The sequence below is a fragment of the Pezoporus occidentalis genome, unplaced genomic scaffold (assembly GCF_034315485.1).
Source record: "Pezoporus occidentalis ecotype Australia unplaced genomic scaffold, CSIRO_AGI_Poc_V1 ctg86, whole genome shotgun sequence".
Classification (NCBI taxonomy): domain Eukaryota; kingdom Metazoa; phylum Chordata; class Aves; order Psittaciformes; family Psittacidae; genus Pezoporus; species Pezoporus occidentalis.
Genome location: NW_026916220.1, coordinates 9,257,013 through 9,465,382, shown reverse-complemented (window position 1 = coordinate 9,465,382; position 208,370 = coordinate 9,257,013). Strand labels below are relative to the sequence as shown.

General features: G+C 42.6%; 1 protein-coding gene across 1 annotated transcript; it reads right to left on the bottom strand.

Moving 5' to 3' along the window:
* Window positions 1-30,222: 30,222 nt before the first annotated feature.
* On the bottom strand, window positions 30,223-163,529 carry SVEP1 (sushi, von Willebrand factor type A, EGF and pentraxin domain containing 1). The gene is made up of 50 exons (XM_062604470.1): window positions 162,802-163,529; window positions 144,538-144,793; window positions 143,141-143,317; window positions 115,942-116,100; window positions 115,507-115,686; window positions 110,607-110,786; window positions 105,674-105,871; window positions 103,153-103,271; window positions 101,577-101,706; window positions 100,907-101,014; window positions 100,545-100,676; window positions 98,988-99,182; window positions 97,820-97,941; window positions 96,297-96,405; window positions 94,194-94,379; window positions 93,637-93,870; window positions 92,969-93,130; window positions 92,197-92,358; window positions 91,377-91,538; window positions 90,650-90,744; window positions 89,429-89,525; window positions 88,661-88,774; window positions 87,678-87,791; window positions 86,576-86,777; window positions 85,353-85,510; window positions 83,967-84,168; window positions 83,165-83,340; window positions 81,662-81,786; window positions 77,188-77,311; window positions 76,491-76,661; window positions 74,877-75,050; window positions 71,809-71,928; window positions 70,788-70,964; window positions 69,921-70,005; window positions 69,422-69,613; window positions 68,327-68,494; window positions 65,786-66,458; window positions 61,586-64,365; window positions 60,159-60,384; window positions 58,915-59,070; window positions 57,592-57,655; window positions 56,689-56,862; window positions 51,270-51,443; window positions 49,237-49,410; window positions 47,634-47,810; window positions 46,563-46,733; window positions 37,670-37,765; window positions 37,058-37,153; window positions 34,677-34,770; window positions 30,223-32,798 (listed from the first exon to the last, which is right to left on the bottom strand). Exons 1-50 carry the CDS (start codon window positions 163,318-163,320, stop codon window positions 32,768-32,770), a joined length of 11,070 nt encoding a protein of 3,689 aa, XP_062460454.1. The 5' UTR covers window positions 163,321-163,529; the 3' UTR covers window positions 30,223-32,767.
* Window positions 163,530-208,370: the final 44,841 nt, after the last annotated feature.

Below are 208,370 nucleotides of genomic sequence, written 5' to 3'. Positions count from 1 at the left end.
AAAATCAGTACAGATGACTAGAGACACTGCGAGCTTCTTTAGTAGTTCAAAGAATCATAAAATGGATCAGATTGGAAGGGACCTTAAACATCATCTGGTTCCAACCCCCATGCCCATGGCAGGGCGAGGTCACTTTCCACTAGACTAGGTTGCTCAAAGTCCTGTCTAGCCTGGCCTTGAACACTGCCGGGGATGAGGCCCCTCTTGGAGAGGGTCAGCCAGGACCAGAAATCATCCTCGCAAAAATTACTCCTTTCAGCTTTCCCAGCCAAGAGGACTCTCTCATGGAAACATTTGTTTCTCTGTGTTTTGGAGAGGTCCTTTGTTCTACTGCACTACTGCCCATCCCAGAGTTCAAGACCGCAAAACGGGGCTTGTTGCAGCCCTCCTTCTATTGGGCTGGCAGGATTTAATTTTGGAGTGTTGGGTTACTGACTCCAGCTCCTGCTATAGGGGTCACAGGAGAGGTTGTATTAAGTTTTGGGATGCTTGATGCTGGCTGTGTGACGAATGGGATATTTCTGCAGGCTTAAGCAGCTAGGTTACCAGCCTGTGGAATGTTTGCTCTGACTGCAGCTGGGCAGAAGATGGGAAGTCTTAGTGGAGGTCCTGGATAAAAAGGTGCTTCTTCATTACTGTTTGGGTACCAACACATCCCAAGAGCATGTGCCCCAATATGTTGCTTTGCTTTGTGGTAGACGCTGAAAAACTGGTAACACCCTCACAGCCTGAAAGCTTGCCCCATGAGATTTGTCTTGGAGATCTCTTGAGTTTGGAAAATCGTACTGAGACTAAGTCAGGTTTTATTTTGTAAGTTTATTAAGTATGTGGCTTACTCCAGCAGCAGAACCACCACAACCACTAGGGTCCCTTTTCTGACCCAATGGTGCCATCCACTTCGCTCTTCTCTCTGCTTGTCGCTTCCTACCTAGCCCTTTCCAGACCTGGTTTTGCCTACTTGAAGCCCTTCGGGTACTGCTCTCCATGCTCCTTTCCCTGTGCATCCCATTCCCTTTTTCCTTTGGTGGCAACATCAGAAGAGTTAGGATGACTGTGGGTGAGCAGTGCTACCAGGGCTTGGTAGCACCTGCTGGCTTTTGCCTTTTCTTCCGACTGGCCCTGGCTGCTCATGTGTCCATGTGCCCTTGGCAGAGAGAAGCAGCTGGTGCCTATGCCCTGTGCTGCTTTAGGGAGATGCAGCTGCTGCAGGTGGCTTAGGCGAGAGAAAGCAGGAAAGCCTTATCAGCCAGGGTGCCTTGCTTTGAAACCTGCTGCCAGGCAAGATAAAACGACAGAGAAACCCAGACTACCTTCAAAACCCAGCTACTGAATGCCCCAGCTCAGCTCAGAATCACACTGCTCTTGCAGAAGTTAGTGCAAGGAGTTAAGAAGGAAATGATCCACCGAGATAATACATTCCTTAATGCTGCTTTCTATAAGCGAGTATGGATGGATAGCCCCTTTGTGAGCTATGAGGGAAGGTTCCTACATGCCTCTGTCCTCAGATCCCATCTGCTGCCATTTGCCTCTTGGTGTGCTTATAGTCAAGTACAGGCTTATGCATACAGCTGTTTGAAGTCCAGAATGTTGCTGTGGGATTGTTGTGTGAATGCCTAGAATAACTGGACAGTAATATAATTTATGTGATCTGCACTCAGGTACAGAGGAATGTGGGTCCTCTGGCTGGGGAAAAAAAAAAAAACAACATACGCCCTAAAAACACACCCTGTTTTCTTATTATTTTGGCATTTCTTTTTCTTTTTTTTTCTTCTTTTTAAACTATGTGGTGTCTCATTGTTTATCTCAACAGCACTGTGGCTGTCCCACACCCACAGTCACCCGACTATGGGAGCCTTTGCTTCTCATGTGCCCTCACTCCCACCCGCCTTCCTCGCAGGCATAAATGCAACATACTTCCCTCCCCGAGCTGCCGGAGAGGGAATGTGGCTGTGAAAAATACGCAAGTCAGTTGTGGGGAAGTTGGAAATCAAACGAATTTTGTGCTTCAGCAGATTGCTGTATGCCATGTCATACCCAGGGTCACTCGATAGGACAGTGAACCAGTAGATGGCTCTTGGCAAATTCAGGACGGAACCAGGAAGCACTTTTAAAGACATGTCTCTGCCCTTCAGGAACATGTTTTTGCTTGGTCTTTAAAGTGAGAGAATGTGGCTCAAGAAAGGACAGAGCAGCGATGCAGTGAAAGCTTCAAAGATCAAGCCTTCGCAGTTTTTCATACAGAAACTCTGGAGATATTGATGAATTCTCATGCCACCCATGCACTATAAGAACGAATCGCTACAGTCCTTTGATTTGTGGAAAGACTGGGAGAGAAAGTTGGCAGGTCTAAATTTAGGTGCCCTCAAGTGAATTAATCAGCACCACTTAAAGACACAGACCTGTAGAAAGTGCTGTATTTTTAAGAGCCCATTCATGCCATGAACCTCACAAACATTCAGGTGGGGATTCAATGAGAATTTGACCTCTTTTAATCATCTTTAAAGCTCCAGTGGCAGAAGGCATCTGTTTTTTTAAACTCTGCTTAGACTAATTTGTGTCATCTGTTAGGTGAGAGCAACACGGACCAGCAATGGGAAAGGGGTTCTCCTGGAGCCAGTGGTGGACCTCAGTGTGCCCAGGGTCAGGCCTCTGGGATGTTTGGGAGTCTGAACAAACTGTGGTTTTCAGCTCTTTCTGAGGTGCTGGGAGAGGTGGGAAGCAGAGTGGGGAAGGTGGGCAGCAGTGATCTCTAGCAGGACAGCCAGTTAGGTAGGGCTTAAATTGTGGCATCCATCTGGATGAATGAGACAGAGCTGTGGCCCATGGTCCCAGTGTGATGGTCCTGCACCCCCATGTTTGACTTTGCCAGCAGCTGTGTTTCCCTGAAGGCAATTGAGGGCAGGCAAGTCTGCTGGGCCCTGAAGATACGGATCTTCTTCCTTGGGCTGACTTTTGTCTTTTCTGCCTTGTGACCCAGTGCGTGTTGGTGGCTGGAGGGAATACCACCATGGAGTGGTGAGACCCAAGGTGGGCTGGGGGTCAGCATTCAAACATCGCAAAGGCTCTATTGCAAAGTGTTCACTAGTAGATAGTTCATTAATAGATCTTTCAGGCTTTGGGCTCTGGTGTACAGTAGTCATCCATGTAATCCATTTCCTCGTCAGCATGTGGGAGAGTGAGGAAAATGAGGGGAAGGAGAAGAGGAAGGTGAAAGGAAAAGAGAGCAGGGACCCAGGCCCAGCAGCTTTTGCTATCTTCTCACAAGTTAACCCCTTCAGGGTCTCATGAGCATATCTAAGACAAACTTGTGTCTCCCAAAAACATTATTAAGTCACCCGATCACTCAAATGTGTGATGCAGTAAAAGGGACAGCTACAGGGAAAGTATTACTACCGTTGTGGCACCACTGGTCAGTCATGTCCAGCATTAAGCAATGCTGCAGGCAGTTGCAGAAATGAAGAATCTGCTAGAGGCAACAACTGCATCAATTTTTGTCATAGAAAGGCCAGGTTATTTGCCAGTGCCTTAAAATGGAAATAAGATTTGCACTTGACCTTGACACTGCAACCAAGCAGCAGCCTTTAATTAACTTTCCCTTTCCTTCCAGCCTGCTCTTCTGGTAGATTTTGCTTTTGTAACTGCCCTATTAAAGGTGCAATAAGCATTTAATAATTAGATAGGTGTGCTTGGTGTCATGCCAGCGTAAGTCGCGGAACAAGCAGGCTTCTCTCTCCGAAGATGGTGTACTACTGATGTAGTTACCCAGTTTCTTTTGAATACTTGGTGTAGAACATCTTGTTAAAGGATGAGAGGAGGAGCTGAATAAAAAGACAGAGAACAAGGATCTTGGCCACAGTTCATTTCCCTTTACCAAGGGGAGTTACTGATTAACCAAGAATTTCCTCCTCTCCTTAACCAAGAAAAAAATGCATGTTAATACTGTCCCACTCATTATCATTCCATTTTTATTAAGTTCTTTGGAGAAAGGAATCTCAAGATTCTCCAGAGGTGATGAAGCTGGTACTTTTGGCCCCTGTATTAGAAGAAACCTGATCATTGCTTTTTAAAGAAACCTTCTGTGAGCTCCCCTGGGTTTATGGCATGCTCTGTGTCTCTAGAAAGGAAGATGCCACTGGCACAATGTTTACAAACATGGGAATGCTCATCCATGCTTTCAGGTATCAAGGCACTTCAGGTCTTGACTAGAGAGGCTTACACTTGTAATTGCCCTAAATATCTCAAACCCAGCCTGAGATGTTCAGGAGCCTCCATGCTGAAAGCCTCCACTGGGCAAGGCCTTGGGTGATATGATTTAGCGTAGGGTGTCCCTGCCCATGGCAGGGGGTTGGAACTAGATGATCTTAAGGTCCTTTCCAACCCTAACGATTCTATGATTCTATGATTCTATCTTTCCTCAGGGAGGAGGGTGGGCTGGGTAAAGCAGACCTGCGTTTTTCCTACAAGGCTCCATTCTGTTTTTTTGTGGACCCTGAGTTTTTGCTATGGGATCCTGCGTTGTTCTAGGGCATGTTGCTGGATCAGTGTGTGTCCCCGGAACACACTGGGAACAAGACCCTTTGGGGAGCGAATGCTTCACAATATTGCTAGATGCTTGTGCTGGAGGACAGCAGTGGCCAAAGAGGAAAAGAGGCCTGGCTCTTTTAAGGCCTGGTTAAGGCATGAAGATAAAATTCTGCACTTTGCGGTTCCTGTGGTTGTGCTTGCAGAGTGGCATGTCAGCCTGCACCAAGAGACCCTTGGAGAGAAGATAAGGTATTTTTGCCTTCTTGGAGACATAAGCATTGTCACAGCTTTTTGTCTAGGGGAGAATATGTGCTGGGTTTGCTTGATCAGAGACAAAATACAAGCATGGGAGGTACCAACTGGCTTTTGGTGCACATGTGGAGATGTCTTTGAGGAAGCAGGTCTGGTGTCTCCTCACAGAAGCTATTTCTGCTTCCTCCCTGCTACCAAAACCTTGCCACGCAAACCTAATACACCAGGGAATCAGCCCAGTGCTTTTTAGAGTTTGTCTGAAGTGAGTAGCTGGAAATGACTAATGAATGGAGATAAGGCTGCTTTTTCTCATGTGGGTAGGACCCTGTTTATCAGAGGGTTACCAGGAAATCAAAAACCAGGGCCCATCAGGGACTGGCAGGTCCCATTCAGCATCTGCGATCACAGTCTGTCAAATCCACTTGATTTGCGTTGTCTTTAGTGCAAGTTCTGTGAATGAAATCGACTGTGTTGGTGTGTTATCAATGAGATAACATGTCTGTATTAAAAGCAGTGTGCAGGATCAGTGTCATGCCCGGGTGGTTTGTAAAGCAACATGGAGAAGTTGCAAGCTGTAATTATGCTCAGCTGCCTTCTAACAGCTCAGTCACAGACAGAAAAGCCGATACGCACTGGAGGCAGGCTTTTGTGCTTTCACAAAGTGTTTGCTTTGACTGCAGATGTCCTCAGATCAAGGCTGCTTCTGATGTCCTAGGTGAGCACTTAGGAGTCTCATGCCTTTTGGCAGCCTGCTGCAACAGAACGTATTGTGCTGCTTGTGGGAAGCAGTGTGTGAGCAGTGCTGTGGCGAAAACAGAGGCTCAGTTCTTCTTTTCATCACATTCAAATAACAAACTGGTACCAATGACAAACTTTGCTTTTGAGTACCTAATACTCAAAGCTGTTCTGCTTTGTTTCTCTTACTCTCTATTCAAGCTTCTCTGCTTTTTAATTCATCCCCAACCTCTACTAAGACTTTTTCTCCCCTCTCCTCACTATTCAGTTTCTCTGACCAATTTGGTGGCCTTCTATGATGGGGCTACAGAACTGATGGACAGGGGTAGAGCAGTTGATGTCATCTACCTGGACTTGTGTAAAGCGTTCGACACTGTCCCACACGACATCCTTGTCTCTAAATTGGAGCGGCATCAATTTTATGGATGGACCACTTGGTGGATAAAGAACTGTCTGGATGGCCGCACGCAAAGAGTTGTGGTCAATGGCTCCATGTCTGGCTGGAGACCAGTAACGAGTGGTGTCCCTCAGGGATCGGTGTTGGGACCGGTCTTGTTTAACACCTTTGTCGCTGACATGGGCAGCGGGATTGAGTGCACCCTCAGCAAGTTTGCTGATGACACCAAGCTATGTGGTTCAGTTGATACGCTGGAGGGAAGGAATGCCATCCAGAGGGACCTGGACACGCTTGTGAGGTGGGCTGATGCCAACCTCATGAAGTTTAACCATGCCAAGTGCAAGGTCCTACACCTGGATCGGAGCAATCCCAGACACAGCTATAGGTTGGGCAGAGAAGAGATTCAGAGCAGCCCTGTGGAGAAGGACTTGGGGGTGTTGGTTGATGAGAAAATGAACATGAGCTGGCAGTGTGTGCTTGCAGCCCAGAAAGCCAACTGTATCCTGGGCTGCATCAAAAGGAGCATGACCAGCAGGTCGAAGGAGGTGATCCTGCCCCTCTACTCTGCTCTTGTGAGACCTCACCTGGAGTATTGTGTGCAGTTCTGGTGTCCTCAACATAAAAAGGACATGGAACTGTTGGAACAAGTCCAGAGAAGGGCCACGACGATGATCAGGGGACTGGAGCACCTCCTGTATGGAGACAGGTTGAGGAAGTTGGGGCTGTTCAGCTTGGAGAAGAGAAGGCTGCATGGAGACCTCATAGCAGCCTTCCAGTATCTGAAGGGGGCCTATAGGGATGCTGGAGAGGTACTCTTAATTAGAGACTGTAGTGACAGGACAGGGGGTAATGGGTTAAAACTCAAACAGGGGAAGTTTAGGTTGGATATAAGAAGGAAATTCTTTCCTGTTAGGGTGGTGAGGCACTGGAATGGGTTGCCCAGGGAGGTTGTGAATGCTCCATCCCTGGCAGTGTTCAAGACCAGGCCTTGGGTGATATGATTTAGCGTAAGGTGTCCCTGCCCATGGCAGGGGGGTTGGAACTAGATGATCTTAAGGTCCTTTCCAACCCTAACGATTCTATGATTCTTCACCTGGAAGTAAAATACTGCATTTCTGTGTAGTTCTGAATCTGCTTCACACACCTCCACCTGCTTGCACCACAGCGTGCGGGCTGGGGACCCAAATGTTGGGTCTCCAGACATTTCTCCAGGCATTTCTTCTGAGTAAGCCACAGAGATAACTGGAGAATTTGACCTTCAGCAGGGACGCATTTGCCAGGCCTGATTTAAAACTATGTGATGTGGGTTGTACACTGAGCCTTGAGAGTTGTCCAGGGCCTTATCGGGAGGGTGTGGGTCTCACATACCCCTGTCCCACCAGTGCTGAGCACTCCCTGGGCCACTGCAGAGATGAATTTGGGCCAAGGGTCCCTAAACTCTGAGGGCTGCTATGGTGCTGTCTGTGGGAAATGGCAGCCACAGAAACCAGAATGGATGCTGGGCATCGGGTCATCTTCACTAGCTTTAGAAGGGCAAGTATGGCACCTCTCTTAGGATCCCCATTACATCTGCTGTTTTTGGGCTCTGGCTGGGACCCTGCAGTGGCTGACCTGGTGTCTGGGCAGCAGCATGGACAGCAAAATGATGGCAAGAGAGGGGCAAGCTGACTTTGGGCCTCCATCTCAGGATGTCTCAGGGACTTTTTGTCACCACAGAAGCCACCTCTGCTACCAAAACCCTAGCATGCTAATCCAATACATCCATAAAACATCAGTGTCTGATTTGCTTACCCAAAAATGAGTATCTCTTGATGCTGGCTCAGATCAGGTGATGGAGCTGAGTTTAAAAGATGTATAGTCTGTGATTTCCTAGAGGGTCATTAACCCATTTGTAATGCTCACTGGAGGGGGATGTGCAGAAGCTCCTCTTTCCAAAAGTGCGCATGCAATTGCATTTTTGAATGGGTGATGCTGAAGCGCCTGTGTTTACACTGCAGGAGTGCTCCAGTTAACAGCTTTCAAAGCAACTGTATTTTTGGATGAGCAAATTACGCAATGTCCCACTGCAACCAATTTTAGAGCGCAGAGATGGGTGGGAAGATGGTCCACCACATCCTGGAAAAACTCAGGCTCCTGAAAAGTACCTCTAATAAAGCATTTGAAAACCAGGGCAATCAAAATCACTAGCTAGATCAAAACAAGTTGAGGACTTGTCTGAGATGCCCTAAAGCAGACAGGAAGAAACAACACTAGCTGTCTGCCTCATGAGACATACATCTGCTCACTTGCCTCTTCCACGCGCTTGGAGATGGCTGTGACTCATGCAATGACAGGAAGGCTTCAGGAGCCACACAGCCAAAGCCTGAGGACAGAGGAGCCTCCCGTCTAGTCTGACTTCCAACAGCTGTCTCAAGCCATTCTAAATCTGGGTAGAGGAGATGCTGTAAATGGTGTCACATCCATTCTGGTGGTAGGTGTCATCTATTTTGTAAGGGTTTCACAGCTGCTTGGCCAATGTGTATGTGGGGCTTGTGGGTCCATGGGTGACCACCGGCAGGCAGACGGTACCCAAGTGTACGCTTGGACACACGTCATACAAATGCCAGTGATGGGTTTCAGGCACCTGCTGGCACAGGGTGTCTTGTCTATTGGTGCAGTGGAGTACAGGGAGCCTGCAGGGCATGAGGAGACAGAGCCTTTGCTTTCCCCACCAAGTGTGGAGCCTTTGTAGACCAGGCCAGCTATGGCAGTGCCCAATGGAGAGAGGAACACTTGGTCACTCTCCATCCTCTTTATAACCAGGCTGAACCTCAGCCTCTGACCACTGGGGGTTTTCAAGTTACTTGGCCATGCTGCCTGCGAACCACACACTTCCCAGTCAAGCTGTGGTTGCTTGCCTAACAAAGGTGCAGGGGAAGGCATGTGCCTTCCCTTCATTTTCTGCTCTCTTGGAAAGATGAGCATTACTGCATCCAGTTCTGTTGTACCAATTCCCTCAACTGCTGGAGGGCAAAGGATGTGACAGTGATTAATGGTGCAGGGAGGCTTATAGCTGCTACTTTTTCTTCCTGTGCTGCATGTTTAACCCCCTGCTCATGCATGAGACAGCCCACCTCCAGAAACCTCCAAATGAACAAAGAAAACATTCAGCTGAGAGGGGAACCTGCACTCCTGCATGTATCACATGCTTCTCATGGGTAGTTAATGTTTACCACCTTTCTGGCTAATTAACAGGAACCAAACAATTCTGGTTTATTGCCATGCAATTTGTTTTCCAGGCAACACCAGAACGACTTATGAGAATTTTCTGAGAAGTGTGACACTGATGAACAGCCTTTGGGCGCTCCTGGCCTAATGAGAGATGCTTCTGGATGAGGGCAATGCTACTGCCACCATGGAAATATGTTCTCAGGTGCCTTGCTTGCAGGGGTAGGCATTGATTTCTTCCATGACCACCCCATGTTTGGTGTCAGTGGATGGTGTTGATGCAGCAGGGCTGCTGCAGGGAAAATGCCTGGGGAATTCAGTACATCGGTGGTTTCAGCATGGTCATCTGCTTTCTCATAAACCCTGGCTTTTCCCATTGGTGTCTCAGCACTGAACCTGGTAAGCATTGGTTCAGAGGAATAGATGAGGCATCCTCTGCTCCAAGACTCCTCCTGACCATGGCCTGGTGGAGATCCTGTCTCAGTCACAACTGCTTTAAGATTTGGAGGTTTTCTTCAGATTTGACTAAAATTCAAGTTTTAAACTTGAAGCTTCCTGTGGAGCTCAGGAGGGGCCCTTCACTCATGTTTGTGTTGTGCAGCACCAGCGTGGCAGCCATGGTGGCCAAGCACCCTCTGTCCCAGGCTTATCCTTTAGCATCGTATTTATGTATTTTCCTCCTAATGCTGTCCCAGCAGCTACAAAGCATGGAAATTTAGCAATACAAAACCCAGTAGAAGTTCAGAAGTTTGTTCTTTTATTTTGTTAAGAACTGAAGGAAGAAAAGGCTGCAGGCACAAATTGTGGTGACGCAACATAAAGAAAGGAAATACAAAGTTTTTAGTGCAATCCTATGCTCTAATTTCAACATTTGCAAAAGAGGCTGCAGTAGCAGTGTCCAGACACAGAGCTGGTCTAGACAGGCCAATTAATGTTTCAGAGTCCTCTGAGCTCTTAACAAGATTAAGGGCTCTCTCGTCTCACTTCTTCTTTCAGTATTGGAATAAAGGCTGAGGTTTTGTCAACAGCCTCTTATAGAGAGGATGCCATCACTGCAGCAAACTTTTTGGGGAAGACTGTGTGCAAAAACGAACCCGTTCAGTGGGGACTCCCTGCTCATGTCAGTGGGAAGCCTGGCCGTGTTCCCAAGTGCTGTTACTTGGCAGCTTTGCTCCTGATCCCCTGCTGAAAATCAAGTCACTGTGAGGGAGGAACCAGGCTCCTCCAGCCTTACACCGCTTCTCAAGTTGCCAGGGCTGCACCACAAGGTTTGGGGTGCTGGTTTTATGCTGCAGCTCCCCAAAATGCTAAAACTTGTGGGTCATTGCAAAGATGCTTCACTTGGCAGCTACGCGGTGGCAGGCAGAAAGCGAGGCTGTGGTTTGCTGTTGGGTTGTAGGATCTTTGGACTCAGGCTAGGGTTGCTTCTCTTCAGAGCGAGGCTGGTGGGTGTTTGGCTGAGGGGGGCCAAAGGAAGTTTGCTAAAGCATCTGAAGTGGAGAAAACAAGACTGTAAGAGACCCAGCTCCGGGGCAGTACATGTCCAGCATAAAACCCAACACCAATAATGACAATACCTGGGGGTATTTCCAGCCTTGGGCGATCTCTGGAGCCCTGCACACTCAAGGGCAGTCGGTGTGGATCACTCGGTGTGTGTTGACTCAAAACAGAACTGGTGTTTCCAAGAGGACCTCTGGCCTTCGTTTACACTGAATGGTCACTGGCCTTCTGTTTTACTTAACAGGGTAGGAGGCAAAGGCTACTGAACTGCACCCTGTGATGGCTGGCTCAGGTTCCTTTTGGCTGTTGTGTAGGTTGGAAGCCAACTAATGCACATTACCTTGGGCTGAGAAGTGCCAAGCAGTCTCCAGCTCCTGCTCAGGGCTCTCCTTTCTGCAGCCTTCACACAGTATATAGCCACTCAGGACCCTGTAAAAACCACTCGGTCCTCATTCTCTCTTGGGATGCAGTCTTACCAAAAGGTGGGTAGAAAATCTCCAATCTGATGCAGAAATATAACAAGTGCACTTTGAAATTCCCCTTTGTTATCCATATCTGTACCAGCAATGGTCTCTGCCGAGTAGGACCTAGCTTTGGTGTAACTTCCAGGGACGTGAAACAAGAACTGCATTAGATGCACAGTATATATTTCCAGCAAACCTGTATCAGTGGATATTTTGGGGTGTTTAGTGCTGGACTCACATCCCAGTATTCCTGAGGTTTTGGTTTTTCAAGAATCAAATCCCAGAGCAGCTTGATTTCCTGTTTCATTTTATTACAAAGCTCAGCTGAGTTCTGGAGAACTCAGTTGAGTCTTGAGAAAGCTCTCAGTTCATGAGAAGAGCCAGTGACTTTAGGAAGGGGGAATACACCATAGAATTTTCTTTCTTCACCCCCTTACATCTCTTTATGCCCAAGTTACTAAATGTTGCATGCAGCCTCTTACAGTCAATGGGACTGCTTTACTTGGATGAGCTGGTGATGGCTGAAATTGTTGCAGTCTGGGAAGGGGGGCTCAGTAGTTTGGTTTTTATGCTCATGATCTAATGTTGTTGGACGTTATGAATAAAGATGACTCGGTGTCTGTTTTCCATCTCTTAACCACCACCAAACTGACTTCAAAACATCATGTCGCTCATTCCTTTTGGAGTAGCTATGACTTGCCACAATGACAAGTAATAAGCCCAGCACTTGGCAGCACTCTGCAGCACAGAAGCTGTGCTTTTTTATCTGAGCACGCTGCCTTCAGTCCCTAGGCTCGTAGACAGTGAAGAGATGCGGGATCTCCTTCAATGGGTTACATTTCGACAGGCTTCTCTGCTGCAATTAAACCCACAGCACTTCCAAACCAGCCACTTCTCCAAAACAAATCTCTTGATTTGTTCTGCGCTGAGAGCTGAACTTTGTTTTCTTCTCAGGAGATGTGTGATTGTGGCAGGTTATAGTTAAAACCAGGCAGTAGACAGAGTCAGGAGGTTACTTCAGACTTTTTGCACAGTGCTTGGTAAAGACGGAGAATCCTTGCAGGTCTCTGGGGCTGCCATTACTGTTTTTCTCTGTGAGCAGTACACCTGCGTCCACACGAATGCTCATCCTGCTTTTGTCTAGGGAGACATTACTGGTGAAAAAGAGAGGAAAACTCTTGAAGCAAATCCCCCCAAGATATGGGGAGCTGCTCCGGAATCCAGATGCTGCATTTCACCCTGCATTTCCCTTAGTCTGACCCTGTAGAACCAGAGATGGCTTTGCCTGGCCTGAGTCCTCAGGGTTTAGGGTTGCTCTGGGATCAGAGAAGCTGTCTGCCTGTTAGTGAGACCCACACAGCACAGAGGGCTGACCCATACTGGGGTGACTTGCACAGCCTGTGTGATGAGCAGTCACCCCATCTGCCTTTGCCTAGGTCAGGGGCACCATGTCAGGGTTCCTACTGCTGGTGGGATGAGCACTGCAGCACAGTGCCCTCACTCTTTGCCCCCAGAGCAGTGTGGGCAGCCAGGGCTGCTCTCTGCAGCTGGACTCCCCTCTCCTGCACTCTTCCTCCCTCATGGAGGTGTGACACAGCACATCAACATCCAGGGTCAGAGAGAGAAGGATGCAGCAGCATTATGTGTTCCCGCCGGAGACCAGTCTTAGGTAGCTTTACCTCCCCAGCATGCCATAGCTCTGTCTGACCCGAGTTGTCCTTCTTAAGAACAGTTTTCTCCTCATACCTCTCCCCCAAATTTTTAAACCCTTTTCACATCCTTTGAACCTTAAGCATGAGCACAGTTTGCAGCCAAACCACCCAGGGAACTTTGGTTCACGTGAGATAATTCCACTCTGGGCATTGCTTTAATTGCTCTGCTGAAAACCCATCATTGTGCTCTGAAGCAGGGCTGGGAAAATATCCATTAGTGACGTTCTCAGCCTAACTGATGATTGTTTTACTATTCTGTAGCATTAGTTTTCTTTATTACAGCCAGTTATTAAGCCTGGAGAGCTGGGACTCTGCTTGGCTTTCATCCTAAGCAGCAAGAGTGGTGCCTGGCTAATAACCTGAGACTGAGGGGTTGGGGGGCCTCAGCTCCTGCTCTGCCAGGTGCCTCTCCACTAAGGTTCAGCTCTTTGCTCCTGGGACACAACCCAGCAGGTAGTCTTCATGTTTACTGGGAAATGGGCACCCCCGCAGGAGAGGAAAAAGGATGCTGAAAGCCAATGTAGCTGCTTAGCAGAAGACTGCTGGGAAACACACACTAGATATATATACAAATATATATATATATAACAAAATATGGGTCTGTGAAGAACTGGATAGTATGCAGTTAGGGATGCAGACATCCTTCCTCATCCATCTCCCTTTCTACACTTGAGCACACAAATCCAGAGGTCCCACCAGTGCAGATGCAGTCCTGGCAGTCACTGCTGCCGTTGCTTCACTTCCTACAAGGCTTGGTGAAACATTATACCTTATGATGCGTGCCACCTCAAAACCATCTGGTAGCCTGGAAAAGAAGACTCCACCCCTGGTGGTGATGTGCCTGTTGCTGTAGGGAAGAGCACATGTGATCACCCCGTGCCTTGCTGCTGTGCAAATGGCGAGGCTGGGAGAATGCAAATAAAATGCATTATGAGGAAAGATCGCATAACAAAATGCGGTGGGAGAGGGCTCATAAAGATCTTCTTAGGAGAATCCATGCTGCTATTCATAGATGCTGAGGACATGTACAAGTGCTGTTGACATGACGGTGTTGCCCACCTGCCTTCAGGGGGCGAAGAAACCCTCTGATGCTGGGCAAGGGCATGCAGGATGGTTCCCTAGCCTCTAGCTGTTTTCTACACTGTTAGCCCAAGGGTTTTGCTAATCCATACCAGTGACTGTTGTGAAAAAGGTGCCCTGGTACAAAGTCTTCCGTGCTAGCTGTGCTGTGTGAAATCCCAAGTGGCTGGCTTTTGCAACAGCTCAGCTTAATTGTCAGTGCAATAGCACTGCTCCTTTGTGGCTGAGTGATATCAGAAGGAGGCCTTGTGTAAACCCACAGGAACAGTGTGCAGCACACGCCCATCTACCAGGCAGTAGGTGTATTCCCACCAGCCTTCTCCAGCCTGGCAATACACAAAACTACTGAGTCTTTTCCGTTTAAGTCATTCGGTATCAGCAGAGTTAAGAGATAGTCAAAGTGTGTGATTTTTATCGGGTGACTCAAAAGTGGGAGTGTTTATTCCTTCCAAGCACCTTTTCATCATCCTGACTCAACAAAACAAGTCCAGGTCACTGTTTCCTTGTTGAACAGGTTTACTGGGCATGTTTGTTTTAATGAGGACCCTGTGCTCTAAATCCTGATGCTCATGCTCAGGGAAGCTCCTGCTGCCCACTTTGTCCAGGCATCAACACCAAAAAACAAGTCCCATTTTGACAACGGGACTTGGCACACGGTTTTCAGGTGTGGAACCTCCCTGCTGCAGCGGTGCATGCCCTGTGCATAGGTGCGCCTCCATGTGTGTCTGTCCACGAACATGGGTTATCCAGTGCTGGTGGTGTCTGCACAAACACCAAGGTGTCAGCACCGCAGGAAAAACCTGGAGCTGGGATATAGGACTGAACAAGGGTTTTTCCTGTGGTCACAGCTGGCAATCATTTACCAGCAGAAAGAACTTCTCATCTGCAGTGAGACATGTATTTCTCCTTTACTTTAAAGGCTCCTACATAACAATGTGCTGCTCATTATTTGCTTCTTCTCCCCGTGGGTAAATAATAAATTATTTAGACCTTTTTTACATTGTACCCCGCCCAACATGTAGGTCAGAATCAGTGAAATAAGACATGATGAGCTATCAGTGGAACCTGCATCAACCACAGGAAACTACACACCTGCAGGGAAATAAGGTTCATCTTTCTTCCCTTCATTCTAGTTTTGGTTGCTTTAACACCACTGAAATCTCTTGTGACTGACAGCCTGAGGAGTCAGCTGAGCTATTAAAGAAGCCTTTTTCTGAGGTCTTTATGGTAAAACATCCGCAGTGCTGACACACACACCTGTAGTGCATCCTGTAGCTGCTCTGATTCTGGGGGCAGTGCTCACCCCACCACGGCTTTCAGACCAGGAGCAGCCTGCCCTGTCTGCTGAGAGCTGGGTGCACCCTGGGTTTTGCCACCAAAACTCTTGGATATACTCTTTTCCTGGAGTTTCTGTGAATGTACCAGGGATGCCCCAAAGCCTCTGGAGGTTTGGCAGCAGCATATCTGGGTCACATGCCTTCCTTTGCACCCCAGCAAGATGTACTCCCGATAACCCCCTGGAATGCAGGGCTGACAGGTATCCAGGTCTGGGCTGTCATTTTCTGCTGAATTCCAGACTCAGGAGGGGTGGGGCTCTTCATCTGGGATCTTTCCACGTCCTCATTTGACCGTGCATATGCATCTGTGTATATATGTATATGTATGTATGGGTGTGTGTATGTAATCATGAGACAAACTGATGTAAAAGAAAATGTGCAACTGGCTGGAGAGAGGCCAGGAAGGGCTTTTCAAGACTAGCATCTCCTCTAGTTCTGCATTAGTTTAAGCTGTAAGGGCTTCCTCACCTGGATATCCATTTTGTTTGTGAAAGGGAAAGAAAACGACATTTATGAAGTACAAGTCAAATGAAAAGCTAGGATCATTAGCAATGAGTGCAGAGCTGGAGTTAGGAGAAAGCCTACTTGAGGCTACTGAATACATGAACAAAATCTCTGGGAAACAGTTTACGGACAATGAGAAAGACTCCTTAAATGCAGAGTCAGACGGTGATGGGGGACTTGTAAGTGGAAAATAGCTAAAGGATGGAAAATTGCTAACTCTGATTCAGAATGCACTCAGTCAATATTTGTTTTATACTTGGCTTTTTCATGTTTTGTGTAAGAAACAGGTATTTCCCATGCCATTGTGCACTAGAGGTATTAGATACAGGAATACTAAAGATAAACAGGGAACGGGCACAAGATTATCTTTAGTAGGTAATTTCCATCTTCAGGAGCTCCTAGAAAGATGCTGAAAAATGGGAAGGTTTCAAGGGAGCTGTAAGAGTGATTTCACATCCACAGCAATCCTTTGTCCGAGGCAGTAGCACAGGAATGGCCATGCTGAGACAGACCAGTAGTCTGGGTACCTCGAGGCCTTTTGGCCAGTGTCGGCTAGGGATGGTTGCAGACAGGCACATGCAATGATGCCTCAGCAGGTCAGGATGGGGCTGTGCTGGTGCTGGGACAATGGGTTGAGGTCAGGACCAGCCTTGTGGATGCAGGTATTTCTGTGTGTTTCTGCAGTTCTTTGGGGCTGCTGTTGCAATCGAGGGCAGCTGTGGAAGCAATCCTTTCATCACTCAGCTGGATTAGCTATTGCCACTTCAGCTGTCATCCCGAAAAAAGCTAGGTTCCTGGCACAGCCTAGTCACCTTCACAGAGGATCACACACAGAGACCTTTCCCTGTTGCTGCGGTGCACAGGGAGATGAAAAATCAGCCCAATTGAACTCCTCCAAGCCTAGCATGAAAGGAGTTTACCCACTGCAGACATCTAATGGCTGCAGCCTGGCCTGGTCTCCCCTTGCCACAAGGCTGCAATACCAAAGGTTTTAGGTGAAAGCTAATTTATAGCCCCAAGCCTTCAAGACCCAGCAAACATGGAGTCTGATACAGGATGGCCTGCGTGGGTCTGTGGACAGCAATCACCCAGCTGAAACTCACTCCACAGTAGAGACTTGAAAGTCCTATAAGCAGAGATATAAAAACATAAGAAAAAAGGACAAAAACAAAAAGCAGCAAAAAAAGAGCCATTAGCAAAGACTAAGAAGGAGTGCATCTGGCTGTTGGAGAAGCTGAGCCCTTGTGGCTTTGGCTGCGAAAATGGAGGCCCTAAGCCTTGTGCTGCTGGAGGTGGCTGCATGATGCTCTGCTCCCATCCATGCTCCCACTGCCTGCAACAGGGCAGGTGAAGTCAGCATGAAGGTGCAGCTCAAACCATGGCCTAACTTTAGGACTGAACTAGCTGCCCTGCCTGGTGAAGAGGAGCTCTCTCTTCTGCAGGAGCTCTCTTGCATGAGGTTTTGGCAGGTGAGTACCGCCTTGCTTGGAAGCAGCATCTCAGCAGCTGGTAATACCTCAAGTCCACTGCTTTCTTCTTTTCAAACTCCACTTGCTGTTTTTGCATCTGCTGAAGGCAGATGATGCCAGCAAAGGGCAGTGCTTTTCATTGCCTTCAGGACAGCTTCTGGGCCATATGCATCAGGAGAGGGATGACAGGGTTTGTCTTTGCAGCTGATCCCATCTACTTTCATGAGGAGAATAGTGATCCAGCAGGGATGGGTGGCAATGTCAGAGCTCTCTGTAGCACTGGGCCCATTGATGGTGAGTGAGTGGAGATGCCCAGCTCCTTTTGGTAGAAATTCAGTAGCCTCCTTGGCATTTTACGTTTAAGATATCTTGCTGAGATACCTGGGGGAAGGCAGGGACAGCCCACCCATGTGAGGTGGAGAGAAAGTGCCACACAGTATAAAAACAGGCAAGCAAAATGTCTTTTCATGACACAGCCACAAAACCAGAGCATTGTACAGGTAAGCAAACTGGGCATTGGGCAGTCAGGTCCCGCAACTGAATAAAAAGGTGAAACTCAGTGTTTGGGATGCTTTCCAACATCCTTGCATTTTAATTGGTAGAAACTCTCCCAGTTAAACCCAAGATGGTGAATGTATCTCATCTCCCTGCTGTCATCCATATTCACCTGTAGTTCTTGCTGTTTTGTTCACAAAAAAATTAAAAAAGGCAAGCCTTTTCCTGTCCTGTTGTTCAGATCTCACTTTGTGCTAACTCCAAAGATACTTGATGTTTCAGGAGAAAGGTCACCATCACCTACAGTTACACCATCACTTTGTTTCCCTGACCACCATAGCAACATGACTTTATCCTTCAATGACTAATTTGTTGTAAACCCGGGTCACCTTACCCTCATTGTACAGGGACAGAAGAAAAACCTCTATTTGTGCCTCTGTATGAGAAAAACAGGTTCTATGAACCTGTGAATGTCTGTATTTTACACCTCTGCTTCCCTCCCTACCACAACCTTGCAATGCAAACCCAGTACAGCGGGCCAAAACTGTGAAAGTTGTATCAACCTTTCCTCCCACTCTGGCTAAGGAGGAGTTTGCTGAATGTGAACCTGGTTCTGACCTGCTAAAAAGGCCATTCTGCAAACATCTTACCCATTCCCCTCTTGTACTTTGATACCACGTCATGTTTGAAGCACCATCCACTGAGTCTGGTGTTCACATCCTGTTCTGCTTCATTGAAAGCTCAAAATGCAAAACTTAAATTTATGCTTTCTGTGCTATTTTGGGGTTCATGTGCATGCCAAGGAAAAGCCGGTTTGTGCTACTTATTACAAGTGTATTTTCCATAGAGAAAGCCATTTATAAGAAGAGTAGAAGCTCTTCCTGCTTCTTTTCTGTCTTTTTTCATGTTTAATACATTCATAGTTTCAGTACCACAGCCCAAGCAGATCCACTGGCAGTCCCAGTCAACGTAGTGGTAGCCTCCTGTGAGACTCAAAGTGGACAAAAAAGCAGCAACTGTTGGCACTGGAAGGACCAAACTGGTTAATGCTGTATTTGCATCAGTATTCATTTTGAGGTGCAGGCTGCATTTCTGATTTAGGTGTTAAGCAGCAAGAAGACTCAGAAAGTGCATTGTGGCACTGGCACAGCAATCATGACAGACTGCACCACACCAGCCTGGTTTTATCCTGTAACAAGGACAGAGGTGATGCTGCCACTCAGGAGCAGGAGTGTCTTGGCACATTTCTTGGCACTGCCAAGGCCTTTTACACCTTCTCATGTGAGGTTTCCTGCAGCGTGGTTTAAATGAGATCATTAGAAGGTGGGTGCAGACTTTGTTGGATGATTGTATCTAGTGCCAATGGTTTGTGGCCACATTGCAGAGATACTTCAAGCAAGTCTGAGGATTGTTGGTTTTTTTTTGTCAGTCTGGTCCCACTTTGTATTATTGACCGGGATGGTGGATGTGGCATGCGCTTCTCTCCTGTGTGGATGATGTTGAGCTGCGAGCACTGCGCTGGAGCACAGGAGCAGAACTGCAAATGATTCCAGCAAACTGGAGCAGTGGTTTGGTTAATAGAAGGAGTTACTCTGGAGAGGGACAGGCGCCAAACTCTTAATTGCACAAACAATTCCTTTGCATTCCTGCAGCATGTCTGGAAAACGTCTTTCCCTTGCGATGGCTGACAAGCTGCTCCTGGGCACACAGAGTAGAAAAGGAAAGAGATAAAACCCACCCTTATCATCACAGGACATGAGAAAATGGTGTCTCATACCACTCTTCCATGCTGGCTGGAGGTAGCCCAGAGGTGGTCTGGGGTGGGGTGCTGGGGGCATGAGTGTGAGTGTTGGGGGTGCTCAGACATGAAAAGCAAAACCACAGGAATGCTGGTGGATGTTGAATTCTTGGGTAGAGGGTGGCCTTGAAACGATCTGACCCTGAAGAAGTGTCTTTGGAGATTGGACTTGTATGTAAGCGCTGGGAGTTCTTGGGTAGAAGGTGGCCCTGAAACCATCTGTCTCTGAAAAATTGGCTTTGGAGACTGGACTTTTATGTAAGCACTGGGAGCAGAAGGGCGGAGATGTTTCTCTTCTCTCTGCCTCCTTTCGCTCCTCCTTCCTTTCCCCTTTGTTCCTGTGCACTTAAAATAGAGACAAACAGGAACAAAACATCCCGGGGGACCATAAGCAGATGTGATAGGAGGAGGAATGTACCAAACATACATTATTTTGGAAAGCATGGGAACCCTGCCAGCCTCTTTCCTGCAGACACCAGGGCTCTAGGGGAGACCGAGGGATCAGGGGGCTCTTCCCTCTGGGCCATGCGAAAGCACCAAGGCTTTTAGGTATAAAAGGCTCCTGGATGCTGCAGAAAAAGCAGTAGAAAATGTGAAAGTTGTGTTTGCTGTGGCCCTTAAGCACAGGAGGCATGTCCAGACCAGGGCTTGCATGGCAGCCATGGAGGGAGGCTAGCACTTCAGGCAGTGCTGGGGCGGGGTGAGGCAGGAGGGACGGAGCTGCAGACCAGAAGCATGGGTTAGGCTTTAGTCTTCAGCTGGGCCCTGCTGCCAGCACAGGAAAGGCTTTTACTGCAGTCAAGTCCCCATGCAGCCCGCACTGTGGTGTGGGTCTGTCCATGCCTGCCTGGCGAAGGCAACTTGTGCCCAAGGTCTGCATGAAAACATGGGGGACAGGGGGATTGACCAGACCCATGCCATGGGCCCACTGTGACGCTGGCATGGCCCTTGTGAGCCCAGATCCAGCCTGCTGGGCTGCATTACTGCCTTGAACAGCAGCTACTGAAGGATTTAGTGGGGATGCACAGCACTGATACCACACATGGAAAAGCTCTGTCTGGACATGGCTTCTAGGTCCTGCAGCAAAAGAAAAGGAAAAGCAGGAAGAAAAAAAGGTGTATGAGATGTTACAAAGTTGAGGAGAAATGTACATCTGCACACAACACAGAGAAAACCAAACCATGACCTGGGCATTCCCTCCTCAGCTGCAAGGGCGGTCCAACTCTGGCATGGGCAGACGGAAGGAAGGGGATACTGCAGAGAGGGCAGAGCACACACAGCAGTTCTGGCCTCCCAGGACTGTCACTGCCCTACTGTGAGACTGAAGGCAGAGTCCAGGAATGTGACCAGCTCACAGAACCGTTTTATTTGGACGTGTCAGTCAGACCACATCAAATCCTGTCTGAAACATCACAGGGTTCGCAGGGAAATGGAGTCATCTTCACCTGAGTCTTTAGGCCAAGCTGCAGCAGAGTGCACTTGCTTTGCACATATGGTAAAAGTACTCCTTCCTCCCAGAGGATGCTTTGAAGGAGGACCATTGAGGATAGCCTGATCCAGGAAATTAACAGCAGCTTGAGACCATTTTCAACAAGGCCAGAACAAAAATCCCTCAAAAAAGGACCCTCAAAAGACTGTTTTGTTCACAAACAGCAAAGCTTCTCAGGGTCCCCTTTTGGCCCAGGAGCCCCCAGCCCAGACCTATTTCCCCTCTTTTGGCCTCTCTGGGATCAGCTGCTGGGTCTGTAGGCAGATGGTGATTTGACATCTGCCCTTGGGATGCTGCTTTGCTGGTACCAACCCCAAACATGCAAGCAGTGGGCTCACAGATCGGGGCTGATGCAACCTGATGTAACTGCAGCTGAGCAGCTCTCCGAGGAGCCCATCTGCACATGGTGCCTCAGTGCATGCACTGCTTTCAGGGGAGGGACCTCGGGAATCATCTGGTCCAACCTTTGGAGGCAAAGCACAACCTAGACTAGATGGCCCAGAATGCCAAATGTTTAAGGCATCCAGTGTTCGGGAATCCACCACTTCCCTGGGGAGATCATTCCAATGACTGATTGTTCTCATTGTCAAAACCTCCTTTCATGTCCAGTCAGAATCCCAGGAGTAACTTGTGTTCATTTCCCCATATCTTTTCCATGTGGCTTCTTGTAAAAAGGGAGTAATCTTCTTTGTAGCCATCCTGTAAAATAGTGGAACAGGGCAAGAACGTGCTTTAAATGGAACATGACGTTAAGGTACCTTAAGGTCCTTTAAATACTGGAACATGGTGATAAGAGGCTGCTGCAGCAGGCAAAACACAGGCTACTGTGCCCCTAGACAGATGTGTGGCTAAAAGCCCTGTCTAGCAGCTGCCACTGCTCCTGTCCCAGGGCAGGCAGGTGGGGCTAGGGTGGCTGCTGCCCTGGTTTCTCCTCCCAGCAGGCGGGAATGTGCCAGATCTGACCTGGATCTTCCCAGGCAAGCCTGAACATCACGGACAAACTTCTGACGCAGCTGCCTCCCTTTGATTTTGTTTGTTGTTGCTGTATTCTAATGGGTGTCTTCTTCAGCAGCGGAGGAGCAGTTGTAGTGGTTCCCACCTGGTTGCATCAGTCTTGAGAACTGATGCGGAGAGCAGCGCTGCTCATACAGTGACTAATGGGCAGGAGGGAACCTGAGATCCTGCCGCTTCCTAGAAGCTCTGTGAAGACCTGGCAGGCAATAGCCTGTCCTGGCTGCGAGTGTGCAAAGCTGCATCAGCAGAGGCTCTGCACGCACTTCTGAGAAGGGAGCAGTAAGCCTGACAGCCCAAACCCACTGCAGCCCAAGGCTCAGGCTTTTTACCCATTGCAGATGTTTCTTACTTCTTCCTGCTTTCATCTCTTTGTTGCTTATATGGTCCTGGAGATCTTCTATGTGATCAGCCATGTGGCTGTCCCAGGGTTTCTTGCATACTCCCCTATCTGCCTTTGAGGCACAGGGTACTCTGGTAGTGGTGATATGTTGGTCTTTTCTCCTGCATAAACAGACACCCTGTAAGACCTCTGAGAGCCGCAGCAGCCATTGAGAGCAAGCTTTGCTTGCTATCATGGGTTGGCAGCAGGACAGCCTGGGAGAGGAGCTGGCAAATCCCAGCTCTAGTTGAGACTGTATGTCTCCATCTCCAGCACACAGGCAGATTACTTGGTGCCTGTGCTTTCTTTTTCCCATCACTGTAGATGACATCAGTACCTACAAGCCTTGCTATGCAAATTAATCACAGGTGGCCATGGCCTGCAAACAGGCCCAGCTGAAGCTGCAGAGGATCTGATGTGCAATGCTTGGGGCAGCAGCCTGGCATTGCAGCAAGCGACATCCACGTGTGCTGTTGGCAGCAGAAGGGTGTCAGACCCAGCTGCAGCAGCACATCAGTGTGGGCAAGAGCAGAGATCGGCAGCAGCATCTATCCCATCTACCCACCACATCCAGGCAGAAATGGCAGAGGAGCCAGAGCTCCTGGCACCCCTATGTAAAAGCCTGGGCTGCTGCCTCAGCAGCGATCTCTGCCTGAGTGATGGCAGGTGAGGAGTTCTGTAATCTCAGTATGGGACAACAGGATGCCATGCAGGACATAGCACTGCTTAGGCAGGTGCTATAAGGCAGCTGAGACAGTACTCTGTGCATTGGTTCTCCACATGGCTGCTGTGCGGTGGAGAAGTGGTCTTCTTTATTGGATATGGGAAGAAACATAGCAACAGGGGGTGACAAAAAGGCTGAGGTACTTAATGCCTTCTTTGCCCCAATCTTTCGCAGTTAGACCAGGTTTTCTCAGGGTACACAGCCCCCCTGAGCTGGAAGACAGGGACAGGGAACCTGTCTCAGAGCATGAAGCCCCCATAATCCCAGGGGAAATGGTCAGTGACCTGCTACATCACTGAGACACACAGCAGTTTATGGGGCTGTGTGGGATCTACACAAGGATGCTGAAGGAGCTGGTGAAAGTGCTCCTGAGCCACTCTCCATCATTTATCAGCAGTCCTGGGTAACCAGAGAGGTCCCAGTTGACTGGAGGTTATCAACTGTGACACCCTTCTACAAGAAGGGCAGGAAGGAGGATACAGGGAACTACAGGCCGGTCAGCTGGATCTCAGTGCTGGGGAAGGTCATAGAGGAGATCATCTTGAGTGCCATCATGGGTCGTGTACAGGACAACCAGATCATCAGGCCCAATCAGCGGGTTTGTGAAAGACAGGTCCTGCTTGACTAACCTGATCTCCTTCCATGAGAGGGTGACCTGCTTAGTTGGGTGAGGCATAGGCTGTGGATGCTGCCAAGGTAAATCCTTGACATCATTTCCCACAGCATTCACCTGGAGAAACTGGCTGCTCCTGGCTTGGATGGGTGTACTGTTCATTGGGTTAAAAACTGGCTGGACGGCAGAGCCAAGAGAGTGGTGGTAAATCGAGTTAAATGCAGTTGGTGGCCAGTCACAAGTGATGTTCCCCAGGGCTCAGAACTGCGGACAGTTCTGTTTAACATCTTTATCAGTGATCTGTATTAAGTGGCCAAGTGCACCCTCAGTAAACTTGCAGACAAAACCAAGTTGGCTGGGAGTGCTGATCTGCTGAAGGATAGAAAGGCTCTGCAGAGGGATCAGGACAAGCTGGATCGATGGGCTGTGGCCAATGGTATGAGGGTCAAAAAGGCAAAGTGCCAGGTCCTGCACTTGGCCCACAATAACTCCATGCAGCGCTCCAGGCTTAGGGCAGAGTGGCTGGAAAGCTGCTCATGGAAAAGGACCTGGAGGTGCTGATTGATGGAGCTGAACATAAGCCAGCTTGTGCCCAGGCAGCCAAGAGGGCCAACAGCATCCTGGCCTGTATCAGCAATAGCATGGCCAGCAGGGCCAGGGCAGTGATCATCCCCCTGTACTGGGCACTGGTGAGGCCGCACCTCGAATCCTGTGTTCAGCTCTGGGCCCCTCACTACAAGAGAGACATTGAGGTGCTGGAGCAGGTCCAGAGAAGAGCAACGAAGAAGGGTGAAGGGTCTGGAGCACAAGTGTGATGGGAAGTGGCTGAGGGAACTGGGGGTGTTTAGTCTGGAGAGGAGGCTCGCGGGGGACTTTATCACTCTCTACAGCTACCTGAAAGGAAGTTGTAGTGATGTGGGCTTGTTCTCTTCTCCCAAGTAACAAGTGATAGGACAAGGAAATGGCCTCAAGCTGCTCCAGGGGAGGTTTAGGTTGGATATTAGGAACAATTTCTTTACAAGGAGGGTGCTCAGGCATTGGAACAGGTTGCCTGGGGGAGTGGTAGAATCACCATCCTAGGAGGTGATGTGGAGATGTGCCACCTATGGACATGATTGAATGGTTAATGTTTGGGCACAATCCCAAAGATCTTTTCCAACCTAAACTTTCCTATGATTCACTTTTGCCACTCAGCTTTTATGTCTATTGACCTAAGGCACACTGATGGATTTTCTTGGAAGTGTAGGTGGAGGGACATGGCTCCTTCTTCTGACTCTTGGTTCTTAGGAGTTTGATGGTTTCCAAAGTGTTGGTGTAGCCTGTCATGCACTCTCTGCACTCTTCACTTCTTTTGTATCTTTTCATGAATACCCTGAAAGAATCAGATAAAACCAGTAGCTTCTTGAAAGCAGAAATATAAGAAACCTGTTGGAGTAAGCTGTCTGAACTGTACTGTGTGTTTATCATGCTGCATCACATCTAGTTTTACAGTAACTGCACAGGTCAAGTCACGGTTTTCTCAGCCGGCGCCCAGCCTACAGGTATCCTGGAAAGCCCATATGCTTTATGGTTCGATGGTGTATCTGCTCTGCTTGAGTCCTGCTTTTTGTCTATATCCCCAGAGCCACACCTAGTAACTCCACTTTTAATCGCACTCAGACATGATACTCACACAAGGCAGCCACTTGTGTTTGGCTTATGTGGTCCAGCCAGGGATGAAATCAGGAGCACCCCATACTTGGGAGAGCATTTAGGTTGCAAAATGACACTCTGGGCAGGAGGGAGATGCTAGAGCCAAGATCCCAGCAGGAGGTGGCTTTCCCAGTTGTGCTGTGCAGTGCTATCCTTGGTGGCACAACCAGGGTCTGCTCCCTATGCCTGGATGTATTTACCTTGCCTTATTTATCTGCTGCTTCAGAGCCCCTGCCTCCAGCCTGTGAGATGCCCCTCATCCTCCCATGTGGACACCAGCTGCCAGAAGTCACTTACTTCACATGCCAGCACACACAGGAATGGCAGCAACATTATCTCATTGCTGCTGTGCAGAGAGAAACCATAACCTTGGCTGGCACCAAAACAGAGATGAACCAAAAATCACACAGGCTGTGTTGCTGCTGCATTGCTACTGTGCTGCAGGCTGGTCTTTGTTTTGCTCTCCTTTCTCTGCCAGTGTTGCTTCTTCCCAAGCAGGAAACCCTCACCTGGTGTGGGTGGGAATAACCAGGACACCAGCATGCTGCCATCCCTCCCTCCCTCCCCAGGGCTACACTTGTTTGGGGGGTTTTCTTTCAGGAAGCTCTGCTTGTCATTTCTAACTTTAATTTCACACCATTTCCCCATAATATGATTATCCTTCCTTTATGTAATTTATCCCCACTTGTGTTTACAGCACCTCCTTGCTTATTAGCAGCAGGATTAATTAATGAGCTGTTTATCCCTTACCTCAGATCATTAACCAAGCTATTTTAATAAAATCAAACCAGACATCTGGTCTAGCAATACCTGAGTGGGAAGCTGCCTCTTTTGTCAACCTTCTGCATTCAGCTGGCGGCAACAATCTGGTGCCAGGCACTTTGCTGCCATCTCACCAGTGTCTGAAGGGCAGGCACAGCTTTTCGTATTTATTATAATCCTCTAATGACTAAGGCTACCGTCCAGAAAAATGCATAAGCTTGTTTTTAACTGCATAGCAGCTAAGTACCCTTAATGGCTGCATGACAGGACCATACACTTAAGTGCTTTCTGAACTGTGAATTTTTTTGAGGTTTCCATTCTTGTCATACCACACAGCCATCCCACTTGCCATCCCTTTTTTTTTCAGTATGGAAAAGGGGCATTTGCAGGGTTCATCCTTTACCAGAATTCCCCAAATGCGCCTTGCCAAGTGAGACAGGTCAGGTCTCTGAACATCACTGGGCTCCTATGCCCACTTGCACCAGACTAGGACCCTGCTTATGGGCCCTTCTATCAAGCAAAGCCCCATGCTCAGAGCAGCACAAGAACAGATACACAAATTCCTTGTGAACCACACCAGTGGAGCAGGTGTCAGGCAAAAGGGAGATCTTAGGCTGCTGCTGAGCAGGAGAAGGGCACAGCATCTTCTCCCAACCTACTGCAAACAGATCTGGATATGCCTCTGCTCATGCTTCAGGGGTCTGTCTGCCAAACGCAAGGGCATCTCCACACTGAGCAGCCACAAGCATAACTTGTAGTTGTAAATGAGAGGCATGGCTGGGGAGCACAAGATGAAGGGATGGCAAGGCAAGGCAGCAGCAGCTGGGGAATGATCAGTTCTGCAGGGCTGCTGCTGCATGCCCTCTCTGCACCTGCAGTTGCACAGCATCATAACTGTGCCTGCCCACAGCTATCAAGGCTGCTGGTTCCACATCAGTGAATTCTGGTCACCTCTGAGTTAGATGCAAAAATGACGTTCCTCTTCCAATAGTGATGAAAGTACTGCAGCCAAGATATTGAAAACAAAGCAAAATAAACAGACTGCACTGAGGAAACAGGTAGGAGAGGAAGGCATGACTAAGAACCGGGAAAGCCCTGGATATGTTTGCAGGGCATAGGAGAGCAGGCAGTAGTGCCTGCAGTGAGTGATAGTTCTTTGCCACCTGGTTGTATAAGAACAGATTTCCTGAGGCTGCTGGGATAATGCACAGCAAAATAGTCATCAAGAAGAGTGCTGGGCAGAGGTGCAGTATCAGTCCTCACCATGCTCCCAGGTGGTGCAGGTTGGGAGCATTACAGGTGCTGTCTTTCCCCAGCACCCTTCTTTTCTGGCCTATGCTATGCATGCAGGTTTGGGCTGGCTGAGACTGTCATAGCCTCAAAGTTCTGGAAATAGGGGGAAATCTTAATCTCCAGAACAGGTTGTCCAGAGAAGTTGTGGATGTGTTCAAGGCCAGGCTGGATGGGGCTTTGAGCAACTTGGTCTAGTGGAAGGTGTCCCTGCCTGTGGTAGGGGGGGTTGGAACTGGATGATCACTGAAGTCTCTTCCAACCCAAACCATTCTGTGATTCTATGTTTTTATTATATGATTCTATGACAATCTGAAGGAGGATTTATATTCAGCAAAGAGAGACTGGGAAGGTTAAGGTTAGTGCCAGTCCACTGGGCTATCAGTGAGGTGCATGGATGACATCTGCAGAAGGGCTACCATTAACGATGATGATAGTTACGCTTAAGTCTCATCTGTCTGCTTTAATCTGCAGCACTTTGGTGGAGAAGGGAAGGCCCACCTGGCCCTTGAAATGGGAAGAACTGAAGTGACTTTCTTGTGGTGACACAGTCTGCCACTGTCACTGGCTGGGAGAAACTTAGTGTTCTATCCACAAGGCCATAAGAAGCATGGTGCTTCTTGTAGCACAAAGTGGTCGTGCTGGTCTGTTCACATAAGCAACATCTGGCAGGATGGACCAGTCTGCACCAAAGAGCCACGTCAATCAGCTTGTGAAGAGTATCTGCTTTTATAGAGCCCAGCTGGGAGAGGTGGCAAGCATGCAGACCTTGATACTGGCAGGCAACACGTCAGCCTGGAAAGCAAGGGTAATGGAAATATAGCCCTGATCCTGGCAGAGGTGCTTGTTGTAAATGGGATGGGTATGTGAAGAAGTGCACTGTTTCATGTGCATGAGTGGAAATAACCTTAAAGAAGTAGATCAATAATAGTGGTGCATATTTCACCTGGTCTGCTTCTGGGTACTGCAATGCCTGTCTCTTGCTGCTGGAAATGTGCGGTCACAGTATGTTCTCCCAGAAAAGCATCTGCAGTGCGGTAAAAGCAGCAGGGATCTTTTCCGCAGTAAGGATCCAAACTGCTCCAAGACAAGACTGAGATGCAGAACCCATTCCTGCACTAAGATGCAAGAGATCGCTGCTCAAACTATCTTCAGGGTGAAAAGGTAAAAACTGCTGGCACACACTAGCCCTGTCCAGTGCACCCTAAGATCAGAGCTGACAGACACTTGTAGCCTTCTCACTGTACATCAAAGAGCAGAGAGATATAGGTGTCAGCAGACTCCCTTCAGCATTTCACCTAGTTCAGTATTCATGGCAAAGAGGACAGGACCAGGGAAAGAGCCCCATTCTTGCCACTCTTACTTTTAAATAAGGCTGTGCTCTGCAATTCTACAGTATGTATAAGATCCAAGCCCATGAGCAGAGGCAGCCCAGCTGCTCCCACTCAGGATTATTAGCAGTATTTGGAAAACTCTAAATTTGAGCTGTCAATTTGGATCTTTTCTACCAGATGCACATCAGATTTCAGCGCATCATGGACTGCACCGTCTGTAACCTCACACCACTTCCTGGGCTGGTGGCTGAGGGAGAAATTTGAGACATTGACTATTTCTTGCACTTCAAAGTCTCCACTTACACCTACGTATCAAAACATTGAAAGTCTTACCACCATTACCTTCAAAAACCCCACACCCTCCATCTTTTGACTGCTATGCCATATTGTAGGCTTAATTCATAGGTTTAAACTAACAACAGTGTGTGTGGCTTCAAACTAACAGAGTAAATTACAGCAAACTGTTCTACTGTCCTAATACATAGAGAGAAAGGAATGTTTGGCTGACAGGGGAAGGAACATTGTGGGCCTGATAACAACTAAGGAGACAGTAAATAAGATCAAGGATGTCAGCCTTCAAGATAGCAGGGTGGCACCCAACATGGAGCGAGACTGGAACAGAACAGAAGCAAGGACATACCACTGCTAATTCAGCACTAGGACCTTGTGAGGATGAACAAGCACTGAGGTCATGCAGTAAACAGTGAGAAAGACTACTGGCAACCAGTAGAGACCCCCACTCAGCAAGAAAACACGTGTGTAATTGGAATGCACATGTTATAATTAGTTCCTGGAAATACAATAAATGTAAATAATTTCCTGGAAAACCTGTAAATATGCATGAGTATGCTAAATGTATAGCTGCTGCCGTCAAGTAACGGGTGCAAAATGATTTGTGTGTGCGCCCAGTGCTGCAATAAAGAATGCCTGCTTTCTAAAACTGCAAACCAAGTCTTAAGGAGAGTTTCTGACTGACTTCTATGGTAACGACATACGCTCCTTGTTTGGAGGAGTGGTGTTGGGAGTTACAAAGTTATCTTTCTGCTATACAGCATTTTTATCCTCAGCTGTCTTTGAATACGGGTGTCCATAGATTTAAGATTTCCAGTACTGGTGCAGAAGAAAACAAACTTTATCTCCATCTGGTGTAAATAGCGAGTAATCAGGTTTTAATTCATCTGATTATGTTAGTGGTACATTCGGTCCATACAGGTTTTAAAATATGCTGTAGCAGCAGAAAGGATTTGAAAAAGTAAGTGCTAACGGCGTTTTTGTCTGAAGAGCAAACCTGGACTAATCCAGCACATCCTTGTAAGATTACTGGCAATTATTTTGCTTTTTCCCTTGAGTGAAGTTCTGCTTCCCTTTCTTTGGGCTTTGCCAGCAGGTCCTAAGGGTAAGCCATTATTTCTGTTGTGAGGCATTAAGGAAAGAGTGCAATGTTGCCTCTATACGGGTACGAAACAGGGTGCATCTTTATTTACAGTGTAAAGTGCATCACATAGAAGTTGTCTAAAACACACAACAAGCTGTGACATAAATGACAATACAGTACTGGGTAGGGAGGGGAAAGTGTTCCAGCAAGTATCAAAACGTCATCAACAGCACTAATATAACAGCCTCTAGTTTCAGCTACTCTGTCCTATCACCACATTGTCTTATGAAACACATTGACTGGCTTGATCCTGGGACTCCATGTACTAGTCAGTAGTGTGAAGCTGGAGTGCAAAAAGCCATCCCACAGTCCTAAAATCTCCAGCAATGTTCTGCCAGCTTTAAGCACTGTTCTCACCACTGTCCTGCTCTGGAGATCACCAGTGGAGAGTCAGGGCACACACCAGAGAAGAACATTGGAAAAAATACCAAAACATGAGAGTGACATTATTTATATAAATAAAGATCTGCTTTTCTCACCCTGCACTCTTTGCCTCGAGAAGTCCTGTGTTGCTCACTGCAGCTTCCGTTCATATGCTGTTAAGGCAGCAAGGAGGTCAAGGGTAAAGTGCCTACAAATGGTGGTGACTATGGGTTGAAATGCAGACATTATTTACCAAACACTAACTTCAGTGAAAGCTGTAAACATCAACGGCTGTGGCGCTAGGAGACAGAAGACTTGCTATATGCTAGCAGAATCCATTAGAAAAAGAAGGTTGTGAGAGCTGAAATGACAACTCTTCAGCTGGTTGCAGCTCCCACTGGGAAGGAATCTACATTCATATTAATCTGATCCCCTAATGACTCCTTTACCTATGTTCTTTTAGTTGGCTGAAAGCTCTTACTGGCTCACAATTTTGCTTGTTTCTTTCTTCCCTGTTGTCTGATCTTGGGCTAACAGCCATTAGTTATGTGTCAGTATTTACTTGTGCCCTGTAATTGTAACTGTGAGCTCATTTTGGCGTGATACCACTTTCCTGGGTCCATGTTCATGCATTCATAAAAGGAAGGTAAATCTATGAAGGGGGAGGGGTGGGGTAGGTTGTGCACACTTGTAATCTGGAGGGTAACTAAGCAGGAATGCTACAGAAGGTAAAATTCCTTCCTCTTTCCCAGTGCTGACTGCAAGCCACGCTTTCTGTTATTACTGGGAAAAATGGAGCTTCTGATCAACGACTCACAGGTTCTCACTCTAACATCTTCTTTTACAGATCAGACTTTTTGCTGACTGACAATAATTACCAAACATCTGACCTCAAAAACTGCATGTGATTTCCACCTTGTGATTTCACCACCCTGCTTAAACATAGGTAAATGTTAGCATCTCAATTCATTAGAGTATGACTTAACGATGGCATTCAGGTGTGTTTTACCCTCAGATGCAACGCAATCAGCAGTGTGAGAAAGAAAAATCAGACAGCATGTGTGCTCTCAGTATTTCTCACTCAGCCAAGCACTTCTGCCTGTGTGGTGCACTCAAAAGAGGCCTTCTTCAGTGCTCTGAGGGTTCTGCATGATGTAAATAAAACTTTTCTTCAAGCAAATAGCAAAGTTTCACCTGTAAACATAACTGCTGTCTTCTCTCTCCATCTTTGGGGCAGTCAAACTTTGGGACCCAAACCCCATGTATCAAAGGCATTCCCATAGATTACAGCTGCTAGAAGTGTACTTTATAATTTACACAGGAAAGGAACAGTGGTTACAGGGAGGTGGTGAGTCCCATGGCAAGTGGGAAGCACAAGTTTCAGTGGTCCACCTGCTTCCCACTGCTGGATCCTGGATTATCCAGCTTCAGAGCTATACCTGAACTGCCTGTAAACCAAAAAGCCTCAAAGGCTCTTTTAGCTAGGCTTGGTCCATCTTTTTCTGAATGACATGTTGTTCTGTCATGTCTTTTTGTATTATTGACCATTTTACTAATGAAATCTTAGGTAAAATTAATGCTGATGCCATTAAGTCACTCTCCAATGACGTTAACGTCACATAATATATATTACAGAATCTTCTTCTTATGCCCACTAAAAAATGTGGTTACAACACAGGCTTTATCACATGTGCTTCTAAACCAACATGAGTTCATTAATAGGCCCAATGCAAAATTTAGTGGCTTGATTAGCTTTGCATAACTATTCTTTACTGTTGAGTTGCTGGACAGCAGTATACTTTGGCAGATGGTAAGCAGAATCGCCACATTCTGTTTAATCATGGTTGGCAGTATAGTGTGGTTTAATTAGCTTACTGTATGTAAGAAATGGAAGGGACTTCACTTTACACAACCACTTCCTCAGTGGTCAGTAAGAATCTTTACATTTCTATGTGTGTGTATGTATGGTGTGTGTGTAGCAGCATATATTTGATAATACTTTTGTAAATGAAAAATACAGAGGAATTTCTTTAAAAATGGAAAGGTATACTAAAAATGTATCACAAAATACAAAACAAGGGAGCTGGGTTGGGAGGGAAGCAACGGATTTGATTTACAATGCATTAGATTCCAAGCCCTGGTGCCTAAGCTGAACAAAGGTATCTGAATGTTCTGAATGTAGAACTGCTGCTCTGATGTTAAAAGGGATAGAAGCCAGCCTTCCGTTTCCTGCATCAGAAAAACAAGCAAAATAAAATCAGTGTTGTATTGAACATATCAAACAAAGATCAACAGTGAGGCACAAGAGGATGGTGTCTGAAAGTATACCAGAGATTAGAGGGCCACAGCTTAAGATGGCATACTGAGAGGGGAAGGATGTTGGTATGGGGAATAGAGGTATGTGGCATTTAACTCACAACTCATCAGTGTGGTTTGGAGCTAATCTTGTTCTGGATGCTGGTAAAAGCTTTGTCCCTTTCAGCTTCACCTTCTAAATCAGACCTAATTAACGTGCAACATCAAATCTTTGCTATCATGGCATTTACTCCTGTCTGTGTCTATTGTTTTTGAGTCCTCAGAAGAGTATTGTACCCCACAAAGAACCACCAGCAGCTGAGACTTAACAAGATACAAAACAAATTTCAGTCCTTGTTTCTGTCCTCTCCCCTCCTCTAGCCCCAGTTTTGTGCGGGAAACTTCTCAAAAAGCTCTTGAAGGGACCTTTGATTTGTCTCAAAGATAAACTTCATTTTTGGCTGCTAAATCCACTGGATCTGGGCTTCTCTGCTTCATGTCCTAAATGGAAGTACAATCAGAATCCAGATGTGTAGCTTTCAGTATAAAGCTGGATACTGTTTGCTGTCAGTACATTAAAGTTGTTTTACTTAGGCGTATTTAATCACTGCTGAAAAATGAAAACTGTTCATTTTGGACAATGTAATTTCATAAACAAACATCTTTTAATTACAAATAGCTTTACATTAAATAGTGTATCAGAGAGACAGGGAGGAATGTCTGTTAGTATCTGTCCAGAAAAAATGTACAATGTCACAGGCTTCCTCAGTATCCCATAGAAAAATATTAATACTTGGCTGTTATTTATTTAGCTCTCCAGGATAATGACCAATGTGTTCAGTAGGAGCCTGTGTGAACTTAAGTATAAATATTTTTCTAGCATATGTTTCAGTATTATTCCATACAGGGAGCAGAACTCATGCTGCATGTTTTGTTATCATATCTGATTCCTGACCGCAATAACATCATTACCATTCCACCTGCCTTCCCTCTTCAGGGTTGTAAATGGCTCATAATGGCAGCATGAAGTAAAACTGCTTTCTAAAGGAAAACTACATCCTGTTCAGACTGCTTTCAAAGCCAAACACTCAAACTTCACAAATTTAAAAAGCAAAGCCACAATTGAGATTTGTAAGTGCTGCCTCATATAGTGATGGGGCTCACTGATTTGCAAACCTCATCTTCTATTTGCCCCATTAGACATGAATCAGCAGTCCAAAACACAAACACTGGTAAAACCCTCTAAAAGAGAGCACACGTGAACCAAATCTAAGCCCAGTCCCTTGGGAATTTTGATACAGAGATTGCACTGCCACGTTATTCGAACTGGGACTTGATTCAGAGGCACTGCGTTGTACTCTTTAAATGATTACAGCACTCAAAAGCTCTTATTTATAACATCTGTTGTGTCACCCTAACCTTGAACCTGGATCCAGATGAGGTACATAGAGTTCAAAATGAACACTTGCACACAGTAGGCCACTCAAATTTCCTGAAGAACATTTTGTATTACATCACAAAAGCCATATCAATTTATACCATTAAAAATAAGCCAAAAACTTTCAGGTTTGCCTGTCTGCTTCCACGTAAGTGTGTAATTTCCTGAGTTTTCTAGACGTTTGGCAATCATTTTGCAGACTGCTCTTTAAGGCCTTTCCAGATGGCTCAAAAATCATAAGTGATCCAATGACTACTAATTTACAGAATCTAGAGATGCTCAAGATATGCAAAATTAATTGCACATTCTTCATATTTAGAGTTTAGTAGGGTGTGATTCAGCCTGACTATGGGACAGTGATGAACAACACTTACCTAGAGCAGTCATGTCCAGTCCATGATGAGGGACAATAGCATCGATTCGGTCGTATACACTTCCCACCATTTAAGCAAGGCAATTGGCAAACAGCTGCATACAAATAAACACAGAGTTGCAGTAACGAGCACACCCACATCAAGCTGATTAAGGAACAGGACATTGAAAATCAACCTGCATTATTCTGTGAAGAATGGACTGCTCTCAAAACTAACTCATCTCTGAGTCTGTTGTAAAACATGGTCTGCTGTGAAAGGGGAGCCTTACAAACACATCTCTCCTGAATGTATTTTGACCTACTCTACTGCTTTTGCTATCTGCTGCAATGTATAAGTTGTACAATATAGCAAATGTATTATTTCACATTGCCTTAAAAATTCTGTTCTTGCTTCAAGTTGAGGCAAAAAAAAAATAAAAAATAATGCAAGTGGAAGCAGCAGGAAGAACCAGAAGAGTCAGAAGAACAAGAGGAGAATAGGCCTTATTTCTGGGAAGGAGCAGTGTGTATTTGTTTGAAAGGCATATGACAGCCAAAACAAGCAGACACCATATATGGTAAAAAAGTATGGAAAGAGGCAGCATAAACAGAGAACATTAAAGGTCAGGAAGCCATTTACAGATCAAGAGCCACAAGGAGTAAGATGGAGACAAGGAAAGGAAGCAGAGAATGACAGTAAGTTCCTGAAAAATACACTGGATAGCCATAAGAGGTGTGACATAAGAGGTACAGGGCATTTTAATAAGAAAACAAACACCAGCTGCCTGATAGGATCCTGTTGGGCCAGCTGCAAAATGGTTGCTTTTATGCAATAGCCTAACCGAAGGACATCAAGTAACCAAACAATGTCAAACCTTCAAGCCTTCCAATCAATTTTGAGGTATGGAAGGTAAAACTCCATACAATGTACAGAACAGATTTAGAGACTCAATGAGGTCCTTCAAATACAGACATTTATAATGCAGGAAAGCTGAAATTGTAGTCTTTTGAGCAGGTGATGCCATATCTAGAGAACAGACCTAAAAATATCATTAAGGACAAACGCTGGGTAATATTTTTGCAAAGAATATACAATTAGAAAACACTGATTAAAATGGAATTACAGGAAATGGAAATGAGTAATCACAGTAATGTGAAAGGAGATGGAAATATACTACTCAACATCCTCTGGGCCAAACACAAACAGAAAATAGCTAGGAGGCTATAGAGATGGACCATCCCTGTCCAATTAAGTGTACCAAGTTTGTCATGTTAAAAATGACTTCTGATTCTGGAATGAAGCATATGAATGAAACACATTTAGCTCTCACTTTATGCATATAATTATTCCAGTGAGACTGGCAGTTAATTCAAATATTTCTCATTTCACTTTGCTCTGTCATGGGAAAAGGTCAAGACTAGTAAGTAAAACGAGAAGTGGTTTAATAACTTCGTAAGCTGTGGTTATGAGCTTTTATGAATGGGCTTTGGCACAGATGCAACTGCTTACTAGAATTTTTAATTTAGCTACTGAAAAGCGAGTCAGCCTGAGTAGATTTGAAATACTGTTCCGGAAGTGAAGAAGCCATCTATCCTCCTTACCACCTATGTTGTTAATAGCTGCAAAATTTGCGTAATATGACAGAAGAGGGCCACGAGGATGATCAGGGGACTGGAGGACCTCCCATATGAAGACAGGCTGAGAAAGTTGGGGCTGTTCAGCCTGGAGAAGAGAAGGCTGCGTGGAGACCTCACAGCAGCCTTCCAGTATCTGAAGGGGGCCTACAAGCGGGCCAGAGAGGGATTCTTCATCAGGGATTGTAGTGATAGGACAAGGGGTAACTTAGGTTGAACTTTGGGTTCAAACTTAAACAGGGGAAGTTTAGATTGGATATAAGGAGGAAATTCTTTCCTGTTAGGGTGGTGAGGCACTGGAATGGGTTGCCCAAGGAGGTAGTGAATGCTCCATCCCTGGCGGTGTTCAAGGCCAGGTTGGATGGAGTCTTGGGTGACAAGGTTTAGTGTGAGGCACCCCTGCTCATGGCAGGGGGGGGGTAGAACTAGATGATCTGAAGGTCTTTTCCAACCCAAACCATTCTATAATTCTATGATTTTTAGTTTCTGGATATCCTTTCTCCTCTGCACTTCTTTTTGCAGAGAGCAGTCACGTGTATGCTGTCTGTCCTTTCTGGGAGCAAACTTTCTGAGAATTTTAAAGACTCATCAAGGACTACTGTGAAAATCATTTGCAGCTGGGGACAGCAAATCCTCCAGGAATGTTACTGCAGGCCTGGGTTTTCCTGTGAGAAGCTTAGTAGTTCTAGAGACTCTTTAGTGAACGGTGCTAAGTATTTCTAGTAGTCATAAAAAGTGAGAAGAAAATGAAGTTGAAAAGAGTTTTACCCATATGGCAGCGTGGTCCAGTCCATCCTGGGGGGCAGTCACACTGGTAAGGGGCCACACAGCGACCTCCATTGAGACATGGCAAAATGCATATTGCTAAGGACAGGAGAAGAGACCCAGTGAAAACAATTATCTCCCATGAAAACAAAGAATAAAGTGAGCAAGAAATGAACTTATGTTTATATATTATTTGAACATGAATTGATCAGGGTCATAATCACAGACTGATAAATAAAGGAAGCCAAGAAACAAATGCAGCAACCAGCAGAACACTCATATTTCTTCTAACGCCTGTTCTTTCCCCAAAACTATTAAGTATTCCTATTAGTATCAGACTTTGAAGAACTAAAGCAGGCTGTTCTTCAACACTACTGAAAGAGCACCCAAAAGCAGAATCACATCAATTGAAAAAGTGCTTATTTTGGTTTGGGGATGGCAAGGGATGGTCATTCATCCATTCAAAAAAAAAAAAAGGTTGGTCCTTTCTGTTCTCTTTAATTTGGCAAGCAGAAGAACCTAACATTTTTTATGGGGTTTGCCTTTCATTTTCCCACCTGGTTCACTTGTCTTACCTACAACATCCTTAAAATTAGTCATGGATGATATACATACGCTCTTCACAGAGACGACCCATCCAGCCATCTGGACATGAGCAGGCATTTGGTCGCTCACAGATGCCACCATTCTGACATGGGAACCGACAGACAGCTGGAAACAATGCAATTTCATGACAAACTCAAAAAGGTTAACTAGAAGCTTAGTAATGTTGTATTTCACAGTTGTAAAGTTTAGAGTAGAACAAACAAAAATAGTTAAACATGAAGACTTTGGTTTCAAAGGCTATACAGTTTTTTGGCTTTGTGTGTTGGACCAGGTACTGTAAGCAGGAGTGTTAGAACCATTAAGACAATCAAAAATTGTCCATGTCATAAATGAAAACTTAGAAGTTTTTGTCAGTAAATTTTGAGTCAATTATTTGGATAATGTTTAAAGGCTGACACTGTGCTTCATTTGCTTTTCCTCACTCATTTTTGTAAAACAAAATAAAAAACCGCATTCCAAACAAAAACTACTATCCCACCATCCCCTCCCCTCTTTTTTGTTTTTCTTTTCTCTTCCAAATTAACTCTGAAATAATAAAACCAAGATTTCTTTTAACCCTCTTATGAAACACCAACATAGTACTGTCTGGCATAATATAGGGCTTGTCGAAAGTAAGATTAAATGCTGTGGTAGAACAAGCAATTTTTATTGTACAATCATCCACTATAATGAGACAATTAGGAGTGACCCACAAGGGTGCAGCAGTGGCACAGTGAAGTGTTTACCTGTGGAACCCAAAGTGTGATTATAAACCTCATTTAGCATTCATGCTGACTGGTGCTCCTTGGCTTGCACACCTGTTAATGAGCACCTGACCATAAAAGTGAGGAATTCGAAGTGTACTTTATCATGCTAGCCCAATATGTTGTCTGTACAGGCTGTGGACTTCACCACGTCTCTATGACATTGCGCCAGATCTTGGCTAAAACATACATAGAAACCAGGACTACTTTACAAAGTCACGTGGCAAGCTGCGTACAAACTTGTCAGACTTCAAGATCATTGGAAGAAGTACAATCCTCGTTATGTTGGGTTGCATACCATACACAGAAGATCAAAAATTGTGGCTTTGAGATGATACTACGGAATAAGTAATCAGATTAACTTCTAATTAGTGGTAGTAACCTCAGGAAACTCAGTCTGAACTGTTATTGTGTTTTATCTTTAATTAGTTACTGTGTGAGCAAAATATGAATTTAGGCTTTGAGTGTTTCAGATCTTGTTCAATGTTAGTATTAAATACCAACAGTGGTTTAGCACATGGAAATATTGTTCGGACCTGAGCTCCACATTGGAAATAATGCAAATCTTCCCCTGACAGAACCAAACTTGAGCCACTCTTGCAGCTAAGCTATGCCAATCTTCAAGCTATGGCTTGGAGTCTCTTGAAATGAGGCCAAAGCTTTTGCCATTTTGTTTCTCCATCTCAAGAGCCTTCCCATCAAATGTCAGCTGATAATGAGAACGGGAAGGGACCCGAGGCCCTGGCAGGTTCACAGAAGTTGCAATATTTTAACAGGTATTTTGAACAATTTTTATTATAATGGTGGTTATGACTACATAGACAGCTTGTCTGGGTGTTGGCTAAAGCAGAATAGTGTGCCAATCAGAATTCTTTTGTGCAATGAAAAATTATGAAAGTTAAATCAAAAGCCATTTAAAGCTTTGTGTGATCCACACCATTTAAACAATATCCCATGAATGTATAATGGATGTGAGGTAAAAGGTTTGTGCATAAATAATACCCCATGTTAAATCAAAGCCTGTGAAAAATGGCCTCTGAAATGTATTTTCTCTTTCTGTGTCAATGGAGAAGATGTGGCTTTTTCATGAGTTACAGAAATCACTTTGGAACTCCAGCTAGCTCAGTGATCCAGGATCTCAGGCAGAGATAGGCCTTTCCTGGATTTCTGCCCAGGCCCTGGTTGTGAAACTCAATGAGACAGTATCATCCCTAGGTGTGCACTTGTTATACACCAATTCAGGCAGAGACTCTGGGTCTGTAGCTGTGGGGATTATTCTTCACTTGACAGACAAGACTAGAGAAAGGCTTGGGGCGGGAAGTTAAGCTGGGATCTTATTCTCCTTTTCTGCTATTGTGAAACCAATCAGGGCAAATGAAGTCCTGGTGTGCTGAGGAGAGAATGGGAACCAATTATGAGCTCAGTTATTGGTAGTAGATCTGACATCCATGGTATCAATCCTATTCTTTGAGATCCCCTTGTGGAGATCCATGCCAGAGGGTTATCTCCACAGATACAAAAAGCATTACACCTCTGCAAGACAAACATGGGTAAGAAGGGGAAAATGTAATTTCTGCTATCTGTTCTCATCTTTGCCAAAAAGCTTTCCATATCTCTGTTGCCCTCTCATAATGCTCTTCTATGCTGACAGGGTATGAACTCTTTGGTTGGCAGTTCCACTCTGACCACTCTGACCACAGGAAGATATGGGCAGAGGGCAAAGAGACAACACAGATTTTAGATCATTTCAGAGAGAAAAAAATGGAGTCAGACAAACTGTGTGCAGCCTGCTGAGTCCTGCACGTGTTTGTGATTGGCGGACCCATGCTAATACTTCTCACCCTGAAACTCAGATCAGAACCTGGCCTGGAACCCCTAATGAGCAGTGATTCAGGCAAGTGCAGCTGTGGTGAGAGCTATCCCAAAGAAGCTAACAACATCTCCTTTTTAATTACAATATTTACATTAACAAACCTGTTCAACTGGGCCAGAACATTTCAAGAAGGTTTAGAACACATTAGCAACCAACTCACAGAGCCAAAACCCAGAAATGCAGTGTGAGTCATTACATTGAGTGCTTTCATGCCGCTTCTGATGTAGACCACAAAGGCTTGGATCCTGTATGCCTTTTGTTAGGCAAATCTTCAAATGAATTTTACAGCAGTTTTGAAAGATTACTTTGACATGGGTCATGAAAACACAGGCCACTCCTCTCAGAAACATTGTTAGTCCTTTTTAGTTCCCCTTTTAGTCCTTTTCAGTTCCCCTTTCAGGTGAAAAGAGAGGGTGGATATTGTTCTTCCTCTCCCTTTGTACACCAAAGGGCAGGTTATTCTGCTTTGTTCTCCTGCACTGCACCCTGATAATCTGTCCACCTCATCCATCTGTCCACCTCATCCCTTAGTTTTTTAAGTGATTTTCCGTAAAACCTATTCCTCTGAACAGTCGCAGGAGACTCAATGGTGTTGCAAATAGGAAACATGTTTTACAGTGCTTTGCAGATAGGCCCTTCCAGGCTGATAGTAACCAGTGGCAAGAACCGCTCTTTGCAGAAAAATACAGCCCTTGCATAAAATAAGGTTCTGTGTAACTAACAAATATTAAATAAGCATAAAAAGTAAAGTTGGTGATACTAAAGGGGCAGCTGAAGAATCAAAATCATTACAGTCTGAAGAGATAATACGCAAACGTTTTCTCTAATGAATTCAAACTTAGTTGGAGTAGCTGTCATGCAGAGATCCCTTTAATTCTGTAGCCATCACAGTTTAGACAGAAATGACACAATACTTGGCAAACTTTTCAGAAAAGGCTCAGTGCTTTGGGAGTATAAATTGAGGACTTTTGATACCTCTTGACCCATGAAGTAACTCAGGTGCTTTTATTGCACATCTTCTCTATTTGGCTACTTGATGGGTGATTCTTCATGGCAGTGACAAACCATGGGCACATAATCAGGAGAAACCTGTTTTTCAGGAGCATCTTCTTTTCCTGAAACTCCTGTTCAGGAGTGACAAGCCTGGTTCTCTGGTTCTGGGTCTCCTTAAAATCACCTACTGATATGTGATTTTTAGGCAAGACAATTGCAACTATACAGAATTCTAAGAGAGTGCCTGCTTTCATAGAGCAGGGCAACTAAGCTTGTCTAGGTCTTAGCATTCACAGCATCTTGCTGCCAGAACTCGTTGAAAAAAAATAAGAAAAATGGTGAGGGGACCCTGATCAGTCAGGCTTAGCTCAGTGCAGAATTCTCCATCTCCAGAGAGTTTCTGACCTAAACAAAAATCACAGAATCATAGAATCAACTAGGTTGGAAAAGACTTTTAAGACCATCAGGTCCAACCATTACCCCAGGACTGCCAAGACCACCACTAAACTATGTCACCATACCATTAGGGCCTCATCTGCAGAGTTTCTGAACACTTCCAGGGATGGTGATTCCACCATTCCCCCGGGCAGCCTGTTCCAATGCCTGAGCACCCTCCTTGTAAAGAAATTGTTCCTAATATCCAACCTAAACCTCCCCTGGAGCAGCTTGAGGCCATTTCCTTGTCCTATCACTTGTTACTTGGGAGAAGAGAACAAGCCCACATCACTACAACTTCCTTTCAGGTAGCTGTAGAGAGTGATAAAGTCCCCCGCGAGCCTCCTCTCCAGACTAAACACCCCCAGTTCCCTCAGCCACTTCCCATCACACTTGTGCTCCAGACCCTTCACCCTTCTTCGTTGCTCTTCTCTGGACCTGCTCCAGCACCTCAATGTCTCTCTTGTAGTGAGGGGCCCAGAGCTGAACACAGGATTCGAGGTGCGGCCTCACCAGTGCCCAGTACAGGGGGATGATCACTGCCCTGGCCCTGCTGGCCATGCTATTGCTGATACAGGCCAGGATGCTGTTGGCCCTCTTGGCTGCCTGGGCACAAGCTGGCTTATGTTCAGCTCCATCAATCAGCACCTCCAGGTCCTTTTCCATGAGCAGCTTTCCAGCCACTCTGCCCTAAGCCTGGAGCGCTGCATGGAGTTATTGTGGGCCAAGTGCAGGACCTGGCACTTTGCCTTTTTGACCCTCATACCATTGGCCACAGCCCATCGATCCAGCTTGTCCTGATCCCTCTGCAGAGCCTTTCTATCCTTCAGCAGATCAGCACTCCCAGCCAACTTGGTGTGCTCTTCAAATTTACTGAGCATGCACTCAATCCCTTCATCCATATCATCCATGAAGATATTAAACAACACTGGCCCTAACACTGAGTCCTGAAGGACACTATTAGGGATGGATCGTCAGCTAAATGTGACACCATTCACCACCACTTTTTGGACTCAGATGTCCAGCCAGTTTCCAATCCATTGAAGAATACACATATCCAGGCCATAAGCAGCCAATTTCTCCAGGAGAATGCTGTGGGAGACAGTGTCAAATGCTTTACTTAAGTCCAAATAGACAATGCCTACAGCCCTTCCCTCATCAACCAGGCAGGTCACCTTAGCATAGAAGGAGATCAGGTTGGTCAAGCAGGACCTGCCCTTCATGAACCCATGCTGACTGAGCCTGATCCTCCGCTTTCCCGTATGTGCTTTATGATCACACTCAGGATTATCTGCTCCATGACCTTCCCTGGCACTGAGATTACTGACAGGCCTGCAGTCTTCTGGGGTCTTCCTTCCTGCCCTTTTTTCAGAAAGGTGTCAAACTGGCCAACCTCAAACCCTCTGGGGCTTGCCCATTAGACCAGGACTGCTGATAAATGATGGAGAGTGGCTTAGCAAGCTCCTCTGCCAGCTCTTTCAGCACTCTTGGGTGGAACCTATTCAGCCCCATAGGCTTGCATACCTCTAAGTGGAGCATGAGGTTGCTAACCATTTCTTCCTGAATTAAGGGGACTTCAATCAGCTCCCCATCTCTGCCATCCAACTCAGGGAACTGAGTACCTTGAGGATGGCTGGTGTCACTATTAAAGACTGAGGCAAATAGCCAAGTAGGGAAGAAGTACTATTGCTTCTATGGGGAGCTGAAACTTGCAGGAGAAGATGCAGACCTGACAACTTGGATGTGGGCTTTAATGTTCCCAGGTGAGCATTCTGGCACCTTTCCTCTTCTGTGGGAGTTCTCAAGCTGAGGGAATGGGGCTGCTAGTGACTGGCTACTGATATGCCCTGAGGTTTTTTTGCTTTTAATTCTCACATTTCTAAGCAAAATACCTAACCATAATATGGTTGCTGTTACACCACCTGAGATAAGAATTCAGGGTGCAGCTAACTTATTGCTCTATAGCTACCCAGCAGCAGCAGGCTAGTCAAGCTTCTGATGCGAAAATGGTAGATGGCAAGGTATTTTTCCATCAAAGCTCTGTGACCCTGAAACGTTTTAGCTATGCCTTATCCTTGGTTTTAAGTTAGTTTGAAGATGATTATATTTAACTGTTTAGTTTATCATGTCGTCTATGATTTGTATTTATTTCCCCCATTTTCTGTTAAAATTTTTTTATCTGAATCTTCTGTATGAAAGAATTAATTCTGTAATTTAAAAAAAAACAGAAAGTGACATTTTCCTGCTGGTATGCCAAGGGTGGAAAGGCTAGACTTTGTCTTTGCGATTTTGTTAAAATCATGAATTTTTTTCAGTACTTGGTCTGTATTATTTAGTGAGCTGTATCAACCTATCCTTAAGTATTTTACTGCAAAACAATTTTCAGGAGTGGTCATGCTCTAAACACAGTGAGAGGCAAAGCAACCACTCGATCTCTTTGTTTTTCTGCAGTGCTTCATCTTTGTGAAAACTGACTGGCAGTGCTTATCTGAAACAGCTCAGCATGTCAGCAAAATGACTGGTTCTGTCACTTTCTCATAGAAGATGTGAGGAGAGAGGCTCTTAGGTGTTTCCGAGCTCAATGATTGGAGCATCCCGACACGTAGGAAGTCAAGGAAGAGGGCCAGGAGACCTGCGTGGCTAAATAGGGAATTGCTGGGTATGCTCAAGTGGAAGAGGAGAGTTTACAGGTCATGGAAGGAGGGGCTGGCCACTTGGGAGGAATATAAGGCTGCTGCTAGAGGATGCAGGAAGACAGCTAGGATGACTAAGGCCTCCTTAGAATTAAACCTGGCGAGAAGGGTCAAGGACAGCAAAAAGAGCTTTTTCAAATACATGGCAGACAAAACTAACACCAGAGGCAATGTAGGCCCACTGATGAACGGGATGGGTGCCCTGGTGACAGAAGATACAGAGATGGCAGAGTTCCTGAATGCCTTCTTTGTCTCTGTCTACTCTGCTGCAGGCAGTCCTGAAGAGCCCTGTACCCCTGAGACCTCAGATGAAGTCAGGTCAACGGAGCGGTTTGCCTTAGTCGATGAGGAATGGGTTAGAGACCAGTTGAGCAATCTGGACATCCATAAATCCATGGGTCCAGATGGGATGCACCCGCGGGTGCTGAGGGAACTGGCGGAAGTCATTGCTAGACCACTCTCCATCATCTTTACCAAGTCTTGGGAAACGGGAGAGGTGCCTGAGGACTGGAGGAAAGCAAATGTCACTCCAGTCTTCAAAAAGGGCAAGAAGGAGGAGCCGGGTAACTATAGACCGATCAGCCTCACCTCCATCCCTGGGAAAGTGATGGAACACCTTATCCTTGGTGCCATCTTAAGGCATATCAAGGATAAGAGGGTTATGAGGGGCAGTCAACATGGCTTCACCAAGGGGAAATCATGTTTGACCAATCTCTTAGCCTTTTATGAGGAAATAACACGGTGGATGGATGATGGCAGAGCGGTGGATGTGGTCTACCTTGACTTCAGCAAAGCATTTGACACAGTCTCCCACAGCATCCTCACAGCTAAATTGAGGAAGTGTGGACTGGATGATCAGGTAGTGAGGTGGACTGTGAACTGGCTGAAGGAGAGAAGCCAGAGAGTTGTAGTCTGTGGGGCGGAGTCTAGTTGGAGGCCTGTAACTAGTGGAGTGCCTCAAGGGTCAGTACTGGGACCGGTATTATTTAATATATTCATCAATGATTTAGATGAGGGAATTGAGTGAACTATCAGCAAGTTTGCTGATGACGCTAAGCTGGGAGGAGTGGCTGACACACCAGAAGGCTGTGCTGCCATCCAGCGAGACCTGGACAGGCTGGAGAGTTGGGCAGGGAATAACTTGATGAAATATAACAAGGGAAAGTGTAGAGTCCTGCATCTGGGCAGGAACAACCCCAGGTTCCAGTATAGGTTGGGGAACAACCTGTTAGAGAGCAGTGTAGGGGAGAGGGACCTGGGGGTCCTAGTGGATGACAGGATGACCATGAGCCAACACTGTGCCCTTGTGGCCAAGAAGGCCAATGGCATCCTGGGGTGTATTAGAAGGGGGGTGGTTAGTAGGTCGAGAGAGGTCCTCCTTCCCCTCTACTCTGCCCTGGTGAGACCCCATCTGGAATATTGTGTCCAGTTCTGGGCCCCTCGGTTCAAGAAGGACGGGGACCTGCTGGAGAGAGTCCAGCGCAGGGCAACTAAGATGATTAAGGGAGTGGAGCATCTCCCTTATGAGGGAAGACTGAGGGAGCTGGGTCTCTATAGTTTGGAGAAGAGGAGACTGAGGGGTGACCTTATTAGTGTATATAAATATATAAAGAGGGAGTGTCACGAGGATGGAGCCAGGCTCTACTCAGTGGCAAACAATGATAGGACAAGGGGTAATGGGTACCAACTGGAACACAAGAGGTTCCACTTAAACTTGAGAAGAAACTTCTTCTCAGTGAGGGTGACAGAACAGTGGAACAGGCTGCCCAGGGAGGTTGTGGAGTCTCCTTCCCTGGAGACATTCAAAACCCGCCTGGACACATTCCTGTATAACATTATCTAGGTGTTCCTGCTCCGGCAGGGGGATTGGACTAGATGATCTTTTGAGGTCCCTTCCAATCTCTAGCATACTGTGATACTGTGATACTGTGTGGGATACAACATTGTATCAAAGTGAACTGTAAGATTAGCAAGGACTAAAGAGAAAAATTGTGGAATCCTTGTCTTCCACTTGGAAATAAAGCAACATCCCGCATTTTAAAATGCACTGGGTGAAACTACAACTGTACTGAAATTACAAAAAAATTTCACTTTTGTCTTTATGGAAGCTAGGATGACACCTCCGTGCTTATGGCAAGATACTGCTGTGCATAAAAAAGACTTACCTTTGCAGATAGGTGGTGTTGTCCATGTTCCATTTTCTAAACAAATGCTCCGCAGGGGGCCCTCCAGCATGTACCCACTGTAGCATGAATAGGTAACCATGTCTCCATACTGATAGAAGCTACCACGAATCAGAGCATTCTCTGTGTGAGCTGGGGGCCCGCAAGATATCTCTAAACAAAAGAAATCACCCAGAGGCTGGTGAGCTGCAATAGTTTGAAATATGATAATTTCTAACCCTGGACACAGTACTGTGGACAAAGGACCTGGGAGGTGCAGAGAGACACCTTTGGTGAGAAATCAGTAAGCAGGACTTCTTCATGGTGCACTCACCTCAGATTCTCAGTGAGAATCTGTATATAGACCCAGTGAACAGGGAGATGACCAGGAATAGCAGTTTTAGGTCATGCAACAATGGCTATATCCACCATATAGACCAGAAACTTTCAGATGGTCCCAAGGATATATATGAGACTGGGTTTGTAGAGTGAGGTGATGTCATTGTCTGAACTAAACAAAATTGCCTGCAAGAAGCCAAGAAGCTTTCAGACATGCCTGCAAAAGGACACTGTCTTCTGTCAGTGTCAATAAACACAATAAAGGGCAGCACCTCTCCCTACAACCGTTGTCTCCACGACCCATAACCTCACAGAAATAATCCTCAGAATATTTAGGGTATACAACAGTCTAATCCCAGCTCCAGTGCTTGCAAAAGGTAAACTGAGAAGAAAATTACAGTCAGGCCTAGTACATAGTGGGACAAATGCTCATGGGGCATCAACCCACATAGACATATTCTGGGTCCTTTTAAAGAAATAGTACTGTTACAAAAAAAGAGGAAACAGCTCTTCTGGGGAGCTTCTTAGGTCACCTTTATATGCCTGAATCTCCTGAAGCAATCCATCTCTTCAAATGGCAGTAACAGACAAAAGTTCTCTTCTCCCAGAATAACTGCACCTAGGTGGAGAGCTCTGCTGACAGGTCCATGCTGTCACTCTCCTGTGTGACACAGTTGTGGTTACCAGCCCTCTGGAGAATACCAAGACCTGTGGAACTGTACCTTATGTACTTACTTTCACACTTAGCTGTGGCTGCAGTCCAAGTCTCATCAGCATTACAGGTGATCACAGACTGTCCTTTCAGTTGGTAGCCTTCTCTGCACTTGATGGATATGTTCTGACCAACATAAAAATCCACTTCGGACAGAATGGCATTCTCTGGGATTATGAAAGGAACAGGACAAGGGTTTGCTGTTCAAAGAAAGGGTGTGAGGGAAAAGGAGAAGGGAAGGAAAAGGATATTTTAGAATAGTTTCTGCGAATTTCAAAATCGAATCATATAAAAAGCAATAGAAATGGATGCTGGGCACAAGTCCAACTTGTAAAATTATGAGATTTAGAACATAAAATAATAAAAATTAGAAGGTTTGATGCTCTGCTGACAGATGGCTTGCTACCATACTCTACTGATGCCAGGAGAAGATATACTAAGGATTTAATAGGGGAATATTCTAATTGTTACAATCAAACCATTCTCTCTTGTTCTTCCTGTTTACCATAACGTTACTACAAAAAAAGGAGCCAGACCTATCCTACTTCTTGTTCTGAGGGGCTGGATCAATCAAGAGCAGCAAAAATACAGGTGTCTGAGCAGAGACTTACAACAACATTCATTAGGGTTTAGAAATTTTGATATTCTTATTTATTGCTGGCTGTAGGCTTGATGAGCTATTTTTGCACGGAATATTGATCTCATTATGAATGTGGAAAAGGTTGGACTCTATATACAGCAGATTGATGCCAGTTTTCTGAAACTAAAATCCTATGAGTCCTTTGCAATACAAGAATTAGATGTCTCAATTAATCACCTTAAGACTACAGCGGATCTTAAAATTAGTTACAGACACAAGGAAGGGTGTGTGTCCACAACGCACATGTGCATACGGTGCTCTTTCACAGAGTAATTTACACAGCCATGAAGTCCAACCTCTGCAAAGCAGGGCCAACCAGGTCAGAAGTTGCTTTGGGACTTGACCAGGTGAATTTGAATATTGCCAAGGATGGAAATTTCAAGTCCTCTCTTTACACCATGCTGTGATGGTGTAAAGTTTCTTCAAATACATAACTGGAATTTCTTTTGTTGCAACTTCGCATTCATAGCCTCTCAGCCTATCACTGTGCACCTCTGAGAAGAGTCTGGCTCTTTTTTCTCAACATTCCCCCAGTAGTCAATTGTAGACAACAAGGTCTCCCTTTTGCCTTCTCCAAACTTCTTTTACCTGTTTCTCATACATTACGTGGTCGACTACAACCGACTCCATTTGTATCAGCTTTCCAACTAAAGGGAACTATGCAGAACACAGCTTGTTCTTTTACTGTCACAAAAACCCACTCAGACAAGATTAACACGTAACTGCTCAGTAACTGCTTCCTTTGTTCCTCTGTAAAAATGGGCTGCACACCAACAGATCTCCCAACGTAGCCAAACCAGTTATTTAAACTACAAGTGACAAATTCTGTGCCTGGCCACTCCAGAAATTACAGAAGACAATGACAGTATATTTCCACAAAGATCTGCAGAATTTGCTTTCATTTATTGTCAGTTTAAATGAGGAGCAGCCTAGCCTTTTGTGCTTACAAACTGAGACCACTTTTTCACTATAAAGCAAACACACACGTTTACAGAGAGGCAAGGGATTACTCCATCTTCCATCTTTTGTGCACTCTGCTGCAGGTTCCCCCTCCAAGCTGTATCCCCTCTCGCAGAAATATGCTATTGTACTTCCAAATGTATTGTTTTCATAAATTGCCTTCCCATTCAGCAAGGAAACTGGAACTTTGCATCTGGTCTCTGCAAAGCAAGAGCTCTTATTAATTCCACTTGATATTAGACCTAAACTTCAACAATTCCTTTTTAAATATTTAAAAGTAGCAGCCACAGACTAATAAATCATGAAGAACATTGATGAGAGTTCAGTAGCCCTGGAAATGAAACCTAGCCAACCTAGGGAAGGAGCTCCACCCAGTGACAGAGAAAAGCCACAGCTACATATTTTTAAGGTCAGCAAAAAGTGGCAGTGCTGGAGAGGACACATTTTTGAATTCATACTGAATCAGAACATGGAAATGCTTCTTTCGTGACACTGAGAAATACCCTAGAAACTTTCAGCCCTTTGCACCTCCCTTTTCACCTTACAAGTAGTACCAATGAGATGCAGGATAGGTTTGGTGCAAGCTGCTGACACTGATACTACTAGTTGCTCCCCTCAAGATTCTCAGCTGTGTTTATCAAGCCAGCAGGCAGACAGTCCAAACTGAGTTACTACTGCTACACAAGAGACTCTGTTCTGTGTCCCATTTTCTATTTGATTTTCCTAGGTGGTCTCTGTAATGGGATGACTGAAGATTAAACTCTGAGAGAGAGACAAGGCCATCAGGGAAGAGGAAGAGAGGAGCTGGTGAAATGGCTGTGCTCAGTGTTGTTCAAGACGGTTTTCTTGATATCTGTTCATCAGTGTGTGACTTTTCTTAGGTCCCTGACTAGGTACTAGAGACCTCCTCTGACGTGGATGTCCCCTAGCAGCTCTCCAGATTGCTACTATAAGGAATCTGCAATGCATTAGGCACTGCTGGGCACAATGATCTCTGTATTTTGTGGTTTCCCAACACTGCATCTGATGGTCCCTAGCCCTCATGCAGTCTTCATGGCTCTGGTGCCAGGACCTTAACCTTCTGCCTTGAATGGAACATCATCTTCTTCCATTGGTCTTACTTTAGTGAAGCTGTCACAGCATGCTAGTCCCCTCTGAATCTGTGTGCAGCTGGGTGTGGAGACATCAAACATGTCAGCTCCATGAACGAATGCCAGGAGCAGCCAGAAAAGCAAGCAGGATGCTGTGTCTAGCATCTAGTTTGGGATATCTGAGGTACGTGCAACAGGGAAAACAGCCTGAAAGGAAGTGTGATGGGCAAGAATCAAACTGGTGTGTTTCTGTGAGGAAAGTTAAAGTGTGAAGCCCAGGCTTAGTATTTTCATGGCAAAGAGGCCAGGAATGAAGAGCACGCATACTTAAAAGGTAATGATGCTGCAATTTAATAAGCTTCCATATAATTTACATTTTGAACAGGGTCATCCAACAGTAGTGGCTATCTGTTCAGACTTGGGATTATGTTGATAACCTTGTTTCCACCCACTCCATATGACACAGACAGGTCTCGCTTGGCACTCTTTCTGCTGAGGGAGCTGCTCAAAGAAGTGATTTGCAAAATCATATGTTCATGGTGTTTGTTCATGTGAGGATTGTGGAGGTTAAAGGCTGAACTATTGAGACTGTCCTTGGTGCCCAAAGACCAGAAGAAGAATAACAACTTAATAATTGACTACAGAAGGCTGCTGGGAGAAAAGTTACTTGTCCTCACAGCCTATCACCTTTTGTTAGGAGTTTGATTTTCTGAGATGGCAAGTAACCTCATCTCTCATTTAGCTTGTTAAACTGCAGATGAAAACCCTAGAAAAATGTCCAAGCTCTTTCTGGCTTGGAAACAGGCAGTGTTCCCTGTGACACATTTTGTTTTTCAAGCATCTTTTTTGATGCACATTGCAGAACTTTTTCTCCAAACCAGATTTATGATAATATAATATGCGTGCACAAGAGAGGAGCTATTGCTTATCCCAGATCAGAGTGTATCAGGCCATGAAACTGAAGTTACCTTCACATGATGGCAACGGCTTACTCCAGCTCCCATTGGCAAGACATGTGATATTCTGGGGCCCGACAAGATGGTATCCAGAGTTGCACACAAAGGTCACGTTACTTCTGTATGTGCTTCCTGTAGAAATGGCCTCTGCTTTTTCTATGGAGGGATGCAGTCCACAGGTAATTCCTAGGAGGAAAGAAAACTTTCTGGCTTTATACAGGCAAGGAAGGCCTTTCTGCCTTATCTGTTATACACTGACAATTCTGTTCACACACTGAATCAATGGAAAGATGGGAAGAGAGCAGCTGTGAAGTATTATATGGAAAAGAGTTATACAACGCCTTGCCTTCCCTCTCTCCTGGGGTTCAGGCCGCAGGCACCTGAGAGAGAATGTGCCCAAATGTATCTGATGGTGACTCCTGCCCTGCTTCCCCAGGTGTCCCTCCGTAATAGGTTCGAGGCCCTGGATCTTGAAGGAGAGGTAGGTGAGAATGGGGTACAAGGCCAGCCCACAAGGCCACATAGGAAAAGGCGGTCGACTTTGCACCTCAAGACTGCCTCTGATAAGAAAGAAAGAAGGGTCATTGTAGTAGGGGATTCCCTTCTGAGAGGAACAGAGGGCCCGATATGCAGAGTTGACCCTCATCATAGGGAAGTGTGTAGTCTGCCTGGAGCCCGGATCAGGGATATCACTAGGGCGCTCCCCAACCTGGTGCACCCGACAGACTACTACCCACTGCTGATCTTCCAGACAGGTGGGGAGGAAGCTGCTTCCCGCAGTCTGAGGGGGATGAGGAAAGACTACAGGGCCTCGGGGCAGATGGTGAAAGAGTCTGGGGCTCAAGTGATCTTCTCCTCACTCCTTCCATCTTCCAGTGATGATGTGGGAAGGAATGGGAAGATTCAGTCCATAAACGATTGGCTTCGAGACTGGTGCTACAGGCAGGGCTTTGGATTCTTTGATAACAGCTGGTTTTATAGGGCACCATTCTGGACAATGACAAGTGGGAAAGGTTTATCTCACAGAGGCAAAAGGATGCTGGGGCACGAATTAGCAGGGCTCATTTGGAGAGCTTTAAACTAGATTCGAAGGGGCATAGGGCTGTAGCTGGGCTTGCCCCAGTGGGGCAGCACTCCAGAATTGATGAAGACTGGGAGGCCTCCTATAATCCTAGGGTGAAATCGGTGTGCTCAGCTCACTCCCTGGAATGTCTGTACACCAATGCGCGCAGCATGGGAAATAAGCAGGAGGAGTTGGAAACCTGTGTTAAGTCAGGAGACTATGATCTGGTGGCAATTACAGAGACGTGGTGGGACAGCTCACATGGCTGGAATATAGTCATGGAGGGCTATGTCCTTTTCAGGAAAGACAGGCCAACCAGGCGGGGTGGTGGGGTGGCTCTTTATGTACGGGAGCAACTACAATGAACTGAGTTCTGTCCAGGGACAGATGACAAGCGAGTTGAGAGTCTGTGGGTGAGAATTAAGGGGCAGGCTGGCAGGGGGGATACTGTTATGGATGTCTGTTACAGACCACCAGATCAGGGTGAGGAAGTTGACGAGGCCTTCTACAGGCAGCTGAGAGCAGCCTCACAGTCACAGGCCGTGGTCGTCGTGGGGGATTTTAACTTCCCTGATGTTTGCTGGAAGGACCACTCGGCAACCCAGCCGCAGTCCAGGAGGTTCCTCCAGTGTATGGAAGATAACTTCCTCCTGCAAATGGTGGATGAGCCAACCAGGAGAGGAGCGCTGCTGGATCTCATCCTCACTAACAAGGAGGGTCTGGTCGAAGCAGTAAGGGTTGAGGGCTGCCTTGGTTGAAGCGACCACGAGATGGTGGAGTTCAGGATCTTGTGTGGTAGGACCAGTAGAATAGCAAGTAGAATTGCAGCCGTGGACTTTAGCAGGGCAAACTTTGGTCTTTTCAAGCAATTGCTAGGGGAAATCCCATGGGCAAGGCTGCTTGAAGGTAAAGGGGCCCAAGATAGTTGGTTGGCATTAAAGGTTTGCTTTTTCCAAGCTCAAGATCAGAGCATCCCGACACGTAGGAAGTCAAGGAAGAGGGCCAGGAGACCTGCGTGGCTAAATAGGGAATTGCTGGGTATGCTCAAGTGGAAGAGGAGAGTTTACAGGTCATGGAAGGAGGGGCTGGCCATTTGGGAGGAATATAAGGCTGCTGCTAGAGGATGTAGGAAGGCAGCTAGGATGACTAAGGCCTCCTTAGAATTAAACCTGGCAAGAAGGGTCAAGGACAGCAAAAAGAGCTTTTTCAAATACATGGCAGACAAAACTAACACCAGAGGCAATGTAGGCCCACTGATGAACGGGATGGGTGCCCTGGTGACAGAAGATACAGAGATGGCAGAGTTACTGAATGCCTTCTTTGTCTCTGTCTACTCTGCTGCAGGCAGTCCTGAAGAGCCCTGTACCCCTGAGACCTTAGATGAAGTCAGGTCAACGGAGCGGTTTGCCTTAGTCGATGAGGAATGGGTTAGAGACCAGTTGAGCAATCTGGACATCCATAAATCCATGGGTCCAGATGGGATGCACCCATGGGTGCTGAGGGAACTGGCGGAAGTCATTGCTAGACCACTCTCCATCTTTACCAAGTCTAGGGAAATGGGAGAGGAGCCTGAGGACTGGAGGAAAGCAAATGTCACTCCAGTCTTCAAAAAGGGCAAGAAGGAGGACCCGGGTAACTATAGACCGGTCAGCCTCACCTCCATCCCTGGGAAAGTGATGGAACACCTTAGCCTTGGTGCCATCTTAAGGCATATCAAGGATAAGAGGGTTATGAGGGGCAGTCAACATGGCTTCACCAAGGGGAAATCATGTTTGACCAATCTCTTAGCCTTTTATGAGGAAATAACACGGTGGATGGATGATGGCAGAGCGGTGGATGTGGTCTACCTTGACTTCAGCAAAGCATTTGACACAGTCTCCCACAGCATCCTCACAGCTAAATTGAGGGAGTGTGGTCTGGATGATCAGGTAGTGAGGTGGACTGTGAACTGGCTGAAAGAGAGAAGCCAGAGAGTTGTAGTCTATGGGGCGGAGTCTAGTTGGAGGCCTGTAACTAGTGGAGTGCCTCAAGGGTCAGTACTGGGACCGGTATTATTTAATATATTCATCAATGATTTAGATGAGGGAATTGAGTGAACTATCAGCAAGTTTGCTGATGACACTAAGCTGGGAGGAGTGGCTGACACGCCAGAAGGCTGTGCTGCCATCCAGCGAGACCTGGACAGGCTGGAGAGTTGGGCAGGGAATAACTTGATGAAATATAACAAGAGAATGTGTAGAGTCCTGCATCTGGGCAGGAACAACCCCAGGTTCCAGTATAGGTTGGGGAACGACCTGTTAGAGAGCAGTGTAGGGGAGAGGGACCTGGGGGTCCTAGTGGATGACAGGATGACCATGAGCCAACACTGTGCCCTTGTGGCCAAGAAGACCAATGGCATCCTTGGGTGTATTAGAAGGGGGGTGGTTAGTAGGTCGAGAGAGGTCCTCCTTCCCCTCTACTCTGCCCTGGTGAGACCCCATCTGGAATATTGTATCCAGTTCTGGGACCCTTGGTTCAAGAAGGACGGGGACCTGCTGGAGAGAGTCCAGCGCAGGGCAACTAAGATGATTAAGGGAGTGGAGCATCTCCCTTATGAGGGAAGACTGAGGGAGCTGGGTCTCTATAGTTTGGAGAAGAGGAGACTGAGGGGTGACCTTATTAGTGTATATAAATATATAAAGAGGGAGTGTCACGAGGATGGAGCCAGGCTCTACTCAGTGGCAAACAATGATAGGACAAGGGGTAATGGGTGCAAACTGGAACACAAGAGGTTCCACTTAAACTTGAGAAGAAACTTCTTCTCAGTGAGGGTGACAGAACAGTGGAACAGGCTGCCCAGGGAGGTTGTGGAGTCTCCTTCCCTGGAGACATTCAAAACCCGCCTGGACACATTCCTGTATAACATTATCTAGGTGTTCCTGCTCCGGCAGGGGGATTGGACTAGATGATCTTTTGAGGTCCCTTCCAATCTCTAGCATACTGTGTGATACTGTGATACTGTGTTATAAAGTATGAGGTGTTGTAGGCTTAAATTATAGGTTTAAACTAACAATAGTGTGTGTGGCTTTAAACTAACATAGTAAAGTAGAGCAAACTGTTCTAACTTGCTAACATGTAGGGAGTAAGGAATACCTGGCTGACAGGGGAAGGAACATCACGGGATAACAACTAGGGAGACAGTAAATATGACCAAGGATGCCAGCCTTCAAGATGGCAGAGTGGTGCCCAACATGGAGCAAGACTGGAACAGAACAGAAGCAAGGACATACCACTGCTCATTCAGCACTAGGACCTTGCAAGCATGCACTAGCACAGAGGTCATGCAGTAGACACAGTGAGAAAGACTACTGACCATCAGAGACCCCTACTCAGCAAGAAAGTGTGTGTGTAATTCGAATGCAAACATTACAATTAGTTCCCAGAAAATCTCATGTATATGTAAATAATTTCCTGGAAAAGTCGTAAACATGCACGAGTATGCTAAATATACAGCTGGCAAGTGATGGGTGAGCTCACCTTTGTGAAACGATTCACATGTGTTCCCAGCGCTGCAATAAAGAATGCCTGCTTTCTAAAACTCCAAATCTAGTCTTAGAGAGTTTCTGACCGACTTTTACAGTAACAGCATGTTCAGAGTGATCCAGAATATTTCTCCAGAGCAGGCCAGAAGGTGCATTTGCAGCCTTCTTTTTGCTGTCTGTACAGTGGAAGGCAACCTCAAGATGTGCCCAAGAATAAATGACAGTAGTTAGGAAAGGCCCCTGTCCCACACTTACTGTGGGGACCTGGCAAACTTATCAAAGGTGAGAGAGAAGAATGTAAGGGGTAGGATATCACCATGAGAAGGTGGAAAATGATTTATCAGTAGAGACTAAAATCTTGGCATTTCCTTTATAAGCTGTATGAAATAAGTCATAAATCCTTCTTTGCATGCTCCCGCAATTTTCACCTTCTGCATCACAGAGAACAAAGGTTTGATCCTAGGGAACAGAGTCCTGACCTCTAGACATACAGAGCGGGCAGGACATACTAGCCTCGGCATAGCAGAGAAGACCCATCCCACCACGTGGTGTTGAAGGCCCTGCACACAACAATGGAGAGCACAACAAATACAGCACACCACACTCCTCCCTTACCTACCTGAGCATGACTCCATGCTTGTACCATTTTAATGGGCCGAAAGGAGCTCCCTTCAGATCAGAGAGGAACTGTTACTGAGAACTTCTCTGCTAGCTTTTCCCCTGGCTCCTCTTGTCACAGCCCTCCAGCTGGAGGGGGAGACTGGGAGGAAGCCAGCAAAAACACTCTCTTGCTTTGTTCTCTGGCTCTCCAGAAAGCTGCCACCATGTTGCTGTGGTTGCTACTTACGTATGCATGAAGGGGCAGAGGGGCTCCACTTCTTGTCAACGTGGCAAATCCTTCGGCTTGGTCCCTGTAGCTCAAAGCCAGGGTCACAGCTGTAAAATACCTCGCTGCCAAGCAGGAACTCCTCTCCTTGAACAGATCCATTTTCAATCATGTCCGGGAGCCCACATGAAACCCCTGCAACATGAGGAATATGTTCCAATCAGACATAATGCATATGTTGTATCCAATTCACAGCTCCTCCACGGGTTTTACTCTGAGAAACAGGGAAAGAAGACAGTTTATCTGAGCATTCCCAGCTGTTTACCCCTGCGTAGCAGAACAGTATTATGCTTGGTGCTTCTAGTTCCTGCTAAAAGGCAAAATCCACTGTGGCTGTGATGGCAGGAAGCCTCATGAAATTCCACTGTAGCCACTTACAGCCAACAGCTGATGTCCATGTAAGTATTTATGTAGACATCTCTTCTTTCGGCACTGCAGTCACTGGGCATCACACATCCCACAGAAGTGAAATACCTTTGCGAATGAGTATCCACAGAGTTACACTTGAGGACGCTAGATACCTGTGACTCCTGGCAACTAACATATTCAGAGGTCCTCAGTAATCCCAGAAATCATGACTCAAGCATCAGAACTATTTACATTTGGAAACTGTCTGCACAGCTTACTTAGGGGTACGGGAGCAAGGCAGAAAGGTGTAGTGATTTCCTTCATATTATTGCCTACACACGCCAGCAATTCTGCAGCTCTTCCAGGATGTTATCAATGTGTTATCAATGGTACTTACCAAAATTTTTAAGCAAATGCAGACAGTATGAGTAATAAGGGAAAATGAACATTAGTGTTTCCTGTTGTATAATTGTGTAACTTGACCAACAGTAATTTATAAACTCAGGTGGGACATACTTCTGCACACTGGCACCGTGCCACTCCAAAGCTTGTCTTCTTGGCAAGTCCGTTCTGTATCACCCTGTGAAACAAAAGAAAATGCTCAAAGAACAACTTTACTTTGTCAGCTATTTTCTCCCATCAACTCTAGTACCCAGCAAGGCCAGGACGTTTTCCCTCCATGTGCAACCCACGTAAAGAGATAGTTAAATGCTACAGCCCATGTCTAGTAACAGAGTTTAGGGTACAACTCTTTCCTGCAAAATGACGAGTACTGCTTATAAACCAAAAGTTTGTGGGACCTGTTAGTCAGTTCTCTTTTCTTTCTCCTGGAGAATTGATATTTTTGTTAGTTTTACCATACTTGTTCCTATGAATGTATTACAATGACAAATTTTCTCCTTCCATGACTTACAGAAAAATCTAACTAGTGTTTTTTTCAACAACAGTACAAGGTTGTGTTTTATAAATATACCATACTGATTTTGACCATATCCTAGACAACATTCTTTGAATTTGCTTATAAATAGTTATTTCTTTCTTAAATATAAGCTTTATAGCCAATCTAATAGCCAAAGATTGACTTCTTATTTTATTTCAAGACATGAAGAACAACATCTAAATTTGTCTATTGAAGTAATGTACTTTCATTACAAAGCAAATCCATTGATAAGGGCAGCTATTTGACATGTTGTATGGCATCACACACAATGGAATTTGCTTCCAAACGAAAAAAAAACAGTACTTCTCTTCAACAGCGGGACGACTGACTGACACTAGGTGGCGAAGCTGGAGTACAAAGCTCGGGAGGACTTTTGACTGAAAGTGCTGGCTTATTACCTCCAAAAATTACTTGCAACAGCAATTCTACCTATCTGACTATGAACCCACCCCTTCATCCCCAGTGGTATTACATACATGACAAATAAAATTCATTGTTATCTAAGCATTCTCTAAACTCTGCTTACTTTTATACTATGAGACTGAGTGATTTCACTCCTGACTGGGTGAATTGAAGAGAGCAATACATGAGAAAGTAAACTCTTCAATTCTTTGTGGTAACAACTATATATAATGCTGCATCTGTAGAGGGCTGAAACAACCTTCAGCTAAAACAAACAAACAAGCAAACAAACCAAAGCGCTGAAAAGTTCAAGGACTATCCAACACATACGAGGAGCCTTCCTATAGAAAGTAACCACAACAGCAGATAGCCAACTTCTGCGGCAGTTAAGAGAATATATCAATATGTACCAGACACAATACATTCTCACAGTCATCACATAAGAACTGAAAATGACAATTAAAGGCTCAGAATGGCGGAGATTTGAGCTTGCTTACTTGTAACTCATATCCAGAATCACATTTATAAAGAACCACATCTTTGTAATTGTATCTAGTGCCAACCACAAATCCATGGTCTGGAGACTCTGGGGTCTCACAGGACACAGGAATGCAGATATCATCAGAGAACAGTGGCATCCAAATGCCGCTCTCCTGAAAAATAAATGTAATTAGAAGTGAGAAGTTATCAGTTTACATGCTTAATTCATATCTAACTGAAAAAGTTAGGAAAATCGTAGTAAAAGTATTCAGTGGCGGTGGGTATGCAGGTGGTTGATGTAATATTATCTGTACAATCCTTAGTAAACCTCAGTAATTAAAGTAACACTTTAGAGATGTCAACACAGACTGGAGCACAGCTTTGGGAGGTATGTTCATCTTGGACTTATAAGACAGAAGGAACAAAAAGTACATGGAGAAATACATGTTTGGAAAAACAAGTTCATTTGTACAAGATCACAGAATAGCTCAGGACACACATCAGGAGAAGAATGAAAACTACAGCTGCCTGATTCCATGACTAAGGGCTTCAGCTTCCCAAGATCTCTAAGGGAAGTCAAATACCTGAAGAGATACTCATCAAACAGACCTACTCCTACTTCCACAGATATTTGAAACAGCAAAATGAGGGGGAAATCTTTCATTATGAAGTGCTGATTCTGTGAAAAAATGCATGCTTAGCTTTTCTCCTGTAAGCAGACTTACTTAAAGAGTCTATTTACAAGCTCAAGTCAAGGTTGTCCATAGCTAATATGACAAGAGGTTACAAGCAGAACTGATGAGGATGTTTGCTCTTTAACACACAGAGGATTCCAGTTTCTACAGCTGCACAGTGGATTAAAAAGCATGCTGCCTGTTATTATGGAGAAAAAGAGCTCTGCATGCAATCCTCAAAATACATTAGAAATCTTATATATATGAAATACATTTGAAATCTTGGACCTAATTTTTTACAGCCTTGGACATGATTTTTTCCCTGAAATCATAAAAGGAATGCTTTTCTAAAGGACAGCATTAGTTTTTGATGGAAAAAGAAATAAATAATTTATAGTTCTATATGTCTACACATGGAAAACTAAAAATTGCTCTTTCTGCACAACAAGGAATTGTATTTATTTCACAGAACATGCTCTAAATTTTTATGTTGTATGCAATTAAGGGCCAAAAGGTAACATGGGCAGGAGGAAGATTCTTGAATTCAACAAAGCCAGCAAAATAAAACAGTGCAAGTAACACTGTACCTTGCATGTAGATGTGCTTGCTCCCACCAAAGTATAGCCTTCTACACATGACAAAGTGATGTTTGCGTTCAAAGTGAAGTTGTCCCCAAATACTATTACATGGGTGATATTTCCTGGGAGGGGACACTTTCTGGGGAAACAGGAAACACTTTGAGGAGACCACCGTCCATCTTCCTGGCAAATGCGTACGTCCACCTCTGTCATCATTGTGTAGCCTTCCAGGCATCTGCAACACAGCATGAAGACCTGACACAGAGACACAGCTCAGATGAGCTAACCCATAACTTATAAAGTCAGACTTTTCAGCATTGGCTGTTCATAAGCACACCTTGGGATTTCTCTGTTATATCCAGGTAACCCTCTAAGAAGCATGCCTGGACTGAGTTTATTCTGTTGCAAAAGGTGGAAGCTTCAGACTTCACCTCTGGCTGCTTCATGCTGCTGCAGCACCACAATGGAAAGTTCATGGCTCTAGTGCTGAACACTTTAGTGCAGTTCCAGCACTTCACCTCGGTTTTGTAAAGAGGGCTTTTGGTTAGGAAAACAGACTGACACCGCCAAGCAATTCTAAGAATGATCTCTTCCAAGAACAAACCAAGCCTTAGGCTGACCACAAGCAATTTCCTTACACATTTAAGGCTGATTTGTTCTGTTTCACATGATGCTTCAGGAAGAGCAACTCAACAGCTTGCATGACTGGGTTCACTAGTAGAAAAGCATACCCAAACACCCCTTTCACCTTGTTGAAGATGCATGGAAATGACTGATACTGTTAAATTCATCAACATCGAATTCATCTCCCAGTTACGTCCCATACTATAATTTGCTTCTACTGCAAACAAATATCTCCCCTTCTGCTGAAGAATTCCTCACTTTGGAGAAAGAGATCTGCACTGTGCATACTTTTGCAAATTAACAAGAACTGCTTTCTCTCATGTCTGACAAAGGAGTAACTTTGCATCAGCTATACTTACTGACAGTGCAGTGTTCTAGTACAGAAACTGGGACAAGAGGGAGATCAGCCCTTCTGTATTACAACAGACATCTGAAGCAGGAGGAAGTTGTAGAAGGGGTGTCAAAAGGGGAGAAAAATTGCACACCTTGCTGACTTCTGCTGTAACCTATCTACTAATAAAACCTGAATGTGCAGACCCATGTTCAAGCGAAGAGGAAAGCAAAAGGGAAATGGGAAATCAGACGTGGTGAAATGCAGCCCAACAGGCTGAAATACCTTGTTTGAATTTTGACAGCGGTCCAAATAATATTTTATATGTGCATGGGAACATGGGCTTTGTCTATTTCAGCATGTGATAGGGATTAATTTTTCCTTTGATAATTTGCACTAACTGAGAGTGCATAAACCTTCCATTTTCATTCCTTCAGAGATTTTATGGAAACAGATGGGCAGCAGGCAGCAGCATTCTTACCTGTACTGGACCTTGCTCCCATAGGCGTAAGTGTTCCCAAGAACCTCTGCATTTGGCACAGAAGGCGGTGGGCCACAGCTTAACAGTTCACAGCTTGGGTATGGCTTCTTCCAGACACCATTCTCCGCACAAATCAGTTCTGGACTCCCCTGCATGACAAAACCTGTCAAGCAGGTATAGATGATGGTGTTTTCATCTGTAGAACTGCTTCCATTGATAAATGTGTTAGGAATGATGGGCGGAGAGCCGCAGGAAATCTGCCCACAGCGAGGAAACCCAGAACTCCACTTGCCAGCTGCCTCACAGGTGACTTCAGAAGGCCCTAGCAGTTTGAAGCCCTCCAGGCACTGAAACTGGGCACTCCTTCCACAGCTGAAATCTGTACCAAGAATGACCCCATTCTGAATCTGTGGTGAAGGACACAGGCAGGGTAGGCAAGATGGAAGCCTTCCACTCCAGGAGCCATTGGATAAACACTGACGTAATGGATTGCCATGTAGCTCATAACCAGCGAAGCACACATACTGGGCAAATTCCCCATAGGTAAAGCCTGAACCATTTAGAAAGCCGTGCGAGATGTCTTCAGGAGGTCCACAAATGACTGGCTCACAGTGTGGAGCTTCTGAGTCCCAGGTACCATCACTTTGACAGGTAAGTGTAGACACTCCTTGCAGGCTATAACCTTCATTGCAGTGATAGTGCACTTCTTTCTTAAAGCCAAAATCTGAGCCAATGATTCTCCCATTGAGGACAGGCAGCAGTACAGGGCAGGTCACAGCTTTGCAAACTGGAGCAATTCCACTCCAACTTCCATTTGCAAGGCAGACCCTTCTCCTGTCCCCATCTAACAGGAAACCTTCATTGCAACTGTACTCTGTATGCCTCTGAAATGTGTACTCCTCTCCAGTCACCTGACCATTCTCCAAAACTGGTGGTGGGCTGCAGGTAACAGGAATGCAAATCGGTTCACTGCCACTCCATTTCTGGTTCTCTTGGCATCTTCTCTCTGTGGGGCCATTTAACTGGTATCCAGGATCACACTCATAGTACACAACACTCCCATATGTGAAGTTTTCCCCTGTTATGTTCCCATTCATAAGCTGGGTAGGTGAGTTGCACATTATTGCTTTGCAATATGGAGCAGCGTTGCTCCACTGCCGACTTGGCAAACACAATCGTGTATCAGAACCAACAAGTGTGAACCCTGGCTTACAGGTGTACTGTACTGCACTGCCAAGTGTGTTCTCAGTGAAGTGTAAAAAACCATTCTCTGGGGGAGATAACAAGGTGCACTCTATTGAAACACAAGTGGGGGCACTGCCATTCCAAGCCCCATCTTCTTGGCAGGATAGAACAGGGTTTCCCAGAAGCTCGTAGCCAGAGTAACATGAGTATAAAATTATAGTTCCAAATAAGAAAGTGGTCAGCTGCATTGCACTGCCCACCTTCAAAGAACTTTTGAAGTCTTTCAAACTGTCAGCCACTAACGTATGTGAAAGGGAGGGGCTCTCTGTAATGCTCTCCTGGTCAGAACGTCTTTCCCCATGCCTCACTTGCACGTACTCACCAAAGTCAATGTGGGGAGGCAGGCCACAATCTGTTGGGAGACAGGTTGGTGTGGAGCTAGACCAGCCTGATTCTTCACAGGTCTGCATGGCAAGACCAGACAGCTGGAAGCCTGGCACACAGCTGTAAATGACCATGGCCCCATAGCTATAATCTGCACCCTCCACAAAGCCATTCTCAATGGGCTGAGGGGGCTGGCAATTTATGGCTTTGCAGGAGGGAACCTCTGTGCTCCACTCTCCTGTCTCTAGGCACCTCAGTGTTTCCTCCCCTTGGAGCTGGAAACCTCTGTCACAGGAATACCTTACAGTCTGCCCATAATGGAAGTTTGTGAATGAGTATTTGCCATTGAGGATCTTCTTAGGCCTTGGGCATTGAATAGGTTTGCAAGCTGGTCTTCCTCCAAGCCACTGGCCATCTTCTCCACAGAGGATAGTTGTGTTCCCTACCAGTTCAAAGCCTGGTTTACATGTATAGAGGGCTGTGCTAAGGAAGGTGAGGCCCTGCACATCAACAATTCCATTCTGAATTTCTTCCGGCTGGGGGCACTCCACAGGAATACATTCTGGCAAAGGCAAGCTCCACGAGCCATCAGCCTGGCATCTGATGGTAGACTCTCCTTTCAGTAAAAACCCATCCACACAGATGTATTTCACAGTGCTACCGAAATGAAGGGATGAAGTCAAGGGGTCACCAAAGGGGATGTATGGAGGTGCAGAACACTGTACTACCTTGCAAAAGGGAAAGGAATCATTCCATTGTTGGGAGGGCAAGCACTTCAGCACAGAGGAGCCATGCAAAACATAACCCTCCTTGCAAGAGAACTGTACAACACCGACTTGGTAAGTCACTTCTCTCAAGACCAGCTGGTTTTCTGCCAAGGGTGGTTCTGGACATTTTGTTGGCACACACTTTGGGCTTTGTTTTTTGCTCCATTTCCCAGACTTCTGACATGTCCAAGAAACATCTCCAATCAGTTCATAGCCTTCATCACAGAAAAACTCAACTTTGGAACCCATATCAAAAGTTTCTCCCTTGGAGTAGCCATGATGGATGGGTGGTGGTTTACCACAGCTGAGAGGAACGCAGTAAGGAGGTGATTCACTGTACCACTGCCGATTGGCTTGGCAGGTAAACACTGAGCTCCCAACCATCTGGTAGCCAGACTCACACTGATAATTTGCCTTATTCTCAAAGAAGTGTCCAGTTGTTTCCTGCAAAACAGATAAGACAGGGACATGTCTGAAGATGCGTGATTGGAGCAATAGGAGGCTGATTTAATTTCTTGTGTTTTCTTGGTCTAGCTTCTAGCTGAATCCCAGACAGCAGTAAAGGCTATCTGCAAAGGAATGAATGCAAGTAACTGACACAGAATGTCTTGCCTCAAATGATGCGCTCTGCTGTCAGGAAATCTGACAGCAGTATCAAACCAGAAAATTCAAGGCTTAAAGGTAAAAGCTGTAGAGAAGTTCCTCTGCTTTCCCCCTTCCTAGCCCATGAGGTCAAAATATGTGTAGACATGAAGACAGAAAAGAAATGGGCCAGAAGAAGCTGCCATGAAATGGCCTATTGTTGGTATGATTCTTTAGCCTACTGGCACTTTCAAGGCTGGAGTCCTCAGAAGTACTGCTACCAGGAGATGTTTATAAATGCCTAGATATGCATCTACAGTGTCTTGAACAGCAGCTCAGAAGCCCCTCAAAGTTGCAGACTGAACTCTGACTGTGGTATTAAAAATGTCTCTGACTGGAAGGAATATCTGGAGGGGTGGTCCTATCTAAGGAAGACACACAGAATGATACCTGTTAATTAGAGGATGTATCTGTGTGGCAGTCTAAACAGAAATTGCTGCTATTGCTGCTGGAAGCCCATGCCGGGAATGGGATTCAACATCCCCCAGTTTTTAGCAAATGCAGATTCCCTGGTAGCTAGACGTAAGGAAGGAGGGGGGGGGGGGAATGCTCAGAAAAAAAAAAAAAAAAAAAAAAAGTTGCTTTAAAAATTCAAAGGTTTAATCTTTACAACACTGTTTTTGATCTTCCTTATCACAATATTACCCTTGTGCATCAAAGCACAACGCATGTTAAGTAGTTGTTACAGGTCTGGGCTGCCACAAGGAGATTTTTAACTTTAGGCATTGTTGCAATGTAATCTCATAAGAAAAGAGAAGTTCTGACTTCAGTAAAGAAGTGTGCTTGCACAAAAATGAGAGAAAATATCCTAAGGTGATTTATCTATTGCAAATCAGATTCTTTTTATAGCAGTATAAAAGTAAGTATAGAGTAAGGCTTGTGAATTGGCAACAATACTTCAAACGTCTCCAGATGGCACTGGAAAGGCACTCATGGGCCAAACAAATGAAGAATAAAACATTAAGGAAATCAATTAATTGACACATTGCATCTTGAGTCTCCTAACAGAAAACCCACTTTAAAACAGGAAATCCCACGGAAGTGTCCATGTTTTTCAGACATGATTCTGGTGCAAATCCACCTGTTCCTCCCTTTGCTTATTAAATCCAGTGATGTCTTCAGTTTTAACAGAAGAGCAAAATAGAAAACCCCAGCAAAAGAAATTGTTAAGTCATACTCAGTTTGCTATAGCACCAGGCAGGTGAGAAAACTCATTTTATACCTCAATAAAGCCATTCTCAAGCTGTGGTGGTTCTCCACATGACACCGGGTGGCATGTGGGCAAACTGCCACTCCAGTTGCCAGTGGCCTCACAGGTCCGCTTCTTCTCTCCCTTGATGTAGAACCCTTTGTTGCAGCTGTAAGCCACCACTGCTCCGAAGCTGTAGTTGGCCCCACTGGCATAGCCATTGCTAATGTGGGGAGGCTCTCCACAGCGAACAGGGATGCACTGGATGCTCAAAGGAGAAGGATTCCACTGGCCCCCTCGGAGGCACTCGATCTTGGCCGAAGTGTTCAGAACAAAGCCTTCCATGCACTTGAAGCTCACAACGGAGCCAGCTGCAAATCTAGCTTTACTAATGGACTCCAGGATGCTGTATGAGACGGTGGATGGCTTTTCACAGAAATCAGCTATGCAGTGGGGCATCTCCCTGCCCTCTGGAGGCATCCACTTCCCTTCTGCATTGCAAAGCAGCTGAGAGTTATCAGCCAGGCTGTAGCCATCTGAACAGAAGTAGTAAGCTGTATCTCCAAAGAGGCGGTGGCCACTCTCTGGTGATGCATTTTCCACATGGGGTGGTTCATCACAGGATACTGCCAGGCACTGCTGGTGACTCACACTCCACTCGCCACTGGCTAAGCACTCGATGGTTGCTGGGCCAACTAGTGTGTAACTGTGGATAAGGAAACCACACAGGCAGTCAAAAAGACAAGCACTGCCAAATGCTACCTAGAGTTTCCTGAAGCCCCTCCAGTACAAGCTTGCTTGATAGTACCCCAGAAGAGTAAGATCCTTTACAAAAGCTACGATTGACTTCAAAAGGAAAATTGTAAGGCCTACGTGACCATGGGTGAGGTATCACAATGAGAGATACCCTAGTACCCTAGCACACCTTGTGTATATTGCTTCTGCCTTGTCTGTTCATCTGATTACCATTCCTCCACTTCCATTTTGGTTGAAAAAAACTACAACAAACCTAGTATCGTACTGTGACAGTCTCTAAGTCCTCAAATAAATGATCCCACCAACAAATTCTTCCCCTTGAGCAGAACTGAATGGAGAAGAAAGAGATGAAAAGGCCAAAAGGCCTTTAATGCTCTTGGCAGTAATGCACTGGCACTCTTGTAATAACTTTTTCCTGAAAAAAAACCAAAATAACCCCCAAACCCAAAAAAACCCACAGTAAAAATTCTTACAAAAGCCAAGAACCATAATTAATGCTGAGTATTCACCTGGAGAGATCATCTTCTACAATGAAATTCTACCACACAATTACTGTCAGTGTACTGGGATGCAGTGACAAGCATTACTCCTTGCTGCTCATCACCTCACTCAAAACCCTGCTGCTTAAACATGCAACAGTACAGTCACAGTACCTGTGGCTATCTTCTTTTTCAGTTTTGAAATCTCTGTGGTGTGCTGTCACAGACAGCAAAGAAACAATAACTACTGCAAAGTTCCCAGTGACTCTTTCCAGCTGCAGCTGGAAACTGGTTGTTCAGATTTTGATGGCAACATCTGTGAAAGTACTTTTTCTTGTTTGCAGGACTTGTTTTCAAAGCCTCACGACTGGACTCCATAAAAAGAGCCTATTATGTGCTAATGTTTAATATGACCCACTCTATTTACTGTCACAGCTGTGACCCTCTTTAAGTTCTGCTATCCTAACCGATTTACAACATTTGCACAGTGGGGAAGCAGCTTTTAAAATCATAATACAGTCAAAGAAACTGAATAAGGATGCTTTGCTTCAATTATTTTTCAAATAATATTGCAAAGCCAGTTTATAAGAAAAATCCTAGCTTATAAATCTTTCTTTTTACATCACAAGCAGAAAATCAAATAGTCAATTAGGGCCTGACCTGACAAAAGCTCTGGATGCCTTCTCTACCTTATGGATAGACCAGTTTCAAGAAATTCAAGGAGACTGATCTGGTGAGAACCTTTGCACATGCTTATCTTTACAGCCTGTGAGCAGAGTCCAGCATAACATTCATGCTTGACATCATAAATACAGATTCTCGTCTTTGATGAAATATGGCTTGAAAAGGGCACTACAATGAGTAGATAGAAATCAAAGAAAAATAATGCATCTCAATGAACGAGGAGTCATAGTTTTAAGGAAGCAGAATTTAGAACACCAGAACACACAGTTGTTAAAACACACCAAACAGCTTTCCTATAACCTGATGAGATAGGGAATTCTTTATGATCAGGGCCTTGATTTTACCACAGAAATACTAGCTCTGTAGTAACTTCGAGGCAGAGGGCTTCCTATTGAATTGGTTTATGATTCCCTGTGACTCCTCTCAAGTCTCCTTTTTCAGAGTGTATTCAGGTGCTCTGAAACTACTTTAAGAAATGCCTATGTGTCCCACACTAACTTGGTAGCCCACAAAAGCATCTCCATCACATTTAATTTCCAGAGAGTTAAGATAAAAGCAGTAAAAATGAATTAGTGTGCAGTTACAAAAGACTGGTGAAGCAGCGTGCAAGTTTTACTCGTCCTGACTATTAGTCCACTTCTGCTAATCTACATACCCTTCCTTACACACGTAAGAGACTCTATTTCCGAAAGTATAGTTATTTCCATTGATGACTGCATCTTTGATGGCAGGAGGTGATCCACAGGAGACAATGTTGCAAGCTGGAGGTGTACTGTTCCAGTTCCCTGAAGATGCACAGACAAGTATAGAGGGTCCCTGAAGGCTGAGACACAAAGATCATTATTAAGGCTGCCATTTCAATCCAAGTGAGGAACGAAGAGGGAAAAAGGTGCTTTGCTTCTGACCTCCTGGCCCCAGTGACACCAAGGGGAGTTTCTCATGACTTCAGTAGAGGCCAGAATCTCACACTCCTATTCTTGAAAAAGTACTACTGATGCTGTCAAAAAAGCTGGTCTTCAGATTATTTTGAGAGAGAGCAGGTGGAATTCATACAGGCCCTCAATGCACTGTTCAGACACACACACCTAACTTCTGCTGTAGCTTTGCCCACCTCACTTACCTGCCTGCATCTGGACAAAGAGAATGCTTGCAGCAGGAAAATTCAGAAAAAAAATCAAACCTAAACAGTTCCATAGGAGACTGCTTACGTCAGGGTAAATTTGTTAGAGGTATAAGCAGATATCAGGACAGGCAGAAACCTGCACTTAAAACCACATCCTTGCATATAGCATTACTGTATTAATTTTTAATTGCAGCATGTTAAAAGTGAGTTTCCAGTGTAACTGCACACAAATGTAAAACAGAATAAAAGCCTAGAATAAACTACTTCCACAAAGATTTCAAAGAGTAAATTAGTAACTTCCAGAAGGTTCTTTCATCACAGGCATTGTAAAACAATAGCAAAAATAATATTGGGTATGCACTAAACTGTAGGGGTACGATAATCTTTAAAGACAAACGAGAACTTTCAAAAATAATGACTATTTATCAAATCTTGAATAACCTTGATGAACTGGTCCAATTTAAGATGAAATACAGAAAGTGCCTTCAAGATATGAAGAAGTATTTTTAAATTCTATTTTAGTATTTTGTCTTAGCAGTGATCCCAGCTTTGTCTCTTTGAGACATAAGTTAGACCTTTTAGCAACTATACTGCCTGCATTTGGCTCAGAAACACTCCTGCATTTACCTGTATCCATTGTCACAGGTGTATGATACAGAGGAAAGGTAGGTTGTTCCAGTGAGTCTGTATTTTCCATTGCTGATATCCTGTGGGATAGGACAAGTCACCATTTCACAGGAGGGGGGAGGATGATTCCACATGCCACTAGCAAGGCACAGAATTTCCTTTTCACCCACTAAGTTGTAACCATCGTTGCATCTGAGTTAGAAGAAAAGAAGTGCTATCAAACACAGAGCCTGTTATACACAATGTGCATACACAGCCATCATTTTTTTCATCCACACCTACATACACCATCCTTTTCTGCAGGGCACAGAAAGGTAGTACTGGAGTAAATATTCAGCTCTGCTAGTGAATAGCCACAGCTACAGCCAAAAGTCTTTGCATTACTGTAATACCATCTTGCTTCTCTCCTTCAGTTTAACCACTCTCTCAATTCAGCCATACTCTCCTTTGATTCTCAATCAATTATTAATGTAGTACTTCAAAGATACTGAATTCCTACCTGTACACCACCTTATTCTGGTATGTAAAATTTGAGCCCAAAATGGCACTATTCTCTGGAATAACTGGACCACCACAGGATACAGCTTTAAAAAGACAGGATCACAGGAAAGGTTGATAACAACACAAATAAAAAAAGAACACACAATCAGAATTTGCTTTTTCTCTTAAAAGGTTTAAAGAGGTTTAAAGACCTAGGTAACACTGGGTTCTTGATTTAGCTATAACTGACATTTAGGGCTCTTTACCTGAGTCCACCTGACTGAGAAATTGGACTAACTGGAAATAGGTTATTTGGAATTTTTATACAAACCACACACTTGACTGTCAAGAGGACTCCATATTCATCCGTCCCTATGGACAAAATAATTGTGGTTTTGACATCATCTTTGTCACTCCTTCATTTTACCTTATTGCTTCATCATGTTAGCTCTGGTTTTCTGAAGAAATTTCTTCAGTTATACCATGTATATGTACATGCACCAGCCTGCCCTCTCTGGTTGCTCTTTATTTACTGAAACACAGTTAATTAGCTTTAAGACATCAAGTTCCCACAAGTTCCTTGAAAATGGGAGGCTGGGTGGAGAAGAAAGACACTTTCAGTGTTTGCATTACAATGAGATAAATCTACACATTTGGCACTTCAGAGAATCTGAGTAGGAGAGAGCCACTATGAATACGGCAACTGTTGGAAAAGCTTCAACTGGTGCTTACGTCTCTGAAGACAACAGGGACTTCAACACTGAGACAGAGGTCTGCTAAGACAGGGTTTCATTAGCTGCTGCGGTCTCTAAAGGCTCTAAACTACTACTTTCCCCTTCCACCTAACACCACACATGACAATATGCATTCTTCCCAGGAACCACACCTTCGCAATATGGTATTGGGTGGCTCCACTCTCCAGATTCCATGCATGTAAGTTTAGTCACTCCTGCCAGATGAAACCCTTCTTCACAGGAAAATGTTACTTCACTGCCAACACCATAAGTGTCCCCATAAAAATGGCCATGCTCTGGATTTCTGGGATTCGGGCACTTCACTGGTTCTGAGGATGAGAAGAGAAATAATTAATAATATAACTATCAGATTTTATAAACAAGTTACATTAGATTATTCTTGGGAATTTTCTGAAAGCAGGAAGGTAGAGAACACGGAAACCACTCATTAGCAGTTTACAGCCTTAACAACTTTTCTCTGTTCTGTTATGTAAGTGACAGGCACTGACGACTTGCGAATGTAAGCTAATCTTGGTATGGAAGAGTCCTCTGCAAATGAGTTTGCATTCACTATCAGAAGCAAACACATCTTGCAGTCATTTTTCCCCTCTGTGAGGGAAAGCCCACTCCAGCATGTGTAGCCCCGAACAGGAAATCAACTAAGCTACCCTTTATCCCAACCTAACATAGAAACAGAGAATGGGTTGAAAGGGACCTTATACTTCATCTAGTTCTAAACCCCTTACCTATGCCACTGTCTTGTCTTCATGGAAAGTTACCTTGCTTAATGTTTTCACAGGCAGCTCAAGCCCTTGTCAGATGCCTGCATTCAATTATTTCTTCACTGAACAGCTTGCTCTGAGAAATGACACATTGTGGCCTTCCCAGCTATTCCGTGTATGTGCTCCACGTGCAAGAGGATTTTGCAGGTGTGTATGTCTCAAAGCAGAATCCCAAATGACAGCTGTGTTTCCAGGGAGAGGCGAGTTATCAAGAAACAAAAGGAGACACTTCATCACAGCTTCTTTCAGGTCAAAGTGACCTGCAGATGAGAGCATGCCTGTCCTGTCCTCCCCAGATACGAGTTACTGCCAACTGTCTTCTACAGTGAAAGGCAGGATACTGACCTATACAGAACCTTGGAAAGGCCTGCCTCATGTTTCTTTCCCATACCTGCACATTTTTTACCATCTCCTGTGTAAGGAGGGATGCAAGTGCAAACGTATGATCCATTTGTGTTGAGACAAGACGCATGCTCATCACAGTCTGATCCAACAGCACATTCATCAACATCTACCAAAAAGAAACACAAAGAAGATGTCTTCAGGGTGCTATTTACAGCAAGCATCTGCTTTAAATTTGTCTCACTGTCAAGAAGAATCCCTTTAATTAGTATAATTAAAACTCAATCCTATGTCAATCACATTTTTGATGCACTAGTAAAAATATTTACTATTTAAATTAATATTTATGCTTTCAAAATAATTTACTATATAGTATTGTGAAATATGAGAAAATCAGAGACCAATCCTATTAACCTTCAGTCAACACTTCCACAAAATGTATCCAGTTTCCAAGTAGTAAAACAATAGACAATTGTGCCTCATGTGCTGCTACTACCAGTTTGGACAGTCACTAGGAGAGAGGCCGCCTATATTGAACACCTGCTTGGGAAATCCTCTATACTGCAAACTTCCCACCTGTAAGACAGGAAAACAGCCCAGGGGGGAAACACTCTGAACACTACATATAATTACAGCCCCATCTTTGCTGAAGAGAATTACATTAGACTAGGAATAAGAAGTAGCTGCAGTTGCCAGAAAAGTTAAAATGAGTTCAAAATACATTAGTTATTATCATTAGCTATTTATACACAGTAGTGCCTTATAAATGCTGACTGATGATCTATGATCCATGTAGCTTGGTACTGTACAGCAAAAACAAATGAAAAAAAATTCCTCACTCCAGAATACTTCCTATCAGCTTTCAAATCCTGACTGTACAGAAGCATCCTTGGTATGTAAACAATGAGTCATAAATTGCAAAGGGTCAATTTCATGTTATCTAATTGATAAATGCAGGCATCAGGGATTATTCTTCATATAAATCAGAGTGTTAGAACAGTTCTTCATTTAAAAGCCCTGCTACAGGACAGCTACTGATCTTGGTATAGCATGAAGATGGATATGTGGAGCTCTTTGCCAGGGAGAGAAAAAAAAAGGCAACTTGGTTAAAAAAGCAACAAAATTTACTGAATTAGTGTGTTTATTCTTCACTGCTGAGTGAGCAGTCCAGCATGAAGGGAACCCAACAATGTTCTGAAAAGGAGCTACTTTCTGACATGCAGGATAAAACCTGCACATTAAAATCAAAACAGTTCTCAATCACAAAAGCATCAGGAGAATGCAAAGTGGTATCAGAGCAGAACTGGAATGACTGCTCCTCTCATAACGTCTTGTAAGGCAGCAGAAGAGTGGAATAACACAGAGAATCAGATCTGTAATAGAGTAAAAGGAATGTCCCAGGGCACAGGTGTACCAGGCTTTGTTAGCACGTGCCTGGAGTATGAATCAGAAAGGTAAAGGGTGGGTCAGGGAGCCAAAGCCACTCTTGTTTTCATTTTCCCCAAAATCTATTCTGCTTCATGAGAGACAAGGCAAGCTGGAAAGTGGGGCACAGGGGTTTTCCTTCTCAACACCATGCTTCCTACTGCACAGACATCAAACTATTTGATGCCTTGCAGCATCTGCTCTGAGCCTGGGTATAAAGTGCAAAGGGGTAAAGCAAAGAGAGCAACAACATATTGAGTCTGTTTGGAGGCTCTGGAGTCCAGGTAGAAACTGCTATGAAACCAGGTGGGTCCTATGCCAAAGTGAATTTTGGCAGAACTAAAAGACTGTTGGCATTCCTTTTGCTCATGTTGACTGAAAAAAATATGTGCCATTCCTACACAAAATTAAGAGTCAGATCAAACACAAATTTTGGCAGTTGTTACCCTACAAATTGTTAGGTATGACTCAGACAGCACCAGTGCAAGTGCAACTAGTTAGTGGGTTCCAGCAGAGATCTGCTGAAAACATGGCCCTAAAAGAACAGCCACACTCAGTCCTCTGTACGCAGTACAATGCTGCTGTGTCTCACCTTTCAGCTCCTGAAGCTGCATCTGGTACATCAGACCCATCTGATCAGGAAGTTATGGTGTGGCAACTATGTCATCTGTGTTCACAAGTGCCCTCCCTGCCTTCCAATGCTGCTGGCTGACAGATGCATACGACTGAATAATAAACTCTCACAACAGAAGAGGGCTCAGAGGAGACGGGCAAAGGTGATCTGCCCCATGAAGCTCAGGGAATAATGCATGATGTAACTGACCATCGCTGTTACAGAGAAGCTGACTCAACACAAGGGGATGGGAAGGTGGTCTTTGTTTTAAGTAAACAGCTATCAACCAGTGTATCAACTGGTGGTGTAAATACATTAAAAGAGTGCAAACATCTCCCTGAGTGAGCCGCACCAGCACGGGGTGAGGGGGAATTGAATACGTGGCTCAGGCCAACACAGGGTATAAAAACCAGACAACTGGGAATGGGCTTCGCTGGCTTTAAACCCATTTATTCATTCCTGGCTACTGAGGACAGCTAGCGTCATGACAGAGACCATATTATAGACTGATAATGGGAAACACGTTGCTATTGTGACTGAACTGTATATTGCAATTGCTATATTGTGCTAAGTATAACTTGCATTTATTTGTATTGCATTATGCAGTACATGTTTTATCCCTCTGATAAGTCAGAAATCCTGTGTAGCATCAACTATATTCAAATAAATAAACTTGATATTAAACATTCCACCCTCCATGCATGGAACACCTAAAAGTATCTGGTCAGGAAGTATGGGACACTGAGAGTGTGCTGAAGCACAGGGAAATGTACAGGTTAGAAGCATAGAATGCAAGAACTCTAGGGCTAAATGAACCTAGGAGGAAAGAGCCTGGGAGTGCAATGAAGGCTTATTAAGTACAGGATGTGGGGCATACGAGAGGACTGACACAGAAAGATGTCAGAATGTCGTTTTGATGTAATATAATGCTGAGCACAGTATTTCAGAAAAGTGAATATTTTGCAGTGATTTCTGAGACTCTGGTCAGTCTTCACAATTTCAAAATGAAAACCCACCAAAACCCAAGGGCACGGGAGAAGTGCACAGCCCATGGCACCCAAGTGTATGGTACACCTCACCAAGGCAAGATCGTGAAATGCTGTTCCAGCTCCCATTGTCCAGGCACAGCATCCTGGAGTCACCCAACAAATAGTAGCCATTGTTGCAGTGATAGGTGACGGTACTGCCAGCAAAAAAGTCCTCAGCTGAATAATATCCGTTTTCTAAAGGTGGAGGCACTCCACAGCTGATTCCTGCGACATGAGTGAAAAGAAAGCACAGACATTAGCAGAGCTAGCACAGATCAACTTCATAGTTCCACATGAGAGCCATCACTGGAGATTCTTTCCTCTACAACTGTAGAATCCTGTCCACAAGAGGGCGCAGACCTTTCCTGATGCTCATTGAGTGGATTTTGTGGAGGCGCTTGTTTTGTAGTCGGTTATCAATCATGAGCAGGACTCTCCAGCTCCTATTCTCCTAGCTCTGGAGGAGCCATCCATCATTTGAGATCTGAGCAGATGCCCTTCAATCACAGCACACTACCCCTGATAATCACTGATTCTTGGTGAGTTTAAGGAAAAAAGGAAATGTAAGCTTGCCTCCATGGAGGTCCCCGTTATTTCCATTCACTGAAAAACAAGCTCAATGTTACTGTGTTTGAACATTGCAAAACTAGCTAACAGATTACTCCTAAGAGGTTACAGTACTGGTCTGAGACCAGGGAGAAATGAGCAATGAGAGAAATTGGAATAAATAAGTCCTTCTGATCCCAGCTGTGCCAGCAGAAGGCATCATTATACCTGCCTGCTGGAAGTTGCTATTTATCCTATGAGAGCTGATTCTGTGCATCTTCATTTCAATCAAGATGAGATGAACTTATTCCAACAGCTATAAAGCTCATCTGTCTAACTACATGGGTTGTAGCAAGTCTTGTAGCAAGCTATGTGCAAGGATCACACAAAAATATACTGTTTATAATAAGTGTTTAGAGCCCATAGTAACTGAAGCCAAGTACTTGCTACAGAGGGATAGAACTGAAGAACCTGTAATGGACAGGCTGTCAGCGGATGGGGACCTGTGGTTTTGGGGATCTCTGGTACAGGAAAAGGATCCTGGTAGGTGAAGGCAATGATGTCAATGAGCCTGATTCATCAGTAGAAGAACCTTTTCTGTACCACACCTTCCACTATAAGCCCTGTAGTTCTTTATGCAGAAAATAGCTATCTTCAACTGCCTTTAATTCGCCATGTTCCTGTGAAACAGGCTGAGCACTTCTAATTTCTGACAGAAATACCTGCTACCTTTAAAGAAATTACTCTGTAACATACTTAAAAACAGAAGTTCTAAGTGATGCTTAAAAATCACAGAGATACTGTAGAATTTCCTGTGCATCTTCCACACTCCTGATGCCACTGCAGAGGAATGCCTGGAGTATCAGACTGTGGATCCAAATAGACTCATTTCTGCCATGGGCATTAGAAACTGACTCAAAAAGGTGGCATCATCAGGTCATGGTTTGATCATGGTATAGTTCCTGCTCAGTAACTTTAGCTTTAAGCATGTATGCATATGCTGTAACATGGATGGATTCAAGTGTATCACAGCTGCAGGATTATCAGGCCATGAATAATGATAGGGTACAAATAAGAACCAGGATTTCTTAACCCTGCCAGACGGCTAAGACAACTCACTTTCACAACGGGGAAAAGGCCGTGTCCACTGTCCCAGGTTAAGGCAGTGTTGAACAGAGTTTCCTACTATCTGGAAGCCTGGGTCACAGGAAAGGCTCACTTTTGATCCTGGCTTTAAATCAGCAGAAGAGGCCCGCAGATGTGGTACGGATCCTTGCAAAGAGGGACAGTCTGTGGACAAAACACATGCACACAGTAAGATATATATCTATGTGCTGAAATGAATAAATTTGTTTTCTAATTATTTGATCCTGTGTAAGTTTACTTATGAGAAAGCTTTGGGAAGTGTTAATGTATGCTACATTCTGCTCAGGTTCAAAAGGTTTTGAGAATCATCAACATATAACATCAGAAAAGGAGTCTGTAGGAGAAGAGGTAAGGAGGCAGGAAGTATTTTAATACCTACTATATTTTTAGAATAATAGACAAGAAAAAATTCTTTCTGGCCCCACACCATCTTCACTCTTTCCCCATCTCAGTTCAGGAAGCAATAAATCTCTGTCAGAAATTCCAGTGAACTTCTGTTACAAAATCCTGGAATTCGAGGAATGAAGGACTGAATGTTCTAACGGTCAAATTATCAAAATAATTCATTTAAGGTTAGTAGGGCAAAGGCTGCAAGCTAGCATATTTGACATCATAAAAGTGTCTTATAATATTGTTCAGAAAAAAAGGGTTCTGAAAATAAAGTTCTAACCAGCACAAAATATACTCTTGTAATCTATCTTCACTCTTCCAACAACTCCTGGCAGGAAATCTGGCCAGGCTAGTACATTTCCTTTTTGGAGTTCTTCTGGACAGGATGTAGCCAGAGATTTTACCTATGGATTTAAAACAGTTGATTAGGTGCTGTTTAAAGACCATGTGGGAAAAAATTGTAAAAAATATTCCTTCCCCATCTACATGCAACGCTAGAAAAAATCACTGAATAAGCGATGTTTATTCCTCCTAGCACATGATGCTTCTGGCTGAACTGCTTGTTATTCTATACTTACAAGCAGCTAGCTATGGACAGGCATGTGCTGAGGCAACACATGAAGGAATACAAGTAAAGTGTAACACAGTTCTTGAAACACAATTGGGTTTGTTAATGTGAAAGTAAATGTGTGTATTTATGTCACACAAAAGGCAGATACGAGAATGCAACCTGAAGACAAAACTTGATTTGCAGAAAAATGTCAAATAGGAGCCAAGAGGAATTTGACGGTGAAGATCTGCATTCTGCAAACTCTGCTAGGAACAGAAATACAAAAAGGAGCAGTTTAATATAGCTGCTGTTTCCAGGACACGAGTTCTGTGAATTCAATGTACTAGGCTCTTCAAAACACTGCAGGCAAGGCCTACCCACACCAATACTAACAGCAGTACTGGCATTGCAGGACAGGGCCACAACTAACCAAGTACAGAAATAGGAATTACATAGGCAAAATAAAGATAGGAAAAAAAAAAAAGGAACACACTGTAAGATCAGCAGCAGATTACTATCTTGAGAGCAGATCTGGTCAAATTTCTTTGATGGAAAAGTTTTCTGTTTAAAACATGAGTTCTTTAATGGCACCACTAGGGGTTTCTTTTGCATTCTTACTGCAAGAAAATGAAATACCAATGTGAATCCTCAAGCTATGTCAGTACAGTGTTCTAATGCAAAAATAAAAAAAAAAGTTAATAAAGTGAAAATATTTGTGCTTCTCCACTGTGACTCTGAGTCACATTACTCATAGTAATGACATCATATTTCTGTCTGGCCACCAACAGAAGGAACCTGGGGACTACAATACCAGATGCAACAATGCTTTTAAGCTATTCAGACACCTGTGTAAACTATATGCAATAGTAAGAATATGCAGATAGATCCTTAATGATGGGATGTCACATAAATATTCCGTAGCGGTTCCTTGGAAGGAGCTCAGACGTCCTGACACCGGTGTTTGTAAAAAAGAAGGCTGTCTAGTGCCACTGGCTGCTCAGGGAGATTTTGCTACATAACAGTGTTGTAGAACTGCAAATGAGAGACGAGAGCTTTGAATTCACTCAGCACTGCCTTTGCGAACTGTAACTCCAGGAACAGAAAGGAAATGTAGACCCAGAAGGTGACTGGGATTATGGTGCATTATTGGAACAGCACTCCTCATTACGTTTCCCCCTGTCAGCGTAGATGCCATTATATCTCAGCCATGGAACTGCTGAAAAAACCACATGTGCCCTGAGGAGGATAAATGTGCAGTAAAGTGGTAATTAAGGACTTCCTATTCTTTTAAGATATCAGGGAGGGAAGTGGTTTATGGAAAAAAGATGGTTATTCAATTTAGAAAACATGTAGTAATTAGGCTACTGAGACTACTTCCTACTCTTTGGCTCTTCCATGCTGCAGGGACATTCCAGTAGTTCCTTGGCAGGGAGAAAGGAATGTCACCTTCAGCAGTGTGAAAAAAAGAGCAAAGATGAGCAGCCCAGTGGGCTGTGTACATCTCAACACAACCAGCCTATCCATCAGTAGATGTAGCATGGCTTCAGGGCACAACTAACTGGTTAGAAAGCACAAGAGTGCCCAGTTCATGTCAAACTGTATTGAAACTGCACTTTTCAGTGCAGACAGTTTCAGACACAGAAGGGTGTCTGGCTTCTGTCAAGTCTCCAGTGGACTACCAAGAATGATGTGCTACATTGTCCTTTGTCAGAAAGGAAGGTACACCATGACCCGCAGACTGAATCATTCTCACATTTCCCCTACCCTGAATGCTAGTGAGGTGGATCAGACTGTTCTAGGGTCAGCTTAGCTGGAGAAGAGAGCAATCTGCTCTGTTTATTCTGAGTCTGTTCCAAAGATTTCACTTCAACAGTATGTGCTGGTGAAAACTGCTTAGGCCAAGGGCTGTAAACAAACTGCTAGGAATCTGCAGGGAAAGTGCGAGAAAGGCAGGTTTGGGAATCAGCCCTTCCAAGCCATATGATGGGGAATGGAGAGCCAGAAAGGACCTCACAGTCCCATAGACCACTCATATTTCTATTGTTGTGTGCTCAGCAACCAAACAACCAGACTGTTGGATTGTCTATAGAAAATTAATGTGCAAGTGGATGAGCAACTGAAGTACACAAAGAAAAGTCTTAAGAGTAGACTTTGCCTTATGTTATTCTTACTGGACAACATATCCTGTCACCCTGCTTTCCTTCATGGCTGAGAATAGGAAGGTTAAGACTTACTGAACAGTTCCAGCTGGCCACAGTAATCCTGATAAGAGACAATAATAGTGATTTACTATCCTAAGCTCTGAAAAGAATGAGGTAATAATTTTATAGGAAGCTTACTTGGCTCAGCATCCTGCCTGGTCTCACATCTGTCTTTCCAGATAAGTAATAAAGATACCACAAATGAAGGGCAGGATTTTCTTCCTTGTCCTAATTGTACTGCACTTGAAGCAAACAGGAATTTAACCAAGCCCATCACTTGATTAGACAGGTCACTATTGAGAAAGACTCAGAAAATTGCACTTAATGTCTTCAACAGTGTGTTCTGTAAAACCACATGTACACTTACGAGCTTCAAAACTGCTAGTGAGCAAAACCCTTAAGATTTTGACTTGGCAATGCAACAATTAGTGACCCCAAAAGCCAGGAACAGTAGCAGATTGCTGGACAGTTCTGAACCTAGCAGAAAGACAAAATATCAAAGAAAAGGAGAAAGAGAGAGAGGAGACACTTGGATGCTTGAAGCATCTATTTTCTGTTCATTATTTATTTGGATCATGGCTAGCAAATCTCCAAATAGTGGTAAAACTTTAAAAAGGAGAACAGCAAAACCTTTCAACCCAAAGACCTTTTCTCCAAGAAATGCCTCTAACTTTGAACATTAGTCCTTGTTATTCTAGCGTTACTAACAGTTTAATCATTTCTGACTTCAGGATTGAAATACTAGTGACCAGGAAGTGGTGATGGAGTACACTGTCATCAGGTTTTCAGATAATACCAAACTGGAAGGCCCAATCAGTATACTCAAAGGCAGAACTGGATCCACAGGAACCTTAACAAGCTGGAGGAATTGGCCAACACAGACCTCATGAAATTCAACAGGAAAAACCTCTTATTGATACAGGCTGGGGAAAGCCTGGAGACAGAGGAGCTCTATGGAAAAGGACCTAGGGGCTCTGGCAGGCAGAGAAGAGTATCAGTCATCTGTGCACCCTGGCAATAATAAGGATCAACATAATTTTTGGCTGTGTGAATAGGGTCACAACCAGAAAATGCAGGAAGCTCTCTTCTCAGTGCTTGTTAGACCATGCCTGAAGTACCACATTGCATTTTGGGCTCCTCAGACAAGAAAGACACTGACAGGGTGGAGCAAGTTCAGGGGAGGGCATCAAAAAGGAGATGGAATGGAGCATTACCCCTTTAAGGAAAGGCTGTGGGACCAAGGCTGGTTCAGCCTGGAGCGAAGACATCTAACAGCAGCCCCCAGTACCTATGGGGAGGTAATCAAGTATACAGAGTCGGGCTCTTCACAGCAGTGCACGGTGGGAGACAGAAACAATGCTCATGAACTGAAATGGGAGATCCCAAATGCACGTTAAAAAATTATAAAATCACTCTGAGGATAACTGAGAACTGAAGCTTGTCTCCACGAGAAGTTGAGCAACCACTGGCCTTGCAGACATCTTTTGATCTACACTGATTTCTTAACTCTGTGAAAGTTTATTGACGAACCTTTATTTTTTGGCACGTAAATAAAAACAGCCTAATATTTAGTTACTCTGCCCATTCAGACTTTTCATAATGTCTAATGCATTCATAAATTCTGATGCCTCCCCTCTGAAGTTTTACCAGTGACTTCACACAGCAAGATGAGGGAATTATAACCTGTAAAACAAGTCCTTTGCTAATTTCATTGGGTTTTCTCCCTGTTCTAACAGGATTGCTAGCTTTTGTGCATGCCTTCACTTCTCTTTCAAAGCTACATAATATAGAAAGGCTCAGCCAAAATAGAAGACAGCTCAGTGTTGATTTTATCACACCTTTACTTACTGTGCTAAGATTATTACCTTAAACCAGAGCTTCATCTGGTCCCCACTGACTTCTGTGGGAATACAGGTTTATCCAGTATGCTAACTTGGAATGCCTTTTCAAATGTTCATCCTAAGCTCAGAGCCCTGTGCTGAAACACTGCAGTAAGGACTCACCTGCTGTGGAGACAGAACATGGTCCCAAATGTTGAGCTGACTGATGGAGCCCACAAAAGATTCAGCTGGGTTGAATCCTTCTCCTTTCTGATCTTGCTCTTGACCCAATACAAGTGCACCACCACCTAAGCTCACAGAGAATTAGAACAGGGATAGGAAACAAAGCCTTATGATAAGGATCCACACAGGAAGACTAAAAACTACCAAAACAGAACTTTTGCTATGCTGTCTTACTAAGACTTTGTAGTGCAGGAGATCAGCCACCTCCAACAAATTCTCAGTAAACCTCTGGGAAGCCTTATCGTAGGCTGAGGCAGTTATCACAACAATTTGGAAGTAATTTTGAAGTACATATTAATACTAAACTCACGCTGATGAGAGGCAGAAACTTTACATGGGTGCTTCAGGAATGGTATTGGCTCTAAAAGACCATTTTTAGCTCCATTTTTTGAGGCGTATTACAGAGAAATGAGCAGGTGGTGCATATTTTATATTTTTTATATACATATTTATATATATTATATATATATAAATACATTTTATATATATATATAAATATATTTTATTATATGTATTCGACAAAGCTCAGAAAGTCAGAACAAATTTGATCCCAAACCCTGAGAAGCACACTGGTCATTAGACAGTCAACGTTCCGACATGCCATACAAGTTAAATTTCCTCTCCTTAACCAGTAGCATAGGTGATACGAACATGCATTTTCTAAGCCACAGGTTGTGAGGACAAGGGCAAAAAGTAATGGAGACTGCACAGTTCTTCAGGTCTTTTCTCTGGAGATAGCTCCAATGTAACTGGGAAAGACAGGGGCAAGCATGAGGTGTGCAGACTAAAATGCTTCGCACATCCATATTTTTTATTTTAATATGAATAGTTTTTGAAACTCTCTGTAAATTCTGATGGTAGTAGTATGAAAACAGAATAAATCCCAAATCTCTTTGCAACAATTTAATATCAGGCTTTTCACAGCTCTTCAATGCTGAAGGTATTCCTTTTCATGTTTTCTGATCTTACCAGAAAGACCACTGGTCACAGGAAACAATGAAATAGCAACCCCCAACTTGTTAGAAAAAATGCAAACATAACTTTAAAAAGATGTCTAAAAGTAACAGGAGAAGCCTAAGTCAATTAACTCTTAGCACATGTTTGTAAGGGAAATGCCAGTTAAACTTCAGTTAGTAGCATACAAAACCTATTCTCAAAAAGCCATTCCAAAATCAGAGTAGCACAGGCTCCTTTGTGGACTAAACAATCACCCACAAAACAAGTTACCTACTAGTTTACCCTAGAAATGTGCACTTTGTCTTCAGTGAAGTAGAGAGAACTGTCCTCATGAATAAGAACAGCAAACAAGAGACCTGCATAAATGCGGACAATGTGGAAACACAGTGAAAATACCAAAATGAATATTTCCTTGCAGGCATACTAAATTCCACAATAAAAACAGAAGGAAGGCAACAGGTCTGCTGTAATATAAGTAAAGCATACCAGGGATTTTTGAGCCAACCGAGAGCCCACTGCCTCCATCAGACAGTTTTCCATCGATGTACACTTTCCATGCCCCATCCGTGCATGTCCATGTGACTGCAATGTGATGCCAGTTACCATCATTCACTGAAGGACAGTCTGTAATCCTCTCTTTCCCATTTACATAAAGAACCCAGCTGCATGGAAAGAAGAGGAAGGCATACTCAGCTGCATGCAGCAACTTTAAAACCATGGCCTGTCCCACATGACTCAAAAAAATGTTATTTGTCAAATGACATAACCATGTCTACATCATACAACAGATCTCTCTTGACAGATGATCACACAAGATAGCTCTCTCTCAGAGAACTTGGAAGTTATGGTTATTATATACAAAGGATGGTGAAATAAGTAACGAGCTTTTATACCAAAACAGGAAGAGCCAAATCACAGCTGCACAGTGGATTCTTAAACTTGCCCTCTGGAACCATCTCTGTGTTTGGAATCACACTACAGGTACTCTGAGTGCTTCATTTCATCCAATAATTATATCAATGTGCCATTTAAATATGATGTAAATGTAATCCAGACGCAAAATATCCTGCTTTCTAAACTTGACTACTTTCTTGCCATTACACTTGTATTTGGTAAAAAGTGAAGGAAAAAAAGCAAGGAGAAAAAACAAAACAAAGAGACAACTCCAACTATGGAGTTTGCAAATTATTCTATCCCAAAATAAGCAAAGCTGATATTCAGACTTCTAGTCTATGCTTTAACAATTCAAGACTTCCATACACTACGGAAAAGCAGAACTGCAATTTACCCATTGTAATCAGTCAGAAGAAATGCATTATCACTTCCATTCTCCACTGCATAAGAAATGGGAGTCCCATAGTTTGTGGTGTCAGTGGATTTCATCCAGAATGTACAGGTGATGTCACCAAGGGATGGGAGAACACCATCAAGAATAACGTATCCATAGATACCAGAGACTTCAAAATCAAGATTGAAACCAGACGACTGTTCTGCAACAAAGACAAAGAGTTTTCAGAGCTACATTCCAGAAAACCCAGAAAGAGAATCAAATGGATTCTAAGAAAATACAATAAAATGGAATGCAACCCATCTACAAATATTACTTACTTTACATTGTTCAGAGTTATAAAGAATGCATAGCAGTCTAACATCAGCCAGCATACAGAGCTTTCCAAGGCAAGAAAACACACAATGTTTGAAGATAAACAACTGGAAAAGAAGCTCACTGCCTACCAAAAACTGAACATGAGCCTTCCTTTTCAGACCTCTATCAATGAAATGAAATATCCCATCTGCCATCCAACAACCCAAGGATGTGTGATCAGCTGGTTCTGTTATATTCACGAGAGTTAAGATTAAAAGCCAAAAACCCAACCCCCCCCCCCCCCCCCCCCAACAAACAAACAAACAAACAAACCCACAAGATTTTTCTGTTCTAGACGTATTGAAATACACTGCGCTGGTATGGAACAGCACTTCTGTGCTGCTTTTCAATGAAGAATGACATGCTTTACAAGGATACTACATGCAAATATGTCAAGTGGAGCTTCCTTGAAAGCTGGGTGTTACTAAACTCTGGCATAGGATGGCAGGTCTGAATGATCTGTACGTCCTCTACTGACTCTTCAGCTTCCATTTAAAGATTCATCAGCTACTAGTATAACACTTTATAATTTTCATGGAGTTACTGAAAGACAAATGGGTTTGAGCCTCATGATTGTGTGGCCTAACTCCAGCGTATTCCAGGAAGATTAAGCAAGTGTGACCCATTTTGCCTAGCCATAGGAAATTTTATGCCTTTAGGACTTAGAAAGCTAGGACTACCAAATACTAATCTCTAACCCTGAGATGCAAAGTCCTACATGAAATAAAAGAAACAGAAAGAGCTAATTAACTCAGATACACAGTACGAATACAAACTAAGCTTAATAGACCTATTAGGTATTAAAAAGATAGAACTGTGCCTTAAAAAAGAGAAATGAAGACAGCAAAGCACACATGCTGTTACTTGTTTGCAATTATACTTATTAACACTGCAGTCACAGACAGCCTCTCAGAGTCCCATGACCCTAGTTGCTTTCTGTGAAGCTGTATGAAATCAGCCCAGCCAGTGCAAATCTTGCCCTCAGAGACTGAGTCAAGCCACCTTTTTCTGACACTTGGTCCTGTGTACCTGTTTCACACCTGCTGCCTGTAAAGCCAGGGGGACATTTACAAACGTATGAGTTCAAGGCATCCACACAGGTGGCATGATTTAAGCAGGGACTGGAGTCACAGTCATTGATGTTCACTTCACAGTTTTGTCCTGTGTACCCTGTCACACACAGACACCTATGGAGGAAAAGAGAAGTACACTTCAAAGGTGGCTCCATCATGACAAAGACTCCTGGCCATGAAGCCATATTCACCAGTGTGAATGGTGTATACTGAAAAAAACAAAATCAAATAGACAAAATCAATAGAACAGACACTACAGAATTAATGGAGTTCTATTTTGGTTGTTCCTTTAAGTATGCTTGCACTGTGTTAGCTGCATAATATTTCTTTGTAAGAGGGACAATACAGTATTTAAACATAGTGCCTGTGTTTCTTCATATGAATTTGGGAGAGGCAATCACTGCGTTCTGGTGAGCGAAGCATGCCTTCTAGGTCCACAGAATTACAGATCAGAGGTACTTGACTTTTCAGGCAGATATGCTTACGTAGAGGGAAAACCAAGGCACTAGAAAAGCACCAAAACCTCTGGTACTTGGAAAACCAAGGTGTTTGAAAGGCAGCAAAACTTCTGGGGCTCTAGGGAGGGAAAGGGTTATTAAATCCAGACAGTAACAGCTGTTTCATCTCTTTATCTCTACAGTGATCTGTGATATGACACTGCTATTTGTATTTGTAACTTCTGATCAGAGTTTAGATATTCTAAAGCACACACACACACACACACACACAAATATTTGGAAGATTCCAGTGGTGTTTGTGTTTTAATCTTTGTATTCTCATTATGTACATCTTTTTCCTGTTTTCTATAACATGTTTTCCAGGTTATAGAAATGTAATATTATCAGGTACGTAACTGGCCATCGCCTACTCTTCTAAGAGAAAGTAAGACAAGCCCTTGAAGCTTGAGAAAGTGGATTTTTTTTAACAGTCAGTATTAAAACCATGCTATGCTTACACTTTAAACTGTGCATATTTTCTTTGCTGCCTACCTTGGAATTTATTAAACGTGAGGACACTAGAACTTATTTTCTTGTCTTTTAAAATCTCCTTTAGCATCCATATGGATATCTTTGATATTGGATCAGGCTATGAAATACCTTGCTGAAATCTAAGAAGGCTAAAGCATCACAACACATCTGAATTTCCACACTGTATTACTTTAATAACCTATTTTTTTACCTGAAGCTGTTGATACCATCTTTGCACGTGGCTCCATTTCTACAGGGTCTGCTGAGACACTCATCGATGTTTCTTTCACACAAGACACCAGCAAAACCTGGGAGGCATTTGCAGGAGAAACTGCCAACTCGATCTTCACAAATAGCCCTATTAAGACATGGGTTTGAAAGGCATTCATTGACCTCCATTTCACAGCGAGCACCTGAGAAGAAAGGAACAAAATCACAACTCTGCTTTGAATTAACCTAGGAAAAAAAATTACTAACCTATCTCTGTTTTTCAAGGACTGTTGCCAATCTTCTGGGAAACAACAAACTGCAGGGTTGGCATGAAGGTTTAAGCTTTTATCTGTTAACTAAATTTAAGTGGTCATAGAAGAATTCCAGACACCATCTTTGCAGCTGTAGAAATTAAAAGTCAGCACACTGTGGGTAATTCATGTGGATACTGCCCATTGCGTGAGTAATTTGGACTGAATCAGGAAATCACTTGAGAAACTACTCCGAGCAGCTAATGAAAAGCTGCTACAAAAGAGTTTAGTTGGAATTCTGAATCTACAGAGAAACATGAAACCCATGAATATGTAATTCTGGGACTTCTGTTATGAAAGAGGCTCCAATCTACAAGCACTTAAGAATGAAGAAACTACAGGTGATTTTACAGTGGAGCTCTTTGGCAACATGGTATTTGACAGATATGCTTAGTTGTTACAGAAATCTATGAAAGCAGTAGGTACCTGAGTGTGGGGATGGGAAGGAGTTTTATTATAGACCATCTTGTCTATTATAACAATATTTTTCTTTTTAATATAGAATTAAAAATAACAATTTGCACCCATGTAAATGTCCTTATTATTTCCTCAACATCACGCAATAAATTAGCCAAATCAGTAACAGAAGGCAGACCACTTAGTATATCCTGCTGAAGCCATGCTTACAAGAAAGGGACACGGATTAGATGGACCTAAAGAATCTATCACATCTATGTCAATGCATAACATATGCAATACATAGCAATGAGATGAAAATACTTTGGACAGGGTAGGAAGACATCTTTTTTGGTCAGAAAGAGTGAAGGCTGAATTAAACACAAAAAGGTGTACCTGTGAACCCTTTTGCACAAGTGCAGCGGTAACTGTTCTCTCCATCAACACAGTGGCCTCCATTCAAACACGGACTGGAGCTACATTCATTTACATCTTCCTCACACAGGAGACCTTCAAACAGCAAGGGTTATAAGGCATGATCAAGACAAGGTCTGCATGCTGCAATGACTGAATGCAGAAGACAGAACAGCACCAAACTGCTTGCATAACAAAAGGCAACTGAGAGCAGGTGATAAAATTCCATGTTTGACTGCACTACTTTGAACTTCTACAGAGATCATCTGTGTTACTGAGATGTGATCCGAAAGGTAAGAAACCCACGGTTTGTCTTCATAAAGTTTAATAAATATCCAGTAAGTGCTACTGTTGATCAATGTATAGCCATAAACATGAAGAATGAGGGAGATAATTTCTGGTGGAAAATGTGAGGCTTTTTTAATTTTAACCACACAGAATTATCTCCTCAATGTTTTTTTTCAATATTTAGAGATTAGGTGCTGTTGTGGTAACATACTCAAGCATGTCAGTTTCCCATAGATTTCAGTAACCTCAAGGTGAGTAAAGGTGAGAATAAAAAAACACTAAGAAAAAAGACCATTCACTTACTCATAGGGCTGCAGTAAAGCAACTGCATAAAAGCTTTGCCTAGTCAGGCCATATTCAGTCTCAGAAGCATTTTCCCTGAGAGTATTTACTAATTCCCTAAACTTCATTCCCTTTTTTTTCTTCCTTCAGACCAGAAATGTCACAAAACAGAAGTATACATGCACACACATGCATGCACAAAGACTATCCTTGAATGCTCATCCTTTTGTTTCAAAACCTATTCACAGCAGAACATTTCTCTAACCTGTATATCAGCTTGCTTTCGTGTTATAGTTCCAAGGATGTGTAATTACACAGCCTTTGTGTTTTCTGTTATCTACTTGGCACAGAAACAATGCCAGTCTGAAGAAGAGCTATGAAGTGAAAAAAGCTACCTGAAAAGCCTGGTTGGCAATGGCAAATAAAGGTCCCAATGGCATCTTTACACATCCCATTGTTGTGACAAGGAGATGACTTACACTCATCAACTGCTGTTTCACATTTCAAGCCTAGAATGCAAAATGAGGATTGAGAACAGACAGAGAAAACCTGAAATTGTTCAGAAATGTGGAAGTCATGACAATGTAGAAAAACATGACATTAATTGCATGCATTACTAGATATGCAGTTTTACTTAGATTCTCTTTAGATTGTGTTTTAACACACACCTGAGATAAAATATTATTAGAAAGGTATCATGCACATTGGGCAACAGACTGATTAGTTCCAGACAGTGGCACTTAGTATCTACCACAAGTAACAGAGATCACTTCTTGACAGTAGTTGAATAGTAAGCCATTTGCTTTGGAGGAACTGGGAAAATAACACTGAAGAGAAGTATAGGCAGATCTGGTGGTAGCTATTTAGAGCGCAAATTTTCAGCTTTTGCTAATTATCAATATTACCAAGTGATCGGCTTTTCAAATTCACTAACTCTACTAAAACAAACACCGTTCAAAATCCTTTTCTGCTAAACACTCTATAATTCAGTGACAGCATGAGGGACAATTTGTTTTCTTAATACTAATGTATGTTAAATCTGTGATGGATATTCCAGTTAGTTAGGACGTACTCTTGCACTGAGATGTTTTGCTCCTTTATTCTTGCCCATGTCAAGTGCATGGAGACATGTCAGCTCATTCATCTGCTTCTCAGTTTTTTACCTGTATATCCAAGTGGGCATATGCACATATATCCACTTCCCAATTGTTTGCATGTCCCATTGTTGTGGCAGGGTTCCAGGAAACACTCATGAAAGACCTGTCAAAGGCAAGAATCATGCAATTACAGTAAAGGTGGAAATACAGGTGGAAAAAAGTAGTCTGACGCCCCCTAACAGTCACTTTAGAAAGCTAGAAAAAAAGGTCACCGGCATTAACTTCTATGTCTTCCTCTTTGACTTTCCTCACATCAACCATCTTCTTTTTTTTTTCAGAGAAAAATAATAGAAATCTGAATTATTATTTAAAAATGACCTTTTACTTAGTCAAATGTGATCACTGCAGTTCCCATATTATGCTATATTTATATGAGAGTTCTCCATATCCTTTTACACCAGCTATTCACTTCCTACCGCTCATCAGGCGAGCTGGTAGGGAACTTTACTGTGTGACGTTATTTTTTCTATGTAGCAAACCTGAATTCAGCAAACCCTTTGAGTAAATGGGGCTTACTAAAACCACAGGAGATCAGCTTGTGCCTGTCCATATGTGATATAATGGATCAAGCCAAATTTATTATCAGCCAACTTTGCTCCTCTTCACACAATATCCTAACTTCAGATTCAACCAAAGTAGTCAAGAGTTACACACTGGGAGGGAGATGGTGGGTTTAAAGGAGCATCTCTGGCAAACATTGTCACTTGGGTAGTTTCACATGAGGACCCACCTGTATTTCAAAAGAGGTACTCACAACAGAAGGAAGCTCTGCTTGCCTCCTCTAAGTGTATATATGTTGCACTAAGCAAAACAAAGATTTTACAACTGGGACCTGTTGTCTGGTAGCATTTCCTGAAATTCAGCATATGAAAACATCAGATGACTGAGTGTGGTCAAACTACGTTTTTACAGAGTGGCTGAATCTCCTCCATGGAGTTTATACTTCTTTTCTAAGCATGTTAAATATTTCATACATCAGGTGAAGTTTCAAGTCCAGAACTGAAGATTGCCAATAGTTCATGCAGCCTCCTTTGTTCAGTGAAAGTGCTTCTTTTTTAATGATTACAGAAAGAGTTTGAGTGTTCCCCTCAAGACCATCACCATCATCTCTTCAGGAAATACAGAGAGCATAACAACTACATTTAAAAAGGCCTTAGTCGTTTACTGCTGCATAAGGCACTCTTTCTTTCATTTGAGCTAACACTGGAAAATCTATGTTGTCCTTGCCTGACTGCTGACTTTGTACTGCTTGCTGATATTTTCTGGAGAGGCTGGTACCATCATTACACTTTCCTCAGCTGCTGAAAAAGTAGAGCCAAAACCTAAAGAGGAAAGATATGAACATGCTGTTAATAACAATGTAATAACAAGATCCCTTAATAACAATGTATGACAAGAGGGCATAATAATTGCATGTTAGTAATGCATCTAAAAATCTGCAGAAAAACCCTGAATTTCTGGGGAAAAAAGCGCAAAATTTACAGTAGCCACATAGTATTTTAAATACATTTATACTAGTGTGTATTTCTAAGCAGATATATTTCTAAAACACATATATATGTGTGTCCATATAAAACATATTTTATGCATACTTATATACATATATGCATATTAATATTTGTGTATATATATATTTAGAGTGTATATATGTAGGATACCTATACAATATGTGTGTGTGTATATACACACTCTTTTTATATCTATCTATCTCTCTCTCTCTACGTATATATATATATATATATCTGTTACTGAGCCTTAGTGTGTATCACACGGTCACTTCCACATAACGTGAAGGCCCACCAGTAGGCAAAACCACCTGTGAACCTCACTGGTTGAAATGGAAAGTCTACATTTGTTAGTAGATTAAGTGGGATGTTTCCTATTGAGGCTACTGCTGGCCATCCTTTTGGTGTGTCCTGTATTCACTTTGTCCAGCAGAGGTAATTTGGCTTACTTGAACAATCCGTGATGGATCTGGCACCAATGACAGTTGTTGTTCCATAAAAGGGACAAGACAAGCAGTAGGACTTTCCCGGGTCTGGTTGATAGTAGTCTCTGGGACAAGGGTAGCATGGTGTCAAACCTGTACGAGAGAACTCGCCTGCAACACACGGTACTGCAAGAAAAAAGGACAATTTTTGAGTGATCACTTGCACCCTCACCTTACCTCCCTCCATCTCTTTCTGACCATTTTCTCTCCTCCCTTCATAGTCCCTCCTCAGACTTAAAGGAATATGATGAAACCTGCCAAGAATTATTCATGACTTTAGGAGATGATTATTTAAATTGTGCTGCTAGGTGACATGTGGTTCCCAAAGAACTACGGAAATACCTGGGAACTATTTCTGTCTATTCCTTTTGCTATTCTATGGGAAGCTTTCATATGCAACTTCCTTTCCTTAACACACTGTGTTAAAATTAAGTATTTTTGTACAGAAGACACGGAAGTTCTTTGGAGATAATAGTGACAAACATCCTATCATTCCCTTTCTCTTCTGTAAAGAAAAAGGTTTTATTTTCTTCTAGGTACCCATCACGTATCTTATTTTATTAATCGTTAGATAAGAATCCATCTTGGAAATCAAAAGGAGGGCATTTGAAATAATCAGGGTATCAGGAAATTTTGCTGGGAAATGCTGTTTGGTCCCCACTTAACCAAAAGCATAATTTAATCTCAGGCAGATGAACTGGATTACCTTAGCTGATCTTTAAACAACATTTAGAAATTTTTAGAATTTAATTAAAAAAAATTCATAGCCCTTTTTGTTACAAACCTCCGCAAGCTGAGACATCCACTGCACCTCTTTTTACTGTTGATGTTTTTTCTGGGCAAGAGATACAATTCCTGGATCCAAATGCTGGCTGATATGTGCCAAGTGGACAAGTTTCACAGATCTCAAGACCATTAGGTGAATATGTTCCCTGCTTGCACTGAGCTATAAGGCAGAATTGATAAAGATTAAGCAATGTCCAACAGGAGACATTGTTCTTGATTCCTAGAAGATGATTCAAAATCACAATACACACCACAGGGGCTTTATTTCAAGAGTTTACTCTGAAGCATCTAATTGGTGCAAAGAGCAAAAAATTAATCATTGACCAGTTAGTTCTCTTCCAATCAGCTTTACAAATGATTTATTGCAATCCAATTACTCATTTTTAATCAACAAAATTAATGATAAGACAATAAGCAGGAAATAAAAATAGGAACTTCTTTTTCAGAGCAAGTCACAAAGAGAGAGTGGTGCTGAGGTGCTCAGTGCCCCAGCACTGCAGTGTAGGATGCAAGTATTTTATCTTTGATCATGATAGGATGGGGAGGCTTGCAAGGACAAAGCCAGCATGATTTTAAGTGTGTTACTCCCTGCAGAATCTCACAGAAAGAAGACGGAAATGAAGCGAAGCTTCAGAGGCCAGCTCTTCTTAAAACACCTGCCCAGGCATCGTCTATGCCACAGCAGTGGTGAAAACCTGGATTTTTTTAATTTACCTGTACAACAGGTGAGGTGTTCAGAAGTGGCTGCCTGAAGAAAACAAAGTTCTCACCTTTGCATTCAGAGATGCTCCTAGAATGTAGATATTCAGTATAGCTACCAGAGGGACAACTTTTGCATTCCAGCTGCCCTTCCTCATCTTGGTAGGATCCAGTCCAGCAGCTTTCACAGGTGTGATGCTCCAGTGAGTAATAGGTACCCAAAGGGCAGTTGACTGTAATGTTGGAAACATAAGGTTCCCCTCAGAGTGCACAATCATATTCTTGCCTTGCCTCAAGTTCCTATTTAGTCAAACCCTGTTTATCTGAAATGTGACTGTTCCTCAGCAAATGGGTATCTCTGGAAACTGCAAAGATTTCATTATGCACAGGAAATGGAATCCAATTCCCTATCTTAGCTACACATCACCCACAAGACTAATAGCACTAAAAGACTACATACCAAGCACTATCTTCCTCTGTATCACCAAGTGTGGACATGCCTGATTTCCCTATGGGACTGGAATCACGTGTACAAAAGTGTCTTTTTTTCCACAGACCTTGGTTAGAAACAAAAATATCCTTTGGAAGTCAAACTGCACAAAGCATTTTTGCAGTTTATTGTTCCAAGAGACCATAAGCACTGAACTGTGTCAAACCATAACCTTCTGCATACATCTTCTAAAACTTAGCTTTTCAAAATGATTCTGAATACATGCAAGGAACAAATCATCTGGCTTACCACACATTCTCCCCCTCAGCACAGAACCAGGCCGGCAGAAAAGAAAGGCTTTCTCAGTCTCCAGAGTGTTGCTGTCAGCTACAATGACTTCGGATGCAAACTGAAAAGAATACATGGGCTCCTTATTGAGAGTCCTATTCAGCCTGTTTGTGATTGTCTCCAGAGTTTTAAGGAGCCGTCGCTGGTTTTCCAGTTCCAATGTATCATTCCTTTCATCAGGCAGTGGCACGCTAGCTGGAATATAAACAGAAAACACAAAAAGCACACAGATTTTGCAGTCAGCACTTTCAGTGCATGCTGGAGAATATCAAGAGTGTAACACTCAAGCTTGCCAGTAGCAAATGGAAAGCAGACCATGTGCAAATGGTCTCCATGAATATGAGACTGCAATCTTTCCACCAAACAAAAGGCCTGTGATAAAATGGGGCTATGTATGTCTCCAAAACCTGACATCTCCAGCAGGCTTTGTGAACAGAAGGCTGTTCTACTGAATGTATTAAAAACATGTTTTTTAAGGAGAAGGAATAGGAGAAGGACAATATTTTGACCTCTTTCACCTGTGATGTTAAATATTAACTTGATTTTATGGTCGGTCATTGGAACATTCAGCTTATGCCTTTTGACTCGAGCAGGTGCTGCCTTTACAGAATCAGAGAGATGCCTGGAGAAGTCTTCTTGTGCTACATCAATAAAATCATCATAAGAATAATCCAGCTGGTTTGCTGCCCCCCAACCAGCAGGTCCTGTGAGACATTAAGAAAGAACAGAAAAGAAGAAACATCATGTGGAAAATAAGTGCCTATACTTATTTCAAAAAATATATCCACAACAGAACTGGGTCTGTCTGAAGTTCCAGACAATATGTGCTGGCTTTGCCTCTGCACAAGTGCCTATTTACTAGCATTCTGACTAAAGAAAATAGGAAAACCAGTCCCACTCCTAACTGATATCCTAGAGATCCTGAACCTTGTGCAGTTGACAAAGCTTTAAAGAAATACTGCTATCAAAGTTACAATTCTTTCCCTTCCTGTCTTTCATGCACCTTCTGCTGCCAGCAACATCTTCTTAAACATATCCATATTCCTCCCTCTTCCTGATCAATGACAGCCACCATGGCCTATGCTATGTCTCCACTGCATCTTCTCACAACTCCTGAGTAGTTCTACCATTTCCTGTCCTCTCAGAAAAGGCTGGTATCATCATCACCTTATATATTTATACTCTACATACAGGCATTTCCTATTTTACATGGTGAGTCAAATTCACTCCTAAAATATCCCTCACCTATGACATGCTTTCAAACAGAAACAGTTGTTTCTGTACATAATCTACCTTTTTGCAATGACTAAATTATAAAATCACTGTCTATTTCATTGATCTAGCTCTATTTTTAAAACCATGAAGATAGAAAAAAGTTCTGCCAATTATCTGTTAGCAGTCACCTAAATTATAGTAAATACAAGCAAATTATAGTTAATATACCATGGAAACTGGGACAAGTTTCGTGGTTAATACTGTGCAAGTATTGCACAACTAGTTTTCTAAACTGCTGTCACTTATGATCGAGTTCTCATCTGCCTTCCCAGCCTATAATCATGTGAAACTCCAGAAAAACTGCAACAGTGTTATTGTAAGAGGTTTACACGAACAAGAAAAGAACAGGACCCTACATCCCACGTCCTCAACACTGTTTCCTCCAAGTGCCTCTACAAATTAGTTCCAGCTGTCATCAGTATTCATCCCTAGTCTGATGACAGCTGCAAACTAGACACCCAGGCCCCCCATGTCTGATTACAAACAAATGTGCTCTCAAACTCAGTGAAGCATGTCTAGAAGGGGACAGGAAGAAGCAGGAAGATTTTAACAAGCACCTCCACTATAAACATGTGAAAGAGCCACAGTCCTATGTATGTATTCTGATGTTGATCTGCCAAAATGCTTCCTGCCAAGATAGGTAACATAAGTTATCTGTGTTTAGCCTTTCTGCTTTGAGCACCCCCAAGGGACTCAGAAATGCCAAGGACAGCAGCAGTACAACATGGACACTAACCTGTTTAAAGATGAACTGAAAATGACAAGTTACTTGGCATAAGGCAAAGTGGGAACAAACACTAGGACTGTCAAAGCTTTCACTCTGATACAGCTGCAGTCATCCTGCAAAATTTGTCCTTGCATACCGGAAGTAATTTCACAGCTAATGAGCAAACTTAAGCTTGTATAGCTTTACACTGTAAGGCTTCTCTGTTGATTGGACCAAGCATCAAGGATGGTCCTCATTTTCTTAACAATCTCTAGAACCACCTATTCTACTTTTGCAGTATTTTGTTTTGAAACTGTGTGTTTTTAAAAAGTTGCTTTCCTCTAGGCTAACTAAGCAGGTTTGTAGGACAGTGTGTGTGTGTGTATGCTTCTCCCCACCCTCCATCATGAGGCATCTCAGTATATTTTCCCTCTATGCTATATAGGAAGCAGTACCAAAACTAGAGAGCAAAAAGGTCCACAATGTTGTTATAAAACCTATTATGTAATTGTTTACTATCTTAAGGGCCCTATTGTTATTTTCAAAAAGTATTTCACACAACATGTTGCCTACTTCAGAACAAAAGGAACTATGCTGCATTAAACCTGAATGGCTAAGAGTCTATACAATCAATAATTACCAATGGCAAATCCATTTTCGTAATCATAATTATATTCCAAGCAATGTTTCTGTGTCTGATCTTCCAATCTGCAGTCAATATCATCAACATCATTACAGAATGACGGGACCTTCCAACATAAAAAAAGAATAATATTAAAAAAATAAACCCACAAATCCTCCTCCTGGGACATATAGAAACTTCTAGTTACAATGTAAAGCACTGTTTCAACCAGTGACACTGGATTTCCCCTTTAATGTCTCTTCTAGCCCTGGCAAGGTCTGCTGAAAGAAGCATGTTCTATTGAGACATCTGAGAAATAAGCGGGCAACCTGTAGGCAAATAAGCTCTTTGTTATACAAGATCTTTCTTATAAAATAAGACATCTATTCAGTTAACCACTCTTGCATGTGAAATCCCAAAATACAGAACTAAGTTCAGGCTTGTTTCTTGCTGTTGAAGGCGACAGATGAGCTCACACATTTGAAAACATCTGTGGTTTTTCCAGCTACGTAACTCGTAATTCTGTCAGGTTTAAGCAATGCCGTCACTGTTTCTAGCTTTCAAACCATATTTCTTCATCTCCACCTCTCCCTACTCATAGAAAGGGGCTAATCCATTCCACCAAGAAGCCTCAGGAGACAGGGCAAGTTGTCTCAGAAGGACAGAAACCATGGAACAGAAAATTCAACAGAACCCTTCTGGAATTGCTGATTTTTTCCTCATACTACACAAAAGGAGTGGAGATTAAATCAGAACATGCAAATGCATGACTTTTGATAAGATCTGTATTTCTTGCTTTTTCCAGACAGGTTTCAAGCAAGTTGGGCTCTAGGTCATGTTTTGAAATTGCTCTGTTTTCTTTCCATATCAATTTTCATTGGAAAGATGGCTCTTGCTGATTCCATCCCCCTTTTCAGATCTCTATTAGAATTTAAAATTCTTGGGAATAGGCATAGGCATATTCAACACAGCTTTTCTGACTGTTCTCACAGATTTGTTGCATTATGATGGAATTGCTTGGTCAGCTCACTAAGCATTTTTCCCTTGTTATCTTTTGCTTGCCAACAGTCATAGTCCAAGCACTGGAACCTGGTGGTAACTGGCTGTCAGGGGAAAGGAACAAAAATAAAACCAGCCAAGATTTGTCTGTTGGAAGGGAGGCAAGAAACAAGGCAAACAACACTGACTTAGGCAACAATTGACTGGGGTTTTCAAAACTGCAAAGGTTCTCTTCGGAAGCTTAATAAAAATCTGTGAGTGCCAGGTCTCTAAGCTACTTGGGGATATATAGAATTCTAAGAATTCTATTCTATATAACCCCACACTGAAGACTGAACTAAATTACATTAAAATGCCAGAGAACCATCTTTATTTTTAAAGGAGACTTGTCATCTTCTGAAGAAGCACAGATTTCATTACAGGTTTCTGTTGTATTTTCCTTCTATGAAATCAGTAAACTGGGAAAAGCACATTTTTTAAATGGTGTGTTTTTAAAGGCACATTTAAAGGTACATGAAAGGAAGGAGTATTTACTAACCTACCATTTTACCAAGTGCGCTTTGGAATGCATCAGTAAATCTATTTAGAAGATTGTTGTCATCACATCGTGTTGCTTTGTAGAGCATCTCAAAAGATTTGAACCCATGGTTTGCAAAACGATTTACTGAAAAATATTGGAAAAATAAATTTTTACTGGTCAGTGCAAAAGTTTCAGAGCTAAAAGCAAGATTATTCAGGCTCAAAACTGGAATACACTAAACTAAGAAGCATTGTCTTTAAATTAGCAACCTAAATGGATCACTCATACCTTAGCCAGTGAAGCTGAATATGGCCCTTTGGCAGGAATCTAATTTAATGGGAAAGCTGACACACATTTCAAAAAAGGTCTGTCATATATCTACTTTAGCATTTTCTTAATAGAAGAAACTTGTGTGCTGTCAACTAAACTCTGTACTTCCTTTGTGCTGAAGGAGAAGCAATAAATATTAGAAGTTCTACTACAAAGGCTGCTAAATATGAAAAATTCTCATCCAGAATTTAAGCAAATCAAAGTTCCTAAGTGTCCAAGTTATGGACTTTATGTTGATACACAGCTCTAATCTAAAACATAACTCTCATTTGCTCATAGGAAATGTTTGCTGAAACCAAGAAATCCACTCTGAAAGAACTGGATGCAAAGTGGTGCCAAGACTGGCTTCATATGTAGTTCTAATACATTTATTATTAAAATGTCACCAAAGCTGGAATAATTCCACAGTTTTGCATGTGTCCACCTCAGACAAAATACCAAAATGTTTCTGATTTGGTGATAATTAGATATGTATGTACAGCATGCACTGTGCATTTGGATCAATGAATTGCAAACACTGTTGAAATTCCCTTTGAAAAGATACTGTTAGTGTTTATAAGCAACCTGTTTCAAATACCAATTCAAAATAATGACAAACCTTGCCTACTTCGGCATTTTTATTATTTTGTCATTTCCAGGATTCAAATTCACTGCTATTTTTGTGTTTGAAACAGCTTCTGCAATAATACATTTAGGGACTTCCAGGCATTCTTTCATAATAATTGTAACAATTTGGAGGCAGAGAATAGAGAAGATTTGTTATCATTAAATAGAAGTCATAATTTCTAAGATATTTTCATTTACTTCCTCATTAAACATAGTGCTTGATAAGTTGCAGACTTAGCAACAGTAAGACTTACAAGAGCAGCCAGGCCACTCTGGAGAATAGGGTGGCTTCCAGACACCATCCTCATATGCACAATAGTAGTTTACACTCGATCCTTCTGACAAGCTATAACCCTCTGCACAGTGCAATGTGCAATTAACTCCCACTTCATCTGATGTGCATATAAAATCACCATTCACAGGCTCAAAGTAGATTTCACAGGGAGAACCTATGAAAAATACAAAGATTTATATACTGATAAATGAAGTAAGTAAGCAAAGAGGAAAATAGCACTGATAGGATTTCCAGATGTACCCAGTATCAACCTGATCTTGCCTCTGTTGAGTCTGTGGAAGTATTATTTGTTACTTCCATTAAGACAGGATCAGGCTACTGCTAAACTAATCTCAAACTCTGCCACTAGAATTTAAGATCCAGCAACATGAAGACTTAAAAAATCTGTTATGTATGAGAAATGAAAAAAAACTCAGAAATGCAAGACCCAAACCTTTCAGTACTTCTTCTGCATAGGTGCATGCTCAAGCACTTACTTATTAAAATAATACAAAACATTAAATTTTCACATGAACTTTCATACAATGAATTCTAGTAACGTATATTACATCTTGAATTCTGAAACAAAACATTCTGCACTACTGCAACAACACATGGACTTCTCAGAATCACCTTAGGAGGGACTGACTGCAAAATCTCAGTTACGATTTATTCTACAGGCCAGTCATGAAGGAGACTGCTAACGTCTGAAAACATGTCACAAACACTGAGGCACAAAAAGCCTGAGGTGGTGTAGAACATGAAATAATGCCAATTCCAGGCAAGAAGAACACGGTCTTGTTCTTGCTAAGATTTACAACAAATCAGAATAAGCATATTCATTTGCAACTTACTCTTTCTAAAAGCTATTACCAAAGTTCCAGTCTGCATGACTTTAAAATCTTGTTTCACTAAGAGACTTCTTTATACAGCTGTCTGACTGAGAGATAGGCACTACATGACAGAGATGAAGTAGAATTTTCATCCTTATTCATTCATCTGCCAAATTATTGTTTGGCCTTTAAAGAAGAAAGTGAATTGTTGGGAAAAGGTGTCTGTGCAAGAAACACAAATGCACCAGCATATCTATAAGTATGGACAGCTTCTAAAATCTGAAAAGTGTTCTAGTATCTGCTACAATATTTGTAGGTAATTACAGAAGAATTTTCATAAAATTTTCCTTTTTAACTACAGATTTGAAGTAAGACATCAGTAACACCTATTAATTCATTTCATACATCTGTCGCTGAGAAAAAAAATGGATCAATTTACTGCTTAATGAACCATAATTCCAGCACTTTTATACCTAATTTGAATTTATAGCACCACATTCACTGCTGTACTGCTTCAGCCTTCAGACAATTTATTTGCGGGTACTAACAAATATCCTGTCTGCCTTCATTACTCCAAACTAAAACTGGAATATCTAAATGAAAAAGTGGAGGCTAAATGAAAAAGTGAAGCAGCACTGCATCCTTTATGATGCTCAGTTAAAACAATGCTGTACGTCCTTGACCAGAAGACTAAGACAACAAACCTTTGATGACGATGTGGATCTCACATGTCCTGTTATTACCAGAGGGATCCACAGCTGTATATTGAACTGTTGTTTCTCCTTTGGGAAAGAGACTTCCAGGTGCATGAGTCCTAGTGACAGTCAGTGGAGCACCTACGAGAGTTGAAAGACAACTTAAACCGTCAGTAAGTAAAAGAGGATTCCTGACACCCAACCTTGACAACTGGAGAAGGAAATGATAGCTTGTCTTCCAAATTATGTGTTCTTAAACCAAGTGAGTGAAAAAAAACTCAAAAAATCCTAAATTCCCATGGGATCCAAGGTAAACTGGAGTTCCCTAGCTTTCCTCTGTTGCGTGCATGTTTTCAGGCGCTTCACCTCACCTGAATTGTCTGAAAATTGTGGTTCTTCCCATGTTGCTGGGTACTCATTCTCTACTGTTTGCATGGGTGGTGGAGATCTGCATCTGTCAATTACAGGCGGTTCTGCATCTGCAGAATTTGAAGGGATGGCATGACATTAGCTTACTGAACTGTCACCATACTCAAATGAAATCTACAATCAGAAGAATTCAGGTAAACAGCAGTTTTAAGTTTGCAACAGAAGATATAACAGTTAGATGCACGTATACATATAACAGTTAGAAGCGTAAACTGCTGCTATTGGTATATGGCAAGGGAATGGACAAAACTAATTCTGCTGAACTCATGGTTTCTGCATTCTATTTGCTTTCTACAGAGCAAACCTTGTTTTAACAGGACTACTGAACAGCACAACTGTCCGACAGAAATACCTGAACAATGATTTGCATCAGCAATGTGTGGGAAACTTGAAAACTTTGTTGGAGTCTTTCAAGAAGAAAAGAAAAAAGTATGATGAAGGCAGTAAGTGACAACACAATAAAGATCAGCAAAGAGTTTATGGAGATGGTATTATTCCTGGGCTTATGCGTGCACACATAAAGGCCACAGTGACTTACAGCCTCTTTCTGCACAAAGTTAGAGGGCTTCAACCACAGCAGATTCTTTTCCAGTGATTTTTACCAGCACTTACCAATAACCTTGACACTGAACGTACAGCTTGCTTCATTGCCTGACTTATCAGTTGCTGTGTAAGTAATGGCAACTTCACCAATTGGAAGAAGAAATGGTGGTATGAAAGCTGGGGTAACATGAACTGAGACCTTTTATAAGAAAAAGTTGTTATTTAAAAAAGACAAAGCTGGTCAGTAATCATGGAACTCATATTTCAAGAAATGGCAACAAAATAGCATCCTTCAACATCACACTTGCTCATTCTTAACGTAAATAGTCTCTTCAAGTAATGAGGGTGGACTTCATATCAGAGTGCCCTGCTTCCCTTCTCAAGACTGCCTTCATTATTTATTTGGGATTTACTCAGTAAGTATTTGGACCTGAACTACTGCAATTTACAGCACTGTGCATTGAGAAAACTCTTGTTTGCCTTATTGCACTGAACACACACTAAGCCAGATCAGAACCTGCTTTGTCTACAGTTCAACTCTCCAGCTGCAAGAGCAGCAGACCTGGAAGATGAGTAGAGCAGACAGTTGTGGGCTGTAAGTACTTACACAGTCAGTTTTAATTTTTATATGCTTGTGCGTCAATAGCCCACGGATGCTTCAAAATATTCTGGCACAGCAAAGGAACCCTACATTTGGAGTAAATGACACTTGCATGTTCTCTATGTCTCTTTCATATGCATTAAAACTGTCTTAAGGAAGTTCTCTTTGAAGGAACTAGTTTCACGTGAATGAAGCAGTTTATTTGACAACTTTGGCTTTGACAAACCAGCTACAACTAAGAGATAAGACACTTGATTTCTAGTCTGGTGAATGACCCTGTGCCAGCTGAGCTACAGTACATGACTATGGCTATGCTAGAGCAAAAAATGTGTGAACTTAAAACTCTTTTACTGAGATAGCTCACAGTTTCCAAGTGCAAAGAACTCCGATGTTTGCAGCAAATTAGAAGCACACACACAGAGTCACTGTTCCTCTGCTGACTCATGATAAAGCACTCAGTTGCTGTAATTTGATCATGTCTGAGCCTGTAGGGAATGTTACTCTCCATGAAACAGCTCTGGAGCAAGTTTTCCTTATATCACTCCATTTCTGGACCTCTGATACCCATAGTAGCCAAACGCCCATGTCTGAACCTTGCATTGGATAGGAAAATAAGATTTTTTTTTTCTCATTTGGTAAGCTGAAACAAAATTTTGCTTATCACAGTATGTTCTTGTTAGCCTTTTAGATTAATGAACTGGTTTACTTCCTTCTGAGAAGAGTTTATTAAACTTCTTCACATTCTAAGAGCTCATTTTTAAAGCAGCTGTCTACATCTTATAAACATGGCACATTCTTTCTTTTGACCACATAAATTAACCATAGGATATTTTATGTACTTAAATACCATGCAGAGTGTCCCGTGACTGCACAACCCTACCCAAGACAGAAAATGCTGAATTCTCAAGACACAAACTTTTCAGCAGATTTTTCTTGTACTCCTGCTTATCAGAAGAAAGAAAATCTAGTGGAACATAAAATCAGCTTGAAATAGCTAACTATATAAAGACTAACTCCAGTACAAATGTACAGATTTTAACTTGCCTCATCTCCAGAGTTATCCTCAGCTGTTGGAACCTGCCAGCTGATATTAGCAGAGTTATGATGTTCCAGAGTCTCAGTCTCAATATCTTCTGGACAGTGAATCTGAGGAGCTTCAATATCTGATCCAGAAAAAGACAAACTGGTTTTATATGTGGGATTATAGAAATAAAACATCTATGATAGCTAGACTGTAACTTGTTATAAGCACTGTTTTTTTTGTGCTGCCTAGAATATAAGCCCAAATATTCTTGCAAACTTCCTGTCTCTGCCCCTTTTCAATTCTTGCCTACAGGCTCACACGCAAACAATAACTTCTCGTGGAGAAGGGATTACTTTTTGCTGTATTTTTTCTACACCAATGAGCACAATGAAACTCTGGTTTCTATGTGCAACCACAAACCAAGGAATAAATAAGACAGAATTAATTGGCTTCTTTTATTATTCATCTCTTTATTACATACATATACTGATTAAAAAGGAGTGGCTTCTCTATCCTTTCACTGCCCACACAGCTGACACGCTTCTGGAAATCTGTGTATTAAAATGGTATTTGTGACATGATCTATGTACTATGAACTGGACAATAATGACTCTCAATTTCCCTGGAGCATGGTGTGTAACCAGCTTCAAACACAATGGCAAGATTTCTGTCAGCAGCTGCTGGAAACATTCCTTAATAAGGTACTGCTACAAGGTGTTATGTAGGACAAACAGAGTCTTCTTGTGACATATGGACAATGCTCGATGGTTTCAAAGGACTGGTGGTACAATACGGGTAACATCACCATCAACATACAAGCCTCAAGTTTCTCAGACAAACTTACAATACTTCATTTCCCTGGCACAGGGCCTCCCAAAACATATGTAGTAAGGTTATTTTATTGCTGTGGTGTTATTTGATAAATGGTTTCTAGACTCATGAGACAAGGATGCATTCAGCTCTGAACTCATCTATGCCCAGGAGACTTTAAAACAACTCAGAACTGGTATTGCTTATATTTTTATTACTACATAGTTCCAGTAAAGACATAACTCAGGCAATTAAACTCTGTAATTAAGAGTGCAAAGCAATAAATACAAGTGATTTTGCCTTCCTCTGAACCCATTCTGATGAAATTTTTATTAGAAATGCACTCTTTTATGTAACTACCAGTTATTGTTCACACTCCCATGACTACAGTGTTCAGGCTGGGGCAAATTCCATCGAAAAGTGAAATTCTGTAGGAAGACTAATAAATAAGTCAAAAAGAAAATGGCTATTTTGAACTGGCCAAATATGTTGGCAGCAAAATAAAGACAGACAATAACAAGAATGAGAGCAACTGAAATGCAACTATTAATTTTTAATAGAGTAGAATAATCTTCACTGTTTCTTGGCGCTTCTTATTTTAGGGTTTTACGCACTGGCAATATCTAAAATCTTGAACCGAAGCCATGATGCTTTATCTTGGTCCAAACACTTCAGCTTGTAGCCTTTTGCTGGGATCCCATCAAATAAACACTGTGGTCTGGCACAGGTTTACACAAAAGATTCAGAAAAACAATGTGATACATCACAGAGTAGGAAATAATATCTTCAAATAGAGGGATAAAATCTTCCTGACCATTACAGGGAAAAAAGTTCCCAACTTAGTTTCTGCAGTGACCTGGCATGATGACTGCCGTAACTGTTTTCTGTACTGTTCTTTCACTCAGTGGCTGGTAAGTTTGGGTTGGAAGCATTGTTCTAGGAACACAATAGCTCATGAAGAGGTGAACAGTGTATTCGCAGGCAAAATGCACCTTTGCTTCTATCCTCCTATAATCCAAAGCCAAACTCCTTCCAACTCAGTGTGTACGTAAGGGGACAAATAACTTTTCTAGAAGAAGTGGGTAAACATGGCAGAACCATACTGAAATGTACGTCACCATCTTCTGCCCATCTTTATACCCTGTGCAATTGTGTTACCCAATTTTGGCCTAAATGCTAGTGTACTACTGCTCAGGGCATGTCAACAGCCACAGTCGGTTCAAAGACAACTGAAATGAACCACCCCTTTATAGCCTGTCAGCCAGGGTTTACATGGCGTTTACAAATTTGCTCCAACAACAGGACTTATATAAACCTGTGCTAAACCAGTAACAGTATTATTATAATTGCTGTTTTAGTAGGAGTATGAGTTCCATATTGACTACCTTAACATAAGCTCTTTCACTTCTACTCTGAAATTTCAAATCTACCTGACATTATGCCTTTTAGCAGGCAGTTTCCCAACAACAGATTTATGAGATGGATCCCAGGAGAGACAGTTAATGATGAGCAGTCTAAGATGGTACTTCAGCAACCTATGAACTCCACATTTTTACTCCAAATTACAGGTAAATCTGACAGCCAAGCTGTAACAGTATAGGCAACCCTTCTTATAGCCTGTTTAAATCATGGTTTCCACAGTTCAAACCTTTTCTCACTGTTGCTTGCTGTGCGTTTCCCTTCAATCCTGCACACATGTGTAAACAGAAATGATTTTGTGTTGGTCTCTACCTTTGCACAGAGCCTCCTGGATGTTTGCACTCCATCTCCCAAATGAAATGCACCTTAGCTCTTCTCTAACTCCAGATAAGATGAATCCTTGGGGACAGCTCAGCTGGCACACAGTCCCAGAAATGGCAGGCTCCAGCCCACATCTGGGAGGGAAAACCATTACACCCGCTGGTTTCTGGAGGATGGGGCAACGCATTTCTACAAGAGACCAATAGAACATGTCTTTTAACTGACATACACAGAGCATACAGTAAAAAAAAATAATCAGCAAATAAAGTCATATGGCAACTTGGAACAGAAAATAAACAGTCTTAAGAGTTTGCAGGCACAATGAGTGTCTCAAAACAGTAAGAACCTCCAAAGCTTTCTACACCAGCACTGACTTAACTAAACAGCATGCAGGAGATCAGGTCTTCTGTTTTCTTGCCCACGCTTTTCACTGGGACAGAAACATGGTATTTTTCATGGACCTCCACTACATCTTACTGGCTCTTTAGTTTTTACTAGTTGTTATTTTTTTTCTCTATTCTTTACAGCTTCACCTCTCATGGTTGCCTTGTAGCTGCATTTCCTTGCCTGCTATGGAAACCAGACCTCCATAGCAGTAAAGAGGTAGTAGTCTTATATCTGTTGTCTTCTACAGCTTCTACACTGCCTCTTGAAACAAGAAGAAGAGAGAAAAAAAAATTAACACCCTGCCATGAGCTCACTGTAAGTTAGGGACACAGTGTGTGATTCTGCCTACCTCACTCCAAACAGAATGAAATTTGGTTTGTTCTTGACTGTGTTCAAACCCAGATGCAAAGACTCAGGGTGGCTGAAAAGTGTTTCATTATTTATAACTAATGAGAAGACTTGTAACTCTATTTAGCTGGTCAGTGAAGAAAGCATACATGTATTTATACAAAGGGCAGACAAAAACCAACACAACCCAGCTGCAGAAGGGAAAACTGTTAATTTCTTAGCAATGGTTTGATGACACAGAAGTGATTCACATTCAGAATCCTTCATATCCCTTTCCTCTCCTTTCCCAAGATGCTCAGTGAGTAACTGAAAACTGGTTCTTCTGTATCAAAGTTTAAAGAGTTGAAGTGTTCTAAATATTTCCTGCCTTTAAACTCTCAATACTGAAATTGTGTATGAAGTCCAACCAGTTAATAACTGCACTTCATTTCAACAGGATGCAAAGACCACAATATTAACACATTTGTTCACTTCAGGCATACATTGTTTGCTCCAACAGAAAAAAAAACAACCCAGCTCCAACAGAAAAAAACCTCAAAACCTAGCTTTTGGTTGCTCACCACAGGAAGGAATTGACAAATAGCAGAAAAATAAGCAACTGGGAAAAAAATATTTGAAAAGATAAACTAAAAGCATTAAAGTGTATACTACTCAGGGAAGATGTAGCAGAAAGTCTGTGAAAGGTGTAAACATGAAAATGAGAGAAAACTGCAGCTCTCTGGGAAGTAGTAGCAGCCCTCCTGGTTGAGATGTTTCCAACTATACTAGCAAAACACTAGTAGAGCATAATCCTGAAACACTTGACGAAAATTCAGGATAATCTTTGGTATAGCTAGCCTGAGGGAATCTCTTTTAAGTGGGAGAGCTTTTTGGCAGAAAAAGGAAGAAAAGTAATAGTGTTTTTCAGCATTCTTATATTCACTTAATTCCAGAATTTAATTAAACCGACCCAGGAAGACTGGACTTCATGAGTATCAGAGTGATGTCTGTGATATTAGCCATATGGACAGGGAATGAAGAGAGAGGAAGAAAGTACTTCTAAGGAGAGACGAGAATCTGCTTTCATCTGCAACTGCCTGTGATGAACCACAACACTATTATAATTCTTAACATCAAGAGGAATTTCAATATGGTAACAAATAAAAAGATTACCAAGAAACAGTACAAGCTGGGGGCTGACCTTTTACAGAGCAGTTCAGCTGAGAAGGACTTGGCAATATTGGTGGATGACAAGTTGACTATGAACTGGCAGTATGCTCTTGGGGCTAAGAGGTCCAATAGTATCCTGGAGTGCATTGAGAGGAGTGTGGCCAGCAGGCTGAGGGAGGTCATCCCCCCATGCTGCTTGATGCTGGTGAGGCCACATCTGGAGTGCTGTGTCCAGTTTTGGGCTCCTCAGTACAAAAAAGACAAAAAGCTACTGCAGAGGGTCCAGTGGAGGCCCACAAGGATGATCAGAGATCTGGAGCACCTCTCTTAAGAGAAGAGATTGTGGGAGCTGGCCTGCTTAGTCTAGAGACGAGAAGACTGAAGGGGGATCTCATTAATGCATATAAATACCTCAAAAGCAGGGGCCAAGAAGATGGTGCCAGACTCCTTAGAGTGATGTCCAGTGACAGGACAAGGAGTAATGGGCATAAACTAAAACGCAAGAAGTTTCACAATAACATGAGGAAGAACTTCTTTACATTGAGGGTGGCAGAGCACTGGAACAGGCTGCCCAGGTGAGGTGTAGGGTCTCCCTCTATGGAGACATTTGAAACCTGCCTGGGTTGGACTAGATGATCTCCAGAGGTCCCTTCCAGCCCTAATGATTCTGTGAAATATGACTCTTTCCTTCAAGAGCCCTTTTGCAAACAGTGTTTCAGGCAAAGAATTGGTCACCGGTACTTAAAAGTGTGGAGTAGTAATTCTTCCAACACTAGGTGGCATCAACACTCTGGATGACAACTCTTATTTTCACCTCTGTTCGCTAAGCATTGAATAAAGGAAGAAGAATAGCATCCTGTAAAATTCATTAATTTTAACGTGCTGGATATTAATATTTCACCAGTGGGGAAGAACATGACTGCAGATTTATTTTTTTTTCAAATTGAATAGATGGCAAAGCTTCCCTTTTTAGCAGGTATTTTGTTTGCAAGCCACCTATAATATATGTAAGCTATTCAAAAGTAACTCGTTCCTAACAGCATCTTGCATGAAAAATATAAAAATGCAAAAAATTTATAACAGCCAATCTTGCATTAACTTCCAGCTCCTTGGAAAAAAAGACGCATATGACAACAGACCTCACAGAAGTGACTGTAAACAATCCAGGTTATGTATGTACAGTGTCAGTTATAGTTACAGCTGGTGTAGCAGTTTCACTGAGCTAACTTTCAAACACAGTAAACTTTGCACTGATGTGCAGCTGAACTGAAAAGCATTCAGAAAAAGAGCTAGGAGAGTACCCCAAGGTCCAAAAAATCTGTTTCAAGGTAAGAAACTGAACCCAATTCCACTTGATTTTTCTAACAGAAGGGTAGGAAATGTCTAAATTATCAATTTTGAATGCCTAAATACAGCAGAATTTCTGTTCTCTTTTATGCAGCAAATGATAAATAACAGCTAGTAGCTATTCAGACTAAAACTAAAGAAAGAATATTCCATGATAATGATGAACATTCAGAAAATTAGAACAAAGGTTAGTTTTTGATTATGACATGATGTTAGTCCTGTTTTGCATCCTTCCCTAGACGAAAGTAAACACATCTATACTGAACAAGAATCTCAGCAAAATTGTTCTAAGTCACAAGAAGTAGCAGAGAGGTTTTCCAGCTAGCACTCTTCCTTCTGTGACAACAAACGGTAACTTTTATACTAGATTTTCAGACTCAGCAAAAATAAGCTATTGCCACGGGTAATCCACGAATGAAGGTATTATTGCATGGTGTGAAAAAAATCTTCTGATACAGATTAGAGCTGGATTTTACTAATCAAAATGCTAAGCTAGGAAGGATGACTTCAAATGATGAATACAGTTAATCTTCCAATTATAATCTTCCAACAGGATTTCAGGATCCCTTCCTTTTGAAGTTAATTGAAGTTTTTCCACTGACTTCAACAGAAGTAAGATTAGGATCTCTTAACAAACTCTCTAGATAAATTAGTACTTTTGGAATATTTCAATAATTTTAGAGAACATATCTACAGTTAGAAATTTATTCTTGTGTCACAAAGTCCACATTTTTAAGCCTGCGGTAAAACAGTAAAAAATAGCCAAAGGTTCAAGCCAAGTCACCCTGGTGGCATCAAATTTACTGGACCCATGTGACATACACTTTACCCTGACTTTAGTAAACACTGGATCAGCTTCTGAATTGCTGGGCTTTAAGCTTGCTCTTTGTTTTTGCAGTCTACATGTGGAAGTGTTTCAACTGTCCCTGACAGTGTTCAAGGCCAGGTTGGATGGGGCTTTGAGCAACCTGGTCTAGTGGAAGGTGTCCCTGCCCATGGCAGGGGGTTAGAATTAGATTATCTTTAAGGTCCCTTCCAACCCAACCCATTCAATGATTCATTCCTCTTACTGTTTTAAGTTAATTTAATACCTGACACTAGTCTTAAATGGGTACTTGTTAAATTTACAATCCTTTATTTCTGGAACAGCAACATATGTTAACTATCCCTGCACAGCTTGTGTGACCTCTGAATCCTGACTTAGAGGTGCTGGGTGCCTAACTTGCCTTTTATTTCCTGCTGGGAGTTCAGCAAAAGTGACAACTGCCAGATCCCTACTTGGCACTCACAGAGCTTGGCGAACATACCTTAGACGTTGTCTGGAGGTCATCTGTAGCTTTAAGATGATAACTCAAACCCCTGATTGTTCATATTCACTCATTAGTATTCACTTACAACTTGCATGTTTCCTACAACACATTGTGTGATGGTGTCTTAACACCCACCAGATGCAACAACCTTTTAGCTATCAGTGTTCTATGATGGACTTCAATGATAATCTGTCCACTTTCTGCATTAATAAATTCCTTTGCCCCTCCCCACCTTCTAAAACCTATATAAAACATCCACAGACAAATTCTTACTCCTATTTTAGCTTCACCAGATATTAAAATAGGGATTTTCTCACTTGTGACAGCATGTCAGAGAAGGTAGCACCCTAATATGAACAGACAGAATATGACCAGATACGTACCCACACACTTTGGCTCCTTTGAGTCCCACTGTGAGGTGCCCTGGCAGATGAGTTTGGCATTTCCTTCTATTTCATAGCCCTCATTGCAGGTCACAAAACACACTGTTTTATAGGAGATGTCAGCTGTTGAACAATTAATGTGCGCATTTTCAGGAGTCCGAAGTCTGGGACATGTTCGAACTGCAAAGGGGAAAAAAACCCAAACACCAGATCACTCTGGAGCACCAAGAATCAGTAGTTACACTAGTTTGCCTGGGTTTTCAGGGGTGGGACAGGTAATCGCTTGTCCACTGGCTGCAGTAGTTTGTACAGATTTAGGGAACTGGGCTGGAACAGGGCTGATTTTTTCAGCGGCTTGATGCCTTCCTCTTCCTGAAACAGTCTTACACAGCATGTATGAGGTTGGACACACACCTCCAAGCTCACCTAAGTTCTGATGCAAGCCCAGATTAAAAATCTAACTGTGCTCAGAAATGTTCCTACCCATTGAAGGCATCTGGCACACAGTGTGTGGCCTGCACTAGTAATGTCTATCAGCCTTCAAAAGTGAGCAGCTGCAGATGAATGGAATCCTGTGGAAAAGTGCATGTCTTTGGAAGTTTCTAATCCCCCAGCCATGCCTCAAAGTTCTTTGGGGGATTTCCAGCTGGCAGTCTGATACTGGCTGAGTGCAAAGGGAGGGGAAGAGGCTAAGGGCTTATTAACAAGGGAGGTGATAGTGTCCCAGTGCTCAAGAACTCAGGAGTTCTCAGGCACTCTGGAGTGTATTGACGTAGACGCGGACACATTTGTCTCCACAGATCAGAACAGCAGCCATTCATCATGGTGGGAGGAAAAAAGAGAAAGGAATACAAGGCATTCATAGACAACTGGACCATGAGAGATGAAAAGGAACAAATAAGGCTGTTGCTGAGATAAAAGAGACCCCTTTCAGGTGACTGGCTCCCCACGGAGGCAGTCCTGGCTGCTGCTCAGCACAAAGGCCCTTCTGCCGTGTTTCACAAACACTGAAAGCACTGTAATGCCAAGGACGACCCAGTCCTGTGCATATATGTGCATATAGAAAGGGAAGTGGAGCGCATGGAGGGTGATCCGCAGATTATTTTATGATTTCGTTACTGAATCCTGATGTTGCAATTTAACACAAAGCTACACTGTAACTAAGATTGATCCCCATCCCCAAGCTGAATGATAGAAGAAAAAATTAGTAGCACTGGTATGGCTTGGATTTACATTCTTCGTTTCAGTGTCATAGCTTCAGACTCTTCTACTAGGACCTTCCTCTGCACTGCCTCCAGCTCTCCTACTCTTAAGTCAGTATCTCAACTTTTGCATTTGTCCCTTTTCTTCCCTCCAGACAAGACGCGAACTACATACACATTGCCGGGCCCTTGGCTTCCTAGAACATCTAAGCTGTACACACCTACTGTCTGGCCATGACTATGTGATGATGATAAATGTATGATAACCTGGTGACAGCAAGCCCAAATGTGTAGATGCCTGCTGGGGTCCTAGTACACCTTTTCCTTCAATAATTCATGCCTCTCTTTGATAACCACCTACTGATTTTCCAAAACCAGTGGAAAACTCGTGTAGCTGAAAACACTGCTAGCTGAATCTAGCAGATACCACTCAATTTATTCAACAGGCATAAGGGGGAGAAAAACACACATGGGTAGATAGTGTGACTGCTCAAAAATACAATCAAGAAGACTGCAGTTTCCTAAACTCTGTTCTCCCTGGACTGCTTTCCACAGCTTCTGCTGACCTTTCTAGCAAGAAGGCAAGCTCTGGTGAGGGTGGCTTTAGAGATCTGGATGACTTCTCCACTGTGGTTTGGGATGCCGATTTTACCAATTAAGCTATCCTGGCTGCTGCTGAGTAGGAGGCAAACCTCAAGCTCCTCTCCAGATGCACTCAAAAGTAAAGCAACTTGGCAACTTGCCTTTTCCCAGTAGTTGTTTACTCTGCAGACTGGAGACAGGACATGCCTACAAGTGGACACACAGACTGAACAGATCACTCTATGTCCTCAAACTAACAAATGGACAGATGCCCTGAGTGCTCCTTCAAATAAAACCCAGCTGTATAAATGCCAGTAACTGTGCACCCCTCAAAGCTACAAAAAACACATGTTAAATAGCGTCTCTTTTGAAAAAAGCTATAGTGGCACCAGAGTTGAAAAAACAGTCAATAGCAAAACCTATGTATATTGGATAGGAAAGAAAGAAAGAAAAAAAGCCATTCAGATGCACCCAATACGTCTTTGCATTACCACTGCCTCACGTTTACTCTCTGAAAGTACTGTTCCTCTTGTCCTTGTACATACATAGGCATCTCCTGGGAAGTGCATTTAAGAGTCTAAACAAGATCTTGAAACTTCTAGAAAAGATCTTGAAAGATCTTGAAACTTGAGGCATTCTGATCTTCAGAGCAGCTTCCTAACATGCTGTATCTTAACTGTAGTAGAGTAAGAAAGACATTTTTTCCAGCTGAATCACATATGCTTTATACAGAAGATAATAGGCTTTCTCTTTTAAGACTTCTATGGGAGCCTTTAATACCCAGCCTGTGGTAAACACTGTGGCATTTTTGAGGAAGTCTGAATGAATTAAGAACATCAAGGAGGCTCTCATCAATGTTAACGTACCTACAGAGGAGGCACTCCCTTCCACTACCTGGTAAGTCTAGCCACCCCTTCTGGAAGGCCTGCATACCTGTAGTGCTCCTGCCTTCACAGTGTTTCAATGTTCAAGCTCATTTAGTATCTCAGTATAGCCTTGGCAGAAGCCTGTAATTGAGTGCATATTATCTCCTGTTATGGTTCCATGAATTAAATGCAAAGCCATCCTTCTGTCAATAATGCATTTTTTATGACCAAGAAATATTTCTGTAAAGCCAGTGAAAACAACAACAGTATAATTCTGCTTGCTCTGGGTTTTCTCCTAATACATTTTTCTGGATTAAATACACTCTCTGTGGTTGTTTATTTCATGAGTCACTGTTAATTGCCTGACACAACTTCATTAATCACTTTCCAATAGCACAGAAGATTTTAGCTAGCAGAACAACAGAGAAGTGTTTAATGTCAAAATCCTAAGCAGTGAAAAGGGTTTTCCTTTAGTTTCCTTCCTAATTTAAGTGATAAAACACTCCTGAGATTAACAAGATGGCTATAAACTGTGCCTTTGATCTTCCCTTTCATAGTCTAAGTAAATTGAAACTAGCAGATCCAGCATATGTAAAGGTGGGATTTTTTTTTCTTTCTTTTTTTTTTTTTTTTAATTGGAAGTCTTCAGTATGATGGAGATTGGCACAAGACAAGCAAAAAATATATAATTTCAGTGCTCTAAAGGATATCAACATCAAGACAGTATCTCAAGGCAGACTTTTCTATTCCCTCACCTTCCAGGCAAAATCATGCACCAACACCCAGGAAGTGAATATTTTAAAATGCTTCAGAGAGTTTTCCATTTTCTTCCATTTCCCTAGGGAGAGTGAAGATGAAAGATCCTTTCTCTGTGGTTGACTGCAGCTTTCCCTAGATTTTTTGCACTGGAGGCTACTGTGTGATAGAGTTTTGACAGGCAGGTGCTCTTTCCCAGTATCCCAGTCTATCTGAAGTAGGTTGGATCTTCAGTCTGTGTTTTGACTGCTGGAAAGTCAACAGCTCTAAGTCTAGCTTCTCAATTTATTTTCTATTGAAAGCTTTTCTTTCCTGCCTTCTGTCACTAGAAGCTATATAGGAAGACCAAGTTTTCCAGTATTATCTAAGGAGTCCTAAGCAGAACTGAGTTGCTATATAGGAATGTCCTGATGAACTGACCTCTAGCTCAGATCCCTTCTTTTAGAACGATGACTTGCTGTTTCTTTAAGTACTGCAGCGTTTGCTGTAGTGGCATAAAGTGCTAATGGGTTAGGGTTAGAGTTAAGTATCTGTCCAAGGATCTACCCAGCCTCTTTCCCTGAACTCAAGGCCAAGGAAAGATTTACAACAGAGCGGACAACTTCTCATTTAGTAACCTCCAGTGCTGCACATTAATGGCAACTGCATCCAACTTGAGTTAAATACGTGGCTGTTGAGGAGATAAAGGCTGCTACCTTTTTTTTTTTTTTTTTAGGCCTTCCTTGGAAGATATACCATAGGACTACATGGGGATGCTGCTCCCCTTCTAAATCATCAAGAACCCAACCTCAGGCAGAGATGTGGCAGCAAAGCAAAACTGTGTTCCTATGTACCTGTAAAAGCTCCAGAAATACTGTTTTTCAGGATGTTCTTCCCCATCTCTCCTCCCTTTCACACCTCTGTTTATTTCTTTTCCAGCTGACATTCTCCTGCAGTGAACTTCTAGGATACTGCCAGTTGATCCCTAGCGAAACCCCACTCAAAATTCTTCTGACAATGATTCTCAAAACCCAGGCTTTCCTATTTTTCATGAGAAGAAAGCAAAATGGAATTCTTCCACAGTTAATTTCTCCCAACACCAATGCTGGTCTACGCCAAGAGCCTGGTGTGTATTTTGAAACACCCATGTGGTGTCTTGTTATGTATTTGACTGCTTGGTAAACCTGCTGGATTTACATAACATAAATACAGAATACACAAAAATTAGGTTGAGAGGTTTAAGGCAGGAGAATGTAGATTTCCCTGCAAAAGACTGCCTGCCTACTAAATACTGCTCTGCATTTTCTGTTGTAAATGCCCTCCTTCCAGTATGGGAAGGATGAAAATGGAGTGATTGGACTGGGAGTTTACCTTGGGAACATTGTTTTATCTAGGAGTTGCTTAGAGTTACCAGGATTAGATCTGCACACTCAACTATGTAGCGAGTGGAGAAAAGTATTGTCAAGAACAAACTAACCCAACAGAAAAAGACTTTCCAAACATGACAATCCATACCTCTGCAAGTAGCCTCTGATCCAGACCACTGGCCATTTGGCTGACAAAGCCGGATGCTGCTTCCCACGAGGTCAAATCCTGCTTTGCATCGGATCCCACAGGCAGCATTAAAGTAATTGTTGCAGACATTCTGGACAAAGTAACCATTTTCAGGGGGCTTCAGTTCAGGGCAGTGGACGACTAAATAATTAAACAACAAAGTTTAGATGCTAGCTGGAGTACAGTAGACTACTGAAGAAAACAGTTTTTTTCATTTCCAAGTTGACTTGCATCTTAGAACATTTTTGGGGTTTTTTTTTGTTTGTTTTGGAATGACACAGAAAATCTTCCATGCAATTTGACATTTCCTTCACAGTGCAAACACAGATAACAAAATTGTCCCAGCACTGCACTGTGCGTTCCAGGGATATTCTGTTCCTAGATGGAATCACTTACCTTCACAGGTTTGTCCAACAGCACGATATCCCTCCCGGCATGTACAATCCTCAATTGAGGTACTTCCTGGTGGAGAAGTATGATTGTCATCAGGACATGAAATGCAAGTGCTGATTCCACCTGGTGAACCTTCAGGCTTGTATGTTCCTGGTGGACAGGCTGTTTAGCAAAAGAAAACATGACAGGAAGAAGTTCAGGATACCCACCTTTCACAGCTAGCATAATTTTTCAGGTTGCTTTACTTTTTTACATTTTGTTTTCTACCTCATACATCCAGTGTCACTTAGGACAGGGGTATTCAGCACTTAAACCACCACAGAGGTCTTACAGGGGTGTACTAAAGCCCACCAAACTCACTCTCCAGTGACTGTGTGTGCGTTGGTATTAAGTCCATGATTAATCTTGAGAAGAAGCCCAGTCGCAGAAGACACACCAGATTTTCATAAATAAAACTGGTGCTGACCTCATGAAGACATTTTTGATTTAGAGGGGTAAAATATTAGTTCAGATATATCTGTGACATTCAAAACTACACCAAAGTTTAATGCATACAAATTATTAGCAACAAGCTAACACAAGCTAGCAAAAAACCCTGCCCTTAACGCAACAGGATTATACATGATCTACTCACTATACTTGCTAAAATGTATAAACCACAAACAATGAAGCAATTAATCATAGCAACTGCTCCCTGAAGCTTTTGCACTCATTTATATCTCACTTAGAATTTTTAACTTTGCACTACATGAACAAGCCGTGAACAGATTCAGGAAACACCTTCAGAGGCAGGGAAAATGCATGGGGGAATGGCACCTCTCACCTGAGAACTTCAGGTTGGTTGGGATAGTCTGTTTTATCTCTCTCTGCCTTGAATTCCTTTCTTCAGGAAACCAAAAATATTTATTTCTCAAGGATGATGTGAGAAATGGAGGAATGATTAATCAACAGTGACTACTGCTAAAGTCAAGTACTGATTGATCAGATTACCACTTGAAACAGAACTCACAGATACTTGTGCTGAAAAACACACCTCCTGATGTAAAATTCAGGAAATATTTTGAGAAGGCTATGTAACATTAACACTGAAATCCAGCCAAATAACTATCATTTCATTGTTCTGTCTACAGTTTCTGGCTGTATCAGTCTTTTCTTTGGTAGACAGTGGACCAGCTCTGTTTGTTCTGTGAGTCAGGTGCTAAGATACTCTGATTCTGGTCTTACTAATGAAAGCAACTTCCTGCTTTCTAAGCACTGAAAAAAACTCCAACAAAACCCAGACCCAAACCCCACAAATAAACAAACCAAAATCAGAAGAAACCCCAGCCTCCTTTTTCCTCACCTGTCATTGGAGAATTGACTTTCATAAGCTGTAATTTTAAGGATTTATACCCTAAAAAAAATCAACCCATATAAACAGAAGCATGCTCTTTTGAATAGCTTCCAGACATATTTTCATTTCCTTCTCAGAAAAAATTGCCGTTTTATTTAAAAGGAGAAGTGAGCTTAAACAGGGAAAGTTCAGGTTAGATACAAGGAAGAAGTTCTTTACTGTGAGGGTAGTCAAGCACTGAAGCAGGCTGCCCAACGAAGTGGTGAATCATAGAATCATGGAACAGTTAGGTTAAAAAGGACCTTAATATCATCTAGTTCCAACCTCCCTGCTATGGGTGGGGACACCTCACACTAAACCATGGCACCCAAGGCTCTGTCCAACCTGGCCTTGAACACTGCCAGGGATGGAGCATTCACAACTTCCCTGGGCAACCCATTCCTCCAGTAAAGAGGAGGAACACCACCCTCACAGTAAAGAACTTCTTCCTTATAGCTAACCTGAACTTCCCCTGTTTAAGTTTGAACCCGTTACCCCTTGTCCTATCACTGCGGGCCCTAAGAGTCCCTCCCCAGCATCTCTATAGCCCCCCTTCAGATACTGGAAGGCTGCTATGGGGTCTCCAAGCAGCCTTCTCTTCTCCAGACTGAACAGCCCCAACTTTCTCAGCCTGTCTTCATACGGGAGGTGCTCCAGTCCCCTGATCATCCCCGTGGCCCTTCTCTGGACTTGTTCCAACAGTTCCATGTCCTTTTTATGTTGAGGACACCAGAACTGCACACAATACTCCAAGTGAGGTCTTGCAAGAGCAGAGTAGAGGGAACCTCCTTCGACCTGCTGGTCATGCTCCTTTTGATGCAGCCCAGGATACGGTTGGCTTTCTGGGCTGCGAGCACACACTGCTGGCTCATGTTCATTTTCTCATTAACCAACACCCCCAAGTCCTTCTCCACAGGGCTGCTCTGAATCTCTTCTCTGCCCATCCTGTAGCTGTGCCTGGGATTGTTCCAATCCAGGTGTAGGACCTTGCACTTGGCATGGTTAAACTTCATAAGGTTGGCATCAGCCCACCTCACAAGCGTGTTGAGGTCCCTCTGGATGGCATTCCTTCCCTTCAACCACACAGCTTGGAGTCATCAGCAAAGTTGCTGAGGGCACACTCAATCCCACTGTCCATGTCACTGACAAAGATGTTGGAGAAGACCGGTCCCAACACCGATCCCTGAGGGACACCACTCGTTACTGGTCTTCAGCTGGACATTGAGCCATTGACCACAACTCTTTGTGTGCGGCCATCCAGCCAGTTCTTTATCCACTGAGTGGTCCATCCATCAAATTGATGTCTCTCCAATTTAGAGACAAGGATGTTGTGTGGGACAGTGTGGAACGCTTTACACAAGTCCAGGTAGATGACATCAACTGCTCTACCCCTGTCCATCAGTTCTGTAGCCCCATCATAGAAGGCCACCAAATTGGTCAGGCAGGATTTCCCCTTAGTGAAGCCATGCTGGCTGTCACCAAGCATCTTGTTGATTTTCATGTGCCTTAGCAGGCCTTCCAGGAGAATTTGCTCCAAGATTTTGCCAGGCACAGAGGTGAGACTGACTGGTCTTTAGTTCCCTGGGTCACCCATTTTCACCTTCTTGAAAACGGAAGTTGTATTTCCCTTTTTCCAGTTGTTGGGAACTTCACCTGACTGCCATGATTTCTCAAATATGATAAACAGTGGCTTAGCAACTTCATTCGCCAGCTCCTTCAGGACCTGCAGATGGATTTCATCAGGTCCCATGGACTTGTGCACATTCAGGTTCTTAAGATGGTCTTGAACCAGATCCTCTCCTACAGTGGGCCTAAGGTCTTCTTTCTCACAGTCCCTGTGTCTGCCTTCCAAGACTTGGGTGGTGTGGTCAGAGCATTTGCCAGTGAAGATCGAGGTAAAGAAGTCATTCAGAACCTCAGCCTTCTCCAAATCCAGGGTAGCCAGTTCTCCTGATAGCTTCTGGAGGGGGCCTACGTTGTCCCTAGTCTGTCTTTTATTTGCAGTGTACCTAATGAATCCCTTCCTGTTATCTTTAACATCCCTAGCCAAATTTAATTCTAACTGAGCCTTAGCTTTCCTAACCTGGTCCCTAGCTTCCTGGACAACATCCCTGTACTCTTCCCATGCCACCTGTCCTTGCTTCCACCTGTTATAAGCCTCTTTTTTCCCTCAAAGTTTCCTCAGCAGCTCCTTATCCATCCAAGGAGGTCTTCCGGCCCTCCTGCTGCACTTCCTTCTAGTTGGGATGTAACACTCCTGAGCTTGTAGCAGGTGATCCTTGAATATTAACCAACAGCCTTGGGCCCTCCTGCCCTCTAGGGCTGTATCCAATGGAACCTTACTAAGCAGGCTCCTGAAGAGGCCAAAGTCTGCTCTCCTGAAGTCCAGGGCATGAGCTTGCTGCACGTTCTTCTCACTGTCCTGAGCATCTCAAATTTGACCATCTCATGATCGCTACAACCAGAGCTGCCCTGGAGAGTCACATTTCCAACGAGCCCTTCCCTGTTGGTGAGCACGAGGTCAATCACGGCACCTCTCCTTGTCGGCTCCTCTACTGCAGGAGGAAGTTGTCTTCCACACAGTCGAGGAACCTCCTGGATTGCTTGTGCCAGGCTGTACCATTCCTTCAACAGATATCAGGGTGGTTGAAGTCCCCTGTGAGGACAACGGCCTGCGAGTGTGAGGCTGTTCCTATTTGTCTATAGAGTGCTTAATCCACAGAGTCCTCTTGATCAGGCGCTCAATGCTCTATTCTTGGCAGTGTTCAAGGCCAGGTTGGACAGAGCCTTGGGTGACATGGTCTAGGGTGAGGTGTCCCTGCCCATGGCAGGGGGCTTGGAACTAGATGATCTTAAGTCCTTTCCAACCCAAACCATTCTATGATTCTATAATTTTAAAGAAAGCAGCCAAGTGCCTGGCAGTTAAGAGGCGATTTTGGGTGCTGTAATTCTGCTTCACAAATCTGTATTTTCAACACACTTTTAAAAAGAAAATGGAAATGCCTAAGCAGTGAAGGATGTAAGTACAAATCAAAGCATTTCAGGTAGAATAATCCGATCACAATTACAGCTGGGAATTTTTCATTTTTGTTTTTGGACTTTATGTCCTGGTTTCAGCAGTAGCAGTCATTTTTCTCCTTCCTAGTAGCTGGTGCAGTGCTGTGTTTTTGACTTTCAGCCTGGGAACTGTGCTGATAACACCAGTGTTTTTATTTGCTGCTCAGTAATGTTTAGTCTGATCAAGGACTTTCTGAGTCTCATGTTCTGCCAGGGAGGAGGGGAAGCCAGGAGGAAGCAGAGACAGGACATGTGACCCAAACTAACCAAAGGGGTATTCCATACCACAGCACATCATACCCAGTATATAAACTGGGGGGAGCTACCCGGAAGGCCCAGATCACCGCTTGGGTCAGTCTGGGTATTGGTTGGCTGGTGGTGAGTGGTTGTATTCTCTCCCCTTGTTATTTCCCTTATCATTATTATTATTGGTCATGGCAGTAGTGGTCTGTGTTATACCTTAGTTACTGAACTGTTCTTACCTCAATACATGGGAGTTACATTCTTTCAATTCTCCTCCCCATCCCTCTGGGAGCAGGGGGGGAGTAAAAAGTGGGGGGAGTGGGCAAGCTGCTGCGTGGTTCTAAGTTACTGGCTGGGCTTAAACCATGACACTTTCAGAAAAGCATTTGCAAAAAAGTATCACTTCCCTATAGCTCACCCACTCTTTCCATCCAAGGCATTCCTCTTGGAGGGCTACTCCTTCTTTACTGTATTTTGTGCAAAAATCCCTCACTTACGTCTCTCTGAAATGCTCGCTCATGCTTCTGATGATTCCCTCCAAACCTGCTACATATCAGAAGTATTACTCTGAAACCTCTGAAACACTTCCCTTTGGTACTTTGTGGAAGCCTTGTTAAAAATAATCAGCATCCAATTCAGTATTCAGGTAAAAGTGGTGAGGTGCATCAAAAAGGGTAGAGGAAAGAGAGCAAGTTAAGCACCACATGGGACATACTGTATGACAAAGCTGCTGTCCATGTGCCATCAAACAAAAATTAGTGTCTTCTGTTCCATGTGTGGCCTATAAAATGACATCTAAATGGAGTATTTCATTAAAAAACACCAGCAAAACAACTTTCTCTCTTGTAACTTCACCTTACATTCAGAAGCAGCAGCTTTTTTTTTGTTTTGTTTGAGAACTGTAGGATAAAAATAATCACCCATTCTGTGACATGGGCATTTTTAACACCAAACCCAGTAATTTTCTTAGGGCTTTAATCAGCCTGGCTTTGACAAAAATGGGTCATTCTGAAATGACACAATTTACTCTTTGCAGTGAAGCAGCAGGAGGTAACACTGTTAAAATGGTTATTAATGTTTCTACTGGGAAAGACAACTTCCCCAAGTGTCCTGATACTTTTTGTATGCTTCAAATGCTTCCCAGTGCCTTTCTAAAAAGTTGAACTACATTCTACCTTGCATTTTTATGTAGAATTTTCTCCAAGCTTGAGTTCCTGAACTGCTCATTGACCTCTCCCCTAGATGTATTCAGCTACGAAAACTCCATGTAAGCTATATTCAAAAATTCCACAAGGTAACACTTGGTTAAACAGATATTTCCAAGTGTGTGAGATCACACAGCCTGTCCTGTGATGCCAAGAGATGGCTTAAGAATGAGCATAAGCATACTGTAGCATATTGTACAGCATCACAACTGTAGAGGTCAGTCTCATCACAATTTAGGTTACAACCGTCCAAAATCAACTGTTTAAGAGCAGAGCTTTGCCCATCTGTTGTAGACTGGATTTGTCCACACCTGACCCAGCTAGGCTGCAGACCCATCTCCTCCCATTCCAGACAACACTGCAGCACAGCCCAAGTCAGAAGTGCAGACTTGCATTTCAGAGGGAAGAAAGAACTTAAAGGACAAGCACATCTGAAGAGCCCATATGGCCCTATCCGTGACTGATCATACAGGTGTCTCTCTGGCACCTCTTCTGAGAATCAAGCAGTGCCAGATTTTCCTTGCATTCTAGTCACCAGTCTGCACTCACTGACATGCTCCCTATACCCATAGAAACTGACTGCAGGCAGAGATAATCTTCTGCAGTGCTAATCTGTTCAAACAATTTTTTTTTTTCCTGCAAGGATTGCTTCCCCTTGCCATGATGGTAGAAAAAGGCTTAAAACAGTGTGTGAATGAGCTCCAGTGTAAATAAGCATCAATCTGGCACTGTCAAGAATGACAAAAAAATGTAAGAATTTTAAAATGGGGGAATAGTTTTAATAGTATCAGCCTTTAAGCAGAGAGGACACTTACGTGCATGTATGCATGTAGGATTTTCTCAGCAGCAGATTTAACTATTGCCTATACATGAATCATGTTGCTCTTTGCCCAGATGCAAGGAGCAAGCAAATGCTTTTTTTTTCTTTTCTTATAGTATAATTCTTCTCTTGAGACCAGAACCTGGAATACTGAATTACACCAGAGGATTACCTCTTTGATACAAGAATGAAAGGGTATCTGGAAGCAGGGATTAGTGTGCTAATTCAAACAAGCACATGCCCCAAACTCCCCAGGCACAGAAAGATGGATCACATTAAAGCTGTCATCAACAACTTGCTTTCAGAAAATGGTTGACATGCACCAACAGCTCACATTCAGATTCTATTGTCCATGATAATGACAATAAAATAACCATCTGACCAGAAATGAGAATGAAATAACACATGCTTACTTCAGCATGCTTCCTGCAATTTCCTCCTTGGTTATGCTTGTTGAAGGTATACACTAACTGAAAAAATGTATGAAAATTCAGAATGTCTCTTCTGTGTTTGAACATGACAGGATTTAACGACTCTTTAGGCCACCAATGCAACACACTTTCTTACTATTGCATCTATCAACAAAAAAAAAAAGTTGTGCATGGAAAAGAAATCGCTAAAGAGGAAACATAAGACAAGCCTGCTAGAAACAAAGACCTACAGGGTAGGCATAAAAACATTTCAGTCAGTGCATATGTATCGATAGCATAACCGTATATCAACACATTGTCTGAAGCTGAACATTGGACATGGAAAGTTAGAAAAGTCCACAAAAAAAAAATGAAACTACATACTTTCAAATGCAGTAGGAATTCTTCTGCTCTTTGTGCTTACAATCATGGTAAATTTGCTATTTTAATTTTCAAGCAAGAAGAATTTAATGTTGTAAAAGTGACAACATAAACCATGTTATATGTCAGAGATTCACCAAATACTTAGCACATATTATCCAGTTTGACTTTTTTAAACTAAAAAAACTACATATACTAAAGCCAGTGGCAAAGTTAAGCCAACTGGTATTACACCCACATGATGGCATAAAGACTCCATCTGGATTTAAACAGGTAGAGATCATGTGTCAAAGGATTCTACTCTGTAACACAGGATCACCAATCTTACTCTGACTGTAAAAGTAAAAAATTTAAGGATAAACAATTCTGGCTTAAAAAATGTAAATCTTACAATCCTGGGAGAGCAGGCAAGCTCAATTTCCTCTACAACTACACTAGTGTATCTAGTCACCAAAATGTAATTATTCTTCATTTATCCCAGTGTAAGACAGATGGAAGTCAAAGTCCATATATTTCAAAGATTAATTTGAGGGATTTTGTGTTTTCTTTAATGCATAATTTCTCCCACTAACTACATTTACAAAGTAATCCGTGGCATGAGCTGCTTTTTCCACACTTCATATTAATGAAAGATCTGATTAATGGTTTATCTTTTGCAGGATATGGCAGGAATCAGCTAGGCAATATCCTGCTTCCTCCTGCATCAGCCTGAGCTCTATTCATACACCACTATTGTGATGGTTGTAGTCTCTAATTCTCATTTTTTCTCATGTGGGTAAAGCCTAAATGAAATTATACCTTGATGCAAATCACAAATACATAAATATTCTTTGTAACTCAATCCCTAACTTCTAAATGTGGAATACCTAGTTTTCCATTTAATCAAACTGGTTATATGCTACTGTAATTACTTTTTATAACACTAATTAGGTGGAAACACATTCAGTGCCAAATCTGTTCCAAAATCAGAATATACCATGAATACCTGTTCTTATTTTGGTTTGCTGGTTTCTACTAAAAATGATGCAACCTGTAAGTCATGGAATCTCTAAACAATGATCACTGGATGTTTGTATTCAATTCTTTTTCCTCTTCCTCATTTTTTTTTGTTACTGAACATACATGGACAGGAGACTTTTTGGTTATGTGGATCTTTCACCTGGCATGTGTGGTCTTGAACTTTTACTGATTTGTTGGAAGCTTTGTGAAAGATCCAGTGTGTGTGCCTAGAATTACTTTGAATTATAGTCCACACCAAAACCTCAAATTCAACTCGTAATTATGCCCTTGGAAGAAAACTACAGCCTGAAGGTGTGGGGTCTCTCTTCCACTGTTTTACTTCATCTAAGATTACTGTGTCTTTGCAACAGCAAAAAAAAACCCAAACCAAACCAAAACATGACAAACTATGACAATCAGAAAATATTTCTAATATTAGAAATGTATTATTTCTGACCTTTGTGTGTGTGAATCAAGTGCTGTGGCAGCTGTATTTGCCACCAGTAATATTTTAAATTTGCCACAATGAGTGGGCCTGAACACAAAGCTTATTTGTTTTACTAAATAGAAGCAAAACACTTCATGAGAAAGGACACACAAAGAAGTTATACTGCATTATCTTGTGCTGCATCTTTCTACCCTGCCTCTATCCGCATCTCTCACTGTTGTTGTTTAACACCAACCAGCAAATAAAGTACACACACGCTCTCACTCTCCTCCCTGCTCCCTGGTGGAACGGAAAGGAGAATTGTAAAACAGTAAAACCTATGGGCTGAGTTGAAAACAGCTTAATAATTGAAATAAAGTGTTGGTTTTTTGTTTTTTGTTTTTAAAAAAAGTTGAAAGAGGGAGAGGAATAAAACCCAATGAACACAAGTGATGCACAATACAATTGCTCACCACCTGCTAAACCATACACAGCTCAACCCAAGCAGCAATCTTGGCCTTCTGAGTTACTCCCCCCAGTTTACATATGGGGCATGACGTGCTGTGGTATGGAATACCCCTTTGGCTAGTTTGGGTCAGGTGTCCTGTCTCTGCTTCCTCCCATCTTCTTGTGCACTTCCTCACTGGCAGAGGATGTGCCCCAAGATTCTGTATTATTCAAGTCTGTTTTACTAAACCAAACAATGAACCAGGGTTGTGGGTTTCTGTCCTGTATTTACAAGCCAAAAATTGCTCTACTTAGCAAAAAAAACCCTACCACAGCCGCTGAACTGTACCTCACTGTACCTGCACATGAAGATCTTTAAGCCTGCTTCTCAAAGACTTCCCACACCCTGGATCTCTACTGTAAAGGCTGCCTTCAGAAGTTACAGCTTTTGTTGTCAAATTTAAGTTATCTGGGAAAGTGGTGGCTTGTGTTTTTTTTTTTTTTAATCTCCTATATGGTAAGTTTGTCAAAAGAGGCACTTTGTGCCCCTGAAATGCCTTTGGAAAGCTAAGAAGAAAATATCTAAACCTTTGGCAGATACTGTAATCCACCTTTTTACAGTCTGCAACATGTATGGCGCCATAAAAAAAAACATGAGCTAGAAGCATGTTACGATTACAAAAAATATGCAAGAGAGTGGCTTTATTTCAATATTTGACATGTATGACTCGTACAAAGACTGCAAAGGAAAACCCTGAGCTTGCCTTTAAGTGTAGGGATCAGGGAAGGATTTCTGCTAAGTCTCAGCATGTTCTCCAGCTCTTTAATATCTCCTGTTATCCCCAGTATGTGCACTGTATTAATTTCAGACGGCACTGAACCTGCTCATCCATCTGCTCTTTGTCAGTATTGCTTAAGCATCATTCTCACAGCAACATGATTAGCAGTTCAACAAGCTAGATGTCTTCTCTGTTCCTATTCAATGTCTTTTGCTTCAACTCTTTATTAGATTTACAAATTTCCTCTTACTGGGGAAAGCAGGTTGAAACAAGTCAGAAGTTTAGCTATTTCTATACATAGTTATACACGACATGTAGGGGGAGGGGTCCATTCAAACCTTTAATTGAGTTTACAGACATCAAAACTGCAACATTCCACTACCAAGTAGGCTGCAGCATTTGGAATGACACTATTAGGTGATCTAGCTCTAGATCTTTGAGCACTTCAAAAAGTTATAACAAACCTACAACAGAAATAACTTATTCACAATTAAAATGTGAATTTTAGATCCCCTCCCATGGGGCAGAAGAACTGGAAATTTTTTTGGAAGGAGACGCAGTCCATCTCAGGAGACAGTCCATCTCAGTATCTCAAGCATTCATAGCGGGCAACAATCTGCCTGCTGAAGAATATAAGCCCAAGAGCTATCACAGCTTGTGAAAGTTATGATGCCTACACGGACTTTCTTCCACAGGGAGGTCTGGCCATGAGCCACAACTGTGCTGAGCATCCTTTGGTAGGCATGGGGCTAGCATATTTAGAAATTATTACTGCAAAGCAATAATTTTGACTACAAAAATCCTCCTTGGTAATAGCAGCAGTACTGAGAATATAGAGAAAATCCATTTATGCCTAGCTTTAAACCTTTTTTAAAAAAGCACCTATTATACATTAAAAACATGGTGAGTGCCTTAAACGGATTCATATACAGAACTTTTTAAAGTATTTAAAATGTTTTACAATCATAAAGACTACTATATATACTTTTACAGAGGACAACTTCTCTCTGTCTCAAAGCATGTGGCTTACTCAGGAATAAAAAATGGAAATCCTGATTCCATGTACTGTATAACTTAATAGGGTGCCTTTCCATGTTTCATTCAAGTTAAAAGTTCACAAGATGCATCCTGACAACTTGTGCAATTTGTATACATAGAAATGGCATTGAACTGAAGCTCTTTTGGTTTAAGTATCAGCAACATTTTAGATCGTGTTTACAGGTTTGCTATTTGCAGAGACATCACATCTACTCTTGGTAATGCATTTGGAAGGCATTCCCAAAGCAAACATAAACATGCCTATTAGCAATGGGTATCAGCTCATGCCAACACTTTTGATTTTTAGAGCTTGGATACTGGTTTATGTTCTCATGCTCCTGCATATTTCTAAAATGTATAGTGCTAGAAGTATACAACAAATTCTGAAACTACGAAAAGGTCTTTCTGGAAAAATAACTTAGCTGGTTATATGAAGTTTGTTATGAAAATAGAGATTATTTATTAATTCATTTTCATGCAAGTGAAGGTTTTCTGTCCAAAACTTCATATGAAATCAGACTCTTACTTAAAAGGGGAAATAAAATCAACTCTGAAAATGCTTTGCTCAGAGCAGAACTACTATACAGCAGGCTTCTCTGGACATGGTCTTCACCACAATCACAGACACACATCCTCAGTAAACCTTGATCACTGCTGATGTGACAGCACATGCTACTCTAAGTAGCATTGTTCAAAGTGCCCTAGATATCTGCATAGCTTCCTGCTATTTTAATACATAAACACTGAAAAGGAGCATCACCATCCTGCCCTATTTGACATTTTAATACTAGCGGTAAAATTAAATTTTTGCTTTTACAAAACTGTAAAAAAATACAGGCAGGCTGATGTAAAGTAATTCCATTAAAAACAACACCAGCACTTTGTGTAGGTTTTGTGCTATGTATAGATGAGCAAATACCTGTTTCAGAGATCTAGTACCTGTGTCATCTGCAGGCACTGGAAGCCCAAGTTTTCTCTAGGCTTGGCACAATTATCACACCATGCATGAAATTACTCTTCCTTTCAGCTGACAGAAAAGGTTCTGCATCATGAAGGAAAAAGAAGGACTGAGAAAAGGAACATTTGCAGTGTGGGATTCGGATCACATGTTATGAGCAAAGTCACTCCATACTTTTTCTTACTTTTTCATTAGTCCTCATTGTAGCAACAAATCCACCGATCCATCACCTCCCTAACAGGATGGACTAACAAGCTGGTATTAGAAGCCCAAAGGGCCAAAATTATCCCTAGATCAAATACCAAGTCATGGCAGTTAGACACATCATTAGAGTAAAAGAGCTCCATCTGGGCTGCACAGTGAGCTGCTCAATTAACTTCTTCATGAGTTAGAGGCACAAAACAGAAAGCAAGAAACAGTCCTCCTTTATCTACAACTGGAAAAGGGAACTACGTGGAAAGAGGAAAGTATGAGCTGGAACTGAGGAAAAAAATATTTTCCATAACAAATCCTGATGTGCTACACCCAGAGGAAGCTGGACAGAAACAAGAATCTACTCCACTGCCTGTAACACTTGGGACATGCTGAAATCACCACAATCAGACTGTTTGCTCAGCAGAGCCTAGACCTTCTTCCAGAAGCAGAGCACAAAAGTCTCATGTTACATGGCTAACTCAACAGATCACCTTCCTCAAAGGCACTTTAACCTAAAATAAGGGATTGGGGTTTGGAAGTGTGTACCCCAACCTTCACAATACTGATAGGTTTCTGCAGTGAAAAGCAGGCCTTGTGGTTCAAGATTCATTTACATTGCGTTCACCTACTCAGCAACTTGAACACAGTTTTATCTTCAGTGATTCTTGGGACTTAAAAGCGTAACTAAAAATGACTTTCTGTTCCAAGTATTCACTTGGAGCAAACTGGTTTTCTTAAGAGCAGAAAGTTGCATGAGGAACCCAAGAGGAATCAGAAACTGCACATCCTCAGATCTTCTCCTCTTCATTCAGGCAAAAATTGTGAATTTGCCCTCTGGCAAAATATTAACAGAACCTTGAATTGTGCTGAATTATTTAACTCTTTTAATGTGAAAAGCTCCCTTTCTGCTGTTGCCTCCAACACCCACTCCCAGCAGCTGTTGGAGCATAAGATCACGAAAGGAAAAAAAAAAACAAAAGAAAGATACCTATTTCGGTCTCCTTTTTCTGCAGATCAGAGTAGTTCCAGTTGCTGAATCACAGATGGGGAATGCAGCAAGTCAAAGCTATTATAAACAGGAAAGTGAAGCCATTTCTGCCAGACCCTCAATAAACTGTCACTACCGCATTAGGTGCCAAACTTGGCCTCTTTTCCACATCCCTTATTTTTATCATTAAGTATACTTTTCAACAACAGTGATTATACTCCTATTAAGCAACATTTCTGAGCACTGAAGATACAGCACATGACTGCGCAGATGGAGAACATATGTCACTATTTCCATGTTTATTTACTTAGCAGCCCAGAGTAGGAGTCAGACAGTTTTTAGTTAACTTAAGAGAGCTGAAGCACATGCAGTGGCTCAGGCCAGTAATCAGGCAATGAAAAGTGGTGGTTTTGCCAATTATTTTTTTACATATTGTGAAACCAACTCAGCTATTCCTGTGTAGAGTTCAGTAAATTGTTGTAATCTAGCTGTTACAGTTTCTGCTTCATTCTTGAAATCACAACTGATACCCACGATTTACTGTGAAAAATGCTATAAATCCCATTTTCTATTCCTCGTGCAAAACTCTTATGGAAGCTGACATGATCTCCTGAATTCTTTTAAAATTATCTAAATATGTAGAGCAAAATACAGTCTCATTATGGAAAGCAAGAGCACTGAGACAACTAGATTACTGTGCTCATTATCAACTGCTGCTTTCCCAAGAAACATTTGGAGAAGTGACTGCTTCTCACTTCATTTCCCCAATTTTCCCTTGTCCTTCTCCCCTCATTTCTTTGCAAAATATAAAGGAAGTCCTTTGGACAGATCTGACTGTTGCTAAAGCAATGCCAGCTGCAAGCAAAGGGTCATCTTAGATTTGAGATGAATCTAAGTAACTGTCAACAAAGTAAACTTTACTACTGCATTAGAGATGGTAAAAAAGATTAAAGGTAAAAAAAAACAAACCGTTACAGTACCACAACCAAACACACAGTCTTAGTCCTCAGTCTAGCAAAGCTTCCTTCTGTGAAGAAACTGCACTGAAACATTTCTGAAGAACACTTCTGCATCCTCCACACAACAGCACTAATGTGTTCTCCATCCCTTAGCCACTCTGTGAAGACCAGACATCAGCAACGCAGGATTCTCCCACTAAGTGGGAATCACTTGCTAGTGATTCATGTTTGAAAGGCCCCTTCTTGCTATCATAATTGAGCAAACATATGCTAAAGTAGCAACTTGTAACATCCAAAGGCTTTACTGAAGGGCAGGTATAGTAAAAGAGAATGAAATAGCCTGCTGCTGCTGCCAAAAATGGAGCAAGGTAACACCAGAGTAAGATTCTTTCTCGAACTGTCAGGTACTCAGCCTCTCTGCCCACCAAAGCGAACTGTGCTCTGTCCCCCACTTCTTTATCCTCAGCTTCAGGGGAATTTTTTTGACCTTGATGAAACAGAGTCACTTGTTCTTCTCCTAAAGGGCAGCAAAATCCTTTGCACGTTTTGGGAGGAAAAAAGTCTGCCACGTTTCCGGTCCTGCCCTCTTGTCTAAATGCATGCTGTTTTTCTGATCTCTTCTGCCATAAACATGGCCATGTATACCCACAGAGATGGAGAATAAGGAAGGAACATTCTTAATTGCAACCTTAAGCAAAATAAATATATAATTTTTTTAAAAAGTAAGTAGCAATAATGATTACATCACTCCTTAAGGGACCTAAAACTTATGATTGTTAAACCACCAAAATTTAGCTAGAAAATGTATTCTGAAACAGCACTTGATTACAATTAGGTTACGTTCACAAGATAATTGATGCTAAGAATATCCCAGTTTTTCCTGAGCTGGAGGCAAATTCTTGCCTGATTTCTTCCACTTTTGCAGACTGTGAACCATTGAGAGACGCAAGCGACAAATGCCAAACTACCTCTCTGACATCGGAATGTATCAGGCACTACACTTTCAGTGTAGGAAGCCTACCAAAACTGACCTTAAAAGTACTGAGAATCAATCAATCTCTAACATCACTGGGAGTGAAATTTAAGACATTACAGACAACTTTGTGAAGCATCTCATTCACAGACCTTGTACTTGTCTGTGCTTTTGCCTTGAGGTAAAATCCAGACAAGTAACAGCTGTAATGCATCACCTGCATCTTGGGGGATAGGTAAGTAAAAAGAAGTGGGGAAACAAGAAGACAATAAGGGGCTTCCCAGATGTTTTTAAAGTGCAAGTTGCCTTTCTGCCTGTGACACAGTGAAAAGGGCCCAGACAGCTACTGAAAAACTGCGACACCTAGGCTAGGAGAGCTGTTATTATGGATGAGGACTGACAAGGAGCATTGCTCCTAAGTAGTGGAAAAGGTACTCATGAACCCTCAGCTACTGGTACAGTAAAGCGATACTGGCAGAGGGTGCCTGTGTGTCTGAGCCAGGTCCTTCTCTGTCCATTTTTTTATGATCACATTACTTCTGTTCTCATGGGTTTGGACTGTGGGCACAAAGTGAGCTACTGGTCTGCCTAAAAAAGACATACATGAATACAGCCATACATGCTGAAATCAAGTCACTAGTGAAGAATCCTTGCCTCTGTGTACTCCTGTGCCACAACCTAACAACCACTCTTGCACTGCCACTGGGACAATTCCGTGAAGTGTTTTTGGCTAACTGTGAAAAACATGGCTGTTCACCGAATGCCATGTTTTAAAAATTGGTGTTGTATTTTGTAAGGTATTGTGTTTTGAATTTCCATTCAGAAATAAAAGAGAGCAAATTTTATATATGTGTGTTACTCCTCTACAATTCACAATGACATAGAAATTGAAGGGATTTCCAACTGACTGCACATTTGGTCCTTACTATGTTGGGGCAAAGGCTTAGACTCTGAAAAGTGGGGAATTGGGTATTTGCATTTCAGGTGATATTCTTTGACAAGCTGACAACAGAAATAGGGCTAGAGGATCAGAGCATATTTAGGTAACAAACTAATGTAACAAACTAATGTATGTCACAGAGGCACAAACTAATGCCTCTGTGACATACATAATAAGGGTAGTCCAAAAGAAACACCAGCTTAGCAGGTCTTCTGGTGTATAACCACAAGGTTTGCCAAGTTACTTGAAAGAGCCACTTCTGCAGCACTTCATATTCCTGCAGGCAAACTTGTCTTCCATACCTTCTGTCTTGAGACCTATGGCACCTCTGTGCCACAGATGCAAAAAAGATACAGATTTAAACTAGTTAGCTGGAGTACTTCTACACTGGCCTGGACTCTCAAAGTGAGCACACACACTGTTGCTGCTGTTAGATGCATTGGGCTTGTCTCCTATGATGCTAAAGTTAAAGTAGCAGGATTCAACAGACTGCTGCTCCCAGGCCTATGGAGGCTTCACATGATGCTCTGAGGACAGCAGATGGACAAAGCACGAAATTAGGGACAGGGAGAGAAAACACAGGAACAGGTCAACATTTTCATTCAAAACTCCAGGGAACAGACATTAAACTCAGAATATAAATATGCCTTTAAATGAATGTGACTTAGAGTATTCTCAGCCTGTGTAGATGTAGGTGTTTCTGTGTTTCACAAGTTTCCTGTGTCTATGTCTATCTAGTTTTTAACACCACCTATGTATATGTCTAGATAAGAGTTTTTCTGGGGGAACTCGGAACATAGCAAGCACTTTTCTGCCATAAAAGCTGAGCTAAAGGGCAGCCTGACAATAGTAATAGAAATGTTTCACTCTGGGCTATTTTGCGAAGCCCTAACCAACAAATGGGCTGGAATTAATAGCAATAATCTGTGAAATCAATGCCAAGCAGCATTAGCAGCCACAACGTAGGAAAGCTCTGACATCCTTCAGACATCCTTGTCTGAGAAACAAACTATGTGCTACAAGGAGATGGAAACACTGTATGGCTATTTACTATGGCATTCACAAGGGTACATCTTTTAAACTTTTTGGGCCAAAAATCTACCTTTTTTTTTTAGCTATCACCAGAATGTTTCTTTTGCTCTCACAAAAAAAAAAAAAAAAAACACAACAACAAATAAATCAACAACAAAAAAAAAACAACAAACCACCCAGCAGATTTGCCTCCTGGTCAAAAGAAGGACCCAGATATTGGGCTCTTGCAATAAGGTGCAGCTCTGTGTAAAATCAGTACAGCTGTACACACCTACACAGATGGCTATTTTGCCATTCTTCTATGCTTTACACTAATGAAAAACTGCCACTTAGTGCTTAATTTTATTGGGTTTTGTTTCAAAGCTGTCATGTCCATACTATAACTAAATGATGTAATTACAATTAGACTATTTGATTAACTACATTACAGACTCTTCTATAAAATTAATCTTTCCCAACTCCAACCCCCCCGCTACCCCAGGTTCATTCATTCTTCCCTTTCTCGTGGAGGAAAACACTTCATATTTAATAAATTTCAGACTAGGGAGGAAAATTCAACTCCTCAAACTACCTTCAGATGTCAGCTCTACTAAAACATCTGCATTGGAAATGTGAGTTGCTGGTCTGGCTTTATTTTGCATGGTAACAAATTAAACCCTAGGGTTTTGGCCTGAAGAGGTTCCCATTTCTGTGCTGAGTCCTGATTTCTGTTTTCATCAAAACACCAGCAAAACCATGAGAAACCAATTTCCTGTTTGATGGAACTGATCTGTGGTGCTGCTTTTTCATTCCCAAGGGACACAGCCACACTCCACGATGCAGGCAGCACTGTTTCTGGGTGAGAAGGTTGAGCCATCTGTAGTAGGTTTTAGAGTGACAGAAGAAAACAAGGCTGCTGTCAAGACAGCAGACCAAACTGCTCCCATCCCTTCTGGCTGTTGAGTATCTGGCAGATAGATTAAGATCATCATAAAGTGTCTGCAAACTATTTGCCCTAATTCTGCTCCAAGATGAGTGGGCTTTTGCCCCCTTCTCATCATGGTGTTTTTTCCAGCATATTCTTCTTGCTGCTCACTGCCTTTTCTGGAGTGATACTAGAGTCTGAAGTACTTCTGGACCCCAGTGGCTGAAGAAACAGAGAATGTGCACAGCAGGAGGAATTGAGGAGCATAGCTGCAGAGGACTGAGGGAAAGGGCTTCTTCCCTGGAAGAGATTGTGAAATGATCTGAAGAACCTGCCAGATGATTTTCCACAGAGAGCACAGAGAAGTCAGCTGGACAGGACTGAAAAGGAGAGGCAACAGAAAAGCCATCTCATCCCTTCTCACTACTGTCTTTACTCTTTTATGATGGTAGCAGCCAAATGGACAGAATGTAGTGGAAGGCACATCTATATTGCTTCTCAGATAAATATCCCTTGAAAGACTTTGTTCAGGTCAAAATCTGCAAATGTATGACTTACCTAACTGTATATTACAACATGATGAGCTTTGTGCACCTTTGCTTCTATATCTCCCTTTCAGTAAACCCAAGGCAACTACGAGATGACTATCTCTGAACACATGCAAAGTGATGCAAACTGCGTTTTATACAAAATACTTGCTTCAGATTGGAAGAGATGTAGATAATTTGTCTAAAATGTCGAAAAGAACAGTACTCATTCTTACAGAGAACACAATCTGCAGTATTCACTGGACTGGGTAGAGTGAATATCACAGCACAAGGATTTTAAAAAATAAAATGAAAATATTCCTACACTCTGTTCAACTGGAAACTGATTCTGAGTGCCAAGAGTCAAATTTGTTTGACTAAGTTACAAACACACCATTACAATCCATCAAAACCCAAACACAGTCACAGTGACTGTCAGATTTAATCACATTAAGAGCACTATGCTCCAGTCTACTTAAATGAATCAACTTTGACAATTTGTGGGAGCAATTTAAGGATGCTAGGAGTCCCGATAAGTGCACAACCTCATAGGCACAGGCTCTAAAGCTAAACCTGAGTTAACTGTAGCATGAATTACATCCTGGAAATGACTTTCATACTTGAAAGTGATGCTTTGGAGCCTTAAAGAGCCACTAAAGATAAAACAGTTAATTAAGCTCCAAGTCTTTTAACCTCTCTTATAATTTTTGTAATTAAAACTCTTTGCTGAATACTCCCATCTTATTTTATCACTGATGCACCCTTTCAAGAATTGTAGTTTTTTCCTCTCTAAGACAAAAGCTGCTCACAGGCTCACAGAATGGGAAGATGCCTGTTTTTAATTTGTGAAACTGGCACAAGTTCAGGAATAATAAGCGTGCACATGTGTCCACGAAAACATCCTGGCTATGTGTTTCTGAAAAGGTAGTAAAGGCAAGATGACACCATGTAATCCATAGGGGTAAACAAAGAATGTTAGAGTAAAAACTGTTTCATTAAGGGATTCAATGGACAGACAATTATTCGAGTAAGTGCCTGGTATGATGAAAGTCCCAGTCCTGAAAATTATTCTCAAATCTGCAAGACCAGTCAAAGGCTTATCAAAAGCCTATGCTAAAATGGTATGAGCCTTAATTGTTTAAAAGACTGTGACAACTGGCTGACGAGTGTTTCAGGCAGCTAAGGAAGACATGTTCAGCACAAAGTTTGTAAACCACCACTTCACCAGGGACTGCACAGCTGGAAGAGGAAGTTTTCAAAGCATAAAAATCTCAATGAACTTAAGAGAGCCTGCTTTTTATTCTGTCTAGAGACTCGATGCAAAGCTCAGGCTCAACAGTAAAGGTTTTACAGTCATTTAACTAAAGGCTAAACCTAGCTGGTGCTGTATTTACAGTTGGAACCTTCTTCATAGTGGTGGCTGTATGCAATGGTTATACCATGACTAAAGGACAGCTTGGGTGCTCCAGAGAGAGCCTTAGTCTGATCAGCCTGGAGAGCTGGATGCTATTCCTATGTCTATTTTTATTCAGAGCACGGTTTCTGCTTCTCTCAAGACCTCCAGATGGCTGATTTTTCTCCTTGAATTGCACATACGGGTGCTGGCTAGAGGTCTTATTTTCATGACATTCTGAGGTGACCAGGACAAGTCACTTTCAAGACAAGGAAAAAAGGGTAACTTGTGCATCACTTTCCAACTTTTCATCAAATTTATTTCAGAAATAGCTCTATACTTAATAGAAAAGAAAGAGTCTGTTTTGGCACAGAAGCTTTTTTCTAAAGACTCAGGTGATATCTAGCTGGAAAGGATGAGATGTTTTTCAATACTGCCTACAGTCATAGAAATACACCTCTGTTTCCTGGTCTGCACACGTAAAATTGAATGTGGGTTTTCACCTTCATTTTATAAGAGTTTCCTAGAAATGGTGCTGATACACACAGCAAACTTTTCTTTTGGTTAGTTTTAGGGTTTCCTTCCTCTGCTACAGTTCAGTTTTAAATGCAAAGGAAACAAGCTACATGGTACAGGGGTAGAAAAAAATCTATACCAAGGAAATGTCATTATCCGTATTAGCTATTGTGTTAATTTTTTTATTTTTCAACAGAAGATGTACGTAAATTGACACCTCAGGCCTGGAGAAGAGAGAAAAAACAGTCACTTACTTCCAAGGACTTGATCCAAACTCATTAATACCACTGAAAATACTTTTATTCACTTCAATGTGCTTATAAAAACTATAGCTATGACTAAGAAAACACCAGTAGCTGCACACCTCACTTATTTAGGTGAAAAAACTTGTTTCAATCAACCAAAAAAAAGCTCCTTCTTTACAACTTCGTGAGTAAAGACACTGGTTCAATGGTAAAACTTTCACATTACTGTGATGGCTTGGACAGGTCACTGTCTTAAGAGTTTTTTGGACAGGCTGAATCTTTAAAATTTCACTTTGGAAACAACGAGGTTTACATAATCTCAAACAAAACAACAATCCCCTACCAAAACAAAGGAAAACCCCCAAGCAAGTCTGCATGATCTCTACCAGTCTGAGTTGTGAATACTTAGATCCCAAAATAAAGAAAATAAAATCCCAATTTCCACAGGGCTTTTTTCCTACTTATAATTATAAAACGTACACTTAAAAGAAAAAAATGTTTTGCTACTGTTTCCCTTCAAAGGCTTCACATGGGGAAAGCAAATCATAGAGGTTTTATAGTATCATAAGAAACACTTCAGTAATTGACAAAATCTATGATCACTTCATACGGACTGTGCATTAGGAACCTTTTCGGTATCACTTTCTGGGTAGAAGGTCAGAAGGCTTCAAGGAGTAAACTCAGCAAAAGAAATTCCACTGCCAGAAATGCCCCATCTTCATAAAGCAGGTTGTACAGGTGGGAAACAAACTATTTTAGTGTCAGAAGCCATGTAAAATGCAAGCAAAACCACTGTAGTGACACACAAACTAACATTCACCTCTGGCAGACTGATTCCTACAAAAAAAAGAAACCATCCTGACATGAAGATTTTACTGAATTATGCTGAAAATGTATGCTTTTAGATTGCCAAACCAAAGAAATTTATCTCTATTTTTTTGCTCCACTTTGAAAAACCTTGCAGCATCCCAATCCTTCATTCACCCACCCTTTGTTTTGCTTCCTATAGCAACAAGCAAGAGAATCCCTACCTGAATTTCCAAAAGCAAAGCAGGAAATAGTGTGCTTCTGGGACAACTTTTTGAGATAGCAGATTTCAATGTAAAGAAACCTCTGCATGCTTCCAGATGTATTTATTTTCCACACAAAATAACTGTAAATGCCTTTTTCTTCACTCTTTATGCAAACAGCAATTATGAATGCTTTTGCATTATGTTTTTAAGTCATAAGAAAAGATTTTTTTAAAATATAATTAACCTACTAAACTTCCATAGCCTTGTCTGTAGCACTTGCTTCCCATACAAACCTTCTTTATCCACTTGTCTTCCAGTACCTCCAGTGGAAAACCAGATCAATTTACATTTCTCCTGTACTTACTCATCATATTATGATATCCTCACTAGAAAAACACTAATTTACATTTCTTCTGCACTTAACGGTCATGATGTTCTGCTCAAATTGTCACCCATAACAAATCAAATAAGATTTATAAGAAACAGAAAAAGTACACAGAATGACAGCAAGGAATGTTTTTGCCAGTATTAATTAGGCATCAATTCACTGTTGCTTAGTCATGGGTATTTTGCATTCTCCCTCTTGCTTTACATCCCTAATTTCTTATTTGCTCTTCTCCTTACGTGACAGTGAGTCATTTTAACACACACAGTATACTCATAACAGAACCTTTGCATATTATCACTGACAAAAAGCCACTAAAGAGAGGCTGCAACAGAAGAAGCCTCCGCTTGGGAGAAGCATTATTTAAACAAATTACAAATAAAAAGGGTAAAATATACAAAGGAATCTCATCCCCCACAGGGGTCACAGAATGGGGCCTGTGATTAGAAAGGTGTTAGGCAAAAGGGGAAAATCACTAACAGGACTCTCCAGTCAAGCTCTTTGTCTTAACAATAGTTAAGTCCAACTGCAAGTCTCTCCAAATTGCTCAGGTTTTGTAAGCATTAATTAAGCATGTACATCCTAACTTCCTTGCTCAATTATAATCCAAGTTCTTCCAATGCATCCTTGTTTAGAAGTTTTATTTGCTTTCTTCTTTCTGGTAACCAAGACCTGCAGCTTTATGTGGCACAAGGTAAGACACTAGTAACCATTTTGCATTTTCCTCAAGGAGATTCTTCAATTGCCAGTTTTCTGTAGGCCTCAGAAGACTTCTTTCAGTGATAGCTATGGTAGAATTAAAGAGTATTTTTCTGATTTAGAACTTAAAAACAGAAGACAGAAGAGGAACCAAAACAAACTCCTGTAAAGTTTTAAGAGGTGGATTTAATAGATGAAAACATGAAATGGCACTGCCAGAACCATTACAAGCACCTGCTGAAGAGTACAGCCTATGTTATGATATGTGTTGTAAACTCTGGATGTCTTGGGGCTTAGAGGGATCTTGTAAATTTAGCTAAGATTTCTGCGTACAGCATGACAAATGTAGAATGGGTGCCGGAGCTTCATTAAGCCAGTAACTCGTAAAGGGTAGCTAACGAAACACCTCTGAAAAGGAATATTAAGAAAGGGTGACTCAGCTTCCAGCATGATAGAAGCTCATATAAAAGGGAATGGAGGAAAGACACAGGATGGCAGAAGAGATGTTTAGCTTTCTTTGACTAAGCCATAGGAATCACAACTGGAATTAAGATTCTTCCTGTCTAACTAGAAAGCTATTAAACTCATGAACATCAGGTTTTGTTTCTCATTCTCATACAAACAATATTGAAAACCTCATGGAAAAAAATGCTCAGCTGAAAACTGGGTCCAAAATGCAAGAAACCACAAAATGTGAATCTTCCCTGCCTTGCTGGACCCAACATTTCCTCGAAGTTTGAAACCTTTTCAGTAAATATGTTCTGAATTAAAATTTGTTAAAAAAAGTAAAATTTTCACATGATTTGAGTTTTCATTTAAAAGCTCATTATAGATGTAATCCATGTGCTGTTCTGCAGGCAAAACTGTTGCTCTAGTGGCTGTGCAGATGATAACTGATATGCTGTATACTCCTAAATCAAAGCATAGGTAACCAAGTGAATGCTCATACATGTGGTGACATTCTACACTTCAATAATTATACCCAAGTAGTGGACCAAAAATAAACAAAAGAAGAAAGAGTTAGCATATACTAGAAGTATTTCATTTACTAGTTCTGCCCTGCCAGCTGCATATCATGGATACCTTGTGCTGCAAAAATGGGGTCCACATGTTAGATAAAAGAAACTAGTGGCTGTAAGACAAGTTTCCTGACCTCAGTAACGGTGGTGTTCCTTGGGAGGTACCTGATGAGATGAACATGGTGGGTATCATCCTTCAGTTGCATCATCATGAATCGTCATCCAACCCAAGAGCCTATGGCAGGGGGGTTGGAACTGGATGATTCTTAAGGTTCCTTCCAACCCAAACCACTCTATGTTTATTTTTGCTGAATTCTGTATTTTTGTCTGGTTGTCTCTAGTTTGAAACGTAACATTTGCAATCAAGGAAAGGAAGGAGAAGAAAAAGTGAAGTGTTATTGAAAAGGAGGTGTTTATGTAGTCTTAATACTCTTAATACTTGTTCTACCTCTGTATTCCTCTTCCTCCCTTCCTTTCTCGCAATTGTCGCAGATGTCTCTGGCTGCATGAGGCTCCTAGTATGGGCCAAGAAGCTTTTGTTTGGTTTGCTTTTTAAAGTACGAGAACAGTCAGTCTGTTCTTCCTTCTGTGGCACATCATCAACGTTACAAAGAACAGAAGGTGGACATTGAAGCCAATTTCTGCTTTTTGGCACAAAGCTTGTGGCTCCTATTTTGTTCTACAGAAGCTTTCTAGGGTGTCTCAGGTAATTAGGAAAGTAAAGAACTCTTACAATTTTTGCATAGTTATTCTGATACCTCACATTTAAAACCATAAACAACAGTAAAGTGGTATAATGTGTAGGAACATGAGCATACCAAAAATAACATCAGAAAATAACCAAATTAGTAACAAGAACAGATGTGCTGCAGAAGAATAGTCTCCCATCTTATAGAGAACGCTTTAAAAAAGCCTTACTGTATTAAGTAAACATAGGCTAGTAGAGTATCTGCAAGTTTAACCAATCAAAAGCTAAAAGGAGTCCAATTAAAATGTAAGTCCTGTCGCTGTAAACTTGCCAAAAGTCCTTCTCCACATTATACATTGAAGACAAGTTAAGATGTGTTCCTAAGATTCCTTATGCTTTACAAATACACAGCTGTGCTCAGCTGGGAAACGTTAAAAAAAAGGTTGGAATCTTTTTCAGAATAAAAGATTCCAAAACATGCTGGTTTTCCTTTAAAGAACACGTTGCCTTGTTTCTGTATGTCTTAAAGAAGAATACAATAGCTGAGCAGCAGACATATTTCAAAGAACAAGCTTGAGTTACTCACATCAACTTCTTCCTGAAATACATGTATATGCATCTTCAGTTATCTTCACATATGTACCAGATGGCTGCAATTATCAGCTTATTTGCAGTGTATTTAATACCAACACCTTTTATTAGAAGCACCTGCTGATGATGTCAGAATGAAACCTTCCTCTGCATTTGCAAAGTACAATTTAGAAAATGGTACTTTATCCTTCTTAGTGAGACATGAAAGCTATGCTCACCCTATCAAAAGATCCTTTCATGTAGAAACGGTAACTCTAAAACGATTGCTATCTTTAGGAATAGCTTAAAACAGCATTAAATGATACAAGCTCAGACACCAGCAGAAATGATGTGTTTAATTTGTTCAATAGCTTACTAGTGCATTGGAGGTGGAATAGGTTACTAGTGCACTTGAAGGGGTAATAGGTTACTAGTGCACTTGAAGGGAAGGAAATTTACTTCAATTACAAAAGAAAAAATTACTATGAAAATATTATTTTGTCTGAACCAAATTAGAATTACAACTGAAAATAAGCAAAATAGAAGCAGATCTTCATTCACTTAATTTAGCACATAAGGAAGCTGCACCCGCTCACATAAAACAGAATTTTGATCTAGTGTGCTGGTGCTGACATTAATTACATTCCTCTACCCACGTTGCACTGAAACGCCAATGAATTCCTGCTCACCTACTTACCTTAATACAAGACAAAGAAAAGATGCTCCAGAGGTACAAGGGGAATTAAAAGTGATAATTGTCAGGAAGTATAATAGTACTGGTCAACTTCCCAACACAAACACTGGGGTATCTCTGATCCCGCTGTGGTGACAGACGTGACTTTTCCCTCATCATGTGCTTATCATGTCTGGATCCCTCAGTGTATCCTTATAATCCTCCCTGTACAGGCACACAGCCATCACAGTCTCCATTAAACCTTCTCCTGAAGTTCTTCAGCTTCTAGTCACAAACCTGCCTGTGTCTGTTCTCTGAACAGAACTACCAAGTCTTACAATTTACATCAAGAGACTCTCTACATGTAATGAAAATGACATTTAAAAAAGCAGTATGGCCCTCACAAACAGCTATACAACCATGGTCTATATATCCACTGAAGGTAGTTCAGGTCTTATGAGGAAAAAACTCAAGAGATCTGTTACCTGTAGAATATAACTGAGAATGCACAAATACAAAAGGATGAATATAAATACTGTATTTTCCTTCTCATTGAGAAATACTTGATTTTAAGCACTCCTTTTGTCCAGCTCACATAACAAATTTAAGAGTTCAGATACACCCTAACAATTTTGAAACTTCTGTCCTAGAGAAATCAACAGGGTTGGATAAAACCTGCATACCTTCTCTGACCATAAAGAGTTGTATATTGCTGCTATTTCAGCTGTAGACTTTGAATTCATACTCATAACAGGACACATCCAAAAAGCAGTAACAACAACAATCTCAGCAAGATGTGATAACAAGTTTCTATTTAGTGACCCACAAGTCTTTTTCCTCCATAGTAACTGAAAGTCAACATGAGAGAATTAAAGAACATTTAGTTTACTGGAAGTTTCTCCAAGGATTTATCCTGCAAAGGTCCACACATTTAGCCCCTGTCCAAACAGGAAAGTTTATGAAAGTTCAAAAAGTGGTCAGCAAAATTCACTAAGGAAAAATTTACTAAGAGCATTTGAGTGCAAAAACACATTACCTCAGATTCAGTAAACTCTACTGACAAAACTGTTGGTGAGCTGTGTTTTAGGCTCTCACAGTTTTAATGTGTCAGAACATTTGCCTCTTTCCTGTGCATCTCTTTTGGCTACTGCTGGAGACAAGGTACAAGACAAGTTTGACTGCTAGAGCTATCCTATGTCTTCAGTCAGATAAGAGTTTTTCAACAGCCTCAAATGCATTCTTATCCAGGTTCATAGCCATAACCCAAAACAGCTTTTCACTCCCAACTAGATTAGCCATGAAATCAAGCCACAGAGAGAAACCCAAGCACTAAGACATGAGACTCACCTGTGCATTCATGTTGTAGTCCTTTCCCATAGTATCCTTTCTCACAGATGCACTCAAACTGGCCAGTGTGAGTGCCGCATTTACAGCTTGCCATGATGTCGCAGCAGTTTTCATTTGCCTCACAGAGATATGAACAGTGCGAGATATCTTCTTGGATATAGCTGCCAGAAGGCAGGTCTGAAACAATTTATTTATCAATTATTTATAATCAATTTATTAAAAAAAAATCCAATCAAAAGTCCTCCCACAGCCTCACATTATGTTGTTAGTGAAACATTTCTTAATCACCTTAGGTTCCAGCTCTAGCACTAGCAATGGCAACATGAAGCTGAGCCTTATTATATTCAAAATGTAAAGAAAAAAAAATTGGTGTTTCTATTCCTGTAAAATGCTCACTGAAATCCATGGTGCAAAGATCCTCAAACTTTCTCACCCAGCTTTGTTTTAGACTAACACTGCCAGAATGCAGTCTTACTCCCAAAAGAAGCTGCTGAGACAGCTTCTCCCAGCTTTGGTCAATGCCACCTTTGGTACCAGGAAAGCATTTGGTCATGCCATGTATAACCAGTAGGCCATTATTAAAAAACAAAACACTTTCCTTTGGCACATTCACATTAAACTTTACCTGGAACAAACAGAATGGCAGTAAAGCAACCTACTTATGTAAAAGTCGCATACTTTTAAAGATTACATGTGGCAAATAAATGCTAATGGCTAGTCTGATAGACGTTCTAAGTCTCAAACAAGCAGCACTGGCTTTCAAACGAAGGTCTAGTCATGTGTTTCACTTGCTAATTTAAACTTATTCTAGTTTTCAGGAAGAACTTTTTTTTTAGAATACAGTAGTCTAAAAAAGGATAAAACCATAGTCAAAACTCCTTTTCCACCCCTCGCTCTTTCCAGTTTTATTGAATGTATAAGGTCATAAACTGTATTTACCCTTATACAGAGAGGTCTAAATTAGTTCTGAATAGGCTAGCTTCTGTTGCTCTGTAAAATACCAGGAGCTAGTAAGGCTACACCTAACGCACGTATTAGGTGCCTCTTTTTGACGACAATGTATCTGACTACAAGGTTAACCTATTCAAGTGAAAGTTACACTGGGTCAAGATTATAGTCTGCTCTTTGTGGGCAAAATGAAGATCTGAATGGAAGTATGTATATACCAGTGAGGAGAATTTGGCTCACATTTTGTTGATGATGAGCTGGTCAAACATACAGTTTATCCTTTTACCTTAGCAATGAACCTTTACCTATGCTATAAAGTAAGGGGGGGGGGGGGGGGGGGGGAATAAAAAATCAACACTATATAAAATGCAATTACAAGACAGCACTGGAGATCTTTCTATTCAGACCTCTCTGCTCTCTGTAGACTCCTGAGGTTAGTACATTAATACCTTCATGAAGAGCCCTGCGTGCCAGAGCTTCAAACTCAGTAAAACTGTGAAGAAGGTAACAGTGATCTTCTTTCGGATGGGATGCCATGTCATTCAGCTCTCGGATATTCCCCTGCCATATCCCAAAGGTGAAGATCTCCACCCCAAATTCACGCAACGATGCTGCAATTGGTCTTGGGTCTCCCCCATTGGAATATCCATCAGTAATGAGAAATATCACCTTTGTGGCATTTCCACGAGCATGCCGCAGTATTTGCTGGAAAAGAAAATGAAATTGCACACCTCAGCAAAGGGTTAGTGCTGGCTGACCTGCACACTACTTCCTCCATGAACTGGCTCTTTTTATTTGAATTATATGGCTACATTCAGTCCTTGCGTGACTACTTAGTGTAACAAAGATCAACACTTGCAAGTAGAGCTTATAATCAGATATGGCCAGCCCCTGTGACCAACTGAAGTGTGGCTCAGTCTATACAATCACAGAGATCATTATATGATCTGAAATGAGACACTTTTCACACTGACTGATAAAGTCACTCGTGTCAGACAGCAATGATCTCAACCAGTGCTTTAGGAACTTCCTTCGGACTGCAGTTTGAATAGTTATTACAGACATTGAAAATCTACTGCAAGACTCGTGGGACCAAAGTTCAGATGCTGCCAACTGTCTTAATGCCACAAGAGTGACGTGGATCCTTATCAGCTGCCAGTTTGATCCATGCTGCTTTTACATTCAGTATATGTATGCCATTTGGTTCCAAACGTGCTTGACCATTCAGGCAGGTGAACACCTCACCAAATCCCACCATGAAAATATGCTGCAAATGGTGGCGCACCCTCTCTCATTATCATGGCTTTCAGTGTGTAATCTGTGGACAAATCCTCTATAGTCTGTAAATGGTAACTAAGAACAAAAATAATTTTATTAGGGATTGTTTTGCTAGGAAAAAGAAGTCACAGATGTATTGAAAAATTTTAGAGACTGATAGATCTATTAGAAAATTTTGGGTGAAGAATTAGTCAAAACCATAGACACAAATGCTGGAAACAGCTCTCACACACAATAACAACTTTTTACGTGAGGAATTTATGAGTGGTTAAAATTTCCACTGTGATCATCTGGCCACAGGCCTGCGAATTTTGTAATTCCACAGGTTCCTTCCCATGATCCCTCAACCATTTCCTTTCTAAAAGTTAAAATCTATTGACTTTCTAGAAAAAAGAGAACAGCGGCTGTGTCATTCTCTTCCCATGTAAGGCAGATGGAAAAGAGTTATTTACCCAGTAACCCCACAAGAAATCTAGTAGTGCATGAATAGAGAGAGAACACGTCATAGAACATGTACATACATGTGCATGGATATGAAGGAAAAGGTAGTGACATGGAAGAGATTCTGTCAGGAACAGCAGTTCTCAAAAAAAGCATCTCAGGTACCTGAGGTGCCATGCAAAAATGCCTGATAAGGTTTCCTAAGCTGCTCTCTATGAACAGGCTTTAGAAACTGATGGTTAGTTATAAGATTAGTTATCAACAAGTTCCTACTCATTGCCAGGCTATTAAACTCTAAATAAAAAAGAAAAAAAATTGAGTATATCTCCTATTAAACAAGTTTCAGAAGAGTGACCATGCACAGGATGACTTGCTTCCCTAAATGCACCCTCAGCCTGCCTCCTACAGTCAGCTACTGAATCTTTACTACCAGCACAACCGCATCTGGAAACTGGAAACTGCAGCTGGAACCTGGAAAAATAAGCAGTCCTCAAAATGGTAATTTTATGCATAAAAAACAAACCCGAAAGCTTAACAACAATCATTAGCACCTCCTATGGCATCATGCATTCAAGGATTGAATGTCAAGTCAGAGACAATAGTCATGAAGTTTAACCAGGTAATCAGTTGAAGAAAGAGAAACAAGTGACTAAAAGAACACTCTGTTGTCTTTATTGTGTGCAAAATGCTTGCTCCTAAGAGATCAAAGTCTTTCTATCTGTATCTCCCACCATGGCAACTGCTGTTGGTGATACATCTTTGTTTTCTTGTCTGAGATAACAAACATGAGCTAACATATTTTAATGTTATCTTACATTTTGATCCACTAGATTATAAGGCCCACTTCCAATTTATTGCTAAACTTCTCCCAACAATCATTGAGATTGTTGATTATTTTAACCCCAGCATAGTATTCCCCATTTATCCCCACGGAATTGTGCTCTTCTCCCTTCCAACAGTTTGCCAAGATCCTTTTAGCTTGTTCGTCATGGCCTCAAAAACTGCCTGTGGTTCCCTTCACCCTGCTGCCATCTACAGATTTCATAAGGATCATTCGTTCCAATACTACACACAAAACATCTGTGATGCAGTAGTGCCCAAGTGAGGAGATGCCCACAGATTCCCACCCACTTCATCCTTCCAATTTGACAGTGCTCCTGTGCTAATTACTCTCTGAACATGTTTGGTTTTGGACATAAGCAAAGCACCGGCAAAAATGCACTGTTAAGATGCTGTGAACTAGAAACCACCCTATGGAGTGACCACTCTCATAATTAGCCACAGCCTGTAAGAGTGTGAGTAAGTATGGGACCACCACCAATCTCGTCCTTGCTGTAAAGCAGGGAATTGTGAAGGGGTACTTTCTCTTTCCTGTAATTTCCAAGTAATTTGCACTCTGACTTTCATCTTGGTAGCATGAAAATTACTACTGTGTTTATTTAAATAATAGATTCTACCATGCTACAAATCAATACAAAAGACCACATTTGACAGATGTTCGAACAATACCCCAAAAATCATGGTATTGTCTGATGAGTAGTAAATGTATTTAAGCCACCCTTAACAAACATGAATTCCAAAAACGGAGACAAACTGAGTTGAGTAGTTTTATTACAAAATCTTTAAGTAAGACTTACTGAGTAAAACTGTCTGACTTTCAGCTCAATCAAAACCTTACAAGAGCGCAAAGATCCAGCAGAGATTTTACAGCCTTTCTCTGTGAGCCAGACCATATTTCAGGACAATCTGATTTTGATTTGGCATTCACTGATTTCAGGTAGATACTAAACAAAAATAAGCATACACACCATAAATCCAAGAACCGACAATTGGCACCATGGTCTGAAAGACTGCCAAGTAATGTTTTGCTGTTGGGCTTTATTTTATTACTACTTGTATGCAAAACTCAAAGGGAGTGAAACCAAATTCCCTTGCAGACACAAATACCCTTTACAAAGCAAACCTATTTTTCCTCATGTTGCTTAAGTGGAAATCCAGAATAAAGTGAAAAGCCACAATAAGTGGAAAACTCTAGTGAAAAGAATCAGGAAGATGAAGAAAAGGCAAAAGATAACATGAAGACAAATAGCAGGAAAAAATACAAATGCTTCACTTGTAAATGCATCCTGAAAGGTATGCTCTAAGACAAGTACCACCACAGGCAGAGCATGTAGTACTATTTATAATTACCAGATATAATTAATGTATTTAGCATTAACTGTGCTCTTTTAAAACAGAATGTAAGCAACTTACATGTCTGTGTAACTTCTTAAGTACTCAGGCTGAAATGCTCCATTCAGGGTATTTGTCGTAAGCTGTTTCAGTGAAAATGCCTTTTATTTCAAAAAGCAGGATGAGGAAAAACATATGTTCCATCCATACTTACTTGGTTTTGGCAACTGTAGCATCTCTGAGCTTTGCAGAAGGAACTTCCAAACTGCAAATCACATTTATAACAAAGGTGGAAAAATAGGTCCCTAATATAGGCAAGTTGTGGAACTTGTGTAACTGAGGAAGAAATCACAAGTTGCACAGGATTGAGAGACATAATGGAGATTACCAGTGCAACTCTCTTAAGACCCCACCTATGTTCAGCTTGCTCTAGCAGAAGAAGATTTCAACTCATAATTATGTTGTAACACACACAGAAGGCAGAACAAAGCTTAATTTTGGCAGGCTGTGGCTTTGCAATTTCAGGAATATCCTTTCAGCACTGTTTCCCTCTGTGTACTGCACAAAGCTGCATGAACTGCTGATGAAGGTAGTGGACAGCATTACACATTTTCCTAGTTTTTCAGCAAGTGATACTTAGCAATCAAACTTCTATATTTCCCCTAAATGCAGGGATGCGCCTGTATGGCCAATGAACAAACTAGCTTGAGCCCCAGTAGTCTAGCCAGGACAACACCGATCTTAGAAAGGACTATTTAATTCTAATTAGTAATTTATCAGGGATCTCTGCTTTACAGAACTAGACTGCCACCAATGCCCTCTGAAACTGCTGTGCTGAGTACAGAAACTCCATGTCTTTCTGTGCAACTGAGAAAGGTTCCCTGGAAATAGACCTCAGGAACAGTAGCTTACCAAGTCCTCTTAAAAAATGCAGGTCATCAGAATAAGTGGGAAGCACCATAAAAAGACCATTTTTGAGCGGCAAACACCCTTAGCTGCATGACCTTGAGATAAATCAAGCAGCCAACTTTTATGTCCTCTGCATCTCAAAGGACAGCCTCTCTGGGACAGCACTTCTGTCACACACAGGCACAAATTGAGTAACAGGTGAGAGTGCATGAAGCTGTCTTCCGGCTACCTGAGGACTCAAATATTTGGGCACCAGTGGACCAAGCAGAGAAAAGACAGATGAACAGACAGGATTGCTACATATTGCCCCTAGGAATCAAAGCAAAGCCACTGAACAGCTTGGCCCTCATCTCTGCTGTATAACAGCAAAGGAAAAGAATAAGGAAAGAAAGAATTCATTCAACATTTTAGAGGGGGAAAAGTAAGACACAAGTCTACTTTTAAATCACCTGTATATGCCTGGTGTTCCACTCAATGTTTTGTTTCCTTCTGTGAAAGCACAGTGACATAAGGGACAGGAGACCATCCAGAGCTGCCAACAACCCAAGTAACAGCCTGCACTGCTCTGCCTCTACTCTCCAGTATTTGTGTAGCATTTCACATCATTTTTGTTTCCTTTAACCCTGACTCACATTCCTGTATTCCAAGACACAGCTCTCCTTCCTTCTCCAGAAAGTCATTTTGAATGCTGTTGGTTTCCCAGCAGAAATTTCACATATTTAAAATGTCTCTTCACTCAACCCCTAAGTTTATAAACACAGAGATGGTTTCATATATTTAACCAGTACCCATCAACTTCACAGACTGCATCTGCACAAAGATAAGGCTTTTTCATGACAGGGTTCTGCAGCCCTTTCATAAATTGTCAGGTTCTTCAATAAACAAAGCTTAAAAGCCTACTAAACAGTACTCAGAGGGATCCTGAGGATCTATTTCTTTGGTATAAATATCCACACCTGCTTCCAATTTTACCACCAAATGAAACTGAGCACCAGCCATAACTCAAGGCGCTAAATGACTTGTTTAATTGAGAAAACAGCTCATTTGGTCCCTACTGTAAAGTAATAATAAAGGATAAGTACAAACAAAACAAAAAATTATCACTATTGATGATTGCAAAGACATGCATGGGCCACTAGAAACACCTTGTCTTTGACTGGTTTAGTGCTCATTTTCTTGTCTACACTTCACAGGACTGATAGGTCAGTTTCAGTAATCCTTCCAGATCTTAAATAAAACATTCTTTTCACAATAGCAAAAACTTATTGCCATCTGTATTGTATTCCGTCTCTGTTTAGTGTGTACAAATACCTGGCAGGCTTGCCATTTTCTCTGTGCCAATAATAATCCTTAGAATTAAAAAAAAATGAAGTCTTGTGCAACAAAAAAGTTGTCCTACAAAATCCTCCTCTAGAATTTCACTATGGTAAGGCAAAACAAAATCCTATCAGTACAGTTACAAAACCAGCTAAACATCTATCTTCTGTGGTTTTAATACAGCATTTGTATTCAGGGGATGAGTACCATCCAAGACCAAAGAATTCTTCAACCATTTGTCAGCCACAGCAATGATGTCATCAAAGTTTTCTGTTACTGCCTCAATTACATGCTCTGTATCTAATCTGTAAACATTTGATCTTGGGCCTGACCTCTGTCCTTACCCAGTGTTTCGCTATTAAGGAAGATTTCTGCTATTTGGAAGTGGCAATTAATACATTTGTCTAAAGGGAAATAAACCGTGATGTCTCACTTTACAAACTAAGCCTTAGATAACATGAGACAGAGCCAGGATTCTTGCCAGGAGAAACGAGCCTTGAAAGGTTTAAATTGGAACCTAGCTTTCAAAATAACATTATCGGAGCATTCATCACAAAAATTACACTGCTCCTTGTATACCCTGTAGGGAATACACTACCTAAAGGCTACAAAGGGAATGTTATTTGTTATAGCTCACTGCACCTCAGAAGTGAAACAGAAAGCCCTCCATTAAAGAGCCATTCAGCTCTGCTGTAATAGTAGACCACTCAAGACTAAATTTGTTTTCACCCTAGGAATTACATAAAACCTACATGCCACAGAATGAATAGAGGGTCAAGATCACCTCTTTCGACCTGCTGGTCACTCTCCTTTTGATGCAGCCCAGGATACAGTTGGCTTTCTGGCCTGCGAGCGCACACTGCTGGCTCATGTTAAGTTTCTCGTCAACCAACATCGCCAAGTCCTTCTCTGTGGTGCTGCTCTGAATTTCTCCTCCACCCAGCCTGTAGCTGTGCCTGGGATTGCCCTGACCCAGGTGTAGGACCTTGCACTTGGCTTGGTTGAACTTCATGAGATTGACACTGGCCCACCTCACAAGCGTGTCAAGGTCCCTCTGGATGGCATTCCTTCCCTCCAGCATGTCAACCGAACCGCATAGCTTGGTGTCATCAGCAAAGCTGCTGAGGGTACACTCAATCCCACTGTCCATGTCACCAACAAAGATGTTGAATAAGATTCCAGCACCAATCCCTGAGGGACACCACTCGTTACTGGTCTTCAGCTAGACATTGAGCCACTGACCACAACTCTTTGCGTGCAGCCATCCAGCCAGTTCTTTATCCACTGAGTATTCTACCTATCAAATTGATGTCTCTCCAATTTAGAGACAAGGATGCCATGTGGGACAGTGTCAAACACTTTGCACAAGTCTAGGTAGATGACATCAACTGCTCTGCCCCTAACCATCAGTTCTGTAGCACCACCATAGGTCACCAAATTGGTCAGGCAGGATTTCCCCTTAGTGAAGCCATGCTGGCTGTCACCAACCACCTCGTTGTTTTTCATGCGCCTTAGCATGGTTTCCAGGAGAATCTGCTCCAAGATTTTGCCAGACACAGGTGAGACTGACTGGTCTGTAGTTCCCTGGGTCTTCCATTTTCACCTTCTTGAAAATGGGGGTTATATTGTTATATTACAGAATATAACTATATATAATACAATGTCATTACTACTAACCTTATATTAAAATGAATAAATTATACCTCATTAGAATCACAGAATCAACTAGGTTGGAAAAGACATGTAAGATTCAGTCCAAGCATTACCCCAGGGCTGCCAAGATCATAAATGTCTAAATCATATTACCAAAGGCCTCATCTACATGATTTTTGAACACTTATTAAAAAAACCCTAATGTCTAAAAAAAAACCAACAGACCAATGAGAAATGAGAAATTAATGAAAAATTAATGAAATTTGTTATTGAAAAGAGATTTTGAAATTCATTCTCAATTATGCAAAAAACAGAAACTTAGAAAAGGATAAAAGAAATGAGAAGCTAATTAATCTCTCAATTTCTCGTGGACAGCTTCAGAAGTGGATCTGCAAGTCACTCACACAGAGAAATAACAATGTAAATCCTTTTGCAAAGTTCCTTTGCTTTCTTCCTTCCTGCAGGTAAAAAATTCCAAATCTGGCAGGAAATTTTGTGTAAATAGATATTCTGTAAAGAAAAAAAATAATGGGTACTGGGATCAACCATAGTTTTTGGTGGAGACGAGGCATCTTATCACTGAATCCTGAGCAATCCTAAGGAAGCTGGTCATCTCACAAGACTAACGCAAAGTTAGGGGATGACAAATACTGTTCCCCTTAATCATGATACAAATGTTACATAAAAGACCTGGCTATACCTTCTCTGCACTCTCTCTAAAACAGCAAAGCTCTGATTTCACAACCTTTTCTTTTGCTCACTGAACACTGCTACTTTCACTGCTCTGCTCAAGTAAATCTTATCCTCTCTTCAGGTTTTGTGACCTCTTTCAGGAGAGCAACTAAGAAATATTCCACAGTTAGAGGTTTTGGTTTCCAATAGTTACCTTTCACCACTCTCTTCTACACTGTTACACAACTCTAGAGAACCAGCTGTTACCTACATAGATGAAATTAACTAATATAAAAGCTTTCCTTGACTACTCCCCTAGCAGGAACTGCACTTGTAATTCAGGAAAAACATGTATCTATAGAATCAATCCAGATATTTAAATAGTACTACATGTAATAGGTTGTTGAAGACAACAAGAAGTTAAAAAAAAAAGTTACCAAAATACACCTATTTCATGTTAGGCTGGTATTACAATGATCTTCACTTCAGTTAAATAATGTACTAGCTCTACCAATTTTATTCTCATGATTAATTTATTCAACAATTGGTGGGTAATCAAAATCATTTCCTTAATCTATGCATGTATCTTTTAATCTTTCCTATCCTTCTCATCCCCTCTATCTTCAACCTTCATCTCCTCCTTCACAGTGTCACCCTCTCAGCATGTAGTTATCTTCCACTTGTCTTTTATCCTTTTCTAACTTTCTGTGTGTTTTTTGCATAATTGAGAATGAACTTCCCAATCTCTTGTCAATAACAAATGCAAGAATGCTAGTTTTTGCGGTTTTTCTCAGGCACAAAACTTACCTTCTAAGCATTGCTAAGTAGATGCTGTGAGCATCTGAGTGGATGCTCACTAGGTATGACCTGAGTAAGTCTCACAGCTGTGTCAAACATCCTCACTCTACAAATCAAAGCACAGAGGTATAAACATCAGACATGTTTATGGCCAGGAAACATAGGGACATTTCATCTGAGGAAAGGCTGACAGATCTTGTATTGTTCAACCTGAAAAAAGAAGGCTTGAGGTCCTTTTATCCATGACATAAATACTTAATGAGGAGGGAAGCAAAGAAGACAGATCCAGATTCTTCCAATTAGTAGCATGAGGGAAGAGGAACAAACTGAAATACTGTAAATGCCACTTAAACAGAAGAAACAAGGGTGATCAATCACTGAACCTAGGATTCCTGGAGATGCTGTGGTATCTCCATACCTGGAGACAGATACTCATATCGCAACTGCACACAGTCCTTAGCAATCTGATCTTGCAGATGCACTTTGAGCAGGGGGGCTGGACCAGATGGTCTTCGGAGGTGCCTTTCACTGATTCTATATTTCTGTGATATGGGAGGCACGTATTTGACTTACGCTTCTTAGTATTTATTATTAACCTAAATTTTGCCTCTTTCTGCAAATCAATCAGCACAGATACTGCTTGTACTGCATGTACTACATTTTCAATGCTTTAAGTACTGACGCACAGTTGAAAAGCGCCATTTCATGCATTTTGTATGTTTGAAAAATAAGTAAACCCTTCTTACCTCAGAGACCAAAGCTGCGCACTCCAAGTCTAAGAAAATCATCTTCACATTGCACAAAGACTGTTTCTTTCCTCCATCATCAAGAAAAAACCTAACACAACCCAAAACCATTGCCTTTGCAATGACAGGAGCTACTACACAGAATTTTGACCTACACACTTGTTTCACGCAAGTGCCAGGAATGTTGGATCTGATGGCCTGAAATTAGGTGGCATGAAGTTTTGAGCATGGAGAGTCTGGAACAAACAGAATGCACCTTGTTTCCACGAAACAATTAATATGCATATCTTTCCATTTATATATTTATATATATATTCATAATCTTCTGTTACTCTGAGGTCTTCTAAGCAGGACATTATAAGACAAGGTGTGCTATGTACATAGCCATTTCCTCAGTTCTTAGGGCTGTACAACCTTTTAACAAGTGTATCAGCACTTTGAAAAGTTGCTGGAAGCCTCATATGCTGCTGCTATGCTCTGTGTTGTGTTCAAAATATTTTTGCTAATAGATCTCAGTTTGATTTCAAAAATTAAAAATTCTAGTTTTCTTTGTGTGTGATCAATTCCCATCGTTAATATAACCAAGATGTTACTTGAGTTCTCTAGTACTGCTCTGGTCTTCTGATAATAATAAAAAAAGGACTCAAAAATATTTTACTGAATACGTAATTAATCTTCATGCATTTTCAGACAGAGCACTCACACCACTATTTATTACTGCATCTGCCAAATATTTGTTTCTTTTGTGTTTGTTTTAAACATTCATTACTTTAAAAAAGCGGGGAAAAAAGCTGAGCAGAATGATTAATTCCAGAAGGAGAAACACAATTCATGACCTGGCCCATCTACTTCCAGCTCTCACTGCTCAATTATCTTCGGAATATCTTCTTTTGCTCCAGGACTGCTAGAGCAGTCACTGATTAAGAGCTGTCCCAGACCAGTTGGGGGGGCGGGTGGGGGTGGAAGTGTTTGGGATTGAAACAGGACAGATAATTGGGCTCATTGCTTCACTATTTACACTGCATGGGCTCATCAAAGCGCCACACCTCTGAATGTTAAAACTTTGATTCAAGGAGGTTCTTCATCTTCCTGCCTGAGGTTACCAGAAAGACCCTGACCCAGAGGGAACATCATAGTAATAACAGGAGTTTTTGTTTTGGATTGTGGTAACATTGGAGAGAACTAAGTGGCTCAAAGACTTGAACAGGGTCCTGGCCATCTGAAGAGCCAACTGTTGGTAAAGAAAATGGTACTTTTAATTTCTGCACCTAGAACAGTCAGAAAATTCTGAGCATCACAAACATTCTGTCTCGCCTGTAAAATCTAACTTTCAAATTCCAGTAAAAAAGTGGAACTCAACGACAAAGCATAAAAATATGCCAGAGAACACACAAAATATAATGCATACAGAATATTAATGCTGAAGTTCATGTCAGGAAATACTGCTAAATATGATGTATTGTGCTGGAAAGTTCTTCCTTCTGCTGTCTAAAACCACATACATCTTTGAATTCTGCTGATCAAACTCACAGTAGTGCAACAAGCAATAAATATTGAAGAACAGAAAAAAAGAACTGTAAGTTCTTTTGTGGACTGATTTGCCATTCTTAGAGCCACCAAGTTGCATGACCAAACTCCTTGGCCAGCAGTTGTGCAAGAGTGTAAGTATGGTAACTCGAATGCCTTTGAGACAGATTTTAGTAAGCCATAAACTTTGCATTAAAATATTGTACACCATTCCATCTGATAACAATTCTTTTTACACAACATTTTGCACTGCTGCTACTTATCCCTACTGCTAGTATGAACACATTGTTAGAGTATATTCAAGGTATAAAAAACGTGGTTTGGGAGGGCACACAGTCCAAAGTGTTAAAGGGTACTGACAAGTGACTTTTTCAAGCCATGAAAAACAATTCTTTAAAAAGCAATAAAAAACAGAACACTCACTAGCACATTCTGCCTTTTTTTGATTGGAGCTATCATGTTTATTGCTTTTAGGGATACTGGATAAGGAAGAACATGGAGAATAAAGGAGAGGAAGCAGGTTTTTAATTCAGGGTCTAGTGTCAGGCAGTGTATCTATGCATCTGCAGCTTCCTACATACTCAACAGAGGGGGGAACATTGGAGTAAAGGGTTTCAGCACACCTAAATCAGAACTGCCCTACAGAGGCACTGCACATGGGGACAACCCTACTAATGGTCTCTACTGGGATACAGGCTCCCAAAATGACATTCTTCAGCCTGTGCCTGAAGCCAGGCTGTTGCTCTTTTGTACTTCACACTCATGAACCCAGTTTGTCCTGTTCAGCTGATGAGGCAGAAGGGTAGGTAGCAATATCCTGCAGTGCTTCTTGCAAGACATGCATTTTAACATTTGAAAACCAGATTATGCTTAAGTTAAAGGTAAGATAATAAATATGTAATCTGCTAAATACCAGACCTCCAAATCACACACTTCTTCTTAGACCAAAATGCAGGACAGAAGTTTTGGAGCACAAATAGATCAATTTCCAAAGAATAAGTTTTTAACCAAAGAAAACATTATCCCTGCTTACCCCAAGTATGATGCTACACAGAACACTTTCTGCCTGTCCTGGCCAAAAAGCCATATAAAAAATGAACTACTTAATAACTTTTTGAAGTAGCCCCATTTCAGGCTAGGTCTAAAGACAATGAACAATGTGCAGATGTGTATCTTGCCTCTGACCCTACTGTATTAGTCTTGTGAGCAAATCCTATGCAGGACTGCAATATGCAGGACAAGTACTTTTCACAAACACTACACTGATTGAAGTGGCAATTTACAGCTGATGCTAATGATGGCTAACAGGAACTCCACTCTCAATTTGCTCTGTAATCATCAACTACCAGGTCTGCAATTTCAAAGGTGACCACAGAGGTAAACCAGGTTGACTTCAGCTTTTTTCACTGTAATCTCTAATACAGACTCCAAGGCCATATCAGAACTTGGAGAGGCACACTGCTGTCAACTAGTCCGCTAACTCTAACTAACCTAAGCCATCACCAGATATTTAGAGCACAATGCCAGAGACAGGCCAGAATCTGCTGCTCTCTCATTACTAGCTGCTGATTTTGCAGAAGTCATAGAAATAAAAATCCATACACACATTCTGGATAAACAGACAACATACATGACTTTAAATGCTCATCTTGTCAATAACAGGATAGTACTTTCCTCAAATAAAAAATTTAAACCACTCATATGTTAAGAAAAGGATTTTCAATTTCCGTTGCTTCAACTACTTTTTGTTTTAATTTCGAAATGAGATTCTGAATCTGAAAATGCATTGAAATCAAAAGCCAATTATCCTAGGGGGTAACAATGCTGCATCTTGTACTTTCTGTTTTTTTACATAAAGAAGAAACATAGCCACCATTACTTACTTAAACAAGCATTAAATAAGCATTAGAACTGTTTATCCTAAACTGATATGTGCTTACATTCTTTTGAGGGCCTTTTTTTTTTCCATGTTTGTTAACTGGATGACAACAGAACACTGAATTTGACATGCTGACTGGCCATTTCTCATGCTACCTAAAGATCATATTAGATACAAACCCCAGATTGTTCATGAAATGCATCACCTGATTGTGTAGGTGCCGTGACAGACCTCACACTTACACACACCACTGACTTCAGTGAAGATGAATTACAAAAGCAAAATGCCCAGCTTTTTAATGAAACAATAATTACCAAAACACAGAGCAAGTCTACTCAGCTACTGTTTTGCCAATCTATTCAGAACAATGGATTTGTCTCTTTAAGGATGGCTGTATACCACCTCTGACTTCAGCTCAACAGCAGTGCACACCTACAACTTCCAAGTTAGTTCTTAAAAGAAATACTTCCCATTTTACTTCCAATGGAAGACAGAAAAAAGCCTGTCTTAGAAGCAAGGCTATGATTATTTTGTCAAGAGGCTGCCACAAAACGTAGTTTAAATAATTTCTGTTTTCAACTTTTCTAGCCACAACAATCAGTGCAGCTATAGGATGTTTAAATTGTCCATCAGTAAAGATGGCACATCAACGGTGGCGCATATGTAACTGTGACTCTTGGGTGCTAAGACAAGAACACACTATTAAACTTCCACCACTGTATGGTACTCCATCTTCTCTATTTCACAATGGAAGTGGCAATAAACGCACATCCCTCCCACAAGGCCCAGCTGGTGCTGTTAGCAGTGATTATCTTTCAGGATCAGGAGCTCCAATCCAGATACCTGCAGCAGAGAAATTCAGCACTTCACACTACCGAGCTCTTCAGGCTTTAGATGCTTTCATTAATCAACCAGCAGCAGAAACACTTGCTCAGACCTGTTTGTACTTTCTTCAATTCTGCTTCAGTTCTTCCTCGTTGTCACAACAGCTCTGCACCATTCCATAATGCAATAAGCAATCTGCCTAACATGAACTGCATGTAGTCTGTGCTGTCCCACCAACTCACTATGTGAGAAAAACATGAAGCCAAAGAGTTTTGAATGAGTAAGCTTAGTTCTTTTCCCCTTTCTTAGACTGCATTTACGTGCCTTAAAAAAAAAGACATAAGCTCTTACTAGCTCAAGTGTGGCAAGAACTCCCAAATGGGGTCACAAACCTGAACACTGGTAGCAGTTCGCCTTCCTCATCAAGGTGCTGTGAGTTGCCATTGTCTCTCGTAGTACATCCTTAATATTTCTGTGCACATTATACAATTTGTCTTTAATTTCCTGGATAGGAATGTCACAGTGTGGTCCACGGGGCAAAGGTAAGCATGGAACGTTGTGGCAAAACACAGAAACTGCAATAAACCTCTCTGAGAAGCACCTCTGGAGAGGATGCAAGACTGCACTGCCAAGGAGAACCCCCTTGCTTTTTGAAAGATGGACATTACATGGACGTGCACCATCTTGTCAAACTGAGTAGCTCTGCTTTTAGCATGGTGTTAAATGAATGGCTTTGCTGCCACAGGTTCTGAGACAGTAACTGCTGAGTAAATCTTGCTCCTGTTCACTGATGTTCCCAGATCACCCACTGACTGGCCTGATGACCCTGCAGAACTCACTTATCTCTCTGCTGCTGTAATTTCCATAGAACTGTCACAGAGTTGAATTAATCACTTTGAGACCTACCAATGAAGAGTGCTGCATGACAGTTGAATTGCTGGGATTATTCTAACAATGCACTTTCCTTCATTTTCTGTTACTACAACACATAACTGATACTATTTTGTAGAGTTTGTCACGCTTTGCAGATACTTTTGGTTTTGGAAAAGAAGTAGAATCCTGGTTAGAAGCAGAAAAAGAAAACCACATTAAAGTGTAATGAGAAAAAAAGAGACATTTCAGGAAAGTACAAGAAGAAATAAATAGAGTTGTACCGAAAGACAGTTGAAAACAAAGGACAGCAGTGTAAGAGTCCAGAGGGAACAACAACTTTTTTATTCCAACAGTAGTATTTTAAACTTAAACCAGTCATTTTCTAGTGTCTAGAAAGAAAAGTATTCCCTGAAGCTGTAACTTGTCTAACATGAAGACATACTGAACTAAGCCACAGTCCAGTGTCTTTAACCAAGAACCAGCAAACACCCTGAAATTTAAACTTGTCATTCTATCTCAACCCTCCCTGCCATCATGCAAATATTCTTCTTCCCACATTCTTAAAGAGACCACAGTGTAAAATGGCAGTGATGCTGTTGTAGCCGCAATGTTTAACTGGGTTCATAAAACTGAAATCATAGGTTTCTGAAGGGAATTTTTCTTTATTCCATTTCAAAGATATGATTAGTCAAGACTCCATATCAAGAAAACAGTATTTCTTGTGTTTTGTCTGTAATGGTTACTTTTAACTTCTATCATTAACTTTTTCACACAGCACCCCTGGGATGGATCTATATTAAAACCTGACTTCACAGTGGAACATCTAATCCAGGGATGTGTTTTGCTAAAGCAGGTTTTCCATGGGTAACTCTGAGCACATGAGACAATGGCCTTGCTTTTCCTTGCCAAATGTGAAGAAGCGAATAACCTTTGCCAATTTCATATGCCCAGGACTGACACACCTCTTGCAGTCTCACTCATCAACTCCAAGTGAGAGAACATAAGATGTTTCAAGAGACGTACGCCCAATGCTCAGCTACAGGTCACTAACCGAAATTAAACATAACAGAAATCTGCTTTGGGAATGCTCCTGAAGGCCAAATGGCAAGGGGTAGCCCAGTTCAGCCTTGTAAAAAAACTTCCAGGGTAGACTGGCTGTCCACAAGCCATCTATTGGGAAACTCCCCAGCATGCTCAAGTGCCAACACATGCTCAGGAGCTGCCGAGCCCAAATTTGTGCAATGGGATGGTATAACAACTTAACACTACAGATAATTGTGTTCCAGTTTCTGGCAACATTCCTGGACATGCTACTATTAATTGGTATAGTGCACAAAGCTTAAGGGCACCTTTGACAGTCATCAGCAATTAAAATAGTCACCTGGCATCAGTGTGTAGATGTGTCTGATTGCTGACAGCTATCAGGCACCCAAGTCCCCCTGCCAAGAAACAAGGCAGACATTTCAGATGCCAGACCTGACTCATATATATCACTTCTGAAATCGGGACATTGGCTCCATGCTCCTTACAGGAGTGAATTTCACACATTTTTTTGCAAGGGCAGCAGAAAACATGGGAGCCGCAGACAAAGATGGCACAGTAAGACAGTGACTAGTTGCCCTGACCAGACTATTCTACATCCCACACACCATTCCACATTCCACCATACACCCCTTGACACTGACCACCCTCGCACGGCATGCAGAGCCACACTCCCATCCCACACCTGCACGTCACTGTGCACCAAGCCACTATGCCTCCCAGTCCCATGCACCACATACCGTGCTGTGCCTCCCCTCACCACTCAGAGCTGGGCACTGTGCATCCTGCACCTCACTGCACTGCACCACACCACCAGCCCCTCACCTCACCCAGCACACACCTCCCTGCTCCACCAGCCCCTCACACCTCACCCAGCACACACCTCCCTGCTCCACCAGCCCCTCACCTCACCCAGCACACACCTCCCTGCTCCACCAGCCCCTCACACCTCACCCAGCACACACCTCCCTGCTCCACCAGCCCCTCACACCTCACCCAGCACACACCTCCCTGCTCCACCAGCCCCTCACACCCCACCCAGCACACACCTCCCTGCTCCACCAGCCCCTCACACCTCACCCAGCACACACCTCCCTGCTCCACCAGACCCTCACCTCACCCAGCACACACCTCCCTGCTTCACCAGTCCCTCACCTCACCCAGCACACACCTCCCTGCTCCACCAGCCCCTCACCTCACCCAGCACACACCTCCCTGCTCCACCAGCCCCTCACACCTCACCCAGCACACACCTCCCTGCTTCACCAGACCCTCACCTCACCCAGCACACACCTCCCTGCTTCACCAGCCCCTCACCTCACCCAGCACACACCTCCCTGCTCCACCAGCCCCTCACACCTCACCCAGCACACACCTCCCTGCTCCACCAGCCCCTCACCTCACCCAGCACACACCTCCCTGCTCCACCAGTCCCTCACCTCACCCAGCACACACCTCCCTGCTCCACCAGCCCCTCACCTCACCCAGCACACACCTCCCTGCTCCACCAGCCCCTCACACCTCACCCAGCACACACCTCCCTGCTCCACCAGCCCCTCACCTCACCCAGCACACACCTCCCTGCTCCACCAGCCCCTCACCTCACCCAGCACACACCTCCCTGCTCCACCAGCCCCTCACCTCACCCAGCACACACCTCCCTGCTCCACCAGCCCCTCACACCTCACCCAGCACACACCTCCCTGCTCCACCAGCCCCTCACACCTCACCCAGCACACACCTCCCTGCTCCACCAGCCCTCACACCTCACCCAGCACACACCTCCCTGCTCCACCAGCCCCTCACACCTCACCCAGCACACACCTCCCTGCTCCACCAGCCCCTCACACCTCACCCAGCACACACCTCCCTGCTCCACCAGCCCCTCACCTCACCCAGCACACACCTCCCTTCTCGAGCAGGGCCTCACAACTCACCCAGCACACACCTCCCTGCTCCACCAGTCCCTCACACCTCACCCAGCACACACCTCCCTGCTCCACCAGCCCCTCACACCTCACCCAGCACACACCTCCCTGCTCCACCAGTCCCTCACCTCACCCAGCACACACCTCCCTGCTCCACCAGCCCCTCACCTCACGCAGCACACACCTCCCTGCTCCACCAGCCCCTCACCTCACCCCAGAACACACCTCCCTGCTCCACCAGACCCTCACCTCACCCAGCACACACCTCCCTGCTCCACCAGCCCCTCACCTCACCCCAGAACACACCTCCCTGCTCCACCAGCCCCTCACCTCACCCAGCACACACCTCCCTGCTCCACCAGCCCCTCACCTCACCCAGCACACACCTCCCGGCTCCACCAGCCCCTCACACCTCACCCAGCACACACCTCCCGGCTCCACCAGCCCTCACACCTCACCCAGCACACACCTCCCTGCTCCACCAGCCCCTCACCTCACCCAGCACACACCTCCCTGCTCCACCAGCCCCTCACACCTCACCCAGCACACACCTCCCTGCTCCACCAGCCCCTCACCTCACCCAGCACACACCTCCCTGCTCCACCAGCACCCCTAGCCTGACGCCCCCAGGCCCGCCCGCGGCTCGCGGCTCACCGCCGCCTGCTGGAAGGCGCCCTTGGTGTAGGTGCCGCCGCCGCGGTAGGCGATGGCAGGGATCTCGCGCCCCAGCAGGGCGCACTTGTGCTGCTGCGGCCGCCGCCGCGAGATGTAGTCCACGCGGGGCACCACGTTGCTGCGCGAGGAGAAGGTGACGATGGCGACGCGCGTGGCCGCGGGCACCACGGGGAAGTCGGAGAGCAGCTTCTTGACGAAGCGCAGCTCGCTGAGGAAGTTGGCCGGCCCCACGCTCGACGACTCGTCCACCAGGAACACCAGCTCCAGCCGCCCGCTGCGCGCCCGCAGCCGCCGCACCTGGCGCTTGAAGGCGCGGCCCAGCTTCTCCACTTTGCTCTCCGTCGTGTCGGGCAGCGGCAGCCCCGCCAGAGCGGGAGAGGCGAGGCTGGGGACGCGGAAGGGGGCGCCCGCAGGGCCGCCCGCCTGGCCCTGCGGCGCGGACGGCGACAACGACAGCGACAGCCCCCCCAGGCAGCACAGGGCCACCAGGGGCCACATCGCGGGGCGGCGGGCGCGAGGACACGCCGGCAGCAGCGGGAGCAGAGCGGCCAGTCGCCTTCTGACGCCCCACCTCCTCTCCGCTCTCCTCGGAGGGGCGGCCTGCCTCCCGCCAGCCTCCGCAGGTACCCGCGTCCTTTAATCCCACCGCGGGCCTCCCCCAAGGCTGAGGCGCTGCCCCTCGCACGCCCCTCTCCCTGCTGCCCCCCCTCGGCTTTCGGTAACAAGTCCCCCTCCGCTCCTTCCCCGCCTCCGCGTCCCGCCCCAGCGGGTCCCGCACGGCTGGCGGGGCACAGGCCGTCCCCCGGGTGGGAGGGGGGTGGCGGTCACTGGAAACACTCCGAGCCGGAGCGGTGTCGGGCTCCGGATAAGGGGGAAAAGCAGGACACCCCCCCCCACCACCAAAAGCGAGGAGAACCTTCCCCCCCCCCCCCCCAGCGTGGAGCTGGAGCTGCTGCTCGCAGGGACGGAGCGAGGGCTTGCGCTGACACGTGCTGCTGCGTTAGTCGTGGTGAATTCAGAGCTTTGTTTTGCGGGGAGGATGCGCTTTCGGCTGGTTGGTGTGCTCTGGTCCCGCGCCTGGCGCTGTCACGGTCTTCCTCTCTTGTTCAAGGGGACACTTATCCGCCCGTGGACTCAGTTTATCAGCTTTGAAGATGTAGCAGTACCTCACTGATGTGCGGTCTCACTAAGCGATGTCAAGGTCTCTGGGTACATGGCGTGAGTGTGGGCAAGGGGCTGTGTGTGAAAGGCAGGGACAGCACCTGCATGCGTACATCTATGTGGGTATGTACATATAAACATATATGCATGGATGTACCGACAATGACAATAATCTTCTGTGCTTGTTATGAAGTATTCCCGGTAGCCAAGTGTGAGATGGCAAGCCATTGTTTGGAAGGGTTCCCATGGTTTCTTGTTGTCTGTGGATCATGTTGGGAAAGAGACCTCCTGCCCAAATTCAGAACCCACTCTCCCTTCAGCCAATCTCTCTAAAGATTTAATTCTTCAGACTGTTATGAAGCAATAACTTGGGTTAATTTTACCACTGGTTTAGTATTATAAAGTCCTCAAGCTAATAAACTCCATTTCCAGAAGTAACTCAGAAAAACTCATTTGGGAATGTAAACCTGTTTATTGCAGATTTTGCCTTTCATTGGCACTTTTCCTTCCTTTCTTAATTTTCTAGTTCTCATCTCTGCTTTAGTGTGCTTTTGTTGACATTTCACAGTGCCATGGAATACCACAGGTACGTTGGTGCATTTGCAAGTCAAACCCCACATTTACGTTTAATTGAATTATTTACTCTTTTTTCACTGGGGTGTCCCTGCTGGAAAATTGATCCAATATCATCCCTTTGACTTTCCAGCAATACTCTAAATTCCAGTGCAAATAACAGCAGACTAAGTGACAGAAGATATTATTTAATTAGGGAAATGGTGCATTTAATATATGTTTCTAATGTGTTTTTACTTGAATGTAGTAGTTTTAGTGCTTCATAAAAGTCTGTTTCTTAGGTATACATTTGCCACTTACTGCTTGAAGAAAAGATAGCAATCAAACACGGAGGCATATGTGAAAAGTAGTTTTGGTACTGAAGGATATGCAGCTGATGAGGGGAATCAGTTAAATATTCATGTGACGGTGAAATAACACTACAGCATCCCTCTTGCATTAATCTACAGACTTTCTGTCTTGAAAAGGGTAACTGAAAGTTGCTACAACCACCAAAACCTTCAGCAAGTTGATTTGTGCTGTTGGTCTTTGGAGGATTAAACAAATGATGCTGCAATTGCATTCACTGTGGTCTTAGTCCCACCACTAGCATACCTCAGAGTGCTCTTTGCCTTTTATTAGGCTAGAAACCTTGTCAGTCTTTGTACAGACCAGAATGGAAGAGTGGAAAACTATAAACAAGAAGAGGAGGTGGAAGTGAGAGAAATGTCTGGTTTCTGCAAGGCACTCCTAAGTGAGGGGGATCATTGCAGGTACATTGTGCTACTGTTACTCCTTAGTGTTGAGGTAATTGAAAGTATTCTTCTGTTGGTTTAGTTTATTTGAAAGCTACTGTCAGTTCCCTTGGTTGCCCCATATTTTCCTTAGACCAGATTTAGGTTTATAAATGTCACACATTTTAGGACTCAGAAGCAAAGGAAAGGAGGATGAACTGAAAGCATTTTTATCAAAGGAAGAACAATTGAGCAATTCATGTCAATGGCCAGTTTTCATAGGCACCTCCTGCATTAGAATCAGAGAATCATAGAATAGTTAGGATTGGAAAGGACCTCAAGATCATCAAGTTCCAACCCCTTGCCACAGGGACACCTCACACAAAACCATGTCACCCAAGGCTCTGTCCAACCTGGCCTTGAACACTGCCAGGGACGGAGCATTCACTACTTCCCTGGGCAACCCATTCCAGTGCATCACCACCTTTACAGTAGAGAATTTCTTCCTTATATCCAATCTAAACTTCCCCTGTTTAAGATTTAACCCATTACCCCTTGTCCTATCACTACAGTCCCTAATGAAGAGTCTCTCCCCAGCATCCCTATAGCCCCCCTTCAGATACTGGAAGGCTGCTATGAGGTCTCCAAGCAGCCTTCTCTTCTCCAGGCTGAACAGCCCCAACTTTCTCAGCCTGTCTTCATTCATAGGGGAGGTGCTCCAGTCCCCTGATCATCCTTGTGGCCCTCCTCTGGACTTGTTCCAACAGTTCCATGTCCTTTCTATGTTGAGGACACCAGAACTGCACACAATACTCCAGGTGAGGTCTCACAAGAGCAGAGTAGAGGGGCAGGATCACCTCCTTTGACCTGCTGGTCACGCTCCTTTTGATGCAGCCCAGGATACGGTTGGCTTTCTGGGCTGTGAGTGCACACTGAAGCCAGCTCATGTTTATTTTCTCATTGACCAGCACCCCCAAGTCCTTCTCTGCAGGGCTGCTCTGAATCTCTTCTCTGCCCATCCTGTAGCTGTTCCTGGGATTGCTCTGACCCAGGTGTATGACCTTGCACTTGTCATGGTTAAACTTCATAAGGTTGGCATCAGCCCACCACAGAAGTGTGTCAGGGTCCCTCTGGATGGCATTCCTTACCTCCAAAAAAAGGGACCAGTGTGGCATTGCCAGTGTGGGGAACCACAGTCAGGTATGATTGTGAGAACACAGCAATTAATTTCAGTTTTGGCAATTCAGAATTGAGAACGTAAAAAATAACAGGGCAATTATGTTTTTTTCATTGATACATGTGCAATTTTTGAAAACGTGTATTATCCTAGGTCTTGCAGGCCCTGCAGTCATGCTTCACAGAAGGTCTTACAGGTTCAACTCTATTTGTATAAGGACAGCAGAGTGAAGTCAACAATTCAAGATGTAAATATATTTATGGTACATGGAGTTCACAGTCGAAAAGGACTAAATAGGTGAACAGCTAAGCTGTGACCCTGGATGCAAGACAGAGATCCAAGCATGGTACTGATGGGAAGCAAAATCAAGGAACATTGAAGTGGAAAGGGAAAATTTCCTTTCAATCCGTGCATAGTTAGCATACGAAAGACTTCAAAAAGAATTGGTGACCTGTGAGTAGTAACTCTCCTCACATATTCTCCCTTGCGTATAACACAGGTTACTCTCTTCAAAATCACTGGCATTCAACCTACCTGTGCAGGCAAGAGACACTAAGCAAAGCATTACAAGAAACTAAGAGAGTTAGCATCAGCATCTGTAATGATCACAATCTAATGGTATGAGGGAAAGAGTGTGAACATCCAAAGTATTCCAGTGTGTTCCCAACATGGTTTGGGAAAAATATTGAATAATTTCTGGAATAAATCAAAACTTCAGAAGTGTGAATTTAGCCTGTGAAGTCCTGAGGAAGGTATTTTATTCATGGGGTTGTGCTTGCAAAAGTCATGTTGCTGATAGTGGAGGTCGTGTGTGCATGTGTAGGCAGCAAGCTATCTCTTCACTATATGTTCACTAAGCCTTTCCAAAAGCACCATTTCCAGGGGAAATCTCTATTGTAATGAAATTGCCTTCTACAAGCCTGCCTGCCAGCTCTTTACAAATCCTTTCCATGTTGATGTGCTTAAGCCCTCTGCTTTTGATGGTCTTTTCCCTGTTGTATTCATGCATATAATTTGTGCTTTGGTTCCTACTGATTTGTAGCAGATGGGGAAGTGGAGAGCAGAAGGAGTTTTTCCCGCTTTCAGCATCCCTGAAGGTCAAAATACCTCCCTTGGCTTCACTACTTGAGCAGAATATGCAGGTTTTATGTGGCTTCTGATGACAATGTACACAAGAAGGTGGTGCTGGACTGTGACTCTATTCCATTACAAAACAGCAGGTAACAAAAAGCACTAGATCTTGTGAATAAACTGCATTTGCCTTGTGACAGAAGAGGGCTGACTGGTCCTGAAAAGGAAAGCTTAAGAGCAGCGCTCAACTGCTTTTACAATCACATTGCTTTATCTCTTTAATTGTCTTATTAAAATCCACAGACTTTGTGAATTCCAGCAATTCTTTACTGTCTCCCCGCAAGATCATATGGTCATTTAACACTACCCTGCTTACTGAACAAAAGGGAAATTTTTACCCCTGGTTAAAATCCCTTATGCAAACAAGCAGTCTGGGGATTGCTGTCCTTTAGCCAAATAGTTTTTTGGTTGAATTACTCAATGAAACATGGCCAAACATCTTTCCAAATATGGAGAAGAAAAGCATTATATTCCCTCTCTTCATGTTGCCCCAAATACAGCTGGACAGAATACATCCTTGTATACAACCCACACAGTATTTCTGCCTGCAGAGACAACGCTGCAGTATCGCATACCCTACAATTTTTGGAGGAATGCAGGTCCCTTTTGTTTTTGCAGTAAAGATGTTCTGTTAGCAACTTCGTGCCACAGTGGAAATACAGCTGCAACTGAAATGTTAAAGTCTTCTGCAGGAATCTTGTGACATTCTACATTTTATCTAAATGAGAGATAAAATGACAGCTTAACAACAGAAATCAGGACCTGATTACTTAAGGTTTTTCTAAGGCTCTCTTTGTGCTCAAGCACACAGCCTTTATCTGGGGACACCTCACACAATATGAAGCAAACAGAGCCAGACTTCTTTCTCCCGTTTCAGCCATTGGCATGGTAGAGGATTCCTCTCTGCTGTCCACTTCCCTTTGCAGATGTCAGGCTGTATTTCAATCAGGGTTGTTAAGACTCTGTATGAGGAGCAAAGCTTACAGGAATAGTATTTGTAGAGTGGGAGGAGAAATACTTCTCAGAAAATGACCTCTGAAAGTTGCCAGCACGCAGCCACTGATGTGGTACTGGGAGGAAGTGCCAGTTCCTGGTACGTGACAAAGTCTTCATGGTTTAAATGGAAGGAGCAAATCTATTCTGGGAGAGGGAGGAGGAAGAGAAAAAAGGGGCTTCGGGAAGTTACTTCTTCCTCTCTCCTCCTGCACCTTTTGGGAGGAACTGCAGAGAGAACAGGTCCAGCTCTTGAGTCCAGGAAGTGAGTTCTCTCCTTGCCCCTGAGAACCTTCACCTCCGAGTGCTGGCAGTGCCTTATATACCTACCGTTCTAGCCATGGTTTTCATTCACTGCCCCCAAACCATGACAAAGACCAGATTCTGCTGCAGGGCAGAATCTGTCCTTGAGAGCTCCATACAGTAGGATGTGTTGCTGTAACACACTGTCTCAGCAGTTTCTGACTGCTGAATATTTTTATTTAGTGGCAGTAGTGAAGGAAGCATGAAAGAGAGATCAGGATGTATTTTACGTTCAGTACTGAGGTACCAAAGCTAGGCAATCAACCTCTTAGTCATAAAAACTGAGTGGTTGGTTTTGGTTTTGGTTTTGTTTTTCTTTTTGCAATTTTAGGCCTCAGCCTTTGGCTTAAGTAGAACATGAAGCAACATGCATGGAGGAAATAAAGAATTTTCTGTGGGGAAAAGAAAAGATATTAATCTCTTAAATTATCACCTTTTTATCATTAAAAACTAAGATACTTCACAATCCTTTCACATAGTAAGAGTTCACTGACTAATTATTTTAAGATAAATTGTCCAGTGGTAGAAACATGAAGTTCAGACTTCCTACATAAATCGTTTAAACACACTCAAATTGAGGGCAGTCAGTTTTGATTTATATATGCAAATCCTTTTGACACCTCTGGGAGTTCTGACACAGACTGAAGAGAGTACACAGCTCTTAAATGAGAGCAAAATGTCTGTCCACATGACTTTGGAAAAAAATTATTATTATGTAGGAGAAGAGTCAGTCTGCCAGAAAGTTTCTTCTTTCAGGCAGAGGTCTGTGTGTTTTAGTCTTCAGCAGAGCAAACAAGCATTTGAGTGATCCAAGCTATGGGTTATTAGTTCAAGCTATAAAAAAGAAAAACAAGATTCATATTGCTCCACAGTATTCAGACAATGTAGTCATAGGAATTTCATCTTCACTTGTGGACAAGCCTAGTGCACACTAAGAATATCACATGGCTAGCTTCCAAGATTAATAAAAAAAAGACAGGCAAAATCAAAACTACTGCTAGTCTCCGTCTGAACAGCAGATGTTGGTTGTACTTTTAAGTTAAGCTCATGAGAGTTCATGGAACTTACTCTGTCCATAAGCACAAAGTCGGTCTGTCATTGGCCTAGTACATTCATGCTAAAGTGAGTATATTTTGCCATATTCTACACCCCAAAAAAATGTCCTGTTTTATTTTTGAGAAGACCTAAGTGGACACTGAACATGAGAAAACCATGGTAGGCTTTTTTGATCATAAAAGGCAGATATAAATGCAGATAAACTGGAGACTGAAAGCTCTCATATGGCAGGAAAGAAGATAGAGCCAAATCTGTAGGATGCAGTCTGTTTATGGCATTTTTTTTTTGCGCACGAATAGGCTGACACAATTAAAAAACAGGTTTGGTAAACAGGCTATTACAGGTTGTATTTTCAAAACTTGCTGTGTATTGTATCCCTGAAACGCAAAAGCACTGGCAGTCTTTGACTGCTAGTTGTGAATACAGAGTGTTGTGCAGTAAACCAGCAAAGTACGACAGTGCTCTGGAAGAATGAGAGTACATTTCTAAACTCTCTGCTATATCAAAAAAGCCCCAAAGAACCTAAAAAATAGTCTTGAGAAGTATGTTTGGAAAGTACTTTTCTGAGTGAGGACTTTAGTTGTGTTATTCCCAGAGGTAACAGACTAAGGAGTCAAAGAGAGAAGGTATGGGGCAGGTGGAGCAGTTCTTCCGGATTGCAATTGGAACTCACAAGCAGGAAAAGTATGACTTCTCTCTGTGGATAAGAAGGGAGTCCAGACTCCAGGGATATAGCTTCTTCATTAAAATTCACACAAATTTTAGTATTGCCTATGAATATAAAATATTTTAGATATGCATTATCTATTAATATTCTATCTATAAATATTTAGATATTTAGGGTACTGTGATGGAAACACCACTCTCAGACAAGATAGTATCTTCAGCCTGGAGAAGAGATAACTGAAAAGAGATGTGATTGATAGGCAAAATAATATGACAGATAGTAAGTCATGAGGAAAAGCGGAGGCAATGAATAGGGACCAATCAATTCAAAGATTACATGGCATTAAATGGAAATGGCAGGGACCTCTTTCAAAAGGCGGTACAGTGTGTACCTAAGCAATGGAACACCAATCCACGTAATAATGCAGTGTGTGTGCAAAACCACTGCGGAATAAAAATGCATTCAATGCTTTAACACAGTACAAAGGTGTCATCTCTTCCATCTCTGAAAACTTGGAGGTGTGTATCCCAGATTTTATGAGAGTATTAACTACATTTTCCTAGCTTTAAACTGTTCCCTAAAATGTGTGAGTTAAAAGATGATTCAGGCATAGGCAGATCTTTAGTCTAATTTGGTGTGGCTTGTATTACATTCGTAGAACCTCACTCTCCCTTTGTATGAGAGTTCAATATGCATGTTACTCAAAATATTATTTTGAAATTATGCCAGCCCAGGACTGAAGACATGAGAAAAAGAAATGATTTCAGAATCACTATGGTACAAATCTAGGACAAAGAGCTCTTAAAACCGTAGTGCTGAGAAAAAGAAAATATACAAGGTTGGAGAGAGAACATGCTCTCTTTTCTCCTACAGAAAAAAGTATGAGTTCTTCAGTAACTTCAGGGCCAGCAGGAATAATTGACACTGATCTCAGTATGTTAAAATGGGATCAGGAAAAAACTGAAAGGAGAGCTGAAGCAGTAGGAAGGTTCTACCTCATCTTTTACACATTAATGAGGACATCATTGGGACATCCCAGGCAACAGTCATCACAATACTGGGACAGCTGGAAGAGCATGAACCTCCATCCTCGTCTTTTCCAGACATCTGCTGTGTCTTTTCTACCCCAGGTACACTCAGCACCTCAGGAGCTTACAAACCCTTGAAGTAATGCACACAACCCTGCATGTCCACTTCATCAGCCTATCAGAAGTTAAGGCAAACAGAAAGGAGGATGTGCTGTTTTGGCTCTCTCACCCACTTGAAATCACGCTGAAGCTATATGTGTTTGTATCAGTTAACCCAAAAAAGTGAAGAAAACTTGGTACTTCTTTTAGCGATTTGACCCATTTGGTTCATGTGATACTGTTTCTGGTTGAAATGGCATTCAGATTATATCATCGTATTGTTAGCAGTCCAAAGAGTCCCCTTTCCTGTCTGGTTAACAAAAGCTAGATAATACCAGAATTTCAGAAAACAGAAATAAACATCAGTGAACTCAAACAGAGACTGAATATTCTGGGCCTAATCCTTCCAAGCATATACAAGCATAATTCCTGTTTACTACTGATGGAAATTTTGGCAGAGTAAGGGCTAGGATATATGACAAAATTTGGACAAACTCTAGAAATCAGTGAAACCAATGGAGCCGCAGCAATTGACACCATTTCAGAATCCCAGATTTTAGTCTGAAGCAAATCATCTAAGTGTTATACCTGTATTCTGATGCATAGAAGAAAGAATTTTTATTCTGGCTTCACATACACAAGCTCATGTAAGTAATGGCCCTAAGGCTGTCCACCTGCTACATGAAGATACATCGGCACCATGATGAACTGTATGATCTCTGTACTTCCCTCTCCTGTTTTCTGGACACTGTACAGTAAGAATGTCTGTCCTTATATCTTGCTTGGTCTTGTGTTTTATCTACTTGTCGCAAAGATTTGCTTCCGTATGTGTCAGCAGATCAGTACTGCATGCTATAAAGGAAGAGGGAATTAGATAAACCTAGTTCACTCAACATATGCTGTCGCTTATATTGCTGTTAATGTTTGCCATTAATTTTTGCAAGAAGTGAAGCATGACCCTCAACTGACATACAAGAAGCTGACCACTTTTAAATTTGTTTCTCCTGTTTTTATATTCTGTTACAAATACCTGGACATTTGCATTTTATTGCCAGGTCCTTTTTCACGAACTCTTGTGTAATTCAAAAATTTATTTTTAAGATTTTATTACTTTTACAGTTTAATAAAAAGGTAAGGGGAAAGCATCTTCTAAAGGGTTGCTCAGTGAGTTTCTTAATGTTGCCTGTATGCACAACCTTCAGATTAGTATGTTAATGAATTTTATGATAGGTAAACCTGCCTAACTCTTCTTATAATTTCATTAAAGGACGTTCAGGTCTTTTTTTATTTCATGATTCTAACTTTTCCTAATGTGAGATCTAGACTTCATCCTTTCTCAGTATAGGGAATGAAGCAGGAATAATAAGCAAACAATGAAGTGAATTAGTATCTCTTTAAATAGTGTATGGCAGAAGATGAGTTGTACAGTTTTTGTAAATGGACAGCTTGTACTAAAAGCTCACATACTACTTTGAAAAAATTGCTGTATGCTTCAGCAGTGCCAGTACTCATAGACAAATCTTGGAAAAAGGATTAATAGAATAGATACAGAAAAATCTGGTGGCTATATTTTACTGTATCTTGTACAAAGCCTATTTTTGTCATAAACAGGAACATTTTTTTTTTCTCACTGAGATTAGTAGCCGTGTGGAAGAAGTAAGTCATGTTGGAGAGTTATGTCTACTCAACTCAGTGCTAGCACTTTTCCCTTTTATAAAGCTGTTTTAGTTATGTGTGCCTTGGTGCCTTGTTCCTGTTTCAACAATTAACTGAAACTACGTTTGTTTCAAAGAAATTATGATTTCATTTTGGCCTTCAGTCCTGTGTTCACTTATGTGACTTCAACCACTGATTTGCATTAGGTACCAGGCTTTGGATAGGTTTGAATAGATTTGGATCTATCTAACCAGGATAGATTTGGTCTAAGGATTTCCATTCTCTTGCTGTGATGCAGTCTTTGGTGAAGAGAAGGGCCTTCTCTCTACCGACTGCTGTGGGGAAAGAAAGAGATGCTTAGGGAGGGAAGAGCTTTGGCTGAGGATAGCCAGCAGAGCAAATTCATTCTGCTTCAGAAGTGTCTCAGACATTCCAGGTTACAGAGCTGTTATCAGGACCATGCGTGAAATACCATTGCACAGCCAAGCTCAGCTTTAACTAGAATCTACTGCTGTTTGCAGTTTTGTCTTCTTCATCATCACAGATGTTGCAGCCCCATTTTGTAGATGACTAATAATAGCCTGGTGGATCCTGATAAAAGTCTTATGGCTCAAGGTCTTCTAAGAAATCAACTTAAAGTTGTCTTAGATCAAGCTTCTTAAAATCATAGGAGTGAGCATTTAAACATACATTTTTATCAGAAATGTGGGATGGAATCACTTAGGACAGTGTAGAGAAGTTGTTTATATCCAACAAGGCATAAATAGTTTTTATAAATACCTACTCACATGTTGGAAGGGAAACATCAGGGCTTGTTAGTAGCTGTTAGGTAGGAACTGAAGGTCCAGGATCATGCACTGGTACTTTGGCTCTCTTCTGTATTTTCTTTCCTGTCCATTGGTGGTTTTCAGTTCTCATTCCAAACTTAATGTTTGCATTTTTCCTCCTCATCATTTGTATGTACACACTAAACGTATGCTTATGATTTTTCTTCTTTTAAATATTTCAGTGCAATATCCTGGTATCACTATTCAACAACCAGATTGTATTGTGATCTCTCGAAGAGCAACTTCAGGTCTTCAGATAATGTCAGATGGCACCTTTACAAGCTTCTACTCAGAGTAGGCCCAGACTATTCTCGTATATAGACCAGGCAAATGGGGACAATTTCTGTTCCTATCTTTAAGACTCCATTACTCATAGAAGGAGCCAATGAAATGACAGAATTCCTTGTTAGGATCCCTAATTTTGTCTTGACATCAGCAGGAGTATCATAAGAGAAGGGAATTGGTTTGAAACCTCTCTGTGAATGAAAGCAATGGCTTATTTCACCCCAACTTGAACTGTCTTTTGTGCTCAAAGCTTCTTGTTTATAAACCCTGTTTGCTTATTTATTTATTTTTAATTGTACATGCTTGCAAAATTATTCCACAAGGAACACATTTTTTTTTTTCTCCAGAAGTACAAGAATTGCTTCCCAAGAATTGCTTCCCTTTTCATTCCTACAGTGTTTTGTTTGTGCATGAGCAAGTGTTAGCCCATGGGTCATTCTTGTTTGATGCAGCTGCTTAAGGTATTTACTGGTTCTATCACATCACAACGTTTCAAAAGGAAAGAATGAGATTTTTAGAAACATTTTATTACTTAATGAAAGTAATGGGGGCACACACAGTCTTCAATGTCATTATCTTCAAGAATGGACAGACTCACAGTAGTGACCATCCATGCCCTTTCAAATTAACACAGTATGTGTAAACTCTTTAAGGATAATTGACAGAGTTGGTACCCATAGCAGCTAGCCATTTCTGTAAACTAATCACCTTAAAGCACACTAGCTTCATGAGGACTCAACCATAAACCGGTGCTAATTGCTGACCATAAAATAGCTTTTTTCCTCAGTTTGTATATGCTAGAGCCGTGCTAGCAGAAGTTTACTTCCTTCCTGTTTCCCTCTCGTCACTGTTGATGAGAATTCTAACTTCCAAGAAGACATGGTTATTTGGATAAAGAGGCTCAAAACAAAGACTACTTATTTAAAATTAGAGAAACTAATAGCAGTTGGTTGCAAACATATTTCCAGACCTCTTACTGCAGTCATTGAAAAAAAAAATATAAATCTATCTTTCCTGGTGATTTCTACTCATTAGGTGATGAGCCCTTCAAGAACTATAAAAAGTCAAAGTATTTTGTTCTTTCTAAGAATTTTCCAGTTTACATAACCTGGAACTTTTGCAGGTTCTGTGTTTCATCTGCTGATTATCAGTGTACCATTACTGTATGTAAATAAATATAAGAAAAAGGAATTCAATATATTGCAGATCTACATTACTTAGGACAGCTTGGAAAAGTCTTAATGTTAAAAATGAAGCATAAAGTACATTCACTTTTTTTTATAAAGTTCCCTGAATTTATCAAACACTGAAAAAAAAAGCTATAGAGACAAGAAGGAAGAGGAAGGATAATGCTACATGAAAGTGAGTTTTACTGCTCTGGTGTCCTTAAAAGAATAATTAGATATGGTACTGCACATGATTCTTAAAGTAACAGATTTATGAACACAAAAAGTATCAATTTCTCTTCTTTCCTTTGTTCTGTTCTACGCAATCTTGAGTTTGCAGCTGCAAGAGTTGCCAGCATGCCCACAGATACTAATGAAGAAACAGATGTGGATACATGCATTAAATGATGCAGTTCAGGTATGTAACCCTGATCAGAAAGGCATGTATGATAAAAAGCTCAAAATCAAAGCCAAGTTCAGTGATAGCTCAAATTCACTGAAGTCGTTAGATAGTTGGATTTAGAAAGAGTAGAAGGTTTCAACTCCCAAAGAAAAGTTTTCAGAACTGAAGGGAAGTTAATAATGGAATATGCAATTTGTTCTTATTGAACGGGAAAAGGAACACATTTTCCTTTCCACAAAACAGTAGTGTGAGGTTTAAAACCTGTTAACTTAATGAACTAAATTTTAATAATTTATTACCAGCTGCATACATTACCGACCAGCAAGAACCTTTTAAAATAGCTAGGACCTAGCTGAGCATTGGTTCTTTCTCCTTCCCCCCTAAATAGAAGAAAGTATCTTTTCTTCTTTGTTTCATCCCTTCACCTTCATTATTCTGCTTCTTTCTCCTGAGAGCACATTTTAAAGTTTGCGTTAAAGGAACATCTTTCTGGAGTGTTAAAACTTAGGGGAAAAAACTCCACAGGCAACTGCTCAGAAGGATCCTGAGCAGAAGGATGATTAATACTTGTAAAGCTGTGAGTGGCAAGGAAAACACTTGCCCTTGGTGTAGAGGCTAGCTTTCTTACTCCAGGTGATAGGGAAGAAGGGAGAGTGCTCTTCCAATTCTAAACACTGCAGCCAATCACCCTTTTGACTCTTGAATATATCATTAGATATGGGAAGAAGGGTGAGTACTTTTCCAATTCTAAAAGCTAGAACCAATCACCCTTTTGACTGTTGATTATACCATTAGATATGGATATGATTACTACTCATGAGCTATCCCATAGAAAGCTGTGGGCCTGGAGGTACTTTCTAATGTAAATACTGGAAGGGAAGAACATGACCTGAAGTTATCTATTACAAAAATAAATACTGGATCATTTCATCATGTTCCTGTGGCCGCCTGTCTCAAGCCATCTCCCCAGTGTACAGCTGGAATGAAGTGGACTGTCCATTGCTGTATCTATGAGGGAAGTGTGGCATTTCCCTGCCATCTAACCATTGCCTCACCTTATAACCTAAGGGTGGAGAAGAGCCTGTTGATGGCTCTTCAGGTTGCTGCTCCTTAAAGCTGGCCAAATACAGAGGCCTGTAAGGTCACTGACAAAGGTTAAGATAAAGAGCATGAGGGCAGCTGGAAAACAGAAGGGGCTAAGAATTCCTTTTTTTTTTTTTTTCAGTGATGTAAACCAAATCATGGAGGTTACAGAGGCAAAAAACCGCAACCCATTACACTAAGCTTAAGCAAAGCCAGATCAATTGCAAGTAAAGACAGGAACTTTATCTGAACAGAACAAGGGAGGGATTTGAAGCTTATCTAGATAAATGGGGTTTTGATGACAGAGCATGGCTTTTCTCATGGGCATAATTTATTTTAATTATCCTATGCATGGAAAAAAGTATACTTTGGGCAGAATGAATTTTGCTCAGACATCTTGACCTAATTAAGAGTGCATTGACATTTTATATCTGAATTCTGTCACTAACATGCACATGACCTTGGAAAGTCACATTGGTTATTGTTTCATAAAACAATCTTGAACAGTCACATGAAGCAAAATGGGAAAGCTCATTTATTTTTCTGGGCTTTGAATATAGAAGGATTTGACCACTTGCACATTAAAATGCTAAGATAGCTGCAAAGTATGCCTAGAAACTTTAACTTCCTTGGCCTGGGTTGTTAAATACTCTGCATAGTTGTGGCAGGAGGTTAAATGTCAAGATGCTTAGTTCACCAGTAAAGATTCTGGCATAGCATGGATGAGCATACACGACACACAAAATGCATGTGTTATTCACTGCTCTCCTACACTTCAAGAACAAATAAAAGCAGCAAGAAGAGCACGTGTCTTTCTGGAAAGCTTATGGTTCTTCTCTTCTGACATGATTTTTCTACATGCTCTCCTCACCACAGGATTTGTTTGGTTGTTTTTTTTTTGGCAAGAGATACAGGAGGAATTTTATTCAGGCAATAAATGTAGGACTAAGAACATAACAATAAAATTCATTGCACAGAAGAATTAAGAGTGTTTCTACTGTCAGCTTGGCCTTTGGGTCAGGGCTTTTGTGATGAAGCATTCAGCTTCTGTCATATCCACAAGGTGACACTTAGTCTAGAGCTAATAGACCCTGTAGGTTTACCCATAGGCTTTCAAAATAAGAAAAATACTGTCCTTATTTAAAAAAAAACATAATTCTTAATAAAGTCTTACATACAAGTTGAGAGGATTCTTGAACTGAACATGATAGATTCTCTGTTAGAGGTGGCAAATGTGTGCCCTGGGCTTCTGTGTCTCAGGAGACCCATTTTGTCATGATTTTGCTTCCTGAAAGCATTGGAAGAGCTTTGTTTTTCCTCTAGCACACATTGAAAACAAGTTTTGAAACCTTGAGCACTGTTGTGAAGCAATCATTCTCTGGCAAGCTCTGCTACTTTTGCCTTCCAAATATTTTAAAACTTGTATTGTTTCTAGCACACCATTTTTTTTCCAGAGAGCCAAAGGAAACAGGCAGTCTCTGTCTACTACCTTAATCCTGTATGTAAGACCACTTGAGAAGTTTGAGGCATACATTCAGGTTGCAAAAGTCTTTACTCTGAAGCTGGGAAATAACACAGCTAGGAAGTCTTTTTGACCTTTTGGACACAACTGCTTGTGCTGTGCAAGGCAGCAGGAACATGAATAAAGACTGCTGACGTAATTAGTCTTTCTCGATACATGCACACACCTGGATGAGTCTGACTGAAGGCTGTGACTCTCACATGGAGAGCTACACCATACAAATATTGCTGGATGAATGGATCAGGAACTATTCTTAGTAGCTTACCAAACGCTGAACAAGCGTATGTATCTGTTGATACAAACAGGATCAAGGGGTTTGCAGGTCTATTGGCTTCATGCTGTTCTTCTGAGTTAATTTATAAACTTACTCATAGTGAAGATTCAACGTTATGTGAATATCCAGAGTCCTTTAAAGGCAGCTTAAGCCGAACATCAGGTTTACAGTCTTATATCCAAATACCAAACATGCTGTAAGAGAGCTTTTATCACTAATTTGAAAAAGCATCAGACTGCAGCTTCAAATTGGAAAAGGGATCAGCGTTTTTTGTCATGTAATTGTTTTGAAAAGAAAATCCAACAGGACTAGAAGAGACATAGGGAGGAAGCAAATCCATGAATTTTGCAATAATTAGTGCAAACAGGTGCATATGTAATATTGCATGCTACTCAAATAAGCTTTGTCACTCAAAGTAGCACACCCACTGCTGCAGCTCTCCCTGCCTTCAGTAGAAAGGTGACATTAGTCAACACTTGAGAACATGGCCCCCACTTCCATATATTTATGCCAAATAACACTCTGGTGTGCCCCTGAAAAGTAGGTTTTCATAAGGTGTTGTCCACAACTTATTTACAGAAGAAATCGTAATGCTGGGGCTGAAGAAGAAATGCTACTTCTGAACATGATCTGAACCCATGTTTATCAGACTTCCTTGGCTGATGCTTTTTCCTGGTAATCTCAATTTTGATCGCAGATTGAAAAGGTGAAATAACACTCACTGGAGATGACACAGCTCTTGCAGAGTGTTTGTTTTATGTCAGTACCTCTTTTTTTTGGCTGAGATGGTTGTCTTTTCCCTGCTCACTTAGGAGCCCCATGAGCCCACTGACTCCAAAGAAACAATGCAGGAAATTGTATGCATCAGTTTATTATTCTGAGCTGTTTGTTTAGTTATGTGGGGCTTTTGCTATGTCTGGCATTCCAGAGCAGCCTTACTTTGAGGCCTGTGCTGATGCTAGCTAGCAAATAGGTGAATTAAGTTGTCTGTTCTGCTCCCTCTTTTGCCTGGAATACATCTGGAAGAATCAAGACAACCTGAAGCAGTTGTATGCCAGCTTAAAAGCCCAGCAGCCATTCATTAAAGCTGAGTTTCAAAGGTAATGAACCAGCAAGTTTATGACATCTTAATTAACAGGGTGCAGTCAGTTTAGTAGAATGGACGTAGAATTGGACTGACTGCAGTGTATGTTACTGACAGCATTCCAGAGTGAAGAAATGTGCCTGAGCTGCAGACGAAGAAAATCCAGAACTGCTCCCAGGCTTGTACTTCTGCTTCAATCATAATTTCCACCTGCCTTCTGCTGTTGTGGTCTACATGGAAGTCCAATCCAAATGAAGGAAAACCAGTAAAACAGAGCCCAGTATGCATTATGTTGTGATGGTGTCCTTGCACTTCATTAATTTTGAGTCCTGGAAAAGGGGGGGGGGGGGGCAGGGGAAGGATGCTTTCAGCTTCCTCTTACAGATACAGACAAAGAACAGAATAAGAACATTGCAGCCCTATATACCCTGTCATGTAACCACATCAGTATTATTATATGCCTGTTTTCTTCCCTCATCTTAAAGTCAAACTAAACAAAAGAATAGCAGAATCATCAAATGTGTGAAATAATTCTTGCTCCTGGGAACATGATGATTATGAATACAACTATGCAAAGTGCAGGGGGTTGAGAGCTGCTGTTGTTAATAATTCAATAGCTAAAAGCAGCAGACTTGAAATGTAAAGCAGCCAATTTAAACTAATAAAAATAAGTTCTTTCCCCTTCTTTTGATCTCTTCTTCACTATACACACTACACAAATTAGACTCTCAAACTCACCTAGGATGGAATACTAGTAAAATGACAATTGTATGAATAGATTAAAAGTTTCAGTAAATTCAAGCAAGAGAATTGTGTATGGCTTTTATTTCAGTACTTGAATCTAAACTCAAGTATTGAGTTCAGTACTTCAAATCTAAGCTCAGTAGCTGCCATGCCAGAAAGTTCTTACACTGTTAGACACTGGAAGCTGAGACTTTACAAGAAGAAGAAGAACAAGAAGAGGGTTGTCACTAGTGACCACTGCTGGAAAGGAGCACTGCTGAAAGCGTCATTTGGCCTCATCCATCATGACAGCTTTTACATCTTTTGGAAATGCATTTTAGAGGTGGTCATTCAATGAATTTTCAAAATTTCTTGCTGGCTTTTACAAGAATGCATTAAACCCCCTTGTTCCAGTGGCCAACAGCATGTAGTTCTAAAGAAATGAATTTATGTGTGTGTAGGCAGCAGAGGGAACAGCACACATGCAAGTTAAGTTATGGACAAAGCTAAAGCCAGCTTACCCTAGGAATGCAGAGGGAAAAAAATATTTCTCTGCTGTTTACGTAACTGGAATGTTTCCTCATTGTAAGCAGGCCAATACTTTTATCATGGCTGCTCAACAGTGCTGAGGTGGAAAATCTTGTTTCCTTCAGGTACCTCAAAGTACAACAAACGTGTAATAGAGCAGCTTTACAGTTTATCAGAGAACGAGCCACTTAATAATGCAGTAGGACATGTTGTGTTGTAAGCCATACCTAGCTTGTCACTGCGGGAATTGTGTTCTTGGGTGTGTTTGTGCATTCTGCTAACCTGGACAGAGTCAGCAAGAGCAGAGCACAGTGCATATCTGAGAGCTGAAAGTGTTTCCCACCCATCTTAAAGACAGGCAGAGAGGAAAAGCTCACTTTCAGAGCTGTTGTTTAAACATAACAGTTGTTAGGTCAGAGCCTTGGAATAGCAGACAGGCGTAGAGATACCACCCAAGAGATGGGATAGCTTGAGAGCCTTGTACAGAGACCAGAAGAGATTTGGAAACATCAAACAGTGGAGGAACCCCACCCAGCTTCCAAAAATAATGCAGAACAAGCCTCACTATGCGAACTTACAAAAGGTTTGTACAGACGGCGTACAAGTTCATGGTAATCTGAAACTGTTGTTCATATTTGCACGAGCATTTCTTAATCTGCTTCCCTTTGCTCCCACTTCCTTGGTTGCAAAAAATTCCTTAAAGAAGCTTTCTGTTAAAGATGAGGAGTAATGAAAAGTACACACAAAGAGGATATTCAACATCCATTTTGAAGAGACAAATTCTTATACCCAGAGAACATTTCTGCTATGATGGCTCTTAGCTATGCTAGTGCTCGCATCTGATAATGCATGTGTTTAGGGTGCACATTCATACTGAAGGCTTGGCTGGATCAAAGCCATGATGCGTGGCTTAGAGATTTTGAGATGACAGAGAGCAAACAGATTTTCACCATACTAGTGACAGTTAAATCATAAAGTGTCTTTGCAAAGAATTAGCTTTGTGTCAGACTGAGAAGGATTTTGTAGACATGCATTAGCCGCACTTAAGGCAGAGGATGGCTGTGCAAAATCCTCTAGATTTCTAAGACTGTGATGTAGTTAATCCCCATGTTGAGAGTGAAGGGCTGCTGTACTGCAGTCTGTCTCGTAGGAATTCCTTTTTGACCAAATACTTGGAAGCCTTTTTGCAGGTGTGCATGGTCTTTGTGACTGTAAGGACAAATCTGATGGAAAAACAACTTTTCTGCCTTAGCATGTTGGTTTATGAAGTTACCTTGTTCCTTTCCCTTCAAGAAAGGAGTCAGGCAGGTAATGAACATCACAGAGGCAGTACTATCCCTTCCACCCTCTATGAGGGTAAGTGGAGAAAGGCTGATGCAAAGCTCTTGTCTCCTGTCATTCATCCAGCCATTGACCTCTGCCATGTAGAAAGCACATAGGGGGCACAAAAAAAGTGATGGTGGTTGATTCAGGGAGGCATAAGCCACAAGAGAGACCAAGGACTTCCTGAGCACTGTTTTGGCTGTTCATGTGGAAGCATCTGGGATCACTTGAACATTCTAATCTCCTCCTGTTACACTCACAGTTTTAAAATGCTGTTTCTCCTTCCCATTTCTCAACGATGGGTAGCTCAAAGAAACTGGGTCACTTTCACTTGAATTCTTCAGTTTTTGCAGCTGCATGAATTGGAGCATCAACAGGTCACTTCAGTCACAGTATCACAGTATCACAGTATGCTAGAGATTGGAAGGGACCTCAAAAGATCATCTAGTCCAATCCCCCTGCCGGAGCAGGAACACCTAGATAATGTTACACAGGAATGTGTCCAGGCGGTTTTGAATGTCTCCAGGGAAGGAGACTCCACAACCTCCCTGGGCAGCCTGTTCCAGTGTTCCGTCACCCTCACTGAGGAGAAGTTTCTTCTCAGTGGAACCTCTTGTGTTCCAGTTTGCACCCATTACCCCTTGTCCTATCATTGTTTGCCACTGAGTAGAGCCTGGCTCCATCCTCGTGACACTCCCCCTTTATATATTTATATACACTAATAAGGTCACCCCTCAGTCTCCTCTTCTCTAAACTATAGAGACCCAGCTCCCTCAGTCTTTCCTCATAAGGGGGATGCTCCACTCCCTTAATCATCTTCGTTGCCCTGTGCTGGAATCTCTCCAGCAGCTCCCTGTCCTTCTTGAACTGAGGGGCCCAGAACTGGACACAATATTCCAGATGGGGTCTCACCAGGGCAGAGTAGAGGGGAAGGAGGACCTCTCTCGACCTACTAACCACCGCCCTTCTAATACACCCCAGGATGCCATTGGCCTTCTTGGCCACAAGGGCACAGTGTTGGCTCATGGTCATCCTGTCGTCCACTAGGACCCCCAGGTCCCTCTCCCCTACACTGCTCTCTAACAGGTCGTTCCCCAACCTATACTGGAACCTGGGGTTGTTCCTGCCCAGATGCAGGACTCTACACTTTCCTTTGTTATATTTCATCAAGTTATTCCCTGCCCAACTCTCCAGCCTGTCCAGGTCTCGCTGGATGGCAGCACAGCCTTCTGGCGCGTCAGCCACTCCTCCCAGCTTAGTGTCATCAGCAAACTTGCTGATAGTTCACTCAATTCCCTCATCTAAATCATTGATGAATATATTAAATAATACCGGTCCCAGTACTGACCCTTGAGGCACTCCACTAGTTACAGGCCTCCAACTAGACTCAGCCCCATAGACTACAACTCTCTGGCTTCTCTCCTTCAGCCAGTTCGCAGTCCACCTCACTACCTGATCATCCAGACCACACTCCCTCAATTTAGCTGTGAGGATGCTGTGGGAGACTGTGTCAAATGCTTTGCTGAAGTCAAGGTAGACCACATCCACCGCTCTGGCATCATCCATCCACCGTGTTATTTCCTCATAAAAGGCTAAGAGATTGGTCAAGCATGATTTCCCCCTTGGTGAAGTCCAGGTCAGAAGAGTTTGTATGTCATCAAAGATGGTCAGCCAAGGTTTTCACAGCTGTTACCAGACCCCGAAAGTAACAGTACTTACTGTGTGACTTGGCAAAATATACTCCCTGTGAAGTATCTGGAAGGCCAAGGACAAACCAGACATCCTAACTGTTGTGTAAACACATTTGTCTTAGATGTCCTGAGGAAAGAAGAGGAAGCAAATGCCAAAGACTATGTTGCAGAGAGCAGTTATATTTTGTGATGTAAGTGTGGTAAGAATTCCTTAATTAATCTGTAAAGGCAGAAAAAATACCACCAGTATGTACTGAACAAATCACTGTACAAAAAGGAAGTGATAACAGGATGAGAAATTGAGGACTGCTTTTACAAGAGTCCATTTACCCTGTGAATAGACTGCAGTAAAGCCTGTAACAGTTTTTGTGATGCTGGAAAAGAATACAATTAATTTAATCTGGTGTACCACCCTCTAACATTTTTCTAATCCACCAGTCTGGCTTCATGCACCCTCCCAAATTCATGTCATTGCCACCCAGGTTTGATTTCTCTCTGTCCTAAGCTGAGTGTGGCCAGTCTGGGCTGGAGGAAGATTCTTGCCTTATTTCTCTTTTGAACCTGCTGGCAGTGCAAGACCAGCTCCCCAGATGAGAATTCTGTAGAGCAAAGTCTTCTCCATGCCATGGCCATATAGGTGCACCCATGTGAGGGGTGTAGGAGAGACCATGGACTAAAATGGAGACTTGGCAAGGTATCTGTTATTTTTCAGATGTTGTAGTGAAGCAGGCTGCCTGATGGAGCCATTGGCAGGCGGTTTCTCACAGTTGGTGTGTGTGTCACTTAGCAAGCAGAGGAGAACAAGTCTCACTTTCAAGTCGAGTTGCTTGTGATTAATTCAGACAGCTCTGACAGAGAAAAGTAAACAGCATTTGGCAGAAGTCACTCTTAATGAGAGTGTCATTAGGAAAGTCACTCCTCAGAGGACGTGTGCACAATTTCCCTCCTTCTCATTTTTCTTCCACTACAACATGGAAGATGACAGTTTGGGTTTGTGTTCCTAAAATTATGATCCCCATTGCTACCACATCATGGATTTACCAGAAGAGTCATTTCAGCTTCCAGCTAAATGAGGCAGGAATTTTTGGCATCTGCCCTGCTTGGCTGCTGCAGACATATGCTGGAAATAGACCACCAAGCTCTGTGTTAGGGTACCCTAGATAATGTCCCATGCAGAAGTAAGGAGGAAGAGAGCTGGAACTGCAGGCTAGCACTGGAAGTCTGCTGCCACCCAGGCTTGATTGTCCTCAGTGTTAAGTACCTGGGTGGTCATCTGGGCTGAAACCTCTCTTGTCATATGTGCAAAATACCTCGCTTAGAGTACCCTGAGGATAAGATCAAAGAGCAGGGGTTGGGTGTGAGCTGACGAGCAGAATCAGTGCTTCAGCTCAAGTCGTAGTTGAAGCTAACAATGTGTCGTCCGTCCGTCCGTCCCCCCCGTCCCCCCCCCCCTTCTAACAGCAGCAAGCTCTGCTCCTTGGAGAGGCTACAGCATCATCTAGCGGAAACTGACCAAAACTATTCTTGTTGTGGTTGTATAATCCACCTAACAAACATCAGTTCGTGCCCCCAACAGTTCTTGCATGGAGCAGAAAATATTATCCCCTTTCCTCGAGGGAGGAGAGGTTACCTAGGAAGAGCAGCAGGACTAACAGCTTGGTCCAGCCAAGCCAGACGCAGCCTGGTGTGGTAGCTGCTAGATGAACTAAGTGTCTCCACTAAGGTTGATCCTCTCCTTCTGCAGCATTGTTCCTGAATTAAGTCCTCAAACGCAGCAGTGAAGAAAACCATGCCTGTGCACTTACAAACACTGCAGCTCTCTGTCTCCATGCCGATGTGTGGAAAGTGTTCTGTGTGTGTTGAAGGGGGGACATACATGACTTTATCTTTTGCTCACTTTCATACCCTCTTGTAAAGAGCCACTTTGGTCACAGCTGGGAAGCATCCAACGACCATCAATGCCAAGAAGAAACAAGGGCGCAGTGTTGTGTAGAAGCATGCATCTTGGGGCCTGCTCACAACTAAGCGGTGACTGTACAAAGCTATGACAAACTGCACCCGGGAAACCAGCATTTTGGCAACTGCTTTCCATAGAGGGAACTCTGAAACGTTTAAAAAGAGGGTCCTGTTTCAGGGATTTTGCTCTTGAAGCTAGAAGGTCGGAGAACTGTAATTTCTATTGCTAGTGTGTAGCAATAAAGTTACTGTTAGACTAATAGAGTGAGTCTAGTCTTCCCAATAAACCTGAACAGCATTGCACAACTGCTGTGCCACAGCGACAGACAACTAAGGCTCTGCTGATGGGGATTTCAGTCCCAATTTTCCGTGCTGTCTTCCGAAAGATTAAGTAAATAACGCGTGCTGCTTCAGGAAAATAACATCTCGTGTGGATCAAAAGAACAGAGGCAGGGCAGGCGGGATCTGTACAAGCCCTGCACGGCAAAAGCTTCATCAACACCCAGGAACGAAGGTTCTGCTAAACGTCCTGCTACCCTCTGGTGGTGCTTTTGTGGAACTGCAGGGAGCTCCCAAGCTGCAGCAGTGTCCTGGCCAGCCCCTAACACAATGGCTCTCTTAAAAAGTGCTTGCAGTTAGTGGTGAAGATTGACCCAAGCTAGGGAATAAGTCAGAGCATGACTTTGCAATATACCTGGGGGAAAAAAGCCACAAACATTTTTAAGATATTGCTGCACGCTGCATTATGCTTTTGCATATCCAGGACTCAAGGTGTGAAGATTGATGCAAGAAAGGCTGAAAATTACGCAAGCTACAAATACTCACAAACTATAGCCCTAATAACACTTGAAGCTGCACTAGTGCTGAATGGCTCTGAGCAGAATCTGAGCACCCACCAGTTACTGAGATTTTCAAGCATTTTTATTCCACCCAATAGTGCTTTGAAGTAAGTAGTACAAATGAGGGAAAGGAAGTCAATAAACCAAGCAGCCAGTCACTTCTGGCATAATCTCATGCGTCCTCATCATTTGGGAGGCAGGGAAAAGCTCTGCACTGCAGAGCAGGCAGTAATAAGTAGCAGTTTCTCAACAAAGTATTTCCCAAAAAGTTTAGTCTGAGCCTGCAAGAGAATAGATGGTTTGAAACAACTTCCTCCAAAATGTGTGTTGTTTTCAATGTCAAACTGTGCCATTTCAACACTTTCAAAATTATATTTATCCGAAAGGAATCTGACTCTGTCAGAAATCCTCAGTTTCATTCAAATATGAGTAAGATTTTCTGTTTCATCCCAATACTGCTGTATTGGAGATCTTTCTGTCCATTTCAGGGCGGTAGAGGAATAAATGGTCTTGTCAGTGAAAAAGGCAGGAAAATAATATTTTGTCCCTCTCTTTTCTCAGCCCCTCTTCTGTCTGCCTGGTTGCAGCATCTGTGATGACTTGCGCCACAACAGAGCCACAGTTATGGCCATGGTAGTTGCACAGTCATGGATATCCATCAGAAAAGCTGGTATCAAAACCTCTTAGGTGAAGGAACAAGAATGATGTTGAAAGCAATGAGGCAAAAAACTAGTTATGAATGGCTTTGAAGGGCTGATCCAAAATCCATTGAAGCAGCTCTTTTCCTAGTCCCAATTTTGAGTTTTGTTTGCTGCTTGTGTTTTCCCCTTGTCAAGGGCTTTATGAGTCAATTAATGTTTTATAGTAATTTTACTTGGATCCCTTCCTTCCTCAGGCCTTTGGAATCGCCTAGGGAAGGATGGGAAACTGCATTATAGAGCTGGGAAGAACATTTCAGCAACCCAGTAGAGGCCAAACCTCCAGGGCAGCCTTTCCACAGGGATATGCACTCCACTCCCCCCAAGGCTTAACTCTGGCCATAGCTGACAGCTTGACATGTGCATGTTGTTCCCTCTGTCACAGTCTGTGTGCTGCCATCCAGATCAAAGCAGCCCACACACAGCAACCTTTGCTGTGGGTGGCCATGCTCCCTGCCAGAGCCCCTCCTGTGTGGGCACCATTAAGGTGCAGTCAAGTTGGGAAGGAAAGCCAGGAGGAGGGGCTGGCATGTATTGGATTTTATGACACGTTATAAATGCAGACCGTAAACAGTGAAGTCTGACTTGTTTTTGAGGGAAGTCTCCCTGTCCTCTGAAGGCTGCTAACGTCTCTTCAAGCCTGCAAGTTCTTATGCTCTTAGGGAAACCCATCGCTACATAATAGGCACAGGCCTTGCTGAGGACTGCAGAATGAGCCTTCCTTGGAGTGAAACACCCTTCACAACTTCTGAAAGGCTGGAGTGAAGAGCAACACACCCTAAGCATTACAGGAATGATGTCCAGCCTGTCCCTCTGGGGTAAATACTTTGAGCTTCCCAGCCATAAATATCTAATTTTAACAATGCCCAGTTGGACTATACTTTCCTGGGGAGGCAGGTAAAGTCCTGTAGCCAATGAAAGATGTAACTAACCATTCAATGCAGTATCATCTGTGAGCTCATGTGAACACTGGAGTAGTCTTCCACAATTTTTGTGTGTGTGTTTTGTGTTGGTTTTATCAGGAGGCACTGAAGGGAGCAGGCAACAGTTCTTCCTCTGTTGTACCACACTGTACAACCACTCTGCTCATGCAGTTTGCCTTCAGCTCCATGTCTCCTACAGTAACAAGGGCCTGCCTGAGGGAATTTAAATTGCAATATAACAGGCGTCAGCTTGAGCCCCAGACTTATCCTCACCCCTAGCTATCCACAAAGGCTAGCTTGGCTTTAGGCAAGACGTTCCTGCATGTTTTGATGAACAGGAATGAATACGGGGCCTGCTCCCCAGCATGACTGGCCCCGGTGCCTCCAGGTTACCTTCCTCCTGTCTCAAGCAGAGGGAGGGATTAGAAGCATCAGCCCATCCCTAGATGTGCACTTCCTGGCCTTGCCTGTTTTGCATCCTGCTTCCCTGGGACTAGTGATGGAGGCCAGCCAGGGAAAGGGTACGGCAGCTGCCTGTGCCGCAGTCTGCTGGTGAGTGTGGCCCATGAGGAAGGTACTGTGCCCCATGGTGAGTGGCTGTGGGCTCCCTGGGCTTGTCCTTTGCTACTTAAGTGCTGCTGTCCAGCTACAAGCTTGTCCATGCATGGGCACAGCAGCCGTTGTATGATGTTGTATGACTGTTCTGTGAACATCGGATCCACTTTTCACTGCTTGCCAGAGCTAGAAACTGGTCACATAATCTTCACTTGTGTTAAGAGAATCCCTGTTTCTTGTTTCTCCCACTCCTTGTGGGTACCACACTTACGGGGAAAAAAGTTCTTTTACATGAAGCCTGCAAGAGACAACTTACATAGCTGAGCTGGCGTAGCTCCATGAGAAATCAATAGCATCTGTGAACAATCTCCACAGCCAGGCACTGTATCTGCTGGCCTTCCTTTTCACATCCATGTCTCTTCACTTTCATGAGAGCTCTCAGTGCTGTGTTGCCTCTATGGATCGGCACAGGAGACCATCTACTGCCAAGGGGTGAGTAAAGGGAAGCACAGTGTCCTTGGGGACTCCTACCTAGAGTCACTGCTTGGTGGGAATGCCCCTTTCATCGCTAGGTCTAGAAGAGGGTCAGCACTAACACAGAGTGTGTCAGCTCCCAGGCTTGCTTCTTGCAGAGCCTCTTAGCCAGGCCTTCTTTTCAGGTTTTGGTGAAGGGTCCTGGACTGAACTGCCAGTTCAGCATCAGAATCACTTCACCACCTTCCCCACCCCTCTGCAGAGCCCCAGACCTCTTATTCTTGCCTTTGTGGAGGGAGCAGGTATGGCCATCTTGATCTTCCCTCATTCTGCACAAGCCTTCAGCAGCACTGGGACCCTAAAAGGGACAACACTCACTCCTCAGACACACAGGAGGTGATCAGAGGCCAGCACCGAGGGTTAAATTTGCTTGAAACAGATTAATTAACTGAAATTAAGCACAAGAAGATTTTCCACAGTGCCCTTCCCCAGACAGGTGGTGAATATGTTTTGGTGAGCTCAGACCAGGCTTTTTATATCTTATACAGAATGGGTGGGAAATAATACATGAATGTGTCTTGCCCCTATATGCGGAGAACTGTTTGGTTTTATTGTGATTTTTTTTTTCCTTGATGACATTTCTCACTGTCTTCTTACTTCCAGTGTAATTGTTGCATAGCAGAATTTCGTTGACTAGAATAGCAGAATATTCAACCAAATCAGGCATAGTTATAAGGTTTGGCCCTAAGCAATGATTTACTAAGAAGCTGAGCATAATAACAAATCAAATAAATCAATGTAACAGAGTAGCTGAAAAGTCTGGACATTTTTCCTATCAAAAAAGCAGTTAACGATCAGTAAAGCTCTACTGTGAAATATGCAGAAAGAAAAGGAAGGACAAAAAGTCAAACTGTCTGCTGCCAGGATTCTTGAGTAAAATATTTAAGATGTTCACACTCAGGAGTTTTGTTTTAGCTTGGAACATCCTGGAACCAAAACCACAATAAAATTATATCTACATACCAAACACAGACTTTGTTAAAGCTCCTTGTCAGGAGAAGTTGAGATCTTTATGGAGAAAAAAATACGAGATTTTTATTTTAGAAGGTTGGGGCTGTTCAGCCTGGAGAAGAGAAGGCTGTGTGGAGACCTCATAGCAGCCTTTCAGTATCTGAAGGGGGCCTACAAGGATGCTGGAGAAGGGCTTTTCATCAGGGACTGTAGTGACAGGACAAAGGGTAATGGGTTCAAACTTAAAGAGGGGAAGTTCAGGTCTTCATAAGAAAGAAGTTCCTTACTGTAAGGGTGGTGAGGCACTGGAAAAGGTTGCCTAAAGCAGTGGTAAATATTCTTGCCCAAAGCAGTGGTAAATGTTCCATCCCTGACAGTGGTCAAGGCCACATTGGACAGAGTCTTGGGTGACATGGTCTGGTGTGAGGCATCCCTGCCTATGTCATGAGTGTTGGAACTAGATTATCTTAAGATCCTTCCCAACTCTAATCATTCTATTATTCTATGAAAAGGGATAATTCATGTCCTGAACTTCACATATCTCTCAGCTGTCCTTTCTCTTGATTTAGCCAACTTTTCAGAAATGTTGTCTGGTGTGAACAGAACTGATCTTGTAGTCAAGCACGATCCCACCAGTGGTAGGGGTCACTGCATGTGTAAGTGCCCTTCAGGGGTCTGCAGAGAGGAAGAAGGCTCGGTCACACTGAGTCAGCATCTTCCAGACAAATCACTTCACCCATCTCCATCTGAAGACAATGCAGTGAATGGTGGAAACAGATTTGAGTCTCGCCATTGGTGGCTCTGCCAGGAGCTGTGAACCCCTGGACTGAAGTGCTCCAGTTTGAGAACTTGTTCAGACACTTAGGAAACAACTGGCTTAAAAAATCTCCCAACTCCTGCTTTTCAAGTCCCACATCTAACTTCTTTCCCTATCAGTCGTAGATCTTTCTAAAATCAGTCGAAACAATGCAATTCCTGTAAAAAAAAAAATATAGCATCCGTTGCAGAAACTAATTTTTGTGCATGAGCTGGTCACAGTTTCACATGCAACCACGAGATGTCAGTATGCTCCCAAAAAACAAACGTCTGGAGGCGGTCTTGAGCTGTGAAGACACTTGAGTAACAGAGGCTTAGCTTCCCTTGAGAAGTTAATATTTGGATGGCATCTTTTATGTATAACATGTCTTAGGAGAAGGATTCTTCCTGGAAAATTAAAAGTGTTCAATATTTTCATGGGAAAGCTACTTAGGATGATTGCACCTGTATTTTGTTCATAGACAAGGTGAGGCAGTGGCCATCCTATTTCTAAAATAGAGCTGTTTGCTCCCCCTCTACGGTTCATACCTCATGTAAAGTAAAGAGAAGCCAGAAGAAGACCGATAAATCAGAACTGGTCTTTACTGAAAATGCTCATGATCTCTAGGATGTTGGCTCACACCTATATCATATTTTATTGGTTGGATACTGTTCCCATTTCACAAGTGTTTTGTGCCTTTGATTTAATGATCTCCATGGAATTGCTCATGAACAGACATCCTCCATCTCATAAATCAGCACTGCTAACAACATACAAAGCAAGTATGTCCAAGAAATCAAGAAGCGATGGTCACAAAGAACAAGCTGCTCACTTACAGGCAGCTTGAGTAAGTAATAGGAACAATCACAGACCTTATTTATGTCTTAAGCAGTCCTCCCATTCCTGTTATTCTTTTTATAATTTGATAAGATTGAAAGTGACAGATACAACTTAGTTATTTGCCTAGTCAAACTTTCATAGAACCATTAGAATCAAATAGGTTGGAAAAGGCCTTTAAGATTATCAAGTCCAACCGTTACCCCACACTGCCAAGTCCACCACTAAACCGTGTCACTGAAGGCATCATGTACATGGATTTAAATACTTCCAGGGACAGTGATTCCACCACTGACCTGGGCAGCCTGTTCCAATGCCTGAGCACACTTTTGGTGAAGAAATTTTTCCTAATATACATTCAAAAAGATTTAGGAAGTATCTCGGGCTGCATGTACTCAGCTTTACTGCTTAAATCTGCAAGAGAAGAGTGGCTAAACCTATTTATATTTGAAGGAAGAAAGATTATGTAGTCCTGAATAATCTATTAGGAAATAGATTATTATTAGGAGACCAAATCTTGTTTGGTTTAAAGCTCTTTGTTGCAGTCCATGCCAAGTCAACAGGAATACTCTGTGATCTACATGAATAATCCAGGTTTTCTCATTTTATTTAGTTTGCAAATATTAATATGTTCATGAAGGCACATTGTTGGCTTCCATCAGCACTGCTACATAGCTTTTGATTTGTGATGAGTCAAGATACTAAAATGCAACATCTACTGAAATAAACTTGTATCTTTCCTCCACTTCTGCTGTGTATTGATTTGCCAGATGATAAGATCCATTCATTTAGGAAAAGATATGCAGGTGTATGCTGTGAAAATTATAGGTCAAGAGACTGAAGGATTGAGAGATTCAGGAAGAGACAGGAAACAGCCAGGTTATGATGTTGTTTTAAGTTTGCTGCCTACTGGTTGCCCAGCGAGTTTGTGAATGCTCCATCCCTGGCAGTGTTCAAGACCAGGTTGGACGAGGCCTTGGGTGATATGATTTAACGTAAGGTGTCCCTGCCCATGGCAGGGGGGTTGGAACTAGATGATCTTAAGGTCCTTTCCAACCCTAACGATTCTATGATTCTATGATTGACATCTTGTTCAGTCCATCTGAGAAAATGCCCTTCAGGTCTTAAATTTGTGAGTGCTGTGAAAGCTGCGGATAACATTGACATTGTGGTCTTGCTTTTCTCAGGCAGTGGTTAGAGAAAATCTGCGCAGTTTTGGGAACAAATCCCCAGGCCCAAACATCTTCTGGTAGAACTGAATTAAACAAACCCGCTACTGGGACAGGAAGAAGTCATGCCAACCTCTCCTAAACCCCCGGATGTGTAGCAGTGTTTGGCATGTTTTACTCTGTGTTCCTCTCCTCAGGTCCTTCTCTGATAACACGGTTCTGCCTGATACAAGAGAGAGCCTTGTTGTTGACCAATATATGACACTGACTATCAATGTTCTATTTCTTCTTAAGTCTAAAATATGCATCTGTATTGCTTCAGTGTTAAAAAAACAGACACCTATGGTGAAATGAAGAAAATGGTGTAGTTTACCTGTGTCATGAGGGGATATTGTGCTGCTTAAGAACTTATGGAATATGCATCAGGCTCACAGAAAGCCCTTTGGAAGAACTTTCACAATAGGATCTGGTTTCGAGAGCTGAAATTTCACTTGAAAAATTGAGTTTGCAGATGGAAGGCCCACTGTTATTTCCTCTGTGAATTGTCAAAGCACATCCTGGGATAATGAAACTTTTCAGTGTTAAGCTACATGTCTGAAGCAATGAGAAGTCTGACATGTCCTGCGTCCACAGCTCCTTTCATGGGTGGATGCATATGCCCTACTTGCAAACTGCTGGGAAAGTGTAGCGTGGTGCTGAAAGTAAACTATTGTCTTCCCAAAGATTCTCAGGCTGTGGAGCAGTGCACCAACCTAGGTGAAGGGAGCAGATGGAGGTGTGTGGTGGACTCAGGTCTCACCCCTGAAGTACAAGGCAGGAAAGGTGTTGGCTATGATTCATTGCTGGTCACAGAAAGCAGACGTACATCCCCAGGGCAAAGCTGGATTTCTGCACATGTGGATAGAGCCTCAGGCTTCCTCAGACCTCACTGCTGGAGTCTGTTTTCAAACAAAGTTGTTTTTCATCGTAAGTCTAATTTCTTCCAGCTTTTCTGTCTGCGTCACTTTCAGACCTTAAAACATCACAAGCCCCCCGAAGTATGCTCCTCCAACTTATAACAAATTTTAGTTTCAGTAAAGGCTAAATTTGATATAAAAAATAAAACCACCTGACAACAAAGAAAGGTTTCTTTAAGCTCTGAAAATGAGAAAAAGCTCCTCAGTAGAATTAGCACTCATACATACTCACTGTTCAGAAACAGAATTTGGAAACAGGTCTGCAGGGTTCCAGATGAAGTCAGATAAGTTTGCAGCTGGCTCAGAAATAATCCACACTTGGAAATGTGGGTTATGCCACTGGCTAAAGACTGAGCAGCTTGCCGAAGTCTGGCTGTATTGCAAAAAGAGCTAAACATATCCACAGATAATGGCAAAGTGGATGCAGAAATACAGCAAATCCCTGTTTCAACAGGCAAAGAAAAAGTGAAGAGGAATTTCCTCTTCAAATATTTTTGTCTAGGAAGCTACCTATTTTCTCCTAGTGGATTTTTTTTTTTTAATAAAAAATCCTAATACAGAAAGCTGGTCAAAGACTTTATTTGAAACACTGAGTTTGCTAAATCTAAGGAAGAGAAGCTAAACAGGGGTCAGGAGACATTCTTCAGACAATGAAACAAGCAAACAAACATTCCAAAGGCTTTATTAACTCATGGAAGAACTGAGGTGGGAAGGAACCTTTGGCTGTGCAACCCCCTGCATGGAGCAGGCCCTGTTAGAGCAGGTTGCTGGGTGCAAGTTCAGCTCCAAGGCTGGAGATGCTGTAACATCTCCAAGCACCCCCTTTCAGTGACTGATCACCCTCATGGCAAAAATAGGTAAACCAGAATCACCCTTTTATCAGTGTCTTTTTGCCTCTTATGCACCACAGAATGGCTGGACGTAAGGTCTGCTCTCCCTTCCTCTTCTCCAGGCTGAATTGTGCCAAGACCCTCTGCCTTCTCTCGTATGTCTTACATTCCAGACCCAACCAGACCACAGGATGTCCTGTGGTCACCAAGTAGAATGTGCGTCTTCTTGCTTCATGCTTATTCTTTTTATAGGCTCACTCTGCTTTTGTTTAATATCCAGAAGCCTTTGAACTGCAAGAAGGTGGCATCGTGGAATGAATGTGAATGAAGAACTACTGCTGGTCCCTAAAGGGACCACACAGGCTCCATCCACCACCATGCTGGTAGGTGATTATGGGCAGAGTTCACCTGGCTTTGTTGTGAATTGAGGGAAAATAAGTTCCAGTTTTGTGGAGGCACAATTTATATACCACAAAGTCCTAAGAAGCAAATTTTTTTAGCAAAGAGTGTAAAAATACACCTTTTCAAAGGCTGAATGAGTCCAGAGCCTTTCTGTGAGTTTCAGAGGTGCCTTCTGAAGGGCCTCAGTTTTCATATGACTGTTCCATTACCTAAGCAAAATGACATTTAAAAGGCTTTGGCCAAGGAGAAGGCAGCGCATACAAGGACGTTCAAGCATGGTTTTGGTTTATTAGTTCTATTACAGACACTCGAGCAGATGAATGTAAGAGGAGAAACTGGCTTTATAGTAAAGAAAGAGACCTACAGCAGTGACAAATTAATTTCCATCCTGTCATGACTCATGAGACAACGCTACAGTAACATTAACAAAACGTCAGTTACAGTGGTAGTAATTATTTCCATTGCTAATACTGACTCTGGCTTAACATTTACAGGCTTTTTTACACTGTCATAAAGTAAACAGTAATATAGAAACAAACCAGATTCCCCACTTCTGAAAGAATGGACTTTTCTCCTATCTGTGCTCATGACAGAATCATGCCTTGTGACGGAAATCCTAGATGAAGACATGAAAGTACCTCATGAAAAATCCCTGTAAGGGGTTGTGCAAGTTTTTCAGCAGCATGATATTCAGTGTCAGGAAGGCCATGGTCTTGTTTTGCCAGACACACTGCAGATGGAGACTGCAGGAGTAGACCCAGTCAAAGTCCCATCCAGTCCAAGTCAGCATGGCAGTTTTTCCTGTGTGTTGTTACAATGGCAGACTTGGAGGAACTGGTGCTCCAGCAGTCAAAATTTCACTTATCCTGTTAGACTTGTTGAGTTGTGTGCTATCAGTGCCTGTACAGTCTTCATCCATAAGGAACAGCATTCTCTGCTGCAGTCTGTAGATGGATTTGCTTGTGGTTTCATACTGGATTATTCAGGATGACCCAGCAGGAAATTGCACAGAACATGCCTTAACGAAGAAATTGTTGTAGGAAAATAACCTTCTGCATGAAATTTCATAATAATGACCAATTCTGAGGCAAAAAAGCCCCAGACCAATTATCTTAATAGTTTTGATTTAATCCTTGTATTACGGACACCCAATATTATCCAGTTGCAAGATGCTTGTTTCTGGGACCAGGGAGGGTCTTAAGAGCTGTGATCCTCAAGACAGGGTAAGAATGTTATCAAATCTGAGTGTTTCCTATGAAATATCTTCAATCAGATCAAACTTGACTCTTTTGAAAATGGATATCTTGCTCTCTGGGACTTATCAAATAACATCCAAATAACAAATATCAAATAGCATCCAAAGCCTATTCCTGTCCTTTTAGTGGAGGATGTGTACAAAGGAAGCAGATTATTCTGCATCTATGTCTATAGCTAACACAAGGGCACAGGAGGAAACTCACACAGGAATGACTCTTTTTGGATAAGAAGAGAGAATTTTCCTTTCAAAATGACCTTATTGCAGAGTTGAACTTCTTACCTGCTTTTGACTTGGTGGTAACCTCCTAGGCTCATCCTCAATGTTTCGTAAATGGTCTTTAGTTCAATAACTTGAACATCCCCATTATACTTCTCTTATGAGTCTCTGTCCCTGGAAGTTCCGATACTTTGAACCGTGGCAGTTTCTTGTTGAAAGAGCAAGCTCACTGGAGGTAAGTAAGGTGCACAGTTTCAGATACGTGCCTGAAGCGCTGACTCATTGTGGTGCACAGAGCAAGTCACTTCAGTCTTTGCACTTGCCAAACCAAGCCACAAGGGATGTTGCATTTTGTACCAAGTGAGAATACTACTCTTATCAGCAAGCATCACAGAATCCCATTTGAGTTGCCTTTCCTCAAAACTAAGCCCGCCTGCAGATGTTTTAGAAGTCCAGGGTCAGTTAGATTTGAACTACCATGAATCAGACAGTAATTAAATCAGAGGAGGATAATCCAAGGACTGTGCCTCTGAATTATCAGTACTTTGAACCTATTAGAGGCTTTGTATGACAAAAATCTTCTAGGGATTAGTCCCAGACTGCATTTTTCTTTTTAAAGCCTCACTTATTTTTCCTAGTGTTTGGGAGAGTTTAACTTGGCTATGTTCAATGATCCCCATTAACTGACTTGAATAAAGTAATAGCTTTTTTGATAAAATCAGATACTTCACACAGTATTAGAAAACGATTGTCTGAAGATTGGATAAGAATGCAGCTAAAAATCCAGAGACTTTCCTTGCATTTTCATTCATTGCCAATTCTTTATGTAGGACCAACATTTACTCACACAAAAACTTATGTAGGAAAAGCTTCTTTAGATGACTTCCCAGTTATAATGAAAAGCTTTAGAAATTAAGGCATGTCTCTGCAAAAGAAGGGGAACAAATCTTTGTAATCCACTTCTGAACAACAACATATCTTTTTTATTAGGGGTGTTAGGATTTTTAGAAACATAGAATGGTTTAGCTCGGGAGGGACCTTAAAGCTCATCTAGTTCCAACCCCCCTGCCACAGGCAGGTACACCTTCCACTAGTCCAGGTTGCCCAAAGCCCCATGAGTAAAGACGTCAAAATTAAGATGCATCACTAGAAAATGTTTTTTGCACCTTTGCAGCCATTTTAGGACTATTCCTTCTTCCGGATGTCAGGGTTTGCTCACTATGAGTGTTTTGTATGTGTGTAGATCTCCCATGCTGGGTAGCACTGCAGGGATTCCTACCCTTATGGTCATACTGCTGGTAGGAAGCATGTCCCCTGAAAAATCCTACTAGGGGCACAAGCGACTCATGCTGGCTCCCAGGTCACCAGTTATCTCCGACAGGGTTAAAATCTACTGGACCTGTTCACTGCTGCTCTATCCTCCCACCCAGGATTTCATGAGCTTTGTGAGATGGGTACTTTCTGTGCCTCCTGGTTCTGCTCTCTTGTAGTGCTAGATATTGCTGAGGAAATGCTCTCATGCCTTGGGCCACAACAGTCAGGGATTTTCTGGCTAGATTTCTTATTCCATGCTCTCTGTAGTACTAAAATGGCTGCTCACAAAGTAACTAACAGGATAGTAGCTAATAAGTGGAGAAGCTATTATTCTGGTACGATTTAATCACTGCCTCTTCGGTTTCACAGTCACAGCTTCATGCCCACAGCTGCTAGTGCCCAGTGGGTGATACGGATATTTATAGACCATTGCCTCCACAATGGAGTAAGGGTTTAAAAAAGCGTTACGAAGCCAGCAGGCTGGCAGCAGACTCAGATTGCCAGCACAAGGATGGTGAGAAAGGTGCAAGGTGTATTGTAGCTTGTGCTCTAAAAGACTTTCTACTGACTACAAGCACTCTTGACTAGTCCTTTGTTTCTCAGTTTGAGATCTGCAGGTTATGCTTTCTAGCTCATGTGCAGCAAACAAGGGAAGTCTCTCTACCTCCTTCAGAACTTTTGTTAAGAAGAAACGGAGCTGCTCTTATTGTGGTGGTGTTCAGTGTGGATTTCTGACCTCTCCCTGTGTCGGCAACATTAGAAATGTGCAGGCGCTTGGTAGGAAAGTCTAGGTGAGCCTGCCTATGTTGGGGGGATGCTATTTGAAACAGAGCAGGCAGATTGCATGTGCTGGTGCGGTCAGGGTACCCGCACTGAATCTCATTAAGCTAGACATTGCCAAGCACAATCCTCATTGGTCTGTGAGGCCTGCTTCCAGCCCACCAAGTGCCTTCATCTCTCAAGGCCAGCCTCTGCTTTGTCCCACACCACTCACCAACTCCACATTTTTTAAGATCCATTACTTCCCCTTTCTTGCCTGCTGTGGCTGGGCCTGTTTCTCACGTGCTTTCTATAGACTGTGCTAACTCTGACTTTGCCACGTATAACTTGTGCAATGCCACTTACAGTAAGTAGCAGTAGCTACTGTAATACCCAACTTCATTTCTGGCTAAGCGTCCCTGTTCCTTTCCCCCAGCACTGATGTTGAGGTCAGTTAGTTGCAGGATGGAGGAAAAGGTGTGTTTCCCATCCACCTGGGCATCAGTGAAGGCTGGGCATTGTCACAGACATGTAGTGCAACCTCAGAGAGAACAGCAGGCTCATTGCCACAACACAGCAAGTCTTTACTAGCCTTTGCACCAACTTCTCTTACCTAACTGAATGTGGAGTACTGTACCTGACAGCCTAAATCCTGCTATGCCTGAGGACAGCAGTGGTGGATCTAAGTTCTTGATGGTGCACTGGAAGGGCCACAGACCTTTTATCAAGCTTTGTAGGAGCTTGGACTGGACAAAGCCTGTGTCTGTGATGCCTCTGAGCTCACGTAAAGAGAGGAGAGTCTAGACATTCACACAGTTGCTCAAGTACCAGCTGCACAGAAGGAATTGTGTAATTTTGTGCTTCTGACAGGCAGGGAGCAGCAGGTGGGGATGGTTTCAGCACAGAGTGCTACACTGGCAGCACCTTTGCTTTTAAGGGCAAAGTCTGAGGAGGAAGAGCCAAGTCCCTTTTCTTAGCAAATGCATATGGTGCTGTGTCTTGTAACAGAGCCATGGCAAGATGCAGAATCACTTGGCAAAAAAATTGTCATGAAGTGCGCTTGCTGGAAATGTTGATACACACTTTATGAAAAACATGCTGTATGTTTGGTCACTCTGTGATGCATGGTAACAAACCAAGGGTGGGTGGATCAGAGGGAGTGAGTTAAAGGTCTGTCAGAAGATTATAGTCACCTGTGTTCCAGAAAAAAAAAAAACCCTGCTTTTAGTATCTGATGTTCAGGGTAAATCTGTGCTTCTGGAGTGGTTTTCAGACATGGAATTGTCCCCAGTCAAATATGGGAGTTGCTTCTCCCTGCGCAAAGTGCATGGGGACATCCTTAAAGACTGGGATCATATCCTAGGTCCATCCTCAGTGTGCTGACTGCTCCCAGGCCATCTCCTAGCATGAGGGACTTGTTGATGGGTGCAACACTGATCTGTGCTAGGAGATGCCAGGCATCTGCAAAGGCTTGGGGAAGTGTCAGAAGATGAGACTTTTTCCTACTTTTGAATCAAACTTTGGGTCCTCTTAAAAACCGAGTTGTTTTATTATGTTATACATAATAATACAAATATATTGTATTTTAGCCAAATGTCATGCTACACATGAATGTCACCACAATGTGATACACTGGGGACAAATTTTAGAGGAACCCGATGCATCTGTTGAAATACTGTGGGGCTCATTCTCCCCAAATAAAGCCCCTAAAACCTCAGAAGGTCCTTTGAAACTCTACACTTTGTTGCTCTGGTTAATTTGCCACTGCAGAAGTCTGTCTCAGGGGCTTTTATTTTCTCTTATTCAGAAAGATTTTTTCCACTGACTGGAACAGGACGGTCTTGTCATTTCTGACAGCCAGTATCCAAGAACTGCAGCCTGGAAAAAGTGTGGCTGTGAATCATTTCAACAGAGCACACTACTCCTGTGTATGTGGGTTCTTGAACCAGGTCCCAGTCCTGTTGCCAGGGCTGCACAAGTTAATTTTGCTCCAGCATTTTCAACTGTTGGGATTGTATCACATTATCTGATGTTGTGCTTAATGCCTCAGCCCCTAGGACTATACGCTTATGTAAGAATCTCTGCCTTTCTTATGAAATAAAGTTCATTTTCTATTTTCTTCCAGAAGAACTTAGAAATGTGACCCTTAATAGCGCAGGCAACGCGAGGTTACTCACCCCGTACTGTTACGTTTAAGTGGACTATGATTTTTTTAAGACCTGACTAAGGGTTTTTGAATGCCTGAGGGATACTAGTGTATTTTCAAAAATACAACTACTGTTCAGCTTTTCAGCTTGATTTCTTATTTCCTCAGCCTGGCAGCATTGCCTAATTCAGGGATTTTGTTTCTCTGAATGTTTTGAATGCTGTAGCTCTGTAGTGCATTTCTGACATTCCAAAAACAAGCCCCCAGGAGCCTCTGTCATACATCTATTGTTGAAGGTGCCTTAACAAATGTCCTACTTCACGTTTACAGTTTCAAAATCATGCTTGTCCACAAAAAATGGCTGCTAGATATATAATTTTTGGCACCATCTCCATGATGAAACTTTCTTCGGCACGCAAATTCTGCCATGAATAGCAGGGATCTTCTTTTTCCAGTGCCTGAAAGTATAGAGATGGCTGCTTTCAACTACCCATGTGTGCACCTTGACTCTTATATACAGCTATCTCACACGTTTGTGACTTTACAGGTTGTCCTGAGTTCAGCAGTAGCAGTCGTTTTTTTTCTTCTTAGTATCTGGTGCAGTGTTGTGTTTTTGATTTTCAGCGCTGTTCCCAGTTCAGCAGCTCAACTGATTCCTACTTTTGCTGGCTCAGTATCTGGGAAGATGAGTTGTCTATTGCTCCAGGACCTTGTCCCTCTCACCTTTAGGTGGCCACTGGAAGAAAAACCATCCACTGTTGTCTAACCCCTGATGATGCTGGTGGGTGGTATTACAGCTTGCAACCACTGATGGACTGTGCAATGCTTTTCCCTGCTTATAGGAGTAAAGAAGAGAACTGAGTGGGAAGAAGACAATGCCTTCTTCAAAGTGGGACGCTATGAATTATTGTGCTACAGCTCTTGGCTAAAGGGGATAGGTGGCAGTGATTGGGAGGGGTTTATTGGGACAAGCGCATAGCATGGGACAAGCACTGCCAGTTGGCATCGATGACAACAGCCCCAGAGCTAGGGCTAGGCTCTCTGCAGAGCTGTAGACAGTTGCCTAATATCTGTCCAGCTTAGCTGGGTGTAGAAAGAAAAATGAATGTCATTTGCAAAAGGCTGTCCAGATTGCTTCTGCTGGTATGAAGAGCACACTGGCATGAGTGAGGAGACCAGCTAGGGGGTTCACCTATGCTGGGGAAAATCCAAACACCCAGAGATCCCCAAGACATTTTTTTTTTTGCCTGAATTAAAACGCTAGGCTCTCCTTGCTGCACTAAAATGGAAGGCCTGACTTTGGTTGAGAATTTCAGCCCTGTGTATGCCTCCAGATGACACAGCAGTGGGAAACACTTCTAGTGATGGAAGCTCAAGGTACCTGCTCTTGCAGTGTGCAAGCTCTTTGGCACAGCCATGTTAAAACAACTCTTAAGGGTGATTTTGGTTTGGGTCAGGCTCTTGCCAGAAGGCAGCTGGGAGGCTGTCCATCTTGGGTGGTTGAGCAGCACGGATGCAGGCTGGTGGTGGTGGTTGCTGTTACAGACAGAACCTTCTCACTTCTTCTAGGTTTTTCTCGCTAGAAACTGCATTTTGCCTCACACATGGGATTATTCTTTCATAAAAATTCAGACTTTTAACAGAAACTTTATGCTGTAAGTGCAGAATCTGTCTTCTGTTATAACTTGGTTAAAGTAGGAAGATACTTCCACTGAAGTTGTAATTTAGGGGCTACACAGAGGCTTAATTTAAAATGTCTCCATGGGCAGAATACTTCTTCAGCTGGAGATAAATACAGGAGAGCAGAGTAGTTTACAGAGCATAGCAGCTGCACAGGGAACCTCTGATGTGCAGATAAGACAAAAAACTGACTGAAGTCTAAATTGATGCTAATCAAATATGAAGTACAGGCCCAGTTCTACAGAAGGACAAACTGGCATAGCTCCACTATTGCCAAGGGAACAATAACAATTTATTTACACCAGGTGAAAGCCTGCAGACAGTCTGCGGAAATTCAAGTCCTTCCTGCTTTTTCTGTCTTGCACCTTAAACTGTCTTATCAACACCAGTAGGAACTAGGTGTCAGCAAAAGTGGGATTTCCATGCCCTGCTGAGACAGGAGCAGGTCTTTGTGCAGCCCTCACAGACCATCTTCTGTGTCTTCAAATGGATGGGGAAGAGTTATGGATTGGGGATGTGATGATATGTCTGCTTGGTGTAGGGCATGGAGGGCCACAGGGCACAGCTGATGTCACCTCAGGGAGCTGCGTCGCCTGTTCTAAGGTGTGTGGACAGCACTGCAGTTCAGTAGACCCAGTCTGCACCAAGCCATGGAAAAGCCCGTGCCTGCTCCAGGCGTGCCAACAGGCACTGCTTGGCAGCTGTGGTGCATTAAATGCAGTGTTGGGAGGGTGAAATCCAGCCCTGCAGCACACCTTGCTGTGGCAGTCAAAGGTGACACCTCAAGGATTGTTTCTGAAGCAAGCAGTGCCGTGGCTACAGTCCCACATAGTTGTTCAGGGGCCCATGAGGAGCTGTGCGCTGCTAATGACATGTTTTTGAGGCTTGGGTCTTTGGTCCTGCTCTCATTTCCTGCCTTATGTCAGTCATCCAGGTGCACATCACCATGACAGTGTTTGCAGTTAAATATGCTGAATGTGTTGGATGCCTCTTTTGGCTAAAGACCCACCATTTGACAGAAGAGACATACCTGTATGTATTGCTGTACTTATTGTGGTGCTTCCAAATAATAGGTAGCAGTGTTCAAATAGAAGCCAATGAGACTGCTGTAGGAGGTAGCTGTTGGGATGGTTCAAAACACTATAGACAAGAATGCTGCTTTGAGTGAAGTTCACGCCAGGACCTGATCTCTGCAGTGCAAGCCTCTCTCCCATAGAAATGACTGGGTTGTCACCAAGGATTATGACTTCAAATGGGCAGCAGGTGAACTCTAAGAAATAAAGATCACAGGCAACCTCCTGCTCTCAGTTACTCTCCATTGACGTCAGTGGGGTTGCCTGGGGTTAACTTAGAGTGGAATTTAGTTCCTTGTTTTTAATGCATGTAGCTGAAGCCCACCCAGATGTTTTTCAGCATATGGTACAGTGTCTAAAAATGTCACCAGTTACTCCTGGGCTACACATGCTGCAAAGTTCTTCTTGCTATGACAGTGGTAGGAAAAAAGCTATCTCATCTAGAAGAAGCTCATGGAGCTGTTTCACATGTTGCAGCATGCTGTGCACTATTCAGTAAAATTAAAGGGTATAGGATGCCCTTGGGACTTGTGTGTTGCACACCTCCTGCAACTGGCTGTGGCAACCTGCCATCAGCTGTCAGAACACAGCAGCTCCATTTCAGGTGTCCTGTTCCATTGGAAAACATACTATTGCATGGGTACAGGTATTTCTGAAACTTGAATGTTTCCTCATATCACGCCCATATGTAACACCTCCCAGATCCAGTTTGACTCCAGAGAGAAGCTGCAATATTTCAGAGCTGCCATAATGGTGGGTGAGAAAGGTATTTACAGGCCTATGAATACATATCACTTAGGAAAGCTAATTTCTGTGCTGTAAAGGGCCAGTTTTCCAATCAAAGCCAGTTTTGCTAGAGGCTGTAGGTTTGAAACTGAATGGGTTGTTTGCTTTGTGGCACATCTCTAAACTCCTGCTTTGTGGCTTTTGCTCTTCCACACTCTGAAATGTCAATCAAGGGCAACAAATAGTGACAGACAAAACTTACATATCAGACATTTTCCAATCTGACATGAGGCATGACAGTACATAGATTTATTTCATAGTGCTTTTCCTTGGTTCTAGTTTTGATTGCTTTAGAGATTTGCTGACAATAATTAAAACATTTCTTACAGGAACTCTGATACACCATAGACACATTCTATTTCATAGTGTCTGTATTTATGCAGTAGTTGCTAATATTACCATCAGATCAAGCTGAGGTTGAATGTAATTCTTGGTGAGAGTGAGATTTTATAAGATGCAGTATTCTGGGATTGAAGTAAATGGGATATGTTATATCCCTAATGTATTCTTGTCCTGAAGCACCTCCTCATTTCTGCAGTGAGATGTTCCCTTTCACGTGGTCCTCATGGCTGAGTCCCTCCTTCTCCCGCTTCCCTGAAGTTCAACTCAGGGCTCCGCTACAACTGCTTTATTATAAATGCAGGTCTTGTTTTTTGCTGGATCGTGGTACTGTGTAATAGAGAGCAGGTTTTGTCCATCGACAATCACCCTGGCCCTCCAGACTGCACTCTGCTGGTGGCAGCCAAAGGATGAAGGCTGGGGAACGAGGGCTGTGCTTGTCTGTGGCATCCCTGTTTGGTGAAACATGGGTATCTCTGACTCCCCCTGCTCAGCTCAGGGACAGCATTATGTTTGCAGGGAGGAAAGGGTTATTGAGGGTGTGCGCTTTCCCTGTGTTATGCTGTGGGGCTGGCTGCTGTGGGCAGGGAGGTGAAATAGGGGCCCTAGTCAGTACTGTTAGATCCTCTGAGATCAAAAATTACAGGAAAGTTTATAGCAATAAGATATCGAGAAATTAATGCAAATCTTAGGTTTGTCAATACCCACGAATGAAGATAAGGGGACTATTTTAGATTCAGGCATCAGAGCTCAGCCAGTGTTGAAATAACAGTAGGAGGTGAGAGTTTGGTCCAGACAGCTGAGGGCAGAGGCCAAGCCAAATGCACCTGAAACCCTGCAACTTAAAGACAGTAAGTGGGTCTTCAGGATGGTTCTGTGTTTAGAGAATAGCCTTAATTAATTTTGACAATTAAAAAATCACACCCCAAACAAAAAAAAAAACAAAACCCAAAACAAACCCACAACCCACAAGTGGAGGGTAAAGAGCCACAGCAGCATAGCTTATTCCCTCACTTGTTACACTGAATACATCATTTGCTATTACTGGAACAAGGAACAATAACTTACTGGTCATATATGCATAACAGGTTAGGTTAAATCCTTTGGAGCTGGTGGCTGGAAGCTGCTTCCATCAGGATCACTGTAAAGAAGCAAGTTGTAATGTGAAGCAACAGAGCTAAACCACTATTTACCCCCTCCCCAAATGCTGACATGCATTGTCAGAGATGACCTTTCCATGCCATACACCCAGGACCGTGTGTGTGCTGCATTTAGATACAGCTGACAATGTGGGCAGGGTGGACCTGGGAGGATTGGTGCGCCCATAACCCTGTGGCTATGTGACCTTGATTCATTTCTGTGCAGGGCCGGGTCATCAGATGAGTTTCACCGTCAAATGTTCTGTGAAGATGCCTGTATCTGAGAGTGCAAAAGCTCTGCAGAGGCAAGCAGCAATGGAGCACCCGGCACAGGGTAGTACATGCACAGATGTGTATGCGTGCATCTCAGGGAAAGACCACACAATATATGTCCTTCTGTACTCTGTGCTGACTGGAAGAGGCTTGAAGCCATGACATGGGAGCTTGGGGTCTGAAGATCACTTGTGTTTTGGTCTGTACTCGTCTGTTACCTTGCCAGGTTAGGGCTTGCTCTTCTTCTGGCTTGATTGTTACATATACAAATTGAGCTCAATAGTAGTGACCTACTCATTTTTGCAGATTCTTGTTGCTGCTGAAAAGCAAGTAAAAATAGTCTGGCCTGTTGTGTAAGGCCTCAGATATGATCTTAGGCTTCAAAGACTATGTCTATGTTGCACTCAGAAGTGTGACTGCAGAACTGGCAGCACCAGAGCTGAAGACCAGTGGCTGATGTATTTACTCAGGTAGGTTGCCAGCACCGACACTGATGACACTGCATTAAAATGCACACTGGTCAGGCTGGGTTAGTGCTGACTTGGATATTCCTGTGTGAATCACATGGGTGACTGGGCCATTGTGAAAGCAACTTCATCAGGCGCCTCCGTAGAAGGAGTTTGTTCTGTGGCTGGATACTTTCTGCTGGAAATACCTGCTTTAGCCTGTCTACTTGGATGAACATCTGGTACTATCTACGGAGAAGACATCCCAGATGCTGATATGGGGGAAAATGCAATTTTCGAAGTATCCAATGATCAAATCATGTTGCATTAGCGTGTAAAACTGTCAGCCTCCAGCAGAGCAGTTGGGAGAAGGGGAGAGAAGAGATGTGCAGACAATTAATCAACTGGAAGACAGTTACCTGAACTATTCAGCAAAGTCTTAGAAATTTGGACTTTCTTTGTAGTTATGCTTTTATTAAAAAATACTGTATGTATTAACAGTCACTTTGCAAACAATTTGCAAAGGGAAAAAATTTAGCCAGATGAAGGAATGGTACAGCACACTTTGTGCACTGAACTTCATGAACTGACTTTGTCCACTGAACTTCATGAACTGCCTGCAGTGCCTGAAAGCTGTGGACTGCTTCTTGTTACTTGTGTAGGCTGCTGGGACCTCATCTCAGCAGAGTACTTGGGTCATGACAGCAAATAACAAAAGCTGTAAACAATAATTAGCTATAAATCAACAAACAGAAAACTCATAAATACTGGCAGTGAAAATTAAAGGAGTATATAAAATAAAATAAAGTAAATATTGCTTTCATAAGGTAAGCCAGAAAAATGCTTGGAATCAAAGAAAATTTGGTGTCACTGGTATTTCATTTCCCTGATTTCACTCTATGCAGAAGTATGTCTCCGTGAAGGATACAGAGGATCACCAGCTTCCTGTATATATTGTTTTTTAGCTGTATGTCATGTGTAGCTGGATAACAAAGTAACGCCACCTTGTGCCTGTGTATGCTGTCTACTTCCACTTAAAATGTAAATTTACATCCTTTTAGTTTAGAGCAGTGGAGCTCAGTGTAGTCCTTAATAAAATAGAGGAAGTGAGAGGCTAGGGATACTTTGGTAATCCTAAAAATACAAAGGCAGTATTAACATTTAACAGCTGTCACTGTCAGTATCATTTCCAGATGCTGTAATTGGC

Bases quoted from the DNA above. Each gene is read 5' to 3' on its own strand.
- SVEP1 (XM_062604470.1), bottom strand. From the start codon at position 163,320: ATGTGGCCCCTGGTGGCCCTGTGCTGCCTGGGGGGGCTGTCGCTGTCG. The intron at 101,015-101,576 runs GTAAGTGCTGGT...CAAATTCTGCAG, and splicing joins GTTCAGTGTCAAGGTTATTG to ATGCAGAACCGCCTGTAATT. The intron at 90,745-91,376 runs GTAAGCCAAATT...TTTCCTCTTTAG, and splicing joins ATCCATCACGGATTGTTCAA to GTTTTGGCTCTACTTTTTCA.